Source organism: Argopecten irradians, chromosome 16 (genome assembly GCF_041381155.1).
Source record: "Argopecten irradians isolate NY chromosome 16, Ai_NY, whole genome shotgun sequence".
In the NCBI taxonomy this organism is placed as follows: domain Eukaryota; kingdom Metazoa; phylum Mollusca; class Bivalvia; order Pectinida; family Pectinidae; genus Argopecten; species Argopecten irradians.
Window position 1 is genome coordinate 9,227,399 of NC_091149.1, and position 230,814 is coordinate 9,458,212.

Genomic DNA, 230,814 nt, shown 5'->3' on the forward strand with positions numbered 1-230,814 from the left:
AGGGTAATTTGGGACTAAATCACTCCGCGAGCGACGAGCGACATTGGAGCGATTTCGCCCGAAAACCCGTTGCGGATCCACGTCTCAAGCAGGAACTTTGACGGGAATGGAAATTATCATATGATAACCGTGAATTCGTTATGAGCGTGCCCGTCATCAACGTGTTTTATTGTACCATAGTAAGGTAAATATGCTCCGTGTTTACATCAAAAGATACAGTTAAAGGGTTTGTAGCAATTGTCCGATTATAAATTTTAATACAAAAAGATGAAATTCCGTACAGACGTACATTCGTATTCACCAGTAATAAACAAAAAAAAAATCAAGAAAAGGAATAAAGGTAAAAAGGTAAGTAACTTACCAGCAACGTCGCAATTCTCTCCAAAAAATCCTTCATCGCATTTGCAGACTGCTTCAACATCAGCACCAACATATTGAGGAGTGCATTCACCGTTGACACACGGGGAAGAAGAACATGGATCTAGGAGAAAAACATTTTAAACGCTTAGCCGAATTAAATTAATATATTAACATCCTTTTCTTCAAACCAACATTGTTATTAACGGTAGCTTGTAACGAGCATTTTCATTGACTTAAAAATTACTTTATCAACCCATAAAGGAAAAAATTGCGTCACCGTTTGTAACGTCGCTTCTGATCGGCTGAGGTGGCGGAGTAATGATTTGATAGAAAAACGAGTCATAAACGGAACTGAGAGAATTGAAGAGCTTACCTTTTTTGGTAAACTAAATGATAAGGATTAATTAAAATGATTTTTATGTTATGGAGATATAACATAAAAATCTGAATGTAACGTCATCATATACTGCTTCGTGGTTAATTAAGAGTACACTCAAAGTGTTGTGTGATATCTTTTCGTAACATCAAAAATCTTACAAACTATTTCAACTTTTCGGCATCAGTCATTCATATGATTTATAATTACTTTTGACGATTGTAGAAATTTTATATTCATTACATCCCGCAAATGAATATTGAAAAAAAAATACATATTTAGCCATACTATGTATATTCTTACCATCGATCTCGCAGTTATCTCCAAGGAAACCAACTACGCATTTACAAACTGCCACGACCATCCCACCTTTAAAATAAACACAAAGCATGAATATATTTCTAAAGGTTTACAGGAAGTTAGTGCATATATCAAATTAACTGCAGTCTGTAGTCGGCATGTCTTGATTATTTTTAATACCTAGTGCTGTGTCGATTGATAGGTTGTTAGACTTTTAAACATTTATTTTGTCTTCGGCAACAAACAGTAAACTTAAAATGTCTATTTTTTTTTAAATATTAACTGTTGTGTTTAACAAGACATGCTTTTGGTGCGAATAATCGCCGGTTCGTTCTTCTTTCTAAATAACAAGAAATATGTTTCATGGTGTTAAAACTCATGAGGTATTGTTTAACTCTGAATAAATATTTTTCGTGCCACTATTTTAAGTCATCAGTACTATGTTGAGGTAAATGGTCTATACATTTGGTCTATTAAGATGCATTGTCATTAAAAGATTCGTTTATTGATTGGATAAGTTGATGACGACTAGGAATAAAAGTGGATCTAGATTTGATCCTTGCTTGACTCCTTCGTTATGTTTTGTAGTAACAAATGCTTACCATTGGTCATTAATCGCTTCCTAGACGGAGCAGTTGTAGTTCCTTCTTCGTACTGAACAATACATGATCCGCCATTTTGACATGGGTCGGTCATACATGGATCTAAAATATCACAAATTCGTATTTTATTAAAAGAATTTAAATACAACAATTAAGTGTGTCAAATCACATTGCATATGAAATATTACAATTTATTTATTATTCAAAAAACAAAATACCTGCTGTATGACTTTTTATCATTTCATTAATCTACATGTGTAAATTATACTTATTTCATATGATAATCTATTTAACATTTGTTTATTATTTTTTTCAATAAAGTATCACAAGGTCAAAACGATCACTATATATGGGACCACACAAAATCACAGTAATTATTTTGATAGAAAAACGAGTTATAAATGGAATTGAGAGAATTGAAGAGCTTACCTTTTGGTAAACTAAATGATAAGGATTAATTAAAATGATTTTTATGTTATGGAGATATAACACAAAAATCTGAATGTAAAATTCATCATATACTGCTTCGTGGTTAATTAAGAGAACACTCAAAGTGTTGTGTGATATCTTTTCGCAACATAAAAAATCTTACAAACTATTTCAACTTTTCGGCATCAGTCATTCATATGATTTATAATTACTTTTGACGATTGTAGAAATTTTATATTCATTACATCCCGCAAATGAATATTGAAAAAAAATACATATTTAGCCATTCTAAGTATATTCTTACCATCGATCTCGCAGTTATCTCCAAGGAAACCAACTACGCATTTACAAACTGCCACGGCCATCCCACCTTTAAGATAAACACAAAGCATGAATATATTTCTAAAGGTTTACAGGAAGTTAGTGCATATATCAAATTAACTGCAGTCTGTAGTCGGCATGTCTTGATTATTTTTAATACCTAGTGCTATGTCGATTGATAGGTTGTTGTCAATAAGGGATATGAAAAAGCTTCGAGTTGTATGTTTTCTAACATTCATTAGACTTTTAAACATTTATTTTGTCTTCGGCAACAAACAGTAAACTTAAAATGTCTATTTTTTAAAATATTAACTTTTGTGTTTAACAAGACATGCTTTTGGTGCGAATAATCGCCGGTTCGTTCTTTTTTCTAAATAACAAGAAATATGTTTCATGGTGTTAAAACTCATGAGGTATTGTTTAACTCTAAATAAATATTTTTCGTGCCACTATTATAAGTCATCAGTACTATGTTGAGGTAAATGGTCTATACATTTGGTCTTTTAAGATGCATTGTCATTAAAAGATTTGTTTATTGATTGGATAAGTTGTTATTTATTGGATAAGTTGATGACGACTAGGAATAAAAGTGGATCTAGATTAGATCCTTGCTTGACTCCTTCGTTATGTTTTGTAGTAACAAATGCTTACCATTGGTCATTAATCGCTTCCTAGACGGAGCAGTTGTAGTTCCTTCTTCGTACTGAATAGTACATGATCCGCCATTTTGACATGGGTCGGTCATACATGGATCTGAATTATCACAAATTCGTATTTTATAAAAAGAATTTAAATACAAAAATTAAGTGTGTCAAATCACATTGCAAATGAAATACCACACTTTATTTATTATTCAGAGAAACAAAACACCTGCTGTATGACTTTTTATCATTGCATTAATCTACATGTGTAAAATATACTTATTTCATATGATAATCTATTTAACATTTGTTTATTATTTTTTTCAACGAGGTATCACCAGGTCAAAACGATTACTATGGGACTACACAAAATCACTTCTATCTAAGTAGAGTTCATTATAAATAAAATACATATATCTAATAGTGATTCAATTTTGCTTGTAACGAGCATTTTCATTGACTTAAAAAATTACTTTATCAACCCATAAATGAAAAAATTGTGTCACCGTTTGTAACGTCGCTTCTGATCGGCTGAGGTGGCGGAGTATTGATTTGATAGAAAAACGAGTCATAAACGGAATTGAGAGAATTGAAGAGCTTACCTTTTTTGGTAAACTAAATGATAAGGATTAATTAAAATGATTTTTATGTTATGGAGATATAACATAAAAATATGAATGTAACGTCATCATATACTGCTTCGTGGTTAATTAAGAGTACACTCAAAGTGTTGTGTGATATCTTTTCGTAACATCAAAAATCTTACAAACTATTTCAACTTTACGGCATCAGTCATTCATATGATTTATAATTACTTTTGACGATTGTAGAAATTTTATATTCATTACATCCCGCAAATGAATATTGAAAAAAAAATATACATATTTAGCCATACTATGTATATTCTTACCATCGATCTCGCAGTTATCTCCAAGGAAACCAACTACGCATTTACAAACTGCCACGACCATCCCACCTTTAAAATAAACACAAAGCATGAATATATTTCTAAAGGTTTACAGGAAGTTAGTGCATATATCAAATTAACTGCAGTCTGTAGTCGGCATGTCTTGATTATTTTTAATACCTAGTGCTGTGTCGATTGATAGGTTGTTGTCAATAAGGGATATGAAAAAGCTTCGAGTTTTCTAACATTCATTAGACTTTTAAACATTTATTTTGTCTTCGGCAACAAACAGTAAACTTAAAATGTCTATTTTTTAAAATATCAACTGTTGTGTTTAACAAGACATGCTTTTGGTGCGAATAATCGCCGGTTCGTTCTTTTTTCTAAATAACAAGAAATATGTTTCATGGTGTTAAAAACTCATGAGGTATTGTTTTTACTCTAAATAAATATTTTTCGTACCACTATTATAAGTCATCAGTACTATGTTGAGGTAAATGGTCTATACATTTGGTCTATTAAGATGCATTGTCATTAAAAGATTTGTTTATTGATTGGATAAGTTAATGACGACTAGGAATAAAAGTGGATCTAGATTAGATCCTTGCTGGACTCCTGTGTTATGTTTTGTAGTAACAAATGCTTACCATTGGTTATTAATCGCTTCCTAGACGGAGCAGTTGTAGTTCCTTCTTCGTACTGAATAGTACATGATCCGCCATTTTGACATGGGTCGGTCATACATGGATCTGAATTTTCACAAATTCATATTTTATTAAAAGAATTTAAAGACAACAATCAAGTGTGTCAAATCACATTGTATATGAAATATTACAAAATTTCTTAATTAAAGAAAAAGGCAAACATACTTGTTTATCATTTCATTAATCTACATGTTTTAAATATATTTATTAATAAAATGATAATTTATTTCACATTTGAGTACTATGTTGTCGGTACAGTAACACACTGTCAGTACGAACATCATAGAACAAACAAAATCACTTCGTTATAAGTAGAGTTCATTATATACATAATGCGGATATCTAAGATAATGGAATAATTTCGTTATAACAGTGACTTCGATAAAAGCGTCTTTGTTATAAACGTCTGTCATCATAGTAGAATAACTTAATTATGTTCTTTGTTTATACTAAACTGTACAGTGAAAAGGCTTATAATTATTGTTGATTATTCATTTAAGCATTGATGTCACTATTTTTTAATTTTATCGGGGTATGAAAAAAAAATTCTTACAAAAGTTTGCAAACAATTTTTTTTTCATACCCCGATAAAATTAAAAAATAGTGACATCAATACTTTTAATTAATTTTATACTCTATTTGATAAAATCAAGTATGGTTAAATGTAACATTATACACTGTAATTGTTTTTTAAGGGATTCTTTTTTCCGAATCAATACGCAACGTCAATGTCTCTATTGCAACGTCACGATAACGTCGGGGTTTCGCGCCATTCCCGGATTTTTTTTCATAGTGGTATGCAAAAAAATATTGGCCAATCAGAAAGCCAGATTTGGTGTGAAAAAAAAAAAAAAAAATTATTTAGATAGAAATAAGACGTTAGATAAAATGTTGACGTATATTCGTATTCACCAGGAATAAACAAGTTTTACAAGAAAAAAAACCCATAAAGCTAAAGACAAACAAGAGGCCCAGAGGGCCTGTATCGCTCACCTGGTTTGTAATGCCAAGTAATGTTCTGCATACAGGTTCATTGTTTCTTTTCTGAATGAATTTTAATATTAACCTCTAAATCCCCTATTGGGCCCAACCCCTCCTGCCCCCAGGGGGTCAGAGCCAAAATTTATACAAGTTCTGTTCCCCTTCCCCCAAGGATGTTTATGGCCAAATTTGGTCATAATCCAAGTAAAACTCTAGGACAAGTAGTGATTTATAGGATTTATCTCTATTTCCCCTATTGGGCCCCACCCGTCCTGCCCCCAGGTGACCAGAGCCAAAATTTATACCAGTTCTGTTCCCCTTCCCCCAAGGATGTTTGTAGCCAAATTTGGTTACAATCCATGAAGAACTCTAGGACAAGTAGCGATTTAAAGGATTTACCTCTATTTCCCCTATTGGGCCCCGCCCCTCCTGCCCCCGGGGACCAGAGTTCAAATTTATACAAGTTCTGTTCCCCCTCGCCCAAGGATGCTTGTGGCCAAATTTGGTTACAATTCATGTAGAACTCTATGACTAGTAGCGATTTAAAGGATTTACCTCTATTTCCCCTATTGGGCCCCACCCCTCCTGCCCCCGTGGGGTCAGAGCCAAAATTATACAAGTTTTATTCCCCTTCCCCAAAGGATGTTTGTGGCCCATTCCATTCAGAACTCTATGACCGATTTAAAGATTTACCTCTATTACCCTATTGGGCCCCGCCCTCCTGCCCCGGGACCAGAGCCAAAATTTATACAAGTTCTGTTCCCCTTCCCCAAGGATGTTTGTGGCCAAATTTGGTTACATTCCATTCAGAACTCTATGACTAGTAGCGATTTAAAGGATTTACCTCTATTTCCCCTATTGGGCCCAGCGCCTCCTGCCCCCGTGGGGTCAGAGCCAAAATTTATACAAGTTCTGTTCCCCCTCCCCCAAGGATGTTTGTGGCCAAATTTGGTTACAATTCATGTAGAACTCTATGACTAGTAGCGATTTAAAGGATTTACCTCTATTTCCCCTATTGGGCCCCACCCCTCCTGCCCCCGTGGGGTCAGAGCCAAAATTTATAAAAGTTCTGTTCCCCTTCCCAAAAGGATGTTTGTGGCCAAATATGGTTACATTCCATTCAGAACTCTATGACTAGTAGCTATTTAAAGGATTTACCTCTATTACCCCTATTGGGCCCCGCCCCTCCTGCCCCTTGGGGATCAGAGCCAAAATTTATACAAGTTCTGTTCCCCTTCCCCCAAGGATGTTTGTGGCCAAATTTGGTTACAATTCATGTAGAACTCTATGACTAGTAGCGATTTAAAGGATTTACCTCTATTACCCCTATTGGGCCCCACCCCTCCTGCCCCCATGGGGTCAGAGCCAAAATTTATACAAGTTTTGTTCCCCTTCCCTCAAGGATGTTTTGTGGCTAATTTTGGTTACAATCCATGCAGAACTCTAGGACAAGTAGCGATTTAAAGGATTTACCTCTATTTCCCCTATTGGGCCCCGCCCCTCCTGCCCCCGAGGGGTCAGAGCCAAATTTTATACAAGTTCTGTTCCCCCTCCCCCAAGGATGTTTGTGGTCAAATTTGGTTACAATCCATGCAGAACTCTAGGACAAGTAGCGATTTATAGGATTTACCTCTATTTCCCCTATTGGGCCCCGCCCCTCCTGCCCCCGGGGGGTCAGAGCCAAAATTTATACAAGTTCTGTTCCCCTTCCCCCAAGGATGTTTGTGGCCAAATTTGGTTACAATCCATGCAGAACTCTATGACTAGTAGCGATTGAAAGGAAATGTTGACGGACAGACGGACGCCGACGGACGCCGACGGACGACGGACGACGGACGCCGCGCCATGACATAAGCTCACCGGCCCTTCGGGCCAGGTGAGCTAAAAATTATTTACCAGCAACGTCACACAACTCTCCCAGAAATCCGTCATTGCATTTGCAGACTGCTTCAACACCAGCATCAACATATTGAGACGTGCATTCACCATTGACACATGGGGAAGAAGAGCATGGATCTAACAGAAAAAAGTTTGAAACACATACGTGAATTAAATTAATTAATTTATTATTTCCTTCTTCAGCTTTGTAAAGTCTGATTGAGTATACAACAGAACAGAGTAACAAGCCAATCAACCACGGCGACCATAGTTACTAACTGTTTACAATTAATTCAGCAAATATAATTAATGATCTTCATTTCGTGTGCGTATACGGCCGTATCAACTCAATTGACAAATTACATATACATTTATGGACCACGAAAGCGAATTAAAACCATCATTTAATATATCGCGCAATTAGGTCGCTATATGATAACCTTAGTGGCATGACAACACTTCATTAAACCGTCACTAGTCTTTCAAATGGCAGTTGAGCGGACCTAGATTTTTTGTACTCTCCAGTCATGCTTTTCTTTATTATCAAACATATTTAATGATATGATAATTTATTTTACATTATTTATTGTGTTAACACAGTACATTTATCTCATGGTTAAAACAAACCCACAGGACCAACAAAATCACTTCTTTATACGTATTTAAGCATTGAATGTCTTTCAGTTCGCTTTCATATTTGCCAATTCATATTTAAGACCGTCAAATGATTATATTAACATTTGCAAATAATTGCATGATAAAATTCCAAGGGTTTTTTTCAACTATATTGAATGAAAAATCAAGACGGAGCAGTCATTTTAACAGCCTTCTTCCGAGGTCCCCTGCGCGATAAATTGTGACGCCAAAATCATAATGGCGTCATAATAAGACGGAAGTTCATAGACTGTTAAATGCCAACTGCGCTTGATAAACTTACATAGTAGGTCTGTGTTGAAAATATATACATAGTTCGTTATGCACATTATGAGGATATCTTATAGAAACTTGACTAGGAACGGAAATTAGTATATTATAACCGAATCTCATGGTTAAAACAAACCTACAGGACCAACAAAATTACTTCGTTATACATATTTAAGAATTGGCTGTCTTACAGTCGGCATTCATAATAGGTTACGACCGTTAAATGATTACATGTATATCAACATCATCATCGGTGTGTTATTTTGCTTTTTAAATTCTGATTGCATACATTATATCTTATACGCAATCTGTTAGGCCTATCAACCACGGCGACCATAGTTATCGGCTTTATTCTGTTAAAAATCTATTCAGGGATAAAAATAAAAGGAATAACCTTCATTTTGATAGCGTATACGGCATTATGAACTCATTTATCAACAAACATATTCCTTTGTAAGACCGCTAGTGTGAATTAAGATCAATTATTAAATATTTCGTGAAATTAGGACGCCATGAAAAACTCATTGCCATAAAAATACTCCATCAAATCGTAACTAGACTTTCAAAAGACAGGAAAGGAAACCTAGATTTTTATAAATCTCACTCATACTTTCATTTATTTTTCAAAGTCTCTGAAGTGCTTCTTTATCAGATAAATCTAATAATATGTTTATTTAATTTATAAATGTTTATTTTGTAAATACAGTATCACAAGGTCAGAACGAACACCATAGGACAAACAAACTCACTGCGTTATAAGTATGGTTCGTTAGATATATAATGCAGATATACAGTACTCGAAGGGTAATTTGGGACTAAATCACTCCGCGAGCGACGAGCGACATTGGAGCGATTTCGCCCGAAAACCCGTTGCGGATCCACGTCTCAAGCAGGAACTTTGACGGGAATGGAAATTATCATATGATAACCGTGAATTCGTTATGAGCGTGCCCGTCATCAACGTGTTTTATTGTACCATAGTAAGGTAAATATGCTCCGTGTTTACATCAAAAGATACAGTTAAAGGGTTTGTAGCAATTGTCCGATTATAAGTTTTAATACAACAACATTTTAAACGCTTAGCCGAATTAAATTAATATATTAACATTCTTTTCTTCAAACCAACATTGTTATTAACGGTACACGAACTATCGTTCGGAAATAGGTTACTCGTACAGGATTCCTAAATGAAAGAATTATATATTATTATTAAATAACATACAAAAATTGCGATACATTTTAAACTACGGTGTTTTGCTTTTTACAGCTTATAACTTTATAATATAATGCAGCAAAAAACACCTTATTCTAGATGCACTGATTAAAATAAGAATCCAAAGATAGTACTTAGGTCACTAGACTTTCAAAAGACAGGAGAGGAAACCTAGATTTTTATAAATCTCACTCATACTTTTATTTATTTTTCAAAGTCTCTGGGGGTGCTTCTTTATCAGATCAATTTAATAATATGTTTATTTAATTTATAAATGTCTATTTTGTCAATACAGTATCACAAGGTCAGAACGAACACCATAGGACAAACAAACTCACTGCGTTATAAGTATGGTACATTAGATATATAATGCAGATATACAGTAATCGAAGGATAATTTGGGACTAAATCACTCCGCGAGCGACGAGCGACATTTGAGCGATTTTACGCCAGATAAAACGCCGTTGCGGATCCGCTCCTCAAGCAGGAACTTTGACGAAATGGAAATATTATATGATTAACCGCTGAATTCGATTTATGAGCGTGCCCGTCGTCAACGCTGTTTTATTGTAACATAGTAAGGTATAAATATGCTACCGATGTTTACATCAAAGAGATACAGTCAAATAGGGTTTTGGTAGCAATTGTCCGATTATAAACTTTTAATGACAAAAAGATGAAATTCCGTACAGACGTCTTACATTCGGTACCATTGTCTTCTCAGTTAATAAAACTAAAACACAAAATCAAGAAACAGGCATAAAGGTGATATAAGTGTAAGTTAACCCTTAGCCCAGCAAACGTCGCAACAAAAATAATTCTCTCCACAATACATCCTTCATCGCATTTGCAGACTGCTTCAACATCATGCACCAACATATTGAGGAATTGCTTTACCGTACACACACGGGTAAGAAGAACATGATCTTGAGAAAAAACATTTTAAAACCGCGTAGCCGTAAATCTACATTAAATAAATTAAACATTCTTTTCTTCAAACCAACATTGTTTATTAACGTAACACGAACCATCTGTTCTGAAATAGGATTACCGTCTACATGATTGGCTAACAGAAAGAAATTTAGTATATTATATATTAAATAACATACACAAATATGCGGATACATAAAACAAGGAGAGTTTTGCATTATATTACAAGCTTATAACCATATATAGAATTAAGAGCCAACAGAAAAAGACCAAACGTTAATTCTATGATGGCACTGATTAAACTGAAGAAGCCAAAGATAGTACTTTAGTGAGTCCTCTGAGACTTTCAAAAAGACACAGTGAGAGAAACCTAGAGATTTTCTTATAAATTCCAACTCAAACTTGTATTATTTATTATTTCAAGAGTCTCTGGAGTGCTTCTCATTATCAGATAAATTTAATAATATGTTTATTTTAATTATTAATATTTTAATTTGTCAATACAGTATCACAGGGTCAGAACGAACACCATAGTAACAAACAAACTCACTGCGTTATAAGTATGGTCGTTAGATATATAATGCAGTATATACTAGTAATCGAAGAGGTAATTTGGATTAAATCACTCCGCGAGCGACGAGCGACATTTTGAGCGATTTCGCACGGAAACCCGTTGCGGATCCGCTCCTACGATATCAGGAATTTTGACGGAATGGAAATTATTATATGATAACACCGTAGAATTCGTTTATGAGCGAGGTTGCATAGTCATCACCGTGGTTTTATTGTAAGCTCATAGTTAAGGTAAAATAATGCGATTAGCATGTTTACATCACAATATACAGTTAAAGGGTTGTGTAGCAATTGTTCGATTATTAAAAGTTTTATACAAGAACACAAACATTAAATTCCGTCAAAACGCTTAGCCGAATTAAATAATAATATATTAAACATTCGTTTTCTTCAAACCAACATTGTTATAACGGTACAACGAACTATCGTTCGGAAAATAGGTTACTCGTACAGGATTCCTAATGAAGAAATTATGATATTATTATTAAATAACATACAAAAATTTGCGATACATTTAAACTACGGTGTTTTGCTTTTTTTACAGCTTATAAACTTTATAATATAATGCAGCAAAAAAGACCTTATTCTAGATGCACTGATTAAAATAAAATTCCCAAGATAGTACTTAGGTCACTAGCCTGTTCAAAAGACAGAGAGGAAACCTAGATTTTTATAAAATCTCACTCATACTTTTAGTTTATTTTTCAAAAGTCCCTCTGGGGGTGCTTCTTTATCAGATAATTTAATAATATGTTTATTGAATTTATAAATGTCTATTTTGTCAATACAGTATCACACGGTCAGAACGAACACCATAGGACAAACAAAACTCACTGCGTTATTAAGTATAGGGTACGTTAGATATATAATGCAGATATACAGTAATCGAAGGATAATTTGGGACTAAATCACTCCGCGAGCGAACGAGCGACATGTTGAGCGATTTCGTCAGAAAACCCGTTGCGGATCAGCTCCTCAAGCAGGAACTTTGACGGGAATGGAAATTATTATATGATAACCGTGAATTCGTTATGAGCGTGCCCGTACGTCAACGTGTTTTATTGTAACATAGTAAGGTAAAATATGCTCCATGTTTTACATCAAAAGATACAGTAAAAGGGTTCATGTAGCAACATTTTATTCACCAGTTAAACGCTTAGCCGAATTAAATTAATATATTAACATTCTTTTCTTCAAACCAACATTGTTATTAACGGTACACGAACTATCGTTCGGAAATAGGTTACTCGTACAGGATTCCTAAATGAAAGAATTATATATATTATTATTAAATAACATCACAAAAATTGCGATACATTTAAACTACGGTGTTTTGCTTTTTTACAGCTTATAACTTTATATATATAATGCAGCAAAAAGACCTTATTCTAGATGCACTGATTAAAATAAGAATCCAAAGATAGTACTTAGGTCACTAGACTTTCAAAAGACAGGAGAGGAAACCTAGATTTTTATAAATCTCACTCATACTTTTATTTATTTTTCAAAGTCTCTGGGGGTGCTTCTTTATCAGATCAATTTAATAATATGTTTATTAATTTATAAATGTTTATTTTGTCAATACAGTATCACAAGGTCAGAACGAACACCATAGGACAAACAAACTCACTGCGTTATAAGTATGGTACGTTAGATATATAATGCAGATATACAGTACTCGAAGGGTAATTTGGGACTAAATCACTCCGCGAGCGACGAGCGACATTTGAGCGATTTCGCCCGGAAACCCGTTGCGGATCCGCTCCTCAAGCAGGAATTTTGACGGAATGGAAATTATTATATGATAACCGTGAAATCGTTATGAGCGTGTCTGTCATCAACGTGTTTTATTGTACCATAGTAAGGTAAATATGCTGCATGTTTACATCAAAAGATACAGTTAAAGGGTTTGTAGCAATTGTCTGATTATAAATTTTAATACCAAAAGATGAAATTCCGTACAGACGTACATTCGTATTCACCAGTAATAAACACAAAAAAATCAAGAAAAGGCATAAAGGTAAAAAAGGTAAGTAACTTACCAGCAACGTCGCAATTCTCTCCAAAAAATCCTTCATCGCATTTGCAAACTGCTTCAACACCAGCACCAACATATTGAGGAGTGCATTCACCGTTGACACACGGGGAAGAAGAACATGGATCTAGGAGAAAAACATTTTAAACGCTTAGCCGAATTAAATTAATATATTAACATCCTTTTCTTCAAACCAACATTGTTATTAATGGTAGCTTGTAACGACTTAAAAATTACTTTATCAACGACTTAAAAATTACTTTATCAACCCATAAAGGAAAAAAATGCGTCACCGTTTGTAACGTCGCTTCTGATCGGCTGAGGTGGCGGGGTAATGATTTGATAGAAAAACGAGTCATAAACGGAACTGAGAGAATTGAAGAGCTTACCTTTTTTGGTAAACTAAATGATAAGGATTAATTAAAATGATTTTTATGTTATGGAGATATAACATAAAAATCTGAATGTAACGTCATCATATACTGCTTCGTGGTTAATTAAGAGTACACTCAAAGTGTTGTGTGATATCTTTTCGTAACATCAAAAATCTTACAAACTATTTCAACTTTTCGGCATCAGTCATTCATATGATTTATAATTACTTTTGACGATTGTAGAAATTTTATATTCATTACATCCCGCAAATGAATATTGAAAAAAATATACATATTTAGCCATACTATGTATATTCTTACCATCGATCTCGCAGTTATCTCCAAGGAAACCAACTACGCATTTACAAACCGCCACGACCATCCCACCTTTAGAATAAACACAAAGCATGAATATATTTCTAAAGGTTTACAGGAAGTTAGTGCATATATCAAATTAACTGCAGTCTGTAGTCGGCATGTCTTGATTATTTTTAATACGTAGTGCTGTGTCGATTGATAGGTTGTTAGACTTTAAACATTTATTTTGTCTTCGGCAACAAACAGTAAACTTAAAATGTCTATTTTTTTAAATATTAACTGTTGTGTTTAACAAGACATGCTTTTGGTGCAAATAATCGCCGGTTCGTTCTTCTTTCTAAATAACAAGAAATATGTTTCATGGTGTGTTAAAACTCATGAGGTATTGTTTAACTCTAAATAAATATTTTTCGTACCACTATTTTAAGTCATCAGTACTATGTTGAGGTAAATGGTCTATACATTTGGTCTATTAAGATGCATTGTCATTAAAAGATTTGTTTATTGATTGGATAAGTTAATGACGACTAGGAATAAAAGTGGATCTAGATTAGATCCTTGCTGGACTCCTGTGTTATGTTTTTTGTAGTAACAAATGCTTACCATTGGTTATTAATCGCTTCCTAGACGGAGCAGTTGTAGTTCCTTCTTCGTACTGAATAGTACATGATCCGCCATTTTGACATGGGTCGGTCATACATGGATCTGAATTTTCACAAATTCATATTTTATTAAAAGAATTTAAAGACAACAATCAAGTGTGTCAAATCACATTGTATATGAAATATTACAAAATTTCTTAATTAAAGAAAAAGGCAAACATACTTGATGTATGACTTTTTATCATTTCATTAATCTACATGTTTTAAATATATTTATTAATAAAATGATAATTTATTTCACATTTGAGTACTATTTTGTCGGTACAGTAACACACTGTCAGTACGAACATCATAGAACAAACAAAATCACTTCGTTATAAGTAGAGTTCGTTATATACATAATGCGGATATCTAAGATAATGGAATAATTTCGTTATAACAGTGACTTCGATAAAAGCGTCTTTGTTATAAACGTCTGTCATCATAGTAGAATAACTTAATTATGTTCTTTGTTTATACTAAACTGTACAGTGAAAAGGCTTATAATTATTGTTGATTATTCATTTAAGCATTGATGTCACTATTTTTTAATTTTATCGGGGTATGAAAAAAAAATTCTTACAAAAGTTTGCAAACAATTTTTTTTTCATACCCCGATAAAATTTAAAAATAGTGACATCAATACTTATAATTAATTTTATACTCTATTTGATAAAATCAAGTATGGTTAAATGTAACATTATAGTTGTTTTTTAAGGGATTCTTTTTTCCGAATCAATACGCAACGTCAATGTCTCTATTGCGACGTCACGATAACGTCGGGGTTTCGCGCCATTCCCGGATTTTTTTCATAGTGGTATGCAAAAAAATATTGGCCAATCAGAAAGCCAGATTTGGTATGAAAACAAAGAAAAAATAATTATTTAGATAGAAATAAGACGTTAGATAAAATGTTGACGTATATTCGTATTCACCAGGAATAAACAAGTTTTACAAGAAAAAAAACCCATAAAGCTAAAGACAAAAAATTATTTACCAGCAACGTCACACAACTCTCCCAGAAATCCGTCATTGCATTTGCAGACTGCTTCAACACCAGCATCAACATATTGAGACGTGCATTCACCATTGATACATGGGGAAGAAGAGCATGGATCTAACAGAAAAAAAGTTTGAAACACATACGTGAATTAAAATAATTAATTTATTATTTCCTTCTTCAGCTTTGTAAAGTCTGATTGAGTATACAACAGAACAGAGTAACAAGCCAATCAACCACGGCGACCATAGTTACTAACTGTTTACAATTAATTCAGCAAATATAATTAATGATCTTCATTTCGTGTGCGTATACGGCCGTATCAACTCATTTGACAAATTACATATACATTTATGGACCACGAACGCGAATTAAAACCATCATTTAATATATCGCGCAATTAGGTCGCTATATGATAACCTTAGTGGCATGACAACACTTCATTAAACCGTCACTAGTCTTTCAAATGGCAGTTGAGCGGACCTAGATTTTTTGTACTCTCCAGTCATGCTTTTCTTTATTATCAAACATATTTAATGATATGATAATTTATTTTACATTATTTATTGTGTCAACACAGTTCATTTATCTCATGGTTAAAACAAACCCACAGGACCAACAAAATCACTTCTTTATACGTATTTAAGCATTGAATGTCTTTCAGTTCGCTTTCATATTTGCCAATTCATATTTAAGACCGTCAAATGATTATATTAACATTTGCAAATAATTGCATGATAAAATTCCAAGGGTTTTTTTTCAACTATATTGAATGAAAAATCAAGACGGAGCAGTCATTTTAACAGCCTTCTTTCGAGGTCCCCTGCGCGATAAATTGTGACGCCAAAAACATAATGGCGTCATAATAAGACGGAAGTTCATAGACTGTTAAATGCCAACTGCGCTTGGTAAACTTACATAGTAGGGCTGTGTTGAAAATATATACATAGTTCGTTATGCACATTATGAGGATATCTTATAGAAACTTGACTAGGAACGGAAATTAGTATATTATAACCGAATCTCATGGTTAAAACAAACCTACAGGACCAACAAAATTACTTCGTTATACATATTTAAGAATTGGCTGTCTTACAGTCGGCATTCATATAGGTTACGACCGTTAAATGATTACATGTATATCAACATTTCAAAATAATTGCATAACAAAATCCCAAGACTATTTTTCAATTGTATTCAATAAATCAAAGTAAGGTAAGTACTGAAGGAGGTGTTATTCGATATCTTGAAAAAGACATGTAATGGTCCAAATTTCAAAACTATATGGTAATTTGTTAATTAAGATAAAGCATAGAACAGTTTCCTCAAAGTTCATTTACATACCGATATTCTCCAATTATCATACCAGAAATGAACTGTTATCGCATGCAAATAATGGCAAACAGCACATCAGGTTTTTTAAGTTAACTGTCACCAGACATATACACTGACCTTTTCTGCCATATGTCCTCCACAAAATAACCCTTTTAAGTCTTTTGTTAAACTCCTTGGATATTTCATACCTTTGTTATTCTTATATATACATTACAAAGATTCATTGTGATTGAAAGAAAAAAACAAGGGTCCAATAGAACGCATTGGTCACTTGCTACCAGGACATATTTGGATTCTACAAACATAACACTGGTTAAATATCACTACTCTTAGTTGTAATATTAACAGGAAGTTGTTACAAATAGCTTATTTGAACCCTGTGACTTTGAATAGAGGTCAATGCAATTGATTAAATTATTTGGACATACTTTGAAGCCATATACTTTGTATTAAATTTACTACAGTAAAATACTACAGTTTTAATAATGTATAAGGTCATCTGAACTAATGACAAGAAGTCAGTTAAAAGTACATGTATTTGGCTATTTGATTCATGTGACTTTAGTTAAGGTAAAGTTTATTCATTTGAACCCGTTTTGCAGTCATTCATCCCAGCATGTTATCAGCTCACAGACAGGGCTGTTGATCATATAGAGATATGTGTATATCTGTTTAGACCTCATAGTTATATGGTTTTGAGGAAATTGTGTCCAAAGGAAAATACAATTCAAATGGTCATTTGAGCGCTTTCGTCAGAAAACCCGTTGCGGATCCGCTCCTCAAGCAGGAACTTTGACGGGAATGGAAATTATTATATGATAACCGTGAATTCGTTATGAGCGTGCCCGTCGTCAACGTGTTTTATTCTAACATAGTAAGGTAAATATGCTCCATGTTTACATCAAAAGATACAGTAAAAGGGTTTGTAGCAATTGTCCGATTATAAATTTTAATACAAAAAGATGAAATTCCGTACAGACGTACATTCGTATTCACCAGTAATAAACACACAAAAAATCAAGAAAAGGCATAAAGGTAAAAAGGTAAGTAACTTACCAGCAACGTCGCAATTCTCTCCAAAAAATCCTTCATCGCATTTGCAGACTGCTTCAACATCAGCACCAACATATTGAGGAGTGCATTCACCGTTGACACACGGGGAAGAAGAACATGGATCTAGGAGAAAAAACATTTTAAACGCTTAGCCGAATTAAATTAATATATTAACATCCTTTTCTTCAAACCAACATTGTTATTAACGGTACACGAACTATCGTTCGGAAATAGGTTACTCGTACAGGATTCCTAAATGAAAGAAATATATATTATTATTAAATAACATACAAAAATTGCGATACATTTAAAGTACGGTATTTTGCTTTTTTACAGCTTATAACTTTATAATATAATGCAGCAAAAAACACCTTATTCTAGATGCACTGATTAAACTAAGAATCCAAAGATAGTACTTAGGTCACTAGACTTTCAAAAGACAGGAGAGGAAACCTAGATTTTCATAAATCTCACTCATACTTTTATTTATTTTTCAAAGTCTCTGGAGTGCTTCTTTATCAGATAAATTTAATAATATGTTTATTTAATTTATAAATGTTTATTTTGTCAATACAGTATCACACGGTCAGAACGAACACCATAGGACAAACAAACTCACTGCGTTATAAGTATGGTACGTTAGATATATAATGCAGATATACAGTACTCGAAGGGTAATTTGGGACTAAATCACTCCGCGAGCGACGAGCGACATTTGAGCGATTTCGCCCGGAAACCCGTTGCGGATCCGCTCCTCAAGCAGGAATTTTGACGGAATGGAAATTATTATATGATAACCGTGAATTCGTTATGAGCGTGCCCGTCATCAACGTGTTTTATTGTACCATAGTAAGGTAAATATGCTGCATGTTTACATCAAAAGATACAGTTAAAGGGTTTGTAGCAATTGTCCGATTATAAATTTTAATACAAAAAGATGAAATTCCGTACAGACGTACATTCGTATTCACCAGTAATAAACAAAAAAAATCAAGAAAAGGCATAAAGGTAAAAAGGTAAGTAACTTACCAGCAACGTCGCAATTCTCTCCAAAAAATCCTTCATCGCATTTGCAAACTGCTTCAACACCAGCACCAACATATTGAGGAGTGCATTCACCGTTGACACACGGGGAAGAAGAACATGGATCTAGGACAAAAACATTTTAAACGCTTAGCCGAATTAAATTAATATATTAACATCCTTTTCTTCAAACCAACATTGTTATTAACGGTACACGAACTATCGTTCGGAAATAGGTTACTCGTACAGGATTCCTAAATGAAAGAATTATATATTATTATTAAATAACATACAAAAATTGCGATACATTTAAAGTACGGTGTTTTGCTTTTTTACAGCTTATAACTTTATAATATAATGCAGCAAAAAACACCTTATTCTAGATGCACTGATTAAACTAAGAATCCAAAGATAGTACTTAGGTCACTAGACTTTCAAAAGACAGGAGAGGAAACCTAGATTTTCATAAATCTCACTCATACTTTTATTTATTTTTCAAAGTCTCTGGAGTGCTTCTTTATCAGATAAATTTAATAATATGTTTATTTAATTTATAAATGTTTATTTTGTCAATACAGTATCACACGGTCAGAACGAACACCATAGGACAAACAAACTCACTGCGTTATAAGTATGGTACGTTAGATATATAATGCAGATATACAGTACTCGAAGGGTAATTTGGGACTAAATCACTCCGCGAGCGACGAGCGACATTTGAGCGATTTCGCCCGGAAACCCGTTGCGGATCCGCTCCTCAAGCAGGAATTTTGACGGAATGGAAATTATTATATGATAACCGTGAATTCGTTATGAGCGTGCCCGTCATCAACGTGTTTTATTGTAACATAGTAAGGTAAATATGCTGCATGTTTACATCAAAAGATACAGTTAAAGGGTTTGTAGCAATTGTCCGATTATAAATTTTAATACAAAAAGATGAAATTCCGTACAGACGTACATTCGTATTCACCAGTAATAAACAAAACAAAAATCAAGAAAAGGCATAAAGGTAAAAAGGTAAGTAACTTACCAGCAACGTCGCAATTCTCTCCAAAAAATCCTTCATCGCATTTGCAAACTGCTTCAACACCAGCACCAACATATTGAGGAGTGCATTCACCGTTGACACACGGGGAAGAAGAACATGGATCTAGGAGAAAAACATTTTAAACGCTTAGCCGAATTAAATTAATATATTAACATCCTTTTCTTCAAACCAACATTGTTATTAACGGTACACGAACTATCGTTCGGAAATAGGTTACTCGTACAGGATTCCTAAATGAAAGAATTATATATTATTATTAAATAACATACAAAAATTGCGATACATTTAAAGTACGGTATTTTGCTTTTTTACAGCTTATAACTTTATAATATAATGCAGCAAAAAACACCTTATTCTAGATGCACTGATTTAACTAAGAATCCAAAGATAGTACTTAGGTCACTAGACTTTCAAAAGACAGGAGAGGAAACCTAGATTTTCATAAATCTCACTCATACTTTTATTTATATTTCAAAGTCTCTGGAGTGCTTCTTTATCAGATAAATTTAATAATATGTTTATTTAATTTATAAATGTTTATTTTGTCAATACAGTATCACACGGTCAAAACGAACACCATAGGACAAACAAACTCACTGCGTTATAAGTATGGTACATTAGATATATAATGCAGATATACAGTAATCGAAGGATAATTTGGGACTAAATCACTCCGCGAGCGACGAGCGACATTTGAGCGATTTCGCCCGGAAACCCGTTGCGGATCCGCTCCTCAAGCAGGAACTTTGACGGAATGGAAATTATTATATGATAACCGTGAATTCGTTATGAGCGTGCCCGTCGTCAACGTGTTTTATTGTAACATAGTAAGGTAAATATGCTGCATGTTTACATCAAAAGATACAGTAAAAGGGTTTGTAGCAATTGTCCGATTATAAATTTTAATACAAAAAGATGAAATTCCGTACAGACGTACATTCGTATTCACCAGTAATAAACAAAAAAAAATCAAGAAAAGGCATAAAGGTAAAAAGGTAAGTAACTTACCAGCAACGTCGCAATTCTCTCCAAAAAATCCTTCATCGCATTTGCAAACTGCTTCAACACCAGCACCAACATATTGAGGAGTGCATTCACCGTTGACACACGGGGAAGAAGAACATGGATCTAGGAGAAAAACATTTTAAACGCTTAGCCGAATTAAATTAATATATTAACATACTTTTCTTCAAACCAACATTGTTATTAACGGTACACGAACTATCGTTCGGAAATAGGTTACTCGCACAGGATTCCTAAATGAAAGAATTACATATTATTATTAAATAACATACAAAAATTGCGATACATTTAAAGTACGGTATTTTGCTTTTTAACAGCTTATAACTTTATAATATAATGCAGCAAAAAAGACCTTATTCTAGATGCACTGATTAAACTAAGAATCAAAAGATAGTACTTAGGTAAACAAAGGTCAATTCATTACTGCCTTTTTAAAGAACCCGTTCAGTATTATGGAAATATGATTTAATAAAAGATTGATATTTCAATTATCATTATTATGTACAAATGTTCTCAGTTATATCTTTTTTGTTTTAAAGTATTCGAAATTATTTGGTATCACCATTGCATGCAAGATATAATCAAACATGAAAAATTGAGAAAATTTCATATTCGTTCAGTTTGTCACAGTTATAGTTATGATAAATACATTCTTACCATTTATCTCACAGTTATCTCCAAGAAAACCAGCTACGCATTTGCAAACTGCCACTAGAATAAACAAGAGGAACAATATTATCGCAAAGAATGAATTCATTTCGAAAGATTTACACCCGGCAAAATAATGGTTACATAATATGATTCTATCGAATGAGCTCCGTGGCCGCTAATGATCGACCCAGTCCAATCACTTCTACTGTAGAAGAACGAGGGATACACGATTCCTGTCAATTGTCCCGACCGGGAATCAAACCGGACGCCCGGTGTGTAATACCAAGGCTATATCGCCTGGGCCAAAGAAGCATGCTCCGTCAGCTGACTGACAGAAATTATACATTGAATTAATACTAAACTATCACGTTAATTTTATAATCAAATATTAAGAAATAATTCCTGGTTTAAGATTATTGAGTGGTATGATTATTGCGTCTACAAGAAAATAATTGATATATTTTTTTTATGTTGCACTTATTTCTATTGGTTGTCAATTTTAAGTTATTTTAGGAGTCTTAAAGAATTAAGTATTATGACGTCATCCACGAAGAACGTTTTCACGTGTCGCAGTCATTGATAAAACTACATTGTAAATGATTGGCCACAATATCAATTTGACACAACAGAATTTGTTATATATTATAAAAATGTATAAAAGCCCGAACATTGATGCCTGTTTAATACGTAACTGTCTTGTTCAAATTATGAAATTAAAACCATGTTTTGATGCAATTTTCATTCTAAAAGTTGTTGTAAATAATGTGTGATTATGAATTTGTGTAAATGATGATTCATGTCAATAAAAACACCAACATACCAATGAGAAAGGCAGAGGTATTGAGAGGTATCTTATAGCTAGCGAAAACAATTTTAACAAATGGAATGCACACATGGAAAGTTTAAAACATTGATAGCCGGTGGAAACATGAAGAACACTTTAAATGTTTTTTTTTATTATTCTGTCTCAAAAAGATAGCAGGTCATAGCTCATACAACATTAATCTCAATGCATTACGTTTGGTTTTAGTTTTTTGTTTTTATCTACGACTTTGGATCTAAGAAATTAAGTATGTTAAGAAAAATGTCTCCCACATCTGACAGGTAGTTTTAAAATTGAGTATATTTTTAAACATTGGCTTTGTTGACATGTTCGGCGACTAACAGTAAACTTGATTTTTCTAAATTAATACAAATAAGTAGAATTTTTAACATTACACTCAAATTTATGCTAATATCACAAATGTTTTTTTATGAATTTATCCCGGGTAATATATTCTTTGAAGTATGGTCGGTTCTGTATTTACATTTTGCCTAAATAAATGCAAACCCGTGGCTGCAAATCGTTCCTTCATTATAATTAACAGTACGTGGTCCGCTATTATGCCATTTCATTGATTATGCTAGTTTGATGAAATATAATACATGTAATAGAAAATTAATTCCAACTGTGATAATTTCTGTTCGAGTTACTTCCCTTTGTGATAGATGTACTGAAAGTTGGCTAATTAAGTTTGATTATAATTATGGATTAATTTGCCAAAATTGTGAAATGTACCTTACAATATTGTGTTGATATAGAAAGTAATTTTAAGCGTAATGTAGATTGTTTTATGTAGCAAATAGACAAGAAATTAGAACACTTTAGTTACTATATGCAAATGAGCCATATACCACTGCTAGAGAACATCGTTACGTATAAATATTCAATTATGTGTGGGTTGAGAACTCTTAGTGTCCTAGGCTCGGTTATAACCGGAACAAGGACGCTAAGCCCCATCAATCAATCATCAATCGTTTGGGTTTCAAGTAGATGTTGTAACCTTAAGCTTGATCTAAAACAACCAACAATCAATTAATCAATGGGTGGGGTGGATATTCTGCTCAAAGTAAACGTTGACAAACACTAAATTTGAGATTGAGGTCGATCACAATGTCTAATATATGTATCGGTTCGCTGTGTGTGTCGCTGAAAGCTCGCGAGTAAGGCCATGTAAAGGTAGTCAGGTGACGTGACGCCTAAAAGGGCTACTTTGGTACGCCCAAACCTGCAACATTCTGGTACTGGTTGTTGCATCCAGTAGAAGTTTATTAGACTCGGAACTGCCAGCTGTACACAGGATTAAGCTACATGGGTGACAGAGTTATTGTTGATTTCCCCCGGAGCAAGATACTGTTCGTTAGGCTCGTGTTGGCAGTTTTTTCCTAGGGAAAGGGGGATAAGTTATCACGGTCAAAGAAATAGGACACTGGCAGTCGTGCCAGTGTTGTCCCAAAGTATAACAGGGACAGAGGGTAGTGATATACCACGGAATGGGACACTGTCATCTCGGGGCAGTGGTTACAAAAGGATATTCGGCAGATTTCTCGTATCTGTACATGACATAGAGAAGCGGTCACTGGCCATATGTAAAGCCAGGGTTGGCACATATCCAATTATGTAAATATCTAAATTAAGGGGCTGCACGTTACACAATATCTTAATGCAAATATCCGGAAATAAATAACTGGAAAGAAAATGATTTCATTTATTTTGTTATCTTCTAACTTAAGAAGAATACAACGTACATGGAGATTGGCAGGTGTATAAGATCTCTGCATATTTAAAAGTGCCAACACAAGGATCGCCTGTCACAGAGTTACTAGCCAGGGCAGAGCAGCTGCTTTTAGTATCACAAATCTCCTTATATCTTTCCAGAGCTACGTCGGAAGAACAAGAGGTGGTTAAAACAGGTCTCCCGGGCCCAGTACATGTGACATTGTCCTCTCTACCATAAAATGCCTCCTTTATATTGATTACTTCTCCAGTCGGGCATTCTAATAAGACTGTTTCATGCTCACAGAAAACAACAAGATTGTCACCTGTTTAAAATACACTGCCCTCCAAAAGTTCTGTTACACATGCATTTTTTATAGATAAATTAAAAAAAAAAAATTTCAATATTAATTTAGTTATCACATGAATATTTTATTGTCCAAATACAATTTTTCATGATAATGCAATAGCCCTGAGTTCATGTATTGCAATGAAATTGGAATATTTGTTAAAAATCAAAAATCTTGTTATTCTGTTAATATTTGGTATATCCTCCACGTGCTCTAAGTACTGCCTGTATGCGGTCAGGCATACTTCTGATCAATGTTCTACATCTTCTAGCAGGTATCTCATCGCATGCTAGCTCCAATGCAGCTTCCAGTTCCCCAAGGTTTCCGCACTTGTGCTTGTGGACTTCCATACCAAGATCTTTCCACAGACTTTCAATTGGGTTCAGGTCAGGGGATTGTGGGGGCCATTCCAAAGACTGAATACTGTTTTCATCCTTCCATTCAGTTACTATACGGGCTCTGTGGCATGGGGCACCATCATTCTGGAAGAAAAAGTTATTGCCGTAGCCTAGCAGATGTGCTGATGGTATTGCACTGTTCTCTAAAATGTCAATGTACTTTATTCCGTTGAGATTTCCTTTCAAAGGAGGAATATATCCAGTCCCTCGGAAAGACAGAGCGTCCCAAACCGTCACACCACCCCCACCAAACTTAACTGTAGGCACTACACACTCGTGATGTAATGTTCATTCACTCATCTTCTCACATACGTTCTGCCATCTGTTTGGAAGAGAGTGAATCTCGACTCATCAGTCCATAGAACTGTTGACCAGTCCACCCGGGTCCAATTTGCGTTATTCTGTGCAAATGCCAACCTCTTCTGACGATGAGTAACTGTTAAGAGTGGTTTTTTGGCAGCAACACAACCCTTTAACCCTGAATTGTGTAATCTTCTCCTCACTGTTGTATTGGATGCCACAACACCAGTTTGGATCCATTCAGTTCGAAGTTCAGGAACGGTCTCCCTACGATTTCTTAGACTGGCCCGGACTAGCAATCTGTAATACCGATCCGTAGAAATACGTGGCCGACCAGAACGTTCCCGATCCTCATAGTTACCCGTTTCTTGGAATCTTTTAATAGCCCTGTGCACGTTCTGTCTGTAACAAAAGAGAAATGGTCAAACTTTAAACTGCATACCAAATAATGAATTGCAAAATCATCAAAGGTTTCAAGGTAAACTATGATCACTTACCTGCTAGTTCCAAGTATCCTTACAGTTTGTGCCGCCGGTACACCGTTGCGATGGTAAAAAACACACTGGAAACGGTCTTCTCTAGATAATCGCTGCATTTTGTTACATGAAATTTTTCATAATTAAATCATACTTTAAGAATAACAAAAAAGATGACACATGGTGAGCAGTGATTAATTTTGTCATTTTAAATTAAATTTCCATGGAAATACTGTCCATATGTGAGTTTGTTTTACTATTCTTAGGCATTTGATAGGTCTATATGAAATATGAAATAATTGAATTATTAATAAAAACCTGTTTTAGGACTTTATTAGGAAAAAAATTTTGTCTTCTCTCTACCATAAAATGCCTCCTTTATATTGATTACTTATCCAGTCGGGCATTCTAATAAGACTGTTTATGCTCACAGAAAACAACAAGATTGTCACCTGTTTAAAATAAATATTTCATTTTATTACATATTTTCGTAGCGAAATATAAGGTTTTACGGTGAAGATTAAAGCGATATACTCCAGCGAAAATATCGAAAATCGAAATAGGAAAGCAATATTGAGAGTGAAAATATTTTGATTTTTACGTTATTCGTTTGTGCGCGAAAATGACGTCATGTCTTTTGTGTAGTAGTATGATGTTGTGCTCAGAAAAATACGACGCAATAATGACAAGAGCAAATAACTTGTAGTGATGGTCTTCTTTAAATAGAAACGAGACAAAATGTAATAAATGTATAAAGATATATGTATGAAAAAGCCATGATCACCATCAATCAGTAGCCCACTTTTCAAAGGATAAAATGTTGTACGATGTTATACATTGTTGCAAATCGAACATCCCGGTGCTTTGAAGAAATTAACGAAATCCTAAGGAAATAATGAACATTTCCGTTTCCGATATTTGTACTGATCGGAATAGATTGGAACAGGTCGACGTCTCCTGAGCTAACGTGTACACGAGAAAAAGGAAAATATATGTTGAATTATCTTATCTCAATATATTTGGGATTTTGAAGTTAGAAACTAAAAATGAAGGGACCCTCAGGTCCTTTTGTTTTTGTTTTTTCTTTGTTTATTTTTCATTTTGTTGAAATTTCTAAATCAATATACATGTAATTAAGTAGATGCTTATAACAATACATTATAAAATGCCAAAATAAATCCTTTTAATGAATTTACTCTAAATAATATTTTCTTATCATCGGTTCGTTCCTTTCTAGGATGATTAATTAAAATGTTTCAAGACTTAAATTTCAGGAGGTATTTTTAAGCTAATTCAGACATCGGAATAAGCTTGGGATAAATTTTCTTTGCATTGGATCTACTAAGATGCATCCTCATTAAACTATTTGATAATTGTTTCAATTGACTAGGAATAAAATTGAACCTAAACTAGACCCTTGTGGGACTCCTTCATTTACTTTTCGCGTAACGTAATGCTTACCAGTGCCTTCCTCAAACTGAATAGTACATGATCCACCATTTTCACAAGGATTGCTAACACATGGATCTGAAATAGAACCAATTCTTTTTCATTAATAGAAATGAAAGATGGTGCTTCATTGTGCAAAATCACATTGTATATAGGATATTACCATTTGTTTAATCAATGACTAAATTTAAATCAAAAATACCTTTGTAATTCTTTATTTCCATAATCTACATTGTGCCATTTCTTTTATATAGCGTTATACTGTAAAATCGTATGTGATAATTAAATGTTGTTTAATTTCTGAATTTCATATATTAGGCCGTATCTGTCCTAGATAACACTTATCTCATGTTTGACATTATTCATTTTTACTCCTTTACAGTAGTGATATATCGATTACATTATATTCTGAAAGGGGGAATGAAACTATTAGATTATAGAATATAATATTATTACCGTCAATGTCACAATTGTCTCCAAGGTATCCCCCAGGACATTTACAAACAGCCACAGGACTACCATCAATGTATTGAATGGAACACGAACCACCGTACTGACATGGGTTGCTCACACAAGGATCTAAAACAGAAATAACCAATGTTGTTAAATAACAATAGAATATTATATTAGCTCTGATTTCCCACAATTCTCATTGACTAATACACTCTCACGAGGAGAACATAATATAACATATCGACAAGATGTTTCAATTTTCAGAAATAACGGGTTGATATTCCAAAGATGACATCACCTCCGATTCGAAATTCCTTTGTGACGTCACATTATTTTAACGCTCTGTGTGGGAAGATATAGTCCAGCTGATCTTTCATTACTACAGTATTAACCATGAAGCCAATTTATGTAAAACATTGATCATATCTCATAACAAACATTTCAATGACCTGTAATTTGGTCTAAATTGTGTTATACTAACCATGCACAATTTCAAATCATTACCTTAGGCTTAGCCCTTTGTTATTGTTTAATTCGCTCAAGGTCATTATTTGAAATTCTGTCGGGACGATATAACATCATTTACACTTCAGCAAAGATTCCTTGTACGTAAATAATTCCTATATATTGATATTATGTTTATATTGCAACAAAATATATTACATATTCAATCAAACTATACTTTAATTTTGCTAAGTGTATCATTGGATGATAGTAAACGAAAACGAACAAATCTGATTTTTTTTTTTTTTTTTTTTTTTAATTTTGGAATCAGATTGTTAAGAACTATACCATTGATCGTGTATGTATGTAAATAAATTACAGCTAATTCTTAATGATTTTTGAAATGATATATTCTTGGTCCAATCACAATAGCTGAGTTGATGTATTGAAAATTTAAACTCAACACAAAGGGACAATACATATTTTCTTTTTTCATCACAAAGTTAGTTTATATCCTTACCGTCAAATTCACAAGTATCTCCAAGGTATCCTTCAGGACATTTACAAACAGCCACAGGACTACCATCAATGTATTGAATTGTACACGAACCACCGTACTGACATGGGTTGCTCACACAAGGATCTAAAACAGAAATAACCAATGTTGTTAAATAACAATAGAATATTATGTTAGCTCTGATTTCCCACAATTCTCATTGACTATTACACTCTAACGAGGAGAACATAATTTAACATATCGACAAGATGTTTCCATTTTCAGAAACAACGGATTGATAATTCAAAGATGACATCACCTCCGAGTCGATTTTCCTTTGTGACGTCACATTATTTTAACGCTCTGTATGGGAAGATATAGTCGAGCTGATCTTTCATCAATACAGTATTAACCATGAAGCCAATTTATGTAAAACATTGATCATATCTCATAACAAACATTTCAATGACCTGTAATTTGGTCTAAATTGTGTTTTACTAACCATGCACAATTTCAAATCATTACCTCAGGCTTAGCCCTTTGTTATTGTTTAATTGGCTCAAGGTCATTATTTGAAATTCTGTCGGGACGATATAACATCATTTACACTTTAGCAAGTATTCCTTGTACGTAAATAATTCCTATATATTGATATTATGTTTATATTGCAACAAAATATATTACATATTCAATCAAACTATACTTCAATTTTGCTAAGACTATCAATGGATGATACTAAATGAAAACGAACAAATCTGATTTTTTTTTCTTCTAATTTTTGAATCAGATTGTTAAGAACTATACCAATATGGCATATTCTTAACATATAAGACATACAATCACAATGTTAAAGAAATAAAAACTATGTCTGTCTGCCCGTTTATGTAAAATATCAATATTCTTACCGGCAAGTTCACAATAAGATCCAAGGTATCCTTCAGGGCATTTACAAACTGCCACAGCATTCTCGTCAATGTATTGAATGGAACACGATCCACCGTAATAACATGGGTCACTCGCACAAGGATCTGGAATGGAATATTAGAAAATTAATATAAAATATGCTCTGATTTTCCACACTTGTCATTGAATAGTACAATGTCACATATAGGTTGATAATTTCTTTATATCGAAAAGACGTTTTTAATGTTAAAAACACATACATTGTTCTTTATTGTGACGTCACTTCCGAGTCAACATTCCTTTTATTGCGTCACGTGATATTTCAACGTTCTTCTAGACGATATGACGATGATTTTGAGTATTTTTAATTATTTGCATGTGACATATAATCACTGTTGAGGATTTTAGAAAGTTTTCTTTTCACTAAATCCCACAAGTGACAGTTGATAAGTTTGCTCAGATATATAGCTATAATGAGCACATTCTTACCATTTAGTTCACAGAAATCTCCAAGGAAACCAGCTTCGCATTTGCAAACTGCCACGAAAGTCCCACCTTTAATATGAACCGCAATTTAATATCGAAAAAGGTCAATATGATATACAATACATATGAATACAAAGGAATAGATACATTTCCAAAGGTTTACAGAAAGACAGTTACGTTATTGAATTAATTGTGGTCTTTATCTCGCATGTCTATATTCCTATGAATATTCAATACTGTGTTAATAGGTATACCGATGTCCTTCTCTGGAATCGTTTCTACAATAATGAGGTGTCATATTCTACAGGGAAGTTGAAAATGTAATTGCTAAACCGGGATCTGAACCCAGGTCCCTCCAAACACAAGCGGTATGGTCTATTGAATGAATTAAGTGGTAGCTGATGATCGCCCCAATCGAATTGCACTTTGGAATAAAAGAAAAAAATATACGATACTTGTTGAGAGTCCCGACCAAAATTGAACCCGGCTACACTGATATCTAGCTGTTGTGTGGGGTTTGTTGATTGGTCTTAGATGCATCGTCATTAAATGGTTTGATAATTGATTCAATAGTTAATGACGACAAGGAAGAGCATTGGACCTAAATTAGAGCCTTGTGAGACTCCTGTTTTTGGTTTTGCTGAAACTTATGCTTACCATTATCCGATCGCTTCCTTCCTGGTTGAAATCCTTCTTCATACTGAACAGTACACGATCCGCCATTTTGACATGGGTCGCTCACACATGGATCTGAAATATAACAAATTAAAATTTCATTTATAGAATTTAACGATAGCGTTTTCTTGTGCTTAATTACATTTTATATAAAATCATACATTTTTAAATCAAAGACTAAAATAAATCGAAAAGACCATTGTAATTATTTTATTTCCATACTCTACTTTAGGCCATTCCGTTGATATTTCGTTTACACTTTAAATGTTCGGATGCCTTTGTAGAAATTAACGAAATTCTTAGGATTTGACTTTGAAACGTCAAAAGTTCACGTTTCTTTCAATTTCAAAAATTTTGCTGTCGTTACAAATAAAATAACCGTTTACCGGAAGTGAAAAAATCATTGCGAAAAAAAACCACAAAAAGATAAAAAAAAAATACAAAACATGTCGTCTATAATGCATAAATCCTGCTTAATATCTAAAACTCATTTTTCTAAGGTTTGACATTGGTCATTTTTAGTCTTTCACAATAGTGATATATTGGTCTCGTAGTATTCTGGACGGGAAAGTATACTATCGGATTATAAAATATAATATTATTACCCTCAATGTCACAATTCTCCCCAAGGTATCCCCCAGGACATTTACAAACAGCCACAGGACTACCGTCAATGTATTGAATTGTACACGAACCACCGTACTGACATGGGTTGCTCACACAAGGATCTAAAACAGAAATAACCAATGTTGTTAAATAACAATAGAATATTATATTAGCTCTGATTTCCCACAATTCTCATTGACTAATACACTCTAACGAGGAGAACATAATTTAACATATCGACAAGATGTTTCCATTTTCAGAAATAACGGGTTGATATTCCAAAGATGACATCACCTCCGAGTCGAGTTTCCTTTGTGACGTCACATTATTTTAACGCTCTGTGTGGGAAGATATAGTCGAGCTGATCTTTTATCAATAACGTATTAACCATGGAGCCAATTTATGTAAAACATTGATCTTATCTCATAACAAACATTTCAATGATCTGTAATTTGGTCTAAATTGTGTTTTACTAAACATGCACAATTTCAAATCATTACCTCAGGCTTAGCCCTTTGTTATTGTTTAATTCGCTCAAGGTCATTATTTGAAATTCTGTCGGGACGATATAACATCATTTACACTTTAGCAAATATTCGTTGTACGTAAATAATTCCTATATATTGATATTATGTTTATATTGCAACAAAATATATTACATATTCAATCAAACTATACTTTAATTTTGCTAAGACTATCATTGGATGATACTAAACGAAAACGAACAAATCTGATTTTTTTTTTTTTTTTTAATTTTTGAATCAGATTGTTAAGAACTATAGTATGTATGTAAATAAATTACAGCTAATTCTCAATGATTTCTGAACTGATATTTTCTTGGTCTAATCACAATAGCCGAGTTGATGTATTGAAAATTTAAAGTCAACACAAAGAGACAATACATATTTTCTTTTTTCATCACAAAGTTAGTTTATATCCTTACCGTCAAATTCACAAGTATCTCCAAGGTAGCCTTCAGGACATTTACAAACTGCCACAGGACTACCGTCAATGTATTGAATGGAACACGAACCATCGTACTGACATGGGTTGCTCACACAAGGATCTAAAACAGAAATAACCAATGTTGTTAAATAACAATAGAATATTATATTAGCTCTGATTTCCCACAATTCTCATTGACTAATACACTCTAACGAGGAGAACATAATTTAACATATCGACAAGATGTTTCCATTTTCAGATATAACGGGATGATATTCCAAAGATGACATCACCTCCGAGTCGATTTTCGTTTGTGACGTCACATTATTTTAACGCTCTGTGTGGGAAGATATAGTCCAGCTGATCTTTCATTAATACAGTATTAACCATGAAGCCAATTTATGTAAAACATTGATCATATCTCATCACAAACATTTCAATGACCTGTAATTTGGTCTAAATTGTGTTATACTAACCACGCACAATTTCAAATAATTACCTCAGGCTTAGCCCTTTGTTATTGTTTAATTCGCTCAAGGTCATTATTTGAAATTCTGTCGGGACGATATAATATCATTTACACTTCAGCAAATATTCCTTATACGTAAATAATTCCTATATATTGATATTATGTTTATATTGCAACAAAATATATTACGTATTAAATCAAACTATACTTTAATTTTGCTAAGACTATCATTGGATGATACTAAACGAAAACGGACAAATCTGATTTTTTTTTTTTTTTTTTAATTTTTGAATCAGATTGTAAGAACTATAGTATGTATGTAAATAAATTACAGCTAATTCTCAATGATTTCTGAACTGATATTTTCTTGGTCTAATCACAATAGCCGAGTTGATGTATTGAAAATTTAAAGTCAACACAAAGAGACAATACATATTTTCTTTTTTCATCACAAAGTTAGTTTATATCCTTACCGTCAAATTCACAAGTATCTCCAAGGTAGCCTTCAGGACATTTACAAACTGCCACAGGACTACCGTCAATGTATTGAATGGAACACGAACCACCGTACTGACATGGGTTGCTCACACAAGGATCTAAAACAGAAATAACCAATGTTGTTAAATAACAATAGAATATTATATTAGCACTGATTTCCCACAATTCTCATTGACTAATACACTCTAACGAGGAGAACATAATTTAACATATCGACAAGATATTTCCATTTTCAGAAATAACGGGTTGATATTCCAAAGATGAAATCACCTCCGAGTCGATTTCCTTTGTGACGTCACATTATTTTAACGCTCTGTGTGGGAAGATACAGTCGAGCTGATCTTTCATCAATACAGTATTAACCATGAAGCCAATTTATGTAAAACATTGATCATATCTCATCACAAACATTTCAATGACCTGTAATTTGGTCTAAATTGTGTTATACTAACCATGCACAATTTCAAATAATTACCTTTGTTATTGTTTAATTCGCTCAAGGTCATTATTTGAAATTCTGTCGGGACGATATTATATCATTTACACTTCAGCAAATATTCCTTGTACGTAAATAATTCCTATATATGGATATTATATTTCTATTGCAACAAAATATATTACATTTTCAATAAACTATACTTTAATTTTGCGAAGTATATCATTAGATGATACTAAACGAAAACGAACAAATCTGATTTTTTTTTTTTAATTATGGAATCAGATTGTTAAGAACTATACCAATGATCGTGTATGTATGTAAATAAATTACAGCTAATTCTTAATGATTTTTGAAATGATATATTCTTGGTCCAATCACAATAGCCGAGTTGATGTATTGAAAATCTAAAGTCAACACAAAGGGACAATACATATTTTCTTTTTTCATCACAAAGTTAGTTTATATCCTTACCGTCAAATTCACAAGTATCTCCAAGGTAGCCTTCAGGACATTTACAAACTGCCACGGGACTACCGTCAATGTATTGAATGGAACACGAACCATCGTACTGACATGGGTTGCTCACACAAGGGTCTAAAACAGAAATAACCAATGTTGTTAAATAACAATAGAATATTATATTAGCTCTTATTTCCCACAATTCTCATTGACTAATACACTCTAACGAGGAAAACATAATTTAACATATCGACAAGATGTTTCCATTTTCAGAAATAACGGGTTGATATTCCAAAGATGACATCACCTCCGAGTCGATTTTCCTTTGTGACGTCACATTATTTTAACGCTCTGTATGGGAAGATATAGTCGAGCTGATCTTTCATCAATACAGTATTAACCATGAAGCCAAATTATGTAAAACATTGATCATATCTCATCACAAACATTTCAATGAGCTGTAATTTGGTCTAAATTGTGTTATATTAACCATGCACAATTTTAAATAATTACCTCAGGCTTAGCCCTGTGTTATTGTTTAATTCGCTCAAGGTCATTATTTGAAATTCTGTCGGGACGATATAACATCATTTACGCTTCAGCAAAGATTCCTTGTACGTAAATAATTCCTATATATGGATATTATGATTCTATTGCAACAAAATATATTACATATTCAATCAAACTATACTTTAATTTTGCTAAGTTTATTATTAGATGATACTAAACGAAAACGAACAAATCTGATTTTTTTTATTTTGGAATCAGATTGTTACGAACTAAACCAATGATCTTGTATGTAAATTACAGCTAAATCTTAATGATTTTTGAAATGATATGTTCTTGGTCCAATCACAATAGCCGAGTTGGTGTATTGAAAATTTAAAGTCAACACAAAGGGACAATACATATTTTCTTTTTTCATCACAAAGTTAGTTTATACAGCTCAATTGAACATAAAATAATGACCTCGTGTTATCCTTTCATTCGCCTGAAGTCATTCTTTGAAATTCTGTCAGGGCTGTATAACATCATTTACACTTCAGTAAAGATTCATTGTACGTAAATAATTCCTATATATTGATATTATGTTTCTAATACAGCAAAATATATTTCATATAAAATCAAACTATACTTTAATCTTGTTTTACCAGATGATACTAAATGAAAAAGAACAAATGTTATTTTTTTGGAAAACGATTTTTCTAGATCGTAAAGACTTATACAAATGACCTTGCATGTATGTAACAAAATTCAGTTGATTCTTAATTATTTTTGAATGGAGATATTGTTGTCCTATCACAACAGTCGAGTTGGTGTATTGATAATTTAAAGTCAACACAAAGGGACATTAAATGTTTCATATTTTTATCTCAAAATGAATTGATATTCTTACCTACAAATTCACAGATATCTCCAAGATATCCTATGGGGCATTTACAGACTGCCGCAGGACTACCGTCAATGTATTGAATCGTACATGAACCATCGTACTGACATGGATTACTCTCACAAGGGTCTTGATCGAAAGATATCAATAAATTTACAATAACAATAGATAATTGGAAAATATTAAGAATATCGTATTTTTTTCGTATGACATTAATGATTTTACCCTATGAAAAATGCCAAAAAGCTAAATTAAGTATGGTGTTACAAGATATTATGCTCGAAATTATTTCAGAACATTTGATTGTTAGATGTTCATGACAATCGAAATTTGACAACAGATAACATGTCTATGCATGCATTCTCCTTAAGTATTAACAGTGCATACAAATCAATATATATATCTTATATATATATATAAATATGAACTAGCAACAATTACTATTTTACAAAAAAAATGATGATGATGTCATAAAACATCAAGCTAGACATTGATAAATATTATATCATGCAAAACCCCCTAGCTTATAATATTCATTTATTACATATACAACAAAAATTATCTTACAAGACATTGCAAAGAAATCAACAAAATATATTCGTATCACTGACATAGCGCTGAACTTTATCAAATATAACTTAATCAATATTGAAGGTATTGCTTGAAGATAGATCTGTATCCTCACCGTCAAGCTCACATAAGTCCCCCAAGTATCCAACTTGGCATTTACACACTGCCACAGGCATATCACCATCATATTGGACAGTACATGTACCACTGTTGTAACAAGGATCGCTCTTACAAGGATCTAAAACGACCAAGTCAATGTGTTGTACTAGTTTATATATATATATATATATACATATACACAATAAATACAATAGATCGGTTATTTTTGTGGGTATATTTTCCGTGAAACTTGATTCACGAAACACTGAAAAATATATAAATCATATAAATCTTGAAAATGAGATCCCCAAAATTATAACCACGAATAAAAAAAAAAAAGTTTTTTTTCTGGGTTTTATAAATTATCAACTTTTTTACACTACAAATATTGTATTGTTTTATGTATATTAACTGCATCATCGCAAAAACTATATAGGCATATATTTGTTTTGATAGGAGCTGCCTTTTGTGTGGCGCCTAGGGTCAGTAATATTGTCCTGTTAATAACTCCTTATGAATAAAAAAATTATCAAGAATTTTTAAGTATGAATTATTGAAAGATACATCACATTCTCGAAATTATTTCAAACGTATCGTGACTGTTAGATCAAAATTAACTAACAGTAAACTAGTTAAACTGATATACTGACTTTGGAATGTCAATATACTTACTCAATTAAGGGGACGACAAAATCAAGCGTGAATAATGTTTGAGAAGAAAGAAACTAAAATCTTTATACAGCAACTTATCTTTCAGGAATATTACCACAAGTTCAATACGTCGGCTTCGATAAACCAAACGTCATATTTTGACCTGCTTTTTGTGACGTCACAATCACCTGACGTTGGGACTAATCGTCAAAGACTTGTGTCTTTTGCTATCTCAAAACCGACGTATTACAGAATGTAGACTTTTTTGTTTACTTTTTTGTTTAATTTTACTTTTTTGTTTACATCAGACTTACCAATAAATTCACACTGGTGTCCGACGTAGTATTCAGGGCAAGAACACTTTCCATTATGATAGTTACATGCTCCTCCATTTTGACATTTGCAATCACACATACTAGGATAGTAGCTGGGGAAGCATTCTGCATGTTTAGCACAGGCATCACATATGTCTATAATGATAAGTTATAACACAAAAATCTTACATATGTTTACAATGATAAGTTATTCCACAAACATCACATATGTCTATAATGATAAGTTAATAGCTATACCACAAACATCACCTTTGTCTATAATATCAAGTTATACCACCACATCACATATGTCTATAATATTAAGTTATACCACCACATCACATATGTCTATAATGATAAGTTATACCACCATCATCACATATGTCTATAATGATAAGTTTTATCACAAAAAATACATGTGTCTATAATGATAAGTTTTATCACAAAAAATACATGTCTATAATGATAAGTTTTATCACAAAAAATACATGTGTCTATAATGATAAGTTTTATCACAAAAAATACATGTGTCTATAATGATAAGTTTTATCACAAAAAATACATGTGTCTATAATGATAAGTTATACCACAAACATCACACATGTCTATTATAATCAGTTATAACACAAAAATCTTACATATGTTATAATGATGAGTTATAGCACAAACATCACATATTTCTATAATGATAAGTTATACCACAAACATCACATATGTCTATAATGATAAACCATGTCATAAACATCATATATGTATACAATGTTAGCTTTACCACAAATATTACATATATCTATAATGATAAATTTACCACCCAAATCATATATATCTATGATTATTAGCTACACCACAAGTATCACATTTGTCTATAATATTAGTTATACCACAAACATCACATGTGTTCGACTGTAACAGTTTTCTAAAAGATGGAGACCAAACACATAGATGATTCTCCATCTCTGCACCTTGGTGTATTCTGTGAAACACATTTTTCAATCAAAATTCAATCTCCCTTCAATATTATTTATCTCCCTTCAATGTTATTTATCTCCCCTCAATATTATATATATCCACTCGATATCAGTTATCTCCCCTCAATATTATTTATCTCCCCTCACTTTCATTTATCTTCCCTCAATATTATTTATTTCCTGTCAATATTATTTACACTCTTTTGTAAAATACTGTTTAGAAAAAGGGGAGCGTGATGAAACAATTCTGGTCGAGTAATTTGCACGCCTTCAAAATGTCTTTTTATGTATCACCCTTTCACACAAGAAACAGAAAAAATTGATAATACTTTTTATACCGTAAACATACATTGCAAACATTCTCGATATTCTTATCACATTCGATCTCTACACCCCTGGACTATTTTATTTTAAAATTGGAGGCAGTTCAGTGGAAAACATTTGACCAATCACAGTCCAGCAAAGATTTCCTTTGAAGACTACAGAGAGAACGACGCCCAACTTCAAAGCCACCCAGTCGACTATAGTGTTCCGCTTTAAGGCTCTTTTTATTTACATCAAAGGACTTAATTACCTGTTCTGTTCTATTGCCTCTAATTTTACTATGAGATAATCGAGGGTTGTAGAGATCGTAAGTGATCGGAACCCCTGGAGTATCGAGGATGGCAATGCATATTGTTCCCTTTAATGAACCTGGCTATTAATAAAATGTTAAAATGATAGAAATAACCGTATCTTACCATTTTCACAGTTCGTTCCAGTGTATTGGTATGAGCATTTGCAGACGTATGAGCTAGAATATAAGTAGGCAACGCAATGACCACCATTCTGACAGGGACTGCTCGCACACTTGTCTAAAATTAAATTAAAAAAACAACATAATTACAATTCAGTTCAAATGATTAAAATACCATCATATTGTCTATGCAATACTGTAAAGGGGAAATTTCGCTAACTACGCGAAGGACATTTTGGCGCGAAATATGTGTGAAACTTGAAAAAGCTATCAAGTGTATGTATCGCGAATTTTGATAGCATTTGAGCATCTTAAAAGCACTAGTATCGAAGATTCATTTTAATTTTTCATTATTTAACACGCAATAAGCATAGTTATAGCATGATTCACAGAAGGGGTGAAAAATCTGATAAATAATTCAAAGGAATTCCGTCACACAGTTTGAAAATAGATACAAATAAAAAGATAATATCAATACAGTGAACCCTCGATAAAGCGGATTTTGAATTTTCCGGGCTGCCGAATTTCGTCCTCATAGGCAGTATATAACGTTATAGTAACCCGTTCCCTGATATTTCCGTCCGGATTGAGAGTTTTCCAGACTATCGGCATCCGGATTATCGGAGGTCCACATACTACGAATATCGGTGCACCTACCGATGTATTCACACTGATACCCCTTGTAGCTATCTGAACAGGTACAGGTTCCGTCATTTGAATCGCAGACGCCGCCATTCTTACATTGACAATCACACGTGTATTCATAGTCTCCAGTGTAAGTACAGGACGCATAGGAGGCACAGTTGTCACATATATCTAAATTAATAAGTAAACAAACAGCAAATAAGTAAACAAATAAATAAACAAAATATCAATACACTTAAACATGTAAACGAAATGTAAACAAAAAAATAAGCTTATATATGCCATAAAAATTAAGAAAAAAATAAGCAAAAAAAAAACTATGAAAAACTTATAAGTGCCATAAGCTGCACCGTTGTTGCATACACCTAAATCATCAAACATATAAAATAAACTAAAAAATAACAAACAAACAAAATACAAATTAAGCAAAAATAAAAGAAAAAGAAAAAGAAAAAAGAAACAACAAAAAAACTTATATGTGTCATAAGTGGCACAGTTGGCACATATATCTAAATAAATAAACAAATAAAAAATAAACAATCTCAAAATAAAAACAGAAATATACCAAAAAAGTAAACAATAAAAAACTTATATGTACCATTATTATCGAAAATTTTGAAATGTTATTTTGTTATTTTGTAATTTATTGAAACCTATATAATTACTAATACCATTGTGAAATGTGAAATGAAGTTGAAGAACACAACTTGGTTTCATTGTTTGACTGTGTTTACATGTTTCAATCTTCTGTAGATGTAGGTTTCACGATTTTCGGAAATACTGCCATTTTGAGCTCTGATGTATACTCGTAAAATATATGATGCCCTTACCTTTTTCACAATTATGGCCAGTATAATGCGGTGGACACGAGCACGTGTAGGATTCACCATCCCAAGAGCACGTGCCTTGGTGCTGACATGGGTTATTATCACATGGATTGACGGATTGATCTGAAGTACACAATGACGTTTTAAAACAATCCAAATGTATGAGTTCAAGGTGCGATCGATGTGTCAATTTGGTAAATACTTTATTTGTTATTTGTCCTGTAATTGTTGCTAAAAATTAAAATTACTTTCACTTCACTAAATGTTAAAGATAAAAATCAATAGGTTGTACAATTTTCAGTTAAGCACAAAAAAAATAATAATAATGCAATACCAATGGTCTGACATAATGTTCCAGAAAAACCAGGCTTGCACGCGCAGTATAGTCCGGATGAGGTGCTCACGCATAATCCACCATTTTGACATGAACATGGTGAACTGGGGTTCACATAGATGGTTTGAGCTGAAGGCAGAAAAGAAGGATAATGTATAATGTATCAGGTCAAATGATGTAACATTTTTTGCATGACTTTAAACATATTTCATTGTCTGTACAAGAATAATTCAATTAGGCACAAGTAATTATAACTTATGAAACCTTCTCCAATTAACATGTTAATATGTACTAGTGATCACATAGGCATATAATTATGAATATGTATTTCTCGATTGAATCACGTATCTTCTTCTTTAGTATACCCGACCCGTTAGTTATAACTATTATGTCAAGATGAATCTGTAGGGTCGGAGAGGGCCAAACGTTTTCTTTTTCTTTTTTTATTTATTTGGATTATATTAACGTCATATTGCAACTGTGACAGCCTGGGTCGTGTAAGGACAGTCTCCAATGTATGTGTATGTAGCGTGTATGAGTGTATGAAGTGTGGTTTGCGTCTTTTCAGAAGACTGCGGAACATTCGTGTTGTTTCTTTTTCTTGTATAGTGGATAGGAACTAGTGATATATCACTGAAGCATGCTACCACAGACACCAAGCAACACACTCCATCCTGTCACATTATACTGACAACGGGCCAACCATTTTGTATACATATTTACATGTCTGATACTTATATGTCAAATAATTGAATCTTAAGACACATATCAATGGCAATGAAGAAGAATGAAATGATAACATTGTTGCTACAATGCCTAGCACAAAAGGTTAACAGAAGCGACTCATAAACGAGTCTTAAAATATGTTTTTGAATATCAAATACTTTTTAACTTGCATTATCATCTTAATTCTGTGTTTTTGTTTTAAACATAATCTAGTTAAGTTTTTTTTATATTTTCAATCACAATATTTATACATTTATAAAACTGAAATAAAAATGAAAAGCAGTAAGTTCACCATGTCAAAATGTGCGCATATGAGAAAAATGAAGGATGGGATATGTATTCGATTTCAAAAACAATATTCCATTTCATAATACATCAACGATTCCGTAAAGAGTTCAAATATTTCTATGAACACGCGAAACTAGATTCACAAATAACATTGAGATATTATTGAATGACTTATATAAAAAGGTATATAAAGGTCAATTTCACATAACACTATACTGTAAACATACGTTCTTTTGCAAGTATGAAATTTCGCGATCTCCGTTTCAAAACAAGTTCGAGGAGAAAAATTGTCGCAGAATGAAAATATATTTCGTTCAATATATATTTATTAATGACATGTATTTATTCGCGGAAATAAATTTTTGCAAAATCCGCGAAAGTAAATCGCACGCGAAAAAAAAAGATTTATTGCGGAGATTGAATTTTGCATTTTCATGCCAAACGACATTAAAATAGCAATTTTTTCATTTTTTTTTTTTCGAATTGCTCAAAAATATATTACACTTCAAAAGAATTTGGTTTACAGTATTTTTTAGGTATGAAAAATATACTTACGATCAGAGTAGTAAACGAAAGTACGGCAACTGTGGTTGTTAAAACATGAACACTTGACGGAGGTTGTTGATAGCCATTCACATTTGGAGCCCTCCAATGTACACCAGCCACATGGATAATACCTGTTATAAGTTGTTGATAGCACTACAAAGAAAGCACCACATGATTAATACCTGTTTTAAGTTGTGGATAACGCTAAAAAGAAGAAAAAACACATGGGTAATGCCTGTTATAAGTTGTGGATGCCGCTAAAATGAAAGCACCACATGGATAATACCTGTTATAGGTTGTTGATACCACTAAAAAGAAAGCACCACATGGATAATACCTGTTATAGGTTGTGGATGCCGCTTAAAAGAAAGCACCACATGGATAATACCTGTTATAGGTTGTAGATGACACTAAAAAGAAAGCACCGCATGGATAATACATGTTATAGGTTGTGGATGACGCTAAAAAGAAAGCCCCACATGGATAATACCTGTTATAGGTTGTAGATGACACTAAAAAGAAAGCACCGCATGGATAATACATGTTATAGGTTGTGGATGACGCTAAAAAGAAAGCACCACATGGATAATACCTGTTATAGGGTGTGGATAACGCTAAAAAGAAAGCACCACATGGATAATACCTGTTATAGGTTGTGGATGACGCTAAAAAGAAAGCATTCGTACCCATACTTCAAATATCAACATACAGAGTGTAGATATTGGTGTTCCTCAAATCAATATATCTATCTGGAAACAAATTAGGGAACAACCAACTAAATGAAAAATGGCCTCTTGAATATACAAAATTTAACCCAGGATATAATTTCAACCCGGCCGCTGATTGGCTGACTAATTATGAATTTCAAAAGTAAAAATGTTTTCTGGCAGGTAATTATTCCTAGATAGCTATTATATGAGAACCTAGACTTCAACTATAGAACACAATAGCTAACTAATATTCCCTTGTTTTAATAATACATTACAATTATAAATTTCAAAAGTAAAAATGTTTTCTGGCAAGTAATTATTCCTGCATAGCTATTATATGAGAACCTAGACTTCAACTATAGAACACAAAAGCTAACTAACAATTTTTTGATTTAATAATTCATTACAAAACTTTAACGCTGTGGTCTACGTAAAATTATTCAGTTGGCTGTTCTGTACAACATACATAGATATTGAAAACTCCTTTGTTTGTCTTTTCTGACGGTAAAATTATCGGTTTATGGTATTCTTTCCTTGCTACTATATGTGGACATATGGGGCCTAAAATAATATTTTCAACTAATATTATAGATATGAGTTAAGGAGACTCGTTGTATCCATCTTTTAATCTAATTTTGATTTTCCTATAGTCTTTCATAATAAATGAGACTTAATCCTTTTTCATTACCATTTATAATGTTATTTACTAATAGTTTTAATAAAACACATTTGACAGAATAGATGGTTTGGTTTGCTCAAAATATTTGTCATGTTGTTGATACTGTCGAATTTCAAATCATTTTCAAAACAGACCATACTTCATACAACCAAGAAACAGTAAGAGCTAATTAAATGGAATGTTCATATTATTAAGAAAGATCACAAAAATCAGAGAAAACTTGAAAGAAACTTGGTGAAGTCAGGGATTTCGATGAGAATTTATCAAGTTAAGTCTTATCAAATAAATTTTCAGCTAAATAGATTTTTACCATAATTCGTCATGTCATTCCACTCTATTCATTCTTTCAACACATTCTTAAAGTTATTCAGATTTTTGAAAATCAATGAGTGCATATTTATTTAGGCCAAAAAAAATATGTCTGTTTAGGGTTACCCGACCGACCCTAATTTGTTTTACTCCCAACCCTAATTTTTTTTCCCACTTTTCTACGAAAAAAAAAATAAAAGTCGGAATTTCGATCTCAGATTCCGGTTCCGGCATCATTTTAGAGTGAGAGACACTAAACAAAAAGAAAAGAAAAAATCACCCTCCCGACCAACCGACCCTATTTTTTTTTTCCAATGTAACCCTAAACAGACATTTTTTTGCCTTATGATGACATCACTACACCTTATTTGCATATGTCGGCAAATAACGCTCTCTTATTTTGGACTTGTATATTATTTCATTGTGGTAGAAACAGGTCACACTCGGGGTAATTGGATATGGAATTTATTTCACATTCATAAGTTATTTCTTATAAGATGACTATCATAGATCTCGTCGTAATAAGATACGTCAAATTTCCAGAATATAAGTCGACTTCCCGTAATGTTAGTCGACTTGCTGACATAAATATCTTAATAAGTCGTGTTAACTCAACTGATCGTCATAATGATCTCGAAAGCGCAACCCAAAATAACACGATGACAGAATTATGCACCATACACACTAAACCCAGTGGTGCATATTTGGCAATAGAACCACTGAAAAGAAATATGCACCATACACACTAAACCCAGTGGTGCATATTTGGCAATAGAACCACTGAAAAGAAATATGCACCATACACACTAAACCCAGTGGTGCATATTTGGCAATAGAACCACTGAGATAGACTAAACAATCTATACAGAAAGACTATGCGTTCTTACCCCCAGGGAGTGTTAGCAGTGCTAACACAAGCGGAAAACCGAAATCCATTATTTCTGTCGCTGTTTTTCTGAGAAAAAAAAAAGAGAAAAATGAGAAACAAGCAAGTAAATGATAACCAAATGAATTCTGAAAATACAATTTAGCTTTAAAATGAAATAAACAATAATACTTATGTTGAGATAAGTCTGTTTCTAAATAGGAAATTTTTATATGTATCAATAATAAAAAAAATATACGACAACGAAATGTAACGCACAACATGTTAATCGAAACTACTCCTGTCCTGAACGCTCATTTTCTGCACACAAAATGTAGCATACAAGAAAATTGCTAAATTATAACAAGATGCAAAATTTGGCCGATTCAGTTAAGCTCTCAAAGTAGACACGCCGCAAATATATATGTTCATTTAAGACATACCGTTATGAAGTTCATGATATTAACACCTTAACATATCTACATATGAATACAGTGTTAAACTTATATCCAATTCCTATTTTCATATATGATGAAGTGACATACCTTATACAGCTGGCAGAAGGTGCTAGGAGTGATGTTGAAATCAGCTGTTGCCTTTTATACTCAAATGAGACATTCACGTGACAAAAGTTATTGTCAAAAGGCAATGAACACCGAAAATAAAATATGAAACTATCCGGGGTCGTTGTGATGATATCGTTGTCAAATCTGATCTCGTTAATAAAGATATGATCAAATTGTAATGTAACAGCAGTTTAATTAATGCCTGTAGCAGTCTTCTTTCATAACATATTAAAAAGGACTTTGAACTTTTTATGTATGTTTTGTAACAAATGTTTTCGTTATATTTCACTTTTGTTTATGGTAATCATCACCCAACACTTTTCATGTAGGTATCGATTTACTTGAATGGTTGAATTCACTCTAGCTCAAAGACAAGTCGAATTGATGCAGTGACCGTGAGTAACAGTTGAGGGGTGACCATTGATTTTTTATTTTATTTTCAATATCTTCAACATCAGTTGACAGTTTGCATAACTGACAAAACAGGTTAATGTTGTAATGTTGTCTTTGAAAATGATAATAGTTACACACAATCCTTCATTGCAAAATGTTCTGTTGACGAACCAGGCAGATTTTTTTAAAATTAATCTTTCTAAAACCGGTATCCGAATTGGGGTCAGTGTGTTTCATTTTCTTTCTTTAAAAATGATTGCTATTTTCGGCTTCAATTCCTATAAAATGTGAAAAGAAAAAAAATAGGTTTAGTATTTTTCTTCCTTTACAAAAGTTACTTACTTTACACCATTACCACCATTGAAAAATGTTCGCTTCTAATTTGACTTCAAGATAAAAATATTAAAAAGTAATTAATTGCATCCCGAAAAAATTCCGTAACACTATGTCCTATATGGAGTGAAGTTCTGATAGGCCATGCACAGAAAGAAAAATTAATTACTGGTTACGCATGCACCAAAAGCAAAATAAGTTACTATACTATAGTTACTATGTATTTTTTTTTTTTTTTTTTTTTTTTTTGCCTTTTTTTTGTTAATTAACATGTAAAGATACACGATTAAAAACAAATTATTTTTCAAACGATGAGTATAATGTATGCTCTGTCAGCTTGAGAGATGACCGAACATAAACAATTTTTATCATTTTGACAACAATTGATGTTTAATCGTGTATATATATATATATACAAAAATACATAAACAAAGATTTCGTTTCGCTTTTGCTGTCTGCGCAATCAGTGCCATATCCATATAGCGCATAATGTTATTGATTATTGACGGGATGCAATTAGTTATTTTAGATTCTTTTATTTTCAAGTGAAACAAGTTCAAATTTTAATGTATCTGCTCTTATGTTCAATAAATAAAGAAATTATCAATCCCTGGGGTTACACTACTGATGCTTTTAAGCAACATTCACTCTGTTATTCACTCTGTTTATGCTGTGTCCGAATTTTGTGTTTTTCATTCGGGTAATAAATCTGCCATTGATCTCAAGCAAATATCGTGATTTTATAGACCTCATCAATGTGTCGACCGGTTAAAAACGAAGTCATTGATCTAGCATATTTGTTTCATTGCTGCTGTTATCTCCGACTTAATCAAATGCATTGGTTTCGTAATTTTCTTCTCATATTGTTTCAGTCTTTTAAAAAATTTTGTATATGATATCAATAAACACATTATCGATACTCCAGAGCCAAATATCACGTCTTTGTTTTAATCCTAAAGTATTGATAATGATAATGTCGCAAAACTAAATTTGTTTGGAGTGCGACATGGATTGATATTTAAAGATTACTACATTTCCATTGTATTTAATTGTTAATATTTGCAGGGGTTTGCATTTCACTAAATTCACGGGTTCACCTATATGCACGAAATATATACAGATTCACCAATCACAGGCCTGCAGGGACTTCCGTTGAAGATTACAAAGATAACGATGCTTAACTTCAAAACAACAGTGTAACTTTATTCGATTTTGTAGATGTATTTAAAAGGACCAAATTAATTGCCTTTAGTTTTGATATGACATATTTTGGGGATGAATATAACGATAGTGATAGTAACCCCTGGCGTATCGAGGATGCACGTAAGACACTTTAATAGTAGCCCAGCGTAGATTTTCTCTTTCAACGCACTCTGTTGGTGCACAGAGGTTACTATTACAAAGCGTTATAATTATTTTAAGGTTTTATTTTCTATAACACTTTCCAATGATAACTTCTCCTCAGATATGAAAAACGTGTGTTCAGCGAACTCGGAGTATCGGATATTTATATTATTTTACTTAACCAAACTATATGTTTGTTAGCATGTATCATTTTATGAATTCAAGAAAAAACCCTTGCAGCTTGAAAGGCATTCTCGATACTCCACCGGTTACTATCACTGATATTATATCCATACCTGGACTACATCATAGTTAAACTGGAGGCAGTTATTGAGACACAGGTAATTATGTCCTTTGATTTGCACCAATAACGGCACAGTGTAGTTTACTGCGTGGCTTTGAAGTCTCAATCTATAATCTTAAAAGGAAGAATCAGTAGACTGTGATTGGTCAGTTTTTTCTCCTGCTCAAATTGCCTTCAGTTTTACTATGAGATAGTCCAGGAGTGGATATAACGTCAGTGATAGTAACCGCTGGACTGTCGAGGACGCTTGAAATGTAATGATAAGATAATAATAAAGTACAAAAGGTTAGTTGCCATCTGCATTTTTTCATGTATTGATAACAGAGTTTAAATTTGCTATAAAACGCTGAACTGCTGACTATTACGCAGTTTAGTTTTGCGTTTCAAAAAGTCAGGAACGGCATTTCATTACTCAAAATGTTATTGTTTTTACTGATATGTTTATTTGTAATTGGTGACGGTCCACATGTCAATACACAGCATGTCACAGACACCAGAAGTACAACTACTGAGTCCACGGACCAGATTGGTATGTTAAGGTAACTTATTCTCTAAATGTCCCATCACCTTTACATTTTAAATGAAATGGTAATGTTAAACGAGAGTAATAATTTTTTGTGTGGAGTCGTTATAATTGCACTTTTTAGCATTACAATATTTTCAATGACTATTTATGTATAGGTTTAAACTTTATAAGTACAAAAAGAGCTGAAAATGATTTTTGGCAATACTGCCAAAAATCATTATATTAACATCTTCAGTGTAGTGAAATGAGTACATACCGTCAGACCATGAAGCCATATTGTTGTCCACAATTTCATTGCACATTTTTACAGTATTATTAGTAATTGTAAAGTGATTTCTGAAGGCATGTTTCCATCTAAACATGTATAAGGCATAAAAACAAAAATTTCACAGTGCATAACCTATGAATTCTAACTAACGTTTATAAGGCATTATATATGTTTGTCTGTCCGTTTGAATGATTTTCACAGCTTTATTCATTAAAACTTATGGTTTTAAATAGATAATTGAAGAAAAAATAACATGTCCAAATTTTCGGCCAGTTACGGCTCATATAACTTTAATTAAAATGAATTATAAAAATGTATAAATTATTAATAGGGACATTTTAAACATCAAGCCAAATTTAAAGCCTTGATTGAAAGAATAAAAAGACGACAGGCAACTAAAATAAAAAAAATGTTTCAGATGATATTCAAACATATTTTGCAATGCAGGCTCCATCATGAAGGAAAATGCTGTTCTTTTGAAACGGATAAATGACCTTGAAAAGGAAAATAGGCTCATAAATAATACATGTACACGTAAGTGACCTTTTGTTGTTTCTAAATTCCAACTCAAAATTGTTAATAGATTTTATATACCGGGAAGATGTTGAAGTTTAAACGTAAAATAACTATTACACATTTGATTATACGTGTAATATTTTTGGAACTTTGTGTTTTGATAATCACTTCACAAATATATCATCACAAATATATCGATAAATAAGCATGCATGCCTAACATATTGACATTTTTTTTATATTCAGAATTCACTATGTTATATGAAAAAGATCTAAGGTTTTGACAATTTCATATCTAATTGAATTGAACAATCTGTTTAAGGAAACCAGGTCGGATTTCATGCCATGCTTTGGGCAACTCCATTTGTCAGCATTGAGGGTTATCAAACATTGATATTTGATAATGTCAAGACCAATGTCGGAAATGCCTACAACAAACAAAATGGTGTATTCACCGCACCAGTTCCTGGTCTTTATTCATTCTCTACAACTGTTCATTTTAATCAACAAATACGTGAAGTATATTTCGTAATGTTAAAAAATGCAGACCGTGTTTGTAATGTGTACAAAGGAGATGAGGACACCGTGGCAACCTGTGCGGCTGTATTAAGTTTGGAGGAAGGCGACCATGTTTACATTCAGAACACCAATGTAGGAGTTGGTCAAGTTATGGGACATGACTACAGCTCATTTTCTGGATTCCTCATCTAACCGGTGGTATATATTTTAGCATTTTGATCTTCGTTTTACTCCGTACTACAGTCCCGTCGGTACTGACAGTCAATCGGAACACCTCGGTCACTTCTTACCACACAATCGGAACACATCGGTCACTTCTCACCTCGCTGACTTCTGTGAAGTTTCGGAAAAAAGGATGAGGTGATCAGAGAGGCTCGATCACGGATTGTACCGACAGTGTAACAAAGGGAAGTCACTCTTAATGGACCAGAATGATACTTATGCGGTTGTCATTTACGATAGAATGGTTGTGCTGAATTATATTTATGATTGTGCAAATTACATTTTCTGTATGAATAAACATTAAGAATGCACGAATTTGTCATTTTGTTAACATACATTGTACGTGTACATATTTTTCATTTTTTATTTTCTTACTGGTAATTCCTACAGAAATGCAAAAGGTTCATCATAAAAACAATTTGTAATGATAAACAGTGAATAAAACATTTTTCCAAATATTTTTTCCCCTATTGAGAATCTTGATACATGAAGCTCGTGTTAACAGATAAAATGACAATGTATTATTTTCTGGAATAATATTAGAAATATACACACGACAAAACACAACCAACAAGATATCTGTCTGGAATCTTGTACACTTGTAGCCCATCATGGAATGAGGAAAAGGAAAGTCAAAAGAAGGAAGGTCCGATTCTCTACTTGGCTATCTCTTCCTTCCCCAAATATTTCATGTATTCAGATCTCAGTTTCAAGAACATTTTTTAACTTCAAATGTTCCGTAAGAAAGCATTATCTTATATGTAATGCTTTTCTATGGAGAATTCTAAGTTAAGGTACTAGTATTCCTCAAAGTTAACGAAAGTTCATGGAACTAGACCCAGATAAAACAATCTTATACTTAAGTTTAGACATAGCCAATCAATATTAGACTCACAGCTGATCTACGGCTGCATCATGTTCCTGGCAGGTGGTCGCCAACTAATCATAAGAGGTTTCAACTTCAACCACGACACCATCCAGTTGGTGGGTCAGTAGTGGTGGTCAATCCACTACTCGACAGATCTTGACTTTCATTCCAAGTCGCTCCGACGGTGCTACAACCAGCAGGATGCTTTTCTTAGCAGCTTCACCAATTCTCCTCAAGGCTGATCACATTGCCTTCCCCGTACTCCTAAGTGTTGCAGGAGTTTGTTTGTTGATTTACTTGGAACTCCCTGCGTCCAACCTCGATTGCAAACAGTCATGTCTTCTATCCATTTTCTTTGCAGTCTGCTATTAGATCCGGATACTCCAAGCTCTTTCTTTCATGCCCCTCTTCACAATTTTCCTCCCATGGTGCTGTGAGTTACACTACGATGATAGTTCTGGACTGGTTCGATACCAGAACAATGTCTGGACGTAATGAAGTCTTCACTGTTGGTGGGAAAACAAGCCTTCCGTCCAGGTCCACTTTGAGTCCCCAGCCCTTTCCTCTGTCCAGTAATGATGTTGTAGCTGCCTTCTCCCGTTCCACTGTCTCGTCTTACATAAATATTCTGAATTCCTGGTATTGTTTTTGGGTGCTTCCTTCTCCTTTCTTCCTCAACAATAATTGCCAGCTATCGTAGGACCTTATCGTGACACGATTTGTAACGACCCTGTGTCATCGACATCTGACAACATTTACCTGACAAAAAATGTGAAATTAATCCCTGGCTCCCAGAGAGCTGACAACGCTAACCTGAAGATTTGATGGGGATGGCAGCGTGTCGTAAACCGCTTTTAACAGAAAGCTAACCAGTACTGATCCTTCCTCCACACTTCTGACCAAGATAGTTTCTTGTTTGACAATTCCCACTTCATCCACGCCCCTTGCTTTCCCAGCTCAACAGCTTTTGAGTTCCTCCTGTCCTCCTCTACCCGCCTGACCTCGCTAAAAACCATCTTCCTTACGCCTTCCTTACATTGACGCGTTCTTCCACTGTTGAAAGTGCTGCTGTCATTGCCTTCCGCTGCACGTGTAGCCACATCCCGTAGCTCCAACATACAGCCTGGTCAACAGATGTCGAAGCTGACCACTTTCTGTGTCTATACACCCGCACCACTGACTTTTGGATCTAAAGAGTCCCTCAGTGTCATGATTAGGCGGCACTTTACCACTTTGAACTCCTTAACTATGGTTGAAAGTAGTAAGTGTAGTTGGTTGGATTCAAATAAAACGTAACTTTTTGAAACGTCAATTTTGATTGGCTAAATCAAAACTTTTTTTGAACTAGCTGTTTAATGTCCTTGAAACCAGAACATATAACTTCTGCACAACTAGAAAATCAATAAGATATGATGTCATAGTGGGGACCTATGATCGGTTATAACTCCAAAAATAACTTGATCGGGACCATTCCAGAATCATTTTAGATACGTTCCATGTAAACCACACTGGTAGATCTGAGAAGTTCACAATTTGTTTTCAAAACGGCGGTTACCATACCATGGAATTAACGTCTTCAAACATCAGCATTGTTATTTCACATGTGAATCACAACGTTATAATGTGGTAAAAGGCATATGTATGTTTACTATCACAGATTAATAAGTCAAGAGTACAGAAAGAGTTAAAATATGGCTGATTTTTCAATCACAACTTACATTTTGGTTCCCAAATAAGCGCCCCTTTGTTACAATTTTTAAACTCCCTGGTCACTAATTATGTTAAATACGTTAATAAGTTAGTACCATTCAGTCTTGTATTAGCACCAAAACTTCTGCTGTTGATAGCTCCAATAGAATTATATAACGTATTCGACCCAATAAGCGCCCAGAGGGTTTAAAAATTTGAAAACAAGAGGCCCAGAGGGCCTGTATCGCTCACCTGGTTTGCAATGCCAAGTAATGTTCTGAATACAGGTTCATTGTTTCTTTTCTGAAGGAATTTTAATATTAACCTCTAAATCCCCTATTGGGCCCCACCCCTCCTGCCCCTGGGGTATCAGAGCCAAACTTTATACAAGTTCTGTTCCCCTTCCCCCAAGGATGTTTGTGGCCAAATTTGGTTACAATCCATGCAGAACTCTAGGACAAGTAGCGATTTATAGAATTTACCTCTATTTCCCCTATTGGGCCCCGCCCATCCTGCCCCTGAGGGACCAGAGCCAAAATTTATACAAGTTCTGTTCCTCTTCCCCCAAGGATGTTTGTGGCCAAATTTGGTTACATTCCATTCAGAACTCTATGACTAGTAGCGATTTAAATGATTTACCTCTATTTCCCCTATTGGGCCCCGCCCCTCCTGCCCCTGGGGGGTCAGAGCCAAAATTTATACAAGTTCTGTTCCCCTTTCCCCAAGGATGTTTGTGGCCAAATTTGGTTACAATCCATGTAGAACTCGAGGACAAGTAGCGATTTATAGAATTTACCTCTATTTCCCCTATTGGGCCCCGCCCCTCCTGCCCCCGAGGGACCAGAGCAAAACTTTATACAAGTTCTGTTCCCCTTCCTCCAAGGATGTTTGTGGCCAAATTTGGTTACAATCCATGTAGAACTCTATGACTAGTAGCGATTTAAAGGATTTACCTCTATTTCCCCTTTTGGGCCCCGCCCCTCCTGCCCCCGAGGGACCAGAGCCAAAATTTATACAAGTTCTGTTCCCATCCCCCCAAGGATGTTTGTGGCCAAATTTGGTTACATTCCATTCAGAACTCTATGACTAGTAGCGATTTAAAGGATTTACCTCTATTTCCCCTATTGGGCCCCGCCCCTCCTGCCCTCGAGGGACCAGAGCAAAACTTTATACAAGTTCTGTTCCCCTTCCTCCAAGGATGTTTGTCGCCAAATTTGGTTACAATTCATGTAGAACTCTATGACTAGTAGCGATTTAAAGGATTTACCTCAATTTCCCCCATTGGGCCCCGCCCCTTCTGCCCCTGGAGGGTCAGAGCCAAAATTTATACAAGTTCTGTTCCCCTTCCCCCAAGGATGTTTATGGCCAAATTTGGTTATAATCCATTCAGAACTCTATGACTAGTAGCGATTTAAAGGAAATGTTGACGGACAGACGGACGCCGACGGACGCCGACGGACGACGGACGCCGCGCCATGACATAAGCTCACCGGCCCTTCGGGCCAGGTGAGCTAAAAATATAAATGTGCTTTGAATAAGACGCTTATAATATGCAAATCTACTCAGTTTTGTGTAGTTTTGGTTTATGCCTGAGCGATTGAAATTAAGACCTCAAAAAGGGGGAGGGGCGCATGGGCTTTATTGGGTCAAATAAGGTATATGTAATCTATCATAGTTAGATACCAACAACAACGTCACAACCTTTCTCATTTTATTTGCAGGAATTTTACTCAAGGGGTAGAAATAATTCCACTCAATAAACTTTGACACTGTCTTTTAAAATCTTGCAGACAATAAAATATCTTACAAATTCAAATATTCTCATATCAATACTAGAAACATCATTCATGTATTCCTTAATTTTAGTATAATATATAGCAGAAAAAAGTCACAGAATCATCCTCAATATTCCACAATATTACTGTTGTAATATCCATCCCTTGAATACGGTATGTCATAGCAAAACTGATAACACTTCAGGAGAAGAATATTGACCTTTGAAGATGATGACATTCTAGAGAGTGACACCAACTATAAAGCCAAACAGTCAATCACAGTCCAGTTATTTGATCCAAAGGACCAAACTACCTGCCTCATCTGCTGTTGCATACATACAGTGCCTTGAGTTTTGCTATGACATAGTAGAGGGGTAGAAAGAACAACATAGAATTGGCAAATGAGAAGAAATAAAACATAATTTTTTTCCACAAACGTCATGTTTTTCACTATGAAACTATTTTATCCCATAACCATGATTTTTTTATCATAAATCACAAGTTAACTGACTCAATCACCCCTACACAGTACATTTGAACTATTCCAATTATATAATTGGAACATTCTATCATTAAATTACAGGGGTAAATTCCATATAAACTTTTTTAATGCCTCATTTAAAAGCATGTAGGAAAAACATGATAAGCAGTAGCATGTGCATAAATAAATTGATTTCTGCGCAATAGGCATGTTCTCATAATCTTAAAAGACACAAATTGTTAAACGTTTGCTTGATATTTCTATTTTAGATATCCCAATCAGAGTTCATGTATTCAGTGTCAATATGTCACAGATATAGATTGAGCTGTTGGATAGATGGATCCGTCAATCATCATTGACACGAATCAATTCCATAATTCCATCATCATTACATAATCATGTAGTGAAGGACGCATCAATATCAATGTCTGATGGCGAAAATTCAACCTATTCACCCCTGAAGACACATTTGAACTCTTCCAGTTCATGGAATGGAACAGTCCAATATCAAATGCCAGGGGTGAAATTCTCAATGCTGTGTTAGAATTCAGAGGAAAATGTCTTTTTTATCCAAGGCATAATCTTAATCCAAACTGAGGTAACTGTAACAGAGTCTGAAGTTAATCGGACAAATCTAACGTGTCCAAGTCTTCGTCGACCAGATCGAGGTCTTCTCCATCAAAGAGAGCTTCGTCAATCTCTATTGCATCCCCATTTACCGTCGCCGCCATGGCTGCTGCTATCGCCTCGTCTGTGTCTGGTGTGTGTGATTTTGGTGGTAATGCTCCTGCTAAATCTAACTTGCCTTCCTCACTTTCTGTAGATAGAGAAACCAAAAACACATTTAAAGTGAACTGTGGGGGAAAACATGAATATTTTCTGTAGAAAAAAAAAAAACTCATCAAGTGATCAAAAATTGTTAGAAACGTAATCTGGTTTATTTCATTAACTGTTCGAAAGTTCAATATATTTTGATAACTGATTGCTGAATGTTTTTAATCAATCATTGCTTAACGCAGAAAAAAATTCTAATTTTCCGAAACTTCAATTTCCCATATTGGGCCCCATCTCAAGGGGTCATAGCTAAGATTTATACAAACTCTGTTTCCCTTCTCCACCAAACTATATTTCTGGCCAAATTAGTTACAATCCATGCAGAAATCTATGACTAGTAGCGATTTCAAGAATTTACCACTGTTTTCCCTGATTGCTTCGGGCCAAGTGAGCTAGTAACCAGCTATATCGAATATATGTTAAGCAATCAGCCTTCACTACCCTTTCACATACCATCTGCTTTGCTGGCTGCAGTTTCCGTGGAGTCACCGGCCCCGCTTGTGGCACCCAGTCTCTGAGATGACGAAGAAACTGTGCCTGTGCCGTCGACCATTTGTGCCATCCCCGCTACAGACTCTAAGTTAAGCTCCATCACTCTCTCGTGTTCAACCTATGTAACAAAGCCACAATATCATTATCTTTACTCTAATAGAAAAAGAAAATTGTGCTTAATTGCTACTATCGCCCATACAGCATTGTTGTTATTACAAACTATAACATAACTATAATGGAATATTTAAAAACATCTGAAATTAAAAAAGACTTATGATTTTTGAGAAAAATAGCTAAGTATGCTTTAGCATCACTAAGTTTCACGGCCTCTGAATGCCACACCCTGAAATGAATCCTGCAACTATTAGGTGTGTTGAGGTGATAATGATGTCCTCCAGCTATGTTTAAAGTTGGGTTAGGATTGGATTTATAGTTTTTAAGAAACAGCTAAACACAAAGCTTTAGTCAAGTCTTATAAATAGTTTGTTCAGCATCCCTAAGTTTCACAGCCTCTGCATCCTTGCAATAATGTGTGTTGAGATGATAATGATGTCCTCCAGCTATGTTTAAAGTTTGGTTAGGATTGGACTTTGAGAAACAGACCTAAACGCAAAATTTTAAAGTAAAATGTTGACGACAACACCCCAAAAAAAAAGGAACACCATAGTATGGCATTATCGTTGCGGGCGAAAAAAAAATGCTCCACAGCTGACAAATTGTATTCATCAGTCGAATAAAATTAATCAAATTACAAAAGTTTTTTACTTTACACTATTACCACCAATGAAATGTTTGGGTTTCTGATTTTATTTCAATATCAAAATAATTCATTGCGTCATGATATGGAATGAAGCAATAATTGTGCAGTCACCAAAAGCAAAATAAATTATTTATATGAATTTTTGTGTTAAGTAGACACATATATTTAAGGTTAAACATATGACAGTTATTGTTCAGATGATAAATATTGTTAATTCTCTCTCAGATGTGGAGCATCTTTAAAGGATTTGTGCAGCCAAATTTTTTTTTTGATAATACGTCAGGATATTGCTTTGGATGAATGAAAAATTAAGTCCCACCCAACGAATCGCCTAGCTTTTAGCGCTATCGGTTTGTTTTGGTCATGATTTACGGGTAGTGTCGACTACGGTTCAGGGATAGTGAGCTAGGTGGTCACGTGGTCTTGTGATGTCAGAGTAGTCCGCGGCTACACAAGGTAAGCATAGTACTATACATGTATACAGCATATATACGTATACGTTAGATCTAAGATTTGAGTTTTTCGAGTAAATGGTTATTCTAGCTTTATGATGTAGATGTTTTCAGTTTCACAAAACATTCCATTTACACCACTTCAAAAATTCAAACAAGCATACGGTATATCAAACTTTAGATTAGATAATCAGTCCAATTTGATAGCGATATCAAAATGATGTTCGGATCAGTCTGGACTGAGATTTAGATAGTATATGATGTAAATTTCAGTGTAATAAAAAACAGTATAATGTAATACTATCTTTTTACGAGTAAAATCCCAAAATTTAGCATGAATATACCTAGAAACCGTGTTTTTATTTCAAACTTCTGCTATAACGATGCAAACACGGCACAGTTTTTGGGTAAAAATAAAATGTGGACGGTTATCAGTTATGTGATATTGGAGTAACAGTAACAAAGTTATACCGAAAATAATATGTATATTTATATTGTTGCCTTTGAAACTTTATCCATAACGTTTACTAAAAAGCAATAATGCATCAATGGTATTTCTGATATATGTTCCTAAATTACAGTTTAAGTGTAGATTTAAATTCATTATTTCAAAATTATACTAAATCCTTAAAATAGTATATTCATTGTCGACCGTTTTGTATATCATACCGAGATTTAATAGTATGATATATGAACATTTATCGTAAAATCCAAAAAGTAACCATATAAAGTGTTCAAATGAAAATTGAAATTACTTGTATACAGGCATTATAATTTCGTAATTACAGTACTAGACTGGAATACTTTTTAAAGTTAAACCTTTAGTTGAAATAGTTCTTAGAACCATTTTTGTTTCTGAATAAGTCACCTTCCATTTTTGTTTTACCTGTGTACGACATATATATGTGTGTATGTAATATATATTCCTAGGTATGATCAGGTATATTTTATTTCCATTTGCTTTTACATCTTCATTTTAAAAATGGAGGTGACAATAAAAAACCTAGAGCATAGATGTACGGGGTTTCCATAATTCAAATCACAATCCAATTAACGGATGTCCTTACCTGATTGACAGTAAGACAATTGCAAATACCCGATATAGTTCAACGAATAGCAAATTGCCCGCGGCCAGGTAATTACAGGTGAGTTCGATGAATGGCGTTGTGTACAGGTAAACAACATCGTGGTCAAGGTATTACATAACCATCAAACCAAAGGCATGGCTAATTATATATCTAAAATATCGGTGTATCTACTCGTATATCAATTGAAAATTGAAAGCGACCGCACGGTCTGAAAACATAGTTTGTTTTGCTTCATATCTCAATTATTTGATCTTTTATAATATCAAAAGTAAATTCTTTTTACCACATATTGAAACGTTTTACGGTATTTTAATAAATGTATCTCGATATATTCGGTTAGCAACACACAACACAATGTTTGTAATGATCAATCATTGGTGTGTACGTATGTCAAGCATCATATCCTTGATGCTTTAATCAAGGATTTCTTAAATTGTTACGTAAAATTTCATTTTACAGTCACAAACTTTGCAATTCACAATGTATCAAAGATACAGACTACAGGAAAATATTATCTAATTAAAGCTTATTCGTTGCTGAACTTCTCGATAAAAAATCTGAAACTTTTATTTCTGTGTGGATTTTCTTTCATAATTACACGAAGATACCTGCTATTAGAGCATAAATTAGAGTATTTGAAACATCGAATTTCACTCTTTTAGTTATTTATATTCGAGCCAAAGTTGTTGTACGATTAACTTCACTCAAAAGTTATCATAAAAAAATCTTTGATCGGCTTTTCCTGTGACCGTCGATGTAAGTGACAGCACATCAGTTATAGTACAGCTGCTATAAGCCACGGACTATTATGACGTCACACGGTTTAGAGCTAGAAAATATGCATAATCGGGTGGTCAGAAAATTTGACCTCGATATTGGCGGTTTACAGGTTATTCCGGTCGCGCGCGGCATGGAGAGGTTTCTACACGGTCTAATAAAGCCATTTCCAGCATAAACTGAAACTATCATTTTTGACTGCACAAATCCTTTAATAATCAGTTTTTCTAAGAGCTTGAATTTTTCCTCTGTTAAAACCTGTTTCTGTCATTAAAACAACACAACCATAGGCAGTGTTCTCCCTTAAGGATTTTTTCCAGTCGGTCCTAAGGACAGACTGACCCAAAAAATTACTAGACCCTACAAAGGAACCATTCATTCTTGTTGCTTACATAATTACAAAAATTTACTAGCAATGCATGTAATAGTTTTACTATCAAAATATATCTGCATAACCAGAATAGTATCGTGCACTCTCAGCAAAGTTGACTGAAAACCAGAATATTACGAAAATTTGTTTTGTACAGACTGATCCTCGACTTTTCCACAATTTTACAGCTAATTTTGCTTTTATCCTCCATCTCGATCAAAAGTTGCCGGTCAAAGGACCAGCTACATGGACAAAAATATCTGCCCAACTATCGTTGGTCTCAGGCAGACAGACAGGCGTTAATTTTTAACGCTGCCCATAGGGAAAGATAAATGTTTCCACTGACACTTTCATAAGAACTTGAAGGTCTATTCCTTGATCTTTTTCACTGTTAAACAAATCAATTCTTTAGAGTCCAAAAAGTTAATAGCTTACTGTTCATAATACAGTACTACATGTTAATAATGTACACGCTTACAACAAATAAACGGTTAAAGCAAATCAATTTTCATTTCCACCTAATGTTCCTTTAAAATATAAGATGTCTGTAATATGTGAACTTATTGATTTAATGAATATTTTAATTAAACTCACATCATCAGGGTCTACTTCTCTCTCTAACGTTCCTTCCTGAGCCTCATCGTCATCCATAGCAACAAAATCAGGGTTGAATTCAAACATTTCTCTCCCACTAATCTGAAAATTTAAACAAAATAGACTTGAGTTCACAAATTAGATGAATATAGTCCTCTCATGAATATGCATTGGTTATGATATTAATCTTTGACTACTTCTATTCCATCTTTGCATATTACAGAGTTAACATCCTAGCACGAAGTGAAAATAATATTTTATGGGTTTTAAATTTTGCAATCTGACTTAAATGATATATGATTCATCAGCCATTGGGTATATTTCGTAGAACAATTTTGGCAATAACAGAAAAGTCAAACAAAATTGCAAAATTCAACAGTAATATATGGTGCTAGGAAATAACACATACCATATTTGTTGTAATTAGCGCCCCTCCCCTATAAGCGCCCATCCTCTCTTCTGGAGGAGTTAATTCAAGTGCCCCCATCCCATCCCATGCTCATAACATCAGCATTGTACCCTTGTAATCCCTTATTACATGACTTTGTAAGTGATAAACATTCACATGTGAATCATGACGTAATAAAGTGTGTCAATGTTACTGGGATAGATCAATAAAATATGAAAACAGAAAAAGTTAAAATAGGCATACTTTTTTCCAGGTTTTTCACACACAACTTACATTTTTGTTACGTTTAGCTAATAAGCATCCACTCTGTTATAATTTTTTAACCACCATGGGCACTAATTTTGACAAATACGGAATGTACATACACCCAATAAAAATTTTCAGTAAAATATGTGATTTCACTTACTCCCGTCGTTTTTCCAGATTTGAAATCTGATTTCTTTTTATCCATTGATTTCTTGTCTGCAGCTATTCTTTCCTTCCGCTGAAATGTAAAAATGTAAACTTGTGTAAAGATTCAGAAGAGACAATCTAAACAGGCAGGAGGCGGGTGTTTTTAAGATTTATTCCGGTAGTAGATCTATCAGTTTTGCGCGGTTTGGGCTTCATCAGGACACAATACCATTAAAATTATTCGCTAAAGTATGACGTAATGTACAATGGGTCAAGGAAGTAATAGCAACAGTTGTTTTCTATATAACACTGGATCCTTATAGACATATGTCTGATGTAATGCAAATTCTCCACCATGAAAAACAGTGAAAAATTCTTTCCATGAAACAATTCTTTCGTTCAAATCCTTGAAAAAAACCTGAATATTTCTTTCACGAAAAAATATTTTTTGAGTTTTTAACCATAAAAGAAAGTATACATAAACATCTTATATTACAAAATACCAGGCATAAGTTATTTAGATTTCAGATACATGCATTGATTAATTGTATCAATTAAATATAATATATAATATATAGTAGAATATATAGAGCATATATATAGATACAATAAATTTGATTAATGAAAGCAAGTGTAAAGACCTTCTTAATGACTTAATTCAACAAACCTTCCTTTCTTTCCATGCCAAAAATGTCTCTAAGGTGACCCGAGTTGTGTTGTGTCCAAGTGCCGATCTCTAAAAAATCAAACCATATTTTTAAACATTTTTTTTGTGCTCAAGTGCCAATCAAATCAAAAACTATATTCAGATATGCAGTACAGATTTTGTTAAAGATGCTCCACAGCCTCTATCAAAAACAGTAACAGACAAATTCATAGTTTTCTTCAGTTACAAAATTTACTTACTTAACACCATTACCACCCTTATTAAGTTTGAGCTTCATATTTTACTTCAATATCAAAAATAATTAATCGTGTCCCAAAAAAATTCCATAGCACTATGGCCTATATAGAATGAAGTACCAATTGTGCATGTACCAAAAGCAAGATAAATTATTTTAGATATATTTTTGTAATAATTAGACATTATAGAAAAATATGTACAGGATTAAATATCAGTTATGGTTCAAATGATGATTATTGTTTATGATATGCCAGGAGTGGAGCATCTTTAAAACATGATTTTAAAGATACTCCACCACCAACAGAGCATGAATGATATTTATTATTTGAACAATAATTGGTGTTTAATCGTGTATATATGTGCCTTATTATCACAAAAAAAAAAAATAATAATAATTTCTTTAGCCTTTGGTGCATGCACAATCAGTATTTCATTCCATATAGGATATAGTGCTTTCGGGATGCAATTAATTATTTTACATATTTTTAACTTGAAGTAAAATTAGAAGCTCAAACTTTTCAATGGTGGTAATGGTGTAAAGTAAGTAACTTTTACGACTGAAGAAAAATACTAAATCGTCTGCTCCTGTTTTTGATAGTGAAAAAATACCATTTGTCAGCGGTGGAGCATCTTTAATAGTTTCGTTATAAATCATATTTTACAATATATAAAAGTTCATTGTTAATCCTTATTCTTCACACAAACATACCAAGGTACTAGAACTTTTAGAAATATATCAACAACACATGATGCTATTCTGTATTTATCTATTACAGAGTTACCTGCCCTTGTTGGTAGATATTGATTTACAGTGAAAATGACTTTATTTTCGCTCACAAAATGAAACATGCCTTCAAGAACAGTAATAACAGCTTGTAATGTTTAAGGTTGGAATGAAGAACGTCTAGATTGATTATATTGTAGAGTTGCAAAAGTTATCTTACTTTTAATACTACACGTATCATCACCTTCTGAATAATTTAACGAAAATATATCAAATGTTAATTTCATAACGCGGATTGTCTTATGTTTCCATCCATCATCCTAATTATTGCTATTTAGTCGACGATCAATGCGTCAGACGGGGAAAAAGTGAAATGAATCTTCACTGTAATCATAGACTATGTTTAAATCTTGCATTTATTTGGTGTTTTAACCTTATCTTAAGCCATATAATTTCTTAAGTTATTATAATTGGGTTTTTTTTGTTTGAATTGATTTTGTTACGGAAAGGTAGAAGGCCTTTATAAAAAGATAGAGCAATACAATGTGTTCAAGATAGACTGAGCTAAGATTTCCTACTGAAAATAGTAACACCTTTCAGTACACCTGATTACTAATTAAGCATTATATATGTTTACAAACCTCTCTTTCAATCAGTTCCTCTATAGAAATCTTTTCTTCGTTATCTTCGAGTTTTTTCTTGTCTCTCTTCAATACAAAACCTAAATGCCAAGTAAAAACAAAAATTATTAATCAAAAGCAACTGGTGACTTGATGACTAGAGTCCAGTTTTTAACAAACATTCTTTGTTTTAAGAAATTTCTTAAATATGAAATCATCCATATGTGTTTTCCTTAACTTCTATCACATGTAGAATGTTAGTTATGGAATTCCTAATTGGTTTAAAATAGTGACAATATGGATCTGTATTTTAATCTATTTGTGGAATTTCTTAACGATAAGAAATGTTTATGAAACTAGGTCAAGTTTAATATGTATTAGTTGCAATTTGTGCTCACAGAGCATCATTATAATTCAGAGGTCTAATTTGAAACAAAATTCGGTTATTTTTGTCTGTTTACTTTCGCTATGGTACTGTCTGAATTCAGCTATCATAATTCTAAGTAACAATAAGAAGCAGATTTTATAGACAATTTTACAATGTCGTGTTTCAGGACATAGTTACGGATTCATACAGAAAAAAAAATATGAAAAAAAAGGTTGAGTAGTTAAAATCTTTGAAGAGTTGGTAAGGAAAGGGGAAGCATCCAATTTTTTTATATTTTTTTTCCAGCAGTCTTGGGTCGCTTTCGTTTATTCAGAACAACTGGTTCGACCATTTGTAAAAGTAACTATTCTAAGAATAAATCCTTACAGACCTGCAGATTTTGATGCTTATCTGAAAACAATATGAAATCATCAGATCTGTCTTTAATTCATAAACAAACAACTTGATCCAACCAGTCAAACTGTATAACAAAAACGGCCCAGAAGTACAAGAAACTATATACAGTACTTAATGCGTCTAACATTCCCTCAAACGCGTTTTAGATTCGTTTGCGTTTCTTTCGTTTAGTTTCGTTTGCGTTTTGTTTCGTCGAGCGTTTTTCGTTTGCGTTTCGCGTTTTCGTTCGTTTGCGTTTCGATTCGATTTCGTTTGCGTTCGTTTGCGTTTTGATTCGTTTTGGCTTTCGTTCGTTTGCGTTTGCGTTCCAATTCGTTTACCGGATGTTATTCATTGATATTTGATTAGGAATGGTTGACTGCGCATGTGTTGGCTAAACTAAAAGTGGAGTCAAACGACGGTGTAGGCCGATAAATTTACGTGTTCTGGACAATGTACATACACAAATAAATTTTAAAAAAAATCCTTTTGTATCTAGACATTAATTACATTTGATACGTGTAACCTGCACACATTGTTTGATAGTAATGATCATTTGTATACCTTTCTGCAAGGTCTTATATAGTACTAGCTATACACGTGTATGTGCTACAGGGGGACAGGTACAATATACACTTGTAACACCCGCGGGGCTCGATAAAGTGGACTGAGGGATTACAGACAGGTGTGAACTCACGCCACAGGACGCCGTACTGCTGGTCATAATATAGATATAACTCATTGGTGCATACATTATAAAAAAATTATATCCGACTCATCACTGTTAGCATTTGATCACATTATTTTCTAGTGATACACACTATTCTAATAATGAAATAACACAATTAATAATATCTCAACCATACAACGAATACTTTTTTTTTAAATATTTTATGTGAAATTAAGAACGTACCGAAGTCAATAGATATCAAATCATAATTGACTTATATATATATACATATACAACACGAACTGACAGTTGATACATGTACATTCAACTGTATCTCTGTATTTACACGTATTGCCCATTGATATGATTGATCATGTATTTTATTGGTATGTTGATGTAACAAAACACACGAGGAATAAAACACCATAGAGCTGGTTTTCTGTAATGACTAGAATAACACAAAATTGTTGTTTTTGTGGTATGCTTTGGTACATGTACATGCACGGGGTCACGTACGCGTATTATACATCGTAGCCTAAATAAACATGTGAGGGGCCGTGCGCGTCTGAGGCTACGTATCAGCGATCATGAGCCATTGTTCATGGGTGACTGCACTTGACCAGGTGTGATACAAGTTGACACAAAATCAAAATATGCCGCTGTCAAATAACAAATGGTATAAATGAAAGCAGGTAAATCGAGAGGGGGAGTGGGGATGGAGAGGGGTAGAGTGTTGTACATGTGTTGTCCGTGAATTATAAAGCAAATTTATATAAGACCTCCAAATGGGTCGGGTAAATGCTACAGGTGAGTGTCCACATTGATATCTATATAACGGCCGGTACGGGGACCTCCTCTGGAGCCATATATATATACACATGTAAAATATAACTACCTAACCGCTAGACCTAGGGTTTATACTTGCAGTAGTCAAACGTACATGTTCACAATACCTACACTAAAATAAGAAGTTCTTCTGAAGTGTTTTCTTTTCTGAAACTGATAATTTATATAAAACAGTACTAGTATGTGTGACAAATTCAGAGCAGACTTATAAATACTAGCATTGATTGAAGACTATTTATACACATGCATGTTTTATAATTATTTTTAAAATCTCGCTTTATAAGTTAAAAAAAATGTATTAATGCTTGGATATATATACGTAATCACATACTTATTGGTAATATATTTATAACAATTGCATATTTTCTAAGACAAGATATATTTTTCATAATGATAAATCGTACTAAATCAAAATTGCGAACGTAAAATAGACATCGCTTTCAGAATCCGGATCACTAAGCTACCGAAGTCCCGATCGACATTTATGATTGCATTCTGGTCTTCCGGTCACGCTTTCACTTCGTTTACGTTTTTCGTTTTTCGTTTGCGTTTTTCGTTTTGCGTTTAGCGCTTGACGAAACGCGTTTTTCGTTTTACGCTATTCGTTTTTCGTTTGGGTTTTTCGTTTTTTGTTTGCGTTTTCGTTCGTTTTCGTTTAACATTTCGTTTGCGTTTTGCGTTTCGCGTTCGTTTCGAGGGAATGTTAGACGCATTAAGTACTGTACATGTATGTATGACATGTTAAAAATCTTGTAACAATTATACCTTGTGGTAAACAATGCCGATAATGACAATTTTTTCCATTCGGACATTCCCAAAACCATCCATATTTGTAGTTTTCAACAGCATCCAAGAAATGTTTACAAATCTGAAAGGAAAGTTTGAAATAAACATTACTGAAATACATATATGAAATGTTGAATTAGAGAATATTGACTTAAATTATTTAAATCAAACTATCATAGTACATACCTATAATCATTATTTTTTTTATTATATTTGAGGTTTTCATGAAACTCAAAATTAGTCAAATAAAAGTTTAACTTTGAACATTTGTGTTTGAATGAACTGACAATATTACGTTTTGATTTTAAATGTCTTTGTAAAACAGAAATATTGTTGTTCATTTGTAAACAATAAACAAATCATATCATTAAGAAATTGTATTTATACCTAACACAAATGACTTCACAAAACAAAGATTCCTTCTACTCACGATAGCAGTTTTTGGTTTGGCTTTTTCATTCTCTCCGTGTTTTTTAGCAACAACTTCTTCCAACTTGTTCTCATCCCAATTATCCATGGTGTCTGAGATGAAAACAATTTAAACAAAATTGAAAGAGTGATTATAACTTCAGTGATTTTTCAGGGTATTTTGGGGAAAATGTTTTTGTAACAAATTGGGAATTTTAAAATGCAAAAAGAGCAGTTTTGGGAAAAAGTTACTCATTACTTAACATGGTATTATAGGTGATAAGATATTGTAAAACAGTAAACTGTATCAATTCATCAAAAGGTGACGACCATCACAACAGTTTCAAAGTAGTGTTTTTTTTAGATTAGATGAGTGGAGGGATTTATTTGGTTTTCAGCAATTTGATTTGGGAATTTTTCATTGTAATTGGGAAAAAAATAGGGGGGTTTGGCATTGGGAATGGGGTCGGTAAACGACCCCAGTTATATAAGGAGAAAAATCACTGAACTTAGATATATTTATGACTATTTTAACATTATTTATTTATTTACAATAAGTTTCATTAACCACTTAATTAATCATTAATAAAAACATGAATTAATGATTGGATAGGTTGAGTTTCATCTTGTATTTCATAGATAACAGGACAACACTAAAATAACAAGGGGACATAACTCTAATTACTGTTCCTTCGTCCCAAGAATCCTTGTACAGGTTGCCTTTCTCTCATTCCCTATCCAATGCTAAGTTGTGAGAGAATTTACATTTGGCTTCTAACATAACAAGGGGAGATAATTCTATTTACTATACCTTTATCCCCAAAATCTTCCTAAAGATTGTGTTTCCCTCGTTTTTTATCCAATGCTAAGTCTTGAGAGAATTTATTTGGTTCCTAACACAACAAGGAGAGATAACTCTATTGACTTTACCTTCGTCCCGAGAATCCTCGTAGAGGTTACGTTTCTCTCCTTTCCTATCCAATGCTAAGTCGTGAGAAAATTTACACTTGGCTCCCTTCGTACACTGTCCTTGTTTATAGAACGCACAGAGAACAGACTTGGGATCAGCACCTATTAACAAAAGAATCACTTAACTCAAACACCCCTCAAAATTCACAATGGAATGTTCAAGTCCTTAATTAAGAAGGGTCTAAATGTGTAAATAGGGGAGAATGAGTGAATGAATCAAAGAATTTCATATTGACATGGAATTGCATGTGTTTTTCTCGATTGATTGAGAAAGAACGTTTTCCCCCCTTTTACAGGGGCTTTAGATGATCGAGTGGTTAAGCTATTCAGGTATTTTAGCACAAGCTGTCCAATGTCTACCTATGAATCTTGAGTTTGAATCCCATAGGGAGCAGATACCAGGTACTGATCACTGGTTGGAGTTTTTTTCTGGGACTCGCTGGTTTTATGCTGAGCGCTAAGCAAGAGCAGAAACTACCATTTTAATAGACTATCGTGTATTTTGGTCAAGGGACAGAATCCAGAGCCTTCGAAGGCTTTGCAAAAGGTGAGCAGTCAATTCTCTTGAATTGCTGAACTTGCTTTTCATTTGTAAAATAAAAGAAGTCTAGATCTAAATCTAATAAGAAAATACCCATGTTACCTTTAGATACTGTTTGTACAGGCTTAAACAGAGTATTCAGAAGATCTTTCTCCTTTGCCTTTTCTTCTTTTTTCTTTTTGCTTTCCATGAATGGGTCTGCGGCCTGTGTAATCAAAAGATAAAGGTGCATTTAGTTCTACATATGAATCATCAAACGAAACATTCTCAATATCTAAAGGAAAATTTCACTCTGGGTTTTTTTTTCCACTGCTGTGGGAATGTGACCAATGGCTTTGATGTTGAGAAAATATGTGACAAATAGTCAGGCAAAGAAAACAAGTATAAATGCGTTCATTGGCCTTCTGAATGTCCTTACATATCAAAACGACAGTCTAGCTCTGCTTATATGTTGTCCAGTTTTGACCATTAAAATTATGGAAAAGCCCTGTCTAAATTTAGCAAAGTTCTAAAATTGGAAACGTCAACACAGACATAGCCAGTAGATAGGATGTTTTATGATTCTTTTAAATAATATAATTTATACACATGCAGGGGGATTTTGATTGATTTTTTTTTTTATATTTCATAAGAAATTATACTCGATTTCTTAACACCATTTTTCTCAACTTTAGTCTTCCTTTGCCCTTTTTTCACTGTTATTGACTTTTTCAAGTTACTATTAAATTAATTTAAGAAAATCTATAAAATTGCATTGGGAAAAAAATCTTCTGCGAGTGAAAGATAAAGGCTTCATATATGAACTTTACAACAGACGTTCTAGCTGTTCTGATACCTTACACCACATACCCTAGAAGCTTTGAGGTTGCCCTGTTTGACCAGGTTTGATACCCTACACCACATATCCTAGAAGCTTTGACATTGCCCTGTTTGACCAGGTTTGATATCCTACACCACATACCCTAGAAGCTTTGACGTTGCCCTGTTTGACCTGGTTTGTGACATTACTGATGAACTTCTGCTGCTTGGCTCCCTTCTTGTTCTTCAGGCCAAATGTTTTATCCTACAAAAAATGATAGAGACATTAATACAGAAATTTATGAAGGTTTTTTTAATGCACTACTGGTAATTTTAAAAATTTTGATGAATCCCCATACAAAGAAATATAGAGGATTTTCAAAATTTTGGTGAGTCCCACAGGGAGTTGTGAATCCAGGCCCAAGGATCGTAAAACAGAAGTTTTTGCTTAGCTAATAAAAAGTGACTAATTTTTTGTGACGTCATCTGTGATTGGCTAAATATAATACAAGCTTAAACTTAAGACTGTTTTAGACTTTAGACCATTTCATGATCTTAGGGTCAGGACTTGTCTAGGTAAGTCCCATGTATGTAAATCACTTTTAATATATTCTAGAATCCTTTCCTAATAAAATAATGTTTTCCAAAGCGATAGACTCAAAATTAAATGAATGGGAGATTACCTAGAATAGGATTTAAGATGAGGACTGCAGTCTTAAAAATAAATTAAAGACTCTATATTTTGTGAAATTTATTTACTATACCACCATAGACAAAGCTAAGGAAATCCTATCTATACCATACTGAATCGAATAAGTCCCCTTATCCCTATAGGCACGTGCACCCTAACCCCTTATTCGACCTGATTTTTTCTTACCTCAAATTATATGCAGACAGATCATGAAAATATGAACATTTTCATTAGATTTCTTTTTACAAAGTGACTTATTCACATACCATGCAATGATACCCGTTCATGTTTGTTCAGGACTAGTATCTCCAGTAGTGATAGAACATAACCATTTGCAATCTTCCTGCTGAAATGGCTTAGTGCGGGAAATCATCTTTTTAACATCATTCCATCACCAATGGAAACAAATCTTGCACAAATGTGATAATATATATCTAGTATCATATATGTTGTAAGTGAATTATTACCAATGGATTTATATGGCTGACTTAGTGCAATATTTTTATGAAAGGCTAATTCAAACTTGGTTCACAAAGTGCCAGGCTGTCCATTTAATTTTCAATATTCATTTCAAGCACTCTGGGCACTTATTGGGTCAAATACGGTACCAGCATGTACAGGAGCTGCATTTTAGTGTGTCACTATGCATATACATGCCATCCACAATAGTCCCCGGGGTTCCGAACACTTGCGATTTCTACATCCTTGTACTATCTCATAGTAAAACTGAAGGCACCTCAGGGGAACAAATCTGAACCAATCACAGGCCTGCAAACATTTTCTTTGAGGACTACAGAGAGAGTGACGCCCTACTTAAAAGCCACACAGTCGACCATAGCAGGGATTTTCCTACAGTTTTTTTACAGGGTCCAGGGTCCATCAAATTGGGAAATTTTACACGGCATAACATGAAATTGGAAAAAAATGACTAAATAAAGAAAAACACTATTTTATGATTTAACTGTTTATTTATTGTACATCTGAAATATTTCAAGTTGCCTGTAGTGTTCATTCAATCATTGTAGTCGACCAAGAATGACATCACTCAGACTTTCAATTTTAGATTGGGAATTTTTAGCTAAATTTTCGAAGGGGAATGGGTCCTTTATTCGGCCCCAGATTCTACTGTAGAAAAATCCCTGCATAGTGTACTGTTACATGGCTCTTTGGCATACATCAAATGACTATATTACCTGTTCTGTGATGTTGCATTCAGTTTTTAGTTTTTCTATGAGATAGTCCTGGGGTGTAGTAATTATAATTGGAACCCCTTGAGTATCAAGGATGACCAAACCTTAGACAACCAGAACATTGAATATGATAGTTGATTTGCTTAACTTATTGACTTTAGAGAGCAAATAAGAATTTAATTTACAACTTACATGGCACTTGACAATATTTAATCCAATCAACACATTTCAATGGGCAATAATGAGCTATTTTTAGCAACAAATTTATAACCAATTTGGGCTACAATATAGGCTCTAGCTATAGACTAGTTTGATTATAATACGTAATTTGATGGTCTTTTCGACCTATTAGTATCAAAAGTTTGTCCTGTGTTATTCGTAACATGTGTATAATAAATAAAGTTTTCCTACTAAGCCTTCCGATTTGTACGATTTAAGACCTATTGTTTCTGTTCTTTTGTTTACCTTGTCGTTATCAATACATCGAAACATCAATAAAACAACATATTTCAATAATACAACGGAGACCAGATACATAAACAAAGAAATTTGATGATACTAAACTAAAAATCTCTAACAATATGATGGATCAGTTATGAATGTGACATGTGCACGTTGGACAAGATTTCGGCGCTCAATATGATATATCAAGTATTCGACTGATAGTTTACTTCAATGATTTTCTCCTTTTTCTTTTCCACTGTCTTCTTGCTTGGTCCATCTTTCTTGGCTTTTGGAGGCATGTTAGTTGTCTTAAATCACCATAAACGAATCACGATTGCACAAGAAATCGGTAGAAAATGTGGACAAGACAACCGGAAGTAGTATTGATTGTAATGTTGAGCTACCGTCTGTGTTTCTAGCAGTGGTTTCGTATTTTTTAACGCGGGAAATTTTGAACTCAGTTCCGCTTTCTGCTCTGTTCTGTATTCATATAAATCAAGGACGTATAAATCCTTCATATACATGTTCTTCTCTTTTTAATCAAAAGTTACCAATCATAACCGTCCATCTTGACTTTGATTTATAACTGCATGGTTCACAACGTTAACAGGATTTTCCCCCATTTTTTTTCTAAATTAGGCCTTGAAGGAAAAATCAGTTGATATCTATGTAGTGCATATGTATAAGCCTACATACGGATATTGGGAGTTTAGATATATCACCTTCAATTTCATTCAGCGTCTTATAAGTATTATTAAAGAAAAGTCATCGACATCTCGACTTGTTACTTGTAGAATGGCTATTTTAACGTTTTCATAGAGCACCAAGGACCTAGATCTCGCTTATAAATAAGCACTTGTGTAACACACACTCTCACAGTCTATGATATCGATGGTTCGCAGAAAATATGTCTCAGGGACTTAAATATTTTTGTTCTCATCTACGTCCTTGGTTAGTTAGATGTTAAAACTAGATCGAAATAGGTATAGACTTGCTATAAGTGAATCGGAAACTTTAATAAGAAACATTAATGATTTTTTATGGTTTTTTTTTTTGGTTTTTTTTTAGAAATTTCTTTGCCTGACAGCATCTATGTCCATATCGTACAACACATATTACACAGATTATTTGTTGTGAATGGTTAATTACATTTGAGGTCCCAAAAAGTATCAATAATTACTACACATAATGTCCTGAAGATGGATTTCCAGCAGGATTTCAAACTTAAGTCTTTCTTGGTTTAGAACCGCGTTCACGACCGAATCTGACAAACTTTCAAGACAATACCAACCACATTCATCATCCCTGTTGTTGGTGGATATTGTGTCTTTGGTGTATTTATTTAATTGTTTATTCATCTTTACTATCACTGATTTATAATTCACTTTATAATTAATGTAATAATGATTGTCAATCATAATAAATAATTAATGTGTAATGATTCGTACGCGTATCTCGTTTATACATTTTCTTCATAAAACAATTTATGATACATTTAAATCAATATTTCCATAAATCATATATAAATACAAGAAAATATTATTATATGTCATCATTGTAACAAGCCAAACTATCATGGACCTGATTAATCCATCGTTGCTGAAATCGATGGGGTTAGTAGTAGAAATCACTAGTATCACGAGGGTATATATATATAGGTATGCATAATCGAATGAAATCAGACTTACCGGGATTGCCTTCGCAGAGAAATAATATATTTTATGAAAATATCCCTACTCCACTTTGTAAGTGACGATATAAATAGAAGTTATTGTAGAATGAGTGACTAATCGACAGTGAGTTACCGAATGAGCTTGAAATGTGATTATTGGTGATGCTGAAGTGCCGAGTGAGCTGGAGCCTGAGTGGGGAGTGATGGCGCGGAATGAGCCAGCTAGAGTCTGTGTAACGTATAGACTATTTTCACAACATCACTGTATTTATCATCACTGTTGTTAACACAGGGACCTGGCACACCTTTTTTAAACTAACAGTATATATATATATATTATAGTATCAAGATATATATATATATATAGTATCAAGGGTATGAACTCGGCGGTCGAGAAAAAACGGACTTATTTTTTTAAAACCGTGATTATTTTAATAAATGGGTTCTATACAACATTGAAGGATACCTTACCTTAAAGAGAAATAATTTATCTTTCCATTGAGTGCTTGATGAACAAAATTGGCCAAGTATTGACGAAGATATGGCTTGATGAATCGGGAAATTTACGGAAAATATGCTAGGTAGACATTTCCTGTCCGGTCGAAATGTCGTCTCGGCTCTAATGGGCACCTCAAAAACCAAGCCAAAATCACAAAATCTACGCTTGTGGTGGTAAACAATACCCATAACTGTGTTCATCCACAATCTCCTTTGGAGGTGTCATGACCCGTACTTTGTAGAAACTCCATTTAAACATCGTGTAGCTCACTTACTTTAACCGTCACCGCCATGTTCATTTGTTCTTCGGGACGCCTCTCGAGTTTACCGACAAGCACAACATAACATAATTTGCATAATGTAGTCATGATATGTAAAGTCGAGAAGCGTTCCGAGAGAAAAATGAACATGGCGGTGACGGTTAAAGTAAGTGAGCTACACGATGTTTAAATGTAGTTTCTACAAAGTACGGGTCATGACACCTCCAAAGGCGATTGTGGATGAACACAGTTATGGGTACTGTTTACCACCACAAGCGTAGATTTTGTGATTTTGGCTTGGTTTTTGAGGTGCCCATTAGAGCCGAGACGACATTTCGACCGGACAGGGAAATGTCTACCTAGCATATTTTTCGTAAATTTCCCGATTCATCAAGCCATAACTTCGTCAATACTTGGCCAATTTTGTTCATCAAGCACTCAATGGAAAGATAAATTATGTCTCTTTAAGGTAAGATATCCGTAAATGTTGTATAGAACCCATTTATTAAAATAATCAAGGTTTAAAAAAAAGGTCCGTTTTTCTCGACCGCCGAGTTCAAACCCTTGATACTATAATATATGTATGTATACTATTGGTTAAAAATTTTCGTGCCAGGACCCTGTGGTTGTTAAATATTGTACATTACTAGTGTTATCAACATTTATTTCTTGACAAATGGTGATGCTTCAACACGAATTAAATCATATTCTAAATACCAAGGACGTAAATGAGAAGGATAAGTCACACTGGGTTTTGGGGAAGTCCAAGGCAGGCGCTTTTGTGTTTGTGCACTGACCGTGACGTTCGGCGACGACTGATTTTCCTTTGATATCCGCCGGCGCATCCTTTGATGTAGCTTGTGGGTGCGAGGGTTACCGTCTTACTTTCTGAAGCGGGGCCGTCATTTCATGAGCTGCCGATTATTTTTAACGAAAATTTAAGACATATCCTTTAAATATTCCGTCTTTAAAGCAAGTAATATACGTCGTGAAATTTAATAAACTTTACAATGGTGTTTCGTTTGACTCGATAAGACAAGTATTTGTTGAGAAAAACGGTTTTTATTCCCGGATCATAGGCGTCTCGCGTGGTGTTTAGTAATGTAAAGAGACAGTCACGAATCCTTCTCACTTATAAATCCTTGTAAATACACATACAATACTAAAAGTTTCCAGAAATGCAGGGACGGAAATCTGTGTATAGAGAAAAACGCCCAAGCTATAGTCTGGCATTTTCACAAGATCGTATGTAAGAGTTATTGCCCTTGAATCACCAAATTTCGTGACGTTTGTCGATTCTTATTTGTTTGCAGAATAGATACAATACCCGGTTAACTGGTTAGTATCTTACAATATACGTCATCTCGCACCAAAATAAACCTTGTACATATTGTTAAGATGTATAACCATGTATTATATACCTCTACATTTATATGTGTTGGATGTATATTTGAATTTTGTTGATATTCGTTGAATAATGGTAGTGCTATATGGAACAGATATGTTTTGGTTACAAATCTCTTTATCACACCGAAGAAAGATATTCCCTTTTGGTTAAAGGACGCTTCGCCCTTGCAAAGAAGAAAGCTCTGGGTTTTTTTTTTAACTCTGGGCGATGACACGCCCGAAGTTTCTAGTTTCTACTGTATAGAAATCACGTTTTCAAGTAACATGTAATTTTCATTTCATCCAACTGCAAGGAGAGAATTTCTCTATCGCAATGACACACCAGTACTGTGCGAATATACCACAGCTAATCTCCCAATATACACACATGCATATATCTTGACTTCGTCTAGTGTTAAACCTAAAATTCACGATCAAATCTCCAGTAGATTAATGAAAAAATGACATTCTATATTTAGAATCCTTCAAAATGTAGTTACATTACTATGAACAGTTAAGCGTTTCTTCATGCATATAGATATTAATTACATTAAGATACATCAATACCAAAACCGTGGGATTCCCCACCGGATTTTTTTTTAGATTGATTTTCATATATTCAACACAATCGGATCACTCTTCATTTTCTCCGTTCGCAATTCTAAATGGGCGAGGTGGTCTGATTGTGATTCAACACATCATAAAGTCACATGATTATTAACATCGGGATCTATACAGAACTTTTCATTTTTCTCCCGCGTCAAAATTCGATACTTTCCCTAAACTCGTTTATGGATAGTGCCAGGGTTCCTGGCTGCGAAAAAAAAACCTTTTCTTACCCTTTAAAATGCACACTTTCAATCCTGAAAAGTGCACTTTTCACACTTAAATACACACTTCTTTACTCTTAAATACTCACTTTTCATTCATAAATACGCACTTCTTGTTCTTAAATACGCACTTTTCACTCTTACATACGCACTTTCCACTCTTGATATGCACTTTTCACTCTTAAATACACACTTATCACTCTTCCATACGCACTTTCCACTCATAAATACACACTTTTCACTCTTAAATACACACTTATTACTCTTCCATACGCACTTTCCACTCTTAAATACACACTTATTACTCTTACATACGCACTTTTCACTCTTAAATACACAATTTCCACTCTTACATACACACTTATCTCTTTAAATATGCAATTTTCACTCTTAAATACACACTTATCACTCTTACATAAGCACTTTTCACTCTTAAATACACACTTTCCACTCTTAAATACACACTTATCACTCTTACATACGAAATTTTCACTCTTAAATACACACTTTCCACTCTTAAATTCACACTCACCACTCTTGAATACACACTTATCACTCTTAAATACACACTTCTCATTCTTAAATACACACTTCTCATTCTTAAATACACACTTCTCATTCTTAAATACACACTTCTCATTCTTAGATACACACTTCTCACTCTTAAATACACACTTCTCATTCTTAAACACACACTTCTCATTCTTAAATACACACTTCTCATTCTTAAATACACACTTCTCATTCTTAAATACACACTTCTCATTCTTAAATACACACTTCTCATTCTTAAATACACACTTCTCATTCTGAAATACACGCTTCTCAACCTTCAATACACACTTCTCATTTTAAATACACACTTCCCATTCTTAAATACACACTTCTCATTCTTAAATACACATTTCTCATTCTTAAATACACACTTCTCATTTTTAAATACTCACTTCTCATTCTGAAATACACACTTCTCAACCTTCAATACACACTTCTCATTCTTAATTACACACTTCTCATTCTTAAATACACCCTTCTCATTCTGAAATACACACTTCTCAACCTTAAATACACACTTCTCATTTTTAAATACACACTTCTCATTCTTAAATACACACTTCTCAACCTTAAATACACACTTCTCATTCTTAAATACACACTTCTCATTCTTAAATACACACTTCTCATTCTTGAATACACACTTCTCATTCTTAAATACACACTTCTCAACCTTAAATACACACTTCTCATTTTTAAATACTCACTTCTCATTCTGAAATACACACTTCTCAACCTTCAATACACACTTCTTATTCTTAAATACACACTTCTCATTCTTAAATACACACTTCTCAACCTTAAATATACACTTCTCATTTTTAAATACACTCTTCTCACCCTTCAATACACACTTCTCATTCTTAAATACACACTTCTCATTTTAAATACACACTTATCACTCTTAAATACACACTTATTAACCTTATATACACACTTTCCACTCTGAAATACGCACCTTTTAACCCTTAAATACGCACTTATCACTCTTAAATACCCACTTCTCAATCTGAAATACGCATTTTCACTCTTAAATATGCACTTTTCACTCTTTAATACACACTTCGCACCCTTCAATACTCACTAATCACTCTTAAATACTCACTTCCCATCCTTAAGTACACACTCCTAACTCTGAAATGCGTACTTCTCAACCATAAATACACACTTTTCACTCTTAAAAACGCGCTTCTCAACCTTAAATACACATTTCTTTCTCTTAAGTACAAACTTCCCGCCCTTAAAAATGTGTATATTCTATACTGAATGACTGATTTACAACAATTCCGGATATAGATAAAGCTGTTTGATCGGATATCATCAGCGGAACCAGGAGTAATTATAACCAACATCCGGTTAGTCTGAATTCCTGTCCGTCTCTTGGGTTTGTATGGACCGAGTGATTACATCAGCAACTATATTTAGTAAAGTTATATCATCCTGTTGAATTTCACGAAAATAGCAATTGAAACTTGAGCTTTAATTTGAAAATTGAGCTTTTGAAAACAAATTATCTCGACATTTCAAAACAAACAGGACAAGACGGAAAACACATTGTTTACTAGCTATTTCCCGACACGGATGACTGGTTTTGTAGCATTATAAACAACATGTTTAGAGGATGGATACACATACAATCATGCATTTGACGGTGGAATGTCAATATATATACAGGTAAATCGTACCTAACATTTAAAGGGAGCATAAGCTATTGATACTTTAACATGTCTACGTTAAAAGTCGTATTTTCACTGTAACACATCACAAGGGATATGTGAGAGAAAGAACATTGAAGAAGAGAAAGATTATTGAAGAAGAACGGAAAGGATCGGACGGGAGAATAAAGGATCACCAGAAGCATAAGGGACAGGCTAAATCATCCATTGATGATTGGCTCCTGTACAGGGGTTGTATCCTGTTGGATGTGGAAGAACCCCGTTTCTATATATGGGCCATATGAACTGTGTGGATTTATAGTAACGTTGGCGGAAGTGTATAGTGAGGAGTAGTGAGGAAGGCGCGGAGGCATTCTGGAGGTAGGCTTGGTGTTACATAATATTCTATCGTAGTATTATTTATATAGTTTTGTTAACATCTCTTGTTTTAGATTATTTAGTATGGTATAACTCAAGTTTTTTTCTTATTATCTGTTGTATAATATTCTAATATGGTATAACTGAAGTTTTTTCTGATTACCTTTTGCATAATATTTTAATATAGTAAGTGAAATTTTGTCCTGTTATCAGTTGAATAGTATTCTAATATGGTATAACTGAAGTTTTTTTGTTATCTGTTGTATAATATTCTAATATGGTATAACTGAAGTTTTTTCTTGTTATCTGTTGTGTAATATTCTTATATGGTATAACTGTAGTTTTGTTCTTAATATCTATTGAATTATATGTTATCTATCATTTTATGGCTTAATGTTTTTTTTTCTTCATATCAGTTATAGTGTCTCTATTTTTCCTAATATCTGTATATTGTAGTTATATCATATCTCGTAGTATAGTTTAAAGATGCTCCACCGCCGACAGAGCATAAACGATACTCATCATTTGAACAATAATTGGTGTTAAATCGTATATAGATATGTTTAATTAATACAAAAACTGATATAAAATAGTTTTTTCCGTAATACAAAATGTGTATTACTTTTATCTAGAATGGCTTAACCCAAGTTATTTCTAAATATCTGTTGTATTATATTATTTAGCGTGGTAAAGTTTAAGTGTTTTTCGTAATATTTATTTATTATATTCTCTTCAGCGTGGTAAAGGTTAAGTTGTCCATTATGATACCTTTGTATACTTACAAACTCCACAGAATAAATAGAAGAAGATTGTTGAATCTGCATATTATTCTAATTATCAGTGTCTCGTAAGCCTGATATCAAAGGCTGGATGGCAGTTTAAAAATTTAGCTACACTATCCATGATGTTTGATCACGTAAAGTGATACTTTGTTAAACTCTATCGTAATATAGTTGTACAGTGTATAATAAAATATATGTATGTAAATGTATAAACCGCTTTACTACTGTCAAGCAGGTATTTGTCTCTAAAATGTATGAAGTTATAACTTATTACTTCCATAGTATAGCTTTAAGTGTTTTCCGAAATATCTGTATGTTGTATTATATTATTTAGCATTGTAGAGCTTTTTGTTCTCTTAATATCTGTTGTAATATATTATCTATTATTGTATCATATTATATTATATTAAAATATTATTATATATTATATTATTGTAAATCGGCCGTCGTGCGTCGTCCGTCGTATGTCCGTAAACAATTTACATTTTTGACTTCTTCTCCACAACTGCTGAAGCAATTTCAATGAAATTTTGCACAAACCTTCTAAGGCATCAGGCCAATTGAAATTGTGAATTATATGGTCCCCCACACCCCCAGCCCCCAGGGGGATGTGGGAGGGGCCAAAAGGGTTAAAATTGAGTAAAATTTCAAAAATCTTCTTCTCTACTGACAGATGTAGTAGAATCAAATACTCTTCATAGATAGAAAAGTCTTAAGGTCCTTTACAAAAATTTTAAATATATATGACCCTGGGGTCTCTCGTTTCCCCCTGAGGAGGGGGTTAAGTTTACAATAGTTTATATAAGGAAAACACATTTTTGAGCATTATTTGGTCATTTGTAATAGAAAATGAGTCAAATGTAGTCAGAAATAACAGTATGAGATGACCATTAAATCCTATTAACAAATTTTCTATGACTGACCCCTAGGGGCCTTAGTGGCGGGGTCAAAAGGGGTCAAATAAGCTAAAACTTCAAAAATCTTCTGAAATTCTGGAAATGGTAGAATCAAATACTTTTCATTGGTAGAAAGGTTTTAAGGTCCTTTACATAAATTGTGAATTATATGACCCTTGGGTATCACGTTTCCCCCTGGGGATGGGGTCAAGTTTACTATAGTTTATATAAGGAAAAAACAGTATGAACATTCTTCAATTTTCATAGGAAACGAGTAAAACTTGATTAGAATTATTAACCTGAGATATAGTATTTTAGCATCCATATCTGTCCCCTGGGGGACTAGATGGGCGGGACCAATCAGGGTCAAAATGATTAAATTTTCAAAAATTCTTTAAAGTTTACAGGTTTGATGGAAGCGAATTCTCTTCATAGACTAAAAAGTCAATTTGCTAAATCACTGACCAACTTAAAGGCCCATTATATAGTGTTTATATGTTTTTAATTTGTTTCATTATTTGTTTTATTATATATTCAAACTCAGGTGACCGTTAATGCCCATGGGCCTCTTCTTTCACTTAATATCTGTTGTAATATATTATCTTTTATTGTATCATATCGTATTTGTATTATCTAGCATTGTAGAGCTTTTTTTTCTTAATATCTCTTGTAATATATTATCTATTATTGTATCTCTTGTATTACCCGAAATTCTCGATAATAAGTCTGAATCGAAAATAGACCGGTCTTGAAAATTAGCCCTGGATTTCTTACGGTCAAATGTATCTTGAAAATATGCCGGGTTTTGAAAATAGGCCACACTGCCTTCCAAGGAAATTATCTAAAAGGTAAGACAACTTTTTTTTATGTTGGTCAATATAAAATTCTCATAACGTTCTGGAGCGGTGTAGTTATTTTATTATACACGTAAATATATGCATATGCATCAATGCATATTTGTATTAAATTATATCAAAGTTGTTTGTGAAAATTATTTATTAATGCTATGAAAGTAAGCCTGTCTCATACGGTACAGGATGAATGACTTCGAAAATATGATGAGCTTGAAAATAATTCGGTCCTGAAAATAAGCCTAGTATTTCCTACCTAAAAGAATATAGGTCGCGGCTTATTATCAAGATCCTGGGGTATATTATCTGGCATGGTATAGCTGATGAATTTGTCTTAATATCTGTTGTATTATATTATCTGAAGGAGCACGGTATAACTTAGGTGTTTTTCTTAATATCTGTTGTATTACATCAAATAACATAGTATAGCCCGTCAAACAGGTTTGTCTCTAAAACTGTACGAACTATATAACTTTTTATTTCCATTTTTAAACAAAAACTGAATGTTTATAAAATTAGCGCACTCTAAACGTTCGGGTCAGTGAACACCTTGTCAACAAATGTTATTTACTTTAAACGCATCCTTTCACTAAGGTAGACTATGTTTTAAATAGATGATCTTAAACATGAGTGGTTATGTGATATGAAATTTATAAAATGAGTTCAATAATAATTTGATATGCCACGAACCTTTACTTAACGAATTTGATATATTTCCTATCACATAGTCATTTATCACTTTAATATAAGTACATGTATACTCATACTTCTTGATAGACAACACAGAAAGTTAATTTATGCAATGCTTGAAAAATATCGCAATTTAATGAAATGCAAAATACTGAGTATAAATGAAAGAAAAATTAGAAATGGGAGTTTTGCAGGTAAGAGTGGGGAATTGTTAATATCCTGATAACGGTAAAGTTAGATCAAATAATGGTTTAAAAAGCTACCGGTTTTTAAGTTTGGTCTTGGTTTGCATTAAGTTTAACGTCCTCTTAACAGCCAGGGTCATTTAAGGGACAGTGTCCAGGTATTGTTGGTGGAGGAAAGCCGGATCACCTCGAACCCGAAAAAAACTACGAACCGACCAGCGGTCAGTATCCTGGTCAACTGCCGCCACATGGGATATTCGAACTCGTGACCCAGACCGGTGGAGGTCATGTGGTAATATGTGCGGTACATCTTAACCACTCGGCCACCGCGGCCCCCGGATTTTAAGTTAAAAAAAAATAAGTTTTGAATCTTTTTTTTCGGATTTTAAGTAAAAAGATTCAAAAGTCATCAATCTAAGTGGGATTGTCTCAATGTTTTTTAGTTAGAATCTAAATTCTCTATATCATGGAAATATTGTAGATGGCGTCATTACTTTCTAAGAAATAGACATGTTCATGGAACTCGAGTTGAAAATTTTTAAAAAATCTTGAAATAATGAATTGTATTTGAATTTTTAATCTCACGGAAATTGTAACTTTTAACTCGATCTTACTTATGACGCATTCTTTTATTGTCTATTTCATCCATTCTCAATACTCCAGGGGTTTCGATCACTTACGATCTCTATACCCCTGGACTATCTCATAGTAAAAAGGAAGGCAGTTCAGAGGGACAAAATCTGAACCAATCACCTACTTCGCTAGCCAAGGGTACAGTAGTCTATGATACAGAACATCGGACGGAATACCCTTGGCTAGCGAAGTTGAACATATCAAAGGCCTGTAAATATTTCCTTTGAATACTGAGAGAGCGATGCCCAACTTCAAAGCCACACAGTCAACCAGAGTGTACCATGCATCAATTACTAAATGATCTGTTCTGCTCTGAGGAGTATAGAAATCGTAGGTGATCGGAACCCCTGGAGTAACGAGGATGTATTTCATCTTACACTAAGAAAAGGTATTACATCGTCAAGGCAGAAATTAAAAAAAAAAAAAAAAAACTTAATGAGATATAAAAATCAGGATGCATTAACTCGTAAGATAAAATTTAACACTAATACTAAGACTACACAGGTTTGTTTACTGTAACTTATCTCCGAGTATATATTTGTCAGGTCACATTAGTACACCGTCATTTCCTTCCGTTTATAAATTAAATCGGTCGTCCTATTGTAGTCGTCTAATTGCCACTGGCTATTAAAGTAGATACTATATAAATACACGCTATTCAGTGTAATATAATCTACATGTATTTAAACAATCAGGACCAAATTTCATCCACATTCCCTAAAGATGCTACACCGCCGACGATCGAACGGTTATCTTGACGACTTGTATTAAAACCAGGATCAGACGGATTAACAGCTTTCTTCTAATCAGTAAGAAAAGTTACTTACTCTACATAATAACCATCATTGAAAAGTTTGAGCTTTCTTTTTTACTTTAGAATACATGTATAAGTATTTGAAATAATTATTTGCATCCCAAAAAAATCATGACATGATGCTCTATATGGAATGAGTTATTGATCGCACAGATATTTGAGTCAAAACAATTTAGTTTATATGTATTTTTGTGTCGATTACATGTGTATATACGTGATAAATTATTGTCAAAATGATGAAAATATTGTTTATGCTCTGTCGTCTTTTTAGCTTCTTTAATGCATTGCTATGGAGAACTGCTTAAAGTTATTGAATATTGTTTGTACCTCAAGGATTTTTCTTCGTAGTTGCTATGTTATGATACAGTTCAATTGGAAAAAAACTTGGTTGGTTTTATACGGTGCGTTGAAACATAAAATAGGTAATAGATTCACGCATACACACCGTGCATTTCATTTGCAGATTAGCAGAACTGTACCTGTACAATCTAAGTGGTTCATAGATGGCGGACTCTAGATTTTTCATTTGTCATTGAAATGTTTTCTTTGTTGAAATCAAGACAGAGAGTATTTATATAACATTACATGTGTTATTCGTTCCAATGTATGCCGAAAGACACAAAAATACTTAGCTTACATGTATATTCGAAGCGTAATTTTCATAAGGGTACCGTCATTATAGAAAAATCCAAAATTTTGAATAGTCGGTTTTTTCCCAATTTTGAATATTTGCTCCACAATAGTCCCCGGGGTTCTGATCACTTGCGATTTCTACATCCTTGTACTATCTCATAGTAAAACTGAAGGCACCTCAGGGGAACAAATCTGAACCAATCACAGGCCTGCAAACATTTTCTTTGAGGACTACAGAGAGAGTGACGCCCTACTTAAAAGCCACACAGTCGACCATAGCAGGGATTTTCCTACAGTTTTTTTACAGGGTCCAGGGTCCATCGAATTGGTAAATTTTACACGGCATAACATGAAATTGGAAAAAAATGACTAAATAAAGAAAAACACTATTTTATGATTTAACTGTTTATTTATTGTACATCTGAAATATTTCAAGTTGCCTGTAGTGTTCATTCAATCATTGTAGTCGACCAAGAATGACATTACTCAGACTTTCAATTTTAGATTCCGATTGGGAATTTTTAGCTAAATTTTCGAAGGGGAATGGGTCCTTTATTCGGCCCCAGATTCTACTGTAGAAAAATCCCTGCATAGTGTACTGTTACATGGCTCTTTGGCGTACATCAAATGACTATATTACCTGTTCTGTGATGTTGCATTCAGTTTTTAGTTTTTCTATGAGATAGTCCTGGGGTGTAGTAATTATAATTGGAACCCCTTGAGTATCAAGGATGACCAAACCTTAGACAACCAGAACATTGAATATGATAGTTGATTTGCTTAACTTATTGACTTTAGAGAGCAAATAAGAATTTAATTTACAACTTACATGGCACTTGACAATATTTAATCCAATCAACACATTTCAATGGGCAATAATGAGCTATTTTTAGCAACAAATTTATAACCAATTTGGGCTACAATATAGGCTCTAGCTATAGACTAGTTTGATTATAATACGTAATTTGATGGTCTTTTCGACCTATTAGTATCAAAAGTTTGTCCTGTGTTATTCGTAACATGTGTATAATAAATAAAGTTTTCCTACTAAGCCTTCCGATTTGTACGATTTAAGACCTATTGTTTCTGTTCTTTTTGTTTACCTTGTCGTTATCAATACATCAAAACATCAATAAAACAACATATTTCAATAATACAACGGAGACCAGATACATAAACAAAGAAATTTGATGATACTAAACTAAAATCTCTAGCAATATGATGGATCAGTTATGAATGTGACATGTGCACGTTGGACAAGATTTCGGCGCTCAATACGATATATCAAGTATTCGACTGATAGTTTACTTCAATGATTTTCTCCTTTTTCTTTTCCACTGTCTTCTTGCTTGGTCCATCTTTCTTGGCTTTTTGGAGGCATGTTAGTTGTCTTAAATCACCATAAACGAATCACGATTGCACAAGAAATCGGTAGAAAATGTGGACAAGACACAACCGGAAGTAGTATTGATTGTAATGTTGAGCTACCGTCTGTGTTTCTAGCAAGTGGTTTCGTATTTTTCAACGCGGGAAATTTTGAACTCAGTTCCGCTTTTTTCTGTTCTGTATTCATATAAATCAAGGACGTAATATGAATTTAAGGCAAAGCCTCAGAAGAGCGCAAACGACCATGTAAAAGATTATAACAATCATAAACTCTATATTGTCTATATTTTTTCTACGAGATTAAAAATAAAATATTTCACCGACATGTAAATACTATCGATAGTTAGAAAGAATTCAAAACAATCAAATGGAATAGTTCAATATACTTCAATCTTGTTTTTATCAAAGTCGATTTTCCAATTGTACGAGTCTGCTCACACACGTGTTATGGTTAGTAGAGCTTCGCTCTACGCGGCCTTCGGCCGCGCAGAGAGCTGCGCTCTTATAAATCCTTGATATACATGTTCTTCTCTTTTTAATCAAAAGTTACCAATCATAACCGTCCATCTTGACTTTGATTTATAACTGCATGGTTCACAACGTTAACAGGATTTTTCCCCATTTTTTTCTAAATTAGGCCTAAGGAAAAATCAGTTGATATCTATGTAGTGCATATGTATAGGCCTACATACGGATATTGGGAGTTTAGATATATCACCTTCAATAGTCGATTTTCCAATTGTACGAGTCTTATTAGAAGCGGCGCGCCCATTTTCTTCAATGATATAAGCAATATGCCAGACAAGCGCGAAGCGAAAGTAGGTTTTCGCTACATGCAGACAATGCGAAACCTGGCCTGAAATGAAGTAAAAATAGGGTAAAACACATTTGTTGGGGCATCTGCAATAGTGAATCCATGTTTAGTAGCAAAGAATAAATGCACAGGGTCACGTTGATTAATTTCCCTACGACAAATCGGCAGTTTGAACGATGTAAAGTGTAAATAAAGCGACACAAATATGTTAAAAAACATTATGTTGCGAGGAGAACTAGGACCACAAAATACCCAGATACCCAACCTGCATGTTGAACATCATGTATTGCAATAAAAGCAGCAAAACGGAGACCTAAACAAGACATCATCAACTTATACCATAGATCTACATATGCATGGACTAATCCCTATTGAGATTCCTCCTCTAGACTCTTTTATATTCGGACGTCTGATAGAGTCTAGAGGAGGAATCTCAATAGGGATTAATGCATGGACATGTAGGCCTAAGCTCTTACACGTACAAATGTAGCTATGACAGTTGTTTAGTAACTCTCATATTGAATTAAGGCATCGTAATATCTGCAGCATTTATTTTAATCTCTTTTAGAGTACCTTATGATATCTCAATAACATATATAACAATGTTTTATGTATGATAGATAGAGAATCTTAATCAGACTTACATTTTTTTATTATGATTTATTAGGACAATTGATGGATGCAGGCTTGAAGCCTCTATATCCATATCAACAATATGCATTCATAAAATAAGTAAATAAATTCCAGTATATCAATGGCTATGATCCTACAATATAGACAATTAGATTTTAAAACAAATATTTTTCCAGTGTTTATGTAACATTACTTCAAAGTTGTATACAGTATCTGCATCTATAATATGTTGCGGCAAATTATTCCATATGTCTACTATTCTGTTACTGAAGAAATTCTTTCTTAATTCTAAATTGCAACGTTTCTTAAAAATTTTCTCAGAGTGACCTCTCTTGCCTGTACTGTCCATTTGGAAAAAGTTCTCAGTGACTCTATGATCATATATGTTTTTAACTATTTTAAAAACAGTTATAATGTCCCCTCTAGTTCTCCGATGTTGTAAAGTTGGAAGATTTAGTCTTTCTAAGCGTTCCTCGTATGTTAGGTTTTTGAGTCCCGGAATAAGTTTTGATGCCCTTCTCTGGACATGATTGAGTGTCTATGAACACTGTGGAAAGTGGCATATCAAAGCGTTTAAGGAGATTAATAAATTTAATATTATCAAGCCATGAGTGTAAGATTCTATTCAATTCTATATCAGATCAGTACAATTGTGTTATGGAAATCTAGATAGAACTTATCAACTTTCCATTTCAAGAGTGGTGGAATCAAGCTTGGAGTTGACATTTTTGTCAACAGAGACACTTGTGTGACATCATATTTTGATCATGACGTCATTATTTGTACCTATGATGTCTCAATAGTATTTTTAATTTACAGGTGTGTTGTGATATTAATGGCATTGCTAAACAGGCCAGTTGATTAGTTATGTGATAAATATACATTTGTGCTAGATATTATAACATGTCAAACTACTGTATATATATTTTAAGAATCAAGCAAAATGCCAAGTCTACATCCTTATCCTTCTGTGATTCTAGCTAGTGGTTGTCATTTAAATAGTACCATTTACAATTTATATTGAATAAATAACTTTCTAGTGCTATTGTTACTTAGACATGACAAATTGCCCAAGCTAGAATCCAGTACATGTTGAAAAGACAATGTGACATCTCAATACTTTCACATTTTGAAGGAGCTGTACCCTTTAAAGTAAAGCCAGTTTTGGACCAAACTAATTGAATTTGCGGTGCAATACGTCTTGTGCAATCTTGAGAAGCAATTCATGGAAAAATAAAAAATCACTCAATTGTAATAAATTTGTCATTTTATTCACTTATTTGTATAAAAAGTGTGTGCTTTATTGCTTATTTGTAACAGCATACACTAAATGTTTAAATAAATGCTATTAAAAAAAGGTAATGATCTATCAAATCCAATGAGTATATCCCTGTTTGGGTGTATTATAAATATCATGGTCATATGACGGTAATATTCAGATTTCTCAGAAATAATTGATTTATTGTTAACTTATTAATGCGATTTTATGCAATGAAACCTCTTTTGATTACATACGTTTCAATGAGTATGGAGATTTTATCTCAATCACTTTCTTTTTGTGTTGTTTACATGAGGAAATCCCATATACACTGTAACCAATATATATGGAAGTTCACATCAGATATAGACCTTTTTGCTCTATATGCACTATTTTTAATAGACCTAAATGATTTTATATACAGGTCCTGAAGAACTAGGTACTTTTTTCCTTCTTTCCCATTGAAATGCAGAGACACCTGGTTCATACTTTGCTATGATAGATTCCAGCAATGATTGTGGACAGTGATGACAATCTATTGTGTCACAAATCTTGTGGAAGTTAAAAGCTGTCAGTCGGCCATATTGCATCATCTTCCAGACTTAATTTCCAGACTTCCCACAGGGGCTGGTCTCGATATCCTCAACAATTTTTGGTGCATAATTTCCAAGATTCTCTATCAATTGTTCTAAGGTTGAATTAAAATCTCACTCATGTTCTTAATCTGATTGTCAATTGAATAGGCAAGACATGAAGTGGTCTAATTCCTCTGTGACTGTTCAAATGATTCATCCATATTCTCATACAATATATCCATTTTCTGAGTGTCTGGATGCAGCTGAAATATGAATAAAATAACTTGATTTTAGGCTGTCCTTCTAGATCTGTACATTCACTACTTAACACATTTTCATACAAACATTTTTTGTAGGAACAACACTTACTGCAATACAGTAAGGAATAGCTAGTTTTACATTACATATATAAATTATCTATAAGAGCACTTTAATTTCCATGAAACAACATGTTAGTAGATTTATAGATTTGATCATGTGATTCCTTCACAGTTGGGTTTTATTAGTTTGACACCCTATTAATAACCAAGGTCATGTAACGACATGTCAGGTTTATTTGTGGATGAAAGCCACTGATAAGTGGTCAGTTCCTACCAATTGCTCCACATGGGATTCTAGCTTGCAAACCAGAGGTAGAGGGCTTGTAGTAGTATGTCGAGACATAAACCACTCGACCACTGCACCCAACCCCCCTCCTCCCCATTGATAATGAAAAGATTTCATATAAGGTTACCAAATCTTTTGGTTTGATTGATTAATCCAAACCTTAGTAAAACAAATATTGAAAAATTAGCAACTTGTTTCTTAGCATTTATTAGCATAAAAAAATCCTGCATATACCGCCGTTGTACCTGTTTCAGTTTCGCAGTGAAGTTTTTATGTCCAAAGATTCTCTGTCACAGGCAAGACATGAATCGTAGGTGTCCAAAGTATTCTTTCTCACCCCATGATGATCAGATCATTCAATACAGCTAGAATACCTGTAAAGTATGATAAATATAAGTTCAGCACATACCTTATGCATACATTTTCTACAGGTTTATGTTTTTTTTCAGTTCCAAATGCATCTGTAATGCATTTTCTTATATTGAAAAAAAAAACCAAGAAAAATACAGATATATTTATAGTACTAGTAAGTACAGTAGTAATGTAATTTAATCCATTTCAGCTATATACTTGTTGTAAATTTGTATGTGTACTTTCAACCTATGACCTATATAAAAAAATCTAGTGAAAATGAAGTTTGATTACTAAAGATGCTTCATCGCCGACAGAGCGTAAATAATTATTATCATTTGGACAAAAAATTAAGATTAAATGTGTATTTATATTACATCTAACTAACACAAAAATAAATATATACCAATGATTTATTTTGCTATTGTTGTCTGCACAATCAATACCTAATTCCATATGACTTTACCACCACACCTCCCAACTGGGAAAAGTTATACAACAAAAGGGGCTGCAATAGAGGCTCCAGCCTGGTTTCAAAAGTCATCCTGAGGAAATTATTGTTTGAGGAGCTTTTTTCCAAGCTGATAATTTAATAAACATATATTTTGACTTTGCAAATGATTTCTTAAACATATACTTCATTACTGTTTATAAAACGACATGATTGTTTTTATCAGATAATCGAAATATTTTTTTTATTTTGGTCTACATTTTTACTAACCTGTCAATAAAAATGCAGTTGGCTGACATGACCTCTCCCGTGGATTTCTTTATGGAAAACCATAAATGGCAATATTTCCAGTTCATGAAGATCTGATATCGCCTTAGCCAGGAACATTATACAAATGTTGCCAGTATATGTTGAAGATCAAACTTTTAGCATGCCGGCTGTCAACAAATAATCGGCAGACCTCACAACTCCTATATGCTCCGAGTCTCATTTTGTCAGTAATCAGACGATTGTGTATAAACGGTAGTCAAAAATATCATACAAGATAAATGTTGGTGATCGAGATGTAAAATCTAGATCTAATGTTATAATAGATCGGGTGATTTCACTGCCTCACACAGTTCAATAAGCTCAACTTTTTAAAAATTGTACGTAGAGATCCCTAACTGATAGGTACATTGATGTAAAGCTTAAATATATTAAGTCATTGCTCGCTGCCATTTGTAAATAAAGTAATTCCGGAAGTGTTTTGTGTCTGGTGTTGGCGATTATAAAGGTGAAAACCAAACCGGAGAGTCCGATTCCGTCATGACGGAAAATGGACTATTGAAATTTATTTTCATTGGAACGTGAATCAATAATTACTACACATAATTAATGTCCTTAAGATGGATTTCCAGCAGGATTTCAAACTTAAGTCTTTCTTGGTTTAGAACCGCGTTCACGACCGAATCTGACAAACTTTCAAGACATTACCAGCCACATTCATTACCCTGTTGTTGGTGGATATTGTGTCTTTGGTGTATTTATTTAATTGTTTATTCATCTTTACTATCACTGATTTATACTTCACTTTATAATTAATGTAATAATGATTGTCAATCATAATAAATAATTAATGTGTAATGATTCGTACGCGTATCTCGTTTATACATTTTCTTCATAAAACAATTTATGATACATTTAAATCAATATTTCCATAAATCATATATAAATACAAGAAAATATTATTATATGTCATCATTGTAACAAGCCAAACTATCATGAACCTGTTTAACCCATCGTTGCTGAAATCGATGGGGTTAGTAGTAGTAATCACTAGATATCTAGTATCACGAGGGTATATATATATAGGTATGCATAATCGAATGAAATCAGAAATAATATATTTTATGAAAATAACCCTACTCCACTTTGTAAGTGACGATATAAATAGAAGTTATTGTAGAATGAGTGACTAGCGACAGTGAGTTACCGAATGAGCTTGAAATGTGATTATTGGTGATGCTGAAGTGAGGAGTGAGCTGGAACCTGAGTGGGGAGTGATTGCGTGGAATGAGCCATCTAGAGTCTGTGTAACGTATAGACTATTTTCAAAATATCACTGTATTTATCATCACTGTTGTTTAATATTGTACATTACTAGTGTTATCAACATTTATTTCTTGACAAATGGTGATGCTTCACCACGAATTAAATCATATTCTAAATACACATACAATACTAAAAGTTTTCAGAAATGCAGGGACGGAAATCTGTGTATAGAGAAATTCACAAGATCGTATGTAAGAGTTATTGCCCTTGAATCACCAAATTTCGTGACGTTTGTCGATTCTTATTTGTTTGCAGAATAGATACAATACCCGGTTAACTGGTTAGTATCTTACAATATACGTCATCTCGCACCAAAATAAACCTTGTACATATTGTTTAAGATGTATAACCATGTATTATATACCTCTACAGTTATATGTGTTGGATGTATATTTGAATTGTGTTGATATTCGTTAAATAATGGTACTGCTATATGGAACAGATATGTTTTGGTTACAAATCTCTTTATCACACCGAGGAAAGATATTCCCTTTTGGTTAAAGGACGCTTCGCCCTTGCAAAGAAGAAAGCTCTGGTTTTTTTTAACTCTGGGCGATGACACGCCCGAAGTTTCTAGTTTCTACTGTATAGAAATCACGTTTTCAAGTAACATGTAATTTTCATTTCATCCAACTGCAAGGAGAGAATTTCTCTATCGCAATGACACACCAGTACTGTGCGAATATACCACAGCTAATCTCCCAATATACACACATGCATATATCTTGACTTCGTCTAGTGTTAAACCTAAAATTCACGATCAAATCTCCAGTAGATTAATGAAAAAATGACATTCTATATTTAGAATCCTTCAAAATGTAGTTACATTACTATGAACAGTTAAGCGTTTCTTCATGCATATAGATATTAATTACATTAAGATACATCAATACCAAAACCGTGGGATTCCCCACCGGATTTTTTTTTAGATTGATTTTCATATATTCAACACAATCGGATCACTCTTCATTTTCTCCGTTCGCAATTCTAAATGGGCGAGGTGGTCTGATTGTGATTCAACACATCATAAAGTCACATGATTATTAACATCGGGATCTATACAGAACTTTTCATTTTTCTCCCGCGTCAAAATTCGATACTTTCCCTAAACTCGTTTATGGATAGTGCCAGGGTTCCTGGCTGCGGAAAAAAAACCTTTTCTTACCCCTTAAAATGCACACTTTCAATCCTGAAAAGTGCACTTTTCACACTTCAATACACACTTCTTTACTCTTAAATACTCACTTTTCATTCATAAATACGCACTTCTTGTTCTTAAATACGCACTTTTCACTCTTACATACGCACTTTCCACTCTTGATATGCACTTTTCACTCTTAAATACACACTTATCACTCTTCCATACGCACTTTCCACTCATAAATACACACTTTTCACTCTTAAATACACACTTATTACTCTTCCATACGCACTTTCCACTCTTAAATACACACTTATTACTCTTACATACGCACTTTTCACTCTTAAATACACAATTTCCACTCTTACATACACACTTATCTCTTTAAATATGCAATTTTCACTCTTAAATACACACTTATCACTCTTAAATACACACTTATCACTCTTACATACGAAATTTTTCACTCTTAAATACACTCTTTCCACTCTTAAATTCACACTCACCACTCTTTAATACACACTTATCACTCTTAAATACACACTTCTCATTCTTAAATACACACTTCTCATTCTTAAATACACACTTCTCATTCTTAAATACACACTTCTCATTCTTAAATACACACTTCTCATTCTTAAATACACACTTCTCATTCTTAAATACACACTTCTCATTCTTAAATACACACTTCTCATTCTGAAATACACGCTTCTCAACCTTCAATACACACTTCTCATTTTAAATACACACTTCTCAACCTTCAATACACACTTCTCATTTTAAATACACACTTCTCATTCTTAAATACACACTTCTCATTCTTAAATACACACTTCTCATTCTTAAATACACATTTCTCATTCTTAAATACACACTTCTCATTCTTAAATAAACACTTCTCAACCTTAAATACACACTTCTCATTTTTAAATACTCACTTCTCATTTTTAAATACTCACTTCTCATTCTGAAATACACACTTCTCAACCTTAAATACACACTTCTCATTCTTAAATACACACTTCTCATTCTTAAATACACACTTCTCATTCTTAAATACACACTTCTCATTCTTAAATACACACTTCTCAACCTTAAATACACACTTCTCATTTTTAAATACTCACTTCTCATTCTGAAATACACACTTCTCAACCTTCAATACACACTTCTTATTCTTAAAGATACTACACCGCCGACAGAGCATAAATTATATTCATTTTTTGAACAGAAATCGGTGTTTGTTCATGTACATATATGCCAAATTAACACAAAAATAACATAAAATAATTTATTTCGCCTTTGGTGTATGCGCAATCATTACTTTATTCCGTATACGATATAGTGCCACAGAATTTTTTTCGGGATGCAATTAATTATTTTTCATATTTTGAACTTAAAGTAAATTTAGAAGTTCAAACTTTTCAATGGTGGTAATGGTGTAAAGTAAGTAACTTTTGTAACTGAAGAAAAATACTAAATCGTCTGCTCCTGTTTTGATAGTGAAAAAAATACCATTTGTCAGCGGTGGAGCATCTTTAAATACACACTTCTCATTGGTTTAAATACACACTTTCTCATTTTTAAATACACTCTTCTCACCCTTCAATACACACTTCTCATTCTTAAATACACACTTCTCATTTTAAATACACACTTATCACTCTTAAATACACACTTATTAACCTTATATACACACTTTCCACTCTGAAATACGCACTTTTAACCCTTAACCAAATACGCACTTATCACTCTGAAATACGCATTTTCACTCTTAAATATGCACTTTTCACTCTTTAATACACACTTCGCACCCTTCAATACTCACTAATCACTCTTAAATACTCACTTCCCATCCTTAAGTACACACTCCTAACTCTGAAATGCGTACTTCTCAACCATAAATACGCATTTTTCACTCTTGAATACACACTTCTCACTCTTAAAAACGCACTTTTCACTCTTATATACACACTTCTCACTCTTAAATACACACTTATCACTCTTAAATACACACTTCCCAACCTTAAATACACACTTCTTTCTCTTAAATACACACTTCCCGCCCTTAAAAATGTGTATATTCTATACTGAATAACTGATTCACAACTATTCCGGATATAGATAAAGCTGTTTGATCGGATATCATCAGCGGAACCAGGAGTAATTATAACCAACATCCGGTTAGTCTGAAGAAGGACTGTTACATATATTAGCTATCTTCGTTATAGCGTTCTGATGTATATGTGTAGTACAATTCCTGTCCGTCTTCAGGGTTTGTATGGACCGAGTGATTACATCAGCAACTATATTTAGTAAAGTTATATCATCCTTTTGAATTTCACGAAAATAGCAATTGAAACTTGAGCTTTAATTTGAAAATTGAGCTTTTGAAAACATTATCTCGGCATTTCAAAAACAAACAGGACAAGACGGAAAACACATTGTTTACTAGCTATTTCTCGACACGGATGACTGGTTTTGTAGCATTATAAACAACATCGTTTAGAGGATGGATACACATATTTGACGGTGGAATGTCAATATATATACAGGTAAATCGTACCTAACCTTTAAAGGAGCATAAGATATTGATACTTTAACATGTCTACGTTAAAAGTCGTATTTTCACTGTAACACATCACAAGGGATATGTGAGAGAAAGAACATTGAAGAAGGGAGAATAAAGGATCATCAGAAGCATAAGGGATAGGCTAAATCATCCATTGATGATTGGCTCCTGTACAGGGGTTGTATCCTGTTGGATGTGGAAGAACCCCGTTTCTATATATGGGCCATATGAACTGTGTGGATTTATAGTAACGTTGGCGGAAGTGTATAGTGAGGAGTAGTGAGGAAGGCGCGGAGGCATTCTGGAGGTAGGCTTGGTGTTACATAATATTCTATCGTAGTATTATTTATATAGTTTTGTTAACATCTCTTGTTTTAGATTATTTAGTATGGTATAACTCATGTTTTTTTCTTATTATCTGTTGTATAATATTCTAATATGGTATAACTGAAGTTTTTTCTGATTACCTTTTGCATAATATTTTAATATAGTAAGTGAAATTTTGTCCTGTTATCAGTTGAATAGTATTCTAATATGGTATAACTGAAGTTTTTTTGTTATCTGTTGTATAATATTCTAATATGGTATAACTGTAGTTTTGTTCTTAATATCTATTGAATTATATGTTATCTATCATTTTATGGCTTAATGTTTTTTTTTCTTCATATCAGTTATAGTGTCTCTATTTTTCCTAATATCTGTATATTGTAGTTATATCATATCTCGTAGTATAGTTTAAAGATGCTCCACCGCCGACAGAGCATAAACGATACTCATCATTTGAACAATAATTGGTGTTAAATCGTATATAGATATGTTTAATTAATACAAAAACTGATATTCTTCTGAGGTTTCAGTCCCGTTGAAGTCTCGTTTCGACAAAGATCAAAGAAGTTATGAGATTTTCAAATACAATTTATCAATATCTGTAGCAAGTTGCCAGTTGCAAATTTTGTCAAAAAATTACAGTTCTAACTTTTGCAGATTTTTTTATACGGGGATTTTAAGAAATGGCCCATTTGGCGGCCATTTTGAAATTTTGTCTTTTTTCGCTTCAAGTAGAGCCACAGTTTTACCATTTTTTACTGAAATTGTTTTTACTTAAATCATCACTGCACCAGCATTTTTAGCTGTATTGAGCTAATTTTTGCTGTAAATCTTTACTTGGTTCGTGATAATTAAAATATTGAACATTAATGTATGAAATGATTCACTGTTTTCACTTTATTTTTACATTTAATGGTAATTTGACCACTTTTAATTTTTACACTAAAATACTGAAAAATAACAAATATTCAAGTGGGGCAAAAAAGTAAGCACACGGACCCCCCATTTTTCTGCCTGATTTTGAAAGAACAACCCTTTTCCTATTGATATGCAAAATATTAACAAAAGTTTAATACCAGAACTTTTTCTATAAAGGGTTTGATTTGGCAAAAATGGCTGAAAATGGTGCATTTTGTAGCTCAAAATTAAGGGGTAGGGGTGGCATATCTTGTTATTCTGAGAAAAAAATATTAGTCTTTTTGATCAAAACTGGTATATGTTAAAAGAAAACTACTGGAAAATAAATTCTACAAACATAAATACATATCAAACACCTCATTAGGAAATTATGGCTTTAATATCTTGTGTATATGGTCAAAACGGCAAAATTCCCATAAAATCCAATATTTTGTCAACTAGGTATCTTTCAGTGACAGTAGCTCAAAAACGAGCACACGGACATATGTTTTTTTCTTTCATTTTCTTTCATGGTATGAACTCCTCTTTCCAAAAATCTATATGAGAAAAAAAAGTTTAATACAAGAAAATTTTGACTTCTCAGAGGAGTACATCCTTAATACAAAAAATAATATAAAATAGTTTTTTCCGTAATACAAAATGTATTACTTTTATCTAGAATGGCTTAACCCAAGTTATTTCTAAATATCTGTTGTATTATATTATTTAGCGTGGTAAAGTTTAAGTGTTTTTCGTAATATTTATTTATTATATTCTCTTCAGCGTGGTAAAGGTTAAGTTGTCCATTATGATACCTTTGTATACTTACAAACTCCACAGAATAAATAGAAGAAGATTGTTGAATCTGCATATTATTCTAATTATCAGTGTCTCGTAAGCCTGATATCAAAGGCTGGATGGCAGTTTAAAAATTTAGCTACACTATCCATGATGTTTGATCACGTAAAGTGATACTTTGTTAAACTCTATCGTAATATAGATGTACAGTGTATAATAAAATCATGTATGTAAATGTATAGAACGCTTACTACTGTCAAGCAGGTATTTGTCTCTAAAATGTATGAAGTTATAACTTATTACTTCCATAGTATAGCTTTAAGTGTTTTCCGAAATATCTGTATGTTGTATTATATTATTTAGCATTGTAGAGCTTTTTGTTCTCTTAATATCTGTTGTAATATATTATCTATTATTGTATCATATTATATTATATTATCTAGCATTGTAAACCTTTTTTAGCTCACTTGAGACGTGACCTATTCTAATCGCCTTTTGTCCGTCGGCCGTCGTGCGTCGGCCGTCGTGCGTCGGCCGTCGTGCGTCGTCCGTCGTATGTCCATAAACAATTTACATTTTTGACTACTTCTCCACAACTGCTGAAGCAATTTCAATGAAATTTTGCACAAACCTTCTAAGGCATCAGGCCAATTGAAATTGTGAATTATATGGTCCCAACTCCCAACCCCCAGGGGGCTGTGGGAGGGGCCAAAAGGGGTAAAATTGAGTTTAAAAAAATCAGAAATCTTCTTCTCTACTCACAAATGTGGTAGAATCAAATACTCTTCATAGATAGAAAAGTCTTAAGGTCCTTTACAAAAATTGTGAATTATATGACCCTGGGGGTCTCTCGTTTCTCCCCTGGGGAGGGGATTAAGTTTACTTTTATGTAAGGAAAACACATTTTTGAGCATTATTTGGTAATTTGTAATAGGAAATGAGTCAAATGTTGTCAGAATTATCAGTATGAGATGACCATTAACCTATTGACAAATATTCTATGACTGACCCCCAGGGGCCTAAGGGGCGGGGTCAAAAGGGGTCAAGTAAGCTAAAACTTCAAAAATCTTCTTCTAAAATTCTGGAAATGGTAGAATCAAATACACTTTATAGATGAAAAGGTCTTGAGGTGTTTTATAAAAATTGTGAATTATATGACCCTGGGGTCTTACGTTACCCCATGGGTGAGGGTCAAGTTAACTTTAGTTTATATTGGAAAAAACACATTTATGAACATTGTTTGGTCGATTTTCATAGGAAATGAGTCAAACTTGATTAGAATTATTAGCCTGAAATGTAGTATTTTAACATCAATATCTGTCCCCTGAGGAACTAGATGGGCGGGACCAAACAGGGTCAAAATGACTAAATTTTCAAAAATTCTTTTAAGTTCACAGGTTTGATGGAAGCGAACTCTCTTCATGGACTAAAAAGTCAAATTGATATATCATTGACCAACTTAAAGGTCCATTATATAGTGTTTATATGTTTTTAATTTGTTTCATTATTTGTTTTATTATATATTCAAACTCAGGTGACCGTTAATGCCCATGGGCCTCTTCTTTCACTTAAGATCTGTTTTAATATATCATCTTTTATTGTATCATATTGTATTGTATTATCTAGCATTGTAGAGCTTTTTTTCTTAATATCTCTTGTAATATATTATCTATTATTGTATCTCTTGTATTACCCGAAATTCTCGATAATAAGTCTGAATCGAAAATAGACCGGTCTTGAAAATTAGCCCTGGATTTCTTACGGTCAAATGTATCTTGAAAATATGCCGGTTTTGAAAATAGGCCACACTGCCTTCCAAGGAAATTATCTAAAAGGTAAGACAACTTTTTTTATGTTGGTCAATATAAAATTCTCATAACGTTCTGGAGCGGTGTAGTTATTTTATTATACACGTAAATATATGCATATGCATCAATGCATATTTGTATTAAATTATATCAAAGTTGTTTGTGAAATTTATTTATTAATGCTATGAAAGTAAGCCTGTCTCATACGTTAACCTGCCAAACGGTGCAAGATGAATGACTTCGAAAATATGATGAGCTTGAAAATAATTCGGTCCTGAAAATAAGCCTAGTATTTCCTACCTAAAAGAATATAGGTCGCGGCTTATTATCAAGATCCTGGGGTATATTATCTAGCATGGTATAGCTGATGAATATGTCTTAATATCTGTTGTATTATATTATCTGAAGGAGCACGGTATAGCTTAGGTGTTTTTCTTAATATCTGTTGTATTACATCAAATAACATAGTATAGCCCGTCAAACAGGTTTGTCTCTAAAACTGTACGAACTATATAACTTTTTATTTCCATTTTTAAACAAAAACTGAATGTTTATAAAATTAGCGCACTCTAAACGTTCGGGTCAGTGAACACCTTGTCAACAAATGTTATTTACTTTAAACGCATCCTTTCACTAAGGTAGACTATGTTTTAAATAGGTGATCTTAAACATGAGTGGTTATGTGATATGAAATTTATAAAATGAGTTCAATAATAATTTGATATGCCACGAACCTTTACTTAACGAATTTGATATATTTCCTATCACATAGTCATTTATCACTTTAATATAAGTACATGTATACTCATACTTCTTGATAGACAACACAGAAAGTTAATTTATGCAATGCTTGAAAAATATCGCAATTTAATGAAATGCAAAATACTGAGTATCAATGAAAGAAAAATGTAGAAATGGGAGTTTTGAGTAAGAGGGGAATTGTTAATATATCCTATAGGTAAAGTTAGATCAAATAATGGTTAAAAAGCTACCGGATTTTAAGTTTGGTTTGGTTTGATTAGTTTAACGTCCTCTTAACAGCCAGGGTCATTTAAGGACGTGCCAGGTTTGTTGGTGGAGGAAAGCCGGATCACCCGAAGAAAAACTACCGACAGCGGTCAGTACCTGGCAACTGCCCCACATGGGATTCGAACTCGTGACCCAGAGGTGGAGGTCATGTGGTAATATGTCGGTACATCTTAACCACTCGGCCACCGCGGCCCCCGGATTTTAAGTAAAAAAAAATAAGTTTTGAATCTTTTTTTTTCGGATTTTAAGTAAAAAGATTCAAAAGTCATCAATCTAAGTGGGATTGTCTCAATGTTTTTTAGTTAGAATCTAAATTCTCTATATCATGGAAATATTGTAGATGGCGTCATTACTTTCTAAGAAATAGACATGTTCATGGAACTCGAGTTGAAAATTTTTTAAAAATCTTGAAATAATGAATTGTATTTGAATTTTTAATCTCACGGAAATTGTAACTTTTAACTCGATCTTACTTATGACGCATTCTTTTATTGTCTATTTCATCCATTCTCAATACTCCAGGGGTTTCGATCACTTACGATCTCTATACCCCTGGACTATCTCATAGTAAAAAGGAAGGCAGTTCAGAGGGACAAAATCTGAACCAATCACCTACTTCGCTAGCCAAGGGTACAGTAGTCTATGATACAGAACATCGGACGGAATACCCTTGGCTAGCGAAGTTGAACCATATCACAGGCCTGCAAATATTTCCTTTGAGACTGCAGAGAGAGCGACGCCCAACTTCAAAGCCACACAGTCAACCATAGTGTACCATGCATCCATCAATTACTAAATTGTCTGTTCTGCTCTGTTCCCTTCAGTTTTACTCTGAGATAGTCCAGGGTATAGAAATCGTAGGTGATCGGAACCCCTGGAGTATCGAGGATGTATTTCATCTTACACTAAGAAAAGGTATTACATCGTCAAGGCAGAAATTAAAAAAAAAAAAAAAAAAAAACTTAATGAGATATAAAAATCAGGATGCATTAACTCGTAAGATAAAAAATTTAACACTAATACTAGACTACACAGGTTTGTTTACTGTAACTTATCTCCAAGTATATATTTGTCAGGTCACATTAGTACACCGTCATTTCCTTCCGTTTATAAATTAAATCGGTCGTCCTATTGTAGTCGTCTAATTGCCACTGGCTATTAAAGTAGATACTATATAAATACATGCTAGCCAGTGTAATATAATCTACATGTATTTAAACAACCAGGACCAAATTTCATCCACATTCCCTAAAGATGCTACACCGCCGACGATCGAACGGTTATCTTGACGACTTGTATTAAAACCAGGATCAGACGGATTAATAGCTTTCTTCTAATCAGTAAGAAAAGTTACTTACTTTACATAATAACCATCATTGAAAAGTTTGAGCTGTCTTTTTTACTTTAGAATAGAATGTATAAGTATTGAAATAATTATTTGCATCCCAAAAAAAATCATGACATGATGCTCTATATGGAATGAGTTATTGATCGCACAGATATCAGAGTCAAAACAATTTAGTTTATATGTATTTTTGTGTTAATTACATGTGTATATACGTGATAAATTATTGTCAAAATGATGAAAATATTGTTTATTCTCTGTCGTTTTTTAGCTTCTTTAATGCATTGCTATGGAGAAACTTAAAGTTATTGAATATTGTTTGTACCTCAAGGATTTTTTTAAGTTGCTTTAATTCTACAGTTCAATTGGAAAAAAACTTGGTTGTTTTATACGGTGCGTTGAAACATAAAATAGGTAATAGATTCACGCATACACACCGTGCATTTCATTTGCAGATTAGCAGAACTGTACCTGTACAATCTAAGTGGTTCATAGATGGCGGACTCTAGATTTTTCATTTGTCATTGAAATGTTTTCTTTGTTGAAATCAAGACAGAGAGTATTTATATAACATTACATGTGTTATTCGTTCCAATGTATGCCGAAAGACACAAAAATACTTAGCTTACATGTATATTCGAAGCGTAATTTTCATAAGGGTACCGTCATTATAGAAAAATCCAAAATTTTGAATATTCTCGGGTTTTTCCCAATTTTGAATATTTGCTCATTTGATGTTATATCGCTCTGGTAGTATTAAAAATAACACAGTACCATATTAACCGAATCAAAGGTCAAATAATTTGTATAATAAGCTTTTTTTTTGTATTTTTTTTTTATTTTGGTTTTATTTTAAATTTTGATATTAGTTACCTCTTGCGTGTAGGTATACGTTAAACCCATCCGGAACTCCTCGGGAATAGATATTACATATATATTACCTGTATTCTCGCGATAATACCCGATGAGTTCAGGATAACGTTAAACCCACCTTGACTGGGTTTATTTGGTTTAACGCTACACCAATATGTCAAAAGCTAGGATACTAAATTTATAATTAACTGCCTTTTGAGATAGGACAAACAGGTACAAATCTAACACTTACCTACAGATATTCGCGAAAAATGCCATGGTGGTTAGCAATACACCTGGGCAGGGACTTTTGTGTGTCTTCGATCGCATGTAAAACATTTTGTGTTTATCACGAATTAAAACCAGTACAGAAAGTACAGAGTTCTGTTTCAAATATAGTTGTTATGTATAACCCGCCAATACTGAATCCCAGCGACAAGATTCACTAAAAGCGTACCACCTACAAATTGTATCTACAATTAGTGTAGTGTGTTTTTTCTCATACATATGGGTGTTATACTAGTGTACCCTATGCACTTAATGATGATATTAGTCTATATATGGAGACAATCATTGAACAAATATATCTAATTTAATGTATTGTAATAGTGTATGTTTATATAAGAATATGATATTTTTTATTAAAGCATACACGTTTATGAAACCCATAAAACAAGAAAAAATGCTATTGATTTTTTCAGACAAAGATCTACTTTAAAGAAAGTTATCAAGTATCTTTTCTTTACGAGTATTAAAGAACAGAAGAAGACAAATACATTATGTATTTCTATAGAACATAAATTAAAGTGAATAGTCGGGCAAGGATGGCTAAAGTCGGTAAAAATGGTGTGAATGTATCCAGTATAATTTCTTATGAAATGGAAAAATAAAATCTCTCGTCAAAATCTGTCTGCGTACGAAGAAATTAATTTAAAGTATGGAAATTCTAAAACGTCCTCCCGGCTCACTATGTCCGTGGTTACATTTCCACGCAGCCTCGCTTTCAATGCTTTCAACTTTTCTTTACTTTAATGGTCAGAAATGGGAAACTAAGCAGAACTTGACCGTCGTATTAATATGTGAGAACTTTTGGAAGGCCAATGAACGCATTTAGATTGGTTTTCTTTGCCCGACTATTCACTTTAAAGAAGAAAAAAAAGTATTTTATAAACTAACATTTTTCTTATTTTTCAGACAATGCATTTCGAAGAAAAGACACCAGAAGGTGGCATATGTGCTGGTAGATGTGCGCAGGGAATCAACAAGTTATTGGTAAATGGCTTATATTTATAGTCTTTCAAACGACATAGTTATTGTCGAACATATAATATGTAACTATTGGATAGATATTCGTGTCAGGTGCCTGTGGAAAATTCCATATACACTAGTACTGTAGCTGCCTATTTTCGTTGATTGATATTTTCACGATTTTAAGTTAAAACGAGAATATCAAATTGTATCGCTCTTAAAGTTGATATTGAAGTAGTATATACAGATATGTTGGCAACTCTACTATATATATGATCGATATAGGTACTCTTGTATGTATCAAGGGGTTTTCTCTATATTCCTAAATGGTTATTAAATACAGGAGGGTTACCTTATTATGATATAAAAGGTCAGTAATATTCAATTGATATGGGTACGATTTTTGGAAAAAAATATATGTTAACTTATATATTAAAACATAGTTGTGATACCATCTATTGTTGTTTCTGTACTTTAACTCACGGATTATCAGATGGTTACCTGTAACTGTCCTATATGTTACCTTTTACTGTCTTATATGTGACTCTAATATAAGACAGTCACTTATAAGACAGTAAAAGGTAACTTATGGGAGAGTTACACAATGAGGGTGAGTATATGTCTCCGGGCATAATCCAATAATTATGTTAACACACAACACACAACCTGCCGGAATATTCCAAAATTTTTAAATCTAAATTACGAATAAAATCCCACACAATGAATATGAAGAGAATTTAGTCCTCTATTGATGCAGAATTAAACAATCCACAACAGAATTGCTGTATATATTCCATATCGAGTTTTCCTCCTTATTATAAATTCACCATTTAACACTTATCTACAGCATTAACTCCAATTTCCGCTTTCTGAAAACCTTGTTTTTGTGTACCACTTTTGATTATAAATTTCCAAATCATCTACACTGTAGTTTTACACTTATTTTGATTTTGTTTCAACAATATTTCAGAATTTCACCTAAATCCCATTGGCTTATTGAATGAAATTGCACATGGTATAAATAAATCCAAGATTGTCCCTAGAGTGGTCGAAATTTTAAATCTTCTGAATCCAATGTAAGTTCTGGGGGCACCGACTGTTTTGAACTAGCCTGGAAAATCACTATTATATGCGATCATTTTAGCAAGACGCTTTCAAGCAAACGCCTAAATTGCAAGTCTAGTTTCATATGTCATTTCTTGACCACATCAGACATTGGACAGAAATGTCCTTTTAGCCATACAAGTCACTAAAGTCACCTTATTATATCGCTTAAATTAATATAAGAAAGTAATATCCCTCCATCACTGTCGGTGGACATGGTTAAAGTGAATTTACAGATAGTTGTCCATAACACAGGCAAAGGTAATTCTATGTTGCCATTGTCTATATTGGATTTGTCATGGTTGAATGCACATTGGTAGAGTTATCTGAGCTCATAGACAAAGGTTAAAAAACTGGTTTATATTAGAAATAAAAGTGTACTTTATTAACACAAAGACTTGCTATTTCTTAAGTTAGAGATAAGCCTCAAACTGTACAATATGTTGGAGAGAGAACAGATCTCGGCTCTGACGGGCCTCGATACAGTTCTTTCTCCAACATATTGTACAGTTTTCGGCTGATCTCCATAACTTAATAAAAGAAATGTACATGTACTTTCTATTTTGGATGTAGGATTTTCGAATAAAAACATATTTAGATATCTCAGTATGGCCTGTAAACCGGGGTCTCTCTGCGCAGGTCATCATATACAAAAAAGGAGTTCTCAATCTCTGTGTGTATATATTATATAATCAACACATTTCTCAATATTTCGCGGATCAGATTTTCACGAACATATCTCGAGAAATCACGACAATAAACGGCTATAGGGTATGAATATATTCACTATATTGACATTAACCTTAACGTAAAATCAGAAAAGAAATATCGATACACTGTATTGTCGGTTATTTTAGCGCTTTGGACTATAAACGAAAAAATGTGAAAGGTTTTGTTTCCCATTTTGATTGTATGAATATAGTTATAATCTAACTGTTTCTCAATTTTTTTGCGGATCAAATACCAGTATTATTTCCTTTACTAGTTTTATTTCCTTTACTAGAATTATTTCCTTTACAAGTATTTTTTCCTCTTCTAGTAATATATTTTCCTATGAATATAGAAATAATTTGTTTCGGTAATATCATTTTTGTATTGGCTAATGGATATTATGATGGTTTCGATTCGTCTTTGATATTGTTTGATGATAATTCTATTGATATCGACGACTGGTTTTAAATTTTTCAGCTGATACTCGAGAATGAACTAATTGGAAATCATATCGCAACTTAAAGAGAGATTTCATTTTTATATTAGAATGTTAAAATTGATAACTCTTATTGATATCGATACTTGATTCTAATCTCCAGCTTATACTGGTCGTCTTCCTGACAGTATTGGCAACCATTGTCATTGCGGTATTGATTTGGAAAGAAACAAGGTAAGTAGTGCTTTATTCTGCTGTGCACGTATCGATATTTTTACACATAAATTAGATAAAAGATATTCCTTGTTTCTTAATGAATACCAGTTATATTTCATCGAGTGAGATGGACACAATATTTTTCACTAGTGCGAAGTTTCCACCTCACGAGATGAAATATTACAAGTTTTCATTAAGAAACAACTTATATCATATTTATTACATTAAATTTGTTTCCCCGCTTTCATTTACAAAATACCATCACCACTAGTTCCGCTAAATGTTATTCCGCTGTTGTATTGTACAGAGTTGTTATTTGCCCTGGCGATTATTACGTCGTATTCATATCAGCATAACGTCATCAAAAGTGATATTTTTCACTCTGTCCGGTGAAAAATATCACTCATATTTTCACCATAAAACCAACCTTATATTTCACTGCGAAAAATATAATAGATAGAATCAATGCATGGAAATCATATTTGTTTAGCGCCCCGGACACAAATCTGACCAAAACAACACTGAAGAAAAAATACCCAGGGTATTTCTGGACAAAGGAAGAGCAATCAGAACTCGAACAGAAATGGAGGTCGAACAGATATGTTCCAGCAGAGAAGAACTTCACAAGTAATTTGAACTGTGGCCTCTACTGCTATCCTGGTACTACCAATGGTTCTACGCAACCAACAGGTTTACCGAGAAAAAGACGACAGGTTTCAGATACGACATTCAATGGCTGCTGTCAGTCGTAAGTTTCTTCGTTTCACTTTCAATATCAGTCATGAACATGTAGCTTCGATTGTATCCATGTTAAGAATCCCTTTGTGTTTCTTTTTGTTGTTGAACAAAGTTTCTGGTGTAGTTTGATAGTAAAGGTACTGTTTCGAAGGTAAATAAATTCGCTATCTTGAGAATTCAAGAAAATACACTAGTGAAATAGTAACACGGGATATTCCAATACTTAAAGTGAACAGTCGGGCATGGATGGCTAAAGTCGGTAAAAATGGTGTGAATGTATCCAGTATAATTTCTTATGAAATGGAAAAATAAAATCTCTCGTCAAAATCTGTCTGCGTACGAAGAAATTAATTTAAAGTATGGGAATTCTAAAACGTCCTCCCGGCTCACTATGTCCGTGGTTACATTTCCACGCAGCCTCGCTTTCAATGCTTTCAACTTTTCTTTACTTTAATGGTCAGAACTGGGAAACTAAGCAGAACTTGACCGTCGTATTAATATGTGAGAACTTTTGGAAGGCCAATGAACGCATTTAGACTGGTTTTCTTTGCCCGACTATTCACTTTAAATTTTCAAGAACTCAATTACCCGCGATATTTGATATAAAATTAACTAAATATTTTGTTTTTCACTCTTGGGAAAAACATCCTACTAGCATGTCTGTATAGAATAAAATATATCAGCTGAAATCACTTTAAAGTTATATGTGCCGTAACTGGACAAAAATTTTGACATGTTATTTTTTCTTCATTAATCTATTGAAAACCACAAGGTTTGATGAATTAAGGTGTGAAAGTCATTCAAATTACCTCAGATGCCTTATAAATATTAGCTACAACACATACATCATATACTGTACAGTTGTTGTATTTTATTTATGCGTTATGTATGTTTAGATGGAAACATACCCGCATATATCACTTTAAAATTACTTAGAACACTGTGAAAATGTGAAATAAAATTGTAGACCACAATTAGAATTCATTGTCTGACTGTATCTTCTCATTTCAATTTACTATAGGTGTAAATATCCTGATTTTTGGCAGTCCTGCCAAAAATTATTTTCAGCTCTTATATGTGCTTGTAAAATAAAAACCTTTGGATTGAAAGTAGTGTAATTCTCAAAATGATGGTTACTTTTGGTAATGAATAACATATCAAAAGCTCATCTTGATTCGTGAGTATGAAAAATACGGCACATATGACTTTAAATTACTTAAAACACTGTTAAAATGTGACATGAAATTGTATACCAAAATTGGCTTCATGATTGGACTGCATGTACTCATTTCACTGCATTGTAGAAGTACATAAAATGATTTTTAGCAGTACTGCAATTCATTTTCAGCTCTTATTTGTTCTTGTAAAATTAAAACCTATGCATTGCAAGTATTGTAATTCTCAAAGTATTGGTAACTTTTGGTAATGAAGTTATGGCACATATACCTTTAGATTGTTTTGTATGTTGTGAGTTCATAGTATCCTTTTTAACACAAAATGTATTGTATTTCAATCGCTAATCCATCTCTATATTATAGAGTTATCTGCCCTTGCCTGGCGTTACGCTCATACACACGTCGTCAGAATTAATATATATCCGCAAGGGCAAATAACTCTGTAACATGCAGAAACGATCTTTTTCCCTTTCTTTACAGAAGCACATTTTTCATCAGCCCAGACTTTCAGGATAATCTAGCCGGTAGATCACGTGAATTTGTGAAAGTAGAAGGCGCACAACAATTCTTTCAAAGCGGAAGCTGCGAGTAAGTCCTTAATTATATCACAGGAGTTTGACGTTCTGTCAATAAAACATAGTATATATATATATAAAAATACCCCTATATTTATATAGTATATAGGGGTATTTTTATATATATTTATACTATATATTATTGACAGAATGTCAAACTCTTGTAATTATATATTAAAGTGAACAGTCGGGCATGGATGGCTAAAGTTGGTAAAAATGGTGTGAATGTATCCAAAATTATTTCTTATGAAAGAGAAAAATAAAATCTCTCGTCAAAATCTGTCTGCGTACGAAGAAATTAATTTAAAGTATGGGAATTCTAAAACGTCCTCCCGGCTCACTATGTCTGTGGTTACATTTCCACGTAGCTTCGCTTTCAATGCTTTCAACCTCTCTTTACTTTAATGGTCAGAACTGGGAAACCAAGCAGAACTTGACCGTCCTATTAATATGTGAGAACTTTTGGAAGGCCAATGAACGCATTTAGACTGGTTTTCTTTGCCCGACTATTCACTTTAATGAAAACAAAATTATTTTGACATACCACTGTATATGGGAATTAATTCACGTACCACGTGCATGTGATACCCGATAACGTTTGTGCGTGACTAGTATCTCCAGTGGTGATGGAACACAACGTTAACTCTTTGTAATCTTCTGAAATGACGTTAGCGCGTGATATTATCTTTTGACGTTATTAAAAGCGTTACTGATTCAGGTTCATTAACGCAGTACTGACAATACACAGATAAAAATTCAATGTAAACGGCAAACAAAATGGGAAAATCTGTTATTATGCTGCCATGTTGAGAAATTAATAAATTACAATACAAAATACTGTCTTCATTGGTGGCACTGATGCCTTTTGCTTATCGATGAACTTCAATTTTATACTTATATATATATTATTGTCAATTATTGACAAAAGATGTTAAATGTCAATAGGATTAGACATCAGCCATAGCCTATCATAGTCTTCTCCTGAAAATCAATGAACTTCAGTTTGGTATAAGAATCCGTCCTTACAACTTCGCTAGCTAAGGGTATTTAGCCGAATCTCTTCCTACTGGAAGAGAATCGGAATAAATACCCTTGGCTAGCGAAGTTGCCGTCCTTATATAAGTTATGAAATTAATCCAAACATTCGTTAGAGTTTGATTTTAACATTTAATTGTGATATTTTATATACAATTGGTTCTGTTTATGGTTTTATTAGTTTCATGTCATATTAACAGCCAGTTTCATATACAAAGGGATTGGACATTGGTTTTCCAAATGATACGAAGCCTTATTATATTCTGTCTAAGCATATTACAGAGTTAGCTCCCTTGTGGGTAGGTATCGATTGTTACGTCATTAATTCTTAAGTACAATTAAGGTCGTTTTCTGCGAATCAACACCTACCCGCCAGGGCAGATATCTATGTAACATGAAATATAGAATTCGTAAGAGTAATGATAATAATGACCAAACTGCCTATAGCGAAAAAAAAGAAAATTTCTAAATAGTTTGACGGTCAAAAATTGTATACTTTCTAAAAGAGCTTAATGCAGATACCTGTACCTACATTAGCGCACTTAAACTTATTTATAAACGCAGTCGTGAATTTGCGCAATCTCTATGATCCGCCTGATATCCAGTGATTTCGGCCGTGTAATGTTTTTGCATATGTCACTAGTGTAATATTACCTGGAGCGATTTTCATTGGCTAGAAAAATCATTGTGACGTCAGAAAGAAAACCCCAATAAAATCACGTCAGGACAAATGAAGTGACGTCAGAAATACGGGGACGGCGGAACAAAATGGCGGCCTCTGCTGAATTTTCGGGATATGTTTTAACGTAAAATTCTTTGTTATGTAGGTATTTGTAGATATGTGATAAAAAGTATCTTAAATTTGTGTTCATTTCGTTTGAGATTTTGTGCAACTCGTCTCGAAGTTTTAATTTTTGCTCGCCAAGGCTCGCAAATATGAAAACCTCTTAGACTCGTTTCATAAAATCTCATATGAAATGAACACTCATGTACGATTTTATGCATACAGAATTTCAGCTAGGAAAAGTGCTGTACATGAATGTGTGCAAAAGGCGCAAAAAAAAATACGATTTTGTTGTGTAAATTTAATTCAAAGTCTAAAGTCTATTAAGTTATTAATAAGCATATTTATAAGAATGTATAACAATTATAAACTACTTATAAAAATATTAGCATAATTTTACAACATCAACTTTTCAGAAAACTAAAGTAAAATTTATATCTTCATTTTGCTTAGAAAAGAAAGAAATTAGGCCACAAAATAAGATATGTTTGAAATGAAACATAGGAAAATGATTCGGTATTATAAAATTCCAGGTTTTTGGTTGGCTGCACTGGTTGCACGTGCGAGATGACACAGGAAATAGAGACAGCAGTGGTATATAAGTCAGGGGAAAATGCAGACTCGGCCGACGATATTGATGACGTAGAAATTGACACTTTTTTCTTCGAAAAATGCTGTAGATGTGTTAATATTGGGAATTAAACCAAATTTTTATTTTAGTTTGTTCACATGAAATTTTTATGTATTTATATATATTACTGATATAGCAAAAGCGCTAACGGTAGTGTCGCCGTTATTATTATATATCTCTACATTCCATTCATTCTCATCCATCAGAGTTACTTCCCTTCCTTTCATTCTGTCAGTTTGTATAGCGATAGCTTGACAGCCGATGGGAGCCGAGAATGCATTCCATTTGGACTCACATATTTTTACAGCATGTGTGATCTGATATAGGACTTAAAATACATTGAAATACGACGAAGTGTGCCAAACTTGTCAATTAATATCATTCAAATAACTAGCTGGGATGACGTAGCTCTGAATGACGACTTTGGAGGAAGAATTTCTCACAGATGGTCGTCGACTTTCTGTGTATCATTCAAAATATTCTACCAAATGACGTACAAGTAGGATTTAACACGGCACTATGTAGCACTTCAATAAAGTAGACTTTTGTAGCAGGCTGTTTTGAAACAGAAATGATTGCTTACATCTATTTTTAGTTATCCGAAAGAGAAAATATCGCATTGATATACTTTAATTTTCGCAATTAAAAAAAAACACTAAAAATACGAGTAACACGTTGTCAATTTTATCTGTATTTATTCAAATGAGTCCACTATATAATGACCTTACTAGGTATATATAATATATGTACAGGAAAACATGTTTGGTTCATTTCATCTCCAGAAAATTGTATCCACATGCATATATCATGGATTAATATCCATTTAGAGACGGATTGTAAGTAACGTTAATGATGTTCTCCTTACAGCTTATAATTCCAAGTGTATGTCCATTCCTTACTAATAGCTAGATACAGCAGTACAACGTACCGGTAGCGTACTATACATTGATAATACCTGAACATGGTTATTCCATTTCTGCATATTACGGAGTTGTCTCCCTTGTGGTTGGGTATCAATGGCCACGTCATTGCTTTCCGAGCACAATTTACATAGTTTTCTGTGAAAAATGTGACGTTACACTCATGAAACACGACGTAGCAAACACTACCAACATGCAAGGGCAGATAACTATGTAATGTGCAAAAATCGCAATAGCATAGGCCACGTTGATTAAGTGAACATGATATATTTAATGTTCATACAATATAGGCCTTAAAATGGTTGGGAATTTGTGCTTAGGTACTAAAAGGAAACATGGTTAATTTACATACACTGTATCATAAATAATAACAGAATTATTAGATAAGCATTTATATTTGACTGATTTCAAACAACAGTTTTTCAATCATTCACTGGGAAAATGGTAATAAAATCTACAGTATATTCTCACACATTCAACAAAAACATTGCTCTAAGAATACGATATACTGCTGTTTGCCATTTGGATGAAGGGTTACATATATGAATTATGACAACTTGTTTGAGCTTATATGCAATGTAATTTCCCTGAGAAAATGGTGTATAACAAGAGAAGAAATTATTGATATATGCCGTCCACATATACCTGATCTTACAGTATTTGTCTAGTTTGTCTAGGATGATAAAATAGAGAGATGTAATTAAAGATGCTCCACCGCCGACAAATGGTATTTTTTCACTATCGAAAATAGGAGTAGATGATTTAGTATTTTTCTTAACAAAAGTTACTTAAAATATGAAAAATAATTAATTGCATCCCAAAAAATTCCGTGGCACTATATCCTATATGGAATGAAATACTGATTGCGCATGCACCAAAGGCAAAACGAGTGATTTTATATTAATTTTTGTGTTAGTTAGACATATATATACACGATTAAATACCTATTATTGTACAAATAATGAATATCATTTATGCTCTGTCGGCGGTGGAGCATCTTTAAGGAAAAATAATTTCTCTGTAAATCAGGAAAGGTCAAAATGTATAAATACAACTATAACAAATGTTTACAGATATAATTCATAATATTAACTTCTTTACTCCAAATTTTCGGCAAACTGTGTTCTCTTTGGAAGTCAATAAGAAGTCAATACAATTCTTGTATGTACCTTGTACAATCTAAACATCAGTTATAACATTAGTATAGAACGAATATATGTACCAAGCCTATGCCTTTCGGCCGGCGAAAGACGACAACATTATATGTCTAAAAGTCCTTTGAGCTACAGTATTGCAGCCAGAATTAATATTACAGCTTGTATCTAAATTGATCACCGGAAGACCAGCAGCAATTTACATCCTGATCATTGAATTTCACGAGATACAAATTTCCCCATTTGATTTTTATAAATACTTCAGGACAACTTCCTTCCAAACATCTTCGCCATAATAAAGCCAAATAAGACATAATAGTTTTACATGATAATGTACACGTAACCAAGATAACCTGAATTGTTATTAACTTAAGAAAATCGGTTATCAAACGTTATCTTACAGATATGTGAAAATCTAAGGAAGTTTTTCGGAGCATTATTTCAGCTTTTAAGTCGACAAAATAAGTTGTAAATTAATTTACCTCAAACAGAACAATGGAGGTCGCGATTTGAGGTCAACCATATATTCCTTAGATTTTTTTTACAACCTTCACCGGAAAACCAACTTATGCAAATATGGATAAATTGTATCAGATCTAAGCAAGCGTTTATGGCATTTATAGTCACATAACTGCAGTGGAAAATACCTATGATATGCAATGCATACCTCATAGAGAGATATGCTACAGATGTAAAATTAATGTAGTCCTCATTATCTGTATGAATATGCATAAGTTGTATTCCTCATAATTTATATAAATATGCATAAGATGTATTCCTCATTATCTGAATGCATATGCATAAGCTATGTCTATGCATATCATTCCCAGACTATATATTCAAAATAAAAGCATATGAAAATAATAATGTATATCATATGGATTTACAAATGGCTACAAGAATGATGATGAAATAATATGAATCGCTTTTATCTATCAACTTATTTTTCGTATCTCTGTGGCAAAAGGACATACACGGATTAACAAAAAAATACTTAATAAGATAGCGGAGTAACTATGGCAACCTTAGAAGAAAATTTGATATAATGAAAATTATTTTAACAAAAGCAGTTACCTGTTAATTAAGACACAAATTCAAACATATCTACATTCTAACCATCTTTCACACATTGTCAATAACGTATGGACATCAGAGTAAAATATTAAAATACAGAAAATGTCAATGGTTTTGTTTCCTAACAATAAACTAATGTTTTTAGTTCATATAAGGAAAGTGGTAAAATCCTAATTTAGTAGTGGTCGATTTTTACAGGTAATATAAAACATATTAAATTCATGATATTTCTAAAACTCTTTTGGAGTGAAATGACAATAATTTTTGGTCAATCGTAGAACTATATTTTATCTTTAATTCTGACACTTTAAGTGAATAGTCTGACAAAAGAAGGCTTAAGTCGAAAAATAGTGTTGATATATCTAGTATAATTTCTTACTATATTGAAAAATAAAATATCCCACCAAAATGCGAAGAAATTAATTTATATTATATCAATCCTAAAACGTCCTCATGGCTGGCTTTGTCTGTGTTTACATTCCCACGCAGCCTCGCTTTCAGATTTTATTTTTAGAACTGTACTAAATTTACACGGGGCTTTTCCATAATTCAATGGTCAAAAATGGACAACGTAAGCAGAACTTGACCATCGCTTTGATATATAATGACTTCTGGAAGCCCAATGAACTCATTTCAACTGGTTTGCATTGCCCGACTATTCACTTTAAGATTAATTCATCACGTTAAAACATTAAAGCAGACTATTTTCAATGGTAAAAAAATACTATAAACGGTGACCTTATTCTTTGTAGCGGTATTCACTTATGACTCAATATGAATTAAGAAACAATATGAAGTTCCTTGTCAAAATCCATATTTTTGTTTTTAAATCAACTCTTCATTCTGGTCATACATTTAATCAAATCTAGCTGAAACATTGGCGAATACCATTTATTCAAACAAAGATGAATATTGACATAAATTAAAATTCTAATATATATATTGAATATTCATTATTACAAATTACTTATGTACCATTTCTGTATGTACACAATCCCTGATGTTGGTATATTTCAAAATATCTATTTAAAATTGACTTCAAAAAGGTATAATAGTACTAAGATCCATATTGACAAAAATACTATCGATAATTATAATCTGTATAAATATTTCTGATGTTATGAAAACAAAATAATGAAATAGTAACCGATTAATGATACATTGGAAATGTCATGCAAAATATACACGATGAGAAATATTATTTAAGATTGAGCAAATTCCTTAATGCAACAAATTTGTGAATCTTAGATATCACACCCAGCCACGTGAATGAAAGGCTAGGAAAGTAATCAGTGAAAATAAAAACCACAAAATTTCCAATTAGTGAATCGCGAAATTTCAAACCCGTGAAATTAAACAAATTTACAGTATGGTAAAATGGGAAAGTTATATCAAATCCAACACTTTATAGCCTATACTATCATAAGATGCAACATACACTTCATAAATAAAAGTAAGTTTGTCAATATGGACCTTGAAAATTCAAGACACTTCACAAAATTAAAATCATTTTTATAAATCAAAATTATATACAATAACATTTCACCATTACGATGAATAATGATCACTTTTGTATCTTTATGAGGTAGATCGTGTTTTTTATAATATTAAAACAATAGCCTATAAATAGTATCCCTATAACATATTAGTCGTATTGCACAAACACCAGAATGCTTACATATAGCACAGGATTTTGTCGTTCTGTCAATGATATATGGTATACATATATAAAACATACCCCTATATACTATATAAAGTATATAGGGGTATTTTTTTATATATGTATACTATATATTATTGACAGAACGTCAAACTCCTGTGCATATAGGGGGTATCTGATAGGAGGTACCTGATGATGTTTACAAATATCATGATGATGTTTAATCAAGGTTTCATATATTTATCAAGAACGTTTTATATTCTGATATATATGATTACCCTGCTAAACAATTCTGTAGAATCTGCGTTTTGATTATTTTTTTGTTAAGTATGTAATGTTTATTATTAAAGTATTGTATTATCATATATCACCATGATGAAGACAAAAATATTTTAGACGCCTTCAATTGTCATTTTATTTATTATTTATTGGCCTCCTGTGTATCTACTTTAGTTCTCGGCAAATATCTTTCATTTTTTGTGTTTTTCATGGGTTGTAAAAGTCATAAGTTTAGCGTTAATACCAACTTTGTAATGGAACGTGTGATATAATTAATTGACAAGAAATTGGCCATTAATTAGTCATTTTGTATTGAATATGGGTTTGAAATAAATCCGATAAAAAGGTCAATATCTTAATTATTTAGAATTTCCTGAAAAATGTTTATCATCATTATCAACGCTAAACCCTTAACCCAAAACCCAAGGAAATACACAAAATCAAATAGGTTTGCGGAGAATGAAAATTAAGCGTAAATACTTGGAAATCAGTCTTTAGATTTAACTACTAGATTAAATCAAAAGAATATGTACTTTTTATGTCATAATTAACATGATTAAGATTTTAAGTAAGATTCCCGAACAGCTATGCTTTATATAGTCACAATTTTAAATGTTGTCCATTTCTATATTATCAATTGTTTAGTTTTGGCAGCGGCTTAACACAATTTCAAACAATCATTGCTCATGTACTTCGCATACATGTGTTTACACAGTACTGTTAACTCCTCATGTCATGACATGCATGTGCAATTGAAATTTGTGCTAAGCAACTTTGTTGGTTATGGTACTGTCTAACAGTATATACACAAAGTTTTACTTTAATTGTATTCATAACCTTTCAAAGTTTTACTTCATAGGTTGTGCCATATTTGGTAGCATTACCACTTCAAAGTTATACTTCTGGAATATCACCAACTGTCATCCAACTAATGTTAGTTTTGAACATTCTATTGCTACTTCATTCAAAGTGGCTTGTCTTTGAAATATTACAAATTATTTCATGGTCATGCTTTTCTTTTTTTGTAACATCTTAATTGCTATTTCTATCTCTATTTTTCGCAATTATCAGCCACTGTAAACAAGACTTACGTTTATTTACCATAAATCATTAAACGAATCTATTGTCTCGTAAAAAAAGATAATTGTAGAACCAAAATATTGGAATTTATCAAGAACATGTCAGTTTAATGTGGTCATTATAGCCACCAAATACTATTATTTATATATCCATTTTATGGTTATTTAAAACGACCATTTCGCCTCCAAAACAATTAGACACAAGAAAATATCTCTCTTGAACTTTCCAAGTAATTGCTTTCAAAGCACAACAATTGAATTCTACTGGTGTATCTAGTAAATGCAGAGCCATATCCTCTGATAAATACTTTGTTCAACATCAAGAAGCAATAACTGCCTCGTGTGGATAAATGTTTTAGAATTATATTCTTTGAAGGTATACTAAATTCCTTGAAAGTATCCATCTGTGTTACCATGGTAACTTTACATTTAGGATAATCCCGTAGGGATATTTCTTCTGTATTGATCTAATAACAGCATAAACGCATTCACCCCTCAAAACACATTTGAACTATTCTTACTGTAAACATGGAATAGTCCATTATGAAAGTTCCGGAGTGAATCAATTAAAACTCAAAAGAGGAAGCAATAACCTGGAATCTGAATTAAATCCAACAAGGTATAATTGCGTTCTTTAACACCTAGTGTGGTGAACATTTGTGGCAAAGAAAAAGTTGAAACTAATTGTAAACAATTCGGACAAACCCTGAACATCGTACTTACAAAATTATAACAAAATGTCCAAGCTGTCTAAATCGATTTCAATTATTTCAAAATATTTCAGATTTCTGCAAACGTAGAAAACTGAGAAATTAAAATGATAAACAGATCCTTAAAACCGGGTTGTTAATGAGTATATGGCGAAACTTATAATGGTAGTCACTATCTTCCTATCATCCAACAGCAATATGTGAGAAGACGTCCTTCTTGCCATTTAATGTCTTATGGTTTTTAAACTTTCCCATATTTGGAGCACATCCATTTTCTTGTATACGTATTGAATTGATGAGCTTTGTAAGCAGTCTGGATTAATAATATCACCGTGTATAATTCAGGTTTATAACTTCTGCTATGAATATCAGGGCAAACACACATTTTCCGATCTGTCCAACATCTCAATTATCAAGGGAGGCAACTCGTCGGGCATTTCTAGTCTCAGATGAAGAACTCGTTCTGCTCCTGTTTTAACAATTAAAACATGCATTTGATTAGAATTTTCTAATAATATTCAATAGCACTTTCCCTTACAAAAGCGATTTTAATTGATATTTTTAAAATAGCACTTTCCCCTACAAACGTGATTTTAATTGATATTTTGAAAATAGACTTTCCGAAACAAAATGCTGTTCTTCATTTTCAGTGTTTCTATAAAGATATAGGGATGGCGTAAACGCAAACCCTGTTACAATGCGATATTAAAACAACAACTATGAAATTATGAAGAATAAGGAAATAATATTCAAGATTTATTGTTATACTGCATTGGATCATTTATTTCACTAAAAAACATAACGAATTATATAAAAGCGAAAATATACATGTATTCGCGATACGAGGGGGAAAAGAATTGATCTACAAACAGCTGCAATATTGTCTGGTCAAAACGTAAATTAAAACATTATCCAAATGCATGAAAATGTATAATACAATTCCTTTGGCACTGTAACTATGCGAGCGACACATGTTTATTATTACATCTTTAATGAGATTCGTGATTTCCCCGTACTTTTGAAAACAATATCTCCGGTAAAAAAGGCCTATACATGTATATAACATCTATTACATGTGAGAGTTCAATGGGACAAATTCATGAGCGATGTGATACCCAACAACGTTTGTGCGGGACTAGTATCTCCAATAGTGATAAAAATTTCTGTAATATTCCTGCTGAAATGACGTTAGCGCGTGATATCATCTTTTACGTTATTTCATTCCCTTAGCTAAAGAGTCTCCATTCATTTTCGATTGTTTCCACAGTTTTATTCTGAACAGTGGATTTACAGTGTTTTTTCCAGTTTTCACTTTTAGATAAAATAGTCCTCTACAAATGTTATAATGTATCACGTGGTATGTGAATCAATCCCTATTGTTCCCTGTCACTTACCTTTCACGCTGATACTACGTAGATCTGTGACCTTCATTAACATCTTGGCCCACGTAATCGGTTGATCTTTCCGTCTTGTCCTTATGTAGTGTTTCAGAGCCTCTAAAATGGGTTCCTGCATTTCTTCAATCTTTTGTGGATTTTCTAAACCGGATCGATCTGATGGAAGAAAACTACTGTCATTAACATTTATTCTGATGCAAATGGCACATTTCTACTTGGAACCAACGAAACATACAGTATTCAACCCTATATGCGTCTCCCACTCTTTCAGTGTTTTGAGACCACGATTTCACTTCAAATTAAATGCAGACCTGAAATGTGAAAATTATTGGTTTCTTTATCTGATTTCTTTTTTAAAATGATTACGTCAACATTTGGTTCTATAAAACGACATTTCCAATTTCTAAGTATTTAATCGTCCTGTGCTCTTAAAGGGTCGAAAACGTAAATTAGTCTTGTTTATGATAAAAATGTAATTGAAATACATGAAAAAGAAATCCTATGAAATACCACTACTATTCCATTGTTCAAAGTTTTCTAACCTGCACGTTAATAAACAATGTCAATATCACGTAAAAACCTACCTCCGCTAATTAAACAAACAGCAGATAACACAGCAAATTCCATATCGTCAATCTCTAACATTTTTAGAGAGGAAGCAAATTTAAAAATAGTCTCTGTTAGGGATCCAAACCCTCCGTTTTGTAACTGATCCCGATCGAGCGTGAGTCCGCCCCCGAACATCATCACATCCTGATCGAGGTTGTACCGTGAACATAACCGTAATATCTGTAAACATTAGATAATACATTTATACATTGTAATTAAATAAAAGACAATATTTTATTATCAGATTAATTATATAAAGTCATAAATCATAATCGTGATATCTGTAAATTTAATAATACATTTAGATAATGTAAATAAATAAAAGAACATACATAATTATAAAATTTATTACAAAACGTCATAAATCATAATCATAATACTATCCACGTATAAGTTGCATTGGTGTATAGGTCGCACTCCCGATTTTCAGGGAAAAAATCACGACTAATACTCCGGAAAATATTAGAGTTTTCTTAAAATATTGATTTTCGTTTAAATTTTATTTAATAGCACTAAAATGTTAGTTTAGATTGTTTTTTCATTTTATTATCTACATTAAGCATTATTACTACTTACCATAATTTCTAAACAGGCTGCCTTTAATAACGTAATTTGATCTGATGAAGAAAGGGAGGTAAATCCTGAAATTTTCTTCGCGAATTCCACAATTTTAATAATTCCTTTAGAGGAAAGTTCAGTCACACGTTCCCACAACATTAATTTCACAGCTTTATCTTTGTCTTTATCACCACTATCATCTTGATCCTTGAAAAAAGAGAAATTGTTTCATCATTATTCATGAATTTATGACATTAACCTTCGTTAATAGAATTATGTCAATAAACATGCAACTGAAACTGTATTTCTTATTTTTAGAGGGAACAGGACAGGAAGGAAGGATAATATATTGAAAATACTATACTCCCCTTAATAAGGTTAATTAAGGATTAGAACATAAACGTAGCAATATATTAATTGTTGTCTATGTTGCCTGAGGGTAATATTAATTCATTCGTGATTATAAGATATGATCAAAAATATTGTTGGTTTCAAAAATTGTTTTCCTAGATAATTTTAATGCCAATTTTGGAGAAATCCAATAACATCTTCATCAAAACAATATATATCTTGACTTCTATAATTTGAAAAGTTCATATTTCTCATATTCTTTTTTTTCAAAACTCAGGTCAACTCTACGCAAGGTACATAACAGACTAACAAATAATTGGACCCGATTCAATCCCTAGTTTTGTGAGGTTGACTGCCCCTACCTTTTCCCCTTTCATTGTAAGATTGACTGCCTACCTTTTCCCCTTTCATATCGGTCTCCTCTGAACTGCCCATCACAGCGTCCTTACTGACTGGGGACAGCACCTCCTCCTCCAGAGTAGGAAAGGTTGAATTATGAGCGTCTAGGATCTCCTGTAATATCCCCATATCATCGTCTGTGACCTCCTCCGTAGAGCAAGCTACATCCATACCCTCGTTTTCTGTCTTCATTTTCTTCTTTTTATTTCGATCATTTCTCACAGCTTTTAAAAGAACAAATGTGTTAAATGATGATGCTTGCTTGATGAAACAAGTGGAAAACACTTTTATTTTTTCATTTATATCATAAAGTGTGATTTACTTATTAACCTTTTTTGGTTATTTTATCATTATTATTTTTATTTTCTAAACACCATTTATGGTGAAATCTGGAATTTTTAATATGTAACAATCTATGGCTTAAAGATTCATGTACAGATCCTACCAAACCAGACGAGAGACATGCGAGTTTTCACAGTTTATACATTAATGTCTATTTAAACTAGAACCATCATCCAGGAGACCAACTAATGTAATTACTTTCACTGTTTATATATCAACGTCTAAATAAAGGCAAGAATATGACAAATAACTAATGTTATGACAACGCTATGATAATGCCTATTAACAACTAATGTCCATCTTTTTTTAGAAGAAATATAATCAAACATGCACATCTAAAGAATCCAATTAAGAGACCCATGTAAGATTTTATTAGTTTTTCCTTGACAGTGTTTTCTACCTCATGGGATATATCTGCACTTCCTATGAGGGTAAGATTTCTCTGTCTTACTCAGAGCAAACATGTCCTCATGGGAGATATCTGCAATTCCATTGAGGGTAAGAATTCTCTGTGTTACCCAGAGCAAGCATGCCCTCATGGGATATATCTGCACTTCCTATGAGGGTAAGATTTCTCTGTCTTACTCAGAGCAAACATGTCCTCATGGGAGATATCTGCACTTCCATTGAGGGTAAGACTTTTCTGTGTTACCCAGAGCAAGCATGCCCTCATGGGAGATATCTGCATATCCATTCAGGGTAAGATTTCTCTGTGTTACCCAGAGCAAACATGTCCTCATGGGAGATATCTGCACTTCCAATGAGGGTAAGATTTCTCTGTGTTACCCAGAGCAAACATTTCCTTATGGGAGATATCTGCACTTTCTTTGAGGGTAAAATTTCTATGTCTTATCCAGAGCAAACATGTCCTCATGGGAGATATCTGCATATCCAGAGCAAGCATGTCCTCATGGAAGATATCTGCACTTCAATTCAGGGTAAGATTTCTATGTGTTACCCAGAGCAAACATGTCCTCATGGGAGATATCTGCACTTCCAATGAGGGTAAGATTTCTCTGTATTACCCAGAGCAAGCATTTCCTTATGGGAGATATCTGCACTTTCATTGAGGGTAAGATTTCTCTTTTTTTACCCAGACCAAACATGTCCTCATGGGAGATATCTGCATATCCAGAGCAAGCATGTCCTCATGGAAGATATCTTCACTTCCATTCAGGGTAAGATTTCTCTGTCTTACTCAGAGCAAACATGTCCTCATGGGAGATATCTGCACTTCCAATGAGGGTAGGATTTCTCTGTCTTACTCAGAGCAAACATGTCCTCATGGGAGATATCTGCACTTCCATTGAGGGTAAGATATCTCTGTCTTACTCAGAGCAAACATGTCCTCATGGGAGATCTGTCTTACTCAGAGCAAACATGTCCTAATGGGAGATATCTGCACTTCCATTGAGGGTAAGATTTCTCTGTCTTAATCAGAGCAAACATGTCCTCATCGGAGATATCTGCACTTCCAATGAGGGTAAGATTTCTCTGTCTTACTCAGAGCAAACATGTCCTCATGGGAGATATCTGCACTTCCATTGAGGGTAAGATTTCTCTGTCTTACTCAGAGCAAACATGTCCTCATGGGAGATATCTGCACTTCCAATGAGGGTAAGACTTCTCTGTGTTACCCAGAGCAAGACATGTGTAGAATATATTCTCGTGATCAACCAGAACTTGTAAAATATGTAATATTGTCATATGTAAATAAACATTAACCTGTGCAGTACAACTGGACAAGATTGTATTGTCCATCTTTTCTTAATTATTCCGTATTTGCATATTACCAAGTTATCTGCCCTTGCGGGTAGGTATTGATTGTGATGTCATGTGTTTCAGAGGGTAATGTCACACTTTTGGGAGAAAGCAACGGTGTTGCGCTCACATAACAATAACGTCTCATTGGATACCTACCTGAAAGGGAAGTAACTCTGTTATATGCAAAGACGTAATAATCAATGAGTGATTAGGAGTCAGATTTTGTGGGGTATATATTTTTTTCAAGCTGTGTCATATATGCCAAGTCTCCTGACTCTTTTACCTTCTTTTGACATTCCTGTGGCAAAACATTTCTGAAGTCGACAGTACTGGCATCGGTTCCGCGTCACCTTATTGATGGGGCAGTTTTTATCCTTGTGGCAAGTATATTGCATATTTTTTTGTACACTTCGGCGGAAAAAACCCTGTGAAATGAACATTCAGAATGACACATTAATGTTATATATTCTACTGTATCTCACTGCCGGCAAAAACTTTTATTATTTTCAAGTAAAGAATTAAAATGTTAAATAATAAAAGATTACAATTTCTTTAAATAATATATAACGATTTTCAAAGAAATAAAGAAAAACATCAACATACACATGTTAAAAAGAAATAATAAAATAATTAGATTTCCTTCTAAAATAGTTTTGTACCATACATCCAGAATCTATATTCACATTATTCAACTTTCTCAATGGAGAAATATAAATCTTGCCAAAATGACATTTGAAAATCAATTGAAGGTACAAAGGGAGATATCTCTTACTTTGCAACTTACAAATATATTCAAGGTAACTCAAATATATAAAAGGGAGGTAATTCTGATCTTGCTGTTCAAAAGTGATAAAAATAAAGAAATAGAAGGAGACAATTCTTACTTTGCTGTTTAAAGAGTGGGGAAAATCAAATAAAGGGAGGTAATTCTTACCTGGCTGTTAAAACATAGACGAAAAATCAAGTAAAGGGAGGTTAATCTTACCTTGCAGCCCTCACAGGAGCTGACACCGTAATGGTACCCTGAAGATTTGTCGCTACACACGACGCATGGTTTGTAGACTCTCGGGGGCGGGGGAGGAGACGGAGATAGACTCGTCGTGGACATATTACTAGGACTCTGCATCTCTCCATACATCCCGGCTCCTTCAAATATGGCTGAAGCAAACATTTGCACCAATTAAATATCTTATTTAATTCGGATAACAAATTTCTTTTAATTTTGTTGACCTTTGCTCTTCACCTATAATTGTAACCTTTGCTATTTGCCTTACATAGGTAAACCTATACTATTTGAATTACATTTGTGACCTTTGATCTTTGACTTTCATTTGTGACCTTTGATGTTTGACTTACATTTGTGACCTTTGCTGTTTGACTTACATTAGTGACCTTTGCTCTTTGACTATGATTAGTGAGCTTTACTCTTTGACTTACATAACCTTTGCTCTTTGACTTACAATTGTTATATTTGCTCTTTGACTTAAATGACCTTTGTTCTTTGACTTACAATTGTTATATTTGCTCTTTGACTTACATGACCTTTGCTCTTTAACTTACAATTGTGATCTTTGCTCTTTGACTTACATGACCTTTGCCCTTTAACTTACATTTGTGATCTTTGCTCTTTGACTTACATGATCTTTATTTGCTCTTGACTTTCATGACTTTTGCTCTTTGACTTACATGACCTTTGCTCTTTGACTTACATGACCTTTGACTTACATTTGTGATGCTGCTGGTGGTGTTGAGGTAGGTAGCCCTGCTTCTGTCCGTACAGGTACTGGTCATAGGCGTTGGGCGTTAGGTAACCACTGTGGTCCATTCCGTGGTCAAGACCATATGGGCTATCGCTCATAGCACCTAGAAAACATAGCAAGGTCAAGGTTAATTAGTATTAGGATCAAGGTCGAGGTGAATTAATATTAGAATCAAGGTCAAGTAAAAATCCTTCAATATATTCTATATCCCTCTTTACACACATATCTGCTTTCTGATATCTTTCCTTGTGACTATGTGTCCACTTAACAATATCTGTAAAACAGTGTATATAATAACCTTCTTTACTAAACACCTTTGTATAATTACTTGCTTAAAAGACCAATTATCCAGCCCCAGGCAATTGTTAAAATCATGGCACATATAATATCCAATATATTGACTATGCGATAAGTGGAATCTCTGATACAGTTTGGATCGAGTTATCATTCTTTGTCCCCAATATCAACAACATGACGGCCAAATAATGGTATGAACAGACGATAATGAAAGTTCAAGCTGATGACACCATCATATTATCAAAGCAATGAAAAAATCGGCAAGAAATGAACCATAACAACACAGTTTATTTAAGCCATTTGATATTCTCCAAGTCATTTGTTTGATATTTTTACAACTGCATGTATTTATTTCAAAGGACCTTCAAAGGATGTTCATGGATATGATAACCACGACGGTAAAAGTTATATATATTTCTGTAGGAGGAAAGCAATAAATCTACATAATTAAACAAGGAGCTATCATCACATGATTGATAAACTTTGATTCATACATAACATATGAAATGATGTTTTGAGAAAGGATATTAATACAAAGCTTTTGGCAGAAAGACTCTATCATACGAAGCATACCTTTTTGCATTGCATATATCGTCATGATAAGAATCCAAATGTTAAAAAAGTTCCAAGTATAAATGTATGATATATGGTTTAAAACAAAATCAAAATGAAATTATTAATTCAAAATTATGCAAGGATTTTTTACTTATGGATTGTGTCACCATACAGGAATGGTGTTATTGTCTGAGAGAGCTTGTGTTTATGACATGATGTCCCGATTTCCTTTTGGAAGATATTGAGAAGGACCCCACTTTTTTCTACAATGCCATTCAAAGAATATTGAGGAGAAGGACCCTATTTTATCTATGAAGTACCCCATTTTGTCTAAGAATTGGAAGGACACGATTTTATCTACAAAGGACCCCAAAACACTCAGATAAACCCTGTGTCAGTGATTGTTATGATTGTAACATATCACTTAGATTTATGTAAATACCTGTACATACACATATCCTAACCCGGCCTACATGTCTATATTATAGCCGCAGAGTTGTATTTTTGACCAACAAAGAAACCATAATGTGAAAGCAACATGTTAATGGTCACATAATGGAGTTTAGAAATATTTCCGCAAAGGTTAATTGATGATCAATTAACATGTAATTATGAATTTCTTGAGGTGAAATAAATGAAATTTGAGGAAAAGAAGCAAGCAATTTGTGTCAATTCTGTTCATGCATCTATACATGTTTCTCCAATCATCTGTTTATATTAATTAAAAGTGTTAATTATAAATTAATCAAAGTAATAATCATGGAGGTGATTGATCCTATTAACAAAGGAAGGAAACTCTCCACTAGCGTTTAAAGTGGTCATTTTATGATGTTTCAGACCACTTCTGACAAGATTTGCTTTTCAAAAATATTGTTCAATCAGATGAAATTCACTGAAAAGAGAAAGAATCAAAGAAATAACAGCATCAATATATCTAATAACAAAAAATATTTTTAACTCTACCAGACACTGTATATATATATATGTTTTACCGTAAGGTGGTCGTTATAGACAGGTATGACCCTAGGGTGGTCTTTATAGACATGTTTGACCCTTTGGTGGTCTTTATAGACAGGTTTGACCCTTGGTGGTCTTTATAGTTTATAGGCATGTTTTCCCTTGGGTGGTCTTCATAGACAGGTTTGACCCTTGGGTGGTCTTTATAGACAGGTTTGACCCTTGGGTGGTCTTTATAGACAGGTTTGACCCTTGGGTGGTCTTTATAGACAGGTTTGACCCTTGGGTGGTCTTTATAGACAGGTTTGACCCTTGGGTGGTCTTTATAGACAGGTTTGACCCTTGGGTGGTCTTTATAGACAGGTTTGACCCTTGGGTGGTCTTTATAGACAGGTATGACCCTTGGGTGGTCTTTATAGACAGGTTTGAATCTTGGGTAGTCTTTATAGACAGGTTTGAACCTTGGGTAGTCTTTATATGACGGTATTTATAAGCCAAGTGATACAATAAGCACCTTTTCCTTAACAATGGACATTTCCGTGTAATTAGTCGACATTTATAAACAGGAAACCTATGTTACGTAATAATTGTATCGTTTACGAATGTCACCTTGACAGCGACACTATATCTGGATCGACGGAGCACCTGCTGCACTCGTGATAGAGATGTACATTTCATACAAAGTAGGACAAGTGTTTAATCTATTTAGATTTTTTTTTTTTTTCTGTTTCCACATCACAACTACACTTGTATTCACAAAACTTTCACATTAGCTAATCCACACATGGTTTTGCTTTAAAATAATTGTTATTAGATAAACATGCTATTAACAGTCAAAGTTATTAAAGGAAGGCCTCCTAAAATATACAATGTGTTGTGGTGTGTGGTATGTGTTTTGGGAAGCTGTAGTAAACAAAACTACACTCGTATTCACAAAACCTCAACATTGCCTAATATACACTCGTATTCACAAAACCTCAACATTGCCTAATATACACTCGTATTCACAAAACCTCAGCATTGCCCAATTTACACTGGTATTCACAAAACCTCAACATTGCCTAATATACACTCGTATTCACAAAACCTCAACATTGCCTAATTTACACTCGTATTCACAAAACCTCAACATTGCCCAATTTACACTCATATTCACCTAAACCTCAACATTGCCTAATATACACTCGTATTCACAAAACCTCAACATTGCCTAATTTACACTCGTATTCACAAAACCTCAACATTGCCTAATTTACACTTGTATTCACAAAACCTCACCATTGCCCAATTTACACTCATATTCACAAAAACTCACCATTGCCCATTTAACACTCATAGTCACAAAACCTCAACATTGCCCAATTTACACTTGTATTCACAAAACCTCACCATTGCCCAATTTACACTCATATCACAAAACCTCAACATTGCCCAATTTACACTCATAGTCACAAAACCTCAACATTGCCCAATTTACACTCGTATTCACAAAACCTCACCATTGCCCAATTTACACTCATACTCACAAAACCTCAACATTGCCTAATTTACACTCATATTCACAAAACCTCAACATTGCCCAATTTACACTCATATTCACAAAACCTCAACATTGCCTAATATATACACTCTGATTCACAAAACCTCAACATTGCCTAATTTACACTTGTATTCACAAAACCTCACCATTGCCCAATTTACACTCATATTCACAAAACCTCAACATTGCCCAATTTACACTCATATTCACAAAACCTCAACATTGCCTAATTTACACTCGTATTCACAAAACCTCAACATTGCCTAATTTACACTTGTATTCACAAAACCTCAACATTGCCTAATTTACACTCATATTCACAAAACCTCAACATTGGCTACAACGAATGGCTAATATTCAACTGTATCAATATCAAAACCCTCTCAATAGAGATAAAAGTAAAAACTATTCGAAAGAAAACTTGGACTGTTTCAATTGTTTTCATCTATTTATTTACATTTTTCATTTGCTTTTTCTTTTTTTCTTTTTTAAAAAAGGTTTTACAGTTCTTAATTAAAAATCTTTCATATCTTGCATGTAAGTCTCAGCCATATTATCATAAGTATCGGTGTAAGCAGCTCTATAGATGCAGCAGTGCATCATGACCTTGTTTTTAGACATGTAGATCTACCATACAGATAAGCTATCCTAAGTGATGCAGTCACATGATCATACTTTTGATAAATCAAACTTTTTTTAACAAACAAATGAATAATTCCTTGATAGGTATATATATATGTAATACTGGTCAATACTCGCTCTGCTATAGAAAATTTCTCTTTGGCTCGATTAGTAATCCAGAGTTCTCGAGTTTGATCCCTGGCAGAGACAGGTATTAAATTTATTGTAATTCCTGCACCCTGTTACATATATATAGCATATCATTTCAATCATATAATAAATATCCCTATCCCTATAAGTGCCCCACAATTCCCCCTTTTGAGGCCTCATTTTCACTGACCTTGACTTAAATGCAAACTGAAAATATGGAAACCAATGGGATTTTTTTAATTTGATTTCTTTTGCAAACGGATTTATGGATTACTATGTGAAATAATTTTATGAAAGGCTAATCGATATTCTGATCCAAGATCCATGAGAGACTGTAGACACTAGAAACCTTTATATTGCTACAACTCCATACATAGTTGCTGAAAACAATGAATCAGATAGAATTGTGTAAATGATTTCAATCCAGGAAATCTGTACATTAGTCTGAATCATGTCCAGTCCATACTGTGGAAGGAAATTACTCATTATCATCATCATAATATAGTTAACACTGTTAATTAGTGAGGTTTTTATTGCCTTGAAATCAATTAATTCATCTTCAAAAGTCCGAGTTTTAAAACAGGGTCTATGTTCCAAAAGGACAGGATTTAATATCACTACATAATATCACTTAGCTTTCAATAAAATTATTTAAAGATACTCCAAAGCCAACAGAGCATAGATGATACTCATTATTTGAACAATAATTGGTGTTTAATCATGTATATATGTGTCTAATTAACACAAAAAATAACAACAAATAATTTATTTTGCCGCTGATGAATGCGCAATCATTACTTCATTCCATATAGAAAACAAAAGATGCATTGATGAGGTCATAATGTGATTGAATATACTGATGTATCTGTGAATTGTAACACATCTTCTGTATGCTATTTTACATCAAACTTCTCGAAACTTTCACATTTTGGACCATTAATTAGGAGTCCATATCAGTCTTAAAAAATTCCTAAATTCGGAAAAAGAACTTCCATCATGATGAGAATTAAAGACAGCTGATTTGGACAGAAAGAATGACAGCCAAACAGTCGCTATGATCAAACTACAATATACTGTATAAGTCTCCTGCATTTATCAACCTCAATAAACAATATTTGGGTGATCGGGTGTGTAGTGGTTAAGTCACTTGCCCCGGCACGGACTTGAAAAGGTTAGGGGTCACCTACCTGATCATGTGGGTTTTTCTCCAGGCATTTCGGTTTCCACTTACACAAAGATCCCTCGCGTGCTTATATCTGGGCCATCCAGAGTGATTTGCATAAGTTATACTTTTTTTTCCGTATTCAATGTAAATATATAAAGTTTATCTATATATTAATAAATATTTGAGAGGTGGATTTGGCTCAAGATCCTACAAACAGCTAAGGTAATATAAGGATGGCCTCCCCTATATGTAAATTTAATCGTTATTGTGTGTGTGAATGTCTTTATGTTTTGGGAGGCTACTGTATATTTGTACGTGTTGTGGCTCCTTGTGATACAGAAACTCTTGCCCTTTGTATAGTGCAATCTCACTGCAGCATACTACCAAACATACCGAACAAGCACACCCACCTGGTCACATATACTGGCAATGGGTAAACCAGTCGTCTCATTCCCTTTAATAAAGGGGTGTTAGCCAGGGGGTGTTCACACCTCTTTTGTTTACTTATCTATCAATGATAAGCCAGTGCCTCACTGCCTGGTGGTTTGTAGTTATGCCTAGGGCTGACAAATTTAAGAAGTTAACCGTATGAAAAAATATATATGGATTTGCTGATATTTTGGGATGGTGGGAGGAATTATCGTAGAACATGAGTTTTCGATCGTCTCACGTCGTGTGGGATAAGTGTTCGTGGGAGAAATTGTTCAATATCGTGAGTCTTCCACTGGAAACGTGAGAGCATGGTGGCAACCCTGACTTTATATGCTAGACACTCATGCATGAGAAGAAACTACCATTTTTATAGACTATGGTGCTTCTTGATCAGCAAGGGGACAGAATTCAAAGCCTTTAATTCTCACTGGGCTAAACGCTCAGCTCAGGACAGAAAGTGATGCCGTGCCAAAGGAGACAAATTTTGGTTATAATACGAGGAAAAGATAATTGAGATCCAAAATTTAGACACCTTTTAGAAGCATGCCATGGGAGCAGCAGGTATAATATAGGGCAAGCAGATACTATTCTATAACCACCTTCCTGCTTGGCAGCAACAAGAAATTCTAAATATAGTTACCGGGTAGGTGTTAAATGATGTTCAACATGAACTTACCTTGGAAGTCGTACATCAGAGGAAACTCTTGGTAACTCATTTTGAAGGGCTTGTAGATTCCAAATACGATTTAATCATGCAGGTCAACAAATTTGTTTTAACACCTCGAGTGTCTTAATTCCATGATCCAACCATGAAAATTGATACAGTAATCCTCGAAAAGGCAGAAGAACACGACAACACAATGTGAAATTTAAAAACAATTTCGAAAGAAGAGAAATTGCCCGCTGATTTTTTTTCGATATCTTGATTCTGTCATCCAGATCCTATATAGTTACACATGGTTTGTGATCCTGTATCATAGTCTGTGATACACCAGTAATGTTCATCAATTAAAACAAACAAGTGTCAGCAGAGCTTTGTTATCTTTAAACAAACCAATGCTAATTTGTATTCCCAATAAAAAACCGACAGAAAGTCAAAATCTGTGACTTTTGATAAACCACATGTACTTTTGACGTCACTTACATATATCCCTGTCACTTAACATTTACACATGATATTCCCTGCAGGCCAGATTACATAAGAATACATGTAAAGTAGTGTGTGCATACTGACACCTTTTAGATTACTTGATTACCGGTAAACATAGTAATTCCAAGATAGCGTGTTCTACCACGGTAGTGATATATACTTGGCGTCCAGAGTTGAAGAAGATGTTACCCTGACATTCAATATGTGGTATTATGATTGCATGCACACATTAACAGGATAAGCTGCTCATGTTACACGATTACACAGGTGTATACAAGTTGACACTCACGTATGCATATGACACAGATCCAGAATAAAGATAGTGAACACACAATACACACAGGGAATTAAGGGATCCAGTGTGCACAATGTAGTGGTCAATGTAGTGGTCAGTGTCCACAACCTATTATGAAGTTGTCAGTACACTTGTGTCAACATCCTAATGCAATGGTCAGTATTGAGAACCACAGTATCCAGAACCTGCAGTGGTCAGTGTCCACAATCCACAGTGGTCAGTGTCCACAACCAAAACACAGTCGTCAGTGTCCAGAAACTGCAGTGGTCAGTGTCAAGACACCACAGTGGTCAGTGTCCACAACCAAAACACAGTCGTCAGTGTCCAGAATTACAGCAAAGTGGTTAGTGTCCAGAATTCATAGTGGTCATGATTCCACAACCGAAACACAGTGGTCAGTGTCCAGAAACTGAAGTGGTCAGTGTCAAGACACCACAGTGGTCAGTATCCACAACCAAAACACAGTGGTCAGTGTCCACAATCAAAACACAGTGGTCAGTATCAAGAATGTAAACAAGTTGTGTCTACCGCCACTAAGTACTATACTGTCAATGGTCACTCAGTCACTGACCATAGTCCAGTTTACTTATTCAGCCATGACCACACTGTCTGGGTTTTGGTCAGTATTTTGGGGCTCCATGAAGGAAACTAAAAATGTTCCTTTTCTTCACTAAATGTATATTTAAAGGTTTGATAAAACATAAAATTCATAATGAAGAAATATTTTTAAATACTTCTAAAAGAATCAAAGCATATATCACTCTGGTCATTCGAAAGGTAACAGCAACATAAGGTCAATTTATATAAAGGGACATTTAGCCACTTTAAAGGAAAGTTGGAGTAGATAAAAGCAATAGTTTTTGATATGGGGATGTGATATTGGAAAGCTATTTCCTATAGATATCTTAAAGCCGCTACCGGTGCACCCAAACTTACAATTGGGTCACTTTAAAGAGGTTGACAGTGTTAAATAGGTTTTTTTAATAAGGGAAAGTTTGTCACTTTAAAGAGGTGATGTTGCCAAGAGGTTAATCCCTACTAAAGATACAGAGAGATTACATTACATTACAGAGAGAGGTGACATTTATGTTGATAACTTATCTCCTAGAAAGATATCTTTTGGTCACTGTAAAGATGTGACAGTATTTTGAGGTTTTTTCCTATTAAGCTAAATTGTGTCACTTTAAAGACTGGACAGGTGATTTCCTATCAGAGAGATTTGGTAACTTTACAGAGGTTCCAGTACCAAGATGTTTATTCCTACTAGAGAGATTTGGTCACTTTATATAGGTGTCAGGACTTGAGGTTTATTCCTATTAGAGAGATTTGGTCACTTTATAGAGGTGTCAGGACTAGAGGTTTATTCCTATTAGAGATATTTGGTCACTTTATAGAGGTGTCAGGACTAGAGGTTTATTCCTATTAGAGATATTTGGTCACTTTATAGAGGTGTCAGGACTAGAGGTTTATTCCTATTAGAGAGATTTGGTCACTTTATAGAGGTGTCAGGACTAGAGGTTTATTCCTATTAGAGAGATTTGGTCTCTTTATAGAGGTGTCAGGACTTGAGGTTTATTCCTATTAGAGATATTTGGTCACTTTATACAGGTGTCAGGACTAGAGGTTTATTCCTATTAGAGAGATTTGGTCACTTTATACAGGTGTCAGGACTAGAGGTTTATTCCTATTAGAGAGATTTGGTCACTTTATATAGGTGTCAGGACTAGAGGTTTATTGCTATTAGAGAGATTTGATCACTTTATACAGGTTCCAGTACCAAGAGGTTTATTCCTATCAGGGAGATTTGTTCCCTTTATAGAGGTGTCAATGCCAAGAGGTTATTTCATACTTGGAGACACAGAGGGAGGGATTTGATCACTCTATCTATAGAGGTGACCATATGAAGACAAATTCTGTCATTAGAAATCCTGTACAGAAATAGAAATTATTCCTGAAATTATATGGTCAGTTTATCAAACAGAACACTTTTAAAGCTCACAAAATGACCTTTGTAAAGGTTGACGGCCATGTTTTCACTTTGGTAATGACCATTCCCTTTGAGGGCCTCACATCTACTTAAATATTTAGCACAGACTTGGTCAGTTCCACTGACCAGTCACCTGTTTGGTCATTACCTGTGCTTCTGGCTGGACACTGTGAATGACCTATGATGTAAGACTGGTCAAATGACCACAGACTGACCAGCCAAGGGACCCTTAGGCTGTCTGATCTGGTTCCATTACATAACAACACCACATAATGTTATTTAATTGTCGGTACCATTTGGCTATGACCATCTGAAAAACTATTTTTTCAACCCAGAATATTTTTCACTGGACTAGATATATGATAGCTTTTTTGGTATTCGACATACACTGTATATATGCTGGATACACATGATTTAATATCAAGTGTATTCATAATACCAAGGTGAAGAAGTTAATTATTTCTTTCCCCCTCTCATAGTTTCCTCTCAGGAAAGAATTGCATTACTATAGCTGATTACCCCTAGTTATCTATCTAAATGTACAATGATAATTATATAGTCTATGAACATTTTTTGATGAACCTGCATTTTTTTTTATTTATGGACTTTTATTTATAACAAATGATTTAAATATTTGTAATAGCCAACTACACTTAATTTTCTTATTATTTTTGATGTTCTTTTAAAATTAAAATCACATTAAATTTGCATACAAAGACCACTTGGTTATAAAGACCATTTTTCTCTCTGTCACTTTGATGGTCTTTAGACAGGTCTATAGACAGGTTTGACTGTAAACTACTGTATTCACCCCAATAAGCGCTCAGTTCCCTATAAGCACCCCTCCTCCTTTTAAAGTGTCTATTTCAATTGCCTGGACATAGATAAAGATGATATCTGTTTAGGTTTTGCGATAATTTCACCTTATTAAGCCTCTTTTCCTATTTTTTCAATTTTGTAATGCCCTGAGTGCTTATTGGGTAGAAAATGGTAGAAAATGGTATACTGTATACCGTACTTCGTATATATATGTACTGACCATGCAGTACCAGTTTTACCTTTGGAGACAATCCCTATACTAGTATAGGTGTATTGACCAACATGGCGTAATACGACGTGTTATCTAATCCTTACCCTGTATACCCATACAGTCAGACCAGCTCATTCTTTTTTTCACAGACAGGATTAAATAATGACATCATACCTATAATATGTTGTATGTGGTATATAACACCATGAAAGTTATTTATTTATTTATTGACTGCTCTATGGTGCTCTTTTTTAAATCTATTTTTGGATATTTTTTCCCAGCTAGATCAGCTTCTGGAAAGTTTTATTTCATAAACGGATCCTAATAATTAACCCATAGTCGCATTAAAAATAAGTCATAACATTTTTTTTTATTAAATGAAAAAGATAGCAATTACATCAATAGGTTTGAAGATTTATTTTTCAACCAGAGGATCACAGATGTTGTTGGAACTGACAGAGTTACCTCCCATACATTATTTTCTAACCATTAATTATCAATAATTCACATTAATTTTAGTCAGCTGAATTTTAACACTGTATTATATCCCCTATTTTGAATGAAACCTTGCAGAGTTTTTAGGATAAATTTTCTCCCAATCTGAATTAAAAAAAAATAAAATTATTTCTTCCTTTTTTTAAACCTAGAAGAAATTCAAAAGTTGATTATCTCCCCTTATTTTGAAACCTAGCTGAATTGTTAACAATAGATTATGTCCCTCTATTATGAAATCTAGAAGAAATTCGAAAATTGATTATCTCCCCTTATTTTGAAACTTAAAACTCTAAGAGGTTGACTATCTCAACTTATTTTGAAACCTGGCTCAATTGTTAACAATAGGTAGTGTCCCTCTATTATGAAATCTAAAAGAAATTTGAAAATTGATAATCTCCCCCTAATATTATGAAATCTAGAAGAAAATCGAAAACTGATTATCTCCCCCTAATATTTTGAAATCTAGAAGAAAGAAAATTGATTATCTCCCCCAAATATTCGAAATCTAGAAGAAAGAAAATTGATTATCTCCCCTAATATTATGAAATCTAGAAGAAAATCGAAAATTGATTATCTCCCCCTAATATTTTGAAATCTAGAAGAAAGAAAATTGATTATTTCCCTCTAATATTTGAAATCTAGAAGAAAGAAAATTTATTATCTCCCCCTAATATTTTGAAATCTAGAATGATACAATGTAGTAGAAAAATTTGGAAAATGCAAAATGGAATTTTGGTCTCGAATGATATAACATAAGAGGGTTATATGATTGTTTGTGGGAATGTTAATTGATTCATTGATTTAGGTGAAAAAATGTAAGCCCTGGAAATTTAATCCCCACAAAAAATAATAATTTAACAGTAGGCTTAAGCATTTTTTTACTTACCATGGCCATGGTTTAGTTGCTGCAGGTGCCCTGCTGGGTCACTGCCGAGGGCTGGGTTAGTCCCCATACTGGGGTTCATGATTAGCGCCTTCATATACAATCCTCCACCATTGGTCACGGAGGAATAACTGAAACAGAAAAACAATTGGAATTTATTGGTTTTTGTTCCATATGCATGTTCATGTTCAGTTTCACAAACATTACTGAACTTCCCTTTACTTAAAATTTCTCATTGGAAAGATTTACAGAAGTAAAGGAAATTTCTTAAATTTTCCCCTCTTAACTTAATGCTTTCCTATGGAGAATTTGAAGTTAAGGTCTTTCATTACCGTCGCTGCGTTCATGAAATCAGCATTAGAGGATGAGCCACGATTAGGCTGTGGAGTAAAATCAAAGTACCCCGAGAAATTTAACCACCAGTCAGTACTATAGCAACTGCCCCAATTGGGATTCAAACTTTAACCCTATAGGTGGAGAACTAGAGGTAATTCATACATCGGAACACCTAATGTCAAATGGTCCACTGCGGCTTGATGAGATTGAACATTTGAATACTAGTTATATAACATAGTGAATTGTTAAGTGCTAGAAATTATGTTTATTGTACAGACTCAATGTATACAAAATATATATACATAGAGATTGGCAACTCCGCCATTTTTACGATCGGTAGATTTACCTCTGTATGTGTTTTTTTTTTTAGATAAACTCTTAAATAGTTAAATACAGCAGAATAACTTTGATATTTTATACAAAATTTAAGTAATTTTCAGATGGTTTGAGTATGATTTTGGATAGAAAAAAATAATATTGTAACTTATAATATATATATATATCAATAAAACAAAATGCACTTCCGGTTTTGAATGTCTGATTTCGAAAAACCAGGTAAATTTGCTGATTTTTCATGCTTTCAAAAATAATAATAGGTAAACTGGTCACATAATACCATGATATAATATTTAAACTTTGTGTTGATGCAAAAATATCATGTTTAAAAGAATACACTTAAAAGTAGTTAGCCAAGGAAAAATGCCTATAAACTGGAGGTCCCACTGCAACTCAACAAAGGCAAAGAAGGAGTTTTCCAATATCTGTGTGTCTGATGAATAAAAATTATGAATATGCTAAGACATAAATATCACTGAATTTTACATCATGCATATATTTAACTTAAATTACCTAATGTCCCCTAACAACAACAACTAGAAAAGCAGTATAGTTCTATTGATTTTAATAGCACTACAATAACAAATTACGTAAAAGCTTACATCAATTCCTCTCCTAATGCTAGAAATTACGTTAAATTTAGAATTAATGCACTGGTTTGACCTGAATTATAGAATGGATTATCTCCCTTTAACAACAATCTTGACAAGGTATGCATTCCCTTGTGAGAGAGAATCCATTGTGACATCACATTTACAAACACATGACATCATAGTCAATACCTACCTGCAAGGGCAGATAACTCTGTAATATGCAAATACAGAATAGTATGTTGGTACATATACTGTGCTCAAGTCGTTAAAGATGCTCCACCGCTGACAAATGGTATTTTTTCACTATTAAAAACAGGAGAAGATGATTTAGTAATTTTCTTCAGTTACAAAAGTTACTTACCTTAGACCATTAACACTAATGAAAAGTTTGAGCTACTTATTTTACTTCATGTTAAAAATATAAAATATAATTAATTGCATCCCGAAAAAATTCTGTGCCACTATATCCTATATGGAATGAGGTACTGATTGCGCATGCACCAAAGGCAAAGTAAATTATTTTATATTATTTTTTGTGTTAATTATATATATATATACACGATTAAACACCAATTATTGTTCAAACGATGAACATCATTTATGTTCTGTCGGCGGTGGAGCATCTTTAATGACCAGTGTCATGGTGTTCTTACCTTCAACTCTTTGCCCTGCTCCAAGTAAAATGGTTTCTATCATCCATCCATATTAAACCTGAAATAAACAAATGAGATACATTAATAAAACAAATCTTATACCCTATTGAATAAACAAATGAGATACATTCAATATCTTATTGTATGAATACAAATCAGAGAAAGTTGCTTTATAATTGCAAGAAACACTTAAACCTACAGTAGCTAAATATAGATGTTTATAAAATTCAATTTAACAACAAAAATAATAAAGAAACAGTACAATTGATACTAAAATCAAATTGTCTCCCTTTGCCACTTATATCAAATTATCTCCCTTTTCAGCAACAGCAAGTTAACTCCCTTAGACACTAATATCAAATTGTCTCCCTTTGACACTTGTATCAATTTGTCTTCATTTACAGAAAACAGCAAGTTGTCTCCCTTTACAATAATATTAAATTGCCTCCCTTTGATAATACTAAATGTAAAATTGTCTCCCTTAACTGAGTAACATCAAGTTATCTCCCTTTAAACTTGTATATAATTGTCTCCCTTTGATCAACGAATAACGATTGTTAAGTATTTGAGAGGGTTCAGCCAAAATGATAAATTACTGTTGATACACAGACAGACAGCCATAATGCACTGCCATAAATAATACGTAATTCAAGTATCTTGGCAACATTTGTTGTTGTCAGAACCATCAGCTGCAAAGAAAGATATCAGTATAGAATAGAATCTATGTCAGGTGTGAACAACTTCAGAAAATAAATTGCAGCTTTTTGACATAACAGCACTTAACTTAATGGTCCTTGGTGTATTTGGTAAAGAGTTAGTGTTGTATAATTATATCATAGTCCTAAATAAATATGTATTAAATATTTATCCAGCACTTTCTTTCACAGCTATTAAATTTCGCGACTTCCATTGTAAAACAAGTTTGGGAAGATAATTATTCCCAGATTTAACAATTGAATGACAATTCCTATCAATATAGATGATGTGGATGTTAATTCTCAAAGATTTCACTTTCACGAATTAACTTGGATTGCGAAATTCACGAAAGTATATTGCACGCGAATGAAAATAGGTTTATAGTATAATTTTCTTTAAGGTAAAAGTTCCAGATCCTATATATCTTTTTAATTCCTGTCTTTGATATCCCCAAACATTCAGTATGACCATCACATGTTTTAAGACAGCTTGTTGTAATTATTATTCCTCTAAGGTTATAGTATACAGGTTCTGTGGTCTAATTCATGAATTTTAGGATTGGTTAGAACATATTCTGTATTTGCCTATTACAGTGTTATCTACCCTTGTGCACAGGTATTGATTGTGACGTCATGTGTTTGCGAGCGTAACATCATAGATGTGCTTTTTGGGGAATATGACATAAATTGCGCCCACAAAATAATGACATCACAAGGAATATACCTACCCGCAAGGGAGATAACTCTGTAATATGCGAAGACAGTATGACTGATGTAATTAACATATCAGTGTTTATTTGCTAATTTAAGAGAGAAAGAAAAGTAGAAATACAAATAAAATGCATTAGAAGACATGTTACACTCATCCAGTATTTAAAAATTAAAAAAAAACCTGTTTTTAAGTCAAAAACATTTCATGCCCCAGAAACATATCATACGTCTGAAGGCTGCCAAGGTTAATGAGGCCTTGGGATCAAAGATATAAACAACTTAACCAGATTTATCTCATTCATCTCATATTATAAACATATATCACAAGCAATAACACGTACACCTTTCATTCTTGTAAAGATTGGTTATCAGTCATTCCATTTTGAAGACAAGATTACAATGAACATGATAAAAGATTGCTGTGGTTTAATAATTACTAAAGAATGTAATCAAGGATAGAACATAGCGAAATTGAGGAGAGGAAATAGCAAATTCAGACAGAAGAAGAAAGGAAGAGTTGGACCTTGAAGGAGTTGGATCTTGAAAAGGAGGAAGAAATGAGTCATAGATGGGGAAAGTAGTCAAGAGGAGAAAGTTAGTGGTCAAGTTTCATCAAATCAAATCAATTAAGATTTTGGTATATATATTGATATGAATGCCAAAAATGATACAGACAAAGGGCCGTAACTCTGGTTAAAATTTGCTCATCTGACTCAGTGAGACCCATACCGTGGAGACCACCCAAAGGAACAAGAGAAAATGATCTATAATATATAGTCCTGTGGTCTAGATATATACATTTGAGGTCAGACTGTGGTGATATGTTGGTCACATTTCTCCAGTGTATGTTATACAGAGTTGGTCTCTTAGCCAGGTTATAAAGGTGGTTGCTATATAAAGTGGTGGTCTAATTGCCAGGGTCATGTAAGGATGTGCCAGGTTTTATGGTGGAGCAAACCTGTACCAACAGTCAGTACCTGGCAACTGCCCTACATGGGATTCAAAATCATGACCCAGAGGTGGAGGGCTACTTGAATATATTGGGATATCTTAACCACTCAGCCATTACTGCTCCAACAACTTTTGGTGGCCTCCTAATATTAAGAGAGATTTTACTGTAAAACAAATGTCATGATTATAACCAAAACAAACCAAGGAGAGTCTAGTATAGGACATACAAACAAATCACCATCCAGAAGCCTATCTATACCAAGTCATGATTAGGAATCGAGGTTTTATTGTACACCCCATAATTGGACGGTCAGAGGTGTTCCGTGTTCAGCAACAAAGATCAACAGACCATCTCTATCTCTATGAATTAGATTCCCATCACTGATGCTCCTACTACTTATACATTATTCAGTTTTCTACGTTTATTCCTACCATAGACTCTGCTTGTCCTGCATTTTCATTACAAATCCCTCTATATTTAATGAGAGGAAGAGCAACTCTGTTTCCATGCCGATTCTGATTTCCATGTCTTCTTAACTTTAAGCCCTACTAAATAATTGACAGATTAATTCTTTCGCCCCAGATTAATACAGGAGTGACTTTAGGGTCTATACCTTAATTGGCAATGCACGCCACCATTAACATCGGTTTTATAAGTCTCGGGGTCAGGGTTCAAGTCCCATGCCGGGCAGTCAGAAGATCCGTAAGGCAAATGTTCGTGGTTTTTTTCTGGATATTTACACGTACAATACAACCCCATTTATAGTAACCCTGGAATATCGAGGATGATCCTATTCAGTATTAATGTCAATATAGAACAGATAACAATTACCAAGCCAAAGATTTTTATCTCAATAAAAAAATTCAATATTACCTTAAAATCAATGAGGGGGAAAGAAATGACTTTTACACCTGAATTTGGTTTTGTATTCAGCTAAACATGTTATAACATATGATCTACAATAAAGTTCTTTACAAAATAACAATGACAAAGTGCCTGAAGCAACCATCATACAAACCCAACCATTTTTCCACTGATTAGTTAAAGGGCTTATAGCTGTTCTATAGATCAATTTATAGTTTTTAAAGCTGGGAGGAAAACAAGAGTTTGTTTCTGAATTAAAATTGTATAGTTCTGACAATTTAAATTAATTGCACCTAAATTGTATATATTTATTAGTCTTTATTTATTAGATAAACCATCACACAGAGGTTTCAGTATCAGGCAGTACCCGGTACTTTTGGCTGGTTAAAACTGTTTGTGGTACCGTCTGATTTGGGCTTAATTACTTAAGATAGCATACAGATAGTATTGAAAAGTACCATCTGGAATTGCAACTGTACCACCTCTCCTAAAAGATCACTTGAATTAACAATTCATGAAAAAATGTTGTTAATTATTCAAAGAACTTTTGTCTTCACCTGTATTATCTCCTAAAACAAATAATGATACATGTATAAACTTTCCAATCTACGTAACTGAATTCTTTATAACCTGAAACATCAGTCCTTCGATATTTGCATGTTTTTATACCATTCAGTCACAATAGCACTGTTATAGCCCATCAATCCCGGCACATACAATAAAACTTCTCCGAAATCCAGGTCGGAATTGAGTCCCACTGAGCCAATATAGATCCAACATAAAACTGATCAAACCAGTATCAACTGGACATGTAGATCAACATGGTTCCGAATTCCGGTTTTATTTCCCAGAGTCCATGTGGATAAGAGTACCTGTGAACCCACAGCCTGCATAGACAGAACAACAATATAATGAATTGTTACTATACTCTAGCAGGCTGATATTTTTGTCGATACAAACAGAATTAATGGTTAATATACACATACAGAGTTTACAATCGCAGACAACATGTTCGTGAATTGACATGGCGGGTGTTACCTGTATCTCCCAAGCCGTTGGTGGACAGTAAACGCCTTTTGAAGTTGGATGATAACAATAGTAGGATGATTACCATGCAAGCAGTGCTATAATCCCGAGGGCTGTTTAAACTGGTGGCACATTTCTCGATCAATGCATGGACACCGTAATAACGACAGGGCTAGCCATATAGTGTTGTATGGATTGTGAGATCAGCACAACAAACTCTCAGACAACTAGCCGTCGTATGCAGCCACTGTTGTAAACACATGTAATCATTGGTCAAATACAACACAATATTTTCATAAATATTGACGCAAACGATTAAGTCCGTTCCGACCAGTCACCTTATATAGAACACATTATCCCTGGCCGATAGTCTCGCGGAGGTGTGTAAATACATTCCACTCTCTGTGGGTCAAATTACGTGGTCATCGAGTTTTTTGTCCGACGTGGCAAACACAGTCTCTGGTCATTGGACCAGAAAGCTCTCCTTTATGCTGAAACCATCGACTGAATTCCACAGAAAAATTAAATCGTGTAAGAGAAAGCTATTGTGTCCTCGAATCAGACATAACAGCTAATGCGCTGACCAGTACTGCGAGCTACAAACACAGAGATTCATGTGTACATCTCACAAATGGCAGATATCTAATTTGCCGACATGAGTGTCACCTTAAATCGCTGTTACAGATGTATGTATATATTCATGCGGTCATCTAAATGAGCTGAATATATACATGTGGCTACAGGTTAGGGGTTTGCACAGGTGAGCGATCATGCAGTACATGCCGTAAACCTGGAATAACCTGTATTTACCTGTATATAGGACACCATGTGACTGGACCTTTTCCAATTTAATATTTCAGCTCGGTCTTCGATTGCAGTCATCAATCAAATTCTAACATATTCAATGACATTCTGTATAATATACATGTATAAAGAAAATAAAATCTTATCAAATTAATAAATTATTCAAAATCATAAAGCATTCAACATTAGCTCTACTGCAGCTAGTCAGGCTTTTGTATGACAACAAATAAAACTTAAAATTTGGTTTGTATTTTTTTTAATCTTTGCACTTTCTTAAAATTAAAGTTTTGTAATTAAAATAATCTTATTTTGTAAATCAAGTATACTAGATTATACACAATGAATGGTTTTACTCTGTTAAAAAGTAAAGGACAATTTGCATCACCTTGGCAAACGCCTTTCATCATAATGCATTATTGACCTCTGAACTTATGTCATATTTTCGTATTACGCCATCGTTATGTATTTTCTTATGTCATTAATGTTTTTAAAGATCTTTAAATTTTGCTTCAAAAAGGTAGTGGGCCTTAAAAAATGAGCACTCCACCACTGACAAATGGTATGAGTTGCAATCATACCAGATGAAGCTGTTTGAGATATAAAGCAATAAGACTGATCAAATAACATTTGTTCTGACTGTGAGTGGATTGGTACCATGCTGTCAATATCCAATCTTTCTGGCAACATGTGTATCACCTTGACAACATCCCATATTGCCTAGAAACCAATCAATTGACCTAGGAGTAGGGATCACCCTTCCAAGACAACAAATATCATCTGCAAGACCATGATGCAACAGCTAGACCATGATGCAACAGCTAGCTCCACATGTAAAGATAGCACGAAATGTGCTAAAATGATAAATTAACACTATAGGTACGAAAGTGCTCAATCAAAAATTAACACTATAATTACATTTATAGTACATTGGCTCACAGCATAACTCCAATCAGAACACCTTCACCTCCAAATTAGATGATGAGTAACGATTGAATCAGCTGTTGAATATATAAAATTGACATTGATGAGATACAGAAAAAAAAGAAAATGTAGAGATAACTGGTAAACAGAAAATTCTTAATTTACACAGAAAACTGTAAGATAAGAAATTGCTAGGATTAAATATTAGTTACACAAGCTGAATAGTCATAATCCACTGTTAACAACACAAGAATTCCACTAAAGCGGATGTGTCGCCTGCATAGCAGTTTCAAACATCACAAAAAAATGTCATTTCAGTCTAGTTTGATGCCCTAGACTAGTTAATTTACAGCTGAACTAGTGCTAATTGTAATGAACTGGTCTGATTGGACTAGTGGCTCCAAACCCGATTAAAATAGGTAAATATTATATTTACAAGAGCGGTGGTCAATCGCATTTTTCAACACATTTTGAGTACATTGTGTATGAAATTATTTCCGTCTGGATTCAGCAATTTATGAAAATTTGCATTCAGGAATGCATCCAAACTGTAACTTTATCTGTTTTGACAATTTCTAAAGTCTCATAACTTCCTCAAAAATTGACAGATTTTGACCAGTATCAAACTCATCCAAGATCTCATTTATATAAAGCAATATATCAAGTTTGGGTAAAATCAGACGATACATACTTGCACAGAAACGGTTTTCCGGACACCGATGCCAACGACTACACCGAATCCGACATAGTGATCCCTTTTTGTACGTCTCACTCGTGTTGCAAGCACCACAAAAATAAAATTATTCCGAAAAAGACGTCAAAAAAGATTGATACATTTCTCATCTGTACAGCCATATCCGGTATATCCGCCTTCAACAGCCACATGACATCAGATAAATATTATTGCCATTTATTGCTATTTGGCATTTTGTCGATATATGTCTGCTATACTTTGAGAAAAGGTTTTGAATTACAAGTGAATCTCATATACCATCACAGATATTTAGCAATACCTGGTATATGGAAATTGACTTATAATTCTGTTGAAGATTATGTATCACGTACATTATCATTAATCCTCTGGTTACAGACCTTAACATTAGACTATATATCAAGGCAATCAGTTCAGCTTAATTAAATTTCTATTCCTGGGTTCTGTAAAAGCCGTTTTTGGACCAAAAGGTAAAGTAATACTAATAGACAACATATTCCCTATGTGTCTCACCTGTCACTCAAATTATATTCATATCGACGGAATATTACATTTCCATGATTAAAAGGAGTATTCATGTACTTCATATTCTGTATTTACATATTACAGAGTTATCTGCCCTTGCGGGTAGGTATTGATTGTGACGTCATGTATTTACGAGCGTAACATCATACTTTTCGTAGAAAACGACGTCACTTGCGCTCACAAAATAATGACGTAACAATTGATACCTACCCGCAAGGGAGCTAACTCTGTAATATACAAAGACGGAATATAAACTAATAATATAATTAATGAAATATGTATGAGAACTACTACTACTAGTCAATAAGGACCATTCATCTCGATTTCTAATCTAAAGTATGAAGATTAACAATTATTAATGAAATCAAGGTCATCTATTTGAACATTTAAGTAAAACCTTTACCATTTGTAACTCTTTTTTCAATCTCCTATTCTGTGCTTCTGGAATTGACTGACTAAATTGTAATCATTAAATAAGTGAATTCCATAGGCAAATAATTGGTATTATTTGAATGTTAAAATAGAAATGTCTAAATCTGAATTTCATCTTGAATGTCACAATCATTTGGTAGACAAACTATGTAAAGCATTTCACATAATCATCTAACACACTTACATATACTTTGAAGAAAATTGGTGAAGAATTGAGAACATTTTAGTAATTTCCACAAGTTGGGTGTGAATTATCTCCCCATTTTTCATATTAAATAGTTAATACTGTATATCAAAGATTGTGTTTTCTTTCTATTTTTAAAGTGATTTTTTTTTTCATAAATTCAAAATTTAAACTCGAAACTCTCAGGACTATATGACACTTAAACTACTAGAGCCACTGTGGCTTATTGGTTCCACCTCTGGGTTTCGATTTTGAATCCCATGTGGGGCAGTTGCCAGGTACTGATGCTTGACGCTGGTCAGTGGCTTAACTCTGGGTACTCCGGCTTTACTTCTCATCTTAAACCTGGCATGCCCTTAAATGACCTTGGCTGTTAATAGTATGTTAAACCAAACAAATGAAACTAAATTCACTTTGAATATACGAGATGAATTATTTTAAAATTAATCAGAACTATTATATTCAAAATGATATACAGTTAAAGCTAGCTGTCTCAGCAACCACTTCTGTATAAAGACCACCTGCTTCAAAGGACCACTTTTATAGGGTACCAAGTGACCAATATCAACACAATTCTACCTGCGTATAAAGACCACCTGGCTAAAAAAGACCATGTTTCCTCTGTCGTTTGGATGGTCTTTGAAGACAGGTTTCAATCTATTTAAACTTTCACTGTTTGATCAACCTGTGTATAAACACCACCTGGCTATAAAGACCATATATATCCTCTCTCCGTTGGATGGTCTTTATAGACAGGTTTCAATCTTTTTAAACTTTCATTATTTTAACCTGTGTATAAAAACCACCTGGCTATAAAGACCATATGTATCCTCTCTCTGTTGGATGGTCTTTATAGACAGATTTCAATCTTTTTAAACTTTCATCGTTTGATCAACCTGTGTATATAGACCACCTGGTTATAAAAACTATGTTTCCTCTCTCCGTTGGATGGTCTTTATAGACAGGTTTCAATCTTTTTAAACTTTCATTATTTTAACCTGTGTATAAAGACCACCTGGCTATAAAGACCATATGCATCCTCTGTTTGTTGAATGGTCTCTATAGACAGGTTTGACTGTAACCTCGGTTCCTTGGATGGTCTTTATACACAGGTTTCAGTCTATGTAAACTTTCGTCTTCATTTGATTTCTCTAGTTATTATATGGATTTACTATCATATATAGATAAGCAGACAACATGAGTGGATGGCCAGGTCAAGGAACACACTTAGGGGAATAGACTACACACAAACTAGACTGTTGACCCCTCACATAGCCTGGAATGTATCCACCCTACCCTCAATGAGTCTTATGAGATCAATGACCTGGGCCAGTCCAACACAGCCATGTCAGGGATGGCAGGTTGAGGTCAGACATAAATTGTGTGTGGTAAATATAATCAAGTAATGTCAATAATTACCTGAGAGTTGGAGCAGCCTGTCGGTACAACTGACCTGTGTGTCAAGGTTCAACCTAAAGGTCACCGCGGTGCAATGGCCTGTTACTTTACCTACAATATATCAAACCATACCAAAAATGATTATTTACATACCTACGATATATAGATCATACCAAGATTATCATTTACAAATGTTTATTTAAAACAAATGGTTGTAACATTAGCAGGTCAAGATAGGAAATGACAATTATGTGCCATGGGTTATTATCTGCCCACTCAGCTAGCAAGATGGTTTGACCAGAAGTATTCAGTATATATTTCAATGAACAATATTTAATTCCTATATATACATGTATGTCTATATCCTTATAGACATACAATAATTTACACCATTGTATATACTTTGTTCATGAAAACCTAAACCTAAATTGCCAACAAAGAAAATTCACTTTTGACAAATCTGTAGAATCAAGTCATATATATTAATTACAATTCTTGTAAAGAGATAATTATAATGAAATACATTTAATCATTATATATGAAATCAAAAATAATATTTCATAATTAAGTTACCAGGTTGATAGATATAATCCTTGTCAAGGTGTTAAATTCCAGGTTAATATCTACAAAAGGTGTTGATTTCCCAGGTAAAAATCCACTCAAGATGAATTCTCAATATATATCTGTTAGATTCACAACACTATTTGATTATGATCCCAGAATGTGATGTATGCAGGGCTATCAACACAGGTACTAAATGCTCTTCAATGTACACAAAATCCGCAGTCCACTATATAAAGAAACTCAGCAGACGACAATCAGATATCCAGACACACTACAGGTATAAAATGGTAAATAATCCAAACGAGCGAATATTCTGTTTAATCAAGGTGTGTACACAGGTGAGAATTGACCGTTGTGATAACAGTGGTGGTCACAGGAGAGTTGGTCAGTACAGATGCTGGATATATATATCTCTCCACAGTACAAATGGCTAGGATGAGTGACTCACTATACACTACTAGAGGCCAAATCAGCTGATAATCATCAGAGACCTTAGACCTATACGATCTGTAGGCTGACTGCCTGGTCGGTCAATGGCCTGGTGGTCTACTTAACGCTCACCTCCTACAAGTACACATTAAACACACAAAAAACGTGTTTATTTTTTTTCCTTTTCCTTTTTTCAGGTAATCAATATATGGATGTAACAATTTACACAGGTAGGCACCCTGGTGTCAATCAACTTTTTGTAAAAGAACTTTTTTTTTTTTTTTTAAATAAATTTTCTTTTTTTTCTTTCCATTTTTCAGGTTATCAATATATATGTATATAACAATTTACACAGGGATGACATCCTTGGGGGTCAACCAATGTTTGTTTATTAAGACTTATTTTTTTCCAAAATTAAATTTTCATTATTCTTTCTTCACTTTTTAGATAATTAATATATAATATACGTGTGTACGGCACATAGTCTTTGATTTACATAGTGATTACACATCCTGATCGATGTTAACTAGTTTTTGTAAAAGAAAGTTTGACTTTTATTAGTTGCTTTTTTTTAAATATATCTCATTTCCTTTTTTTAAGGTATAATCAATTATAACATATACTTGGTGTCTTCGGCGGCATGCTTCAGTGATATTAGCACTATAAAAAGGGCAAAAGGGCAACAGTTCCACTATACAAGAAGACACAACATGAATATACTGCAGTCTCCCAAAAGACGCACCTCGCACAACATACACGCAACACACCGCATACATGGGAGGCCGTCCTTACATGACCATAGCTGTTAATAGGACGTTAGGACGTTAATTTACAAAGAGATGTCATCCTTGGGTCAACTAATTTTTGTAAATGAAAATATGATTTTTGCTTCATATAAATATATATATTCCCTTCATTTCTGATAACCAATATACTACCGTAAGTATTGATTTACACAGGGATGAGATTTTATTGGTACATAATTGAAGTTTTGGAAATTTAATATGTACATTGATAGGTAGTGGTTAAATCCTAGGTACTCCAGCTTAATATCACCAGCTCCAGCCCAGGAATCTTCACTTGTGAAATTTATTAAATGAAGACAAAACTGTATAAATAATTCATCATGTTTATATTTCATTCATCAGTGTCAAAATATTCATCTGTCTGGAAGCTTTAGATATCATAATGAAGTTGAATTTATTTCATGAATTTTCCATGAACAGACATATTTTATTCATGAATTCATCATAGTTCATAAAGTTGAATTTATTTAATTAATTCTCAATGAATTACTGAAAAAACCTATCATTCATGAAATTCTCAGAATTTATGAAGTTGAATTTGTTTAACGAATTTTCCATGAATTATTGCAGACATCTTTCATTCATGAAAATCGTCCTAGTTCATGTAGTTGAATTTATTTAATGAATTACTACAGATGTCTTTCATTCATAAATTAATCACAGTTCATGAAGTTGAATTTGCTTAATGAATATTCCATGAACAGACATCTTTTATTCATGAATTCATTCTAGTTCATGCAGTTGAATTTATTTAATGAATTCTCCATGAATTACTGCAAACACCTTTCATTTATGAAATCATCAGAATTTATGAAGTTGAATTTGTTTAACAAATTTCCCATGAATAGACATCTTTTATTCATGAATTCATTCTAGTTCATGAAGTTGAATTTATTTAATGAATTCTCCATGAATTACTACAGGCCTCTGTCATTCATGAAACTCTTGTTATTCATTAATAGTAATATACCAAACACAAAATACCATTTGTAATTCAGCTGTTTGTAAGTACACTATATTAATTGATTGATTTTTTCAGACTATAGATGAGTGAAAACAGAGTCCAGCTTCAAGCCACGACCTGCGACAGTACATTAGAAGGATATTGACGTGTAGCGGTCATCACCCTCCATATTTCTGAAAACCAATTACAGAATATCCTCAATAGCCTAGCCCTTTCAACAAAGGCTTTTTCGCGTTCTAAAGAGAAATTTAAAACACCTATATAACCAAACAATCGTGCCTAATTATGCAGGTTTTATTCAATGTTGACACTGAGCGATTTAATTTCTCAACATTTCTCACAAAGTTTTTGTTCCGTTAAGTTTAGGGTTGAAACATTTCCATTTGAATAATATACTTGTATTTTGTCTACATGTGTTTTTTCTTCTTTTTTTTTCTGCCATGGTAGATTATAAACAAGAATAGAAATCTCAATATTAAAGTGAACAGTCGGGCAAGGATGGCTAAAGTCGGTAAAAATGGTGTGAATGTATCCAGTATAATTTCTTATGAAATGGAAAAATAAAATCTCTCGTCAAAATCTGTCTGCGTACGAAGAAACTAATTTAAAGTATGGGAATTCTAAAACGTCCTCCCGGCTCACTATGTCCGTGGTTACATTTCCACGCAGCCTCGCTTTCAATGCTTTCAACTTGTCTTTACTTTAATGGTCAGAACTGGGAAACTAAGCAGAACTTGACTGTTGTATTAATATGTGAGAACTTTTGGAAGGCCAATGAACGCATTTAGACTGGTTTTCTTTGCCCGACTATTCACTTTAACCTCTCTGCAATTCACATTTTTTTTATTCAGTCAAATGGAGAATCGATTAATTCCATAAATAAGGTGTGCTTATATATATTATTTTGTTATTTTGAAATTTTTATCTTGCATAGATATGTTTGAAATATCTTGATCTTCAAAACATCAAAATTGAAGAGTTTTGTGAGAATATCTAGATATGAGTCATAACTTAAATATCTTACGTGAATACTTTCTAAAAATAGTTAATTAGCTTAATTAAACTAAATCTAGATACGAGTCATAACTTAAATATCTTACGTGAATACTTTCTAAAAATAGTTAATTAGCTTAATTAAACTAAATCTAGATACGAGTCAGAACTTAAATATCTTACGTGAATACTTTCTAAAAATAGTTAATTAGCTTAATTAAACTAAGTATTAGACTATTAATTTTGATCTTATTTCATGTTTATGCATATCACTCTAATAGTTTTTGCTTAGCCAATCAAAAATGATGTAACTTTTTGTAACATTATCTGTGATTGGCTAAGTCTCAATTTAAGACTGTTTCATGATCATTGAGCTAGGTCATAAAAGGCTATGATAGGGATTTAGGTGAACAAAAAGCCAGAGTACATGGAGTAAAGCCATCATATATTGGTCGTGATCATTCCAAAAGGGTAAAAAATGAAGTTACACATCTTGACATCATTAAAACACAAATGTTCAAATCAAGTTTAAAAATATACCCATATTTGTAAGGTTATGAGTGCAAGGTTCTGATTTTTACATGTCATGTACTTCTGATAATTGATAATTGTTAGTTATCTAACGATCGTCCTTCAGATGGAGAAGATTTCTATCGTCGAACAGTACAAATATCTCTTTTACAAATTTTTAGCCTCTTGGCCATCTTCTGGTACATAGAAACAAAAGACAATTAAGCTAGGTGAAAGTCATCTTGAACTTTTTGATTACATGAAGACTCCATGCTACATTTGCTGTTTTCTGTTGGTTTTCAAAGGTCAATCAATTGCTTTTGATCATGTGAGAGTCGCTGGCAACTGAACACTGAACAAGTAAACTTCCTGTTGAATAAATATATGAACTAGCTAGCTCTCAAATGAAAATCGGCTACACTGGGAAAACTTCCAAAACTTACTGAACCCCACAACACGAAAGTCTACCAGCTGTCATGGTTTGTCTATCATGGTCTGCCGAATGTTTGTTTTTGATGGGATCTATCAGGGAGTCATGGTAATGCTTCATGAAATTCTGGGTCAATATCATTTTATCACACGCAGTAGACCAGTGATGGATGAACTGACCACAAATATTCATCAATCTTAAATGCTTCTCATGTGAACCTGGCCCGCTATACTAATGTCAGTCCATTATTTTACGTTATTTATGATATATAACATGCAACATAAATTCTGTACTTGATAGTCCACGGTTGGTCCACAAATTTGTAATTTAATTCTCTTTAAATGGAATATTTATTGTTACATTTGCTTAGATTTTCAGTGATATGTTTCATATAAATATTAGAGCTTTAAACCATGAAATTTATTTATAAGTAGTTTTCCTTAAATGTCAAATATTTCCCAAAGAAAAATTAAAACTTTATAAATTACAATTCTTTTTACAAACACATTTACACTTTTCCATTAAATATTTATTCTAAATATTATAAGGGACCTACATTTTTTCTATTCAAACAAAAAATACTTCCCTATGTAATTTAAATATATATATTTTCCTTTAGGCTAAAGCTGAGTTCCATTCAGCTATTATTTTGTTTTCCATTTAATAATGTTTCTGATTTAGATTGGGATATCTGATAGATATTATCACACACGAAAAAAAATATTTAGATAGCCGTAGGCTACATAGCTGCCTTAAACTAAAATTTAAATATACATGTACACAATGAATATAATTAAGAAATTTTATCTTTGTCTTCCTACAATAGATAAATGTCAACAACTTCCTATATTCATAACACTTATTCCTTAATTGCCACTTGACATAAAGAAACATGAAGAATATAACATACTTTTTATGTTTTATATCAAGCAACTTAGATCAATTGTAACCAGTCGTCCATGAAGAGAATTGTGGATACAAGAAAATTGGTTTCCATGGATATAATGATTACTTTATACCAACTCAGGAAATGGGTTACAAAGTGGTCAGATCTTTAATGAGCTTGACCAGAACCAGCTGACTGGAGTGACCGGGATGAGTGGCCACCATGACAGCTTGGGGCATTGGGAGCAGTGTCCTGACCTGGCCGCTGAGTGACCCCTCAGCTTATATAACAGTTTCTGGCTGTGCTAGCCAGACTGGTCAGAAGGAGGCCACAGGTGGGGGAGTGGGGATCACAGGCAGGGAGGGTGTACCACAGGATCACTGGTGGGGAGGTATACTACAGGATCACTGGTGGGGAGGTATACTACAGGATCACTGGTGGGGAGGTATAGTATAGGATCACTGGTGGGGAGGTATACTACAGGATCACTGGTGGGGAGGTATACTACAGGATCACTGGTGGGGGAAATATACTGCAGGTTCACTGGTGGGGAGGTATACTACAGGATCACTGGTGGGGGAGGTATACTACAGGATCACTGGTGGGGGAGGTATACTACAGGATCATGGTGGGAGAGTATACTACAGGATCACTGGTGGGGGAGGTATACTACAGGATCACTGGTGGGGAGGTATACTACAGAATCACTGGTGGGGGAGGTATACTACAGGATCACTGGTGGGGATACTACAGGATCACTGGTGGGGGAGGTATACTACAGGATCACTGGTGGGGAGGTATACTACAGGATCACTGGTGGGGAGGTATACTACAGGATCACTGGTGGGGAGGTTACACAGATCATGGGGTAACATATTAGTATACTACAGGATCACTGGTGGGGAGATATACTCAGGATCACGGTGGGGAAGGTATACTACAGGATCACTGGTGGGAGGTAAACAGGATCTGGGGGAAGGTATACTACAGGATCACTGGTGGGAAGGTATACTACAGGATCACATGGTGGGGAGGTTACAACAGGATCACTGGTGGGAAGATATACTACAGGATCACTGGTGGGGAGGTATACTACAGGATCACTGGTGGGAAGGTTTACAACAGGATCACTTGTGGGGAGGTATACAACAGGATCACTGGTGGGGAGTTATACTAGCTACAGGATCACTGGTGGGGAGGTATACAACAGGATTACTAGTGGGGAATGTATACTACAGGATCACTGGTGGGGAAGGTATACTACAGGATCACTGGTGGGAAGGTATACTACAGGATCACTGGTGGGGAGGTTTACAACAGGATTACTGGTGGGAAGATATACTACAGGATCACTGGTGGGGGAGGTATACTACAGGATCACTGGTGGGGAGGTATACTACAGGATCACTGGTGGGGAGGTATACTACAGGATCACTGGTGGGGAGGTATACTACAGGATCACTGGTGGGGAGGTATACTACAGGATCACTGGTGGGGGAGGTATACTACAGGATCACTGGTGGGGGAGGTATACTACAGGATCACTGGTGGGGAGGTATACTACAGGATCACTGGTGGGGAAGGTATACTACAGGATCACTGGTGGGGGAGGTATACTACAGGATCACTGGTGGGGGAGGTATACAACAGGATCACTGGTGGGGAGGTATACTACAGGATCACTGGTGGGAAGGTATACTACAGGATCACTGGTGGGGGAGGTATACTACAGGATCACTGGTGGGGAGGTATACTACAGGATCACTGGTGGGGAGGTATACTACAGGATCACTGGTGGGGAGGTATACTACAGGATCACTGGTGGGGAGGTATACTACAGGATCACTGGTGGGGAGGTATACTACAGGATCACTGGTGGGGAGGTATACTACAGGATCACTGGTGGGGAGGTATACTACAGGATCACTGGTGGGGAGGTATACTACAGATCACTGGTGGGGAGGTATACTACAGGATCACTGGTGGGGAGGTATACTACAGGATCACTGGTGGGGAGATATACTACAGGATCACTGGTGGGGAGGTATACTACAGGATCACTGGTGGGGGAGGTATACTACAGGATCACTGGTGGGGAGGTATATACAGGATCACTGGTGGGGAGGTATACTACAGGATCACTGGTGGGGAGGTATACTACAGGATCACTGGTGGGGAGGTATACTACAGGATCACTGGTGGGGGAGGTATACTACAGGATCACTGGTGGGGGAGGTATACTACAGGATCACTGGTGGGGGAGGTATACTACAGGATCACTGGTGGGGAGGTATACTACAGGATCACTGGTGGGGAGGTATACTACAGGATCACTGGTGGGGAGGTATACTACAGGATCACTGGTGGGGAGGTATACTACAGGATCACTGGTGGGGAGGTATACTACAGGATCACTGGTGGGGAGGTATACTACAGGATCACTGGTGGGGGAGGTATACTACAGGATCACTGGTGGGGAGGTATATACTACAGAACCACTGGTGGGGGAGGTATATTACAGGATCACTGGTGGGGAGGTATACTACAGAATCACTGGTGGGGGAGGTATACTACAGGATCACTGGTGGGGAGGTATACTACAGGATCACTGGTGGGGAGGTATACTACAGGATCACTGGTGGGAGAGGTATACTACAGGATCACTGGTGGGGAGGTATACTACAGGATCACTGGTGGGAAGTCATTTATTTCCTGCAATAACTTATTCAAATTGACAGTCATTTATGTCAGTATCTTTGACAATAACCAGTAATATTTTTTTGAAACAGAAATAATTAGCAACCAATGGACATTAAGAGCTGACATCTGATACAAAAGTAGTTTCACATATATAATACATTGGGAGGCGATGGACGCTAGTTTTTGATATTTGGTTTATATTATTTGTATTCATACATATCAATATCAGCACCTGTTACACACAGGATATTACTTTTCATTAGGTAATAAAAAAGTATGTTATCACCATAAAGATAGGATATTGAACATTTTTATAGTCTCTATATCGCAGGTAATAAAAGTGGAAATAAAAAAGAACCATAATGTTGGGTAGTTGTTATTGCTAAAATTTACATGTGACCTCACATGAACCTAACACATCTTTTAATGACCCTGGATGACTGTTAATAGCATGCTAAACAAAACCAACCAATCCAAAACCTTGTATCAAAACCAACTAATCCAAAACCTTTATCAAAATCAACCAATCCAAAACCTTGTATCAAACCAACCAATCCAAAACCTTGTATCAAAATCAACCAATCCAAAATCTTGTATCAAAATGAACTAATTCAAAACCTTGTATCAAAACCAACCAATCCAAAACATTGTATCAAAATCAACGAATCCAAAACCTTGTATCAAAATCAACCAATCCAAAACCATGTATCAAAACCAACCAATCCCAAACCTTGTATCAAAATCAACCAATCCAAAATCTTGTATCAAAATGAACTAATTCAAAACCTTGTATCAAAACCAACCAATCCAAAACCTTGTATCAAAATCAACCAATCCAAAATCTTGTATCAAAATGAACTAATTCAAAACCTTGTATCAAAACCAACCAATCCAAAACATTGTATCAAAATCAACGAATCCAAAACCTTGTATCAAAATCAACCAATCCAAAACCATGTATCAAAACCAACCAATCCCAAACCTTGTATCAAAATCAACCAATCCAAAATCTTGTATCAAAACCAACCAATCCAAAACCTTGTATCAAAACCAACCAATCCAAAACATTGTATCAAAATCAACCAATCCAAAATCTTGTATTAGACTGGTTCCCTTCCCTTAGTTCTCTACTCTCCGCCAGGCTGCGCTCCGCTCACTAGGGACCGGTAGCGGGTAACCATGATGATTTTTTTGATTGGTCAATCTACATATCCGGTTCGCCTGCATCACTTTTTTTAGGCGTGGGAAACCCCTTTACGCACGAAGCGACGGATCTTAACGTAAAGAATAAATAATTTATTTGAACGATATATAAACAAAAGTAAATGAGATCTTAAGTTTTGAAATTATTTCGTGCTAACAGAGTTTAGAGTGTTCATAGGAACGACGTTAATGACGTTATTTTCTCTTAACGGAAGTAGCCGTCTCCATGATGACATATCATGCGCAGAAATGATGCGCACTACTCTGGAGTTGGAATTCCCACTCAAGATGGCTACCCACTACCGGTCCTCAGTGAAGCGTACGCAAGGGAGGTAACTGAGGCGGGAACCAGTCTAAATCTTGTATCAAAACCAACCAATCCAAAACCTTGTATCAAAACCAACCAATCCAAAACCTTGTATCAAAATCAACCAATCCAAAATCTTGTATCAAAACCAACCAATCCAAAACCTTGTATCAAAATCAACCAATCCAAAATCTTGTATCAAAATGAACTAATTCAAAACCTTGTATCAAAACCAACCAATCCAAAACATTTTATCAAAATCAACGAATCCAAAACCTTGTATCAAAATCAACCAATCCAAAACCATGTATCAAAACCAACCAATCCCAAACCTTGTATCAAAACCAACCAATCCAAAGTTAAACCTTGTATCAAAATCAACCAATCCAAAACCATGTATCAAAACCAACCAATCCCAAACCTTGTATCAAAACCAACCAATATAAAACCTTGTATCAAAACAAAATGAAAGTGTAAAACACTTCCTGTGTTTTGTTAGACAGCCTACAGTACTTGTATGTATTGTGTCGTGCAATATCCCTGTGGGTGTGCGCATGTTTTTGAGAGACTGTGGTATGTTCATGTTATTACTGTTGATAATAGTGGAACGCCTGTCTTTTTATAGTGCTATCTCACTGAAGTATACTGCCTGAGACACCGGACAAACCCTCCACACGGTCACATTATACTGACGATGTCGTCCTACTGTCTGTTTGCTGAGTGGTCCTGTGTTTTAGAAGACTGTAGTATGTATATTTGTATTTAACGAACAACAACTTCATGGTTAAAACATAGTAATTTTCATTCTCCATCAAGGTCCTATAAAATGTGTTTTTTTCTTCTTGTATAGTGGAACTCTTGCGATTTTCATAGTGCTATATCACTGAAACAGACAATGGGCGAACCAGTTGTACCACCCCTTTTATATGCTGAGCGTTAAACAGGAGCAGAAACTACCTCTTTTATAGACTATCTGTGCGTTCCATTTGCAGATTCATACCAGTTTTATTGATATGAATATGCTGTATCTCAAATGGAATGCGCCATACCAGAAAAACTGTATCAGTATAAGTGGTTTATTTTCAGAAGCATACCACTTGTTTCCAAGATGGCGGACCCCAGAACATTTGTCATTCGAAACAGTATTTATATCCAATGAAATTACAAGGATTATTCACTTCAATGTATGCCGAAACTCTTTGATATTATTTTTTATCCATTTTATTGCCAACACAGAAAATACTTGGCTTTTATATTCGAAGCACATCTTTCATATGGGTGCCGCCATCATGGAAAAATCCAAACACGTTCCATTTGGCTGTGATGTATCAATATAGTACAACTTGTATGAAATCTAAAACACGGTATGTTGTGTCTTGGCCAGTGGACAGAACCCAGAGCTGTACTCACAGGGGCTAGATCAAACTAAATTAAACTAGTGGTATAGGGCCTTTTGTGTCTTTGAGATAAAAGAGTTGGTGAAAGTACAGCCAGTATCATTGTGGACCTGGTTGCTCAGTTAATAGAAAAAATAAGGAAAAGTATCATTGTTAGCCCAGTTACTAGTGCCTCCTCAGTTTTCAAATTCCTAAGACTTGATTCAACATTTTCTCCTTTTTTGTGACATGTTTAATGTTTCTGAAAATGATCTCCAGTTAGCTGATGTCACTGTTGTATAGAAGTGAAGTCAAACAGTTTCTCCCTGTAGGAAACCATGACCATATGAAAAATATTCCCTTTTTTTATGTTTGCTTGGTGGAGTCTGACTTCCTTATTCTGCTCATAACTGAGCCTTGGAATCACTTCTATTCCAAGGATATGACTCTTAATTCAACAAAGCATTATTATATACAATTAAACAGAGGAGGATGAATGCCAACTGGACAACAGCAAATTTAAAAGAAGCGCCTACTAGATACAGTTCAATGCTGATATTTACATTTGATAGCAATGTTATAATAAGGTCTTAAGAGATTTTGCATCTCCAATAAATAAACTATTCATTATGGTCATGAACGTAACAGCCATTTCAATAGCCAACTTTCTTAATTGTTTGCATGACAATTGTGACGTCATGTATAATGATAATGACATCAAAATTAGTCTATAGCAGTTCATGATGCACTAAGATAAGTAAGTTTCTGAATTCATAATTGGGCTGCATGCAATGGAAAAGGAAAACCTAATACTAGTGCATGTACTCTTTATAGCTATCTACAAAATGATGTCCCAATCTATCAAGTGTCAATATTTCATCAGATTAATAAAATGTCTTTGCGTTTAACATTTATGGGTTTTTTAAAATTCCAATTTGGCAAAAGTATATGTAATTAGTAACATACCTTTAAATGCTGTTGGCAGAAACTTTTAAGTTTTATAACTGTTGGATATTTTACAAAATTATCTCCCTTTATAAGTCTCCCATCAAATCAATAGATCACAACAATAGGTTTGTACACATGTCCTTGGAAGTCCACCTGATCCCGGCTGTCCTCATCTCTCTCTGTGACCAAAACTAATACTGGCCACAGGTCAGTTTGACCGCTAGGGTAACACCCGGTCATCACAGGGATTTTGGTGCTGGTGTCCCCTAAATGACCCGTCTGAACACAAACACCTATAGAATTACTTTAGAATTACACCAGCCTATTACAGTTGACTAAGGGGCTACACACTTACACACTGACTAGCCTGTTAGGTATTTAAAGGATCTCTGGCAAACCTTTAAAAAGGGACTTCAGCCGCATCAATGAAGTTAAGATCAAAAGAATTTGTAATTCACAGATTTTTTTATACACAAACCCATACTTTACTTGGCCAGGAAATATATCCAGGAATTTATTTCAATTAAAACCTTGCTTTATTGGCCGAGTTCTGATATTTATTATCAATAAGACATGACTCTGTTATATGATAAACGTGTACATGTACTTTAAACCAATCTTCTTTCTCAGCTACTTAATTTTTTTATTTCCATTTCAAAACTGGAGATTAGGACCAAGATTGCATGTACACGGAATTATTCTAAATGAACCTTGAATCCTCACACTATTGTCCATAGACACCTCATAGACACTTTCTCACACTCCTTGACCCCTTTGAGGCCTACTGACCCTATGTGTGGTCCTGGTCATCTAAACTGCTGTAACAATTACCTATAGCCTATCATCTATTTTAATTGCTCTCTCTCCAGTTTCACTATCTTTTTTTTTCAAATGAAATTTTATTCAAACTAAAGGAACCTACATATACAGTTTGAGACAGATCCCTTCAGTACTTTCTGAGAAACAGCAGAAACAAACTTCAACTATCAAAATCCAAGATGGTGGCCTGTCGGCCATCTTGTTCACAGATTGGTCCAAACATGCAATATGCACAAAGGGAAACCTACATATATATACAATTTGAGACAGATTGCTTCAGTACTTTCTGAGAAATAGCGGTAACAAATTTCAATTATCAAAATCCAAGATGGCTGCCTGTCGGCCATCTTGTTCACCAATCAGTCTGAAAATGCAATATGCACAACAAGACTCCTAGGGGAACCTGCACATGAAATTTGAGACATATTCCTTCACTTCTTTATGAGAAATAGCGGTAACAAACTTCAATTTTCAAAATCCAAGATGGCTTCCTGTCGTCCTCCCATAGTGAGAGGTAGCTAGATTTCAAGAGAAAAAAAAACATGATAGTTTCATTTCAACACAAAAGTATTACCTAAATCACACTCTCTCATGCTCTCATGAATGTAAAAAAAAAATTATGTTGCCTCAAATTCCGTTTTAATTAAGCCACAATTTTCAACTGTCATAATTACTCAGGTGAAATTTTTTGTGATTGTAAGCAAATAGGAAATAATAAGTGTAATATCATTTTGGAGGTTTTGAATTCCCATGATCTTACTTTTACCCAGTACCCTTCACCTTTGATTCATGTGGTCAGACCTGATGCCATAGTCAGCTCTGATACCATAGTCAACTCTAATACCAATACCATGGTCAGACATTATATGCTTGGACAGCACAATTTCTTGATGATTATATATGTTCCCATTCTTTATCACAGAATGATGTCTCGGTCATATAATGGTCATCTAACATGGTCAATATAACACCAATGATGGTCAGTCAGGTATACATAATGGACATGGTTGTGGAGAAAAGACATGATGTGTATTAAAGCAGCGAAGAAAAATATTTACATCTAAACAACGAAAACCCACTTCCTGAAAAACTAAAAACAATATTTTTTGATGTCCATTGATTCTTCTCTATTTTCATCATTTTTTAATTAAATACATTAAAAACAAACTAATTCTAGGCAATGGCAATTAACATTTAAGGACTTTTGACAAATTCATTATCGAACTGGTACAATGAGCACTCACCAAACAGTCAAAGATTATAGAGATCTTAGCACTCACCAAACAGTCCATGATTATAGAGATCTAAGCACTCACCAAGCAGTCCATGATTATAGAGATCTTAGCACTCACCAAACAGTCAATGCTTATAGAGATCTTAGCACTCACCAAGCAGTCCATGATTATAGAGATCTTAGCACTCACCAAACAGTCCATGATTATAGAGATCTTAGCACTCACCAAACAGTCAATGATTATAGAGATCTTAGCACTCACCAAACAGTCAATGATTATAGAGATCTTAGCACTCACCAAACAGTCCATGATTATAGAGATCTTAGCACTCACCAAGCAGTCCATGATTATAGAGATCTTAGCACTCACCAAACAGTCAATGATTATAGAGATCTTAGCACTCACCAAGCAGTCAATGATTATAGAGATCTTAGCACTCACCAAACAGTCAATGATTATAGAAAGATCTTAGTACAAACAGTAAATGGTCACAGAGATCTTAGAACCAACCAGTCAATGATCACAGAGAGATTTTAACAAAAACAGCCAATGATCACAGTGAGATTTTAATACAGTCAATGATCACAGAGAGATCCTAACATAGCTAATGATCACAGAAATATCTTAACTCAAGCAATAAATGATCACAGATAGATCTTAACACAGTCAATGATTACAGAGAGATCTTAGTACCCAACAGTCAATAATCACAAAGAGATCTTAGCACAAACAGTCAGTTATCGCAAAAAGAGCTTAGCACAAACAAAAGTAAGTAACACAGGGAAAGAAAGTTGGTTAATTGACAGTACTATAGAGCAGCCAGTCTGGCTAGTCTGGGACTTAACTGGAGCACCAACTGGTCAGCTAGCCTTGACTAATGGACATGACAGCTGATAGCCAGACCAGTAGACCTATAATACCAGACAGTTACATTCTGTGTACTGTAGATATTCTATATATATACCCTACACATATGTACATATACACAGTTCCTTCTGGCTGTCAATTATTGATAAATGTCATCAGATAGACAGTCCACAAGGTTAATAGTTAATCCTACAGACATACAAGAATATTGTATTCGACCTAACACCATTGCTGTCTTTAAAAGCATCCTTTTTCTGCACAGTGGGTTGAAGTTTATTTTGTTTTACATCTTTAATCGATTTACCCCTGAAATTTCGTAATGGACTGGTTAGTTCACCTGATCTGAAGAACCAAGGTCAGCTGTCTGTCCATCCTTCAACAATCGACTTCTTCTCCATAACTGGTCTGAATTCAACAAACTTTCACTGGTAGCATCCTTATGGGTTACTGACTGAAAATTGTACCTATGATGTGGCTGACGCCCCAGGGGCCTGAGGGGTAGGGTCAAAAGGGGTCAATTTGGCTATTTCCTTATAAAGACTTCTTCTCTGAAATTAAGCATGGGATAGCACCCATAATGCAATGGTAGCATCCTTATAGGGTGGGGATTTAAAATTGTACAAATGATGGGGCTGACTCCCCATGGGTCTGAGGGGCTGGGTCAAAAGTGGTCCATTTGGCTTTATCCATATAAATGACTTCTTCTCTGCATCTAAGCATGGGAGAGCATTCATAATGCAATCGTAGCATCCTTATAGGGTGGGGATTCAAAATTGTACAAATGATGGGGCTGAACCCTGGGGCCTGAAGGGCAAGGTCGAAATGGGTCAATTTGGCTATTTCTATAAAAACAACTTTTTCTTAGAAACTAAGTATTTGAGAGTACTTATAATGCAATGGTAGCATACTTAAAGGGTTGGGATTCAAAATTGTACAAATGATGGAGCTGACCCCAAGGGGCCTGAGGGGCGGGGTCAAAAGGGGTCAATTTGGCTTTTTTTCATTTAAATGACTTCTTCTCTGCAACTGAGCATGGGATAGCACACATAATGCAATGGTAGCATCTTTATAGGGTGGGGATTTAAAATTGTACAAATGATGGGGCTGACCCCCGTGGGCAGAGGGGTGGGGTCAAAAGATTGCAAAAAAGATAGCACTAACCCTCTGGGACCTTAGGTGCATGGCCAAAAAGTTTAATTTGGCTACTTTTTTCATATAAATTTCTTCCTCTCTGAAACTATATATTGAATAGCATATTCATATGGTATATATAGCATCATTATATGGTTGGGATTCAAAATTAAACAAATTGTGGGGTCAATTTGTCTTTGTGATTTTTGAATCACTAATTACTAAATTACAGAATTACTCAAAAACAAAAAACAAAACATGTGAGCGATACAGGCCCTCTGGGCCTTTTGTTTTTTAGAAGGTTCTAAATGTATATTTAGGATTGATTGAGTTAAAACAGCAAGGTTGCTTTATTTTGTTTAACATCTCTAAGTGATTTACCTCTAAAATTTCATAATGGAGTTGGGTTTGGTCACAGCACCAAATGTAGCAGAATCAAGAAAATACACAGCTTAATTAGGGATGGAGTTTGAACTCAGTTAGTTCTCTGCCGTTTTTCAAAAATCAAGGTTTTACATATTACACATGTCACATGAATGACGCTATCAAAGCAATTAGGGTGATTTACTAAAACAAATCATTTCAAATTACAATCAAACTTGTCTATAGAGACCATGAAAGGGACAGAAAAAAATGGTCTTTATAGCCAGGTGGTCTTTATATGCAGGTTGAATTCTATTGATATTTGTCATTTGAAATTCTAGAAAAGTGGACTTATCAAGTAAGCAGTCTTTATACACAGGTTGAATTGTGTTATAATTTACCACTTGGGACCATAGAATAGTTGTCCTATTAGGCAGGTGGTCTTTATACAGAGGTGGTCACTTTAGGCAGGTTTCATTGTGGTTCCATACAGTAAATCATGACATTTTACACCCACGAAAATAGAACAAGTTATATACAAAATACACAATTAACAGACTTTAAAGGCCCATTACCTTTCCGGAGCAAAATATAAAGGTTTCTTAAAAAACATTAATAACATCAGAAAATGCATACCGATGACCTAAAATAAGGTTACGACACCAAACATATGCAAGATTTCCTGCGTAACATATGAAAACAGTGGAGAGTCAATTCGCTGTTTTGCCGTCTGGCGCAGTAATAGTCAACTATCGCGCGTTATTTAGGACGACGGCGGGAAACATAATACGACCCGTGTTATGAAAATAAACATTTTATTTATTATAATCAAATCGTTCAGAAGGTAATGATAAATGTAGCATTAACGGTAAGTTAATAATTTTTAAGACTCTACAAAAATATCATCTTGTTTTACATTCCCATTTTAAAAACTAAAAGCCGTTTCGGAAAGGTAGTGGGCCTTTAAATATGAATGCACCTACACACAATGACATTGTTTAACAGTATAATCAGCTTTAATATAATCACCAGGTATTTAAAATTATTTTTTTAAGCCTGTAATTTGGATTGTGGTATAAACACACTCTACACAAATAAAATAAACACAGGCATTATAATCCTAGCCTTAACTACAATGGCCAAGTGTTGGCGACGTGGTGGAGTTCTAGATCTGGTTATTATTCCTCGGTTACTATTCCTCGATTCATTACTGGATATTTCCCTGTCCGGCCATTGATAAGCCAGAGTAAACAAAGCACTGACCAGACAAACATTTAACGTGTCCCCTAAATATTCATAATGGACTGATCCTTACTTTGTATTTGGACAGTTCAAATGTTTGAAGGGGGAGTAAGTTAAGCCAATATGATCACATCTAGTATAGGCCATTACTTTCACCCTTCGGATTCCTAACACCATATTTGACCTAATAAGGGTACAGGGGAGGGTAACTGACCACGGGGCACCTTTATTATTTTTTTTTAAAGTTTTTTAAAAGAATTACACATTTAAAGTAAAGTACTGCCTACAGTTCCAACGAGATGATAAATGAAAATTTGCGACTATGGAATGCCTATGAAAGTATTTTGTCTTAATAAATCATAATTTGTTTTATGCAATGAGCAGAATCTATAAACATGCACTACCAAATACTTCCTTGAAAATGTAGACCTACAGCTAAATCCCTAGACAGAATCGCAGGAAATATGGGAATCAATTGAGATACAAGTGTAAGTATCCATTCATTTGGACTTCATGATAATAACATATAAATAAACATATAATAAACAGCTATATTTGATGAAGAGTATTTTTCTATTATACCTTTTTAGCAATATTTTGAATACCCAAGAACAAATCTTGCCAAGGATTATATTATAAAAGCTGTAAATTATGCAATATGTCAGCAGACAGTCAAAAGTCGAATCATTTAGTAGACATCATTATTTCAATGGCACTCATCGATCGTAGAATTTCCATCAATATGGAAAACAAGTCATCTCTTTATAACTTTTCCTGACGATTTATTATATGACCCCTGTGACCTTGAATGAAGGTCAAGGTCATTCATTTGAACAAACTTGATAGCCCATCATCCCAGCATGCCACAGGCCCAATGTCCGGTCCCTATGCCTTTTGGTTATTAAGAAGAAGTCGTTTAAAGATTTTAGCCTATTTGACCCCTATGACCTTGAATGAAAGTCAAGATCATTCATTTGAACAAACTTGGTAGTGTTCATCCCAGCATGTTACATGCCAAATATCAGGTCTCTAGGCCTCTTGGTTATGACGCAGAAGTCTTAACAAGATATTTCAGCCTATTTGACCCCTGTGACCTTGAATCAAGGTCAATGTCATTCATTTGAACAAACTTGGTAGCACTTCATACCAGCATGTCACAGACCCAATTTCAGGTCTTTAGGCCTCTTGGTTATTTAGAAGAAGCTTAAGTTTGTTAAAGATTTTCACCTATTTTACCCCTGTGACCTTGAATGAAGGTCAAGGCCATTCAGTTGAACAAGCTTGGTAGCCCTTCATCCCAGCATGCTATAAGTCAAATTTCAGAACTCTAGGTCTCTAATTTCAGAACTCTAGGTCTCCAAGTTTTGGAGAAGAATTTGTGTAAATAGAAAAGTTGATGCTGGACGGCCGGACGACAGACGGATGCTGCATCACAGCATAAGCTCACTTAGATGAGCTAAACACTGGAAAAATACTCTGTAGGAAAATATAAAAACATTTCTGTACTGTTTACTCACCTTAGGATCCCAGAAATACTTGTCAGCAGTTGAACTAACAATAACTTGGAGCAGGAGTCTCTTCGTATGGAACCTGCAACAGAAAAACCAAAGACACAGGATCAGCTACTACCAATACTAAAAAAAGAAAGCCAATACAGCTTAGATGATTTAAACGTGTTGGTGTTAGATAATGCGACTCAGGCTTGAGAACTTTTAATTAACTTGACATGTAACAATTAGCGGACATTGGTCATGTTTATCACAAGAATGTATTGACAACCTATAACTTTACCATGGATACATACAGTATTGATGTGAATTTCAATATGAGTTATAAAGAAAGCAATGATAGAAAAGTTTGACGCATTGTTCTGTTCACAGTTTGCTGCCATAGTTCTTATGACAATTCATTTTTGAAGAATGATAATTTAAATGCTTTCGCTTTCAATGTAAATGATAATCTACTTCATGATATTCACGAAAGGGCCACTAGGCTACCTTTCCGAAACAAAAACAAAAAAATTCTCTTTAAAGATGCTCCACCGTCGACAGAGCATAAATGATATTTATCATTTGAACAATAATTGGTGTTTAATTGTGTATATATATATGTCTAATTAACACAAAAAAAATATATTAAAATGATTTATTTCGCCTTTGGTGCATGCACAATTAGTACTTCATTCCATATAGGATATAGTGCCATGGAATTTTTCGGGATGCAATTAATTATTTTTTATATCTTTAACTTGAAGTCAAATTAAAAGCTCAAACTTTTCAGTGGTGGTAACGGTGTAAAGTAAGTAACTTTTGTAACTTAAAAAAAATACTTAATCGTCTGCTCCTGTTTTTGATAGTGAAAAATACTATTTGTCAGCGGTGGAGCAGCTTCAAAAGAATTATGACACAATATGGCTAAAGATGAGGTTACAACATCAAACAAGTTGAAGTTTTGCCGTCTGGCGCAGAAATAGTCAACTAACGCGTTGTAATTATGACAACGTCAGGAAACATGTAATACGACCTGCGTTATGAAAATGAATGGTTTGTTTATTTTAATAAAGTTATTCAGAAGGTGCAGTGGGCCTTTCCCTAATGCTAACAAGTTTTCCGTCGTACTGATATACATGTACATGTACATATTGGTGTTATATATATACGCATAGAAACAAGCATAACATTTCGGTTAAAACTGTACTTTAATTCAGTGCATACAGTTCCACAATTATCCCCTACACTTGTAAGTAAAGCCTAACTTTGTTTCAGCATCTCCCATGTACGGACAGTTTTTACAAGTAGGTCATGAGCATCTAGCTAACAGTACTAGTTTGGCTATATATAGATGCTCCACGCATTCCCGACAATGTTAACAAAACTCTGCAAATCACCGAACTAATATAATTGCGACATCTCAAATTTCCATCAATTTCTCCGAGGGGATCCGATTGCGAACTTCTATTCTATTCAGTACGTGTATTGCCGCCTTGTGTGATTTCTGAGAATAATGTCAGACACCAGAAAAAAAAAACATTCAGACTTCTCGTGGTTTATCTAATGACAACTTGTTTGCACTAATTTCCCCACTGGTACCCCTTACACACATGAAATCTTCAATAACACGTAACCAATCAACAACATGCATATGACAGGAAAAGCGACCGATTATAATAGCTACCATCCTGTGATGGTAGCAATCACACTCCAGCCCCATTTCTGGTGATGGATCATAATCATACTCTAGCCATATTCTGTCTATGGATTATAATCACACTTCAGCCTCATTCTGTCTATAGATTATAATCACACTCCAGCCTCATTCTGTCTATGGATTATAATCACACTCCAGCCTCATTCTGTCTATGGATTATAATCACACTCCAGCCTCATTCTGTCTATGGATTATAATCACACTCTAGCCTCATTCTGTCTATGGATTATAATCACACTCTAGTCTCATTCTGTCTATAGATTATAATCACACTCTAGCCTCATTCTGTCTATGGATTATAATCACACTCTAGTCTCATTCTGTCTATAGATTATAATCACACTCTAGCCTCATTCTGTCTATGGATTATAATCACACTACCTCTATGCTCGGATTATAATCACACTCGCTCATTCTGTCTATGATTATAATCACACTCTAGCCTCATTCTGTCTATGGATTATAATCACACTCCAGCCTCATTCTGTCTATAGATTATAATCACACTCCAGCCTCATTCTGTCTATAGATTATAATCACACTCTAGCCTCATTCTGTCTATGGATTATAATCACACTCCAGCCTCATTCATTCTGTCTATAGATTATAATCACACTCTAGTCTCATTCTGTCTATGGATTATAATCACACTCTCACTCAGCCTCATTCTGTCTATAGATTATAATCACACTCCAGCTCATTCTGTCTATAGATTATAATCACACTCTAGCCTCATTCTGTCTATAGATTATAATCACACTCTAGCCTCATTCTGTCTATAGATTATAATCACACTCAGCTCATTCTGTCTATAGATTATAATCACACTCAGTCTCATTCTGTCTATGGATTATAATCACACTCTAGTCTCATTCTGTCTATGGATTATAATCACACTCCAGCTCATTCTGTCTATGATTATAATCACACTCTAGCTCATTCTGTCTATGATTATAATCACACTCAGCTCATTCTGTCTATGGATTATAATCACATCATCTCTAGTCTCATTCTGTCTATGGATTATAATCACACTCCAGCCTCATTCTGTCTATGGATTATAATCACACTCCAGCCTCATTCTGTCTATGGATTATAATCACACTCTAGCCTCATTCTGTCTATGGATTATAATCACACTCTAGCCTCATTCTGTCTATGGATTATAATCACACTCTAGCCTCATTCTGTCTATGGATTATAATCACACTCTAGCCTCATTCTGTCTATAGATTATAATCACACTCTAGCCTCATTCTGTCTATGGATTATAATCACACTCTAGCCTCATTCTGTCTATGGATTATAATCACACTCTAGCCTCATTCTGTCTATGGATTATAATCACACTCTAGCCTCATTCTGTCTATGGATTATAATCACACTCTAGCCTCATTCTGTCTATGGATTATAATCACACTCTAGCCTCATTCTGTCTATGGATTATAATCACACTCTAGTCTCATTCTGTCTATGGATTATAATCACACTCCAGCTCTCATTCTGTCTATGGATTATAATCACACTCTAGCCTCATTCTGTCTATGGATTATAATCACACTCCAGCCTCATTCTGTCTATGGATTATAATCACACTCTAGCCTCATTCTGTCTATAGATTATAATCACACTCTAGCCTCATTCTGTCTATGGATTATAATCACACTCTAGCCTCATTCTGTCTATGGATTATAATCACACTCCAGCCTCATTCTGTCTATAGATTATAATCACACTCTAGCCTCATTCTGTCTATGGATTATAATCACACTCAGCCTCATTCTGTCTATAGATTATAATCACACTCAGCCTCATTCTGTCTATAGATTATAATCACACTCTAGCCTCATTCTGTCTATGGATTATAATCACACTCTAGCCTCATTCTGTCTATGGATTATAATCACACACTCCAGCCTCATTCTGTCTATAGATTATAATCACACTCTAGCCTCATTCTGTCTATGGATTATAATCACACTCCAGCCTCATTCTGTCTATGGATTATAATCACACTCCAGCCTCATTCTGTCTAGATTATAATCACACTCAGCCTCATTCTGTCTATGGATTATAATCACACTCCAGCCTCATTCTGTCTATGGATTATAATCACACTCCAGCCTCATTCTGTCTATGGATTATAATCACACTCCAGCCTCATTCTGTCTATGGATTATAATCACACTCCAGCCTCATTCTGTCTATGGATTATAATCACACTCCAGCCTCATTCTGTCTATGGATTATAATCACACTCCAGCCTCATTCTGTCTATGGATTATAATCACACTCCAGCCTCATTCTGTCTATGGATTATAATCACACTCTAGCCTCATTCTGTCTATGGATTATAATCACACTCCAGCCTCATTCTGTCTATGGATTATAATCACACTCCAGCCTCATTCTGTCTATGGATTATAATCACACTCCAGCCTCATTCTGTCTATAGATTATAATCACACTCCAGCCTCATTCTGTCTATGGATTATAATCACACTCCAGCCTCATTCTGTCTATAGATTATAATCACACTCCAGCCTCATTCTGTCTATGGATTATAATCACACTCCAGCCTCATTCTGTCTATGGATTATAATCATACTCCAGCCTCATTCTGTCTATGGATTATAATCACACTCCAGCCTCATTCTGTCTATGGATTATAATCACACTCCAGCCTCATTCTGTCTATGGATTATAATCACACTCTAGCCTCATTCTGTCTATGGATTATAATCACACTCCAGCCTCATTCTGTCTATGGATTATAATCACACTCCAGCCTCATTCTGTCTATAGATTATAATCACACTCCAGCCTCATTCTGTCTATGGATTATAATCACACTCTAGCCTCATTCTGTCTATGGATTATAATCACACTCTAGCCTCATTCTGTCTATGGATTATAATCACACTCCAGCCTCATTCTGTCTATGGATTATAATCACACTCCAGCCTCATTCTGTCTATGGATTATAATCACACTCCAGCCTCATTCTGTCTATGGATTATAATCACACTCTAGCCTCATTCTGTCTATGGATTATAATCACACTCCAGCCTCATTCTGTCTATGGATTATAATCACACTCTAGCCTCATTCTGTCTATGGATTATAATCACACTCTAGCCTCATTCTGTCTATGGATTATAATCACACTCCAGCCTCATTCTGTCTATGGATTATAATCACACTCCAGCCTCATTCTGTCTATGGATTATAATCACACTCCAGCCTCATTCTGTCTATGGATTATAATCACACTCTAGCCTCATTCTGTCTATGGATTATAATCACACTCCAGCCTCATTCTGTCTATGGATTATAATCACACTCAGCCTCATTCTGTCTATGGATTATAATCACACTCCAGCCTCATTCTGTCTATGGATTATAATCACACTCTAGCCTCATTCTGTCTATGGATTATAATCACACTCCAGCCTCATTCTGTCTATGGATTATAATCACACTCCAGCCTCATTCTGTCTATGGATTATAATCACACTCTAGCCACATTCTGTCTATGGATTATAATCACACTCCCGCCTCATTCTGTCTATGGATTATAATCACACTCCAGCCTCATTCTGTCTATGATTATAATCACACTCCAGCTCATCTGTCTATGGATTATAATCACACTCCAGCCTCATTCTGTCTATAGATTATAATCACACTCCAGCCTCATTCTGTCTATGGATTATAATCACACTCCAGCCTCATTCTGTCTATAGATTATAATCACACTCTAGCCTCATTCTGTCTATGGATTATAATCACACTCCAGCCTCATTCTGTCTATGGATTATAATCACACTCCAGCCTCATTCTGTCTATGGATTATAATCACACTCTAGCCTCATTCTGTCTATGGATTATAATCACACTCCAGCCTCATTCTGTCTATGGATTATAATCACACTCCAGCCTCATTCTGTCTATGGATTATAATCACACTCTAGCCTCATTCTGTCTATGGATTATAATCACACTCCAGCCTCATTCTGTCTATGGATTATAATCACACTCTAGCCTCATTCTGTCTATGGATTATAATCACACTCTAGCCTCATTCTGTCTATGGATTATAATCACACTCCAGCCTCATTCTGTCTATGGATTATAATCACACTCTAGCCTCATTCTGTCTATAGATTATAATCACACTCCAGCCTCATTCTGTCTATGGATTATAATCACACTCCAGCCTCATTCTGTCTATGGATTATAATCACACTCTAGCCTCATTCTGTCTATGGATTATAATCACACTCCAGCCTCATTCTGTCTATGGATTATAATCACACTCCAGCCTCATTCTGTCTATAGATTATAATCACACTCCAGCCTCATTCTGTCTATGGATTATAATCACACTCCAGCCTCATTCTGTCTATGGATTATAATCACACTCCAGCCTCATTCTGTCTATAGATTATAATCACACTCCAGCCTCATTCTGTCTATGGATTATAATCACACTCCAGCCTCATTCTGTCTATGGATTATAATCACACTCTAGCCTCATTCTGTCTATGGATTATAATCACACTCCAGCCTCATTCTGTCTATGGATTATAATCACACTCTAGCCTCATTCTGTCTATGGATTATAATCACACTCCAGCCTCATTCTGTCTATGGATTATAATCACTCTAGCCTCATTCTGTCTATGGATTATAATCACACTCTAGCCTCATTCTGTCTATAGATTATAATCACACTCCAGCCTCATTCTGTCTATGGATTATAATCACACTCCAGCCTCATTCTGTCTATAGATTATAATCACACTCCAGCCTCATTCTGTCTATGGATTATAATCACACTCCAGCCTCATTCTGTCTATGGATTATAATCACACTCCAGCCTCATTCTGTCTATGGATTATAATCACACTCCAGCCTCATTCTGTCTATAGATTATAATCACACTCTAGCCTCATTCTGTCTATGGATTATAATCACACTCTAGCCTCATTCTGTCTATGGATTATAATCACACTCTAGCCTCATTCTGTCTATGGATTATAATCACACTCTAGCCTCATTCTGTCTATGATTATAATCACACTCCAGCCTCATTCTGTCTATGGATTATAATCACACTCCAGCCTCATTCTGTCTATGGATTATAATCACACTCCAGCCTCATTCTGTCTATGGATTATAATCACACTCTAGCCTCATTCTGTCTGTCTATAGCTCATTCTGTCTATGATTATAATCACACTCTAGCCTCATTCTGTCTATGGATTATAATCACACTCTAGCCTCATTCTGTCTATGGATTATAATCACACTCCAGCCTCATTCTGTCTATGGATTATAATCACACTCTAGCCTCATTCTGTCTATAGATTATAATCACACTCTAGCCTCATTCTGTCTATGGATTATAATCACACTCTAGCCTCATTCTGTCTATGGATTATAATCACACTCCAGCCTCATTCTGTCTATGGATTATAATCACACTCTAGCCTCATTCTGTCTATGGATTATAATCACACCCTCAGCCTCATTCTGTCTATGGATTATAATCACACTCCAGCCTCATTCTGTCTATGGATTATAATCACACTCCAGCCTCATTCTGTCTATAGATTATAATCACACTCTAGCCTCATTCTGTCTATGGATTATAATCACACTCCAGCCTCATTCTGTCTATGGATTATAATCACACTCTAGCCTCATTCTGTCTATGGATTATAATCACACTCTAGCCTCATTCTGTCTATGGATTATAATCACACTCTAGCCTCATTCTGTCTATGGATTATAATCACACTCTAGCCTCATTCTGTCTATGGATTATAATCACACTCCAGCCTCATTCTGTCTATAGATTATAATCACACTCCAGCCTCATTCTGTCTATGGATTATAATCACACTCCAGCCTCATTCTGTCTATGGATTATAATCACACTCCAGCCTCATTCTGTCTATGGATTATAATCACACTCTAGCCTCATTCTGTCTATGGATTATAATCACACTCCAGCCTCATTCTGTCTATAGATTATAATCACACTCTAGCCTCATTCTGTCTATGGATTATAATCACACTCCAGCCTCATTCTGTCTATGGATTATAATCACACTCCAGCCTCATTCTGTCTATGGATTATAATCACACTCTAGCCTCATTCTGTCTATGGATTATAATCACACTCCAGCCTCATTCTGTCTATGGATTATAATCACACTCTAGCCTCATTCTGTCTATGGATTATAATCACACTCCAGCCTCATTCTGTCTATGGATTATAATCACACTCCAGCCTCATTCTGTCTATAGATTATAATCACACTCTAGCCTCATTCTGTCTATGGATTATAATCACACTCCAGCCTCATTCTGTCTATGATTATAATCACACTCAGCCTCATTCTGTCTATGGATTATAATCACACTCAGCCTCATTCTGTCTATGGATTATAATCACACTCAGCCTCATTCTGTCTATGGATTATAATCACACTCCAGCCTCATTCTGTCTATGGATTATAATCACACTCTAGCCTCATTCTGTCTATATGGATTATAATCACACTCTAGCCTCATTCTGTCTATGGATTAATAATCACACTATCCAGCCTCATTCTGTCTATGGATTATAATCACACTCTAGCCTCATTCTGTCTATGGATTATAATCACACTCCAGCCTCATTCTGTCTATGGATTATAATCACACTCAGCCTCATTCTGTCTATGGATTATAATCACACTCTAGCCTCATTCTGTCTATAGATTATAATCACACTCTAGCCTCATTCTGTCTATGGATTATAATCACACTCTAGCCTCATTCTGTCTATGGATTATAATCACACTCTAGTCTCATTCTGTCTATGGATTATAATCACACTCCAGCCTCATTCTGTCTATGGATTATAATCACACTCTAGCCTCATTCTGTCTATGGATTATAATCACACTCAGCCTCATTCTGTCTATGGATTATAATCACACTCTAGCCTCATTCTGTCTATGGATTATAATCACACTCAGCTCATTCTGTCTATGATTTCCTCATTCTGTCTATGGATTATAATCACACTCAGCCTCATTCTGTCTATGGATTATAATCACACTCAGCCTCATTCTGTCTATGGATTATAATCACACTCTAGCCTCATTCTGTCTATGGATTATAATCACACTCTAGTCTCATTCTGTCTATGGATTATAATCACACTCCAGCCTCATTCTGTCTATAGATTATAATCATACTCCAGCCTCATTCTGTCTATGGATTATAATCACACTCCAGCCTCATTCTGTCTATAGATTATAATCACACTCCAGGCCTCATTCTGTCTATGGATTATAATCACACTCCAGCCTCATTCTGTCTATGGATTATAATCACACTCTAGCCTCATTCTGTCTATGGATTATAATCACACTCCAGCCTCATTCTGTCTATGGATTATAATCACACTCCAGCCTCATTCTGTCTATGGATTATAATCACACTCAGCCTCATTCTGTCTATGGATTATAATCACACTCCAGCCTCATTCTGTCTATGGATTATAATCACACTCCAGCCTCATTCTGTCTATGGATTATAATCACACTCTAGCCTCATTCTGTCTATGGATTATAATCACACTCTAGCCTCATTCTGTCTATGGATTATAATCACACTCCAGCCTCATTCTGTCTATGGATTATAATCACACTCTAGCCTCATTCTGTCTATGGATTATAATCACACTCCAGCCTCATTCTGTCTATGGATTATAATCACACTCTAGTCTCATTCTGTCTATGGATTATAATCACACTCCAGCCTCATTCTGTCTATGGATTATAATCACACTCCAGCCTCATTCTGTCTATGGATTATAATCACACTCTCTATCCTCATTCTGTCTATGGATTATAATCACACTCCAGCCTCATTCTGTCTATGGATTATAATCACACTCTAGCCTCATTCTGTCTATGGATTTATAATCACACTCCAGCCTCATTCTGTCTATGGATTATAATCACACTCAGCCTCATTCTGTCTATGGATTATAATCACACTCCAGCCTCATTCTGTCTATGGATTATAATCACACTCTAGCCTCATTCTGTCTATGGATTATAATCACACTCCAGCCTCATTCTGTCTATGATTATAATCACACTCAGCCTCATTCTGTCTATGGATTATAATCACACTCCAGCCTCATTCTGTCTATGGATTATAATCACACTCTAGCCTCATTCTGTCTCACACTATAGCCTCATTCTGTCTATGGATTATAATCACACTCCAGCCTCATTCTGTCTATGGATTATAATCACACTCTAGCCTCATTCTGTCTATGGATTATAATCACACTCCAGCCTCATTCTGTCTATGGATTATAATCACACTCCAGCCTCATTCTGTCTATGGATTATAATCACACTCCAGCCTCATTCTGTCTATGGATTATAATCACACTCTAGTCTCATTCTGTCTATGGATTATAATCACACTCCAGCCTCATTCTGTCTATGGATTATAATCACACTCTAGCCTCATTCTGTCTATGGATTATAATCACACTCTCCAGCCTCATTCTGTCTATGGATTATAATCACACTCCAGCCTCATTCTGTCTATGGATTATAATCACACTCCAGCCTCATTCTGTCTATGGATTATAATCACACTCCAGCCTCATTCTGTCTATGGATTATAATCACACTCTAGCCTCATTCTGTCTATGGATTATAATCACACTCCAGCCTCATTCTGTCTATGGATTATAATCACACTCAGCCTCATTCTGTCTATGGATTATAATCACACTCCAGCCTCATTCTGTCTATGGATTATAATCACACTCCAGCCTCATTCTGTCTATGGATTATAATCACACTCTAGCCTCATTCTGTCTATGGATTATAATCACACTCCAGCCTCATTCTGTCTATAGATTATAATCACACTCCAGCCTCATTCTGTCTATGGATTATAATCACACTCTAGCCTCATTCTGTCTATGGATTATAATCACACTCTAGCCTCATTCTGTCTATGGATTATAATCACACACTCTAGCCTCATTCTGTCTATTCTGTCTATAGATTATAATCACACTCTAGCCTCATTCTGTCTATGGATTATAATCACACTCCAGCCTCATTCTGTCTATGGATTATAATCACACTCCAGCCTCATTCTGTCTATGGATTATAATCACACTCCAGCCTCATTCTGTCTATGGATTATAATCACACTCTAGCCTCATTCTGTCTATGGATTATAATCACACTCCAGCCTCATTCTGTCTATGGATTATAATCACACTCCAGCCTCATTCTGTCTATGGATTATAATCACACTCTAGCCTCATTCTGTCTATGGATTATAATCACACTCCAGCCTCATTCTGTCTATGGATTATAATCACACTCTAGCCTCATTCTGTCTATGGATTATAATCACACTCTAGCCTCATTCTGTCTATGGATTATAATCACACTCCAGCCTCATTCTGTCTATGGATTATAATCACACTCTAGCCTCATTCTGTCTATGGATTATAATCACACTCAAGCCTCATTCTGTCTATGGATTATAATCACACTCCAGCCTCATTCTGTCTATGGATTATAATCACACTCCTAGCCTCATTCTGTCTATGGATTATAATCACACTCTAGCCTCATTCTGTCTATGGATTATAATCACACTCCAGCCTCATTCTGTCTATGGATTATAATCACACTCTAGCCTCATTCTGTCTATGGATTATAATCACACTCCAGCCTCATTCTGTCTATAGATTATAATCACACTCCAGCCTCATTCTGTCTATGGATTATAATCACACTCCAGCCTCATTCTGTCTATGGATTATAATCACACTCTAGCCTCATTCTGTCTATGGATTATAATCACACTCACTCCAGCCTCATTCTGTCTATGGATTATAATCACACTCTAGCCTCATTCTGTCTATAGATTATAATCACACTCTAGCCTCATTCTGTCTATGGATTATAATCACACTCTAGCCTCATTCTGTCTATGGATTATAATCACACTCCAGCCTCATTCTGTCTATGGATTATAATCACACTCTAGTCTCATTCTGTCTATGGATTATAATCACACTCCAGCCTCATTCTGTCTATGGATTATAATCACACTCCAGCCTCATTCTGTCTATGGATTATAATCACACTCTAGTCTCATTCTGTCTATGGATTATAATCACACTCTAGCCTCATTCTGTCTATGGATTATAATCACACTCTGCCTCATTCTGTCTATGGATTATAATCACACTCTAGCCTCATTCTGTCTATGGATTATAATCACACTCCAGCCTCATTCTGTCTATGGATTATAATCACACTCTAGTCTCATTCTGTCTATGGATTATAATCACACTCTAGCCTCATTCTGTCTATGGATTATAATCACACTCCAGCCTCATTCTGTCTATGGATTATAATCACACTCCAGCCTCATTCTGTCTATGGATTATAATCACACTCTAGTCTCATTCTGTCTATGGATTATAATCACACTCCAGCCTCATTCTGTCTATGGATTATAATCACACTCTAGCCTCATTCTGTCTATGGATTATAATCACACTCTAGCCTCATTCTGTCTATGGATTATAATCACACTCCAGCCTCATTCTGTCTATGGATTATAATCACACTCCAGCCTCATTCTGTCTATAGATTATAATCACACTCCAGCCTCATTCTGTCTATGGATTTATAATCACACTCTAGCCTCATTCTGTCTATAGATTATAATCACACTCTAGCCTCATTCTGTCTATGGATTATAATCACACTCCAGCCTCATTCTGTCTATGGATTATAATCACACTCTAGCCTCATTCTGTCTATGGATTATAATCACACTCTAGCCTCATTCTGTCTATGGATTATAATCACACTCCAGCCTCATTCTGTCTATGGATTATAATCACACTCCAGCCTCATTCTGTCTATGGATTATAATCACACTCCAGCCTCATTCTGTCTATGGATTATAATCACACTCCAGCCTCATTCTGTCTATGGATTATAATCACACTCCAGCCTCATTCTGTCTATGGATTATAATCTCCAGCCTCATTCTGTCTATGGATTATAATCACACTCCAGCCTCATTCTGTCTATGGATTATAATCACACTCCAGCCTCATTCTGTCTATGGATTATAATCACACTCCAGCCTCATTCTGTCTATGGATTATAATCACACTCCAGCCTCATTCTGTCTATGGATTATAATCACACTCTAGTCTCATTCTGTCTATGGATTATAATCACACTCCAGCCTCATTCTGTCTATAGATTATAATCACACTCCAGCCTCATTCTGTCTATAGTGTCTATGGATTATAATCACACTCCAGCCTCACATTCTGTCTATAGATTAATAATCACACTCTATGCCTCATTCTGTCTATAGATTATAATCATTCTGTCTATGGATTATAATCACACTCCAGCCTCATTCTGGATTATAATCACACTCCAGCCTCATTCTGTCTATAGATTATAATCACACTCTAGCCTCATTTCTGTCTATGGATATAATCACACTCCAGCCTCATTCTGTCTATGGATTATAATCACACTCCAGCCTCATTCTGTCTATAGATTATAATCACACTCCAGCCTCATTCTGTCTATAGATTATTCACTCTAGCCTCATTCTGTCTATGGATTATAATCACACTCCAGCCTCACTATGGATTATAATCACACTCCAGCCTCATTCTGTCTATGGATTATACATTCTGTCTATGGATTATAATCACACTCCATCCTCATTCATGTCTATGGATTATAATCAACACTCACTCTTGCTCATTCTTGTCTATAGTATAAACACTCTGGATTCTGTCTATGGACAGAACAAACAGGTAATCTAGTCATTTGATGTACATGGAATTAAACTTCTCATTAGAAACAGAAAGAGTCAACAGAGTAGTCAATCCCCAAGGGTACATTCTGTGTTCCAGACTGTGTTGCTTTGATGTCACACACTTAATGGATTATAATCACACTCTCTCTGTCTAGATTCTAATCAACTCCAGCCTCTCAGGAATCTTTGCTGCACCTGTGATTGGTTCAAATAATTTTCCCATTCTGATGGCTCCAGCCTCATTCTTCATGGATTTCACTATGAGATAATCCATTGGTCATTTGTCTAGATATCTGCCTCATTCTGTCTAGTAATCACTCCCAACCCTTGGAGTATAATCACAAGGATGACCCAGGGGATGAGTTATGGATTAATCTTAGAATATAATTACAATCATGTTGATTTTCACTGTAAGTTTATATGTCTCATGTTCACTGTTAATCTACCTTGCCTTATTATTATATAGGAAACACACATCATACAAATCAATACAAGTATTATCTCTAGTGAATTTTATGGAATGCTCAAGTGAAGCTCACTGTTCTTTAGCAGCTATGATTAAATCTGATCTCATGATCAGACAGCAAAACGGAGAAAAAAAAAAGCACCGGAACATATATATACCATTCAGATGTCAACAGGAAGGGAAAGAAATATTTACATTGTCTTTTAAAAGGGAACACAGATCAAAATCATGTTCAAAAAAATCACTCAGACTTCGGGCTGATAAAACATCCTGACAAAAATCCGCAGTTGCATCACTCTGACTAAATGGTTTTCCTCTAGTTATCCAGCTTTTCTTCACCTTCTAAGCTGGCACTTCCTTTAAATGGCTACTGGCGGGTTCATAGGATGTTAAAACAATCAAACCAAAACTGCACTTGATCTGTTGATATATATATAAAGGTTTGGGTTTTTCTAGTTGTATTCTGCACGGTATTATGAATACCGGTTTATAACTGGAACCTTATGAGTACCCAGAGAAAAACCACAGTTCAGTAGCACATGAGGGGACCACTCATCATGAATAAGGGAATTAAAATTAATTACCATTGGCAATACCCATTACCCAGGTATAGATTGGGAACAGTTGGCGCCCACCAATTTTGATCTATGTTTGACAATGGAAAAGAGGGCCACTTTTTCATGCTAATAAATCGCTGCTCATTACTTCTGAGAAACAGCGGTGAAATTTGAGCTTGTGACGATCAAAAAATTTTGAAAAAGAAAAAAAATGCTAAGATAAGACGGTCGTTTAGAAGTTGTATCAATGTAATTTTCACGTATAACCTTAAAAATAACCTTAAAATATATCAATCAATCCATCTAAGTTTTCAGTGCTACATGAAGACAATCCCATGATTTAGATCAAAGCCATCAATTAATGCACATGCACCAAAACATTTGCTACCATATTTGCCGTAATTAGCCCCTGTACCCCTATAAGCGCCCCTCCTTTTTTCTGGAGATGGAGTTGAATTGTATAAATGCCCCCATCCCTTGGATTTAATGATTTTTTTGCAAAATATCTTGCCTTAAACATCAGATATGTACACATATTACATGACCTTGCAGACTTTTACATGTGAATCACGACATAATAATGTGTCTCAAATGTTAACAGGCATATGCAAGTTTAGAGTAACAAATTGGTGTTTAATGAGTACAGAAAAAGTTAAAATATGGTAGACTTTTTTCATACATAACTTACATATTGGTTCGCTAATCAGCGCCCCCATTTATTACAATTTTCTAAGCACCCTGGGTGCTAATTACGGCAAATATGGTATTACTTTTTTTCACTTTTTACTTTTGGATTTGTAAGTATTACTTTTTTGATAACAGTTTATATTTTTCAATGTAAATCCCATCAGGCAATGCATGCCTGACTATAATGTTTCATATCCCTTTGACACTGTCAGTAAAATTGTTTGAAATTAAATCCAAATAAGGAATTTGAAATGTCTTTATTTTAATCAGAATGAATACCAGAATTCAAAAGTCTCTTAGAATGCTGCAAACTTTTTATATTCCAGACTATGACAATTAGAAAACTATGTGGGTCAGAAACAAGAGTGAAGATTTCCTACTCTAAAAAGTAACATTTTAATCTTGCATGAAACTGCATAGATCTTTATCTCATTTACCCCTGAATACACATTTAGACTCTTCTAAATCAAAGACTAGATTAGTCCATTATGAAATATCAGGGGTAAATGGATAAACGAATACAAATATATATTATGCCATGTATATACAAATGTTCATGGAATATATGTATCAACACATTATTTATAAAAACTAATATAAAATTTTGAGTGTTTATTAATATACACAATGTTGTAACTATCAAGAAAACATAACATTATATCTCCAGAAATGTTGCCTAAGTCATGAAATTCAAACTGTCAATCTTATATAGGTCTTGAAGATTTACGTATTCATGGAAATGAATAGGCATGACCCTAGAATGTATATCTTCTGAATTTTACCACTTAACAAACTGATATCAGATATATACTTACACAATTTCAAGAAAAACCAAAACAAAATACACAATATCTTCCACCAGAGAATTGAGTACTACTGAGGAACAATATCACATGTGTTCACTCCATGTAAATATAGCCCATAGTTTTCCAATATGGACTCCCAATTCGTTGTTGACCATTACCACCATTGTTTAGTCAATATACCCCGGTTCATGTACAATCTGGAATCTCACTGAGTATAATGGTTGTTTCCTAAAATAGCTTCCAATGGATGGCTAGTTGGATGTGAGTATACATGCATAGCATGTGTACATGACTCTCTGGACACAACAGCACACACATGCACTATATCTATATACACATGGACTTGGCAGTAAACTATCACATATGCCTCACCTTGGTATTGAAAGACTTTCTGTCCTTTACATATAACAGCAAAATTTCCTTAACACAGGAAGTAAGGATAATCCTAAACAGATCCAGTGGTCAGACTCTCCACAGGAAGCTGCTGAACAGTTCCTTCATAAAAACACAGTCCATACATATGGTCACTTCCTGGGCATTACATCTGTACTAGGTCAAGGTCATCCCTAATGTGGTAGCCAGTACATTAGGCCAGACACAGGAGAGTTCAACCTCCCTATACTGACATTGGGTTGACCCCAGATATTACATAACAACTGGCCCAGCATGGACTGGTACTATATATACACAGGAATGAACTAAATATTTGTCTAGTCAAGGAAAGTGTGGGTCACACACTTGTAAAATAGAGGTGTTGACAACCTGAGGTATTTAATACAATGTATCTGTATATAGGGTCTGATAATGGGGTATCTGATATTAAATACTGGTAAGTGGAAAAGAGGTCTGATCATTTTCTTAAAGATGATACGTTGATGACTGGTATTTTTTCTGTGTCAAAAACAGCAACAGCCAAGGCAGTATTTTTCTTCAGCTACGAAAGTTATTTATCACTTTACATCATTGAAAAGTTTGCATGCGCTTCTTATTTTACTTCAAGATGAATATATTGAAGAAAATTAATTGTGTCCCGAAAAAACTCCATGACACTATGTCCTATGTATGGAATAAAGTATGGAACGTGCATGTACAAAAAGCAAAATAAATTATTTTAATGTAATTTTGTGTTAATTAGACATATATGTACACAATTAAACACCAATTATTGTTCAAATGATGAATATAAGGTATGCTCTGTCCGTGGTGGAGCATCTATATGTTTCGTTATCACTGTTAGGTTCGATTTAAACCTACCGCCATCTTTTGGTCGTTATAGACAGGTTTAACTGTATATGCAGGTGTTCTACACTATAACCTCAATATCAAGATAATTAATGTAATTAGTCTCTTTATCAAAAGATCAGATGTTTCATTTAATATACATAATGCACCATTGTCCCATCCAATTGCATTTATACCACCTTTAATGCAAAATCAAAACACTAATTGTTCCCTTTTTATGATATCTCGACAACATCTTCTTAATTGTCTTCATCCATTTTGTATAATTGTTGTCAACAATAATCCATAAAAGTATATATAATATAACAAATTTAAAATGCTCCTTGCAGTTTGAAAAAATATTTACAATAAAGATATCTCAATGTCACTTTCTTTCTATATACCCTAAGAATGCCAAATGGAGAAAGGCAAATTCAAAATGAAGCGTTAGTGAGCTTCATGGAATTTGCCTCTGCCTTTGCCAACTGAAAGATGTTCTATGCTAATATTTACATTTGAATACCATTTTATGATGAAATCCTAAGATATTTTGCATCTATAATGAATCAAGAATTCATAATTGTCAAAGAGCCATTTGAACCGCCATCTTCTGTGATCACTGGCAAAACAACAATGATAATGAAGTCATAATAAGCAGATGGCAGTTCATAGAATGATGAATGCCAACTGCTCTTGGTAAGGTTACATAGTAGGGCTGCGATGAAAATGTAAATATTCACTCAACGACTGCCTGTATGATGATCATTCATGCTTTTAATTGCTACATGTAGATACAGTCCCAAAAATACTCCAGAAACATAGATACATGAAATGAACACACACCCATGAATAAGACAATGATATATTGATTTTCACATCAAAGTGCTTTAACAGACAGTTATCTGTAGTGTAACTGTCATCTCTACACATGACTTATAGGACTTAACATCACATCTTCATCAGCAATGAAGGGAGATAATCATCAGCATTAAAGGGAGATAATCACCAAGTGTCAATAGTCTGTCATCTTGTAGAGATTTAATGTAAACGATATCACCCTTTACTTCTTTAAACCTCTGTATCAATTTATAACTCATAAGACCAGAACAGACCTGAACTCTAAAGTACAAGGTATTTTTCTTTATCATCTGTTCAGATTGGCAAACCAATTAATTGGTGAGCTTCTTGTCAGGATTGGAAAAGATTTTTGATTTGGGGAGAGAGGGGGTTCGGAGGGAGAGGGGGTAAATGAGGGGTTGGGTGGGGGTTGGGGGAGGTGAACGGGGGAAGGGGGAGGTTTGGTCGGGTGAGCGTTGAGGTGAATGACCGGAGGGAGGGGAGGGTAGGGCTGAATGACTGGAAGCTGAAGTGGTGACCAAGCAAGTGTGGTGGTCGTAATAGGTATTTATCATGACATGTTAGTCGTTAGATGAGCAGGATGTTATTTTTTTCAGTATTATTATTTTTAGCACCTGGACATATGTGACGTTAACAATATGTGAAGTGCGTTATCTTCCTGGAATTTCATGTGGTCAGTCCACAGGCACTGTATGTTGAGTCGATAATTGAATATCTGTAGCTGTCAGAGGAATTATCTCCTACTGCTTGCCTCTTCCTTCCAGCTTTAGATTCATTTAAGCATTGATGTTACTATTTTTTAACTTCATTGGGTTATGAAAGAAATTTTGTTTTCAAACTGTGTGAATCCGCGAAGCGGATTCTCACAAAAGTTTGCAAACAAACCAGATTTTCATCACTGACATCACATGCTCCTTTTATAAGATAGGGTGATAATATCCCAGGTTAACCTCCAGGTGTTATTAACCTTTAAATGGACATATCTATGGGAACAGTAGATTTGTCCTTATATATAGATAGATACGCCGACCTAGAGGCTGATATATAGGCCAGTATCTCTGTCAATGTCCTCAGAATTGTGTTTGTACAGCAGATTGCTGACCACCGGTCACTTTGTCAAGGAGAAGTCCTATCATTTGTTGATGTCCTATATCAGACCGACAGAGTTGAAAATAACTAGACTGACCACCAGTTTATTATAAAATTTCCCAGCAAAAATCTAATACTAGATTGTATCCCCTAGATTGTCTCCCCTAGATTGTATTCCCTAGATTGTCTCCCCTAGATTGTCTTCCCTAGATTGTCTCTCTTATTTTGTCTCCCCTAGATTGTCTCTCTTATATTGTCTCCCTTAGATTGTCTATCCTTGATTGTTTCCCTTAGATTGTCTCCCCTAGATTGTCTTCTCTAGATTGTCTCCCCTAGATTGTCTCCCCTAGATTGTTTCCATTAGATTGTCTCCCCTAGATTGTCTTCTCTAGATTGTCTCCCCTAGATTGTCTCCCATAGATTGTCAACCCTAGATTGTTTCCATTAGATTGTCTTCCCTTGAGTTTCAAAATTAGGATCCTAGAATTTGACACGTCACAGAAGAGGCAAAAACTATCAAACGGATATGTTAGTGATGGTTTTAACTCAATCACCCCTTAAGCAATCTAATTAAAATTAGACTTGTAATTCTGCTCCCACTACGATACTCTACATTACGCTTCAATACATGTACTGAAGCATAACGTAGAGTATCATAGTGGGAGCGGAATTACAAGTCTAATTTTAATTAGATTGCCCCTTAAGCTACAATAGTCTCTTCTAAATCAAAGACTAAGCCAGTCCATTATAAAATTTCAGGGAGGACCCAGATTATATACAGATTTATTACTATAGATCTATAGATATGATTAGCAATACCAAGTTATAAAAACCTTGAAAAAGGCCTGTGATCACATTGCCATCAGTCTCCAGATTTTCAAAATCAGGCTAAAATTTGAAAACTAAAATTTGACAACTTTTGACTCTGCGACATGCCTGACTAGAGAGAGATAATCCAGTCTTAGAATTCTGCTGAGAAAATCTAATCAACAACTCCGGGTCTTGTGAACAGTCTATATTGAACTCTGTAACTCAATCCATTAATTGACTCAATCAAAACTCAAACCATTCAAAGACATTTACAACTAAAGGAAATGTAGTTTTGTGATAAAAAGTTTTAATCCACTGAACTCATATATTTTTAATTGATAATGAAATGATAATCTGAATTTTTTTTTTCGTAATTTTACCATTTGTAACGAGAATTTGTTTCCGTTAAGGTCAATACATCAAGTTTAATTAACAGTAAATGTTTAATGACCTTCACCTTGACTGACCCTTCGTCCACCATCAGCCTTTCCCATCATCCCGATTGGTCTGTTTATCAACATCAGGCCATCAGTCACTGGGGATCTGTACAACTAATAGGACTTCCTTCCATTATATTACCCAGGATTCCACAATCAATACGCTACCATCATATTTCTGACAATATTAATCAAACTCGAAAATTTGGCCAATAACTCGGAAACACTATCACTAAAGACATATACTCACACAAAGCCGACGTCCATTCGCAGGGATGAGCAGGAAAATGTGGTTGTTTACATTATACAGGGTTGGAATCTCTGTGGAATACATAGATGGAGGATTCAAGTAATTGACTGAGTGTAATTTGTAAAGAATACAATTATTTTGATGGCGATGTACTTGACAACCAAAACACCAACAAGTAGCACCATAAGCCAAGTCTCATATGAATTTACCAATGGTAGCCATTGATTATTGGGCATTTAGTGTTTTCCTGGGAAAAAAAAATACTTTTGACCCAAATACGCAACTTTCAGGACTCATCATCCTCGATACTCCAGGGGTTACTCTTACTGACGTTACACTGCCCTCCAAAAGTTTTGTTGCACCTGCAGTTTTACAAATTTAATGAACATAAAATAAGAAATATGTAAACCTTATTACCGGTAATACAGACATCAGTATATATTATTTATCAACTTATTTATCTTCTATAACTAATTAATGGTTTTTTCAAAAGTTTTCTTAGAGATAAATTGCCAGCAAATTTTTACATATGTAACAGAACTTTTAGAGGGCAGTGTATATCTACTCTCATATTAAAACTGTCGGCAGTTCAGAAGAAAAGAACTGACCAATCAGAGGCCTGCAGAGACTTTAAAGATTACAGAGAGAATGATGCCCCAACTTCAAAGCAGCAGTCAACCATATGTGTACTGTTATACAACTGATGTACATCATAGGATTAAAATACTTCTGTCTTCTGTTGCCTCCAGTTTTACTATGAAGTAGTCCAGGGTTGGAAATTAAGTCAGTGATAGTAACCCCTGGAGTGTCGAGGATTGGGTTTTGAAAATTTGTATTAAGTTATATACATGTATTTGAAATTGTCCACATGTATATTATTGACGGATCACCAGCTGTCAATCAAACTGTCCAGGCATGTGACTTTGCATTGAGTGTGCATCAATATTTGCTACCATATCGAATAGGTACACGTGCATTTGCAAGTGCATTTGCAAGCACGCGGCATGGTTATACATACTGCCTGGCAATTGATCAATTATGGTAAGCTAATAACTTTTGCAACTACATATAATAATAAAAAAATTGTTTTACTGTTACATTGTAAATATCAAATCTGTTTCAGTTAAGTAATGTACGTTTAACTTTCTAATTATATTGGCAGCTGAGTGGTTAAGGTATCCTATTACCACAAGCCCTCCATCTCAGTTACACATGCATGTGCCAGGTACTGATAGTCAGTCAGTGTTTTTTCTCTGGGTACTCTGGCTTTCCTCCACCTCCTCTAAACCTGGAATGCCCTTAAAGTGACCCTGGCTGTTTTCTAGACAACTTCCTTTAATTTTTTTTAAGAATATAATTACACAATATGAAATTTTCCAATTTTTATAGTTTAAATTTTTTACAAGTCATTCTAGAAAATTGGCCGAGTTATATTGATCAAATAATCCCAATAACGCTAGATTCTGAAGCTGACAAAACCAGTCGTAGTCCAGATTTATGACTTAAAGCTAGAAATGGCATTGATCACAAATAGATTTCGATGGCGGTCAGAATGAGTGAACAATGTTTACCATATCCAATAGGATAGAGCACCAGGGCTGTGATAAAGGCACAAAGGCTTCCGACAAATCCAGCTGATGACCGCAACAATACCAAGACATCGAAGCCTGGCTTCGCATTGTACAAGTTATAATATTATTCTCTTGTGGGTTAGAGTCGGGACGGATAACGAATATAAAGATGTCCTACAACTTGTCGGATGACAAGTGTACATCTGCACCGACATTAATCCAGACTAGTGTAGCAGGATAGAACAGGGTCAATCAGCTTTTTAACCACATTCTCTGATGAAAACTGGAAATTATGATAGATTTAATTTTATTTGGATTTTCCTAATAAATCTTAGTTTTAAAGATGCTCCATCACCGACAGAACATAAATGATATCCATCACTTGAACGATAATTGTTGTTTTATCGTGTATTTATATGTCTAATTAACACAAAAAATTGTTAAAATAATATATTTTGCCGTTGGTCCATGCACAATCAGTAGTTCATTCCATATAGGATATAGTGCCACAGAATTTTTTCAGGATGCAATTAATTATTTTTTGTAATTTTAACTTGAAGTAAAATGAGAAGCTCAAACTTTTCAATGGTGGTAATGGTGTAAAGTAAGTAACTTTTGTAACTGATGAAAAGTACTAAATTGTCTGCTCCTGTTTTTGATAGTGAAAAAATACCATTTGTCAGCGGTGGAGCATCTTTAATGCACAAGCTGAATTGAACTGGAGAAACAGGTTAAAAGGTTGACTTTTTAAGATTGCAGAGGTGGCAGCCATCTAGGATTTCAGGTTGACCAAAATGATAGCAATAAGAACCATCTCAGTATCATTCCAAGAAAAGTTCAGTACAATAATCAAGGATTTGAAATGTGAAATATTTTTGAATGGAAAATGAAGAACCTCCTATGGTAAATACTGACCAAAGTATGATTGTTTTACATCACTCCTCCTCCCCCATCCCCCCCACCCCCCTCTTCAGGTCGAAAGAGTCAATGAAAATCTTCAGTACTGTTCTATTCAGTTGCCAGACCAGTTTTACTATGAGATAGTCCAGGGATGGATATAACATCAGTAATAGTATCTCTGAAGTATCCAGGATGATTTGACCCCTATGAACTCTAACGAAAGTCAAGTATATTTATTTGAACAAAGTAGGTCACATCTTACCATTGGCAAGTATCAGGTACAAGTATCTAGGCCTCTTAGCTATAGATATTATTCACTTTTATTTTATGTCACTCTGCCATCTTGAATTAAGCTCGAGGTTATTGATTTGAACAGGAGAGGAGAAAATGTAGTGGCCAGACCGGCATTTGAACCAGGGACCTCCAAACACTAGCCAAATGCTGTACCGGAAAAGATATCACCTTCTGACTGACTTTTCTGCTACAACAGTAGCTACCGCTGAGCTACCTGGTCACCGATAATCAACCACATCCAATCCCGCTACACTATGAACATATTAACTCTTTATCTCATCATGCCCTCTGTCAGTTCTCAGCACAACTTACTGTTTATAACAACCATTCAGTAGTCAAGGTCATTCATTTAAACAAACTTGACACTCGATCATCCCAGCATGCTCAACCAATTTCCTTAGTCTGGCCAGTAGCTAATGACAAACAGGTGTCATATTTCACTCCTGTGACCTTGAATGAAAGCCATCGTTAGATAAATTTATTTGAACAATATTGGTAATGCCTTGTAAGAGATATATGTTAATGTTTAAAGTGATTATATTGAAGAAAATCCATCCACAGTCAAAATTTCCTCCTCCCCTATAAGCGCCCCTCCCCTTGAGAAGAGTTGAAGTTGTATAAACGCCCTCATCTCATGGATCTAACAATATTTTGCAACATATGTGATGACTCTTTCATCAGCACTGTATCCCATATTACGATAACTTGCAAGGCTTTTACATGGGAATCACAACATAATAATGCGTCTCACAGGATAAAAGACACATGCATGTTTATTGTAAAAGATTTATGTACCATGAGTACAGAAAGATTTAGAATATGGCTGATTTTTCCGTCTGCACCTTACATTTTGGTGCATCAATAAGCATTCCTTTTGTTACTTAATTACTTAAGTGCCTTGGGCGCTATATAATTACAGCGAATACTGTATTTATAATCACCGACAACTAGGGTATGGCACAAAAGAATCCTCACCCAAACATAGCTAAATAGTGAGATATGTCATACAGAGAGCTGTCCTCCCTGGAGCCTAACTTACATTGCATGACTCCTTCATAGTCGTAAATCAAATTTTCTGTTGACATCTCCGCTAAATTTGTTTTACATGTCCAGGACATTCAGGTGACCACTAAGGGGACAGCGATACATATATAACAGAAAACTTCCCAATGGACAAGTCCTTTGGAAATCTAATTTACATCCACTTTCACTATTAACCCACTCACCCCTGAAGAAAGAGTTAGACTCTTCCAGTTCAAAGGTTGGAATAGTCTATTTTGGAATTTTGGGGGTGAATGAGTCAAATGTGACACTTTCATTTTCAGAAAGAACTAATTAGTTCCATTTCACCCAATTTAGTCAACAAAGGAACATAATGATATCTAAACAATTTCTTGCACGTCATGATTAGTTCATTTCCATCGGTAGTATTAGTGGGGAACTTATAACCTAAACATATCTATCCTTTGATGAAGGTCAAAGGTCAAGCAATTCCATCTTTGAATATTGCGGAGTTACCTCCCTTCCAGGTAAGTATCCATTATGACAACATTATTTTGTGAGCAAAATCCACATTGTTATGCTCCCAAACACATGACGTCACAATTTTCATTACTTACCTTCAATGGCCAAGGGCAGAATACTGGATGTAATATGCAAATACAGAATATGCTACAGAAAACAAGGTTCATGACATTGATTGTCAATCACTCTGTTGTTATGGATACAGAATTCAACACTTTTTTTATGTGCAAGTTGGAAGTTCTAGATCTTGATCAAAGCAACCTACTTTTTGCATCTAGTTATCCTAGGTCAACCATAACAAAAATAAGTTTAAAGGAGAAGAATAATATTAGGATGACCAAGTTGAACAAACCTTTTTCATGTAGGTCAAAGGTCAGGTCAAGGGTAACAGTGACCTCTGCAGCTGTTCCATTCTTTGATCACCTCAGTAAAGCCATGGCTTACATCAGTTGGTATAATCACAATTGAAGGACCTGGAAAAAAAATTTTCTTTGAAGTAGGGTAAGATTAAATATAGGTCACTTTGACTCATGCCACAATAACCTTGGTAAACACTATGACCTAATTGGGTAAAAAATTTAGGTTAGAGATCTAAGCTAAATTGTTAAAACTTAGCCACCACCACCTTTTCAAAACAAAAATTAAATTTTCTTAAAAAACAACAATAACATAAGAAAATGTATATCGATGGCGGATGATGAGATTACAACACCCAATAAATGCAAAGTTTGCTCTGAAATCTATGGGACAAGGAAGTAATTCCAACCGTGCGGACAAAACAAAATTGTCAAATTTTCGAGGCGATCTGCCCCTTTATCAAGACAAACAAAACGAACATGATTACATCATAGGATACGAACAGTAATGCGGGACAAAGTAGACAAATATTAAACTATACAGCACATCTATGTTGATAGTGAAGATTTATATAGTGAAGATTTATATCTCAGTTTTGCGTCTAACGCAGTGATAATCAACTAATGCTTGACAATTAGGATGACAGCCGGAAACATAAGAAATTTCATCACATTTATTTTAATTAAAATTGTTCAGAAGATTATGATGAGTGTAGTAATAACAGCAAATTAATAACTTTCAAGAAATCTACCAAATTGTCATGATAAGGATTGGGTTATTTTTTTCTTTGATTTTTTTTTTGTGTTTTTTTTTTTTTTTTTTTTGTGTAGCAATTTTATTTTCAGAAATTCTTATTGCCCACAATTAAATTATGCTAAAAAAATAATTTGCATGCCAAACAACTAACTTGGTTTACAGTGGGTTTTTTTAGTGATTTAAATTGATTCTCTCACCTCTTCAGGGTATATATGACAACTGCACTTGGTGGAGTCTCTGCTGATTGTTCAAAGATAAAAATAACAGACTGGTTTAACTTCTGCTGCTGACAACATACCAACTGGAACCGTTAAACAAAGTCACCATATTAGGGCTGAAGATCAATACATCTTTAAAGAAATGTGAACGTAAATAAGTAAAATTCTTTGGATTAAGGTGGTTCAAAAAAAATGTAAAATCTAAAAAAATTAAAATAACTACTTTGATTTTTGGAAATTTAAAGCTTGAAACTTGGAAAAATAAAAAAAATTGCCATATGAAAATAGGGCAAAATAACCCAAATCTTGCAGAAACAATCTGCAGTTAATTAAAGTCTATACTAGTCTGCAAAAAGCGCTTCCGAAAAGGCCAAAAAAAAAATGTCTGTTTAGGGGTTACCGACCCGGACCCCTACCGATCCCTAATTTAAATATAAACCTCCAACCCATCTTATTTTTTCCAACGTTAAAATTCTACGAAAAAATATTAAAAAGACAAGAAATTTAGCGACCAAAAACAGACACCTCCGGATCCGAACCATCATTAAATAGGTGAAAAAACGACTAAAAAAAAAAAAAAAAAATCTTGGGGGGATCGAGGTTCTGACCTACCCGACCTGAACGCCTATTTTTTTTTGCTCAATGTAACCCTAAACAACACATAAATTTTTGTTGGCTTGAATGAATAGGACGATTTTTTTTTTTTTGCTATTATAATATATTATAGATTAAGTCATTAGTGCCCAAATTTTTTTTTTTATAGTTTAATAAATAAAGAGTCATGTTTAGCGGACTAACCTAAAAGTGGTAAACAAACTAACCTACATTCTTCAATTAAGTACTCCCCCTTCCATAATATATTAATCATGTTGTACAAATTTAGGAGATTGATTCAAAATCCCAATAAAAATAATATTGCCAAAACAATAAGTTCAAAAACACATTTGAAATTAGTTCGTACCCGGAATCAACATTACGAGTTAAAAAATCATCTCTTTCAGAACAATACTTAAAGGGAGAACACCAATTTGGTTTACGATATTTTATTAGTTACATATTTTATTTCATTACTGGAGCATTTAACGCTTACCCAAAAACTTGCGTACTGCATAAGAAACACACTTGCAAATTTCTGTTCAAGATGATTGAGCCAAACACTGTCTTAGATTAATAGAGTTAAGGTCCCTTTACTTGATAATTTCATCAATAAAGCCTTACTGAAATATTAAAAAAATCTTTCTCTTTTGTATTTATTACAATTAATTAAAATATAAGGTTATTATTACTTCAAAAATCAAAAACAAACGACCTACAATGTAAATTGAATCCACTTAATTTACAAAATGCATATCCATTACCACTTTGACATAGGGACAGTATAAATTGTACACGAATACATTGTTCCTGATGATAATCACAAGCTGTCCCAAATCTCTCTTCCATAATTTACCATTCTTTTACCATTACTGCTGTCATGCGATGTGGCGGCGTTTTTACAATGCACGGTTTTTCAGGACATGGCAATTGATTTAGGAGTTATCTCCTTACTACTTTGTATGCTGTGGACGCTAACAAGAAAGATTTTTATCCGTCATCGACAATCAGGAAACATATATACATATATATGTATATTTGTTTTATGTCGAAATCGAAACATTTTTCGAGTGTAAGGCGAGCAAGAATACATGGAACTAATGTTAGTGAGAGTTGAAAGAGTAGGCGATATTTTCTACACAATGTATGTGTGTGTGTGTGTATTTTATAGGATTAAATCAGAAACATATTTCTGTTTTAAAGCATTCTCGTTTTTTATTTTTAAAAATGCATTTGATTGCAGATGGGAAAGAACAAGCTGTACATGTGAATTTGTTACTGAGTGATGAAGGAGCCTCATCAAAATTTCTGTCTATGGATTATAATACATTAGAAAAAAATGGGAACGTCACTCTTGAGCTGTGGTTCTCATTCTGTCTATATGGATTTTATAATCACACTCCATATTTCCATTCTGTCTATGGATTATAATCACACTCCAGCCTCATTCTGTCTATGGGATTATAATCACACTCCGTCTCAGCCTCATTCTGTCTATAGATTATAATCACACTCTAGCCTCATTCTGGTCTATGGATTATAATCACACTCCAGCCTCATTCTGTCTATAGATTATAATCACACTCCAGCCTCATTCTGTCTATGGATTATAATCACACTCTAGCCTCATTCTGTCTATGGATTATAATCACACTCCAGCCTCATTCTGTCTATAGATTATAATCACACTCCAGCCTCATTCTGTCTATGGATTATAATCACACTCTAGTCTCATTCTGTCTATGGATTATAATCACACTCCAGCCTCATTCTGTCTATGGATTATAATCACACTCCTAGCACTCATTCTGTCTATGGATTATATAATCACACTCCTAGCCTCATTCTGTCTATGGATTTATAATCACACTCACATAGCCTATTGCTGGCCAGATGGATTATAATCCACACTCTAGCCTCATTCTGTCTATGATTATAATCACACTCCAGCCTCATTCTGTCTATGGATTATAATCACACTCTAGCCTCATTCTGTCTATGGATTATAATCACACTCTAGCCTCATTCTGTCTATGGATTATAATCACACTCTAGCCTCATTCTGTCTATGGATTATAATCCACACTCTAGCCTCATTCTGTCTATGGATTATAATCACACTCTAGCCTCATTCTGTTATGGATTATAATCACACTCCAGCCTCATTCTGTCTATGGATTATAATCACACTCCAGCCTCATTCTGTCTATGGATTATAATCACACTCCAGCCTCATTCTGTCTATGGATTATAATCACACTCTAGCCTCATCTCTGTCTATGGATTATAAATCACACTCTAGCCTCATTCTGTCTATGGATTATAATCACACTCCAGCCTCATTCTGTCTATGGATTATAATCACACTCCAGCACACTCCTCATTCTGTCTATGGATTATAATCACACTCCAGCCTCATTCTGTCTATGGATTATAATCACACTCCAGCCTCATTCTGTCTATAGAATTATAATCACACTCCAGCCTCATTCTGTCTATGAATTATAATCACACTCTAGCCTCATTCTGTCTATGGATTATAATCACACTCCAGCCTCATTCTGTCTATGGATTATAATCACACTCCTAGCCTCATTCTGTCTATGGACTTATAATCATACTCCAGCCTCATTCTGTCTATGGATTTATAATCACACTCTAGTCCTCATTCTGTCTATGGATTAAATAATCACACTCCAGACACTCCATTCTGTCTATGGATTATAATCACACTCCAGCCCAGCCTCATTCTGTCTATAGGATTATAATCACACTCCAGCCTCATTCTGTCTATAGATTATAAATCACACTCTAGCCACCTCATTCTGTCTAATGGATTATAATCACACTCCAGCCTCATTCTGTCTATGGATTTATAATCACACTCCAGCCTCATTCTGTCTATTAGATTATAATCACACTCCAGCCTCATTCTGTCTATGGATTATAATCACACTCCAGCCTCATTCTGTCTATGGATTATAATCACACTCCAGCCTCATTCTGTCTATGGATTATAATCACACTCCAGCCTCATTCTGTCTATAGATTATAATCACACTCCAGCCTCATTCTGTCTATGATATAATAAGCACACTCTAGCCTCATTTGTCATATGGATTATAATCACACTCCAGCCTCATTCTGTCTATGGATTATATCACATCCAGCCTCATTCTGTTCTATGGATTATAATACACACTCTAGCCTCATTCTGTCTATGGATTATAATCACACTCCAGCCTCATTCTGTCTATGGATTATAATCACACTCTAGCCTCTCATTCTGTCTATAGATTATAATCACACTCTAGTCTCATTCTGTCTATGGATTATAATCACACTCTAGCCTCATTCTGTCTATGGATTATAATCACACTCCAGCCTCATTCTGTCTATGGATTATAATCACACTCCAGCCTCATTCTGTCTATGGATTATAATCACACTCCAGCCTCATTCTGTCTATGGATTATAATCACACTCCAGCCTCATTCTGTCTATAGGATTATAATCACACTCACCAGCCTCATTCTGTCTATGGATTATAATCACACTCCAGCCTCATTCTGTCTATGGATTATAATCACACTCCAGCTCTCATTCTGTCTATAGGTTTTATAATCACACTCCAGCCTCATTCTGTCTATAGATTATAATCACTCACTCCAGCCTCATTCTGTCTATGGATTATAATCACACTCTAGCCTCATTCTGTCTATGGATTATATAATTCACACTCTATGTCTCAATTCTGTCTATGGATTATTAATCACACTCCAGCCTCATTCTGTCTATTAGGATTATAATCACACTCCAGCCTCATTCTGTCTATAGATTATAATCACTCCACTCTCTGATTATAAGCACTCATTCTGTCTATAGATTATAATCACACTCTAGCCTCATTCTGTCTATAGATTATAATCACACTCCAGCCTCATTTCTGTCTATAGATTATAATCACACTCCAGCCTCATTCTGTCTATATGGTTTTATAATTAATCACTCCAGCCTCATTCTGTCTATGGATTATAATCACACTCCAGCCTCATTCTGTCTATGGATTATAATCACACTCCAGCCTCATTCTGTCTATGGATTATAATCACACTCCAGCCTCATTCTGTCTATGGATTATAATCACACTCTAGCCTCATTCTGTCTATGGATTATAATCACACTCCAGCCCTCATTCTTTCTATGGATTATAATCACACTCCAGCCTCATTCTGTCTATGGATTATTAATCACACTCCAGCCTCATTTCTGTCTATAGATTATAATCACACTCCAGCCTCATTCTGTCTATGGATTATAATCACACTCCAGTCTCATTCTGTCTATAGATTATAATCACACTCCAGCCTCATGTCTATATAGATTTATAATCACACTCCAGCCTCATTCTGTCTATGGATTATAATCACACTCCAGTCTCATTCTGTCTATGGATTATAATCACACTCCAGCCTCATTCTTGTCTATGGATTATAATCACACTCTAGCCTCATTCTGTCTATGGATTATAATCACACTCCAGCCTCTAATTCTGTCTATGGATTATAATCACACTCCAGCCTCATTCTGTCTATGGATTATAATCACACTCCAGCCTCATTCTGTCTATGGATTATAATCACACTCCAGCCTCATTCTGTCTATGGATTATAATCACACTCCAGCCTCATTCTGTCTATGGATTATAATCACACTCCAGTCTCATTCTGTTCTATGGATTATAATCACAGCATTCTGTCTATGGATTATAGCCACTCAGTCATTCTGTCTATAGATTATAATCACACTCCAGCCTCATTCTGTCATATGGATTATATAATCACACTCCAGTCTCATTCTGTCTATGGATTATAATCACACTCCTCAGCCTCATTCTTGTCTATGGATTATAATCACACTCCAGCCTCATTCTGTCTATGGATTATAATCACACTCCAGCCTCATTCTGTCTATGGATTATAATCACACTCTAGTCTCATTCTGTCTATGGATTATAATCACACTCCAGCCTCATTCTGTATATGGATTATAATCACACACTACAGTCTCATTCTGTCTATGGATTATAATCACACTCCAGCCTCATTCTGTATATGGATTATAATCACACTCCAGCCTCATTCTGTCTATGGATTATAATCATCACTCCAGCCTCATTCTGTCTATGGATTATAATCATACACTCCAGTCTCTCATTCTGTCTATGGATTTATAATCACACACTCCAGCCTCATTTCTGTCTATGGATTATAATCACACTCCAGCCTCATTCTGTCTATAGATTATAATCACACTCCCAGCCTCATTCTGTCTATGGATTATAATCATCACTACTCCAGGCCTCATTCTGTCTATGGATTATAATCACACTCCAGCCTCATTCTGTCTATGGATTATAATCACACTCCAGCCTCATTCTGTCTATGGATTATAATCACAATTCTAGCCTCTCATTCTGTCTATGGATTATAATCACACTCCAGCCTCATTCTGTCTATATGGATTATAATCTCACTCTAGTCTCACTGTAGCCAATAATTACAGGATCATGTCCTGGTTCACGAGGGGAGCCTTGTTTTGGGTTTAAGATTACATTTCTCCATTTTAGTTTATATCCTTAACTACAATTCCCTAATATTCTCATTTTCATCTTCTGTTACACGGAAGAAGACATCTGCTATTACAAACCTTGCCTTATTATTATAGATAGGAAACACACATCATCTTGTACCCCTAATGCTCCTTCACTCCATAAAATCAATACAAGTTTATCTCTAGATTATATGAGATTTTAGGTTTTATAATGCTCAAGTGAAGCTCACTGTTCTCTAGAGCAGCTGGCTTTGGTTTGAGATTAAATCTGGGATCTAAATGTATCAGACAGCAAAAACGGAGAAAAAAAAGATCACGGAAGCATATATTATAAACGATTAAGTCTCATTTTCTTCCTTGGATGTCAACAGGAAGGGAAAGATAGTTGTATTTACAATTGTCTCGCAAGCAGATGATATATAAAGTAAACTAAACTATATACATATTAGAACTGCATAATAATAGTTGTCAAAAATCACTCGGACTGCATTGGTCAAGCCTGATAAAGACATCCTGACAATTATTATCACAAGCAGTGCACCTTTGGATCGTGAGTTTGAAACCCACATGGGGCAGTTGCCAGACTCTGACTATCAGTATAATGGTTTTCCTCTAGGTACTCCAGCTTTTCTTCACCTTCTAAAGCTGGCACTTCCTTAAATGGCTACTGGCCGTTCATAGGATGTTAAAACAATCAAACCAAAACTGCACTTAAGGATTTATGTGAACTTAGGTCCTGAAATCTGTTGATATATTATGAATAAGGTTTGGGTTTTATTAGTTGAACATCCTATTAACAGCCACGATCATGTAAGGACGTACCAGGTTTGGTGGTGGTGGAAAGCTGAAGTACCCAGAGAAAAACCACAGACCAGTGGTCAGTACCTGGCAACTGCCCCACATGGGATTCGTACTCGCGACCCAAAGGCTGAGGGCTTGTGGTAATATGTCGAGACATCTTAACCACTCTGCCACCACTCATCATGAATAAGGGAATTAAAATTAATTACCGGATGGAATTAAAATTAATTACCTGATACATAATATATGTCACAAGACAATTAACACCCATACCCAGGGCATCCTCGATATTCCAGGGGTTCCGATCACTTACGATCTCTACACCCCTGGACTATATCATAGTAAAACTAGCAACAGAACAGAACAGGTAATTTAGTCATTTGATGTACATCAAAAGAGCCGTATAAGGGTACACTGTGGTTGACTGTGTTGCTTTGATGTTAAGGGTCACTCTCTCTGTAGTCTTTAAAGGGAATCTTTGCTGCCCTGTGATTGGTCAAATGTTTTCCCGTGAGCTGCCTTCAATTTCACTATGAGATAGTCCAGGGGTGTAGATATTGTAAGTAATCAGAACCCCTGGAGTATCGAGGATGACCCAGGGGATGAGTTAATAATCTTAGAATATAACAATCATGTGATTTTCACTGTAATATACTGTTAACTAATTATATAATAAACACACAAATGTGTGAATATGGATGCATCTTTATATATGATGATTCAGATCAACAAAAGCACCGACATATACCATTCAGATACAGGGAAGAAATGTCATGCATTTTAAAAGCGGCCACAGATCAAAATCATGTTTACAGTGTAATAATTTGGGTTAATATCAGAAAACTGAGTTGCATCATGTAACCAGTATCGGTGATAGAGTTGTAGCACATGACCAACATTGGCAATACCTGTATAGATTGGAACGATTCAGAGACTTCCGAGCTATTTCAAATGTGTACATGTGGAAAATCAAAATTTAAAAGGGAATTAGTTAAAGATGCTCCACCGCTGACAGCGCATACATGATATTCATTATATGAACAATAATTGGTGTTTAATCATGTATATGTATGTCTAATTAACACAAAAAATAATACAAAATAAGTTATTTTGCCTTAGGTACATGCGCAATCAGTACTTCATTCCATATAGGATATAGTGCCAAGGATTTTTTTCGGGATGCAATTAATTATTTTTCATATTTTTAACTTGAAGAAAAAGTAAGAAGCTCAAACTTTTCAATGGTGGTAATGGTGTAAAGTAAGTAACTTTTGTAACTGAAGAAAAATACAAAATCGCCTGCACTTGTTTTTACTAGTGAAAAAAGACCATTTGTCGGCGGTGGAGCATCTTTAATAACCTTAAAATATATCAATCAATCCATCTAAGTTTTCAGTGCTACATGAAGACAATCCCATGATTTAGATCAAAGCCATCAATTAATGCACATGCACCAAAACATTTGCTACCATATTTGCCGTAATTAGCCCCTGTACCCCTATAAGCGCCCCTCCTTTTTTCTGGAGATGGAGTTGAATTGTATAAATGCCCCATCCCTTGGATTTAATGATTTTTTTGCAAAATATGATGCCTTAAACATCAGATATGTACACATATTACATGACCTTGCAGACTTTTACATGTGAATCACGACATAATAATGTGTCTCAAATGTTAACAGGCATATGCCTGTTTAGAGTAACAAATTGGTGTTTAATAAGTACAGAAAAAGTTAAAATATGGTGGACTTTTTTCATTCATAACTTACATATTGGTTCGCTAATCAGCGCCCCCATTTATTACAATTTTCTAAGCACCCTGGGTGCTAATTACGGCAAATATGGTATTACTTTTTTTCACTTTTTACTTTTGGATTTGTAAGTATTACTTTTTTGATAACAGTTTATTATTTTTTCAATGTAAAATCCCATCAGGCAATGCATGCCTGACTATAATGTTTCATATCCCTTTGACACTGTCAGTAAAATTGTTTGAAATTAAATCCAAATAAGGAATTTGAAATGTCTTTATTTTAATCAGAATGAATACCAGAATTCAAAAGTCTCTTAGAATGCTGCAAACTTTTTATATTCCAGACTATGACAATTAGAAAACTATGTGGGTCAGAAACAAGAGTGAAGATTTCCTACTCTAAAAAGTAACATTTTAATCTTGCATGAAACTGCATAGATCTTTATCTCATTTACCCTGAATACACATTTAGACTCTTCTAAATCAAAGACTAGATTAGTCCATTATGAAATATCAGGGGTAAATGGATATAAACGAATACAAATATATATTATGCCATGTATATACAAATGTTCATGGAATATATGTATCAACACATTATTTATAAAAACTAATATAAAATTTGAGTGTTTATTAATATACACAATGTTGTAACTATCAAGAAAACATAACATTATATCTCCAGAAATGTTGCCTAAGTCATGAAATTCAAACTGTCAATCTTATATAGGTCTTGAAGATTTACGTATTCATGGAAATGAATAGGCATGACCCTATAATGTATATCTTCTGAATTTTACCACTTAACAAACTGATATCAGATACTTACACAATTTCAAGAAAAACCAAAAACAAAATACACAATATCTTCCACCAGAGAATTGAGTACTACTGAGGAACAATATCACATGTGTTCACTCCATGTAAATATAGCCCATAGTTTTCCAATATGGACTCCCAATTCGTTGTTGACCATTACCACCATTGTTTAGTCAATATACCCCGGTTCATGTACAATCTGGAATCTCACTGAGTATAATGGTTGTTTCCTAAAATAGCTTCCAATGGATGGCTAGTTGGATGTGAGTATACATGCATAGCATGTGTACATGACTCTCTGGACACAACAGCACACACATGCACTATATCTATATACACATGGACTTGGCAGTAAACTATCACATATGCCTCACCTTGGTATTGAAAGACTTTCTGTCCTTTACATATAACAGCAAAATTTCCTTAACACAGGAAGTAAGGATAATCCTAAACAGATCCAGTGGTCAGACTCTCCACAGGAAGCTGCTGAACAGTTCCTTCATAAAAACACAGTCCATACATATGGTCACTTCCTGGGCATTACATCTGTACTAGGTCAAGGTCATCCCTAATGTGGTAGCCAGTACATTAGGCCAGACACAGGAGAGTTCAACCTCCCTATACTGACATTGGGTTGACCCCAGATATTACATAACAACTGGCCCAGAATGGACTCTGGTACTATATATACACAGGAATGAACTAAATATTTGTCTAGTCAAGGAAAGTGTGGGTCACACACTTGTAAAATAGAGGTGTTGACAACTTGAGGTATTTAATACAATGTATCTGTATATAGGGTCTGATAATGGGGTATCTGATATTAAATACTGGTAAGTGGAAAAGAGGTCTGATCATTTTCTTAAAGATGATACGTTGATGACTGGTATTTTTTCTGTGTCAAAAACAGCAACAGCCAAGGCAGTATTTTTCTTCAGCTACGAAAGTTATTTATCACTTTACATCATTGAAAAGTTTGCATGCGCTTCTTATTTTACTTCAAGATGAATATATTGAAGAAAATTAATTGTGTCCCGAAAAAACTCCATGACACTATGTCCTATGTATGGAATAAAGTATGGAACGTGCATGTACAAAAAGCAAAATAAATTATTTTAATGTAATTTTTTGTGTTAATTAGACATATATGTACACAATTAAACACCAATTATTGTTCAAAATGATGAATATAAGGTATGCTCTGTCCGTGGTGGAGCATCTATATGTTTCGTTATCACTGTTAGCTTCGATTTAAACCTACCGCCATCTTTTGGTCGTTATAGACAGGTTTAACTGTATATGCAGGTGTTCTACACTATAACCTCAATATCAAGATAATTAATGTAATTTAGTCTCTTTATCAAAAGATCAGATGTTTCATTTAATATACATAATGCACCATTGTCCCATCCAATTGCATTTATACCACCTTTAATGCAAAATCAAAACACTAATTGTTCCCTTTTTTATGATATCTCTCGACAACATCTTCTTAATTGTCTTCATCCATTTTGTATAATTGTTGTCAACAATAATCCATAAAAGTATATATAATATAACAAATTTAAAATGCTCCTTGCAGTTTGAAAAAATATTTACAATAAAGATATCTCAATGTCACTTTCTTTCTATATACCCTAAGAATGCCAAATGGAGAAAGGCAAATTCAAAATGAAGCGTTAGTGAGCTTCATGGAATTTGCCTCTGCCTTTGCCAACTGAAAGATGTTCTATGCTTATATTTACATTTGATTACCATTTTATGATGAAATCCTAAGATATTTTGCATCTATAATGAATCAAGAATTCATCATTGTCAAAGAGCCATTTGAACCGCCATCTTCTGTGATCACTGGCAAAACAACAATGATAATGAAGTCATAATAAGCAGATGGCAGTTCATAGAATGATGAATGCCAACTGCTCTTGGTAAGGTTACATAGTAGGGCTGCGATGAAAATGTAAATATTCACTCAACGACTGCCTGTATGATGATCATTCATGCTTTTAATTGCTACATGTAGATACAGTCCCAAAAATACTCCAGATACATAGATACATGAAATGAACACACACACCCATGAATAAGACAATGATATATTGATTTTCACATCAAAGTGCTTTAACAGACAGTTATCTGTAGTGTAACTGTCATCTCTACACAGGACTTATAGGACTTAACACCACATCTTCATCAGCAGTGAAGGGAGATAATCATCAGCAATGAAGGGAGATAATCACCAAGTGTCAATAGTCTGTCATCTTGTAGAGATTTAATGTAAACGATATCACCCTTTACTTCTTTAAACCTCTGTATCAATTTATAACTCATAAGACCAGAACAGACCTGAACTCTAAAGTACAAGGTATTTTTCTTTATCATCTGTTCAGATTGGCAAACCAATTAATTGGTGAGCTTCTTGTCAGGATTGAAAAAGATTTTTGATGTTTGGGGGGAGAGGGGGTTCGTAGGGAGAGGGGGTAAATGAGGGGTAGGGTGGGGGTTGGGGAGGTGAATGGGGGGAGGGGGAGGTTTGGTCGGGTGGGCGTTGAGGTGAATGACCGGAGGGAGGGGAGGGTAGGGCTGAATGACTGGAAGCTGAAGTAGTGACCAAGCAAGTGGTGGTCGTAATAGGTATTTATCATGACATGTTAGTCATTAGATGAGCAGGATGTTATTTTTTTCAGTATTATTATTTTTAGCACCTGGACATATGTGACGTTAACAATATGTGAAGTGCGTTATCTTCCTGGAATTTCATGTGGTCAGTCCACAGGCACTGTATGTTGAGTCGATAATTGAATATCTGTAGCTGTCAGAGGAATTATCTCCTACTGCTTGCCTCTTCCTTCCAGCTTTAGATTCATTTAAGCATTGATGTTACTATTTTTTAACTTCATTGGGTTATGAAAGAAATTTTGTTTTCAAACTGTGTGAATAAGCGAAGCGGATTCTCACAAAAGTTTGCAAACAAACCAGATTTTCATCACTGACATCACATGCTCCTTTTATAAGATAGGGTGATAATATCCCAGGTTAACCTCCAGGTGTTATTAACCTTTAAATGGACATATCTATGGGAACAGTAGATTTGTCCTTATATATAGATAGATACGCCGACCTAGAGGCTGATATATAGGCCAGTATCTCTGTCAATGTCCTCAGAATTGTGTTTGTACAGCAGATTGCTGACCACCGGCCACTTTGTCAAGGAGAAGTCCTATCATTTGTTGATGTCCTATATCAGACCGACAGAGTTGAAAATAACTAGACTGACCACCAGTTTATTATAAAATTTCCCAGCAAAAATCTAATACTAGATTGTATCCCCTAGATTGTCTCCCCTAGATTGTATTCCCTAGATTGTCTCCCCTAGATTGTCTTCCCTAGATTGTCTCTCTTATTTTGTCTCCCCTAGATTGTCTCTCTTACATTGTCTCCCTTAGATTGTCTATCCTTGATTGTTTCCCTTAGATTGTCTCCCCTAGATTGTCTTCTCTAGATTGTCTCCCCTAGATTGTCTCCCCTAGATTGTTTCCATTAGATTGTCTCCCCTAGATTGTCTGCTCTAGATTGTCTCCCATAGATTGTCAACCCTAGATTGTTTCCATTAGATTGTCTTCCCTTGAGTTTCAAAATTAGGATCCTAGAATTTGACACGTCACAGAAGAGGCAAAAACTATCAAACGGATATGTTAGTGATGGTTTTAACTCAATCACCCCTTAAGCAATCTTATTAAAATTAGACTTGTAATTCTGCTCCCACTACGATACTCTACATTACGCTTCAATACATGTACTGAAGCATAACGTAGAGTATCATAGTGGGAGCGGAATTACAAGTCTAATTTTAATTAGATTGTCCCTTAAGCTACAATAGTCTCTTCTAAATCAAAGACTAAGCCAGTCCATTATAAAATTTCAGGGAGGACCCAGATTATATACAGATTTATTACTATAGATCTATAGATATGATTAGCAATACCAAGTTATAAAAACCTTGAAAAAGGCCTGTGATCACATTGCCATCAGTCTCCAGATTTTCAAAATCAGGCTAAAATTTGAAAACTAAAATTTGACAACTTTTGACTATGCGACATGCCTGACTAGGGAGAGATAATCCAGTCTTAGAATTCTGCTGAGAAAATCTAATCAACAACTCCGGGTCTTGTGAACAGTCTATATGCTGAACTCTGTAACTCAATCCATTAATTGACTCAATCAAAACTCAAACCATTCAAAGACATTTACAACTAAAGGAAATGTAGTTTTGTGATAAAAAGTTTTAATTCACTGAACTCATATATTTTTAATTGATAATGAAATGATAATCTGAATTTTTTTTTTTTCGTAATTTTACCATTTGTAACGAGAATTTGTTTCCGTTAAGGTCAATACATCAAGTTTAATTAACAGTAAATGTTTAATGACCTTCACCTTGACTGACCCTTCGTCCACCATCAGCCTTTCCCATCATCCCGATTGGTCTGTTTATCAACATCAGGCCATCAGTCCACTGGGGATCTGTACAACTAATAGGACTTCCTTCCATTATATTACCCAGGATTCCACAATCAATACGCTACCATCATATTTCTGACAATATTAATCAAACTCGAAAATTTGGCCAATAACTCGGAAACACTATCACTAAAGACATATACTCACACAAAGCCGACGTCCATTCGCAGGGATGAGCAGGGAAATGTGGTTGTTTACATTATACAGGGTTGGAATCTCTGTGGAATACATAGATGGAGGATTCAAGTAATTGACTGAGTGTAATTTGTAAAGAATACAATTATTTTGATGGCGATGTACTTGACAACCAAAACACCAACAAGTAGCACCATAAGCCAAGTCTCATATGAATTTACCAATGGTAGCCATTGATTATTGGGCATTTAGTGTTTTCCTGGAAAAAAAAATAGTTTTGACCCAAATCCGCAACTTTCAGCACTCACCATCCTCGATACTCCAGGGGTTACTCTTACTGACGTTACACTGCCCTCCAAAAGTTTTGTTGCACCTGCAGTTTTACAAATTTAATGAACATAAAATAAAAAATATGTAAACCTTATTACCGGTAATACAGACATCAGTATATATTATTTATCAACTTATTTATCTTCTAATTAATGGTTTTTTCAAAAGTTTTCTTAGAGATAAATTGCCAGCAAATTTTTACATATGTAACAGAACTTTTAGAGGGCAGTGTATATCTACTCTCATATTAAAACTGTCGGCAGTTCAGAAGAAAACAACTGACCAATCAGAGGCCTGCAGAGACTTTAAAGATTACAGAGAGAATGATGCCCCAACTTCAAAGCAACAGTCAACCATATGTGTACTGTTATACAACTGATGTACATCATAGGATTAAAATACTTCTGTCTTCTGTTGCCTCAAGTTTTACTATGAAGTAGTCCAGGGGTGGATATTATGTCAGTGATAGTAACCCCTGGAGTGTCGAGGATTGGGTTTTGAAAATTTGTATTAAGTTATATACATGTATTTGAAATTGTCCACATGTATATTATTGACGGATCACCAGCTGTCAATCAAACTGTCCAGGCATGTGACTTTGCATTGAGTGTGCATCAATATTTGCTACCATATCGAATAGGTACACGTGCATTTGCAAGTGCATTTGCAAGCACGCGGCATGGTTATACATACTGCCTGGCAATTGATCAATTATGGTAAGCTAATAACTTTTGCAACTACATATAATAATAAAAAAATTGTTTTACTGTTACATTGTAAATATCAAATCTGTTTCAGTTCAGTAATGTACGTTTAACTTTCTAATTATATTGAGTGGTTTAGGTATCCTATTACCACAAGCCCTCCATCTCAGTTCAAATCACACATGTACGTGCCAGGTACTGATCATTGGTCAGAGATTTTTCTCTGGGTACCCTGGCTTTCCTCCACCTCCTAAACCTGGAATGCCCTTAAAGTGACCCTGGCTGTTTTCTAGACAACTTCCTTTAATTTTTTTTTAAGAATATAATTACACAATATGAAATTTTCTTATTTTCGTAGTTTATATTTAAATAAAAATATAAACTGGGGACATTTTACAAGTCATTCTAGAAAATTGGCCGAGTTATATTGATCAAATAATCCCAATAACACTAGATTCTGAAGCTGACAAAACCAGTCTTAGTCCAAATTATGAATTAAAGCTAGAAATGGCATTGATCACAAATAGATTTCGATGGCGGTCAGAATGAGTGAACAATGTTTACCATATCCAATAGGATAGAGCACCAGGGCCGTGATAAAGGCACAAAGGCTTCCGACAAATCCAGCTGATGACCGCAACAATACCAAGACATTGAAGCTTGGCTTTGCATTGTACAAGTTATAATATTATTCTTTGTGGGTTAGAGTCGGGACGGATAACGAATATAAAGATGTCCTACAACTTGTCGGATGACTCCTCAAGTGTACATCTGCACTGACATTAATCCAGACTAGTGTAGCAGGATAGAACAGGGTCAATCAGCTTTTTACCACATTCTCGGATGAAAACTGGAAATTATGATAGATTTAATTTTATTTGGATTTCCTAATAAATCTTAGTTTTAAAGATGCTCCATCACCGACAGAGCATAAATGATATCCATCACTTGAACGATAATTGTTGTTTTATCGTGTATTTATATGTCTAATTAACACAAAAAATTATTAAAATAATATATTTTGCCTTTGGTCCATGCACAATCAGTAGTTCATTCCATATAGGATATAGTGCCACAGAATTTTTTCAGGATGCAATTAATTATTTTTTGTAATTTTAACTTGAAGTAAAATGAGAAGCTCAAACTTTTCAATGGTGGTAATGGTGTAAAGTAAGTAACTTTTGTAACTGATGAAAAGTACTAAATTGTCTGCTCCTGTTTTTGATAGTGAAAAAATACCATTTGTCAGCGGTGGAGCATCTTTAATGCACAAGCTGAATTGAACTGGAGAAACAGGTTAAAAGGTTGACTTTTTAAGATTGCAGAGGTGGCAGCCATCTAGGATTTCAGGTTGACCAAAATGATAGCAATAAGAACCATCTCAGTATCATTCCAAGAAAAGTTCAGTACAATAATCAAGGATTTGAAATGTGAAATATTTTTGAATGGAAAATGAAGAACCTCCTATGGTAAATACTGACCAAAGTATGATTGTTTTACATCACTCCTCCTCCCCCATCCCCCCACCCCCCCTCTTCAGGTCGAAAGAGTCAATGAAAATCTTCAGTACTGTTCTATTCAGTTGCCAGACCAGTTTTACTATGAGATAGTCCAGGGATGGATATAACATCAGTAATAGTATCTCTGAAGTATCCAGGATGATTTGACCCCTATGAACTCTAACGAAAGTCAAGTATATTTATTTGAACAAAGTAGGTCACATCTTACCATTGGCAAGTATCAGGTACAAGTATCTAGGCCTCTTAGCTATAGATATTATTCACTTTTATTTTATGTCACTCTGCCATCTTGAATTAAGCTCGAGGTTATTGATTTGAACAGGAGAGGAGAAAATGTAGTGGCCAGACCGGCATTTGAACCAGGGACCTCTGAACACTAGCCAAATGCTGTACCGGAAAAGATATCACCTTCTGACTGACTTTTCTGCTACAACAGTAGCTACCGCTGAGCTACCTGGTCACCGATAATCAACCACATCCAATCCCGCTACACTATGAACATATTAACTCTTTATCTCATCATGCCCTCTGTCAGTTCTCAGCACAACTTACTGTTTATAACAACCATTCAGTAGTCAAGGTCATTCATTTAAACAAACTTGACACTCGATCATCCCAGCATGCTCAACCAATTTCCTTAGTCTGGCCAGTAGCTAATGACAAAAAGGTGTCATATTTCACTCCTGTGACCTTGAATGAAAGCCATGTTAGATAAATTTATTTGAACAATATTGGTTATGCCTTGTAAGAGATATATGTTAATGTTTAAAGTGATTATATTGAAGAAAATCCATCCACAGTCAAAATTTCCTCCTCCCCTATAAGCGCCCCTCCCCTATAAGCGCCCCTCCCCTTGAGAAGAGTTGAAGTTGTATAAACGCCCTCATCTCATGGATCTAACAATGTTTTGCAACACGTGATGACTCTTACATCAGCACTGTATCCCATATTACGATAACTTGCGAGGCTTTTACATGGGATTCACAACATAAATATGCCTCTCACAGGATAAAAGGCACATGCATGTTTATTGTAAAAGATTAATGTACCATGAGTACAGTAAGATTTAGAATATGGCTGACGTCCACATTGTTATGCTCCCAAACACATGACGTCACAATTTTCAATACCTACCTTCAATGGCCAAGGGCAGAATACTGGATGTAATATGCAAATACAGAATAATGTTACAGAAAACAAGGTTAATGGCATCGACTGTCAATCACTCTGTTGTTATGGATTTTACATGGGATTCACAACATAAATATGACTCTCACAGGATAAAAGACACATGCATGTTTATTGTAAAAGATTTATGTACCATGAGTACAGAAAGATTTAGAATATGGCTGATCTTTCCGTCTACACCTTACATTTTGGTGCATCAATAAGCATTCCTTTTGTTACAATTTCTTAAGTGCCTTGGGCGCTATATAATTACAGCGAATACAGTATTTATAATCACAGACAACTAGGGTATGGCAAAGAATCCTCACCCAACATAGCTAAATAGTGAGATATGTCATACAGAGAGCTGTCCTCCCTGGAGGCTAACTTACATTGCATGACTCCTTCATAGTCATAAATCAAATTTTCTGTTGACATCTCCGCTAAATTTGTTTTACATGTCCAGGACATTCAGGTGACCACTAAGGAGACAGCGATACATATATAACAGAAAACTTCCCAATGGACAAGTCCTATGGAAATCTAATTTAGATCCACTTTCACTATTAACCCACTCACCCCTGTAGACGGAGTTAGACTCTTCCAGGTCAAAGGTTGGAATAGTCTATTTTGGAATTTTGGGGGTGAATGAGTCAAATGTGACACTTTCATTTTCAGAAATAACTAATTAGTTCCATTTCACCCAATTTAGTCAACAAAGGAACATAATGATATCTAAACAATTTCTTGCACGTCATGATTAGTTCATTTCCATCGGTAGTATTAGTGGGGAACTTATAACCTAACCATATCTATCCTTTGATGAAGGTCAAAGGTCAAGCAATTCCGCCTTTGCATATTGCAGAGTTACCTCCCTGGCAGGTTAGCATCCATTATGACAACATTATTTTGTGAGCAAAATCCACATTGTTATGCTCCCAAACACATGACGTCACAATTTTCAATACCTACCTTCAATGGCCAAGGGCAGAATACTGGATGTAATATGCAAATACAGAATATGCTACAGAAAACAAGGTTCATGACATTGATTGTCAATCACTCTGTTGTTATGGATACAGAATTCAACACTTTTTTTATGTGCAAGTTGGAAGTTCTAGATCTTGATCAAAGCAACCTACTTTTTGCATCTAGTTATCCTAGGTCAACCATAACAAAAATAAGTTTAAAGGAGAAGAATAATATTAGGATGAACAATCTGAACAAACCTTTTTTGTAGGTCAAATGTCAGGTCAAAGGTAACAGTGACCTCTGCAGCAGTTCCATGCTTTGATCACCACAGTACATCAGTTGGTAAAAATACAATTGAAGGACCTGGAAAAAAATTTTCTTTGATGTAGGGTAAGATTAAATATAGGTCACTTTGACCTCATGCAATGACTATAACAATAACTTTGGAAACACTATGACCTAATTAGGTAAGAATTTAGGTGAGAGATCTAGGCTAAATTGTTAAAGACCCAGCCATCGCCATCTTTTCAAAACAAAAATTAAATTTTCTTAAAAACAACAATTACATAAGAAAATGAATATCGATGGCGGATGATGAGAATACAACACCCAATAAATGCAAAGTTTGCTCTGAAATCTATGGGACAAGGAAGTAATTCCAACCGTGCGGACAAAACAAAATTGTCAAATTTTCGAGGCGATCTGCCCCTTTATCAAGACAAACAAAACGAACATGATTACATCATAGGATACGAACAGTAATGCGGGACAAAGTAGACAAATATTAAACTATACAGCACATCTATGTTGATAGTGAAGATTTATATAGTGAAGATTTATATCTCAGTTTTGCGTCTAACGCAGTGATAATCAACTAATGCTTGACAATTAGGATGACAGCCGGAAACATAAGAAATTAACATTTATTTTAATTAAATTGTTCAGAAGATTATGATGAGTGTAGTAATAACAGCAAATTAATAACTTTCAAGAATCTACCAAATTGTCATGTAAGGATTGGTTTTTTTTTGTTTTTTTTTTTTTTTTTTTGTAGCAATTTTATTTTCAGAAATTCTTATTGCCCACAATTAAATATGCAAAACTAACTTGGTTTACAGTGGGTTTTTTTAGTGATTTAAATTGATTCTCTCACCTCTTCAGGGTATATATGACAACTGCACCTTGGTGGAGTCTCTGCTGATTGTTACAAAACTCAAAGATAAAAATAACAGACTGGTTTACTTCTGCTGCTGACAACATACCAACTGGAACTGTTAAACAAAGAAACTACAACATATTACTGAAAATCAATACATCTTTAAAGAAATGTGAACGTAAATAAGTAACTCTTTGGTTAAGGTGTCAAAAATGTAAAATTAAAAAAATTTAAAAAATTAAAATAACTACTTTGATTTTGGAAATTTAAAGCTTGAACTTGGAAAAATAAAAAAAAATTGCCATTGAAAATAGGGCAAAATAACCCAAAATCTTGCAGAAACAAATCTGCAGTTAATTTAAGTGTATACAAGTCTGCAAAACCTCCCGAAAAGGCCAAAAAAAATGTCTGTTTAGGGTTACCCGACCGACCCTAATTTTTTACCTCCAACCCTAATCTTATTTTTTCCACTTTTCTACGAAAAAATATTAAAAAGTCAGGATTTAGACCTCAGACTCCGGTCCGTCCATCATTTTTGGTGAAAAACACTAAAAAAAAAAAAAAAAAAATCCTCCCGATCGACCGACCGACTGACCCTATTTTTTTTGCCAATGTAACCCTAAACAAACATTTTTTTTTTGGCTTGATGAATAGGCTTTTTTTTTTTTTGCCTAATATACATGTATAGATTATGTATTAGGCCAAATTTTTTTTTTTTAAAGTCTTATAATATAGGCAGGTTTAGCGGACTAACTAAGTGTATACATATTAACTCATCTTCTATTAAGCTACTCCCCCTCCCTCTATAATATATCAACATGTTGTACAATGTAGCAGTGATTCAAATCCTAATTAAATATTTTGCAAAACAATAATTTAATAACTCTTGAAATTATTTCCCGAATCAAAATTACAGTTAAAAATCATCTCTTCAAACAATACTAAAGGGAAACACCATTGGTACTTACATGTAGTTCATATTTTAATGTCTTACTGAGCATTTACCCAAAAACTTGCGTACTGCATAGAAACACTTGCAAATTTCTGTTCAAGATGTTGGCCAAACACTGTCTTAGATTAATAGAGTTATGTCCCTTTACTTGATCATTTCATCAATAATGCCTTACTGAAATATTGTAAATCTTTCTCTTTTTTATTTATTACAATTAATTAAAATATAGTTATTATTCATCAAAATCAAAAACGATCGACCTACATTGTAAATAATCAATTAATTTACAAATGTATGTCTTTACCACTTTACAGATGACAGCTAAATTGTACTACAATTCAGTTGCTGATGATAATCACAGCTGTCCAAATCTCTCTTCATATTTACTATTCTTTTACCATAACTGCTGTCATGCAATGGCGGCGTCTTACAATGCACGTGCATCAGGACCATGGCAATTGATTTAGGAGTTATCTCCCTTACTACATTTGATGCTGTGGACGCTAAAAAGAAAGATTATCCGTCATCGAAATCAGAAACATATATACATATATATGTATATATGTTTCTGTCGAAATGAAACAACTTCGAGTGTATGGCGAAGCAACGAATACATGGAACTAATGTTAGTGAAGAGTTGAAAGAGTAGGCGATTTTCTACACATGTAAGTACAATATATACTATAGGATTAAATCAGAAACATATTTCTGATTTAATGCATTCTCGTTTCAGAAAAAATGCAGCTGATTGCAGATGGGAAAGAAAAGCTGTACATGTTAATTTGTTCACTTAGAGATGAAGGATATACACTTCTAAGAAGTCAAAATTTTCTTGCATTAACCCTTTTTTTATAGATTTTGGAAATTAGAGTTCATACAATAGATACAAAATGGAATAAAAACACATGTATGTGTGCTCGTTTTTGAGCTGTGGTTACTCAAAGATAACATTTTGACAAAATATTGGATTTTATGAGAATTTTGCCTTTTGACCATATACATGATAGATTAAAGCCATATTTCCTAATTAGGTGTTTGATATGTATGGGTGAATGCAGAATTGATTGTATATTGGTGTTCGTTAAAACAATTAGTAATGTAGCTATGATTAAAATGACTAATATCTTTTCTCATAATAACTTCATATGCTACCCCTTAATTTTGAGCTGCAAAATCCATCATTTTCAGCCATTTTTGCCAGATTTAACCTTTTTTTTATAGAAAAGGTTCTGGTGTTTAATTTTTGTAAATATTTTGCATGTCAATAGGAAAAATGTTGCTCTTTCTAGATTCGGCAGAAAAATAGGGGGTCCGTGTGCTTACTTTTTTGCCCCATTTAAATATTTGTTATTTTTCAGTACTTTAGAGTAAAAATTACCATTAGATGTAAAAATGGGGATCATTTCACACACTGATGCTTAATATTTTAATTACCGTGAACCTAGAAAAGATTTACAGCAAAATTTGGCTCGATACAGTAATGATATAAGTAAAAACAATTTAAGCAAAAATGAAAACTCAAAGCGAAAAGACATATTTTTAAAATGGCCGCCAAATGGGTCATTTCTTAACATACAAGTACTAGCTTTTTAAAAATCTAAGTGGGCTACGCGGAAGCTTAACCATTTGTTTGGAAAGAATTTGGATATTAAGCAATGATATGATAACATTCCTTAGCAATTTCAGGGCTTTTATAAGTTGTAATAACTTGTGTCCGATCCTTTTGTAAATTTGTTTGCAATAAAATACGTTTAAACAGTGAAACCAATAAAATACGTTTAAACAGTGAAACCAAGATCCGCGGAGGATTTCCCCCGTCATGGTACAAAACACGAGTTCTTTGTAGTAAAGCGTAGTAAAATAATCACGTGCTTATACCTCATTCATGCCATTGGCCGAAATAAATCTGGCATTGTATTATGGGTAACTAGTGATCACATGAGTGTGTGTTTACTTCCAAATATTGTGATTTCTCTGACCTGGTATTTAGTATATATAATTTGGTCTTTTGACGAACATCTCATTTTCTCTGTATTATATAATTATATATGTATTAATATAAATAAGAATTCTACGAATTTAGCCGGGAGTAGCCGATCTTCGCTGATCCTAGATTATACGGTTACACCTAATGAATTGGTCCATTCGCATTATATCATTTATATATGAAACGTGGATATGGCAGTTTTATAACACATTTCAGTTCATTATTTATAGTGAAATAGTACATATGTGCAAGTCAAAATGATATGCATGCAATATTAATAACATTTTGGAGTCTACATATTTTCAAATAAATCAATTTTTCCGAAGAAATGGCAAGCAAACTATCACTATATATGGAAGTAAACACACAATCACGTGATGAACAGTTACCCATAATGCAATTGTATATTCCGGCCAATGGCATGAAAGAGGTATAAGCACGTGACTTGTTTTACTACGTTTTTACTACAAAAAAAAGATGCAGATATATATCCCAAGTTTGAAGGTAAAGCCACGTTCCGGGAGGATTTTTGGTCCAAAGATTTAATCTGGCCATTAATACCGCAATAAAAAATCGAGGGATGTAAATATTTATGTACAGTACTATTTTTATGCTGTTATGGACAGGGCAAGCGAACAAGTTGAGCTGATTTCGAAATGTGTATGTACATGTACATGTACCTGTACTGTGACCTTTTTTATGGCTCCATACAACTCTCTTGTGAGTTTTGTCCTACTTGTGTATCTGTATTTCCTCTGTCGTGATTGGCTGTCTAGACTCGGGCATTGGATAAATTCATGATCATGGTATGGATTCATACCTGTCAACTTTAAAATTTCAGGAATTGTAATGCGGGAGAAAGCGCGTGTGCAATTTTTTTCGACAGTTCAACTGAGGCGCTACGCGTCGCTTATCATTATAACTTATTATCATTATGTTTCAGCATACCCTATTCATCTTTAGAAAATACATGAGATGGAAATATTTTACGAATAAATAAATTTATTTTTATACCTTAAAACTTGAAAACTTGTATCTTTGGCATCAAAGGTATTTTTAACATGAAAAACAACATTTGCGTGATTTAATCAAAAGTAGAAAGAGAAGGAGGAAAGTTCTGATAATGTATTGATGTTGCTAACGCGCTCCACGGGATATGTAGATAGCTTCTGCTATTCATAGCCGCTATGAAAATTTGAAAAATACATTCAATTGCTACATAGTCTTTCGTCTGTACAGTACCGGTACTTTTCTACTTTCATTTAAACTCTCCTTCTGAATCATTATCGCCGGTCCAGGATTGTATACTGGACAGTCTTTCCTTCGGAAAAGACGTCAATCCGGGGTCCGGTGTACGGTCAGCCACGCCATGCACGAGTTGTATGGTCTATAACTTTCGCTCTTTTTGTCATAGTGAAAACTGTTTAAGTGTTATACATATTTTTCTCCGTTTGCCTGAGTTTTAAACTTTCTACTTTTACCACTTTTTATAAACTTGCAGCACTGGAAGTATCTTTAATTATAAAAGTAAAAAATCTTTTTAACGTGTACACGTGAAAAATAGGCTCGAAAGATGCCGAATCATTCCGAACTCTTCCGAACATCGTCGCGACAATCTCGAAGTAAAACGAGAGTTGTGAAACCAAGAGAAAACATCAACATTTTTTCATAAACAAAACATGTGGTCGACCTCATCAGACTCAATCTACAAAGAAAATAATACTCGCACATTTTACGGTAATGTGATACACACAATATTTTACGGTAATGTGTAAATTGGATGTTTCAAATACTCTATCTGTGGACATATACCAGCATGATTTGCTCATATAAGCCAGAAGGAAAACGTAAACAAACACATGTGCGCTTACGCTAGTTATCTGGCTCACCACGTGCAGGCCGTGTCGAACGTCAGTCACGTGATACGATTCGGAATCCGAAGTCACTGAACATGGCGGTGATAGAAGGCGCTTTATTAAAAACCAGGAATAAATGATTCCTAGATTTCGGCTCTCTTATAGGCTGACATATGCTTTTGGGGAGCTAAATCATCAAGTTACATTTTAATGTTTAAATATCAAATGTTTAAGTTACATATCGTTACAGTGAAATTAGCAGCAATACAACTTTAAAGATCCTCTGATGGTATTCGAAATGAGAAGGCTTACATTGCAAGTCGCAGATTGTGTTATCATAAGTTAATATAAATTAGGTAGGGTAATGTACATTATAGGCTAAGACATTTCTGTGCCAGTCCAAAACTACCAATGTTGTTATGTTGTTGGTTTTTTTCTTAACATTTAATCATATCTTAATTTAGGGCAATGTGATAGTGTGTCTGGCCCAACAATATGGAACTATTATTGAATATGAAATTGCGAAATTGCCACCTTTAATATCCCCATCAAATCCCCTACCCCCATCACAAAGTCACGAGTGTAATTCTTTTTTTTACACATAACTTTTTCTTTATTAGTTGAAATGGATATATATACATTATGACGTCAAAACTACATGTGACGTCATAATAGTGTTATTACACATGTGTCTTACGATATTAAACATTAAATTTTATGACACTGCCGTATGACATGGCTAGACGGTCCATTTATGTCATAGAATGGCGTAGGAAGATGAAACGTAATGGAGGGGGGGTGGGGGCAAAGGTCCTCAATATTTTGTAAAAATATTACGATTTAGAATGGCTGAGATGAGTTTTACGATGTATTTGGATGATTTTGCGAACGCCGAAGATTTTACTATGAGATAGTCCAGGGGTGAACTCTTAATAAACCGCAAAGCGGTTTATGATGAGACTACATTGTACACTCAGGTTTTCGGTGTTATATCTCCATAACATAAAAAAATTCTTGTGCATAACTAAGAGACCCAGAGACCTGATATTGGGTCTGTAGCATGCTGTGATGAAGGACTACCAAGTTTGTTGAACTAAATGACCTTGACCTTCATTTACTCAACGTCACATGGGGTCAAAATGGCTAAAATCTTTAAACGACCCCCTGTGAATAAGTAAGCGGCATAGTGACCGGATATTGGGCCTGTGACATGCTGGGATGAAGGACTACCAAGTTTCTTCAATCGAATGACCTTGAACTTCATTGAAGGTCACATAGGACGAATAGGCTAAAATCATTTAACAACTTATCGTGAATTGCGAATAACTATAAGATACATAGGGTACTGATAATAGGCCTGTAGCATGCATGGATGAAAGGTTATCAGGTTTGTTCAAATGAATGACCTTGACATTCATTCAATGTAAATTTTAAGCCAGTGAAAATGCTCGTTTCAAGCAAAATTCAATTATAATATTTTTGCTTCAAATTATTACACACATCTCCGGACATTGCGAGATTGGATTAAATAAATATTATGACGTCAGCAAAATATGTTAGGCCAAGACGTCAAGATGGCGGAGAGACTGCATGTGATATACTGTGAAAGGAAACAGTTTTGCTTTTCTGAAGAGGACAGTTATCTTATTCTACTTTTAAATATTTATGAATTTGGATTTCGTTTCAAGAAACATTACAATGCGACTTTTGATATGTTGTGATTATAATGTCATGATATGGAGAAAGGATAACAATGCTGCACGACATTCCTTGAAATACAAATGTACCTGCTATTTTTATTCTGATGTAAGAAATAAAAAGGCGAACGTTTTACAAATGTGGAAGCGATGTACTTAACCCATTTGGCACAGCCATAGCCATCGACTCATTCTACTACATTTTTCAAGAATATTGTGAACTAGGGCCATCTAAAGTGGGTCACAATAGATAAATGTGATAAGCAGGTAACCTCGCCATTGTCGTCAATCTAGGAGTGGCATTAGTACTGCTGGAGAGTGACTTTAAAGCGCTACAGAACGAAGTTACAGATTACATAATGTTTCCTCCATAGTAACTCGTCAGTGTCGTCACTCAAGCAATATTCGCATAAATTCATCTTGATTGAAATTTGCTGTTATTGCTGTTAATGTTTGTTTGTTTTGTTTTCATGATGTTGTCTTTACGATTAGCAAACGTAAATACAATATCATATTCCGTCTTTGCATATTACAGAGTTAGCTCCCTTGCGGGTAGGTATCAATTATTACGTCATTATTTTGTGGGCGCAAGTTCTTTTTTCCGAAAAGTATGACGTAACGCTCGCAAACACATGACATCCCAACCAATACCTACCCGCAAGTACAGATAACTCTGTAATATGCAAATACAGAATGTTATCATAAACGCTTGACTAAATGCCAAGTTTGTGATGTTTTTATCCTAGCTCCGGATTTAAAAAAAAAGCATCCTAATACTATCTCTCATTTAATCAATGTTATAATATCTATAAATTTTTCAAAGCCATAAAGCAGACAATGATAGCATTAACAGCAAACAGGAATTAAACAATGACTACATTCAACTAGTTATCATCAAAAATTGTCAAAGTAGAACCTGAGATGAACATATCCTTTCAAAAAGTGAAAGAATTAAAAAAATGAAATGAATGTGAATTTAGCACATGGCATAGCAAAAGAATATCAAGACTATCTGAGAAAGTAGCACAGAAAAAAACAACTACCTTGACATTTTGTTGTTCCCGATTTAGATCTACATTGTATATTACTTTTACACGCATTGGTATGAAGAGCGAGTGTTGGCAGGCCTGTGATCCTTCAAGAACAAGCATGACATTTCCAATGGAGGTGTTGTTCCTCTGTCTTCTAGTAATTATTCCGACTGACTGCACTGTTGGCGTTAGCTCGAACCTTACTCTAACGGAGACCATCGACCAGAAATTCGAACGACTTGAACCTCTGCTGTAGGAAAAGGACCTTAAGATTGACCAGCTTGAGGCCAAACTGGCGTACCATGACGCTTCGTTCAAGAATTATGTCGCAACACGTGATGCTGAAACATACATATTCTTTGAAAAAGGATAGCAGATTTAGAAGCCAAGGTCTCTTACAGAGATTTAATCAAGGAGTCTAAAATCTACCCAAATGACGACGCCGTCTTGCCAACCGTGAATTCCAGTGATCACAAAAGTGAACATGGAACTCAAAGTAACAAAAGCGATGAAAATGTGACAGCAATAAAAACTCCTGATGACACGAAGGAAATCCAGCCATCAGCAACTTTCAAGCAATGCAAGACGATATCCGAAGAGTCGATGGTCGCGACCTTGGACGAATAAGGGTAGCGCGAATTATTTCTATGAACATCGCCTTTCATGCCGTAATGGGCGGGTTTTTTCTGGACCGGCTGTTATGGGATCTACATTGGTATTTAACCAAAGACTTCTTGACCATGGAAACGGGTTCTCTGGCAGTGATGGCGTCTACCTCGTACCTGATTCGGGTACGTACGTTATCACATGAACGACCGTTACCTACAATGACTGGATGCAGACGTCGCTAAATGTCAACGGCGGTACCAGAGGTTTATCAGTGGCCGATTCTCAGGAAGTGACGGATGTACACCAAGCTACCATCACTGTTTTCCTCTTTCTGAACCAAAGTGATCACGTGACCATTCGCGTTGGAAATCTAGGACGAGACACCATGGATGTATATAAAAGGTACGGTCAACCCATGTTTTCTGGGTGGAAGTTAGCGGGGATGTAGTCCACCAGCACTACTGCTAGCAAGGGGATTTGAGATTTGTCATTAGTATAACTTGGAAGTTTTATTGTTTTCATAAAAATAATAGTTATGATAATGGCTGTGACGGCTCATGTTCTTGTTTTGCATACCACGTATCATGTGTCATTTGCTTGACAATGTCAAAAAAGACTCGATGTGTGTTCATTTGTGAAGTCAAATACGGCAAACAAGCGCTCCTTGTACCTGCTATGTCACTATAAGTGCATTCTTCGATACGAATCTGCTATATCTCAAATGGAACGCGCCGTACCAGCAGAACTGTACCAGTACACTTGGAATTAAGATGGCTGACTCGAGTTTTTCATTTGTCATCGAAATGTTTTCTGTATTGAACAAGACAGATATTATTTATATCCGATGAAATTACATTGATTATCATTGCTTTTATATCAAGTTGATTGTAAACACCGAAAATACTTGTTTTTTTTTGTTTTTTTTTTTTTATTTGAAGCGTATCTTTCATTTTGGTGCCGCCACAAAAGGAACGAACTGATATCATACACATAGTAGCATGGTTATTTGGTGACAACACAAAACATGAAATTCCGTGTGTAAATCACTGTTTTGCCGAATGGCAAAGCGAAATGTCACAACTACCGCGCGGTTATTAGGACGACAGTGGGAAACATAAGACGACCCGCGTTGTGAACATTGATATTCAATTGACCTAATTAAAATTGTATATGAATGAAATATTATAATGAGGTAAAATGAAATATTAGGTTTAGTATCTAGGGTAAGTTAATAACTTTTGCGGAACAAAATATTTAACCGTTTTAAAGTTACATTTTTTTTAATGTTTCAAGCCGGTTCGGTTCAGGTATTTACAAGATAAGCAGGACCATTTCTATAAAACAAAAACATACCAGTTATTACAAAATAGACACATCCACGAACTTCAAAACGAAACATAAAAAATGTGGAAATATTATAACTGTTAAGGTCATGTGAAGTAATTATGGACATCATCCGACTTTCCCGAAATCAGCAAACAAAGTATCAAGAACCAATCAAGCAATCTTGTCAGGTGTCTCGTGTGTCAGTTCAACGTGAGTAATTCATTATATTAGAATGTTTGCTCATTCACTATTCACAAACGATCTGCCGAAGATTATTGTGTAACACACACACCCTCACACAATACAACAATCACTGTGGGGGGAAATAATAACAGCAAAAACAACTATCAGAAATATAAACAAAAAGACTGACATCAGTGACAGACAGAATGGTACAGCCATACCACCAACACAGCATAACAAGCTGTCCCATTGCTTATGTATAATATAAGTAGTACTTGTTTCCGAATCCTACCTCTCATGACATGTATGTTGTTCTGTACCATTATTGAATAAAATATTATTACTATTCTATATATACACAAAGTAAAGAGATCGTCAGTAGACATGGGAACTCGCTTAATTCGAACACTCTGATAACTCGAAGTTTATCTCTGTCCCTTCGAGTTCGTATTAACCAAGTTCCATTGTGTTATTTAAACTAAACAAGCCGTAATGTTTGAGGTGATTTAATACTAAAGCCTTACTGTAAACCAACTTTCTTTTGTGGAAATAAAATTTCACGATTTTCATTTCAAAACAAATTCGCAAAGATTTACTTTCACGGATTAAAACAATAATGGAAATACTATCTATTGAAATAGTATGAGGTAGATATTAATTCCCGGAAAGACTATTGGTTAACAGCAAGGTGTACCTAACCAATGACAGAGCACATGAAGATAAGAATACGACCTACGTAGATAAATATATGTAGTAAGGTTAAAGGTAAAAAATGCTGACACACATTGACATCCGGGACCCTCACCAGAAGATAAGTGTGACCCAGCTCCTGTTGAAGGACAATCTAATCTGCGAGTTCATTGAAAGATGTGTTTATATCCGATTGGTTCTTATATTAACGCATAAGTAATAAGAAATAAAAAAAAGAAGATTTTTTTACAGCTGCGACATACCCACTTACATATTTTCCCGATACTAGTCCCTGAAATGTACTTCCAAGACTCTGGTGGAAGCGTCACCAGAACGTGAACCTTTATGGGATGTTGTCAGATCCTATATGAATCGAAATGGGGATAAGGGATCTCAATTTCAATCAGAAAAAAAAAAAAAAAAAAAAAACGGTAATTCGAGGTTGACGAAATTTCAAGAGTGGCCTTAAGAGCAACTTTACACAGGAAAAAGTGCATACACGTTTTACGAACGTTATAAAACGCATGTAAAACGCATGTTGAGGACCACGCCATGTAAAACGTACGTACGAAACGTATGTAATACATGTGTTAAATATGCGTAATACGCATGGTTAACAGAAGTAAAACGTACAAACGCATGTAAAACGGACGTATCAAAACATGTGTTATACATACGTTTAATCCTATTACGAAATCCACTGTATTGTTTTTATGTACATTTACATTGTCTTTGAAGTTGACCATATATTTGTCATTTTCAAAAGTAAAGTTTAATTCCATTTTATTTGTATTTTCGGTTCCTGTCCAATGACTGAAATCTTTTCACACATAGTATGTTGTATTTACAAACGAGTGATTACATTGATAAATTTCATAATCTTAGGATGATTTTATTTTTCCTACATCAATTTGTCCAAACGTCACTTTATCAATTACATTTTAAAAGATAAAATCTTTACTGAAGTCGTGCCCAATGTTCAATTGTTTCAAAATCTGGCTCAGAGAGTCCAGAAATCAAGTAAGAAACTTCAGATGTTTACACAGAAGCTCAGAATAACATTTAAACCGTATTCTATGAATATACAATAAATAAATATTTCCGGAATACAAATTTGTCCGGCCATTAGAATCTGTCATGTTACAGCACAAATGTCTGCTTCTGGTTTTGAAAACATACAATAACCTACCCCTACTATATAGTAGGGAAAGCTATTATTTTTTTTAAACCAGAAGCAGACGCCGGGCTATGGTATCGAGGATGATCAAACAGCAGTTATAGACCTACTACATTGTATATCAGGAAGCGCTGGTCAGCTGATATTGATCATATGTATTCAGAGCATTTAGCTCAGCGGATTTGTGCATAAATACATAGGAAATGTGCTATTTTGGTTACAAGCATGAAACTTAGTATGCTTCTTGATAAATATAGTATAGGTAAATTAAGATTAGGAGCCAACTAAAATCATGTCTATTTATAGCTTTAGGCGCCATTCAAGATGGCCGCCATTCAGAATTTTCGCTAAAATAGAAAAATCGATATAGGATTGTCAAATATCAGTTAAATGCTACAAAAGAGGTTCCAAAATGCAGGAAATGATGCGTGTGGTATGATAGATTCAAAATGATTAAATTTGAATACCACCAGAATTCAAAATGGCCGCCAAAAAAGGTAAAATTAATTGCATTTTCCAAAATCAGTGTCTGATTTTCAACATAGCCTATTTTTTCAATTCTTTGGTGGCTTATTGTTTTCAACATGATCCCAGTATTATTCACAATTGGCAAGATGTTTTTAATACTGGACGCTTTTCCGGTTGTGCCATGGTCAAAATGGACGCCATATTGAATTTCCGCCAAATCTTTAAAATACCAGTCATTTATCGAACATTTTAAATAAGATGCTATTCGTAATTGTTTTTATCACGCCTAACAAGCATTATCTTAAAAAATAACGAAGGTGGTTATTATCATGAAAATATTTTAGAAACATATGCCAAACATATACAAACCAATGCTATAATCAAGAGCGAACGAGGTGCTTTTGAATCTATACCAAATCCCTAAGCTTTGAGGCTTTGGATTGTTGCAGGACCAGAATTAGTCATAATCACAACATCCATTAAGAACCCCAACAAAGAAAAATAAACACATAAAACATAACAAGTCATCACAAACATACCCGAAACTTGGTTGATGTGTTAACTGGAATCCCTTCATGGAGTCGTGGTCTTGTAAGACACTCGACACAAGGGATATAGCCGAATCGTTGATAGTCACACAGTTTAGAATATAGACAATGAATGTAAAGGCAACCAACAATTTTAAGCCTTTACTAAATATTACCTCGTGGACAGATCAAACCACAGGGACGTGGCACGAAAATTTTTAACCAATAGTATACATATATATATTATAGTATCAAGGGTATGAACTCGGCGGTCGAGAAAAACGGACCTATTTTTTTTAAAACCGTGATTATTTTAATAAATGGGTTCTATACAACATCGACGGATATTTTACCTTAAAGAGAAATAATTTATCTTTCCATTGAGTGCTTGATGAACAAAATTGGCCAAGTATTGACGAAGTTATGGCTTGATGAATCGGGAAATTTACGAAAAATATGCTAGGTAGACATTTCCTTGTCCGGTCGAAATGTCGTCTCGGCTCTAATGGGTACCTCATAAACCAAGCCAAAAATCACAAAATCTACGCTTTGTGGTGGTAAACAGTACCCATAACTGTGTTCATCCACAATCTCCTTTGGAGGTGTCATGACCCTTACTTTGTAGAAACTCCATTTAAAACATCGTGTAGCTCACTTACTTCAACCGTCACCGCGCCATGTCCCCCTTTTTCCCTCGGAACGCTTCTCGAGTTTAGGGACAAGCACAACATAACATAATTTGCATAATGTAGTCACGATATGTAAAGTCGAGAAGCGTTCCGAAAGAAAAATGAACATGGCGGTGACGGTTAAAGTAAGTGAGCTATACGATGTTTAAATGGAGTTTCTACAAAGTACGGGGTCATGACACCTCCAAAGGAGATTGTGGATGAACACAGTTATGGGTACTGTTTACCACCACAAGCGTAGATTTTGTGATTTTGGCTTGGTTTTTGATGTGCCCATTAGAGCCGAGACGACATTTCGACCGGACAGGGAAATGTCTACCTAGCATATTTTTTCGTAAATTTCCCGATTCATCAAGCCATAACTTCGTCAATACTTGGCCAATTTTGTTCACCAAGCAATCAATGGAAAGATAAATTATTTCTCTTTAAGGTAAGATATCCGTCAATGTTTTATAGAACCCATTTATAAAAAATAATCACGGTTTTAAAAAAATAGGTCCGTATTTCTCGACCGCCGAGTTCATACCCTTGATACTATAATATAAAGTATACTATTGGTTAAAAATTTTCGTGGTCCCTGTGGATCAAAAATTGCAGCCAAAGCCAAATTCAGCCAACCATCCAAAAGAGAGAAATCTTAAACAAGTTTGCAAATATCCTCATTGAAGAAATAATCGCTTTCCTTAAGACTTTATATCGCTTGCCAGTCAAGACCTAGTCCGCTAAACCTGCCTATATTATTAGGCTTTTTTTTGCCTAATATATATATATATATCAGGCAAATTTTAAAAAAAAAACCTAATAATATAGGCAGGTTTAGCGGACTAGTCAAGACCTAGCTGAGAATCACGCCTGTCCACTACCACTCTCTCAACTTAAGTAAGGTTTGAAAATCTGATCCGATTACCTTGAGACGTATGTGGAACCACTGAGAACAGAAGATTTGAAGGAACAGTTACAGTAAACATTCTCAGATTAGTTTTTTTTCACAACATTCGAAAACTACGCACAATATGTTTTTCCTGTCTTATCTGTACAAGAACTTCTCTCGCCCTGCAATCATAAGGAAGGCAACGCGAGGATGATCCTCCATAAGACAGATGCTGTTAACGAAGTGTTTGAAAAAATTCCCATCCAAACAGTGGACAGACACAGAAGTTGTTGCCTTAGTTGTAGCAGCTGTTACCAAATACAGCATAAGCGAAGTATTGGTGGCCTTTGGAACAAGGAATTATCGATACATCCCTGCTCAGGATACTGCCTCCGCTTGTGCCACTGAGAAATCATTATCCCTTCCATTATTCCATGCCTACACCGGACGTGACGCTGTATCAGCATTAATACACAAGGCACGAAAAAAGCTTGGAATACATGGAAGATATATGGAGAAGCAACTCAAGCATTTATTTCTAGAATTATCACAGTGACCGGAAGAGATACCAAGTGAGGTTTTCAGTACATTAGAGAAATCTTCACTGCTCATGTATGCTAAAACTATGCTAAAACCACAGATGAGGCAATACTGGAACTGTTTACATAGAAAGGCAGAACACTGGACATTGTTGTAAACACGACTCGTATCTCAGATCCGGTCCAACTAAAGTCATTTATTCAAGGTCTACTAGGCGCTTTTACATGGTATAACAACATGGGTATAACAATAAACCGTTTCACTGACCTTGATCATGAGGTCATACTAAATAACCACTAGGCTTAGGCATCCTTTCATCTTTTATGAAAGTTGAAATGTCTAGTAAAAATAAAAATTATTATCAATTATTAATTACTGATTTTTAAACTTATGCTAAATAAGCACAATTATCAAACACCACTCATTACTAGTCCAGTGGTGGTGGAATAAAGTCTCGTCATATTCATATTTTGAAGGGGTTATTATACTTAAAACACTGATATATTAAATTGCATATTAATTAATGCACACTTGTTGTTATTTCTCATGTAAGCACAGTTCATCACAAAAATGTCCTGAGATAACTAAGTGAAGTTATCATATTGCTTGTTTGGTCTAGCTCAAAACTATTTTTTTCATTTTGAAACAAAATTTAAACTTTAAAAGTTCACACCGGTTCAATTCAATAATATTTACAAAGTCAAGACTAAGTCCTTCGAAGCGACTGTGGAAGTACTGGACCACTTCTTCACACTCCGGGTTTACAGGTTACAGGTGGTTGATGTAACGGATGGACTAGGTGGTGCCAAAGTGTCATCCTCAGGTGGGTTCCATCGGACCCCACGATGTGGATTCCCCCCTTCCGTTATCGCCTTAGAAGTCATTTGTTGATGTTCATTCTGGCATCTGTGTCAGGCTACATTACTGGAGATAGAACTGAACTGTTTTAGGCTGGAAATCAGCTCTTGTAGGTCTAATTATTGGCGTCAGGTATCCGACGACCATATTGTAGCCCTTCACAAGGAAAAGACCTTAGGATTCGAATGTCTGTGTTTCGATTTTTCCAGCTGATCCACTTCTTCTCATTTATAAGATGAGAACTTTAATTCTCCTATCGTGGAAGAGGTTTCAACTCGCGTCCCGCGTTTTTTTGTCATAATTGCTTTTTGCTTTTTGCTTTTACTTGCCCTCGTTTTCATTCGAAGTTTGAGTTCCTCCTTGTTCGTTGATGTTTGCTCTAACAACTTTGTTGTAGTCGGTATGTCTGTTTGTTAATCTCCGACACAAGAACATTTGGTGCCGGTGACACACCTAGATCCTTCAAATGGGAGTGTTTCGGTAGTCAAGCAATGCACGAAATGGATCCTCTGCCTTACGAATCAAGTTTTTTCAAGCAGTTTGGACGGTCCCTTTCGGCTTGACCGTTGGACTGCGGATATCGCGGACTCGACGTAACGATGCTACAAATCCGAACTCACTGCTGAAACCGTTTGAACTCCTCTCCGATGCAAACTGAGGTCCATTGTCCGTTTTCACAATGTCTGGTACTCCGTAACGAGACATTTGATCCTTTTAGGTAGGAAATGGTGTTTCTACTACTCAGATTGTCTAGCTTGATGAATAATTGCTGCTCCTAAGCCCTCTGCGCTTGCGTCGACTGTTAACGTCAGCTCCTTTTCAGGGTTGTAATAGCACAGAATTGGTGCTTGCGTTACTAGCTGTTTGAGTCGCTTGAAGCTATTTTCTTGAGCGTCGTCCCAACACCACTCAGTGGTTTTCTGCAAAAGTTCTCTCAGTGGTGCACTAACCTCTGATAAGTTGGGCACAAACTTACCCAGGTATTGTACGAATCCTAGAAAAGTTTGTAGTTCTTTCTTGCATGTTGGTGCTGTCATTTCGATCACTGCGCGGACTTTAGACTCGTCAGGCTTGGCACCTTGGTCACTGAGCACATGACCTACATATGTCAGTTTACTTTTCCTAAACTCACACGGAGGTTATATTCCTTCACACGGTCCAGGACTCTCTGTAGTCTAGCGTCATGTTCCTCGAGGTTGGTTCTCCAAATTAGGATATCATCAACTATTGCCTCACATCCGTCGAGACCTGCGATCACTTCTGTGATAGCGCGTTGGTACACTTCCGGTGCACTTTTAATACCGAAGGGAAGTCTCGTGAAGCTGTATCGGCCAAATGGTGAGTTAAATGTACACAATTTTGTACTTTCATGGTCTAGGCGTAATTGCCAAAACCCTGACTTCGCGTCAAGTTTTTAAAGACTTTAGCGTTGGGTATCTCTGCGAGTACGTCCTCGATCGTTTTCATAGGGTAATGTTCCCGTTGAATCGCGACATTCAAGGATCCTAGGATCAATACATAAGCGTACTTTCCCGTTTGGCTTAGCTACGGAAACCATAGAGTTCACCCATGGAGTCGGTTCGTTTTGCTTTACCACTATGCCTTCAGCCTCCATTCTGTCAAGTTCCGCTTTCACCTTTGCCTTTAGGGCTAACAGTATCTTCCTTGGAGGGTGTATAACTGGTTTTTACACCAGGGTCCGTCTTGATAGTATGTACTCCTAGCATATATCCGATACCTTTGAAAAGAGAACATAGTCCTTGACTATGTCGTCCGGAATGTTCTTGTGGGTTTGTTCTATGCGATACATTCTAGCCACCAAACCCATGTCCTCACAGGCCTTTGCTCCGAAAATTGGCTTTATGTTCGTACTGTCCACAACCTGGAAAACTGTTGTACTGGATACCTTTGTACTTACAATCAAGAGTTACTACCCCTTTTGGTATCATCTTGTGTCCTGAGTAGGAACGTAACGGAACACTTGTAGACTTGAGGTCGG

General features: G+C 34.5%; 4 protein-coding genes and 1 long non-coding RNA gene across 12 annotated transcripts; 2 read left to right on the plus strand and 3 right to left on the minus strand.

Moving 5' to 3' along the window:
- Positions 1-48,001: 48,001 nt before the first annotated feature.
- LOC138310696 (complement C1q tumor necrosis factor-related protein 3-like) lies at positions 48,002-49,983 on the plus strand. Its single transcript, XM_069252026.1, has 3 exons — positions 48,002-48,151; positions 48,864-48,950; positions 49,254-49,983. Exons 1-3 carry the CDS (start codon positions 48,040-48,042, stop codon positions 49,640-49,642), a joined length of 588 nt encoding a protein of 195 aa, XP_069108127.1. The 5' UTR covers positions 48,002-48,039; the 3' UTR covers positions 49,643-49,983.
- Positions 49,984-53,926: 3,943 nt separating this feature from the next.
- Positions 53,927-71,398, minus strand: LOC138310336 (zinc finger CCCH domain-containing protein 15-like). 2 transcript variants are annotated; one of them, XM_069251514.1, is made up of 12 exons: positions 71,236-71,398; positions 68,847-68,948; positions 67,988-68,090; positions 67,306-67,446; positions 66,398-66,489; positions 65,947-66,049; positions 62,924-63,003; positions 61,322-61,390; positions 60,668-60,745; positions 59,853-59,954; positions 55,773-55,929; positions 53,927-55,302 (listed from the first exon to the last, which is right to left on the minus strand). In XM_069251514.1, the coding sequence occupies exons 1-12, from the start codon at positions 71,305-71,307 to the stop codon at positions 55,106-55,108; spliced, it is 1,296 nt and encodes a 431-aa protein (XP_069107615.1). In that variant the 5' UTR covers positions 71,308-71,398; the 3' UTR covers positions 53,927-55,105. The 2 variants fall into 2 exon arrangements, with proteins under 2 accessions (XP_069107615.1, XP_069107616.1); XM_069251515.1 differs by lacking the exons at positions 68,847-68,948; positions 71,236-71,398 and adding an exon at positions 68,735-68,803.
- Positions 71,399-87,808: 16,410 nt separating this feature from the next.
- Positions 87,809-90,628, minus strand: LOC138310358 (uncharacterized). Its single transcript, XR_011206409.1, has 3 exons — positions 90,071-90,628; positions 89,244-89,372; positions 87,809-88,655 (listed from the first exon to the last, which is right to left on the minus strand). It is a non-coding gene; the product is annotated as an uncharacterized lncRNA (long non-coding RNA).
- A 4,122-nt stretch (positions 90,629-94,750) lies between these two features.
- LOC138311006 (uncharacterized) lies at positions 94,751-150,620 on the plus strand. Of its 4 annotated transcripts, none has more exons than XM_069252435.1 (6): positions 94,751-95,092; positions 103,360-103,437; positions 105,828-105,898; positions 106,371-106,628; positions 108,274-108,381; positions 150,412-150,620. In XM_069252435.1, exons 1-6 carry the CDS (start codon positions 95,075-95,077, stop codon positions 150,416-150,418), a joined length of 540 nt encoding a protein of 179 aa, XP_069108536.1. In that variant the 5' UTR covers positions 94,751-95,074; the 3' UTR covers positions 150,419-150,620. The 4 variants fall into 4 exon arrangements, with proteins under 4 accessions (XP_069108536.1, XP_069108533.1, XP_069108534.1 ...); XM_069252432.1 differs by lacking the exon at positions 150,412-150,620 and adding an exon at positions 110,721-110,906 and having other exon boundaries at positions 94,758-95,092; XM_069252433.1 differs by lacking the exons at positions 94,751-95,092; positions 150,412-150,620 and adding exons at positions 95,113-95,416; positions 110,721-110,906.
- LOC138311004 (retinoic acid receptor alpha-A-like) lies at positions 111,494-183,513 on the minus strand. 4 transcript variants are annotated; one of them, XM_069252429.1, is made up of 14 exons: positions 183,358-183,513; positions 166,864-166,936; positions 147,595-147,684; positions 138,350-138,407; positions 137,890-137,999; positions 136,435-136,562; positions 124,840-124,977; positions 124,100-124,272; positions 123,398-123,539; positions 121,006-121,232; positions 120,277-120,465; positions 119,676-119,880; positions 119,089-119,247; positions 111,494-118,163 (listed from the first exon to the last, which is right to left on the minus strand). In XM_069252429.1, exons 6-14 carry the CDS (start codon positions 136,526-136,528, stop codon positions 118,063-118,065), a joined length of 1,428 nt encoding a protein of 475 aa, XP_069108530.1. In that variant the 5' UTR covers positions 136,529-136,562; positions 137,890-137,999; positions 138,350-138,407; positions 147,595-147,684; positions 166,864-166,936; positions 183,358-183,513; the 3' UTR covers positions 111,494-118,062. The 4 variants fall into 4 exon arrangements, with proteins under 4 accessions (XP_069108530.1, XP_069108528.1, XP_069108529.1 ...); XM_069252427.1 differs by lacking the exon at positions 137,890-137,999; XM_069252428.1 differs by lacking the exons at positions 137,890-137,999; positions 183,358-183,513 and adding an exon at positions 182,995-183,277.
- Between the last annotated feature and the right edge of the window lie 47,301 nt (positions 183,514-230,814).

Excerpts from the sequence above, each read along its gene's own strand:
- LOC138310696 (XM_069252026.1), top strand. The coding sequence starts at position 48,040 with ATGTTATTGTTTTTACTGATATGTTTATTTGTAATTGGTGACGGTCCA. Across the intron at positions 48,152-48,863 it reads TGAGTCCACGGACCAGATTG|GCTCCATCATGAAGGAAAAT; the intron begins GTATGTTAAGGT and ends TTTGCAATGCAG. Across the intron at positions 48,951-49,253 it reads CATAAATAATACATGTACAC|GAAACCAGGTCGGATTTCAT; the intron begins GTAAGTGACCTT and ends AATCTGTTTAAG.
- LOC138310336 (XM_069251514.1), bottom strand. The coding sequence starts at position 71,307 with ATGCCTCCAAAAGCCAAGAAAGATGGACCAAGCAAGAAGACAGTGGAA. Across the intron at positions 66,050-66,397 it reads CCAAACCAAAAACTGCTATC|ATTTGTAAACATTTCTTGGA; the intron begins GTGAGTAGAAGG and ends CTTTCCTTTCAG. Across the intron at positions 60,746-61,321 it reads TGGCATGGAAAGAAAGGAAG|CGGAAGGAAAGAATAGCTGC; the intron begins GTTTGTTGAATT and ends TTTACATTTCAG.
- LOC138311006 (XM_069252432.1), top strand. Across the intron at positions 106,629-108,273 it reads TTCAATGGCTGCTGTCAGTC|AAGCACATTTTTCATCAGCC; the intron begins GTAAGTTTCTTC and ends CTTTCTTTACAG. Across the intron at positions 108,382-110,720 it reads TTTCAAAGCGGAAGCTGCGA|GTTTTTGGTTGGCTGCACTG; the intron begins GTAAGTCCTTAA and ends ATAAAATTCCAG.
- LOC138311004 (XM_069252427.1), bottom strand. The coding sequence starts at position 136,528 with ATGAAGGCGCTAATCATGAACCCCAGTATGGGGACTAACCCAGCCCTC. Across the intron at positions 124,978-136,434 it reads GCAACTAAACCATGGCCATG|GTGCTATGAGCGATAGCCCA; the intron begins GTAAGTAAAAAA and ends TATGTTTTCTAG. Across the intron at positions 119,248-119,675 it reads TGTTTGTTTAATTAGCGGAG|ATCGATCCGGTTTAGAAAAT; the intron begins GTAGGTTTTTAC and ends TTCTTCCATCAG.